Source organism: Desmodus rotundus, chromosome 11 (assembly GCF_022682495.2).
Source record: "Desmodus rotundus isolate HL8 chromosome 11, HLdesRot8A.1, whole genome shotgun sequence".
Classification (NCBI taxonomy): Eukaryota; Metazoa; Chordata; class Mammalia; order Chiroptera; family Phyllostomidae; genus Desmodus; species Desmodus rotundus.
In genome coordinates this window covers 42,044,776-42,333,133 of record NC_071397.1, presented here as the reverse complement: position 1 = coordinate 42,333,133, position 288,358 = coordinate 42,044,776, and the positions used below count along the sequence as shown (strand labels likewise).

Here is a 288,358-nt window from a genome sequence, read left to right as displayed (position 1 = left end):
GAACACCTAAGGCTCCACCCCTTTAAGCAACAGACACTCCAAGACAAAAAAAAAAAAAAGGCCCAAATGACAGAACACTTCAAAGCTCCAGAAATAATTCAACTAAGCAGTGAAAAGATAGCCAACCTATCGGATGCACAGTTCAAAACACTGGTTATTAAGACGCTCACAAAATTGGTTGAATTTGTTCGAAAACTAGATTAAAAAACGAAGCCTATGCTAAGAGAAACAAAGGAAAATGTACAGGGAACCAATAGTGATGGGAAGGAAACTGGGACTCAAATCAATGGTGTGGCCCAGAAGGAAGAAAGAAACATCCAACCAGAAAAGAATGAAGAAACAAGAATTTGGAAAAATGAGGAGAGGCTTAGGAACCTCCAGGACATCTTGAAACGTTCCAACATCCGAATTATAGGGGTGCCAGAAGGAGAAGAGGAAGAACAAAAAATTGAAAACTTATTTGAACAAATAATGAAGGAGAATTTCCCCAGTCTGGCAAAGGAAATAGACTTCCAGGAAGTCCAGGAAGCTCAGAGAGTCCCAAAGAAGCTGGACCCAAGGAGGAACACACCAAAGCACATCATCATTATATTACCCAAGATGAAACAGAAGGAGAGAATCTTAGAAGCAGCAAGAGAAAAGGACACAGTTACCTACAAAGAGGTTCCCATAAGACTGTCAGCTGATTTCTCCAAAGAGACCTTACAGGCAAGAAGGGACTGGCAAGAAGTATTCCAAGTCATGAAAGGCAAGGGCCTATATCCAAGATTACTGTATCCAGCAAAGCTATCATTTAGAATGAAGGGGCAGATAAAGTGCTTCTCAGATAAGGTCAAGTTAAAGGAATTCATCATCACCAAGCCATTATTATATGAAATGTTAAAGGGAGTTACCTAAGAAAAAGAAGATCAAAAATAGGAACAGTAAAAATGACAGCAAACTCACAGTTATTAACAACCACATCTAAAACAAAAACAAGAGCAAACTAGGCAAACAACTAGAACAGGAACAGAACCATAGAGATGGAGATCACATGGAGGGGTGTCAATAGGGGAGTGGGAGGGGGAGAGGGGGGGAAAGGTACAGAGAATAAGTAGCATAGATGATAGGTGGAAAATAGACAGGGGGAGGGTAACAATAGTGTAGGAAATGTAGAAGCCAAAGAACTTATAAGTATGACCCATGGACATGAACTATAGGGGAGAATGTGGGAGGGAGGGGGTGGGCAGGATGGAGTGGAGTGGGGGGGGGGGGGAAATGGGACAACTGTAATAGCATAATCAATAAATATATTTTAAAAAAGAAAAAAAGAATAGCTATTATCAAAAACAGGAAATAACAGTGTGGCAAAGATATGGATAAAAGGGAGCCTTGTGTACTGTTGTTGGGAATGTAAATTGGTGCAGTCACTATGGACAAGAGTGGCTGTACCAATGAAGGTTCCTCAAAAAATTGAAAACAGAACAACCATATGACCCAGTAATTCTACTTCTGTATATTTATCAAAAGCAAATGAAAATACTAATTCATGGGGAGAAAAGGCATACAACTGTAATTGAATAACAATAAAATTTTTTTAAAAAGATAAAGAAAATACTAATTCAAAAAGATATATCCAATCCCATGTTCACAGAGGCGTTATTTAGAGTTCCCAAGTTATGAAAACAACCTAAGTGACTATCAATAGATGAATGGATAAAGAAAATGTATATACAAAATGGAATGTTATTTAGCCATAAAAAAAATAAAGTCTTACCATTTGTGGCAATGGGGATAGACCTTGTGAGCATTATGCTAAGTGAAATAAGTCAGACAGAGAAAGACAAATACCGTATGTTCTCATTTATATGTGGAATCTCAAAAAAAACTGAGCTCATAAGTACAAAAAACAAATTGCTGGGGGTATGAGTGATGGGCAAAACAGGGATGGGTCCCAAACCCATGTGTGATGGATATAGAACAGAGGGTTATATGAGGAACAAGGGATACCAGCCCCTTACCAGACCACCCAGCCCAGGGTTCCAGTGCCAGGAAGATAAGTCTCCATAACTTCTGGCAATAAAAACCAGGGGGGTTGGATCAGTGGAAGAAACCATGGGATCTCAGGTGTCTCCTTGAGGGCCCTGCACATGGACTTATTCAGACTCACTCCCTCTGGGCTCTAGCACCAGAGCAGCACCTTAAAGGAGAGCAGTGGCATACAAGGAGGAATTGAAGTGTCTGGCATCAGCACAAGAGCTGGGCAAGAGCTTTCTCCTGGACAGAGCTACAGACAGCAGTCATTGTTCCTTTTCTGAGCCCTCCTTCACACAGAGCCACAGTGCAATGGCTCCATCAACCTGGCTCACAGTTAGCCATGGCTTGATGATAACTTAAGGCTCTGCTCCTTCCAAAATATGGGCCCACCCAAGCTGGTAATAGTGGCTTTTCGATATGAATGGGTGAGCTAGATGCAAGCTTCAGACATTCCTCAATTCACTAAAACAAGCAACAGCTGAGCCCAGCCCCATACCTCTCGCTGAGTGACCTCAGGCTGGTACTAATAGCAGCCATCTACAGATCACTTTATGGCTTATGCCAAGGGGCTCCAGGCAGAACACAGGTGAAGGCTGACATTGACCTGTACCACCTGGGAAACCCCAAGGCTGTGCTCCCACGGAACAGTTACAGACCACATCGGAGCACCACCACCCAACCACCTTCACAAACTATGGAGGGAGGTAGTGGCTGGCCAGGGGTCATAGCCAGTCCTACCAGCTGTGTGGACTGGGTAAAGCCCTCCCATTGACCTGCTAAGAGTAATCAAGACTCAACTACAAGGAGAGAATACTCAGTTCACATGGAAGGCACAATCAAATACCCAGCTTGGGGGATAGGAGAGGCTGTGCCACTGGACCCTACAACACCTACTACATTAGGCCATGCTACCAAGACAGGAAGTCATAGCACCCCTACCTAATACATAGAAGCAAACACAGGGAGGCTGCCAAAATGAGGAGACCAAGAAACATGGCCCAAATGAAAGAATAGATCAAAATTCCAGAAAAATACTAAACAAAATGGAGGTAAGCAATCTATCAGATGTGGAGTTCAAAACACTAGGTTATAAGGATACTCAAGGAATTCTGTGGCTACTTCAACAGCATAAAAATGATAGAACCGGAAATGAAGGAGACACTAATTCAAATAAAGATCAATTTACAGGGAAACAACAGTAAAGTGAATGAAGCCAAGAGTCAAATCAATGATTTGGAACTCGAAGAAGCAAAAAACAACCAGTCAGAACAATGAAAACAAAAAGAATCCAAAAATAAGGTTAGTTTAAGCAGCCTCTGGGACAACTTCAAGTGTTCCAACATTTGCTTCATAAGGGTGCCAGAAGGAGAAGAGGAAGAGCTAGAAACTGGAAATCTATCTGAAAAACTAACGAAAGAAAAATTTCCTAATTTAGTGAAGTGAAATAGACATACAAGTTCAGGAAGCACAGAGAGTCACAAACAAGATGAATGCAAAGAGGCCCACTCCAAGATACATCATAATTAAAATGCCAAAGGTTAAAGACAAGGAGAGAATCTTAAAAGCAGCAAGAGAAAAGCAGGTGATTTATCAGAAGAAACTTTGCAGGCTAGAAGAGATTGGCAAGAAATATTCAAAGTCATGAAAAGCAGGGACCTATAGCCAAGTTTGTTGTACCCAGCAAAGATATCATTTAGAATCAAAGGGCAGATAAAGAACTTCCCAGACAAGAAAAAACTAAAGGAGTTCATCATCACCAAACCATTATTATATGAAATGATAAAGGGGCTTATCTGAGAAAAAGAAGATCAAAACTGTGAACAATAAAATGTCAATAAATGCATATCTATCAGCGACAAACTAAGCAAATAAGAAGAACAGAGATAGAATCATGGATACAGAGAGTGTTTTGATGATTGACAGATGGGAGAGGGTGTAGGGGAATAGGTGAAAAGGTGAAGGGATTTAATATAAATAGGTAGTTATAGAATAACTGTGGGGATATAAAGTACAGTATAGGAAATGGAGTTGCCAAACAACTTACCATATTTTGCCATGTATAATGTGGACTTTTTTGCCCAAATTTTTGAGGGAAAAATACAGACGTGCGTTATACATGGGTATAATGACTACATACCATGGGGTATAACAATTCCATGTATAATGCACACTTGGGTGCTCATTATACATGGCAAAACACGATATATGTATGACCCATGGACATGAACAAAGAAGGGGGAATTGCCATAGGGATTGGGGGGTGCTGGGTGGATGGGCGCCAAGGAATGAAAACTGGGACAACTGTAATAGCATAATCAATAAAATACAATTTAATAATTTTATTGCAAATTACTCAACATATAAATACATGCATACATACATGCATAATAACCAACCAACTGCATAGTGAAGGGAACTCTGGAAAATGTCATTCCAGCTTCACTAGACAAGTACTAAGTAACCACTGTGCCCATCTCTCTGACATTGTACTCTATTCCAATCGCAGCATGTTTCTGCTCTTTGAATATATAATAATTTACTTCCACCTCAGGGACTCGGTATTTGGTGCTTTTTCTGACTGAAGTGCTCTTTTTCCAGTTACTACCTAGCCTCTTCTCATCATTCAATTCTGTACTCATACATTACCTCTTCCCCCATAGAAAGTATCTCTTGTTACTGGTTACTCTCTATAATGAACATTTTTAGTTGCTTGGCCAGCATCAATTTCCCCTCTCCTCTTACTAACAGTAGGTAGATCTTTTTCCAGGTATCTACCCTCTCCCATGTGGCACCTCACTCCTAGCTCTAAGAATGGTGCCTGACTGGTTTAAACTAATCAGAAGATTGTACTACCAACCTCAGTCACTGATACAGGGTTGAAAAAGAAACCTAAACTAATCATAGTACCTTTTATCAGAATGCTATGATGGAAGACCTGCTGAATATGAACAAGGACTCACAGGACCCTGCCTTCGGCTAACAGGCATCCTCTGTGGGGAACTGTTCCAAGCATGGGAAGTGTGGCTCAGCCCCCACTTGGAAAAGCCAGTGGGGAGCGAGGTTGGTGGGCAGGACCCACGTCCATGGATAGGTTCTCCCATGGGAAATCAGGTCTGCATTGTACATAGACTGCTATGAGACTTGCTCTTGCTAAAACTCCCTCACCCTGAATGGAGGCAGCAAATGTTTACTGAGTATCTTTATCTTCCCAAAATCTGAGCTAGACCTTCCAGGTATAAAACAGCCGTTTCTGACCATTTCTCCTTTTACATTGTAAATATCCTTCTTTGATGTATTCAGTGACATCCTCTCCTTTGTCTGCAAAAGATAACCACCCAAAACAAACCTATGCATAATAAATGAGGACCATCTTTGATGTAAGGGGCCTAGAAAAACAATAAAAGTCTGTCAAGGCAAGGGTTGGGGTGCTCTCCTCTTGAGAGAGTGGCCACGCTGTCCCTTTTCCTCCACAGGATTTCTGTGGTCCATTTGTATTTGTATATTGCAACCACAACACCGGATCCTGCAGGCTGGGATCCGTGTCAATCCTCCAACCCTGAGGGCACCAAGCCCAAAGGTGAAGGCAACTGTTTGGACAACAGAGCAGAAGAGTGAGACAACTGGGTTGATGTTGGCACTGTTAATCTCCTGGAAAAACCAACCCCCAAAGCTTCCTTACTTTTATTTTTCAGCTACATGAACCAATAAATTCCTATGTTGTTTAAGCCACTTTGATGGGACTTTTGTTTTTTATTTAGGTAAAATTGACATATAACATTGTTTTTTATTAAACAAAAATCATCATAAATGATGCAACCCTATCATATTACAGTGTTTTATTTTTGTCAAAGAAAGTCCTGCTATCTGTAATTATCTTGTTTTCCCTACTTTATGATTTTTCCTCTTTTCAGTCTGCTTCCTCCATTTGATTAGAGCAATGCCCAGCACACCTCAGAAGTCAAAAACACCTAAGGAATTAATGAGCAAAATGGATCCAGATAGAGTCTTTTCTTTCTATAGAATGTAAAATACAGACAGGTACCAATGGTGCTGGCAAACAATAGCATGTTTTATTCAGTTGGGCCACCAATCCCCAATTTGCCTTGCTTTTGTTCTGCCTTGATGATTTTTAGAGCTGAGCTCTATGTGCAATAGTTGTGAGTATAACATAATTGCTAAGTGACTAGCATGTCTGTCATTGCAAAGTATTATGGGTATTCAACTGAAAATTTATATCTGATGCTTGAGATTGCTATGTAATGAAACAGCTAACCTTTTAATGTTTCTCAATTCCCTAAGCAGGAGGTGTTGATTTGCCACTTAAGCATCTTACAAACACAGCCATTATTTCTCCATGAAGGGGATTTAAAGACCCTCTATGAATATCATCAGCTAGTTGTGAGTTTTACAGTTTTAAAAAGGAAAGCAACAACAGGGACTATAGATAATCCATAGGGAAATAAAGAAATAAGTCCACCCTTAAGATTTATATTCTAATTTTCCTTCTGCTTTTCATCATTTGGCTTTCACATAGCTTAGGAAAGTGTACAGTATAGCAATCATAGTTTCTGAAACACATTCAATCTTTAAAGTGCCAGAAGATAAGGCAACTGGAAGTAGAAACTCCAGAAACCTGGCAGTATCCCACTGGGTGCCTCTGCTGCAAGACCTCTGCACAGGACAGTATTGCTAATTTTACTCTTCTCTCCTGTTTATGGAGCCCTTCAGGGATTGAGCACTATGAAGGAGCACTATGAGATTGTTAGGGAGAGCCTAAGTAGTATGTGGCATTTGATAAACATTAACTATGCTAATCACACTTACCTGAAGTGTCAGCTAGCCCAAGAAGAATGCCAATTTTTAGGTACCTACATTCCAACAAATTTTCCCTTCAAACTATATGCCCCTAGGTTTTCCTCTCAAAGCCATCTCTTTAAGGAGGTAAAATACCATTCCCAAAATCTTAGCTATATTAAGGAAAGTATAAGATAAAACTTAAAGTTAACTTGAAATGATCAACCCCCTTGATTCCAAACAAAGCTGCATTAAACAATTCCATACTCGGGAGTGTCAATACTGTGTCCAAAGATCTCTAAAGACAGTCTGATAAAGACATATCTATGTCCATCCCTAATTAGAAAACTTCTTAAATTGCTTATAATTCTGCCTGGGAAGGTAATTTTTAGAATTACATTAGATAAAGTGCATAGAAAGAAATTAACAGTGTCTGTGCCTGGATATTCCTTCAAAAAGGTAAGTTCCCTTGTCTGTTTTCCACAGTTGGCCATATCCTCTCCTTCTGTACTTACAGAGAAGACCTACAGTTTGTGCTTTAAAATGTGACAACATTGAAAAAGACAGGCATAAACCTGAAACAGGTAGAATAAAATGTTCCCAAAAATTGCTCCATCAAGTCTAGCTCTTCCAGAATAAATTGCCCTGCCAGTTTACCAATAGGCAGCTATAAAACAAGGGTCCAGAAAATAACCTAACCTCTTTTAAGTTTGTTTTTCAGATCTAAAGCCAAGCCACGGACCTCAGAGACAAACTCAGTACCTGGTTGGGAAAGTCCCTTCCTGCATCCCGTAATAAGTCTTGCACAATCCCAGAATGTCTTGCTTTACTGATACATACCAGGACTTCAGTGGGACCTTGGAGTTCTGATAAAGGAAAATGCCAGCCAACCTATACCCTGATTGGTTAACCCCAGCAACTTCCATGTTCCCAAGGAATAAAAACCCCTAAGCCCCATATTCCACATGCAGAACTTGGGACCCTAGCTCAGTGTTCTCACCCTCTGCAGATCCTCAATAAATCTGCCTTTGCTTTTATCAGTGTCCCTGGTCTAAATTCTTTTATATCAGGAGACAAGAACCCAAAGTCATAGGTAGCAATCCCTACCCTCAGAAAGCTTACAGTCTAGGGGAGGCAGACAAACAAGCCATGAGCATAGATATGACAAATGTCCTGGTAAGGAAAGCACAGAGGTTATGGAAGAAGAGACTACCATTGTCAAGGAAAAGGGAAGGCCTTTCAGATGACTCTAAGGATGAGTGCAATTTAGTCATGGGAATAGCATGCTAGGCAGGAGGAACCATGTGGCAGAAGAATTAGAGGTGGAAATCATGAAAGAAGTTAGGTATAATTAGACTGAAGAGTGTGAGAAAGAGTAAGAAGAGATGAAGTGTCAAAGACTACATTGTATAGAGCCTTGTAAGCCATATGTATTAGTTAGGATAACTACAGGGCTGTAATATTAACCCCCCAAATTTTAGTGGCTCAGCACAATAAAAGTTGATTTTTTGCTTTCTGAACTGTACCATGCAAGTGTCCATGGGTAGTGGGGGAATCCCTCACCATATTCCAAGAAATCAGGCTTCTTCCATTTTTTTTGTCTTAACCATCCCTGGACTTAAGTGTCTTGAGCATCAAGCCAGAGATCAGGGGAAGGCTGTAGAGCCACATGAAAAGATTCCTATAGGCCAGGGCTGGAAGTGGAACACATGAGTCTTACATTTCATAGCCATGCTTCACTATAAGGGAGCCAGGAAATGAAATCTCATCAACAACTCTATACTAGGAAAGGGTATCATAAGTTTTTACTAGATAGCTCTTTACATTTGCCACATTGTGTTAATGAGTTTGGATTTTTTTTTTTAAGAGAAATGAAAAGCCATTAAATAGTTTTAAGCAGGTCATAGCATTATCAGATTTGTATTTGTAAAGATCACTCTGGATGTTGGATGGAAAATGAACTAGCCCAGAAGTTATCGAATAGTCCAAGAAAGAAATAATTGTGTCCATGGACTAGGATGTCAATGAAGATAAAGATTTTTTAATAGTCACAATTTATGGAAATTAGTGACTGGCTGGAATGAGTTTCAGAGCAAAATCAAGAATGACTTCCAAGTTTCCATCCTAAAACAATAAGTTTAAAATGGAGAATGAGCAGCTTAGCAAAATAAGACTGTGAATTTAAGAGTGGTTATATTGAGTTTGAGGTGGCCTTGAGACTTCTAAATGATAATGTGTAGTAGGAAGCTAGAGATATAGGTCTGGAACTAAGAAGAGAAATCCAGGCCAAAGGTGAAGATTATGAAGATGAAAACATGTAGATGCTAACTAAAGCGATGAGAAGAGGTAGTATGCTCAGAGAAGTGCAAAACATGAGACAAGACAGAGCCCACATGAAAGTATTTACAATACAAGAATGCTGTTCAACTCCTAGTTTCCTCACCTACAAAATAGGGAAAATAATAGTGTCTACCTTACAAACTTTTCTAAGGATTAAATTGGATGATAAATATTTAATTTAAATATTCACATAAATATTTGGATCCTCTTTCTTTTTTTCTTGATGAGCATGCTTAAGGCATGTCAATTTTGTTCATCTTTTCAAAGAACCAGCTCCTGGATTCATTGATCCTTAGAACTCTGCTTATAGTATCTATGTCCGTTAATTCTTCTCCGATCTTGATTATTTCCTTTTTTGTACTTGCTCTGGGTTGTCTTTGGTGTTGTTCCTCGAGTTCTTGTAGGTGCAAATAAATTTGGCAAAACAGCCAGATACAAAGTCAATACTCAGAAATCAAAGGCATTCTTGTACACCAACAATGAAACATCAGAAACAGAAATCAGGAAAAAAATATCCCATTTGATATAGCAACAAGAAAAATCAAGTACCTAGGAATAAACCTAACCGAAGAGGTAAAAGACCTGTACTCAGAAAACTACACAACACTGAAGAAAGATTAAGGAAGGCACAAACAAATGGAAGCATGTACCATGCTCATGGATTGGAAGAATTCACATCATCAAAATGGCCATAATACCCAAAGCAATTTATAGATTCAATGCAATCCCTATTAAAGTATTGATGATATATTTCACAGATATAGAACAAACATTTCAGAAATTTATATAGAACCATAAACAACCCCAATACCTGCAGCAGTTTTGAGAAAGAAGAACAAAGCAGGAGGGATCACAATACCTGATATCAAACTGTATTACAAGGTCACTGTAATCAAAACAGCCTGGTACTGACTTAAAAACAGGCACATAGACGAAAGGAACAGAACAGAGAGCCCAGAAATAAACCCAAGTTTCTATGGTCAATTAATATTTGACAAAGGAGGCAGGAGCATAAAATGGAGCATAAACAGCCTCTTCAACAAATGGTGTTGGGAGATCTGGAGAGCTATGTGCAAAAAAATGAAACTCGATCACCAACTTACACCATACACAAAAATAAATTCAAGGTGGATAAAAGACTTAAATATAAGTCGTAACACCATAAAAGTCCTAGAGGAAGACATTGGCAGGAAAATCTCAGATATTCCATGCAGCAACATCCTCACAGACACATCCCCTAAAGCAAGGGACATAAAGGAAAGAATAAACAAATGGGACCTCATCAAAATAAAAAGCTTCTGCATGACTCAAGAAAACAGTATTAAAATAAAAAGAGAACCAACTGTATGGGAAAACGTATTTGCCAATGATACCTCAGACAAGGGCCTGATCTCCAAAATATATAATGAACTCACACAACTCCATTCCAGGAAGACACACAACCCAATTAAAAAATGGGCAAAGGAGTTGTACAGACACTTCTCCAAGGAAGACATACAGAGGGCCCAGAGACATATGAAAAGATGCTCAGCATCACTAGCCATCACAGAGATGCAAATTAAAACCACAATGAGGTACCATCTCACACCAGTCAGAATGGCCAGCATAAACAAATCAACAGACAAATGTTGGAGAGGATGTAGAGAAAAGGGAACCCTAGTACATTGTTGGTGGGAATGCATACTGGTGAGGCCACTGTGGAAAACAGTATGGAATTTCCTCAAAAAACTAAAAATGGAACTGCCCTTTGACCCAGCACTTCCGCTGCTGGGATTATACCCTAAGAACTCTGAAACACCAATCTAAAAGAACCTATGCACCCCAGTGTTCATAGCAGCACAATTTACAATAGCCAAGTACTGGAAGCAACCTAAGTGCCCATCAGCAAATGAGTGGATCAAAAAACTATGGCACATTTACACAATGGAATTCTATGCAGCAGAGAGAAAGAAGGAGCTTATACCCTTTGCAACAGCATGGATGGAACTGGAGAGAATTATGCTAAGTGAAATAAGCCAGACGGTGAGGGACAAATACCATATGATCTCACCTTTAAGTGGAACATAATCAACAAAAGAAGAAAGCAAACAAAATATAACCAGAAACACTGAAGTTAAGAACAATATAACAATAGCCAGAAGGGAGTGGGGAGGGGACTGTGGGGAGATCGGTTTACAGGAACTACTATAAAGGACCCATGGACAAAATCAAGGGGAAGGTGGAGGCAGGGGAGGGATGTGGATTCAGCTGGGGTGGGGTGGAGGGAAGGGGAGAAAATGCAGACAACTGTAATTGAATAACAATAAATTTTTTAATGTGGCATATATATGGAGTGGGGCAAAACTAGGTTTATAGTTGTGAATATGTGAAACAGAATTTACTCTTGTATTGTTATTTATTAATTATTGTATTATTTTCCATATGAACAACTGTAAACCTACTTTTGCCCCAACTGTATATATTTTAATGGGATATTACTCAGACATACAAAAGAAGAAAATGTTGTTATTTGCAGCAACATGGTAGACCTTGAGGGCATTGTGTTAAGTAAAACAAGAGAAAGAAAGAGAAACACCACATGATGTTATATGTCAAATTTAATAATGAAAAATATAACAAGAAATAAACTAGAAAACCTAACATAAAAAATGAGTCCTTCAGAGCTTGCAGAACCCAATGTATTCTGGGTCCTGTGGTGGGTACCAACTTGGTGGTCCTTCTTATACCTGCTATAAAAAAGTTTATGCTTGGGTATCTACTGTCCTTGAAATCTCAAAATCCTTCTCCTATCTGCAATTGCCTGGCTTTTCATGTACTGACCTCTATTGAGATTAAGTTGCCTTTATAACAACAAGAGATCTTATCCAAAAGGAAGTGTCCATACTTTATGATCTCAACCAGCTAATTACATCAGAATATTATTCATAGCAGCACAATTTACAATAGCCAAGTGCTAGAAGCAACCTAAGTGTCCATGAGTAAATGAATGGATCAAAAAACTATGGTACATTTACACGATGGAATACTGTGCAGCAGAAAGAAAGAAGGAGCTCATAGCCTTTGCAACAGCATGGATGGAACTGGAGAGAATTATGCTAAATGAAATAAGCCAGGTGGTGAGGGACAAATACTATATGATCTCACCTTTAAGTGGAACCTAATCAACAAAACAAACAAACAAGCAAAATATAACCAGAGACATTGAAATTAAGAACAATCTGACAGTAACCAGAGGGGAGGTGGGAGAAATAATGGGGGACAAAGGGGGGCAGGTTTTCAGGAGCAACTATAAAGGACACACAGACAAAACCAAAGGGGAGTGGAAGCAGTGGGGATGAAGGTGGGGATAGCTGGGATGGGGGGTTGGTAAATGCAGACAACTGTACTTCAACAACAATAAAACAGTTTTTTTAAAAAAAGAATATATCACCTTCATTTTTATAAGACATAGGTGCACACAATACTGAAGAACAGAAATAGTTTCTTGTAGTTTGCTAATTCAAAGCAAAGAACAGGAAAGATAAGTTTGACAGTTGTGTTCAGAACAACGACAACACAGAAAGACTTGAGGTAATAATTTAGGTATGAAATGAACATAGTCCATGAAGGAAAACTTGACTGAATTTAGAAATAGAACTTGGGCCTTATTAAGACTGTATCCAAACAAAAATAGACCCTGGCTGGTGGGGCTCAGTGGATTGAGCACCAGACTGCGATGCAAAGGGTTGCTGGTTTGATTCCCAGTCTGAGAAATGCCTGGCTTATAGGCCAGGTCCCCAGGAGGGGGCATATCAGAGGCAACCACACATTTATATTTCTCTCCCTCTCTTTCTCCCTCCCTTCCTCGCTCTCTAAAAATAAATAAATAAAATCTTTAAAAAAAAAGATTGTGTCAACTTAAACGTGCTAATTAGGTTTCTTGTTTAAAATCAAGTAAACTGGAGTCCTTGCACACTGAGCAAGGGAAATAGGTATAGGTATGTGAGATGGTGAACCTCTGATTTTTGTTTCCACATCTTCCCAAGTGCTCAGCTGTAGTCTGAGATGGTGAACTTCAGAATGCAGTATTCATTATGTAACATGGATCTGTGCCCTCTTCATCTTCTCTGCCTCTGTGCACGCACCACAATTTTATGCCCCCATAGATCTTGAGGGCCTGAAATCATGGACAATGACTGCATTCAAGTTGATTTCATGGACAGAAGCAAATCCCACCAAAATTGCGTTAGACAGAAATCATTTTAACTGTATGATGTCATTTGACATAATTTCTCTAATGCAGTAGCCTATCATTTGACCAAAGACAAGTTTAGGTTAAGTTGCCCCCTAGAGGTGGCCAGAAAAAAACTAAACTGTCGGGACTCCCAGCCAAGATGGAGGCATAGGTAAATTCACTGTGCCTCCTCACACAACCAAAAGAAGGACAAGAACAAATTTAAAAACAAAAAATAAACAGAATGGCCAGAAAATCAAAGTGTGCGGAAGTCCAACAACCAAGGGGTTAAAGAAGAAACATTCATTCAGACAGGTAGGAGGGACAGGGACAGGCAGCCAGGCAGAGAGGACACACAGCAAAGCAGAGCTGGAGGCCCCAGTGGGTGAGGTGGCAGCTGGTGGACCAGGAGGTCCCACATTTGCATGCAGATAACTGGGAAGAACAACTGGGGAATAAGACAGACCATGCCACCTAGGATTCCAGTGCAGAGAAATAAAGCCTCAAAACCTCTGACTGTAAAAGCCTGTGAGGGTTACAGCAGCTGGAGAAACTCCCAGACTCCCAGGAGAGTTTGTTGGGGAGACCCACAGGGTCCTAGAACATACACAAATCCACCCACCTGGGAATCAGTATCAAAAGGGCCCGATTTCCTTGTGGGTAGCAGGGGAAGTGACTGAAGGCCAGCAAGAGCCAAGCAAACAGCATTGTTCCCCCCAAACTCCTCCCCCACAGACAGTGCCACAATGCAGCAATTTGGGTTGCCTCACCCTGGTGAATACCTAAGGCTACACCCCTTACAATGTTATAGCTTCACTGACACACAAAATATGTATATGTGTAATAATATACACATATATGTGTATATTATTAGTAATATACATGAACCTATCAGATGCACAGTTCAAAACACTGGTAATCAGAATGCTCACAGAAATGGTTGAGTATGTACAAAATAGAAGAAGAAGTCAAGGCTATGCAAAGTGGAATGAAAAGAACTGTACAGGGAACCAAGAGTGAAGGTAAGGAACCTGGGACTCAAACCAATGGTTTGGAACAAAATGAAGAAATAAACATCCAACCAGAACACAATGAAGAAACAAGAATTCAAAAAAATGAGGAAATGCTTACGAACCTCCAGGACAACCTGAAATGTTCCAATATCCAAATCATAGGGGTGTCAGAAGGAGAAGAGGAAGAGCAAGAAACTTAAAACTTATTTCAAAAAATAGTAAAGGAAAACTTCCCCAATATGGTGTAGGAAATAAACTTCCAGTAAGTCCAGGAAGCCCAGAGAGTCCCAAAGAAGTTGGACACAAGGAAGCACACACCAAGGTACATCATCATTACATTACCCAAGATTAAAGATAAGGAGAGAATCTTAAAAGCATCAAGAGGAAAGGAGAGAGTTACCTACAAAGGAGTTCCCATAAGACTATTAGCTGATTTCTCAAAAGAAACCTTGCAGGCAAGAAGGGGCTGGAAAGAAGTATTCCAAGTCATGAATGGCAAGGACCTACATCCAAGATTACTCTACCCAGCAAAGCTATCATTCAGAATGGAAGGGCACATAACGTGCTTGCCAGATAAGGTCAAGTTAAAGGAGTTCATCATCACCAAGCCCTTATTATATGAAATGTTAAAGGGACTTATCTAAGAAAAAGAAAATCAAAAATATGAAGAGTAAAATGACAACAAGCTCACAACTATCAGCAACTGAATCTAAAACAAAAACAAAAATAAAAACAAATTAAGCAAACAACTAGAACAGGAACAGAATCAGAGAAAGGTAGATCACATGGAGGGTTATCAGTGGGGAGGGGGGAGATTGAGGGAAAAGGTGCAGGGAATAAGAAATATAAATGATTGTTAAAAATAGACAGGGGGAGGTTAAGAATAGTATAGGAAATAGAGAAACCACAGAACTTATATGTATGACCCATGGACATGAAATAACTGGGGAATACAGGCAGGAAAGAGGGGGTGAAGGATGGAGGGAAATACAGGGGGGTAAATGGGACAAATGTAATGGCATAATCAATAAAATATATTTTTTAAAAAACTAAACTGTCAAGAAATGTAAGAGAAAGTCCAAACAACATGTTAGTTAATGGAAAATGAAGAAACAGATAATAGAATATTTATACATTACATATTTCCCTTTTTCAGAACAAAACCAGACATAGGATCATCTGCTATATATAATCTACCCAAATGGTGGACATACAATGTTTTTTAAATCCTGTCCCCCAAAAAATGACTCTCTGATAAATTTGTATCACTCAGTAAGTCAACTACAAATGTAGTAGAGCATAGCAAAAAAAAAAAAAAACCAAAAACCATATTTTACCACATATAATGTGTACTTTTTGCCCAAATGTTTTAGGGAAAAATAAGGATGTACATTATACGTGGGTACAATGATTACATATCATCAGTATAATAATGGGTATAATAATCCCATGTATAATACGCACAAAAAAATAGGTGCGCATTATCCCTAGCAAAATACCTTAAGACAACTGTATTTTTTCTTTATTGAATTAATTGGGGTGACATTGGTTAACAAAATCATGCAGTTTCAGGTATAGAGTTCTAGCACACATTGTATGTAGTTACTTTTAATTAATCTTTGTAAGAGATGGATTTTTCCCCCTCTAATTTTATTGTTATTCAAGTACAGTTCTCTGCATTTTCCACACACCCCAGCCTAATCCCCAGCCCTATCCACCTACCTCCCATTTCCACCCCCCCAACCCCCATTATTATCCATGTGTACTTTATAATTGTTCCTACAAACCCTTCAACCTTCTCCCCTGAAATTTCCTCTTCTCTCCCCACTGGTCACTGTTGGTCTTTTCTCAATTTCAGTGTCTTTGGTTTGCTTATTTGTTTTGTTGATTAGGTTCGTGTTAAAGGTGAGATCATATGGTATTTGTCTTTCATCGCCTGGCTTATTTCACTTAGCATACTTCTTTCCAGTTCCATCCATGCTGTCCCAAAGGGTAAGAGCTCCTTCTTTCTTTCTGCTGCATAGAATTCCATTGTGGTTTGGAGGAAGATGGCGGTGAGATAGGTGGGAGCAGAGTCTACTTCCCCTCAACACCAGTGAAATACCTAGCTGATCTGAGGAGCAGAGCGAAGAGCCAACAGTATTCCAGCATATATGAAGATCGGAGACCAAAGATAGAGGACATTGAAAGATCAGACTGTAAGAAGAGTGCTTAAGGACAATAAGGTCCCTGGGACCCATGCGGGGAACAGGGCCGCTGAAGCCCCCGCCCGGGCACAGGGTCTGCTGCAGGATTCTTGGGAGAGAGCCTGGCTGGGCTATGTGAGCACCCAAGTGCAGTTTGGACCAGGGGGGCTTGAATAGGAAGAATTTCTCAAAAAGGAAAAGAAAATAGAGGCACGTAGTAGCTAGTTAGAGAACTCTCCACTGCAGCTGCGGCCTCTGGCGCCCCTGCCCCCTCAGCCCCTGGACTCTGAACAAGGAAAAGCAGCCTGGTGCTCAACAGAAGCCTCGCTGGCACACACTCAAATTAGTGGACTAGGGGCCCACACCTGAAACCCCGGGTAAGCACGCGCCCTGATAAGTGCCCAGCTGCCTGGGAGCACAGACAAAAAGCTCCTGGGTGAGCGCGCAACCAGATCGGTGTCTGGCTGCTCCCGAGAACGCACCCAAAGCGGGGGATCAGCAGCCAACCACAGTCCTAAGCGGAGATAGGCCACACAACGCAATCAATGGCCTGGCTGCCTACAGGCGACCACACCCAAGAGCACCATATCTGAAAAACTCCTACGTAGCCCCTGCCCACAGAACCCTGCAGGGCCTACTGGCTCTCTAGGAGGAAGGCAGAACTCCCAGCAGAGAGGAGCTGCAGGGCTAGAGGAGACGGCAGTCCCTGAAACGACTCGACCCAGTAGGGGGCTGAACTACCCCATAGCAGCACTGAGAGCCCCTAGCATCTAAGACAGCAAAGAGCAAGAAGGGGGAATGTGAGTTGCCCCTAATTGGTGCAACTCAAGGACACCACAGGTGGTGAAATAAAGGCCTAGTAGGGAGCAGAAGGACCCAGAGGAACTAGACTGAAGGCTGAACAACAGCTAAGAGTGTGGCTCAGGAAGGGAGAAAAGTGAAACCAATCCTTCCAACCACCCCCTCCCGTTCCACAGACAGAACGACCAGCAGAACTAACGTGACCGGTTTAAAGCCAGCAGAAGACTTTTTTTTTTTTTCTTTCCTTCTTTCCCCCTGAATTCCTTCTTCCTTTCTGTCCTTATTTCTTTTATTATTCCTTCTCACTTCCATCCTTTACCTTTCTTATTCCCTCTTCCTGCATTCTTTAATTTATTCTGTTGTTTTAATTTTTGTTAAAATTCCTTCTTATTTGCCTCCAATCTTTCTTTATTCCTACTTCCTACCTTCCTTTCCTTTTCTATTCCCTTTTTCCCTCCTTTCCTTCTTCTCTCTCTCTCTCTCTTTTTTTTGCCCCCATTCCTCTTTTTCCCACAGGTGAGACAAGAAAACATGGAGTGCTGAAAAGACTAGAGTTAGACCGTGTTACACCCATAAACGTCAGCTCAAGACCAGTGAGCACAGGACATTAAAGAGACAGCACCATTGAATCCCATTGGTTTCTACCATAGAAGTTCATACCATAAACCCAGGGAGTCAGAATAGATCAATTTAAGAAACAGAGGCTAACAAGAAGAGTCTCACAAACAATGGGAAGACAAAGAAACAATTCCCAAATGAAAGGAAAGGAGGAAGCCTCAGAAAGAATGCTAACTGAAAAAGAGGCAAGTCAACTATCAGATACTGAGTTCAAAGCAATGGTCATCAGGAAGCTCATTGAGCCCTCTGAGCTCAAAGAGAAATACCAGAAACTACAGGGAAACTACAATGAACTCACTGCAAACTATATCAACATGAAAAAGGAAATAGAAACTATCAACAAGAGCCAAGAGGAAATGAAGAATACAATTTCTGAATTGAAGAACACAGTAGAAGGAATGAAAAGCAGACTTGATGAAGCAGAGGATCACATCAGCGGGGTGGAGGACAAAGTAGAAAAAAACACCCAGAAGGAGCAAGAAAAGGAAAAGAGACTCAGAAAAAATGAAGAGGGAAAAAGGGAAACGCAGGAAAACATGAACATAACAATATCCGTATAATAGGCATACTACAAGGAGAAGAAGAAGAGCAAGGGATAGAAAACCTGTTAAAAAGTAATGATGGAAAATTTTTCCTAATCTGAGGAGAGAAAAAGTCACCCAAATCCAAGAACAAAAGAGAGTCCTAAGCAAGAGGAACCCAAAGAGGTCCACTGCAAGACACATCATAATTAAAATGGCAAATTTCCAAGACAAAGAGAGGATATTAAAGGCAGTAAGGGAGAAACAGGAAGTAACATACAAGGGAGCCCCAATAAGGTTAGCAACTGACTTCTCAATGGAAACGCTCCAAGCCAGAAGAGAATGGCAAAAAATATTCCAAGTAATGAGAACCAGAGGCCTGCAACCAAGACTACTTTACCCAGCAAGGCTCTCAATCAAGATAGAAGGCCAAATAAAGAGTTCCCCAGACAAAAGAAGTCTAAAAGAATACACTTCCACCAAACCAGCTCTGCAAGAGATGCTAAAGGTACTACTTTAAGGAAAGGAAGGAAAAGAGAAAGACAGAGGAACACAGGTATGAAAAAATGTCAATGAATAACTACCTATCGATAATAAACTTAAACGTAAATGGATTAAACGCTCCAATCAAAAGACATAGAATAGCTGAATGGATAAGAAAACATGACCCACACATTTGCTGCCTACAAGAAACCCATCTCAGGACAAAAGACTTACACAGACTGAAAGTGAAGGGGTGGAAACAATTTTCCAAGCAAACGGACAGGAAAAAAAGGCAGGGGTAGCAATACGCATATCAGACAAAATAGACTTCCAAAGAAGGGCCATAAAGAGAGACCCAGAAGGTCACTTCATAATACTCAAAGGAAGAATCCACCAAGAAGACAGAAACATTGTAAATATATATGCACCCAACATAGGAGCACCCAAATACATAAAGAAAATCTTGGAGGATTTCAAGAAAGATATTGACAGCAACACAATTATAGTAGGGGATTTTAACACCCCACTATTCAAAATCGACAGGTCTTCCAAACAAAATATCAAGAAGGATATTGTGTCACTGAACAATGCCCTATATGAAATGGACTTAACTGATATATACAGAGCTTTACATCCCAAAGAAGCAAAATACACATTCTTTTCAAGTGTACATGGAACATTTTCAAAGATAGACCACATGATAGGACACAAAGCAAGCCTCAACAAATTCAAGAAAATTGAAATCATATCAAGCATTTTCTCTGACCACGAGGGATTGAAACTAGAAACCAACCCCAAAGGAAAAAACCCAAAACACTCAAAATCATGGAGACTGAATAGCATGCTATTAAACAATGAATGGGTCAAGAAGGAGATTGGGGAAGAAATCAAAAACTTTCTGGAAGCAAATGAAAATGAACTCACAACATCCCAAACCCTATGGGACACAGCAAAGGCAGTCCTAAGAGGGAAGTTCATAGCAATACATGCCTACCTTAAGAAGATAGAAACATTTCAAACAAACAACCTAACCCTACGCCTACAAGAACTGGAGGAACAACAACAAAGACAGCCCAGAGCAAGCAGAAAGAAGGAAATAACCAAGAACAGAGCAGAGTGAAATGACATAGAGACTAAAAGGACAATTCTAAGGATCAATGAATCCAGCAGCTGGTTCTTTGAAAAGATAAACAAAATTGACAAGACTTTAAGTAGGCTCATCAAGAAAAAAAGAGAGAGGATCCAAATAAACACAATTACAAATGAAAGAGGAGAGATTACAACTGATACCACAGAAATACAAAGGATTGTAAGAAATTACTACGAAGAACTGTATGCCAAGAAATCTGAAAACCTAGGTGAAATGGACATATTTCTAGAAACATATAATCTTCCAAAACTGAATGAAGAAGAAGCAGAAAACCTGAACAGGCCAATAACAGCAGATGAAATGGAAGCAGTCATCAAAAAACTCCCACCACACAAAAGCCCTGGTCCAGATGGTTTCACAGGAGAATTCTACAAAGCATTTAAGGAAGAGCTAACCCCTATCCTTCACGGACTCTTTGAAAAAATCCAAACTGATGGAAGACTCCCAAACTCTTTTTATGAAGCCAGCATCATCCTAATCCCAAAACCAGATAAAGACACAACAAAGAAAGAACACTTCAGGCCACTGTCGCTGATGGACATAGACATTCAAATTCTCAACAAAGTATTGCCAACCGGATCCACCAATACATTAAAAAGATCATCCACCAGGACCAAGTGGGATTCCTCCCAGGGATGCAAGGATGGCACAATATTCACAAATCAATAAACATAATACATCACATCAACAACAGCAAAGACAAAAATCACATGATCATATCAATAGATGCGGAAAAAGCATTCGAGAAGATACAGCACCCATGTCTGATAAAAACAGTCAGCAAAGTGGGAATAGAGGGAGCATTCCTCAACATAAGAAAGGCCATATATGAGAGACCTACAGCCAACATCACACTCAACAGACAAAAACTTAGAGCTTTCCCACTAAGATCAGGAAGAAGACAAGGATGCCCTCTCTCACCACTCCTATTAAACATAGTATTGGAAGTCCTAGCCACAGCAATCAGACAAGAAAAAGCAATAAAAGGCATCCAAATTGGAAAGGAGGAAATGAAACTGTCACTGTTTGCAGATGACATGATAGTGTACATGGAAAATCCTATAGACTCCACCAAAGACTACTCAACCTAATAAATGAATTTGGCAAAACAGCTGGATACAAAGTCAATACTCAGAAATCAAAGGCATTCCTGTATACCAACAATGAAACTGCAGAAACAGAAATCAGGAAAAAAATTCCATTTGATATAGCAACAAGGAAAATCAAGTACCTAGGAATAAACCTAACGGAAGAGGTAAAAGACCTGTACTCAGAAAACTACACAAGACTGAAGAAAGGAATTAAGGAAGACACAAACAAATGGAAGCATGTACCATGCTCAAGGATTGGGAGAATTAACATCATCAAAATGGCTATACTACCTAAAGCAATTTATAGATTCAATGCAATCCCTATTAGAGTACCCATGACATATTTCACAGATATAGAACAAACATTGCAGAAATTTATATGGAACCATAAACAACCCCGAATAGCTGCAGCAATTTTGAGAAAGAAGAACAAAGCAGGAGGGATCACAATACCTGATATCAAACTGTATTACAAGGCCACTGTAATCAAAACAGCCTGGTACTGGCATAAAAACAGGCACATAGACCAATGGAACAGAACAGAGAGCCCAGAAATAAACTCAAAACTATACGATCAATTAATATTTGACAAAGGAGGCAGGAGCATAAAATGGAGCAAAAACAGCCTCTTCAACAGATGGTGTTGAGAGATCTGGACAGCTACGTGCAAAAAAATGAAACTCGATCACCAACTTACACCATACACAAAAATAAACTCAAGATGGATAAAAGACTTAAATATAAGTTGTAACACCATAAAAGTCCTCGAGGAAAACATTGGCAGGAAAATCTCAGACATTCCAGGCAGCAACATCCTCACAGACATGTCCCCTAAAGCAAGGGACATAAAGGAAAGAATAAACAAATGGGACCTCATCAAAATAAAAAGCTTCTGCATAGCTAAAGAAAAGAGCACCAAATTACAAAGAGAACCAACAGTATGGGAAGACATATCTGCTAATGATACCTCAGACAAGGGCCTGATGTCCAAAATATATAAAGAACTCACACGACTCCACTCCAGGAAGACAAACAACCCAATTACAAAATGGGCAAAGGACTTCAACAGACACTTCTCCAAGGAGGACATACAAAGGGCCCAGAGACATATGAAAAGATGGTCAACATCACTAGCATCAGAGACATGCAAATTAAAACCACAATGAGGTACCATCTCACACCAGTCAGAATGGCCAACATAAACAAATCCACAAACAAATGTTGGAGAGGATGCGGAGAAAAGGGAACCCTAGTGCACTGTTGGTGGGAATGCAGACTGGTGAGGCCACTGTGGAAAACAGTATGGAATTTCCTCAGAAAACTAAAAATGGAACTGCCCTTTGACCCAGCAATTCCGCTGCTGGGATTATACCCTAAGAACCCTGAAACACCAATCCAAAAGAATCTGTGCACCCCAATGTTCATAGCAGCACAATTTACAATAGCCAAGTACTAGAAGCAACCTAAGTGCCCATCAGCAAACGAGTGGATCCAAAAACCATGGTATATTTACACAATGCAATTCTACACAGCAGAGAGAAAGAAGGAGCTCCTACCCTTTGCAACAGCATGGATGGAACTGGAGAGCATTATGCTAAGTGAAATAAGCCAGACTGTGAGGGACAAATACCATATGATCTCACCTTTAAGTGGAACATAATCAATAGAAGAAAAAAGCAAACAAAATATAACCAGAGACATTGAAGTTGAGAACAATCTAACAATAATCAGGGGGGAGTGGGTTGGGGACAGTGGGAAGAGGGGATTACAGGAACTACTATGGAGGACACATGTACAAAACCAAGGGTGAGGGTGGAGGGTTCAGTTGGGGTGGGGTGGAGGGATGGGGAGAAAAGACATACAACTGTAATTGAATAACAATAAAAATTAAAAAAAAAAAAGAATTCCATTGTGTATATGTACCATAGTTTTTTTTCCATTCATTTGCTGATGGACTCCTAGGTTGCTTCCAGCACTTGGCTATTGTAAATTGTGCTGCTATGAACACTGGGGTGCATAGGTTCTTTTAGATTGGTGTTTCAGGGTTCTTAGGGTATAATCCCAGCAGCAGAATTGCTGGGTCAAAGGGCAGTTCCATTTTTAGTTTTCTGAGGAAATTCCATACTGTTTTCTAAAGTGGCAGCAACAGTCTGCATTCCCCGCAACAGTGCACTAGGGTTCCCTTTTCTCCACCACCTCTCCGACACTTGTTTGTTGTTTTCTTTATGTTAGCCATTCTGATCAGTGTGAGGTGGTATCTCATTGTGGTTTTAATTTGCATGTCTCTGATAGCTAGCGATACTGAGCATGTTTTCATATGTCTCTGAACCCTTTCTGTGTCTTCCTTGGAGAAGTGTCTGTTGAAGTCCTTTGCCCATTTTTTTAATTGTGTTGCTTGCTTTCTTAGAATGCTGTCATGTGAGTTCTTTATATATTTTGGAGATTAAACCTTTCTCTCAGGTATCATTGGCAAATACATTTTCTGAGATGGGTGGTTCTCTTTTTATTTTAATACTGTTTTCTTTAGCCTTGCAGAAGCTTTTTCCTTTGATGAGATCCCATTTGTTTATTCTTTCATTTATAACTCTTGGTCTAGGGGACATATCAGTGAAAACACTGCTGCGTGAAATGTCTGACATTTTCCTGCCTATGTTCTCCTCTATGACTTTAATGGCATCATGGCTTATATGTAAGTCTTTTATGCACCTTGAATTTACTTTTGTGTATGGTGTAAGTTGGTGATCGAGTTTCATTTTTTTGCATGTAGCTGTCCAGATCACCCAACACCATTTGTTGAAGAGGCTATATTTACTCCAGTTTATCCTCCTGCCTCCTTTGTCAAATGTTATTGTCCGTATAGACTTGAGTTTATTTCTGGGCTCTCTGTTCTGTTCCATTGGTCTATGTGCCTGTTTTTATGCCAGTACCAGGCTGTTTTGATTACAGTGGCCTTCTAATACAGTTTGATATCAGGTATTGTAATCCCTCCTACTTTGCTCTTCTTTATCAAAATGGCTGCAGCTGTTCGCGGTCATTTATGGTTCCATATGAATTTCTGAGATGTTTGTTCTATATCTGTGAAATATGTCATGGGTACTCTAATAGGGATTGCATTGAATCTATTAATTGCTTTGGGTATTAAGGACATTTTAATGATGTTAATTCTTCCAATCCATGAACACGGTATGTTCCCATTTGTTCCTGTCTTCCTTTATTACTTTCTTCAATGTTGTGTAGTTTTCTGAGTACAGGTCTTTTACCTCCTTCGTTAAGTTTATTCCTATGTATTTTATTTTTCTTGTTGCTATATCAAATGGGATTATTTTCTGATTTCTGCTTCTGATGTTTCCTTGTTGATATACAGGAATGCCTTTGATTTCTGAGTATTGACTTTGTATCCAGCTGTTTTGCCAAATTCATTTATTAGGTCAAGCAGTTTTTTGGTGGAGTCTATAGGATTTTCTATGTAAACTATCATGTCAACTGCAAACAATGACAGTTTTGCTTCCTCCTTTCCAATTTGGATGCCTTTTATTTCCTTTTCTTATCTGATTGCTCTAGCTCAAACTTCCAATACTATGTTGAATAAAGGTGGTGAAAGTGGACAACCTTGTCTTGTTCATGATCTTAGTGGGAAAGATTTCAGTTTTTGCCCATTGATTATGATGTTGGATGTAGGTCTCTCATATATGGCCTTTCTTATGTTGAGGAATGCTCCCTCTATGCCCACTTTGCTGAGGGTTTTTATTATAAATGGGAGCTGTAACTTATCAAATGCTTTTCCCACATCTATTGATATGATCATGCGGTTTTTGTCTTTGCTGTTGTTGATGTGATGTATTATGTTTCTTGACTTGCGAATATTGTACCATCCTTGCATCCCTGGGGTGAATCCCACTTGGTCATGGTGGATGATCTTTTTAATGTTTTTCTGGATGTGGTTTACAATATTTTGTTGAGATTTTTAGCGTCTATGTTCATCAGCGATATTGGCCTGAAGTTCTCTTTCTTTGTTGTGTCTTTATCTGGTTTTGGGATTAGGATGATGCTGGCTTCATAAAAAGAGTTTGGGAGTCTTCCATCAGTTTGAATATTTTCGAAGAGTCTCTGAAGGATAGGGATTAGCTCTTCCTTAAATGCTTTGCAGAATTCTCCTTTGAAACCATCTGGTCCAGGGCTTTCTGTGTCGGGATTTTTTTTTTATTACTGCTTCAATTTCTTCTGCTGTTATTGGTCTGTCGGGCTTTCTGCTTCTTCTTCATTCAGTTTTGGAAGATTATATTTTTCTAGAAATGTGTCCATTTTACCTAGGTTTTCAAATTTCTTGGCATACAGTTCATCATAGTAATTTCTTACAATCCTTTATATTTCTGTGGTATCAGTTGTAATCTCTCCTCTTTCATTTCTAACTGTGTTTATTTGGATCCTCTCTCTTTTCTTCTTGATGAGCCTACTTAAGGGCTTGTCGATTTTGTTTATCTTTTCAAAGAACCAGCTCCTGGATTCATTGATACCTAGAACTCTGCTTTTACTCTGTATGTCATTTCACTCTGCTCTGACCTTGGTTATTTCCTTCCTTCTACTTGCTCTGGGCTGTCTTTGTTGTTGTTCCTCCTGTTGTTGTAGGCATAGAGTTAAGTTGTTTGTTTGAAATGTTTCCATCTATTTAAGGTAGGCCTGTATTGCTACGGACTTCCCTCTGAGGACTGGTTTGGCTGTGTCCCATAAATTTTGGGTTGTTGTGAATTTGTTTTATTTTTTTCCAGAAAGTTTTTGATTTCTTCCCTAATCTCCTTCTTGACCCATTCATTGTTTAATAGCATGCTATTCAGTCTCCATGATTTTGAGTGTTTTGGGTTTTTTCCTTTGGGGTTGGTTTCTAGTTTCAATCCCTCGTGGTCAGAGAAAATGCTTGATATGATTTCAATTTTCTTGAATTTGTTGAGGCTTGCTTTGTGTCCTATCATGTGGTCTATCTTTGAAAACGTTCCATGTACACTTGAAAAGAATGTGTATTTTGTTTCTTTGGGGGTGAAAAGCTGTATAGATATATCAGTTAAGTCCATTTAATCTAGGGTATTGTTCAGTGACACAAAATCTGTGTTGATATTTTGTTTGGAAGACCTGTCCATTTTTAACAGTGGGGTGTTAAAATCCCCTACTATAACTGTGTTGCTGTCAATATGTTTCTTGTAGTCCTCCAAGATTTTCTTTCTGTATTTGGGTGCTCCTATGTTGGGTGGATATATATTTACAATGTTTCTGTCTTCTTGGTGGATTCTTCCTTTGAGTATTATGAAGTGACCTTCTGGGTCTCTCTTTATGGCCCTTCTTTGGAAGTCTATTTTGTCTGATATGAGTATTGCTATCCCTGCCTTTTTTTCCTGTCCGTTTGCTTGGAAAATTGTTTCCACCCCTTCACTTTCAGTCTGTGTAAGTCTTTTGTCCTGAGATGGGTTTCTTGTAGGCAGCAAATGTGTGGGTAATGTTTTCTTATCCATTCAGCTATTCTATGTCTTTTGATTGGAGCATTTAATCCATTTACGTTTAAGTTTATTATCGATAGGTAGTTATTCATTGACATTTTTTCATACCTGTGTTCCTCTCTCTTTCTCTTTTTTCCTTCCTTTCCTTAAAGCAGTCCCTTTAGCATCTCTTGCAGAGCTGGTTTGGTGGGGGTGTATTCTTTTAGACTTCTTTTGTCTGGGGAACTCTTGATTGAGAGCTTTGCTGGATAAAGCAGCATTGGTTGCAGGCCTCTGGTTCTCATTACTTGGAATATTTTTTGCCATTCTCTTCTTGCTTGGAGTGTTTCCATTGAGAAGTCAGCTCCGAACCTTATTGGGGCTCTCTTGTATGTTTCTTCCTGTTTCTCCCTTGCTGCCTTTAAGGTCCTCTCTTTGCCTTGGAATTTTGCCATTTTAATTATGATGTCTTGCATTGTTCCTCTTTGGGTTCCTCTTGATTGGGACTTTCTCTGTTTCCTGGTCTTGTGTGATTTTTTTTCTAATCAGATTAGGGAAATTTTCCATTATTCCTTTTTCAAACAGGTTTTCTATCCCTTGCTCTTCTTCTGCTGCTTCTGGTATCCCTATTATACGGATATCGTTATGTTTCATGTTGTCCTGCATTTCCCTTAATCCCTCTTCATTCTTTCTGAGCCTCTTTTCCTTTTCTTGCTCTTTCTGGCTGTTTTTTTCTACTTTGTCCTCCAGCTCGCTGATCCGATGCTCTGCTTCATCAAGTCCGCCTTTGATTCCTTCTACTGTGTTCTTCAGTTCAGAAATTGTATTCTTCATCTCCTCTTGGCCCTTGTTGATAGTTTCTATTTCCCTTTTCATGTTGATACAGTTTGCAGTGAGTTCATTGTAGTTTCCCTGTAGTTTCTGGGAATTCTCTGTGAGCTCAGTGAGCTTTCTGAGAACCACTGCTTTGAACTCAGTATCTGATAGTTGACTTGCCTCTATTTCATTTAGTATTCTTTCTGAGGCTTCCTCCTTTCCTTTCATTTGGGGATTTTTTTTTTTTTTTGTCTTTCCATTGTCTGTGATACCCTTGTTGCTAGTCTTGCTTCTTAACGTGATCTGTTCTGACTCCCTGGGTTTATGGTGTGAATTTCTATGGTAGAGTGCCAATGGGATTCAGTGGTGCCATCTCTTTAATCTCCTGAGCTCGCTGGTCTTAGGCTGTCGTTTATGTTTGCTCTCTGTGTGTCTTCGGGTTTTGATTGCTGTTGGGTCTTTCTTTGATGAGTCCTTCCCTCAAGCTGGCTAATTGATGGTCACTCTGTCCACCACGTCTTATATTCTGTTGTGAAGATGTGGACAGTATGTGTTGAAGCTGATCCTTCTCTGTGTACAAGGTTTTGAGGCTTCTCTCTCGCTCTTGTTCAGTTGTTTGTTCTGAGTAATTTCTCCACTATTTAGTTGTATTTCCAGATCAGTCCTGGATTGAGGTTAGTGTGGCTTCTACTCCCTTCTTCACCTTCTTCCGGTGTTATCTGTTGGTGGTTCCTTTGTTGGTAGGTTTCCTCTTCCAGCAGGTGTACTGGTGTTCACTGCTGCCACCTTGCAAGTTTTCTGGAGTAGCAAAATGAAATTTGTCTCACAGTCTCAGTTGTTAGGATGACCCCTGTTTGGGTCTAACTCTGGTCTTTTCAGAGCTCCAGGTTTTATTGTCTCACCTGCGGGAAAAGGAGAAAAAAAAGAAGAAAAAGGAAAAGGGAAGTAAGGAAAAAGGAATAGAAAAGGAAATGAAGGAAGGAAGGAAGGAAGAAGGAATAAAGAGAGATCGGAGGAAAGAAAAGAAGAAGGAATTTTAACAAAAATTAAAATATATAAATAAATAAAAGAAGGCAGGAAGAAGGAATAAAAAAAGAAAGAAGGACAGAAAGGAAGAAGGAATTAAAAAAAAAAAAAAGTCTTCTGCTGGCTTTAAACCGGTCAGGTCACTTCTGCTTGTCTGTGAAATGGAAGAGGGTGGGTAGAGGGATTGGTTTCACTTTTCTCCCTTCCTGAGCCACACTCTTCCCTGTTGTCCAGCCTCCAGTCCAGTTCCTCAGGGTCCTTCTGCTCTCCCCTAGGCCTATAGAGCACCAGTTGTGCTGTGCTTGAGGTGTACCAGTTAGGGGCAACTCACACTCCACCTTCTTGCTCTTTGCTCTCCTAGATGCTAGGGGCTCTGTGTGCTCCTTCAGGGTAGTTCAGCCCCCTGCTGAATCAAGTCTTTCCGGGGACTGCAGTCTCCCCTAGCCCTGCAGCTCCCCTCTGCTAGGCATTCTGTCTTCCTCCTAGAGAGCGAGTAAGCCCTGCAGGTCTCTGTGCACAGGGGCTAGGTGGGAAGGGTTCAGTCCCCGGTGCCTCAGGCATGGTCGCCCACAGGCAGCCAGGCCGTTGATCAGGGTGCGCACCGATCCCGGGCTTTGGGCCCAGACAACAGTATTTTTTTAAGAATAGTTGATTTTTGGAGATATAAATGTTGTGATTGTGTGTGTAAGCTTCATTCTAACTGCCTGGACTCTTCTGAAAAATTACTTTTCTTAAAATCAAGAAATGTGATCAATTCTTTTTATAAATAACCACTAATGTTTAGTTCTAACTCTGAGCAAGGCCAGTTACAATGAAGCCAAAGATCAAAACCTCATTATGAAGTTTACCCCCCTTGTTTCTGTCCTTTTCCTTTCCCTAATTCCACCCTATTTGTTTCCTTCCCTAATCTGAAACGCCTCTCCTTTATCTATCACCAATAACTGCTACTGAGTTACAAAGCATCAATGATTTTCACCAACTTAAAAATAATTTAGATCTGCCAGCTATTAGAAATTTACACCTTAAATCATTTTCTATGCAACTACATTCTTGAGTGACTTGTTTCCATTCAAAAGAAGTAATTGCTTACTTTGTGGAAATCTGAATTAAAGCTCAGTCCTTTTAAAAATAAAAAAAAGAAAAAGAAAAAAAGAACAGTTGATTTTTGGAGATATAAATGTAGATTTCTAAATGCATATTTGATTTAATCAGTTGTATATTTGTTTGACTTTTTGATGTTGTTACAGTTTTTAAAGTTCTGTTTTTATATCAGTAAAAAGCCCTTTGTGTGTCACTTGGCTATACCCACTGATTTAAAATTTTCTTGCCCTGGCTGGTGTGGCTCAGGGGGTTGAGAACAGGCCTGCAAGCTGCAGTGTTGGTGGTTCATTCCCTACTGGGGCACATGCCTGGGTTGTGGGCTGGTACCCAGGTGGGGGCATGTGAGAGGCAGTCAACAAATGTTTGTCTTACACATCTCTTGCACATCGATGTTTCTCTCAGTTTTTCCTTCCCTTTCCCTCTCTCTGAAAATAAATAAAATCTTAAAAAAATAAATAAATAAATTTTCTTTTAATCAAGGAAAACAGGAAGGCGTTGATGCCCTGCAGCACGCTTAACATAGTGGGAATTTTCCAACCCCAAGTAAGAATCCAGTGTAATCTTCACTCCCTGATGACAGTCTTAAAGGAAAGAATAGGACCAGTTTAATGATCACTGAAGGCATTGGGCCTGCAATACTATTGACTACAATTTAGAGCAGGAAGTAGCTTGTAGAAGAAAATGAGTCTGGCTCAATTGCAATTATTGATACTTTCAATCAAATAGCATTTTTATTTGTGGAAAAAAATTAATGCCAGGTATAAGGAAGGAATTCAAAGGACCAAACTGAAATAAAAAATGATTCATAAAGCTGATTTAAAGATAATGAATACTTAGAATCTAGAGAAAAAAATTAAGCCTCAGAGTTAATGATCAGGGAGAAAGGACAGGACTGGTAATGGACCTTTCCTTGGGTGATGTACATAAAAATGTGAATTTCTAAGTGACAAATGTTCCTTTCACAGCATATTGGTTTTCATATTCTAAAACAGCAATCTCTAACCATCTAAGGAAAAAGATTTCTTGTAAAATAAAAAATTGCTGCACAATAAGTTTATATTCTGTTGTGTTTCTACACAACTATATTAGGCATCTCAATAAATTTGTAAGGTCAATTGCTTAAGACCTGCACTATTTGTATTTGTCAGTTGGTGTTATATAACCAACACACACCATTTACTGTGTTAAGTGGTGAGACTTGCATGCAAAATGAACATAAATATTAAAAATAAAAGTACATTCCTATGACAGTTCAATTTAGATAACTTCAAATTATAAACAACATATATTAATACAAGCATAATTGGTAGGGAGAAAATAGACGGGGAGGTTAAGAATAGTATGAGAAATGGAGAAATCAAAGAACTTATATATATGATGCATTGACATGAACTAAGGGGGGAAATGATGGTGGGAGGAGGTACAGGGTAGAGGGGAATAAAGGGGAGAAAAATGGGATAACCGTAATTGCATAATTAATAAAATATATTTTAAAAGAACATATATTAATACAATTTTGTCTATGTTTTTTTAAAACTCTAGATTTAGCTCAGATAGGAATATAATAGATGGCAAAAGTTTCCAGGTCTCACACTTTATTTGAGACCATGTTAGCAGCATTGTTTATCTGAAACAATGTGAATTGTTTAAGTGGTACCTTGAAAGCCCGTCCCAACTCAAAGCTTCTTTCCACCTTTCTGCCATAATCTCTGCAAACTCCCTATAAAGAAGCTGCCACTTTGAGTTCACAAAGGGTGCTAGTTTTTCACTCATGCAGATGTCAACTGCAGTTTGACCAGGTGCTCAGCTCCATATCTTCTCATATCTGACTCAGGCTGATGGAGGAGTCTTCATTTCAAACATTTCCAGTCACTGTGGTGGAAAGGGGAAAGCTCTGGAGAGTCCTACACTGGCTATTAAATGTCCTGGCCTCAGACCGATACATTTCACTTCTGTTCAGAAGTTGTAACCTAGCCCTAGACAACTACAAGAGAACCAGGAGCAGCAATCCTATCCAGAGGGAAGAAATGAAAATATTTGAGGAATAGCATTTATTACTCCTAAAAAAGAATTATCAACTTTTGGTTTTGCTATTAAAACAATGCTGCAAAGAATTGGTATGTACATCTATTATTTTGCAAATATATTTGTAAAATAAATTCCCAGATATTTGATTGCTAGACCAAAGGTTATACCCATTTCTAATTTTGATAGATATTGTCAGTTACTTTAAATAGCAATTTCTACATACATTTAAAATTGGACTTCCAAAACTTATAATCATGCATAATATTTTTTAAATGCCTCAACTGAAAAAGTCTCAATGCTTTTATGAGCCATGCACACAAACGGCTGTATTGTGTGGCCATATGTGGTGTTACAGGAGTACTGGACCTGACCCTGTGAGTTAAGAGTTGTGCAGAGCAGGGGGCATTACCTTCAGCTAAAGTAATTCATCAAGGTTTCACAGAGGAAGTGAGTTTTAAGCTGGGCCTTAATGGATAAATCATTCTCTCTCTTGCCTCCCCTGTTATTTCTTTCTTCAAATTCCTAAAGCTACACTAGCAAACACTTTGGAGCCAAGGTGCCTGAGTTTAAATCTGAGCCCCACCACTTACTAAATTCACCTTTGGCAAGGTTCTTAAACTCTTGGTTGCCACTATATTCTCCCATAAAATCCTCCAACAATTTCTGTAGCAATCTTAAAACTTTGCTCTTTGTCTTATAATGTTAACCTGTGTTAGAAATGACAGCAGCCAATTGCTCACTGTTGCTGCTACCTGAAGTCAAACCAATAGCTGACTTCATGGCCACTCACCCTATTTGCTTGTGTTTGGAAGAGCAATTATTTCACAGGTGTGGGCTGACAAATGAATTAAATGTCCAGGAGTCATTTTAAGTGAAGGACTTCCAGTTCTGTAGAAACTATAAAACTGACTTTCCATTCACTGCTCCCCAAAATAAACTATTGAAATTGTAAGGTCCAGAACTTCAGGCTCTGAAAGCCATTATTGGCTTAAAGATTAGAGTTGTCAGTAACTTTACAGCTGATATCAAAAAAATGGCTAAAGCCTACAAGCTGATACATGTAGTATATTTATTACTCAGGTAATTTATTTTCTTCAAGAGCAATAAATATTCTTTGATTTAAATGACTGATAGTTAAATTTGACACTTCTTTCATTTTATTTATATACAAATTTTATATATGTACTTCTTAAAATATATGCATATATTATATATTATTTTTTCCAGCTTTACTGAAGTATGACTGACAAAAATGTATATAGTTATGTTGCACAATGTCTTGATAGACATTTTGAAATGATTACCACAATCGATCTAATTGACATATCCATCATCTCACATAATTACCCTTTCTTTTGTGATGAGAACACTTGAGATCTACTGTGTTAGCAAATTTCAAGTAGATCTCCAGAACCTCTATGTCTTCTTTATTTAAAGATGTTATTTATTTATTTTTATTTTTATTTTTATTTTATTGCTTATACTATTACAGTTTTCCCAATTTTTTTCTCACCTTATCCCCCCTCCACCTTGCATCCCACCCCCATCCCCCCACCCTCCAGCACTCCCCTTCCCTTAGTTCATGTCCATGGGTTGTACATATAAGTTTTTTGGCTTCTCTGTTTCCTATACTATTCTTAACTGCCCCACCCCATTTGTCTTATGCCTACCAATTATGCTTCTCATTCCCTGTACCTCCCCCCCATTCTTCCCCTCCCCCTCCCCACTGAAAACCCTCCATGTGACTTCCATTTCTCTGGTTCTGTTCTTCATCTAGTTATTTGCTTAGTTTTTGTTTTGTTTTTTAGATTCAGTTATTGATATTTGTGAGTTTGTTGTCATTTTACTATTCATAGTTTGTGATCTTCTATTTCTTAGATAACAGTCTTTAACTTTTCATATAATATGGGCTTCGTGATGATGAATTCCTTTAACTTTCCCTTGTCTAGGAAGCACTTTATCTACCCTTCCATTCTAAATGATAGCTTTGCTGAATAGAGTATTCTTGGATGTAGGTCCTTGCCCTTCATGCCTTTGACTACTTCTTTCCAGCCCCTTCTTGCCTGTTAAGTTTCTTTTGGGAAATCAGCTTACTGTCTTATGGGCATTCCTTTGTAGGTAACTCTCTCCTTTCCTCTTGCAGCTTTCTCTCTTTATCTTTAATCTTGGGTAACTTAATGATGATGTGCCTTGGTGTATTCCTCCTTGGGTCCAATTTCTTTGAAACTCTCTGAGCTTCCTGAACTTCCTAGAAGTCTATTTCCTTCACCAGATTGGGGGATTTTTCTTTCACCATTTGTTCAAATAAGTTTTCAATTTCTTGCTCTCCTTCTGGCACCCCTATAATTCAGATGATAGAGTGCTTAAAGTTATCCCAGGGGTTTTTTAAGCCTCTCCTCATTTTTTGGGAATTCTTGTTTCTTCAATCTGTTCTGGTTGGATATTTATTTGTTCCAAATCATAGATTTGAGTCCTGGTTTCCTTCCCTTCACTGTTGGTTCCCTGTATATCTTGCTTTATTTCACTTTGGGTAGACTTCATTTCTTCCTTCACTTTGCAACTGAGCTCAGTCAATTCTGTAAGCATGCTGATTACCAGTGTTTTGAACTCTGTATCAGATAGGTTGTCTATCTCCACATCGCTTAGCTCTTTTCCTGGAGTTTTTATCTGTTCTTTCATTTGGGCCATATTTCTTTGTCTTGGTGCACCTATTATGTTGTAAGGGGTGGGATTCTTAGATATTCTCCAGGGCGCGCAACCCTCTTTGCTGCAATGTGGCATTGTCTGCGGGGGAGGGGTCAGAGAGGGAACAATGCTGCTCACTTACTCCACTCTAGCCTCACTTTCCAATGAACTCTCCTGCGAGACTAGTTGTTACTCCCGCCATTGCAACCCACAGTATTTGAAAGCTATTTCTGAGTCTTTAGTTTCCCGTTCAGCCAGCCCTTCCTCACCAACACGGTCCACCACCTTGCCACCCATCCTCTCTGCTTGGCTGCCCATCTCCCAACTCTGCCCCTCCTACCAGTCTGGGTGAATGTTTCTTTAACTCCTTGATTGTCAGAATTCCATGCAGTTTGATTTTCTGGCACTTCTGGTTGTTTGTTTTTAAATTGGATGTTATTCTTCTTTTGGTTGTACGAGGAAGCAAAGCATTTCTACCTACACCTCCATCTTGGCCAAACCCTATTTATTTATTTTTAGAGAGAGGAGTAGGGGGGAGAAAGAGAGGGAAAGAAACATTGATGTGTGAGAGATACAGTGTTCAGCCTGCAACCCAGGCATGTGCTCTGACTGAGAATTGAACTGGTGGCCTTTTAGTTCACAGGCCAGTACTCAATCCACTGAGCCACACCAGCCAGTGCTATACATCTTATAACTGTAAGTTTATACCCTTTGACCAATAACTCGCCTCTTTCTCTACTGACAACAACCATCCTATTTTCTATTTCTATGAACTTGACTTTTTTTTACATTTCACATGTAAGCAAGATCATGCAGTATTTGTTTTTTCTTTCTGACTCAGTTTACATAGCATAATGTTCTCCAGGTTCATCTATGTTGTTGCAGATGGCAGGATTATGTTCTTTTAAAGGCTGAATAATATTCCATTTTATACATGCATACAATTTTTTTATCCAATTATCCATCCATTTGGGTTGTTTCTATATCTTGGCTATTATAAATAATGCTGCAGTAAACCTGGGAGGCAGGTATCTCTTGAAAGCAGTAATTTAATTTCTTTGGATGTATAACCAGGAGTGGGATTGCTGGATCGTATAATAGTTCTATTTTAAATTTGTTGAGGAACCTCCATTTTGTCTTCCATAAGGACTTTAACTTATTCATATACATATATGTATAAATTGAATTCTTGTTTCTTCATTCTGTTATGGTTGGATGTTTATTTCCTTCTTTTGTTCCAAATCATTGATTTGAGTATATACATATACATATGTATATATATATATATATATGCCCTTTAAAAAATATGCTTTTCATTTTGAGTATTTTTAAAGTTCAATTAAGTGACTTAATTAAAATAGATATGTTTAGTATATTATATAGAAATATCTATTTATAAAATTTCATAGATATAAAGGACATGAGATTATGCTTAAACTTTGAAACCTAGATCTAAAATTGCCCTTAAACCTAGATTGATACCTATAAATAGTCACTTTAGGTTGGCATGATAAATTAATATCTAGACCCATCAATAACATCAATACTCCAACTTAAGCTAATTTAAGATTTTTTTAACCCCAGTAAACACTAGTCTTCTTCTTCTAGATTTTCTTTCTGTTTATTTCTATATTTATATCAGTCAGGAAACAGAAAGCACACCAGCAATTTAAACAGGTAAATTTAATATACAGGATAGTATACTGATACATATTAGTTATCTATTGCTATATTACAAATTATCCCAAAACGTAGCAGCCTAAAACAACAGACATTTATTATTGTCTTGGTTGGTTAAGGCTTTTATAACAAAATACCAGAGCTTATAACAAAATACTGGGTAGCTTATAAACAATAGAAATTTGTTTCCCATAGTTCTGAAAGCTGGAAGTCCTAGATCAGGGTGCCAGCATGGTTTGGTGAGGGCCTTCTTCATGGTCATGGACTTTTCTTTGAATCCTTGTATAATGTAAAGGGATGGGGGTCTCCCTGTAGCATCTTTCATATGAGTACTAATCCCATTCATGAGATCTACCCCCATGACCTAACTAGCTCCCAAAGGCTTCACCTTCTTTTTTTTAATTTTTATTGTTATTCAATTACAGTTGTACGCCTTTTCTCCCCATCCCTCCACCCCACCCCAGCTGAACCACCCTCCCACCCCCACCTCCACCCTCCCCTTGATTTTGTCCATGGGTCCTTTATAGTGTTCCTGTAATCCCCTCTCCTCACTGTCCCCTCCCAACTCCCCCATCAGTATTGTTAGATTATTCTTAAGTTCAATGTCTCTGGTTATATTTTGTTTCCTTTCTTCTTCTGTTGATTATGTTCCAATTAAAGGTGAGATCATATGGTATTTGTCCCTCACAGTCTGGCTTATTTCACTTAAAATAAGGCTCTCCACTTCCATTCATGCTGTTGCAAAGGGTATGAGCTCCTTCTCTCTCTCTGCTGCATAGAATTCCATTGAGTAAATGTACCATGGTTTTTCGATCCACTCATTTGCTGATGGGCACTTAGGTTGCTTCCAGGACTTGGCTATTGTAAATGGCGCTGCTATGAACATTGGGGTGCATAGGTTCTTTTGGATTGGTGTTTCAGGGTTCTTAGGGTATAATACCAGCAGCAGAATTGCCGGGTCAAAGGGCAGATCCATTTTTAGTTTTCTGAGGAAATTCCATACTGTTTTCCACAGTGGCCTCACCAGTCTGCATTCCACCAACAGTGCACTAGGGTTCCCTTTTCTCCGCATCCTCTCCAACATTTGTTTGTTGACTTGTTTATGTTGGCCACTCTAACTGCTGTGAGATGGTACCTCACTGTGGTTTTAATTTGCATCTCTCTGATGTCTAGTGATTCTGAGCATCTCCTCATATGTCTCTGGGCCCTCTGTATGTCTTCCTTGGAGAAGTGTCTGTTCAAGTCCTTTGCCCATTTTTTAATTGGGTTGTTTGTCTTCCTGGAGTGGAGTTGCATGAGTTCTTTATATATTTTGGAGATCAGGCCCTTGTCTGAGGTATCATTAGCAAATATGCTTTCCCATACTGTTCGTTTTCTTTGTAATTTGGCGCTGTTTTCTTAAGCCATGCAGAAGCTTTTTATTTTGATGAGGTCCCATTTGTTTATTCTTTCCTTTATGTCCCTTGCTTTAGGAGACATGTCTGTGAGGATGTTACTGCCTGGAATGTCTGAGATGTTCCTGTCAATGTTTTCCTCAAGGACTTTTATGGTGTTACAACTTATATTTAAGTCTTTTATCCATCTTGAGTTTATTTTTGTGTATGGCGTAAGTTGGTGATCGAGTTTCATTTTTTTGCACGTAGCTGTCCAGATCTCCCAACACCATCTGTTGAAGAGGCTGTTTTTGCTCCATTTTATGCTCCTGCCTCCTTTGTCAAATATTAATTGATCGTAAAGACTTGAGTTTATTTCTGGGCTCTCTGTTCTGTTCCATTGGTCTATGTGCCTGTTTTTATGCCAGTACCAGGCTGTTTTGATTACAGTGGCCTTGTAATACAGTTTGATGTTAGGTATTGTGATTCCTCCTGCTTTGTTCTTCTTTCTCAAAATTGCTGCAGCTATTCGGGGTCGTTTACGGTTCCATATAAATTTCTGCAATGTTTGTTCTATATCTGTGAAATATGTCATGGGTACTCTAAAAGGGATTGCATTGAATCTATAAATTGCTTTAGGTAGTATGGCCATTTTGATGATGTGAATTCTTCCAATCCATGAGCATGGTACATGCTTCCATTTGTTTGTGTCTTCCTTAATTTCTTTCTTCAGTGTTGTGTAGTTTTCTGAGTACAGGTCTTTTACCTCCTTGGTTAGGTTTATTCCTAGGTACTTTATTTTTCTTGTTGCTAAATCAAGTGGGATTTTTTTCCTGATTTCTGTTTCTGCAGTTTCGTTGTTGGTGTACAGGAATGCCTTTGATTTCTGGGTATTGACTTTGTATCCAGCCGTTTTGCCAAATTCATTTATTAGGTCAGGTAGTTTTTTGGTAGAGTCTATAGGACTTTCCATGTACACTATCATGTCATCTGCAAACAGTGACAGTTTCATTTCCTCCTTTCCAATTTGGATGCCTTTTATTGCTTTTTCTTGTCTGATTGCTGTGGCTAGAACTTCCAATACTATGTTGAATAGGAGAGGTGACAGAGGACATACTTGTCTTGTTCCTGATCTTAGTGGGAAAGCTCTAAGTTTTTGTCCATTGAGTATGATGTTGGCTATAGGTCTCTCATATATGGCCTTTATTATGTTGAGGACTGCTCCCTGTATTCCCACTTTGCTGAGTGTTTTTATCAGAAATGGGTGCTGTATCTTATCAAATACTTTTTCCACATGATGATATGATCATGTAATTTTTGTCTTTGCTGTTGTTGATGTGATGTATTATGTTTATTGAGTTGCGAATATTGTACCATCCTTGCATTCCTGGGATGATCCCACTTGGTCATGGTGGATGATCTTTTTAATGTATTGCTGGATGCGGTTTGCCAATATTTTGTTGAGAATTTTAATGTCTATGTCCATCAGCGATAGTGGCCTGAAGTGTTCTTTCTTTGTTGTGTTTTTATCTGGTTTTGGGATAAGGATGATGCTGGCTTCATAAAAAGAGTTTGGGAGTCTTCCATCAGTTTGGATTTTTTCGAATAGTCTGTGGAGGATTGGGGTTAGCTCTTCCTTAAGTGCTTCATAGAATTCTCCTGTGAAACCATCTGGTCCAGGGCTTTTGTGTGGTGGGAGTTTTTTGATGACTGCTTCCATTTCCTCTGCTGTTATTGGCCTGTTCAGGTTTTCTGCTTCCTCTTCATTCAGTTTTGGAAGATTATGTTTTTCTAGAAATGTGTCCATTTCACCTAGGTTTTCAAATTTCTTGGCATACAGTTCTTTGTAGTAATTTCTTACAATCCTTTGTATTTCTGTGGTATCAGTTGTAATCTCTCCTCTTTCATTTGTAATTGTGTTTATTTGGATCCTCTCTCTTTTCTTCTTGATGCGCCTACTTAAGGGCTTGTCGATTTTGTTTATCTTTTCAAAGAACCACCTCCTGGATTCATTGATCCTTAGAATTGTGCTTTTAGTCTCTAGGTCATTTCACTCTGCTCTGTTCTTGGTTATTTCCTTCCTTCTGCTTGCTCTGGGCTCTTTGTTGTTGTTCCTCAAGTTCTTGTAGGCGTAGGGTTAGGTTGTTTGTTTGAAATGTTTCTATCTTTTTAATGTAGGCCTGTATGCTATGAACTTCCCTGTCAGGACTGCCTTTGCTTTGTCCCATAGGTTGTGGATTGTTGTGAGTTCATTTTCATTTGCTTCCAGGAAGTTTTTGATTTCTTCCCTAATCTCCTTCTTGACCCGTTCATTGTTTAATAGCATGCTATACAGTCTTCATGATTTTTAGTGTTCTGGGTTCTTTCCTTTGGGGTGGGTTTCTAGTTTCAATCCCTTGTGGTCAGAGAAAATGCTTGATATGATTTCAATTTTCTTGAATTTGTTGAGGCTTGCTTTGTGTCCTATCATGTGGTCTCTCTTTGAAAAAGTTCCATGGACACTTGAAAAGAATGTGTATTTTGCTTCTTTGGGGTGAAAAGCTCTCTATATATCAGTTAAGTCCATTTCCTCTAGGGTATTGTTAAGTGTCACAATATCCTTCTTGATATTTTGTTTGGAAGACCTGTCCATTTTTGATAGTGGGGTGTGAAAGTCCCCTAGTATAATTGTGTTGCTGTCAATATCTTTCTTGAAGTCCTCCAGGATTTTCTTTCTGTATTTGGGTGCTCCTATGTTGGGTGCATATATATTTACAATGTTTCTGTCTTCTTGGTGGATTCTTCCTTTGAGTATTATGAAGTGACCTTCTTGGTCTCTCTTTATGGCCCTTCTTTGGAAGTCTATTTTGTCTGATATGAGTATTGCTACCCCTGCTTTTTTTCTTGTCCGTTTGCTTGGAAAATTTGCTTCCAGCCCTTCACTTTCAGTCTGTGTAAGTCTTTTGTCCTGAGATGGGTCTCTTGTAGGCAGCATATGTATGGGTCATGTTTTCTTTTCCATTCAGGTATTCTATGTCTTTTGATTGGAGCAGTTAATCCATTTACATTTAAGTTTATTATTGATAGGTAGTTATTGATTGCCTTTTTTTCCTACATGTGTTCCTCTCTCTTTCTCTTTTTTCCTTCCTTTCCTTAAAGCAGTCCCTTTAGCATCTCTTGCAGAGCTGGTTTGGTGGAAGTGTATTCTTTTAGACTTCTTTTGTCTGGGGAACTCTTTATTTGGCCTTCTATCTTGATTGAGAGCCTTGCTGGGTAAAGTAGTCTTGGTTGCAGGCCTCTGGTTCTCAGTACTTGGAATATTTTTTGCCATTCTCTTCTGGCTTGGAGCGTTTCCATTGAGAAGTCAGTTGCTAACCTTATTGGGGCTCCCTTGTATGTTACTTCCTTTTTCCCCTTACTGCCTTTAAGGTCCTCTCTTTGTCTTGGAATTTTTCCATTTTAATTATGATGTGTCTTGCAGTGGGCCTCTTTGGGTTCCTCTTGCTTGGGACTCTCTGAGTTTCCTGGATGTGGGTGACTTTTTCCCTCATCAGATCAGGGAAATTTTCCATCATTACTTTTTCAAACAGGTTTTCTATCCCTTGCTCTTCTTCTTCTCCTTGTAGTATGCCTATTATACGGATATTGTTATGTTCATGTTTTCCTGCATTTCCCTTAATCCCTCTTCATTCTTTCTGAGCCTCTTTTCCTTTTCTTGCTCTTTCTGGCTGTTTTTTTCTACTTTGTCCTCCAGCTCGCTGATCTGATCCTCTGCTTCATCAAGTCTGCTTTTCGTTCCTTCTACTGTGTTCTTCAATTCAGAAATTGTATTCTTCATTTCCTCTTGACCCTTGTTGATAGTTTCTGTTTCCCTTTTCATGTTGATATAGTTTGCAGTGAGTTCATTGTAGTTTCCCTGTAGTTTCTGGTAGTTCTCTTTGAGCTCAGAGAGCTCCGTGCGCTTCCTGATAGCCATTGCTTTGAACTCAGTATCTGATAGTTGACTTGCCTCTTTTCCAGTTAGCATTCTTTCTGAGGCTTCCTCCTTTCCTTTCATTTGGGGATTGTTTCTTTGTCTTCCCATTGTTTGTGAGACGCTTCTTGTTAGCCTGTGCTTCTTAAATTGATCTATCCTGACTCCCTGGTTTTATGGTATGAACTTCTATGATAGAATGCCAATGGGATTCAGTGGTGCTGTATCCTTAATCTCCTGTGCTCACTGGTCTTGAGCTGACATTTATGGGTGTAACACGATCTAACTCTGGTCTTTTCAGCACTCCCGGTTTCTTGTCTCACCTGTGGGAATAAGAGGAAGGGCGACAAAAAAAAGAAAAAAAGAAAAAAAAAGAAGGGAAGGAGGGAAAAAGGTAATAGAAAAGGAAAGGAAGGAAGGAAGAAGGAATAAAGAAAGATTGGAGGCAAGATAAGAAGGAATTCTAACAAAAATTAAAACAAAATAATAAATAAAGGAAGGCAGGAAGAAGGAATAAGAAAGGTAAAGGATGGAAGTGAGAAGGACTAAAAAAAGAAATAAGGACAGAAAGGAAGAAGGAATTCAGGGGGAAAGAAGGAAAGAAAAAAAAAAGTCTTCTGCTGGCTTTAAACTGGTCAGGTTTGTTCTGCTGGTCTTCCTCTCTGTGGAATGGGAGGGGGTGGTTGGAAAGATTGGTTTCACTTTTCTCCCTTCCTGAGCCACACTCTTAGCTGTTGTTCAGCCTTCAGTCCAGTTTCTCCGGGTCTTTCTGTTCACCACTAGGGCTTTATTTCACCAGCTGTGGTGTCCTTGAGTTGCACCAGTTAGGGGCAACTCACATTCCATCTTCTTGCTCTTTGCTGTCTTAGATGCTAGGGGCTCTTGGTGCTGCTATGTGGTAGTTCAGCCCCCTACCGGGTGGAGTCTTTCCGGGGAATGCAGTCTCCCCTAGCCCTGCAGCTCACCTCTGCTGGGCATTCTGCCTTCCTCCTAGAGAGCCAGTAGGCCCTGCAGGGTTCTGTGGGCAGGGGCTACGTAGGAGTTTTTCAGAAATGGTGCTTTTGTGTGTGGTCGCTTGCAGGAAGCCAGGCTGTTGATGGCATTATGTGTCCAATCTCAGTTTTGGCCCTGGGTTGGCTGCCAATCCCTGCTTTGGCTCTGTGTGCTGGGGCAGCCAGCCACTGATCTGGTTGCGCACCTACCCGAGATTTCAGGTATGGGCGCCCAGATGGGGTTTTAGGTGTGTGTGCCCACCCAGGCGCTTTTTGTCTGTGCGCCCCCCCCTTATCAGGGTGCGCGCCCACCCGGGGTTTTAGGTGTGGGCCCCAGGCCACTGACTGGGGTACGCGCCCACTGGGGTTACTTTGGGTCTGGCGCCCAGGCAGCCCGGCTGTTTCTCAGGTTGCGGGCTCACCTGGAGTTTCAGTTGTGGGCCCCCAGTCCGCCAATCTGGGTGCGCGCCAGCCGGGCTTCAGGTGAGCACTGGCGCTGCTTTTCCTCGTTCAGTCCAGGGGCTGAGGGGGGAGGGGCACCACAGGCCGCGGGCTGCTGTGGAGAGTTCTCTAACTAGCTACTAAGTGCCTCTATTTTCTTTTCCTTTTTGAGAAATTCTTCCTATTCAAGCCCCCCTGGTCCAAACAAGCACCTGGGTGCTCACACAGCCCAGCCTGGCTCTCTCCCAAGAATCCTGCAGCAGACCCTGCACCCGGGCATGGGCTTCAGCCACCCTGGTCCCTGTGCTGGTCCAGCACACAGAGCCAAAGCAGGGATTGGCAGCCAACCCAGGGCCAAGACTGAGATTGGACACATAATGCCATCAACAGCCTGGCTTCCTGCAGGCGACCACACCCAAAAGCACCATTTCTGAAAGCACCCAATAAGGACAATTGATTTATTGTCCTTAAGTCAATAAGCACTTAAGGACAATAAGTGCTTATTGTCCTTAAGCACTCTTCTTACAGTCTGATCTTTCAATGTCCTGTATCTTTGGTCTCCAATCTTCATATATGCTGGAATACTGTTGGCTGTTCACTCTGCTCCTCAGATCAGCTAGGTATTTCACTGGTGTTGAGGGGAAGTGGACTCCACTCCCACCAACCTCGCCGCCATCTTCCTTTCCTCAACATGTGAATTTTGAGTGGACACAAACATTGAGATTATAGCAACTACCTCACAATTTCTATGGGTCAAGAATCTGGGAGCCAATAGGAAATAGGGTTGAGGACATAGTGTTGAAAAGGGTTGAAGATGAGAGAGAGCACAGAACATTAAGGACACTCCATATGTTTCAAAATGTCTGGGACATAAAGTCTTGTTAATGTTTACTCTGCTGCTAAAAACATGAAAAATAATAAAGTCTAAAAATCAAATTTGAATAGTACGTAAAAAAGAGGTTTCTAACTGCCTTCCAAAAGTTCACAGACACTGTTAAGCAGGCATTGATACATAATTTACAACTTAAAAATTTTACCACAGGACATTAACAGGAAACTGACCTTTTCAGAGACATCCAGTCAAGGTAGAGGTATATGTAGACATGCTTCACCTTCTCGTGCAATCACAAAAAGAATTACAACTAGATCTCAAAACAAATAATACCCAGAACTTTCAGAAAATCGAACTGTATGGAAGTCTCAAAACCAAGGATTTAAAGAAGCCACATTCATTCAGATGGGTAGGAGGGGCAGAGAGGTGAGGAGATGAAGTGTGGCACGGAGAGGGGGCAACAGTGGCAGACCCATCATGGGCGGTCCCACATTCACATGTGTTGAATAAAAATTGGGAGGGATACCTTGAGAGTGAGTGATCCCAGCCCCAGGCCAGACCACATAGCCCAGGGTTCCAGTGCCTGGAAGATAAATCCCCATAACTTCTGGCTATGAAAACCAGTGGGGGTTGGGGTGGCAGAAGAAACTGCCAGATATTCAGGAAACTCCACTTGAAAGGCCCACATGGTCTTAAAACACACACAAGCCCATTCACCAGGATTCAACACCAGAGCAACAGCTGGAAGGGTGCCAGTGGCATACAGGGACTGAGTGAAGTGACTAGAAATTGGGCAAGTGCCAGGCAAAGCCCCAGAAGCCAGGCAGCAGCACAGTTACCTCTCTGAATCCTCCCCCTACACAGAGCCCCAAAGCCGTGAATTGGGTTGCCCTGCCCTAGCGATTACCTAAGGCTCCGCCCCACACAATTTACAGGTGCCTTTTACAGGTAGTCAAAGCAGCTCTACCTAAGACACAGAAACAAAAACAGGGAGTCTGCCAAATTGAGGAGACAAAGAAATATGGCCCACATGAAAGAACAGAACAAAACCCCAGAAAAAGAACTAAACAAAATGGAGATAGCCAACCTATCAGATGCACAGTTCAAAACACTGGTGATCAGGATGCTCAAAGAACTCATTGAGTATGGCAACAACATAAAGAAATGAAGGTTGTATTAAGTGAAATAAAGAAAAGTCTACAGTGACCCAACAGTGAAGGGAAGGAAGCCAGGATTTGTTGGGAACCGCCCTGCCTGGTTTCAGAGGCTGTAACCCCCCATGGTTAAGGCTGAGTCAGAGTTAGGACCATAAGCCACTAAGGAGACAAAGCTTATCTCCCTGGCAGAAGTGCCACCTCTGCCTACTTCACCCTGCTTGGCCCTGAGCTTGGCCAGTTAGCCAATGACCCTCCCTTGAGGAAGGGAGGATCAACATAAGACAGGCTCTGGTCACCAGGAATAAACTCGCAGGGAAGGACTCGGGAGGCTGTGGAAAAAGGGGGTGATGGACCCTCACCCCTCTGCTTTGAAATAGCCTGAGTCCTCATTCTGTCTGCAAGAAGTCTCCTAATCTCTTGGCTGCTTTACTTCTCTGTCTGACTTGAGCCTGAAGCAATAACAGAGGGCGCTGCAGTCCTGTGCTGGGAGGGGCGGATTCCCTGGGGAATCAGGCCTAACAAAAATACATACATTCCTGTGAAACCTACTTAATTTGTATCCTCAGCTTAAAAGATAAGGGTCCAGACCTGAGATGAGTCTGGCCCTAAAGTTTTATGGCCCTCTAGCTGATTGGCTGTAACTCAGAATAAGTCCTCAAGGTTCTCTGTAAATCCTGTATTGTTTAACCCTTACTGGCTGACAATGATTGATGAGCCTTATCTGTATTCCTATGCGAATGAACCTAATAAAAGCCCATAGAGGGAAAGGCTCAAGGCCCTTCTCCTTTGAGAGATCTGGCCACCTTTCCTCCCCAAGCAGATCATGTCTTGGTAGTCTTATTCTTCATCCGTGGTGGACTGGGAGGGGGGGGCTGCGTTAAAGCCCCCCCCCCCGACATCTGGCACCCAAACAGGGACCTGCACAGACCAGAAGCTTCGAGCCACCATCGCCACGGACGGCCTTCATCCGTGGCAGACTGGGGGGCTGCGTTAAAGTCCCCTGACAAGGATTCACATCAGTGATTTGGAACATGAGGGAGAAATAAACATTCAACCAGAACTGAAAGAAGAAAATAAAAATTCAAAACAGTGAGGATAGTACAAGAAGCCTGTAGGATATCTACAAATGTGCTAACATCCAAATCTCAGGGGTGCCAGAAGGAGAAGAAGAAGAGCAAAAAAATGAAAACTTATTGGAAAAAATAATGAAAGAAAAATTTCCCTAATTTGGCAAAGGAAATAGACATACAAATCCAGGAAGCACAGAGAGTCCCAAACAAGTTGGGCCCAAAGAGGATCACACCAAGACACATAATAATTAAAATGCCAAAAGGTAAAGATAAAGAGAGAATCTTAAAATCAGCAAGAGAAAATCAGAGAGTTACCTACCAAGGAATACCCATAAGATTGTCGGCTGATTTCTCATAAGAAACTTTGTAGGCAAGAAGGGGCTGGCAAGAAGTACTCAAAGTGATGAAAAGCAAGGCCCTGCAAGATAGATTATTCTATTCATCAAAGCTATCATTTAGAATGGAAGGACAGATAAAGTGCTTCCCAGACAAGGGAAAGCTAAAGAAGTTCATCATCACCAAGCCATTATTACAGGAAATGTTAAAGGGACTCATTTAAGAAAAAGAAGTTCAGCTCTGCTGCTGCCTGTCTCCACCTCAGTCGCTATGCTATCTCCAAGTCTCAGTGTCCTCCATTCTCCTGCTCACCCAGCAGGGCCATGGAGGGATACCACAAGCCTGACCAGCAGAAGCTGCAGGCCCTGAAGAACATGGCCAATCACCTGTGCATCAGTTCTATCCAGGCCACCACGGCGGCTGGCTCAGGCCATCCCACATGGTGTTGCAGCACTGCGGAGATCATGGCTGTCCTCTTTTTCCACACCATGCACGACAAGTCCCAGGACCCCTGGAATCCTCACAACAACTGCTTTGTGCTCTCCATGGGTCATGCAGTTCCCATCCTATATGCCCTCTGGGCTGAAGCTGGCTTCCTACCTGAGGCAGAGCTGTTAAATCTGAGGCAGATTAGCTCTGACTTGGATGGGCATCCTGTCCCAAAACAATCTTTCACTGATGTGGCCACTGGTTCCCTGGGCCAGGGCCTTGGTGCCATTTGAAGGAGCGCCTACACAGGTAAGTACTTCGACAAAGCCAGCTACCATGTCTATTGCCTGCTGGCAATATTGTAGACAATATTGTCTACAGCCTGATCCAGACCAAAAAGAAGATCCTGGCGACTCCCCAGCAGGAGGATGCCCCCTCTGCGGGCATCACCACCCTGCATGCCCACTCTACCCAGCTACAAGGTTGGGGACAAGATAGCTACCCGCAAGGCCTATGGGTAGGCCCTGGCCAAGCTGGGCCACTCCAACAAGCCATTGTCTCTCTGGATGGGGACACCAAGAATTCCACCGACTCAGACCTCTTCAGGAGGAAGCACCCAGATCGCTTCATTGAATGCTACATTGTGGAGCAGAGCATGGTGAGCATTGCCATGGGCTGTGCCACTTGCAACAGGACTGTACCCTTTTGCAGTACTTTTGCAGCCTTCTTCATGTGGGCCTTCGACCAGATTTGCATGGCAGCCACCTCCCAGAGCAACGTCAACCTCTGCAGCTCGCACTGCGACGTGTCCATTGGGAAAGATGGCCCTCTCAGCTGGCCCTGGAAGATCTGGCCATGTTTCAATCAGTCCCCATGTCAACTGTCTTTTACCCAAGTGATAGAGTTTCTACAGAAAAGGTGGTGGAATTAGCAGCCAATACAAAGGGCATCTGTTTCATCCAGACCAGCCGCCCAGAAGATGCCATCATTTATAACAACAACAAGGATTTCCAGATCGGACAAGCCAAGGTGGTCCTAAAGAGCAAGGATGACCAGGTAACTGTAATTAGAGCTAGGATGACCCTGCAGGAGGCCTTGACTGTTGCGGACTTGTTGAAGAAAGAAAAGATCAATATTTGTGTGTTGTAGCCTTTCACCATCGAGCCCCTAGACTGAAAACTCATCCTTGACAGTGCCCGTGCTACCAAGGGCAGAATCCTCATGGTGGAGGACCACTACTATGAAGGTGGCATAGATGAGGCCGTGTCCTCAGCAGTAGTGGGTAAGCCTGACATCACTGTCACTCACCTGGCTGTTGGACAGGTACCAAGAAGTGGGAAGCTGGCTGAACTGCTGAAGATGTTTGGCATTGACAAGGATACCATTGCACAAGCTGTGAGGAGCTTTGTCAATGTGAGGAGCCCCTAGGGAGGGCGGCTCTACACATTCCTGAGAGATTCTGGCAGAGGTGCTCAAAGATATACTAAGAGGAGTGGTAAATATATGTTTTGAGAAAAAAAAGAAAAAGAAAAAGAAGTTCAAAACTATTAACATTAAAAAGGCAACAAATTCACAACTATCAACAACTGAATCTAAAAAACAAACTAAGCAACCAGAACAGGAGCAGAACCATGGGTATGTAGACCATTTGGAGGGTTATCAGCTGGGAGATGGAAGGGGGAGAATGGGGGAAAAGGTGCAGGAATGAAAAGCATAATTGGTAGGCACAATATAGACAGGGGGGTGTTAAAAATAGCATAGGAAATTGAGAAGCCGAAGAACTTATATGCATGACCAATGGACATGAACTAAGGGAGTGATTGCTGCAGGGAAAGGGGTAACAGACAGAGTGGGGAAGGGGGAAAATTTGGGACAACTGTAATAACATAATCAATAAATATACTTTTAAAAAAGAAACTGACCTTTTCAGGTTTAGAAATTGTTTCTCATTGAATTAAAGCAGCGAGGAATGGCAAATCAAAGCATCTTCCTTTCTCAACCGTCATTAGATTTATTATATCTCTCTCACCTCCAGAGTGAAGATTCTCTGCCCTTCTCATCAAAGCTGTTCTCTGAACATCAGACTGTAAACAAGAGGTCACAAGCTGGCAGCTTGCCACATCTGTCCCATTGACAGGTTTATTTTCCCACAGTGCTACCTACTAAGCAGATTACAGGGAAGAATAAGCATAATTGGTAGGCATTAAATAGATGGGGAGAGATAAAAAATGGTACAGGAAACAGAGGACTCAAAGAACTTATATGTACAACCCATGGACATGAACTAAGGGGAGGGGAATGCTGGAGAGCTGGGGGCTGCAAGGTGGAGGGGGGATAAAGGGGGACATTTTTGGAAAACTGTAATAGCGTAATCAATAAAATATGCTTTAAAAAAGAGAAAAAAATTAATTAGTTGCCTGCACATAAAAATCTGGAATTCCAGATTCTCTGGGGATATCAGAAGGACTGGTAATAGTGGGTCTGCATGTCCCCATGTCAGCACTCAGCTATAGTTGAGGAGGGGCTGGCCACTTTAGACAGGACATGTGTGCTCTGGTTTTTCACTCCCCTCCTCCCTCACTAATACTCAACAGGTAAGTCTGGTATGAGTTGTCAGTTGTCATTTGATTATATAGTGTTTTTCTTATAGCTGGTGTGGTGGGTTGAATGATAACCCCCAGAAGCATATGTGCATGTCCTAATTCCCAGAATCTGTGAATTACCATCTTTGGGAAAAGGGTCTTTGCAGATGTCATTAAATTAAGGATCTTGAGTTGAAGAGATATCCTGGATTATCCAGGGGGCTCTAAATTCAATGATGAGTGTCCTTTTAAGAGAGATACACAGAAGAGATCAACAGAAGAGGAGACAGTCCCACAAAGGAGGTGGCATTATGAAAACAGAGGCAGAGATTGGAATACTGTGGCCAGAAGCCAAAGAAGCCATGGAATGCCAAGAGCCACCCAGAATCTGGAAGAAGCAAGGAAGGATTCTTCTCTGGAGGCTTCAGAGGGAGTGAAGCTCACTGACATCATGATATCAAACCTGTGGCCTTCAGAACTATGAGAGTGTACATTTCTCTTGGTTTAAGCCACAATTTGTGCTTTCTGTTATGATCACCCTGAGATTTCACATATGCAATGAAAAAGTCAGAGCTAATGATAAAGAATGTGAACTGCAACCACATAATTAAAGTAAAAAATATAGATAGTGTCAGCAAAATAATGAATTTAGTAAAAGAAAAAAGGAAGAGATGAGACCTAAGTGCTAGAATAAGGACTACCAATTATTAAGAAGAATACAAAGAGAATGAGGATATGGCCAAGGATATGAAAAGTAAGAGAGTATGATTGTTTTTGTTGAATGACACAGTAAAAAAATGGGGGGGGATTAAAGTACGATGTAAATGAGTTCAAATGTGTTCAATATGTCCACAGTGCACAAACCACTCATCTGAGGACTCTGCCACCCAGAGAAGAACAGCTCCAACTACTGGAAATAGCAATAGTTTCACAGAGATAGTGGTATGCTTGCTTTGGCATCTTGTTTCTGTTTGGGGTTTCTTTTCTTTTTAAAAAAATAGAGAAAACATGATTGAAGGGAAAAAAGTCTTCTTTCTTTCTATTCTATCTTTTTATTCTTAAGAGTTTGACACAAATACTAGTAAATATATGACTAATAATTGACTTATGATCATTAAATTGAATTATGATCATAAATCTATTGATATATGATCAATATATTTTTATTACATTTTTCAAATTATTGGGATATAGTTGGTAAACTGCTTATAGTAAACAGTAAAGTAAACATTACAAACAAAAATTGAATGTGTGTCATTATTTACAAATCCAGCTTTAGATATTATTTGCCTATTACATTTACAATAGATATTCAGAGGCAGTTAAGGAGCTGCATAACTTTTACCAATTATAATTAGTGGGATACTCACATAGTACAAATAAAGACATAATGTCCTTTGTTCCTCAAGGCAGAAAATACTATGGAAGTATTTCAGAAGGAACTGTTACCTCTACCAAGTACTGTAGTTATATAAGTGCATGAATTGCTGAATCATAATTTAGTAATTATATATATTAATGTAACTGATAGCAATGAATAATATATACTTGAGATGTACAATAATAACTAACATCTATTGTGTTCACTATGTGTCAGGGCTTACATGAATTTATTTAATTCCTCATAATAATACTGATAGGTAAGTTATCCTTCCTATTTCACAGATGAAATTAAAGCAAGAACTTCTGGTCAAAATGGCAGCATAGGTAAACATGGCTCACCTCCTCCCACAACCACATCAAAATTACAACCAAATTATAGAACAACCACCACTCAGAACCATCCGAAATTTAGTAGAATGGAAGTCTGGCAACCATGGAATTAAAGAAACCACATCCATCCAGACTGGTAGGAGGGGCAAAGATGCGGAATGGGTTGGTTCCGCATCCATGTGTGGTGGATAAAAATTCAAGAGGGATATCTTTGGAGCAAGAAATCCCAGCCCCACACCAGGCTTCCCAGTCCAGGGTTCCATTTCCAGGAAAGATAAGTCTCCATAACTTCTGGCTGCCAAAACCAGCAGGGATTGAGTCAGTGGAAGAAACTGATGGAGTCACAAGCAGATCCTCTCAAAGAACCCATGTTACAGAACAGCAGGTGGGGTTCTGCTGCCCGCCACCACCCTCTGAGCAAAATTCCAGAGGCAAAGGTTTGGTGATAAAGGAAATAAGTCTTTATCCAAAAGCTACATAATTTTGGAATAACAGTTTTGTACATACATTAGTCACTTAAGCCTAGCACTTAAGACTAAACTCTTCAACTCTTTAGTTACCGCTTTAATCACTTAAAACTATCAATTAAGGCTAAACTCTTTTACACCTGAATTTTCCTATTATTCTCCCTGTTAGTTTTTAATTCTTTCTTATTTCTTATTACTTTGTTCTACAAAGTAAAACAACATAAGATACAAAAACTACACAACTTTGGAAGAATGTCAGGCTTTTGCCTCAGAGGTCATACCCCAAAAAAGAATAACTCTGCTACCCTCTGCCAGACCAGGCAGATCTAGGCTGTTCCCATAGCTCCTTCCCATCCAAAATCCATCTGTTGGGAAACACAGGCAGCTGCAGCACAATTACCCAGACATCCTTAAGGAAGACAGCCAGAGAGCCAGTCTCTGCCCTCTTTTCATTTTAAATCTTCTGACCCATAATTTCATGTGCTCTGGAGGCATTCAGCTTCTCAACCAATCCCATCCTAGACTGTATACCATTGCCTCTGGCAATGTCCCTTTATGGCCTCCCCTTACTCCTCCCTAGTGATCTGATCAGATTGACAGGCAAAATCAGCAGAAAGGCAGTCTTAGGATCTGGATCAATGCAGTGAGGAAGGGGGACAGGAATAGGAGGACAGTGGAAGCACTATACCTCTGGGACTACACATTTCTTTAACAAACATATGAGGTATGTCCAGAAAGTATCCAGCTGCGCAATGTGGAAAAAATAGAAACATTTATTGAAGAAGATACAAGATACAAGAAACTGTACATAATACAATGATGCTTTGGTCCCCTTCAAAGTAGGCACCTTGGGACTTCACACAGTTCTCCCAATCACCATCAGCTGTCCCATCATATTTCTCTGAATCTCATCAACAGTCTGAAATCTCTTCCCTTTCAAAGGTGATTTTAGTTTTGGAAAAAGCCAGAAGTCACAGGGCACCATCTGGGCTGTAGGGGAATTGAGTTACCTGGGTGATTTGATGTTTCACCAAAAACCTCTGCACAAGACATGGTGCATGAGTTGGTGCATTATCATGACAAAGCTGCCAGTCACCAGTTGCCCATAGCTGCAGCCTTCTAAATAATCCGAATAGTTTCCCATGGAGGAATGTTCAAGCTTAATGCAAAATTTGATGCAGATTTGTTGTTCTACTAAGTCAGCCATTTTGAATGTGATGGCCACAAGTACACATGCTCACTCAACAGTGTCTACCACCCCCACTGACTAGTACAGTGAAGTCATCATTGTTCATGCATATGCATTCCAGTCCACTCTCCTTGGCTGCCAGGTTACATCCATGTCACACAAACCATTCTCATTATATTAACAATGGCTAGACTTTTTCTGGACAGACCTATATTGAGTACATCCTTCTGTGATTAGGGTAAAGAGCTAAATTAGATACATCTTGCCACTAAAGAGATTGCAGTCATTCAGGGCTTGACCTCCAGTCCCAGGGTGGTGGTGAAAGACATATGACTCTCAGGCTTTCCACAGTTTGGTCACCTCAGATGCAAATGCTCATATCCTTGTAACACAATTTTTCTTCACTGGGAAAACAATTCCCTCACCTTGTTCATAGTCTGTCTTAGTGGTAGAATGAGAGACTTTGTAAATGAGAAAGGAGGAACAATCCTGTACCGTTGAAAAGGAGCACTGTGTGAAATTGCATGTTACAGTATTTCTCCCTCCCTCCCCACCCTCTCTCTCTCAGAAAGTGTTCCTACCATAAATTGATAATAAATTTATCTAATATTTAAAATATTGCATAAGGAAAAAGAATACACTGACAGAATTAACCTTACCCTATTCATACATAGCCCAGGTTCTCTATTTAGTAGGTAGTTTTCATTTGCAAATCATCTCTATTTGAGGAATGTTCCCAAAAAAGAAAAAAACTGTAAAATACGTCACTTACTCCCTTGTGCTGATCCTGAACTCCTTGAAAGCAGAGTGTATCTTATTCTAATGACTAGATTCAGACTCTTAATCAAAGAGGTCTGTGATCCCCTGAAAATATGGGTGAATCTTTGAGTGAAAGTTCACTTTTCCAGCAAGAGGGTCTGTAATTTTCATATCTTCAAAGATTTTAAACCAAAACACTCAAGTAGTTTGGAACCACATACTACAAGCTTAATTAAAGTTTGCTGAACAAACTAATTACTTAATTTATTTAGATATTCTGTCAATGCTTTTCAGCCAAAGAACCACCAGAAACACATCCATAGCTAAACAAGTTGAGTTCATTCCTTGATGCAGACAGAATATATACCATGGGGAATTGTGAGATGGCTCAGCAAGAGAATGGGAGAAAGAACCAATTACAGAGATTTGGACTTTGGTTAGGTGACTTCGGGGAGAGGCTATGATTGAATAGCTTAATAAATCTTATTAATGGGAGAGAAGAGTAGCACAAGGATAAAAACTGTAATTGGTAAAGAAATAGCAGTCACTCATTTTGGGTGAGAGGGGTGTTCTGTGAATAGTTTGGGGTGCCACAGTGACTTTGTTTATGTCTGTGCCTAGACAAAATTATGAAGTGGCTTTGTTATGTCTATTTTATCATGGCCTCAGAGTAACCTTGCCTGAAATCAGTATTCAGTGAGATTATATGTGTCTCATAGGAGAAAAATATGGCCTAGCTGTGAATTCCAGGCCAGCTTCTCAATGTCAGGTACTGCTCTGTTTCCTTTCTCAAATCCTAATAATGGAAAGGTTTTCTGCATTGTAAAGTAACTCAGTAAGGTGTTGGTAAAGCTTAAGAATTTACTGGCTTAAACATTGCTATTGGAATCTAAGGTAGGAAATTATATCTATGATAAAATATACATTAGAGTTTTGTACACATAAATAAATTTACACTCACACAATAAGGTTTCTTAGTACTTCTTTTTGCACGTTTTGCTGATACAGATCTCGTCCCGCAAGATCTGCTGTTGAGGTTTCAGTATTCAAACACACATATACGCGGACTATAGAAATCCGGTGGGGGAAAAGGGGCTACGTGGCCACTCTCCAAGTTAGAGAGAGACCTCTTCACCCCTGCCTGGACAGGCTTTATTGTTTTTCTAGGCCTCCTACATCAAAGATGGTCCTCATTTATTATTCATAGGTTTGTTTGGGGTGGTTATCTTTGCAGACACAGGAGAGGAAGTCACTGAGTACATCAAAGGGGGATATTTGCAATGTAAAAGGAGAAATGGTCGAAAAGGCTTTGTCCCATACCTGGGGGGTCTAGCCCAGATTCTGGGAAGATAAAGATACTCAGTAAACATTTGCTTCCTCAATTCAGGGTGAGGGAGTTTTAGCAAGAGCAAGTCTCATAGCAGTCTTAAGTACAATGCAGGCCTGATTTCCCACTGGAGAACTTATCCATGGACGTGGGTCCTGCCCGCCTACTTCGCTCCCCACTGGTTTTCCAAATGGGGGCTGAGCCACATTTCCCACACTTGGAACAGTTCCCCACATTTTGCAAATAGTTTTCTGTGGGAAGTATATAAAGAAGCAGTTTTACTTAAAGCTAAGGTAAAGAACTTTAAGTAAAACCTTATACATGATGCGGATCCTGGCCAGCAGGATCCTGTGTTGTAGCTGCAATAGACAAATACACACGGACTACAGAAATCCTGTGGAGGTAAAGGGATGGCATGGCCCTCCTCTAAGTGAGAGAGGGTGAGAGGGCTAGAGAGAGCCCAAGAGAGAGAGTCGACCCCTGCCTGGACAGGCTTTTATTGCTTTTCTGGGTACATTACATCCCCTCATTTACTATGCACAGGTTCACTGTAGGTGATTACCTTTTTTAAAAAAATTTTTATTGTTATTCAATTACAGTTGTATGCCTTTTCTCCCCTTCCCTCCCCCCCACCCCATCTGAACCCACCTCCCTCCCCCACCCCCACCAACCCCCCCCCCCCCGATTTTGTCCATGTGTCCTTTATAATAGTTCCTGCAATACCCTCTTCCCACAACAAAGGATCGAATACTGCTAATTACTTCAAAGAGAAGGATGTTACAGCTCAAGGGGGAAAGTGGTCAAACTGGTATGGAGTGGTCAAACACTCCACACTTGGGTGGTTTGGCACAGACTTCAGGAAGTTAAAGATACTTCGGTAAACATTTGATGCCTCAATTCAAGGTGAGGGAGTTTTAGCAAGAGCAAGTCTCATAGCAGCCTAGGTACAATGCAGGTCTGATGCCCCACAGGAGAACCTATCCATGGGCGTGGGTCCTGCCCATTAACCTCGCCCCCCACTGGCTTTTCTGAGTCGGGGCTGGGCCACATTTCCCATGTGTGGAATGGTTCCCTATATATACATACCATAAAAGGAGCTCTTTTTACAAAGAAGTGGGTAAAGACCAATTGTATCCTGGGAAGTCCATATTTTTATATTTTTATTTTGTGGTTATCTAAAGAACAACAGTATAAACACATTTGGATGACTATCTCATCACCAAGTACTACCAGGAGATAGTTATACCCTTGTATATCTCTAAAAGTAGAAATTCTTCATTCCAAGTAAAACCAGATGGCACTGTTATATCAGACCAGTACTTGTCAGACCAGAGTAAATGGTTGGGAGAAGTGAGTTCATCACATAGCAAACAAGCACACAATAATGCAGGTACAAAAAACTCAAAAGAACCTGTATCTAGCACAGAGAACAATAAATTGTAGGCACTTTACAAAATATGAAGAAGTGGAGGAAGGGAGGGACAAAGGAGGAGGTAGGAGAGAGAAAGATACTATAATGTGAACAGTCATGCTGTTGAGTAATGGGACCGATCACCAACTGCTTTTTCAATTACTTTATTCTTATTTTAAGCAGAACTAAAATTTCCTTTAATAATCATCTAATATAAAATTTTCTGAAAGAAAAATTATATTATTAAAAATCCTTACATTGTTCAAGATAATGCTATTTTCAGTGACTTTTATGGTAATTGAAGTGTCTGATACTTTAGAAAATACTGTAAGACTTCCAGTTTCCGTATAACATGTAAAGAGCTTGGAAATTGTAACTCCCATCCTCACATCGAGAAAAGAGCTGAACAAACCAAAAATCAACATTTCTGCCTAGATCCACGAGAAAACTGAGGTCACAGGGTAAATCATCACCCTGAAAACTGGCAAGACAGGCAAATTACACAGACTCACAACTCCCTGGAGCAGAAGCTGTTGCAAGAAACACTTAAAAATATAATTTACTAATTTTCAGAGACTGAATGTGGACTAGCTTAAAACACAAAAACTCCTGGGGGTCCAGCTTCAGGGTGGCCATAGAACTTATATGAGTTTTATCTCCAGGAGCCCCACCAGATTTTCAAAGTGAAGAATATCAGAGAAAAACTCCCATGATGTTTCTGGCATATAGAGGACAAAAGTAACCACCTTTATATAGGCCCAGAGCACTTTATTCTCCTTAACAATTGCCTACACCCAAGGGAAACTAACATATGTCGATTGTTTACTACATGCCAGCAATGAAAAATTTGAATTTGAAGTTTAAAATCTAACATTACCAATATTGGCATGCCCCCAAAATAAACACTTAACTCTAAAAAAAATGCACAAGATCCAGAAGAGGAAAACTACAAACTCTGATGAACAAAATCAGAGAATATCTAAGTAAATGGAGAGATAGTCCACATTCATGAATAGAAAGACTCGATGTTGTTAAGATCTTTGTTCTTCCCATTTAGATCTATAGATTTAATGCAATCCCAATCAAAATGACAGCTAGTTATTTTATTCATGTTGACAAACTGATTGTAAAATTTATATGGAAAGGCAAAAAGCTCAGAATAGCCAGAACAGTATTGAAGAAACAACAAAGTTGGAGGACTGACACTACCTGACTCTAAGACTTACTTTACAGCTATAGTAACCAAGACAGTTTGGTATTGGTGAAAAAAAACAGACAAATACATCATTGGAACCAAATAGAGAGTTCATAAATAGACCTACGCAAATACAGATAAGTGATCTTTGACAAAGGAGCAAAGGCAATTCAACGGAGAAAGGATAGTTCTATTAGTTTGCTAGGACTGTCATAACAAATATTACAGACTGAGTGGCTTCAACAACATAAATTTCATTCTGTCACCATCTGGAGGCTAGAAGTCCAAGATCAAGATATTAGTGAGTTTGGACTCTCTTTCTAAGATGGCGGCAAGATAGGTGGGAGCAGAGTCCACTTCCCCTCAACACCAGTGAAACACCTAGCTGATTTGAGGAGCAGAGTGAACAGCCAACAGTATTCCAGCATATATGAAGATCGGAGACCAAAGGCAGAGGACATTGAAAGATCAGACGGTAAGGAGAGTGCTTAAGGACAATAAGGTCCCCGGGACCTGCTCAGGGACCAGGGCGACTGAAGCCCCGGCCAGGGAGCAGGGTCTGCTGCATGATTCTTGAGAGAGAGCCAGGCTGAGCTGTGTGAGCAGCCAGGTGCTTGTTTGGACCAGGGGTCGTGAATAGGAAGAATTTCTCAAAAAGGAAAAGAAAATAGAGGCACTTAGTAGCTAGTTAGAGAACTCTCCACAGCAGCCGCGGCCTGTGGCGCCCCTCCCCCCTCAGCCCCTGGACTGTGAACACAGCAGCCCCAGTGCTCACCTGAAGCCCGACTGGCCGCCCACACCTGAAACCTCGGGTGGGTGCGCACCGGGAGCAGAGGCTACCTGCCCCACGCACAGGCCCAAAGCAGCAGACCCACCAGCCGCACGAGACTCAGGCCCAAAGCAGCAATCCTCCAGCCCGTGCAACTCAGGCCCAGAGCTGCAGAAGGGCCAGCCCCATGACTCAGGCCCAGAGTGGTGGACCAGCCAGCCGAGTGCGACCCAGGCCCAAAACACCAGATCGGCTGATCAACGGCCTGGCTGCCTGCGAGGCACCACAACTAAAAGCACCAGTTCTGAACAACTCCTACCTAGCCCATGCGCACAGAGCCCTGCAGGGCGTAAGGCCTCTCTGGGACTAAGGCAGAACACCCAGCAGAAGAGAGCTGCACGGCTAGGGGAGACTGCATTCCCCAGAAATAATCGACCCAGTAGGGGGCTGAACTACCCCATAGCAGCACCGAGAGCCCCAACAATCTAAGACAGAAAGAAGGGGGAGTGTGAGTTGCGCCTAATTGGTGCAACTCAAGGACAGCAAAACTGGTGAACAAAAGGCTTAGTGGGGAGCAGAAGGACCCTGAGGAACTGGATTGGAGGCTGAACAACAGCGAAGAGTGTTGCTCAGGAAGGGAGAAAAGTGAAACCAATCCTTCCAATCACCCCCTCCCGCTCCATAGACAGGAAGACCAGCAGAACTAACCTGACCGGTTTAAAGCCAGCAGAAGACTTTTTTTTTTTTCTTTCCTCCTTTCCCGCTGAATTCCTTCTTCCTTTCTGTCCTTCTTTCTTTTTTTATTCCTTCTCACTTCCATCCTTTACCTTTCTTATTCCTTCTTCCTGCATTCTTTAATTTATTCTGTTGTTTTAATTTTTGTTAAAATTCCTTCTTATCTTGCCTCCGATCTTTCTTTATATCTTCTTCCTTCCTTCCTTTCCTTTTCTATTACCTTTTTCCCTCCTTCCCTTCTTTTTTCTTTTCATTTCTTCCCCCACTCTTTCTCTTTTCCGCACAGGTGAGACAAAAAAACCTGAAGCACTGAAAAGACCAGAGTTAGAACGTGTCACACCCATAAACGACAGCTCGAGACCAGTGAGCACAGGAGATTAAGGAGACAGCACCATTGAATCCCATTGGTTTCTACCATAGAAGTTCATACCATAAAACCAGGGAGTCAGAATAGATCAATTTAAGAAACACAGGCTAACAAGAAGAGTCTCACAAACAATGGGAAGACAAAGAAACAATGCCCAAATGAAAGGAAAGGAGGAAGCCTCAGAAAGAATGCTAACTGAAAAAGAGGCAAGTCAACTATCAGATACTGAGTTCAAAGCAATGGCTATCAGGAAGCTCACGGAGCTCTCTGACCTCAAAAAGAACTACCAGAAACTACAGGGAAACTACAATGAACTCACTGCAACTATATCAACATGAAAAGGGAAATATAAACTATCAACAAGGGTCAAGAGGAAATGAAGAATACAATTTCTGAATTGAAGAACACAGTAGAAGGAACGAAAAGCAGACTTGATGAAGCAGAGGATCGGATCAGCGAGCTGGAGGACAAAGTAGAAAAAAACACCCAGAAAGAGCAAGAAAAGGAAAAGAGGCTCAGAAAGAATGAAGAGGGATTAAGGGAAATGCAGGACAACATGAAACGTCACAATATCCGTATAATAGGCATACAACAAGGAGAAGAAGAAGAGCAAGGGATAGAAAACCTGTTTCAAAAAGTAATGATGGAAAATTTCCCTAATCTGATGAGGGAAAAAGTCACCCACATCCAGGAAACTCAGAGAGTCCCAAGCAAGAGGAACCCAAAGAGGCCCACTGCAAGACACATCATAATTAAAATGGAAAAATTCCAAGACAAAGAGAGGACCTTAAAGGCAGCAAGGGAGAAACAGGAAGTAACATACAAGGGGGCCCCAATAAGGTTAGCAACTGACTTCTCAATGGAAACGCTCCAAGCCAGAAGAGAATGGCAAAAAATATTCCAAGCAATGAGAACCAGAGGCCTGCAACCAAGACTACTTTACCCAGCAAGGCTCTCAATCAAGATAGAAGGCCAAATAAAGAGTTCCCCAGACAAAAGAAGTCTAAAAGAATACACCTCCACCAAACCAGCTCTGCAAGAGATGCTAACGGGACTGCTTAAAGGAAAGGAAGGAAAAGAGAAAGAGAGGAACACAGGTAAGAAAAAAAAGGCAATCAATAACTACTTATCAATAATAAACTTAAATGTAAATGGATTAACTGCTCCAATCAAAAGACATAGAATACCTGAATGGATAGGAAAACATGACCCACACATATGCTGACTACAAGAGACCCATCTCAGGACAAAACACTTACACAAACTGAAGGTGAAGGGCTGGAAACAAATTGTTGAAGCAAACGGACAGGAAAAAAAAGCAGGGGTAGCAGACTCATATCAGACAAAATAGACTTCCAAAGAAGGGCCATAAAGAGAGACCCAGAAGGTCACTTGATAATACTCAAAGGAAGAATCCACCAAGAAGACATAAACATTGTAAATATGTATGCACCCAACATAGGAGCACCCAAATACAGAAAGAAAATCTTGGAGGGGAAAATTATAGTAGGGGACTTTAACAACCCACTGTCAAAAAGGACAGGTCTTCCAAATAAAATATCAACAAGGATATTGTGCCACTTAACAATACCCTAGAGGAAATGGACTTAACTGATATATACAGAGCTTTTCATCCCAAAGAAGCAAAATACACATTCTTTTCAAGTGTCCATGGAACTTTTTCAAAGATAGACCACATGATAGGACACAAAGCAAGCCTCAACAAATTCTAGAAAATTGAAACCATATCAAGCATTTTCTCTGACCACAAGGGACTGAAACTGGAAACCAACCCCAAAGGAAAAAACCCAAAACACTCAAACTCATAGAGACTGAATAGCATGCTATTAAACAATGAATGGGTCAAGAAGGAGATTAGCGAAGAAAACAAAAACTTTCTGGAAACAAATGAAAATGAACTCACAACAACCCAAACCCTATGGGACACAGCAAAGGCAGTCCTGAGAGGGAAGTTCATAGCAATACAGGCCTACCTTAAAAAACAGAAACATTTCAAACAAACAACCTAACCCTATGCCTACAAGAACTTGAGGAACAACAACAAAGACAAAGGAAGCAGAAGGAAGGAAAGAACCAAGATCAGAGCAGAGTGAAATGACATAGAGACTAAAAGCACAATTCTAAGGATCAATGAATCCAGGAGCTGGTTCTTTGAAAAGACAAACAAAATCGACAAGACTTGAAGTAGGCTCATGAAGAAAAAAAGAGAGAGGATCCAAATAAACACAATTAGAAATGAAAGAGGAGAGATTACAACTGATACCACAGAAATACAAAGGATTGTAAGAAATTACTACGAAGAACTGTATGCCAAGAAATCTGAAAACCTAGGTGAAATGGACACATTTCTAGAAACATATAATCTTCCAAAACTGAATGAAGAAGAAGCAGAAAACCTGAACAGGCCAATAACAGCAGACGAAATTGAAGCAGTCATCAAAAAACTCCCACCACACAAAAGCCCTGGTCCAGATGGTTTCACAGGAGAATTCTACAAAGCATTTAAGGAAGAGCTAACCCCTATCCTTCACGGACTCTTTGAAAAAATCCAAACTGATGGAAGACTCCAAAACTCTTTTTATGAAGCCAGCATCATCCTAATCCCAAAACCAGATAAAGACACAACAAAGAAAGAACACTTCAGGCCACTATCGCTGATGGACATAGACATTCAAATTCTCAACAAAGTATTGCCAACCGGATCCACCAATACATTGAAAAGATCATCCCCCATGACCAAGTGGGATTCCTCCCAGGGATGCAAGGATGGCACAATATTCACAAATCAATAAACATAATACATCACATCAACAACAGCAAAGACAAAAATCACATGATCATATCAATAGATGCGGAAAAAGCATTCGAGAAGATACAGCACCCATTTCTGATAAAAACACTCAGCAAAGTGGGAATAAAGGGAGCAGTCCTCAACATAATAAAGGCCATATATGAGAGACCTACAGCCAACATCATACTCAATGGACAAAAACTTAGAGCTTTCCCACTAAGATCAGGAACAAGACAAGGATGACCTCTCTCACCACTCCTATTCAACATAGGATTGGAAGTCCTAGCCACAGCAATCAGAGAAGAAAGAGAAGTAAAAGGTATCCAAATTGGAAAGGAGGAAATGAAACTGTCACTGTTTGCAGATGACATGATAGTGTACATGGAAAACCCTATAGACTCCACCAAAAAACTACTCGACCTAACAAATGAATTTGGCAAAACAGCTGGATACAAAGTCAATACCCAGAAATCAAAGGCATTCCTGTATACCAACAATGAAACTGCAGAAACAGAAATCAGGGAAAAAATCCCATTTGATTTAGCAACAAGAAAAATAAAGTACCTAGGAATAAACCTAACCAAGGAGGTAAAAGACCTGTACTCAGAAAACTACACAACGCTGAAGAAAGAAATGGAGGAAGACACAAACAAATGGAAGCATGTACCATGCTCATGGATTGGAAGAATTAACATCATCAAAATGGCTATACTACCCAAAGCAATTTATAGATTCAATGCAATCCCTATTAGAGTACCCATGACATATTTCACAGATATAGAACGAATATTTCAGAAATTCATATGGAACCATAAACGACCCCGAATAGCTGCAGCAATTTTGAGGAAGAAGAACAAAGCAGGAGGGATCACAATACCTGATATCAAACTGTATTACAAGGCCACTGTAATCAAAACAGCCTGGTACTGGCATAAAAACAGGCACATCGACCAAGGGAACAGAATAGAGAACCCAGAAATAAACACAAGTCTTTATGGTCAATTAATATTTGACAAAGGAGGCAGGAGCATAAAATGGAGCAAAAACAGCCTCTTCAACAGATGGTGTTGGGAGATCTGGACAGATACGTGCAAAAAAATGAAACTCAATCACCAACTTATGCCATAAACAAAAATAAACTCAAGATGGATAAAAGACTTAAATATAAGTCATAACACCATAAATGTCCTCGAGGAAAACATTGGCAGAAAAATCTCAGACATTCCATGCGGCAACATCCTCACAGACATGTCCCCTAAAGCAAGGGACATAAAGGAAAGAATAAACAAATGGGATCTCATCAGAATAAAAAGCTTCTGCATGGCTAAAGAAAGCAGCACCAAATTACAAAGAGAACCAACAGTATGGGAAAACATATTCGCCAATGATACCTCAGACAAGGGCCTGATCTCCAAAATATATAAAGAACTCACACGACTCCACTCCAGGAAGACAAACAACCCAATTAAAAACTGGGCAAAGGACTTGAACAGACACTTCTCCAAGGAAGACATACAGAGGGCCCAGAGACATATGAAAACATGCTCAGCATCACTAGCCATCAGAGAGATGCAAATTAAAACTACAATGAGGTACCATCTCACACCACTCAGAGTGGCCAACATAAACAAATCCACAAACAAGTGTTGGAGAGGATGTGGAGAAAAGGGAACCCTAGTGCACTGTTGGTAGGAATGCAGCCTGGTGCACCCAGAGTAGAAAACAGTATGGAATTTCCTCAGAAAACTAAAAATGGAACTGCGTTTTGATCCAGCAATTCCACTGCTGGGATTATACCCTAAGAACCCTGAAACACCAATCCAAAAGAGCCTATGCACCCCAATGTTCTTAGCAGCACAATTTATAATAGCCAAGTACTGGAAGCAACCTAAGTGCCCATCAGCAAACCAGTGGATCCAAAAACTATGGTATATTTACACAATGGAATTCTACGCAGCAGAGAGAAAGAAGGATCTTATACCCTTTGCAATGGCATGGATGGAACTGGAGAGCATTATGTTAAGTGAAATAAGCCAGGTGGTAAGGGACAAATACCATATGATCTCACCTTTAACTGGAACATAATAAATAGAAGAAAAAAACAAACAAAATATAACCAGAGTCATTGAAGTTAAGAAAAATCTAACAATGGGCAGGGGGGAGTGGGGAGAGGACAGTGAAGAGAGGGGATTACAGGAACTACTATAAAGCCACATGGACAAAATCAAGGGGGAGGGTGGAGGGAGGGGAGGGAGGAGGTTTCAGCTGGGGTGGGGTGGAGGGATGGGGAGAAAAGGCATACAAGTGTAATTGAATAACAATACAAAATTAAAATAAAAAAAGATATTAGTGAGTTAGGTTTATTTTGAGGCCTTTCTCCTTTGCTTATAGATGTCCACTTTATTGCTGTGTCTTCATATGTTCACCTCTAGCTCTCTCTCTGTGACTCTCTCTCTCTCTTGGTGTCTCTATTCTCTTCTTTAATTAGGACAGCACTCAATTGAATTATGGCCCATCCTAACAACCCATTTTAATTTAATTATCTCTTAAAAGGCTCTATCTCTAAATATAGTCACATTCTAAATAACTAGGTGTTAGAGAGTCAACATATGTAATTGAGAAGAACACAATTCAGCCCATAGCAATAGTGTTTTCAACAAATGGTGCTGTAACAACTGGATATCCACATGTAAAAAAATAATAATAATCCCCTAAAGCAAGGGACATAAAGGAAAGAATAAACAAATGGGACCTCATCCAAATAAAAAGTTTCTGCATGGCTAAAGAAAACAGCATTAAAATAAAAAGAGAACCAACTGTATGGGAAAACGTATTTGCCAATGATACCTCAGAAGAGGGTCTGATCTCCAAAATATGTAAAGAACTCACACGACTCCACTCCAGGAAGACAACAACCCAATTAAAAAATGGGCAAAGGACTAGTACAGAAACTTCTCCAAGGAAGACATACAGAGGGCCCAGAGACATATGAAAACATGCTCAGCATCACTAGCCATCAGAGAGATGCAAATTAAAACTACAATGAGGTACCATCTCACACCACTCAGAGTGGCCAACATAAACAAATCCACAAACAAATGTTGGAGAGGATACAGAGAAAAGGGAACCCTAGTAAATTGTTGGTGGAATGCAGACTGGTGAGGGCACTGTGGAAAACAGTATGGAAAACAGATATGGAACTGCCCTTTGACCCAGCAATTCTGCTGCTGGGATTATACCCTAAGAACCCTGAAACACCAGTTCAGAAGAACCTATGCACCCCAATGTTCATAGCAGCACAATTTACAATAGCCAAGTACTGGAAGCAACCTAAGTGCCCATCAGCAAATGAGTGGATCTAAAAACTATGGTACATTTACACAATGGAATTCTATGCAGCAGAGAGAAAGAAGGAGCTTATACCCTTTGCAACAGCTGGATGGACCTGGAGAGCATTATGCTAAGTGAAATAAGCCAGGTGGTGAGGGACAAATACCATATGATCTCACCTTTAATTGGAACATAATTAACAAAAGAAAAAAGCAAACAAAATATAACCAGAGACATTGAAGTTAAGAACAATCTAACAATAGCCAGTGGGGAGTGGGGAAAGGACAGTGGGGAGAAGGGTTTTCAGGAACTACTATAAAAAACACATGGACAAAACCAAGGGGGAGGGTGGAAGCAGGGGAGGGAGGTGGGTTCGGCTGGGGTGGGGTGGAGGGGTGGGGAGAAAATGCAGACAACTGTAATTGAACAACAAGAACAATAACAACAACAACAATAATAATAACCTAGACAGATCCTACAACTTTTATAAAAACAAACAAGTGTGGGTGAGGATGTGACGAAAAAGGAACCTTTCTGCACTGTTGGTGGGAATGCAGACTGGTGCAGCCACTGTGGCAAGCAATGTGGAGGTACCTAAAGAGGTTAAAAATGGAACTCTCAGCCCTGGCTGGTGTAACTCAGTGGATTGAGCGTGGGCCTAGGAATCAAAGTGTCACCTGTTCTATTCACAGTCAGGGCACATGCCTGGGTTACAGGCCATGTCCTGGCTAGGGGGTGCGTTAGAGGCAACTATACATTGATATTTCACTCCCCCTCTTCCTTCTTTCCCTTCTCTCTAAAAATAAATAAAATCTAAAAAAAAAAAAAAGAAATGGAACTCTTTTGAATTCTACTTCTAGGAATTCCTCCAAAAAAACTCAAAATACTAATTCTAAAGAATATATGCAACCCTATGTTCATTGCAGTGCTATTTACAATAGCCATTATCTGGGAGCAGCACAAGTTCTTATCTGATTATAGGTGGATAAAAAATCTGTGGTACATTTACACAATGGAATACTACTCAACCATTAAAAAGAAGGAAATCTTACCCTTTGCAACATTATGGATGGACCTGGAAAGCATTATGCTAAGTCACATAAGCCAGTCAGAGAAAAACAAGTATCAAATGACTTCACTCATATCTGGAATCTAATGAACAAAATGAATTAACAAGCAAAATAGAGACAGACTCATAGAGAGCAAGCTGACAGGTCTTGGCAGGGTACAGGGAGGAGGCAGTCCTGGGGAGGTGGAGAAATCGAGCAAAAAAAAGAGAAAAGACTCATGGACATGGACAACTGTGCTGATTCCCAAGGGTAGGAGTGATGGGGGGAGGTGGAGGAGTGGGGGTATGGGAGGATAAATGGTGATGGATGGATACTTGACTTAGAGTGGTGAATATACAATACAGTGTACATCTGATGTATTGTAGAATTGTGTGCCTGAAACCTGTATAATTTTGTTAATCGGTCTGTCTTCCCAAAAGAAAGCATCTCAGTTACAAGAGGCAGACCTACAGGTGGACAAGGAGAGGAACATTTTTTTTTAATCTTGCTTTGATTATGTTCATCAAATCCAGGAAATTCAGGAGTCCAGGAAGGTTAATATTGTGGAGTCAGTCTTGGCCTTTTTTTAGAGCCTCTTCATTTCCAACAACTTGAGTGTGGAGCTCACACAGGATTTCCTACCATGCAAACAAAAATCCCACTTCAGTTGGAAGAATACAATAAATCATTTCCCCACTAGCTGAGAAGAGATGGAAGACCTTAAGACAGGGATGAAAGCGACTCCCCAATATGCAAACTTCCAGGAGAGCCAACCATGGAAGGCTATCTCTATATCCAAGAGCTATGGGTTTTGGGAATATCCTGGATGAAATACTACTGTCAGTGTGAGAAAGAGACCAAAACTCTCACCATGACACGAAAGAGTCCCTTGGACTTAACCCTGAAGTACTACATAAGAAGGAAGATGTCTACTTTTTAAATATTTTTATTTATTCATTTACAGAGAAAGGGGAAGAGAAGGAGAAAGAAAGGGGAGAAATATCAATGTGTGGTTGCCTCTCACACACCCTGTACTGGGGACCTGGTCCACAACCCAGTCATGTCCCCTGACTGGGAATCAGGACCCTTTGGTTCGCAGGACCACGCTCAATCCACTGAGCTACACCAGCCAGGGCAGGAAGATGTCTATTGACAAGAGGTTGTATTTTGTTATAGAAACTAATGAAAGTCCAGAAACCATCACTCTGTAGGCCCTTTCAGAAGCTAACAGAGGCTATGAATGGAGACCGTATATTTCCCACAGACCCATGACAAAACAGGAAGAAATGGAGCTGAATGAGGTATGCTTCAAGTTTGTTAGAAAGTGTATCAGTGTCATTGAGACCAAAAGAATCAAGACAGAGGTATTGTACCATACCTTTCACAGAAATATTCATGTTCAGAAGCTGCTGAATGCCTTTTTTGGTAACAATTTTAATTTCATAATTCTTGTTTGGAGTTGCTTCTGTATTAGGAAATGTGACTATTAAAAAAAAAAAAAGGAGACACTGCTAACGGTTGTAGAATTAAATATATTGCCCAATCAAGAAGGTGGCATAGGTAAATATAGCTCACCTTCCCACACAAGCACATCAAAATTACAATTGAACTATAGAACAACCATCATTCGGAACCATCAGAAATAGAGCTGAACAGAAATCCCACAACTATGGAATGAAAGAAGAAACTACATTGAGAATGATAGGAGGGGCAGAGATGTGGAATGAGAGGGTCACAGCCCATGTGGGGTGGATAAAAATTGGGAGGGATATCTCAGGAGCAAGGGGTCCCAGCCACACACCAGGTACTCCAGCCTAGGGCTCCAGTGCCAGAAAGAGAAATTGACATAACTTCTGGCTGTAAAACCAGTAGGGATTGAAGCTGTGGAAAACAGAATCTTCCGGACACCCTGGCAATTCCTCTAAAAGATCCCTTGCATAGACTCACTCCAACCTACTCACTCTGAGCTCCAGCCTGGGGGAAGAGACTAAAAGGCATCAGTGGCATATGGGGAGGAACTTCATTGTCCAACATCAGGGTGAGAGCTATGGGGTGGCTTTCTCCCAGACAGAAGTGCTGGCAGAAGACATTATTCTTTTTGTGAGCCCTCCACCCACAGAGCCACAAAGTCAGCAGGCAGGTGCCATATCTGAGACTCCATCAGCCTGGCTCACACTCTTTTCTCCACCCTGGTGATTCTCTGAGGTACTTCCCCACCCAAATTTTGGGCCCACCCAAGCTGTTTCCAGTGGCTTTTCTAGATGAATGGTTTGTCTTGGCCCATGCTTCAAATTATCTAAGTTCTCTCAAACAAGCAGCATCTGGCTTCAGTGAGCCCCATACCACTTGCTAAGTTGTCCCAGGACTGGCATAAGCAGCAGCTGGCCTTGGTTCACAACTTGACCTCAAAAGGCTCCTCCAAGCCCAGCACAAGTAGCACCAATCTGCACAACACTTTGGAGCTTTGTGTGACCCCTGAAAGAACGCAGTAGTGGCTAACCTTGGATGTGTCAACAGCAATCAAGGCTCAACTACAACAGGAGGGTATACACAGCCCATTTGGTGGGCACACCTTAATTACACAGCTTGGTTGTTAGGGGACGCTGTGCCACTGGACCCTATTGGACACCTACAACATTAGGCCACTTTACTCAGACTGGGAATTGTACCAGCTCTACATGATATATAGAAACAAACACAGGGAGGCTCCAAAATGAGGACACAAAGAAACATGGCCCAAATGAAAGCAGAGAACAAAACTCCAGAAAAAGAACTAAATGAAATGGAGACAATCTACTATATGCAGAGTTGAAAACAGTGGTTATAAGGATGCTTAAAGAACTTAGTGAGAACCTCAAGCATAAAGAAGATCCAGTCATAAGAAAACATGACTCATACATAGTCTGCCTACAAAAGACCCACCTCAGAACAAAAGACCTACACAGACTGAAAATGAAGAGTTGGAAAAGAATATTCCAAGCAAATGGACAGGAGAAAAAAGCCAGGGTAGCAATACTTATATCAGACAAAATAGACTTCAAAACAAAGGCCATAAAAAGAAACACAGAAGGACACTTCATAATACTCAAGGGAAGAGTCTATCAAGAAGACATAAACATTATAAACATATATGTACCCAAATATATAAGGAAATTCTTGGAGAACTTCAAGAAAGATATAGACAACAACACACTTATACTAGGAGATTTTAACACCCATTGTCAAAAATGGATAGATCTTCCAAACAAAATGTCAGCAAGAATATTTAGGCATTAAACAATGCCCTAGACCAAATGGACTTAACTGAGACATATAGAACCTTTCATCCCAAAGAGGCAAAATATACATTCTTTTCATTTTTTTATTTTTTAATAATATCTTATTGATTATGCTATTACAGTTCTCCCATTTCTCCCCTTTTATTCCCCTCTACTCTGCACCCCTCCTCCCACCTGCTTTATCACCAGCCCCTCCTCCCCCATGGTTTATGACCAGGGGTCCTACTATAAGTTCTTTGGCTTCTCCATTTCTTATACTATTCTTAACCTCCCCGTCTATTTTGTAGCATCTATTTATGCTTCTTATTCCTTGTACCTTTTCCCCCCTTATCCCTCCTCCACCTTGCCTTTGATAACCCTCCATGTGATCTACCTTTCTCTGATTCTGTTCCTGTTCTAGTTGTTTGCTTGGATTGTTTTTTTTTGTTTGTTTGTTTGTTTGTTTGTTTGTTTTTTAGGTTCCATTGTTAATAGTTGTGAGTTTGTTGTTTTATTATTCATATTTTTTACAATCTTCATTTTCTTACATAAGTCCCTTAAACTTTTCATATAATAAGGGCTTGGTGATGATGAACTCCTTTTACTTGACCTTATCTGGGAAGCACTTTATCTGCCCTTCCATTCTATCCAGCTTTGCTGGATAGAGTAATCTTGGTTGTAGGTCCTTGCCATTCATGACTTTGAATACTTCTTTCCAGCCCTTTCTTGCATGCTAGGTTTCTTTTGAGAAATCAGCTGAAAGTTTTATGGGAACTCTTTTGTAGGTAACTATCTTCTTTTCTCTTGCTGCCTTTAAGATTCTCTCCTTATCTTTCATCTTGTGTAATCTAATTATGATGTGCCTTGGTGTGTGCTTCCTTGGGTCCAATTTCTTTGGGACTCTCTGGGCTTCCTGGACTTCCTAGAAGTCTATTTCCTTTGCCAGATTGGGGAAATTTTCCTTCATTATTTGTTCAAATAAGTTTTCAATTTCTTGCTCTTCCTCTTCTCCTTCTGGCACCCCTATAATTCAGATGTTAGAACATTTTAAGTTGTCCCAGAGGATCCTAGGCCTGTCCTCATTTTATTGAATTCTTGTTTCTTCATTCTGTTCCAGTTGAATGTTTATTTTTTCCTTCTGGTCCAAATCATTGATTTGAGTCCCAGTTTCCTTCCCTTCACTGTTGGTTTCCTATATTTTTCTCTTTGTTTCACTTTGCATAGCCTTCACTTCTTCCTCCATTTTGTGGCCATATTCATCCATTTCTGGGAGCATCCTGATTACCAGTGTTTCGAACTCTGCATCTGATAGGTTTGCTATCTCTTAGTCACTTAGTTCTATTTTTTGGAGCTTTGATCTGTCCTTTCATTAGGGCCATATTTTTTGTCTCAGCACAGCTGTTACATGGTAAGGACTAGAGCTTTAGGTACTTGCCAGAGTGGGGCAACTCACATTGCTACATTGTGGTACTGTATGTGGGGGAGGGGTCTAAGAGGGAACAGTGTCACTTGCTCAGCTCTTGGCTGGCTTTCAGTCACTTCCCCCTGCTACCCACAAGCAAACTGGGCCCTTCTGGTGCTGATTCCTGGGTGGGTGGACTTGTGTACAGTCTGGGACCCTGTGGGTCTTTAAACAAACTCTCCTGTGAGGCTGGGAGTTTCTCCTGCTGCCGCAAACTCCACAGTATTTTACCACCAGAGGTTTTGAGGCTTTATTGTCCCCACACTGGAACCCTGGGTTGCGTGGCCTGTCTCACTCTCAGTCAAAAACTTATGGACACAGCGAACGCACTCCTGATATGGAAGTTCATAGTGATGCAGGCCTACCAAAAAAGATAGAAACATTTCAAATAAACAACCTAACGCTACATCTACAAGAATTCGAGGAACAATAACAAAGACAACCCAGAGCAAGTACAAGGAAGGATATAACCAAGATCAGAGCAGAATTAAATGACATAGAGACTAAAAGCACAACTCTAAGGATCAATGAATCCAGGAGCTGGTTCTTTGAAAACATAAACAAAATTCCCTGAAACACCAATCCAAAAGAACCTATGCACCCCAATGTTCACGTCACCACAATTGACAATAACCAAGTACTGGAAGCAACCTAAGTGCCCATCAGCAAATGAGTGGATCAAAAAACTATGGCATGTTTACACAATGGAATTCTATGCAGCAGAGAGAAAAAAGGAGCTTATACCCTTTGCAACAGCTGGATGGACCTGGAGAGCATTATGCTAAGTGAAATAAGCCAGGTGGTGAGGGACAAATACCGTATGATCTCACCTTTAACTGGAACATAATCAACAAGAAAAAAAAGCAAACAAAATGTAACCAGAGACATTGAAGTTAAGAACAATCTAACAATAGCCTGTGGGAGTGGGGAGGGGACAGTGGGGAGAAGGGTTTTCAGGAACTACTATAAAGGACACATGGACAAAACCAAGGGGGAGGGTGGAAGCAGGGGAGGGAGGTGGGTTTGGCTGGGGTGGGATGGAGGGGTGGGGAGAAAATGCAGACAACTGTAACTGAACAACAATTTTTTTTAAAAAAAACCATCTGGTACTAGCATAAGAACAGATACATAGATCAATGGAACAGAATAGAGAGCCCAGAAATAAACCCAAGTCTCTATGGTCAATTAATATTTGACAAAGGGGGCAGAAGAATAAAATGGAGTAAAAACCACCTCTTCAACAATAGCCCCTTCAATGCTGTTGGGAGATCTGGACAGCTACATGCACAACAATGAAACTCAGCCATCAACTTACACCATACACAAAAATAAACTCAAGATGGATAAAAGAATTAAACATAAGTCATAATACCATAAAAGTCCTAGAGCCAAACATAAGCAGGATAATCCCAGATACTCCACACAGCAATATTTTCACTAATATGTCCCCTAGAACAAGGGACATAAAGGAAAGAATAAACAAATAGGCACTTCATCAAAATAAAAAGCTTCTGCACAGTTAAAGAAAACATCAGCAAAATGAAAAGGGAACCAACTGTATGGGAAAATGGATTTCCCAATGATATCTTGGACAAAGGTTTGATCTCCAAAATATATAATGAACTCACACAAGTCTACTCCAGGAAGACAAACAATCCAATTAAAAAATGGGCAGAAGACCTGAACAGACACTTCTCCAAGGAGGACATACAGAGGGCCTAGAGGCATATGAAAAGATGCTCAGCATCACTAGCCATCAGAGAGATGCAAATGAAAACCACAATGAGATACCACCTCACACCAGTGAGAATGGCCATCATAAACAAATCAACAAACAACAAGTATTGGAGAGGATGTATAGAAAAGGGAACCCTAATGCGCTATTGGTGGGAATGCAGACTGGTGCACCCACAGTAGAAAACAGTATGGAATTTCCTCAGAAAACTAAAAATGGAACTGTGCTTTAATCTGGCAATTCCACTTCTGGGATTATACCCTAAGAGCCCTGAAACACCAATTCAAAAGAACCTATGCACCCCAATGTTCATAGCAACACAATTTACAATAGCCAAGTGTTGGAAACAACCTACATGCCCAACATTAAGTGAGTGGATCAAAAACTCTGTGAGTACGTTTACACAGTGGAATACTACAAAGCAGAGAGATAGAAGGAGCTTATACTCTGCGGCAGCATGGATGGAACTGGAGAGCACTATGCCAAATGAAATAAGCCTGGCAGTAAAAGACAAATGCTATATGATCTCACCTATAAGTGGAACCTAATCAACAAAACAAACAAGCAAGCAAAATATAACCAGAGACACTGAAATTAAGAACAAACTGACAGTTACCAGAGGAGAAGGGCAAGGGAGTATTTGGGGGGAAAGACAAAAGGTCGTCAAGGAACATAGAGTGTGGGAGGTGGGGATTGGTGGGGCTGGGGGCAGTGATGGGGGGAAATGGAGACCACTGTACTTGAATAACAATAAATAACTAAATAAATGAATAAATATCCACTCAGAAACAAATAATACACTAATTGAAATAAATAACTATTTACAGGAAATTGATAGCAGAGTGGATATAGCTATAAATGAAATCAGTGATTTGGAATATAGGGAAGCAAAAAACAACCAATCAAAACAGCAAGAAGAAAAAAATAATCCAAGAAAATGAAGGCAGTGCAAGGAGCCTCTAGGACAACTTCAAGCATACCAACATTCACATCATGGGGGTGCTAGAAGGAAAATATAGACAGCTAGAAATTGGAAACCTATTTGAAAAAAATGACAGAAAACTTCCCTAACTTGAAGAAGGATACAGACATAAAAATCATGGAAGTACAGAGAGTCCCAAACAAGATGAACCCCAAAGATACCCATTCCAAGACACATAATTAAAATGCCAATGGTTGAAGACGAAGAGGGACTCTTAAAAGCAGCAGGAGAAAAGTAGTTAATTACCTATAAGGGAGCTCTCATAAGACTGTCAGCTAATTTCTCAAAAGAAACCTTGCAGGGTAAAAGGGAGGACAAGAAATATACAAAGTGATGAAAAGCAAGGACCTACAACCAAGATTACTCTCCCCAGAAAAGCTATCATTTAGAATCAAAGGACAGATAAAGAGCTTCCCAGACAAGAAAAAGCTAAAGGAGTTTGTCACCAGAAACCAGTATTAATAAGAAATGTTAAAGGGTCTTCTTTAAGAAAAAGATCAAAAATATGAATAATAAAATGGCAATAAATACATATCTATCAACAATTGAATCTAAGAAACAAAATAAACTAGCAGGACAGAAACAGAAACATAGATACAGAGAATGTTTTGATAGTTGCCAGATGGGATGGTGGTCAGGGAGATTGGCAAAAAAGGTGAAGGGACTATAAGTACAAATTGGTTGTTACAGAATAGTCATGGAGATGTAATTTACGGCATAGGGAATAGAATAGTCAAAGAATATATATGTATGACCCGTGGACATGGACAATGTTGTGGGGACTGCCTGTGATGGTGGGGGGAGTACTGGCTAGAGGGGGACAAAGAGGGAAAAACTAGGATAACTGTAATAGCATAATCCATAAAATATAATTTAAAAATAGAAAATAATTAAAATATTTTTCAAAGGTAAAAAATAAATAATTTAAAAAATAAACATTTAAAAATAAACATTAAAATAAGAGGTGAGCTTCATATTTTAATTTATAGTTTCAAAAGTTATAAAGTTAACATAAAAGTAATACTGAAATGATCAACTCTCAGAGTACCACAAAACTAGCAAAACCCATCATTGTTTTTGCCATGTCAAGGTGGACAAGTGACAATTGTATCACTCTGTAAGGAAAGCCTAGGCTCAAGACCAAAGGTCCCAGTGAAGTAATAAAGCCACCAAGATCTTTGTCCATTCTTTGAGGCCCCAGGAAGTTCTTCATGTGAGGTTTTCCTTCAGGAGCACAGGAAACTCCTTGGATTGGTGATTTGACTTTTGCACTTTCTATGTCATACCATAGCCCAAGGTTTTCTCTGCCTTAACAACATGGACTCAAAAAACAGTTCCAGCACCACCTAGTCCTTTCCATATCGTCAACCCCAAATATAACATTTTAGATTCTGTTTTCTTTCAAATTTTAGCAATTTTTCACTCATTCTATTTATGTATTTATTTATACCAGACACATTCTTTGATTAACAAAAAATAAATAAAAAACAGCTTGAGTTTAAATTCAAATATTTTAATACTATTCTGGTTAAAATTTCAAGTACTACAACTCTGTCATGTTCTTATTTATCTGCTGACAGAGTAATAATCCTTTATCCTAAATACCTGGGGAGATTTCTGTCTTTATTTGGTTCCATCATTATCCAGCTATGTAGCAGCAGCTTCTATGTTGGTACCCAATGCCCCCTATCTCTTGGTATTCACACCCTTGTGTAATGCTCACCCCAAGAGTGTGGGTGGATTTATTGACTCATTTCTAACTAAATATAGCAGGAGTAATAGGATGCCACATCAGAGATTAGGTTATTAAAAACACTGTGGCCTCCATCTTGGGCACTCACTCTCTTTCCACTTATATCACTTGGCCCAGGAGAAGCCAACTATCATGTTGTAAGCCTGCCCTGTGGAGAGGCCCGTATGAGTGAGCTTGGAAGCAAATTCTTCAGTCCCAAATGAGCCTTGAAATGACTGCAGTCTTGGCCAAGACCTTTACTGCCACCTTGTGAGAATCCCTGAGCATTAAGCACTCTGAGAAGATGCTCCGAGATTCCTGAGCCTCAGAAAGTATAAGATAATGATTGTTATTTTAAGTCACTAAGTTTGGGAGTAATTTGCTAGTCAGCAATAGATAACTAATATGAGCTACAATTATTAAAGCCACAACTTAAATTAATTTATGCAATACCTGATACATTCTTTAAAATTCTATTGTCCAAAGAACAGAAACAACAAAGAGTAGAAGCTTAATAATGTTGATTGCTTTTTGTGATAGATGATTAAAATCTCATTGCAGTAATTCAGTAATCAATAAAATGATTATTGCATTTAAAAATAGTGAGGCCCTCCCCAGCATGACTAAGTTGGTTGGGTATCATCCAGCAAAGCAAAAGGTCACAAGTTCAATTCCTGGTTGTATGTGCAAGAGGCAACCAGTAATATTTCTCTCTCACATCAATGTTTCTCTCCCTCTCTCCTTCCCTCCCTTCCCCTCCTTCTAAATAAATAAATAAAATCTTTTAAAAATAAAGAATAAATAAAAATAGTGAAAACTTTGGAATGACTCATCAAAAAAATTAATATTGTTTAGCATATAAGGTTTTGCATATTTTTATATTCTGTATGTGAAAATCCTTTTATGATATTAATGTATCAAGAATCTCTGTATTTTCATAAACAGAATCACTAATCCTCCATTCTGCCAATTTACTGAACTTGAAATTTAACTTATAGGTCTAAATTTTATTTCAGTGGTAATTCCTCTCAAATCAATGCCTGAAACATTTGCTTTAAAGAATGGAGCATGAGTGCCCTCTTGTGATAGAATAGGCATTTAAATATTTTTCTGTTGAATGTGAAATAATTTGACCTGAATTATTTCAGAAACACAAAATGACCTCAATTGCTAGGACAAGTTTTATCAGTACTTTTAAGTCCACGAACCAAAAGTACCTGAAGAACTTGGATAAGGTTAATAGACAATATGAATGTCACACTAAAACGCTTTTTTTAAATTGTTCTCATAGCTCTAACAAAAGTTGAGTACGATAGAAGCTATTTAAACTAATCATCATTTAACTGTCTCACAAATGCTCTTTGATCCTGCTTAGTAACATACACAGGTTCCCAGAACAAGAAAAAGTCTCAGGGCCAAGAAGGTAGGGTCTGGTATGCTTCCACTCTATTTTTTTTAGTTATATTTTATTGATTATACTATTATAATTGTCCCAATTTTTCTCCCTTTGATACCCTTGCTGCTACCCTTTAGCGGCCACTGGGTGAGGTGTCTACTTTTTTAGGATCATTGTTTGATCCTAAAGCTACTTATATCAATTGTACTTGTATTCAGTTATCTAATTAAATAGATAATATGCAAAAATAATAATTTGTTAAAAGAAAGTGTTATTGGGTTAAAAAAACTAAGTTGATGTTTTGGAATGACTTCAAAAAAGGTATTTGAGAAAAAAATTATTTTGAATTGTATATGGGCAAAAAATTTATGAAAAATCAAAAATAGAAGTAATAAAATCCAGAATACTTCTAAACTAAATAGCATGTAAACATCAGCAGACTACTTAAAAATAATGCTAATGCCCTGGCTGGTGTGGCTCAGTGGATTGAGCACTGGCCTTTGAACTGAAAGGTTACCGGTTCAATTCCCAGCCAGGGCACATGCATGGGTTGTGGGCCAGGTCCCCAGTTGGGGGCATGCAAGAGACAACCAATCTATGTTTCTCTCTCACATCGTATTTCTCTCCTTCTCTTTCTCCCTTCCTTCCCCTCTCTCTAAAAATAAATAAATTTAAATAATAATAACATATAGGAGCTACCATAAAGGACACAAGGACAAAATCAAGGGGGAGGGTAGAGGTGGGGGAGGGAGGTGGGACTGGCTGGGGTGGGGTGGAGGGATGGGGAGAAAATGCAGACAATTGTAACTGAATATAAATTAATTAATCAGTTAATAATAATAATAACAATGTTAATAAAAGCCTTGGCCCCAATCAAAAGGGTGGTAAAATATTTATTTATTTTTATTTTATACTAAAATAAAATACTTAAGATAAATAATACCTTTTTATTTTTTTAATTTTTAAATTATTTTATTGTTGTCCAATTACAGTTGTCTGCATTTTCTCCCCACCTCTCTACCCCACCCCAGCCAAACCCACCTCCCTCCCCTGCTTCCACCCTCCCCCTTGGTTTTGTCCATGTGTCCTTTATAGTAGTTCCTAAAAACCCTACTCACCACTATCCCTTCCCCCCTCCCCTCTGGTTATTGTTAGATTGTTCTTAACTTCAATGTCTCTGGTTATATTTTGTTTGTTTTTTTCTTCTGTTGATTATGTTCCAGTTAAAGGTGAGATCATATGGTATTTGTCCCTCACTGCCTGGCTAAATAATACCTTTTTAAATGACTCTCCACTTTAACCAACTTTTTTGATTCACAGTCTAAAGTGTGTGTGTGTGTGTCTTTTTCACCAACTGCTCATATTTCATTTGTATTTAAATAAAAACTTGTTTGGAATGTGGATATGGCCAGATTCTAAAATGAATTTGGGCCTATGTAACAGATATAGAAAATCTGTCCCTGGTTAAAAACTAAACCATAATGCTATGGCATTGGTGGTATAGTGGTTAGCATAACTTCCTTCCAAAAACTAAACCACAGTATTTGGCATTAACATCTGGAAATATTTGTATGAACTTTTGATCCCTAAAATAACACTGTTTCTACATTGCGGACATCAATATTTGGCATAAAAAATTTATGCAGATAATTGTGTGGAATCATCACCACAGGAGGGCATTCCATACTCACTTTTTAAAAACCTAAATGAGGACTTCCGGTCAAGATGGAGGCATAAGTAGACACACTTCATCTCCTTGCACAACCATAAGAAGGATCACAACTAACATCAAAACAAAAAACCCAGAACTGCCAGAAAATCAAACTATATGAAAGTCTGACAACTGAGGATTTAAGAAGCCATATTCATCTAGATGGGTAGGAGGGGCAGAGATAAGGGAGGACGCGGTGTGGCAGTGACTAGGTTGGTGGCAAGGTGGCAAGGCGGCTGCAGCAGCCAATGAAACAGGTGAACCCACTTTCATATGTGGTAGATAAAAATCAGAAGGCACACCTAGGGAACCTCTATAGATATGGAGATCATTTGGAGGGTTATCAGCTGGGAGGAGGAAGAATGGGGGGAAAGTTGTAGGAATTGAGAAGCATAATTGGTAGGTACAAAATACACAGGGGGGTGTTAAGAATAATATAGGAAATGGAGAAGCCAAAGAACTTACAGGCATGGTCCATGGACATGAACTAAGGGGGGAAAATGTTGGAGGGAATCGGGGGTACCAGGCTGAGGGGGGCAAAGGGGAAAAATTGGGAAAACTGTAATAGCATAATCAATAATATATATTTTTAAAAGTATAAATAATATATGCCTTATCCACAGCACAATATTAATGTTAGTAATGTTAAAAAGCTTTGACTAATATAAAGTATTATCATCATTTATTGATCATCTACTATAATTAAAGTCGTAACATGAATGTTTATTTGAGACCGAGGGCAAGAATAGAAGGAGAAGGAGAAGGAGAGGAAGAAGACGGAGAAAAAGAAGGAGAAGAAGACAAGAAGAAGAAGAAGAAGGAGGAGGGGGGAGGGGGAGGAGGAGGAGAGGAAGAAGAAGAGGAATAAGGAGAAGAAGGAGAAGGAGGAGAAAAGAAGAAGGAGGAGAAAGAGGAGGAGGGGGAGAAGGAGGGGGAGAAGGAGGAGAAGGAGGTGGTGGGGAGGGGGAGGGGAGGAGAAGAAGAAAAAGAAAAAGAAAACCTGGATAATATCTGCCCTACCCTTGGAATAAGATTGGATTGAAAGAATAACATATGTGCTTTAAAGATCTATATGCAAATACTAACATTTTCTGAAATAAGGCCAAGTACTTAATGAAGATTACAGTTGAAATAAATTATTGGATTGTGCTGAGTTTTTGGAGATTACCTAATGATGCAAAAATTTGCTGAGAACTTTGACTGAAAGGAAATGAGAGTTATGAGAAAAAGATGAGATAGTAAGTAATGGAAGAAAACAAATAAGAAGGAAAAAATAAGAATTTTTTTTTACAGGTCAAACTGGAGATTAACCAAAACAAGATTTGAAATAATGAGCATTTCATCAGTTTCACGGAAGAAATTTAGTCTTGGCTACATTTAATTAAGCTCGGCAATGTAGCCATGACTGTAGTCAGGGTCCCAGGTTGTATTAGATCACTGAATTGAAAGAGAAAGATCAGGCAGAGTCATTCAAGAGAATGTTTTTCTAGATTATAAATTAATCTATTAAAAATTTCTCCAGGTGTACTGGGTAGAATGAAGTGAGAAAATAATTTTTTAGCTGTAACCTCCTAATAAGGTATTATAAAGTCAATAAGTAAATGATTAGAGAGACTTATCCTTTCTTACATTCATTTTATAAACACCAAGCCTCTACCCTACTCCTGGGGCTGGAAGAGTTTAGTCAGGTGTAGCTCCGAATTGCCCCTTCTGCCCATTATCCACACTCTTCCTTCTGGACTCGGTCTCATCTGGCCATGCTCTTTCCTTCCAGATGTCCGTTTCGGCTTTTGGCTCATCATCTCCCCTGGACTGCATATCTTATCCATTGCTTTTCAAAATCAGCTGCCAACTGTAAAAGGAAAATGGTTCCAAAGCTGGTCTGGAACAGATCATTTTACCTGATACAATCGACAACCTCTTTCTGTGAAGAAAGGAGCATTTCTGATAAAATACTTAGGCAATTTTTAGATAAACATTAATAGAATTAAGACTTGTTCTAGGAAAGTCAGTTTAGGTAAGAGCTGGTATAAATCCAACCAGGAAGTTATTGGTGAAGAGCACAGTTTCTATAGAGGCGTAAGTAAAGCAGAAGCCAAACTAGAGCAGGCTGAGGAATAAGGAGAAGTAAGGAATTGCAGAGCATGAATACCAGCAGCTCTTCACTTGGAAAGGCAAAAGAATGATGAGGTGGCACCTTGTTTCAAAGATGGACCCAATCACGTTGATATGGTGAAGGAAAGGAGGCTTATAACTAGAAATTGGCTTTTTGTTTCTGAATGAAAACTTTTGCCTCTCATTAGAAATAAGATAATGTGCTGATTTAGTTTAATTTTTTTTTTCAAGTTATGGTGTACTTAGTGTCTTCAAAATAAAAATACATTATCCTACAGTTCTGGAGTTCAGAAGTCCAAAATGAGTCTTTTTTATTTTTCAATCTGCCTGGCCTTTATTTATTGATTGATTTTAATTTATTTATTTTTATTCAGTTACAATTGTCTGCATTTTCTCCCCATCCCTCCACCCCACTGCAGCCAGTCCCACCTCCCTCCCCCACCTCTACCCTCCCCCTTGATTTTGTCCTTGTGTAGAAGGAGCTTATACCCTTTGCAATGTCATGGATGGAACTGGAGAGCGTTATGTTAAGTGAAATAAGCCAGGCGGTGAGGGACAAATACCATATGATCTCACCTTTAACTGGAACATAATCAACAAAAGAAAAAAGCAAACAAAATATAACCAGAGACATTGAAATTAAGAACATTGTAACAATAGCCAGAGGGGAGTGGGGAGGGGATAGTGGGGAGAGGAGTCTATAGGAGCTACTATAAAGGACACAAGGTTTAATTTCTTTAGAATATGTAAATACTGGGAATTTAGAGATGGTGAAAAGCTTATTTTTATTACGTAGCACTAGAGAGGAAAGGTTCTCTAAATTTGTCTGCCCAGTAGACTCCCCTAAAGATCTTGATAAAAATAGATTCCAGGGCTTTGTGCCAGACCCATTGAACCAGAATGTATAAGAGAGGCCTGGAAATCTGCAGTTTTAGCAAGTATCTTATGAGCAAGGGAGGTTGAGGAGGTGAAATAGTGGAAAGCACAGGCTGTAGAGTCAGAAATAGCTGAGTTCAAAACCTTCTCCATCACTACCTGCCCTGCATGAATTATTCTACTCCATGCCTCAGTGGTTGTTGTATTGATAGGGGAACTCATTAAAGATTTTAGCTGTAGTGTTTAGGCTTAAGTGATTAATGCTTGTGGAAAGCTGTTATTCCAGGAACTGGAATGCGTGACCTACGTGACTCCAGAAGGTCCATAAACAATTCATCCTTTGTGTCTTAGGGGGTCTGAAAGTGATGGAGATGATATCTGAGCCATTTTGTTGCAGGGAGGGAATGTCTGTGACACAGATAAAGAATTGTTGATCAGCAGATAAAGAAATACTAGAAAAATTGCTTCTGAACTTCAACTCTTGTCTGATTAACCTTTTTCCAAACCCCTTACCCACTAGCTTTTCTTCTCCCCATAAAAAGGTCAGCTTGAGATAAGATGTTAAGACGGTCTTTAGGGTACATAACCCACTGTCCTCTCAGATCACTGGTATCTGAATAAAGCACCCATAAAGATTGAATCCTTGTTTCTACTTATTGGTTCTGGTAGTGACAGGCAGCACAAATGCTGACTTTTCCCATTTCAGTATGGATGAAATAACACATGTAAATGTCAGGTACACATAAATGCTCAATCTATATTTAGTATCTTTATATTTTTAAATATGACTTTTTGTATGAAAGTCCATTCCCCAAACCCAGTTGACTGCCACTGAAAAGTCTAGTGATCTCTAGTGAACTAGATTTTTAAAAATATAGCCAGTTGAAGGATTACATAATCATTCTCTTTCCTATCATATGGTCCTAAGGAGAGTGAATCTTTGTTTGACCTACAAGGAAGATTCTGCTTTTGCAGCAAGATTGTAAGGAAACATTGGCCTTGCTCCTAACTAAATATTTTAGTAAGATTTTTTTTATCACAACACTTTGAGTCTGTTGAATTTTTCCAACCCCTGGTTTGTGTTTACCCCCAAGTGCTAACGTTTTCACTTTAGCATGACTCCATATATTCTGATATGGCCATAAAATGTCCTCTCAACAGCTAGAAAGACAGAACTGCAAAGGCATTTATTAGAAGAAAGTGTTAGATGTGAGGAGTGCTACACTGAGCTGTGAGGAATAGCAATTCAAGACCAGGGACTTTGGCTTACAAGGGTGTTATAGCAAAAGAAAGGAGTGCAGCAGAAAAAAACACACAGTAATACAGATGCTAAAACCCAGTGTAAACTAGAGAAAGAGAAGAAATGGAAATAGGATCTTTCTAAAAAACTAGAATAGACTTCCAGCCAAAATGGTGGTGTAGGTAAACACACTGTGCCTCCTCACACAACCAAAAGAAGGACAAAAATAATTTAAAAACAAAAAACAACCAGAACTCACAAAATCAAACTGTAGAACTCTAACAACCAAGGAGATAAAGAAGAAACATTCATCCATACCGGTAGGAGGGGTGAAGACAGGCAGCTAGGCGGAGAGGACTCGTGGCAAGGCGGCAGCTGGCAGACCCAGCGAGGTGACGGATTGTGGAGTGGGGTGGGCAAAGCTGTAACTGGCCAGCAAGGCAGCAGCTGGTGGACCACGCAATAGACTGCACCACCCACAGTTCCAGCTTGGGGAAATAAAACCTTAAACCACTGATTGAAAACACCTGTCAGGGTTGAGGCGGAAGCAGGAGAAACTCTCAGCCTCACAGGAGAGTTCCTTGGAGAGACCCACAGGGTCCCAGAATGTACACAAACCCACCCACTTGCAAAGCAGCACCAGAAGGGCCCAATTTGAATATGGGTAGCGGAGAGAGTGAATGAAATCCGGCAGAGAGTGGAGCAAGTGCCATTGCTTCCTATCGGACCCCTCCCCCACAAATAGCGTCACAGTGCAGCCACAAGAGTTATCCTGTCCTGGTGAATACCTAAAGCTCCACCCCTTTACGTAACAGGCACGCCAAGACAAAAAATAAAAATGGCCCAAATGAAAGAACAGATCAAAGCTCCAGAAAAAATACAACTAAGCAACAGAGATATAGCCAACCAATCAGATGCACAGTTCAAAACACTGGTAATCAGGAAGCTCACAGAACTGGTTGAATTGGGTCACAAATTAGATGGAAAAAATGAAGGCTATGCTAAGAGAAACAAAGGAAAATGTCAGGGAACCAATAGTGATGGAAAGGAAACTGGAACTCAAATCAACAGTGTGGACCAGAAGGAAGAAAGAAACATCCAACCAGAAAAGAATGAAGAAACAAGTATTCAAAACAATGAGGAGAGTCTTGGGAACCTCCAGGACATCTTCAAACATTCCAACATCCGAATTATAGGGGTACCAGAAGGAGAAGAGGAAGAGCAAAAAATTGAAAACTTATTTGAACAAATAATGAAGGAGAACTTCCCCAGTCTGGCAAAGGAAATAGACTTCCAGGAAGTCCAGGAAGCTCAGAGAGTCCCAAAGAAGCTGGACCCAAGGAGGAACACACCAAGGCACATCATCATTATATTACCCAAGATGAAACAGAAGGAGAGAATCCTAGAATCAGCAAGAGAAAAAGACAGAGTTACCTACAAAGGAGTTCCCATAACACTGTCAGCTGATTTCTCAAAAGAGGCCTTCCAGGCAAGAAGGGACTGGCAAGAAGTATTCCAAGTCATGAAAGGCAAGGACCTATATCCAAGATTGCTCTATCCAGCAAAGCTATCATTTAGAATGGAAGGGCAGATAAACTGCTTCTCAGATAAGGTCAAGTTAAAGGAGTTCATCATCACCAAACCCTTATTACATGAAATATTAAAGGGATTTATCTAAGAAAAAGAAGATTAAAAATATGAACAGTAAAAATGACAGCAAACTCACAGTTATTATCAACCACACCTAAAATGAAAACAAAAGCAAACTAAGCAAACAACTAGAACAGAAACAGAACCACAGAAATGGAGATCACATGGAGGGTTATCAACAGGGGAGTGAGAGGGGGAGATAGTGGGGGAAGGTACAGAGAATAAGTAGCATAAACAGTAGGTAGAAAATAGAGAGGGGGAAGGTAAGAATAGTATAGGAAATGTAGAAGCCAAAGAATTTATATGTATGACCCATGGACATGAACTTTAGGGGGGGATGTGGGAGGGAGGGGGTGTGCAGGATGGAGGGGAGTGAAGGGGGGGAATGGGACAACTGTAATAGCATAATCAATGAAATATATTTTAAAACAAAACAAAACAAAATTTAAAGAGCTAGAATAGCATATCATACATGTTGGGAACCGCCCTGCTTGGTCTCAGAGGCTGTAACCCCTCATGGTTAAGGCTGAGTCAGAGTTGGGACCATAAGCCACTAAGGAGACAAAGCTTGTCTCCCTGGCAGGTGTACCACCTCTGCCCACTTCACCCTGCTTGGCCCTGAGCTTGGCCAGTTAGCCAATGACGGGTAAGAATCCTCAAGGGAGGATCAACCTAAGACAGGTTCTGGTCACGAAAGAGGCCTGCAGGGAAGGACTTGGGGGGCTGTGGAAAAAGGGGGTGATGGACCCTCGCCCCTCAGCTTTGAAATAGCCTGAGTCCTCATTCTGTCTGCAAGAAGTCTCCTAATCTCTTGGCTGCCTTACTTCCCTTGCCTGACTTAAGCCTGAAGCAATAACAGAGGGCAGTGCAGTCCTGTGCTGGGAGGGGCGGATTCCCTGGGGAATCAGGCCTAACAAAAATACATACATTCCTGTGAAACCTACTTAATTTGTACCCTCAGTTTAAGAGATAAGGGTCCAGACCTGAAATGAGTCTGGCGCCTAAAGTTTTATGGCCCTCTAACTAATTGGCTGTAACTCAGAATAAGTCCTCAAGGTTCTCTGTAAATCCTGTATTGTTTAACCCTTACTGGCTGACAATGATTGATGAGCTTTATCCGTATTCCTATGCGAATGAACCTAATAAAAGCCCCGGGAGAGAGAGGCTCGGGGCCCTTCTCCCCTTGAGAGAAACGGCCACCTTTCCTCCCCAAGCAGATCATGTCTTGGTAGTCTTTTTCTTCGTCTGTGGTGGGCCCGGGGGGGCTGCGTTAAAGCCCCCCTACACATACATACATCAGGGCTTTTAGTAAAGCCCTAAAAAGAAAACAAACTGCAGTACACAATAGTTGAAATAAAAAATCAGAGCTGACCAAGTAGTCAATGGGATGAATGGGATATCTTTGACCTGAAGCCACACTGTTGAATTTAAAGAGGACTCACCCTAGGGAGTAGCTTTGGAAATGACAAAGATGCTTAAAGCTTGAGTGTGTTTTTTGTTTTTGTTTTTGTTTTTTACAACTGAAACCTATATAATTGTATTAACCAATGTCACCCCAAGAAACTCAACAACAAAAAGACAGGGATGGAGACAGGCCAGCGCCACCTCTGCAGAAATCGGAAAGTCAGCTATAGAATAGAACAGAAAACACAGATCAATGTGAGAAGAGGATCATGGTGGTCAGGGGGTGGGCCAGTCTCCATACCTCATCACGTTATACTAATTGGAACACAGACATGTTCAGATGCCAGGTGCAGAAAGGGAAGACAGGGGATTCTGAAGTTACAACGTGGGGGCATAAACAAATCTTGCATCACTCAATCCCACACAAGACAGCCGTCTCACACTTTAGAAGCCCTGGGAGACACATCAGAGCCCTAGGCACTGTCACTGCTTGCAGCCTTAGCATAGCTTCCTTCTTTTCAGCCTGAGCACTTCATCCTTCACATCTCCAATCATCCCAGCTCTAAGGAGAACCAGGCCAACAATAATGCCCACGGGAGCAAAGATGGCCTGTGGAAGAAGCTCCCCCTTCCTGCTGCACGTGGCATTCGTATCTCTGCTCCTCTCCAGACTGCACCACCACAGCCACCCACTTCTGGAAGTTCCTGTCCCTGCAGGCCTGGTCTCCACAACTCCATGTCCTGGGTCTGGTCCTCCCCACCATGCTGCCAGATCAGGGTGATCTCTACAGGGTAGAAGCCCAGGACCCAGCAATTAGGGTGGTGATCTCATGGTCAGAGATGAGGTGGTGGGTTACACATGTATTTGGGGGATCTGTAACCAAACAGTAATTGGGGTCCTGCTGCCTACCGCCACCCTGTAGGCAAAATTACAGAGGCAAAGGTTTGGCCAGCCTGATCCTAAGCTGTGCCCAGAGTTTTTTCCCACCCAAAGCTGCAGCATGATCATCCAGGCATCTTTAAAGAAGAGTGCCCTGAGAGCCAGAGCCAGCCAGCACCCTCTCCCCTCCCAGAGCCAGAGAGTGCTTCTCTTATTTAAAATCTTCTCACCCATAATTCCATGGGCTCTGGAGGCATTCAGCTTCACCAACCCATCCTATTACCTTGAGCAACCTCCTCCTATGGCCCCTCCCTACTCCTTCCTTGTGATCTGATCTATCTCTCTGAATCAGTTCTGCACTAGCTGCATCTCTTTCCCCTTCTCCAGGTATCTGAAGAGCCCCTCTAGGCACCTGCCCTGCAGGTAGTTTTTGATGGGCTCTGCCACACGGGTCACCTGGAAGCGCCCATCCAAAGCCATGTCACATCCAGGCAGCCCCTGGAGAGTGTGAGACCCGTTATCGCTCTGGTTGTAGTAGCCATGCAGGTGGTTGAGCTGCACTTTGGCAATCTGTGCCTTGTTCTTGACCATCCCCGTGTTCCAGTCCCAACAGTCTGACTCCTCCTGCTCCGCCCATGGCCCCCGTGGCACCATCCTCAGACTTGCGGGACATTGGTGGAACTGCAAGAACTGCAAACTGCATGTCATCCACATAGCTGACTTCGAAGTACCAAGGCTCCCCAAAGTCTGCAGGGACACAGTGGTGCTGAAATAGCTCAGGGAATGGGAGACTGGGGGCGGATACCAACTTGATAGGACTGGGTGGGGGCGGCGGGGGCGGAGGGCCCAGGAGACTAAAAAGGAGCGGTGGAACTCAGAAGGGAGGGGGAGAGGGGAGAAGAGGAAGGTGTCCAGATGGGGCGTGGTCCAGGTGAGAGTGGAAGGTCTGGGATCTGGGGTGGGGGTGCTCAAAACACACCCTCCCTGGGGTCCTGCGCCCTCACCTGATACCCTCGCTCCTCCCCCACAGAGGCCTTTCCTTTCGACCCTTACTCACCCGCCCAGGCCTTGGTGAGGGCCAGAGCCCCCGGGAGGAGGTTTGGGGTCCCCATGACCCGCATCCTCCAGGATCTAGGCAGTATGTGAGTCGGGGCGGGTCCGTGGAGACGTTGTAAACTGCACCGCAACAGTGATGACGCTGACTGGCTTCTCTAGAAACCAGACGCTCAATTGGCATGAGAACTGTGGATGCTCATGAGCACCCAGAAGGAAGGGCTTCACACAGGTTTAGAGGGAAAAGTGAAACCCGAAGGACATGGGTCTCTCCAGCACTGATCTTCCCCGCCCTGGGGCTGGGACCCTGAGTGCCAGGCCTGGGAACCTGGGACCTTGTCCTGACTCCTCCTCCTGCACAGAGGCCGCTTTGTCATGCTGTTTCCCTGAGTCTTGCTGCAAGGGTTGTTTGTAACAGTGATTTTTTTTCCCCCTGACACATGAGTCAGAGTGCTGTTTATTACTACCTTCTGATGCAATTAACTCTAGCTTAAGACCAGTAGAAATTTCTATAGTAACTTTGCTAACTTTTACATTAAAGTATCTTTATTTTAAAGTATATTTTATTGATTACGCTATTAGTTTTCCAAGTTTTCCCCCTCTATCCCCCCTCCACCCTGCACCCCCCAACACTCCAGCATTCCCCCCTCTTAGTTCATGTCCAAAGTTCTTTGAATTGTCTGTTTTCTATACCATTCTTGACCTCTCTCCATCTATTTTATGCCTATCAATTATGCTTCTTGTTCCCTGTTCCTTTCCCCCCTATTCCTCCCCTCCCCTGCCCCACTGAAAACCCTCCATGTGATATCCATTTCTCTGATTCTGTTCCTGTTCTAGTTTGCTTAGTTTTTGTTTTTGTTGTTTTTCTTTTTTTTTAGGTTGAGTTGTTGATAGTTGTGAGTTTGTTGTCATTTTACCGTACATAGTTTTTTATCTTAAATTTCTTAGATAAGTCCTTTAACATTTCATATAACAAGCACTTAATGATAATGAACTCCCTTAACTTGACCTTATCTGGAAAGCACTTTATCTGCCCTTTCCTTCTAAATGATAGCTTTGCTGGATAGAATAATCTTGGTTGTAGGTCCTTGCCTTTCATGACTTCAAATACTTCTTTCCATCTCCTTCTTGCATTCTAGGTTTCTTTTGAGAAATCAGCTGATAGTCTTATGGGCACTCCTTTGTAGGTAACTCTTTCCTCTTGCTGCTTTTAAGATTCTCTCTTTATCTTTGACCTTAGGTAATTTAGTTATTGTATGCCTTGGTGTGTTCCTCCTTGGGTCCAATTTCCTTGGGACTGTCTGGGCTTCCTAGACTTCCTTGAATTCTATTTCCTATGCCAGATTAGGGAAGTTTTCCTTCATTATTTTTTCAAGTAAGTTTTCAATTTTTTGCTCTTCCTCTTCTCCTTCTGGCACCCCTATGATTCGGATATTGGCGCGCTTAAAGTTTTCCCAGAGGTTCCTAAGCCTCTCCTCATTTTTTTGAAATCTTTTTTCTTCATTCTATTCTGATTGGATGTTTATTTCTTCCTTTTGTTCCAAATTGTTAATTTGAGTCCCGGTTTCCTTCCCTTAACTGTTGGTTCCCTGTATATGTTGCTTTATTTCACTTTGGGTAGCCTTCATTTCTTCCTTCATTTTGCAATGGAGCTCAGACAATTCTGTGAGCATACTGATTACCAGTGTTTTTAACTCTACATCTGAAAGATTATCTATATCCTTCTTGCTTAGCTCTTTGTCTGGAGTTTTGATTTGTTCTTTCATTTAGGCCATATTTCTTTGTCTCAGTATACCTGGTAAATGGTAAGGGGAAGAGCCTTAGGTATTCGCCAGGACAGGGCTGCCTACACTTGTTGTTTGTTGATTTATTGATGCAAGCCATTCTGACTAGTGTGAAGTGATATCTCCTCGTGGTTTTAATTTTCAGTTCTCTGATGATTAGTGATGTTGAGCATTTTTTCACATGTCAGTTAGCCATCTGTATGTCCCCTTTAGAGAAGTGTCTATTCAGGCCCTTTGCCCATTTTTCTAATTAAATTGTTTGTCTTCCTGGTACTGAGTTGTATAAGTTCTTTATGTTTTGTGGAAATTAATCCCTTATCAGAGGTATCATTGGCAAATATCTTCTCCCATACAGTGTGTTTCCTTTTCACTTTGTTGATAGTTTCTTTTGCTGTGCAAAAACTTTTTAGCTTGATGTGGTCCCATTTGTTTATTTTTTCCTTTGTTTCCCTTGCCCAAAGAGATATATTGGCAAAAATATTGCTACAAGAGATGTCTGAGATTTTACTGCCCATGTTTTCTTCTTGGATTTTTACGGTTTTATAACTTACATTTAAGTCTTTTATCCATTTTGAGTTCATTATTGTATGTCATGTTAGTTGATTATCTTGTTTCATTTTGTTATGTACCGATTTTCTTAACACCATTTATAGAAGACACTGTCTTTACCACATTGTATGCTCTTGCCTCCTTTGTCAAATATTAATTGACCATAAAAATGTTGGTTGATTTCTGGATTCTCTGTGTATTCCATTGATCTATATGCCTCTTCTTATGCCAGTATCAGGCTCTTTTGATTACAATGACCCTGGAGTATAATTTTATATCAAGTATTGTGATACTTCCAACTTGGTTTTTCTTTCTCAAGATTTCTGAGGCTGGTAGACTTCCAGTCAAGATGGCAGAGTAGGTAAACACAGCTCACCTCCTTGCACAACCACATCAAAATTACAACTATAGAAAAACTACCATTCAAAACTGTCAGAAATCAAGCTGAATTTAAGTCCTACAACTATGGAATTGAATAAGAAACCAACTACAGGATTAAATAAGAAACTACATTGAGAATGGTAAGAGAGGCAGAGACACACAATGGGCTTGTACCACACCCATGTGTGGTGGATAAAAATATGCCTTAGGAGAGACATCTAAGGAGTGAGGAGTCCCAGCCCCACATAGGCTCCCAGGCCAGGTTTCCAGTGTCAGGAAGATAAATTCCCATGATTTATGGCTATGAAAACCAGGGGCAGTTGAGGCTGTGGAAGATAGAAACTGCTGGACTCCCTGGCAGTTTCTCCTAAAGGGTCCAACAGTCTCCTGTTAGGGGTCGTGCCCATAAGCCTATGGGTTGGGGTGGGGTACTTCTTCTCTTCCCTGGGGTAGTGCAGGCTGAGCTCACAGGGGACATAGGAGTGCCTCCCACTCCCCATCATGGAACCATACATCAAGTGTGCCCCCATCTGATTCCCAGACAAAAGCTTCCCTGGGAGACATGCTCTGAAAATCCCAGCTCTGTGTAGCACTCTCACCCCCCTTCCTGGCTGAACTCAGCAGGACAGGACCAGCCAAGTGATTCAAAGGTGGGGAGAAGGGCATCAGCAATGCACTTGAGGTAGGAAAGACCAGTACCCTTTTCAAAATTCCACGGTTTAGTCACTGTCTGAGTCTCTACCAGGAGCCTCCCCAGAAATTAAGGGCCCCAAAGGTCACCACTGGGTGCAGCCAGCAGACCCCTCTTCAGGGGAGCACAGCCTAATGCCCTTACCAGCAGTCAGGGACCAAACAGTGCACTCCCCATACTGGTGCTGTGACAATAAGAGTGTTGTCCTTGGGAAGGTGGCATCTGGGTCTCCCAGGAGGACTGAATCCCCATTAATTTTCACCACCAGATGCAGTACAGGCTCCTCTTCCCATCTCTGTTGTTCTGGGTTGGGATCCCTGCATGGGGCTGAGACTCCCACGATCCTGGGGGGATGGAGTTTGCTGCTGCAATACTCCTCCAGCTTCTCAGCCTGCCACTCTTGGGTGCAGGGGCTGGCCCCTTCCATGTCTCTGTCTTTCTTACCAATCTCTATGTGGCTTCTTCTGTAAATCCCCAGTTATAATGTTTCAGTTAAGGTAGGCTTCAGTTGGTTCAGGTTGATTGTTCTATAATTTAGCTGTAAATCTAGTTTGGGCCTGGGAGCAGGTGAGTGAAGCTTCCACCTACTCTGCAGTAATCTTGGAATCTCTGAGGGGTTTTTTGAATATCATAACCTGGATTTTAGCCTTGATGTCTGCATTTCTTTTTTTTTTTACTTAATAAAGAGGGATTAATTTGGTCACTTTACCAGGTTCAACTTCATTTTGAACAGGCTTTCCTCTAATGGGCTCAGTCTTGGATTAAAATTCTTACAGAAGAGGGGTAAGACATGTCACAGCAGCAACCATGGACCAACATGGCAGCGTGACAGAGGAGCATAGCCAGACAAGCAGAAGAAAATAGATGTGAAGCAGCCTGGAAAAGAGATGGAAAAAATGGTCTAAAAGAGTAGGTTACTCCACTGTAACCATCCTAGAATCCTAGGTGAGAAAGATGGTGGGTCAGTAAGATGTAGTAGAAGACAGATCCAAACAAATAGATACTCAAAGAGGTCTCCAATAACCCAAATGCTGGAATCATTGAAGAACACTGTAAACAATGAAGTCTTCCCTCTGCACAGAATGCTCTTCTCTGGGCTACCTAAAGGACTTGCTCTCTCCCTTCCTTCAGATGTTGATGAAATATGTTCTTCACAGGAAAGCCACCCTACCTAAAATGCCACATGTTTACACACACACACAATCCCTATATCCCTCCCCAGTTATTTTATTTTTCCTCTTAGTTTTTATCAATGTCTAACATATCATATTTTTTACTTATTTATCTTGTTTGGTCTTACCCACTAAAATATAAACTCAATGACAGAGAATTTTGTCTTGTTTGTTAACTGCTGGGATCCTACATGCAGATTTCAGATTTATAGACTAAAAAATTGTAAGAAAATAAATTTCTGTTGTTTAAGCCATGCACTTTGTGATACTTTGTTATGGCAGTCTTAGCAAACTAATATATTGTACATTAATTAACATCTCTCCTGACTTGTTTTGAGTATTCTATCCTGATTTGTCTTTCTCTCTGAAATTTTATATGTTTTGTTTTTGTTTTCTATATATGTTTTTGTAGCCACTTCAAATTCTTTTGGGAATCCATCAATCCCCTGAAGTATGAGTCTGATAATCCTTTCTTTAAAATGTGGGATTAAGATTAATGTGTTATCATTAATTCTTAATGAGTCTTCCTGGAACCTGATCAACATTGCTTCCTTTTCTAAGTGGCTGTATGCCAAGTGATCCATTCAAGAATGTTGCCAAGGATCAACATCAGGTTGGGGGCAGTGTGGAGTATGGAGTGATGAAAAGCATCCAAAGAGTCTGGAATGAGGAATCTAGAGTTGGCATTTGTACCAAGGATTTAAGGAGTGATTTTTGGATACTGGATACTGCTTTTAACAAAATTGATTAAAGAAATTGTTTGATACAGCCAGCTGTATGTTTAAATGTATACAAGCTACATACTAAACACATTGCTAAACATATGGTTATTTCATGTAAAGGCAAGGCCAATAGCTATGCAAATAAATAAATTACAATATTGTGTAAGAAAACAATGAAAAAAGTTCAAGTTTCAGAAGTATTAAAGTGGAGGAAATGATTCTTCAGTTCTAGAGACAGTTTTCCAGGGAAGTTAACCTCTGATCTAGGTTTTGATGAGAGAGCTAGCATTCAACACTCAGCTAAAATACAAAAGGAAGTTCCAAGTAGAAAGCACAAAATGTACAGTCAGTATGGTTAATCTGAGAAACAATTACATACTGAAGTCTGATATTGCTGGACATAAAGTGAGAGGTAGAACAGGAAATAAAGCTAAACATATAGGCATTATGCATCCCCTGGGTGTTCTTCACATTTCATGTTTACCCAATTTTCATCATCTCTTGATTTTTTTTTTATCATCTCATTTGGGTAGACAGTATGCTTTACCCCGCCTAGGGCTACAACTAATTTCCTTTACTAGTTGATTGAATTCAACAAATTTGCTCATTGCTTGATGGGATTCTACATTGTTCTTATCTTTTCCATGTGAGGAATCAATTCTATAGCTATTTAGTTGACAGGCTAGGAGAGACAGATGTCAACGGGTAATTACCATTCAGTGACATAGGGCAATCTCAGAGATAGGTACCTGGAACTGTGGTAGCAAGAACGTACATTCTACTCCATTTGAGTAAGAAACAACTAAACCGAGTCTTGGAGGATGAGCAGGTATTTCAAAGAGAGGAAACAGTATATATTGTACAGAAGGGCATGAAACATAGCCTGTGTGAGATACATGAACTACTTTAACCAGAGTATAAAATGTACCTAAAGAAATGGTAAGAACGGACCCTGGCCAAAAAAGAAGAATTATGTATTTCACTGATGATTTTTAGGAATCAGAGTAACATGATTAGAGTTTCATTTTATTTTTTTTATTGTTATTCAATTACAGTTGTATGCCTTTTCTCCCCATCCCTCCACCCCACCCCAGCCAAACCCACCTCCCTCCCCCACCTACGCCCTCCCCCTTGATTTGGTCCATGTGTCCTTTATAGTAGTTCCTGTAATCCCCTCTCCTCACTGTCCCCTCCCCACACCTCCCTGGCTATTGTTAGATTGTTCTTAACTTCAATGTCTCTGCTTCTATTTTGTTTCCTTTTTTCTTCTGTTGATTATGTTCCAGAAAAAGGTGAGATCACATGGTATTTGTCCCTCACCACCTGGCTTATTTCACTTAGCATAATGCTCTCCAGGTCCATCCATGCTGTTGCAAAGGGTATAAGCTCCTTCTTTCTCTCTGCTGCATAGAATTACATTGTGTTTACAATTGTGTTTACATTGTGTTTACAATAGAATACCATGGTTTGTGGATCCACTCATTTGCTGATGGGCACTTAGGTTGCTTCCAGGACTTGGCTATTGTAAATTGTGCTGCTATGAACATGGGGGGTGCACAGGTTCTTTTGGATTGGTGTTTCAGGGTTCTTAGGGTATAATCCCAGCAGCAGAATTGCTGGGTCAAAGGGCAGATCCATTTTTAGTTTTCTGAGGAAATTCCATACTGTTTTCCACAGTGGCCTCACCAGTCTGCATTCCCACCAACAGTGTACTAGGGTTCCCTTTTCTCCGCATCCTCTCCAACATTTCTTTGTTGACTTGTTTATGTTGACCACTCTAACAGGTGTGAGATGGTACCTCATTGTAGTTTTAATTTGCATCTCTCTGATGGCTAGTGGTGCTGAGCATCTTTTCATATGTCTCTGGGCCCTCTGTATGTCTTCCTCGGAGAAGTGTCTGTTCAAGTCCTTTGCCCATTTTTTTACTGGGTTGTTTGTCTTCCTGGAGTGCAGTCGTGTTATTTTAGAAATCGCCTCTGGCAACATCTTAAGGATGAAGTCAAAGCAGAGAGATTAGTCAAAAAGACTACTGCAAAAGCCAAGTTGAAGGGCAATTTAGCAACATCTGTCAGCATGAAAAATTTTTATGCCTTTTGACCAAAGAACGCCACTTGCAGGAATTTATCCCACGGGTACACTTGTACATGTATAGAAGGTTATATACAAGTTGATTCACAGCACCCAAATGTTCAATAATCATCTATAAAATGAAATATTTTAAAGCTGTAAAAACCCATTTTATGTATTGATATAAAATGATCTCCAAAAGTTGTTAAACTACAAAAAATTGCAGAATAACACATAATATGTGCCAATATTTAAGTAAAAAGGTAAAAAAGTATTTTATGCTTTTAATATGCATGTAATACATTAAAGAACAAGACACATAAAATATTTCTGGAAGAAAACACACTAGAAACTATTAACATTAATTGTTTCCAGAAGGGAACCATGTTATGTTGTATTATCAATTCCTAAATCAGTAAATCCAATTTTAACTTAAGAAATGAGGGAAAATAGTAGCAAGAGATAAAAAGAATCTCTGAATTAAGAAAGTGGCGGTAAAAGGTGGATAAAAAGGGACAGATAAGAAAAGTGTTAAGTAAATAAAACAAAAGAATTTCTTGACTCTTAAGAGATGGCATGTAAGAGAGTTTATAATAACACCACACTTCTGACCTAGAAAATTGAGTGACTATACAGGTGCCACTTACTAACGTAATAAACATAGAGAGTAACAAGATTAAGAAAAAAATGAGTTCAGTGGATTGCACACCAGCCTGTGAACCAAAAAGTTCCTTGTTCAATTCCCACTCAGGGCACATGCCTGGGTTGCAGGCCAGGTCCCCAGTTGGGGAGCATGCGATGCCCCCGCGCTTTCCCCCTCACTTGCACTCTCTCTAAATACAAATAAAATCTTTTTAAAACTTCTTTCAGAAAAAAGAAAAAATGAGTACAATTATGGAATACATATTATATTGGAAGTGTTATGAGACCACATATCCAATTGCCCACTAGCTAACTTACTCATCCAACCAAATATGCTAACCATGAGAGTACATACAGTGCTACTACACTATACACCTATTTATTTAATGGTGGGGAAGAGGAGAGCATACACAAGAATAATAGTTCTCAAGGGTATGAAAAAAATGGCAATGAATAACTCCCTATCAAAAATAACCTTAAACATAAATGGATTAAATGCTACAATAAAAAGACATACAAGAGTTGAATGGATAAGAAAACATGACATGCACATATGCTGCCTACAAGAGACCCACCTCAGGACAAAAGACCTACACAGACTGAAAGTGAAGGGCTGGAAACAAATTTTCCAAGAAAACAGACAGGGAAAAAAAAAAGCAGGGGTAGCAATACTCATATCAGACAAAATAGACTTCCAAAGAAGGGCCATAAAGAGAGACCCAGAAGGTCACTTCATAATACTCAAAGGAAGAATCCACCAAGAAGACAGAAACATTGTAAATATATATGCGCCCAACGTAGAAGCACCCAAATACAGAAAGAAAATCTTGGAGGACTTCAAGAAAGATATTGACAGCAACACAATTATAGTAGGGGACTTTAACACCCCACTGTCAAAAATGGACAGATCTTCCAAATAAAATATCAACAAGGATATTGTGTCACTGAACAATGCCCTAGATAAAATGGACTTAACTGATATATACAGAGCTTTTCATCCCAAACAAGCAAAATACACATTCTTTTCAAGTGTACATGGAACATTTTCAAAGATAGACCACATGATAGGACACAAAGCAAGCCTCAACAAATTCAAGAAAACTGAAATATTATCAAGCATTTTCTCTTACCACAAGGGATTGAAAGTAGAAACCAACCCCAAAGGAAAAAACCCAAAACACTCAAACTCATGGAGACTGAATAGCATGCTATTAAACAATGAATGGGTCAAGAATGAGATTAGGGAAGAAATCAAAAAGGTTCTGGAAACAAACGAACGAACTCAGAACAACCCAAAACTTATGGGACACAGCAAAGGCAGTCCTGAGAGGGAAGTTCATAGCAATACAGGCCTACCTTAAAAAGACAGAAACATTTCAAACAAACAACCGAACCCTATGCCTACAAGAACTGGAGGAACAACAACAAAGACAGCCCAGAGCAAGTAGAAGGAAGGAAATAACCAAGATTGGGACAGAGTTAAACCACATACAGACTAAAAGCACAATTGTAAGGATCAATGAATCCAGGAGCTGGTTCTTTGAAAAGATAAACAAAATCGACAAGCCTTTAAGTAGGCTCATCAAGAAAAAAAGAGAGAGGGTCCAAATAAACACAATTAGAAATGAAAGAGGAGAGATTACAACTGATACCACAGAAATACAAAGGATTGTAAGAAATTACTATGAAGAACTGTATGCCAAGAAATATGAAAACCTAGGTGAAATGGACACATTTCTAGAAAAATATAATTTTCCAAAACTGAATAAAGAAGAAGCAGAAAACCTGAACAGGCCAATAACAGCAGACGAAATTGAAACAGTCTTCAAAAAACTCCCACCACACAAAAGCCCTGGTCCAGATGGTTTCACAGGAGAATTCTACAAAGCATTTAAGGAAGAGCTAACCCCTGTCCTTCACAGACTCTTTGAAAAAATCCAAACTGATGGAAGACTCCCAAACTCTTTTTATGAAGCCAGCATCATCCTAATCCTGAAACCAGATAAAGACACAATGAAGAAAGAACACTTCAGGCCACTATCGCTGATGGACATAGACATTCAAATTCTCAACAAAGTATTGCCAACCGGATCCAGCAATACATTAAAAAGATCATCCCCCATGACCAAGTGGGATTCATCCCAGGGATGCAAGGATGGTACAATATTCGCAAATCAATAAACATAATACATCACATCAACAACAGCAAAGACAAAAATCACATGATCATATCAATAGATGCGGAAAAAGCGTTCGATAAGATACAGCATCCATTTCTGATAAAAACACTCAGCAAAGTGGGAATAAAGGGAGCAGTCCTCAACATAATAAAGGCCATATATGAGAGACCTACAGCCAACATCATGCTCAATGGACAAAAACTTAGAGCTTTCCCACTAAGATCAGGAACAAGACAAGGATGCCCTCTCTCACCACTCCTATTCAACATAGGATTGGAAGTCCTAGCCACAACAATCAGACAAGAAAAAGCAATAAAATGCATCCAAGTTGGAAAGGAGGAAATGAAACTGTCACTGTTTGCAGATGACATGATAGTGTACATGGAAAACCCTATAGACTCTACCAAAAAACTGCTTGACATAATAAATGAATTTGGCAAAACAGCTGGATACAAAGTCAATACTCAGAAATCAAAGGTATTCCTGTATACCAACAATGAAACTGCAGAAACAGAAATCAGGAAAAAAATTCCATTTGATATAGCAACAAGGAAAATCAAGTACCTAGGAATAAACCTAACGGAAGAGGTAAAAGACCTGTACTCAGAAAACTACACAACACTGAAGGAAAAAATTAAGGAAGACACAAACAAATGGAAGCATGTACCATGCTCAAGGATTGGGAGAATTAACATCATCAAAATGGCCATACTACCCAAAGCAATTTATAGATTCAATGCAATCCCTATTAGAGTACCTATGACATATTTCACAGATATAGAACAAACATTGCAGAAATTTATATGGAACCATAACTGACCCCAAATAGCTGCAGCAATTTTGAGAAAGAAGAACAAAGCAGGAGGGATCACAATACCTGATATCAAACTGTATTACAAGGCCACTGTAATCAAAACAGCCTGGTACTGGCATAAAAACAGGCACATAGAGCAATGGAACAGAACAGCGAGCCCAGAAATAAACTCAAGTCTGTACGGGCAATTAATATTTGACAAAGGAGGCAGGAGCATAAAATGGAGCAAAAACAGCCTCTTCAATAGATGGTGTTGGGAGATCTGGACAGCTACGTGCAAAAAAATGAAACTCGATCACCAACTTACGCAATACACGAAAATAAACTCAGGATAGATAAAAGACTTAAATATAAGTTGTAACACCATAACAGTCCTCGAGGAAAACATTGGCAGGAAAATCTCAGACATTCCACGCAGCAACATCCTCACAGACACATCCCCTAAAGCAAGGGACATAAAGGAAAGAATAAACAAATGGGATCTCATCAAAATAAAATGCTTCTGCATGGCTAAAGAAAACAGCACCAAATTACAAAGAGAACCAACAGTATGGGAAAACATATTTGCTAATGATACCTCAGACAAGGGCCTGATCTCCAAATTATATAAAGAACTCACACAACTCCACTGCAGGAAGACAAACAACCCAATTGGGCAAAGGACTTGAACAGACAGTTCTCCAAGGAAGACATACAGAGGGCCCAGAGACATATGAAAAGATGTTCAGCATCACTAGGTATCAGAGAGATGCAAATTAAAACCACAATGAGGTACTATCTCACACCACTCAGAGTGGCCAACATAAACAAATCAACAAAGAAATGTTGGAGAGGATGTGGAGAAAAGGGAACCCTAGTGCACTGTTGGTGGGAATGCAGACTGGTGAGGCCACTGTGGAAAACAGTATGGAATTTCCTCAGAAAACTAAAAATGGAACTGCCCTTTGACCCAGCAATTCCGCTGCTGGGATTATACCCTAAGGACACTGACACACCAATCCAAAAGAACCTGTGCACCCCAATGTTCATAGCAGCACAATTTACAATAGCCAAGTACTGGAAGCAACCTAAGTGCCCATCAGCAAATGAGTGGATCCACAAACCATGGTATATTTACACAATGGAATTCTATGCAGCAGAGAGAAAGAAGGAGCTTAAACCCTTTGCAACAGCATGGATGGACCTGGAGAGCATTATGCTAAGTGAAATAAGCCAGGTGGTGAGGGACAAATACCATGTGATCTCACCTTTTTCTGGAACATAATCAACAGAAGAAAAAAGGAAACAAAATAGAAGCAGAGACATTGAAGTTAAGAACAATCTAACAATAGTCAGGGGGGACTGGGGAGGCGATAGTGAGGAGAGGGGATTACAGGAACTACTATATAGGACATATGGACAAAATCAAGGGGGAGGGTGTAGGTGGGGGAGGGAGGTGGGTTTGGCTGGGGTGGGGTGGAGGGATGGGGAGAAAAGGCGTAGAACTGTAATTGAATAACAATAAATAATTTTTTTAAAGATTTGGAAATGTTAAGTATCAAACAAACTGAAATGGGGCATAGATATATTCTGAAGCATCATGTGCTCAAACTGTCATAGTTGTCAAATGTCATACTTAAGAAAAATATACATTTCATCAGGGAAGAATTATGACTCTAAGGAACATATCTTGAAAAATAATGACAAAGGGATATCTATAAAAGCGAAGGAAGAAATGATGAAAAAACAATATTGTGCCGAAACACATGACAGGATCATCCATTGATACATTAATTTGCTCTGTCAACTAAAGGTATTTTTCTCTACTCTATTCCAGGCAGGTAGCCAAACCTTTGGTTTCACTTGCCATAACGATTTTTTAATCCACTTCTAGATATCACAACTCAGACATTTATAAAAGCTAGCTTGTTTCTGAAAGGAAGACATGCAATGACCCTGCTGGGTATAATAAGCCAAAGTAGCTTCATCTAAGTTACCAAGTTTGGCCCATGAACCCTGACAAAAATTTGGCATATTAAAAAACACACGAGGGCCCTGACTTGTGTGGCTCAGTGGTTTGGGTATCATCCCACAAAGGGAAAGGTCACCAGTTCAGTACCCAGTCAGGGTACCTGGCTGGCTTGCAGGTTAGGTGCCCAGTTGAGACGCCTAGGAGAAGCAACCAGTTGACGTTTCTCTCACTCTCCTTCTCCCTCCCTCTTCCTCTCTCTGAAGATAAGTAAACAAAATCTTTTTAAAAATACAGTGGGATCTGCACAGGCATCCCATTTCTTCTTTTTAACTGAATAAAAAATGAGTAAACTATCTCTTATTTTATAAAATACTCTAAGATTAAACATCTCCATCAGATTTGTCTCCACATGGCTGCCCTGAACTGCCAAAAAGTTATACTTTATGCTACTGTTCCTTACTTTTTGTATCCAGATTTTGAATTTGCTCAAGCAGATTTCCTAATTCTCACGGAATAATATGTACGTGTTGAAAATCTTTATCTTGTTAGTGTCATGGTCTCCAGTTCCAACCATGCTTATGCAAAGGGTAGGAGCTCCTTCTTTCTTCTGATCCACTCATTTGCTGATGGGCACCTAGGCTGCTTCCAGAACTTGGCTGTTGTAAATTGTGCTGCTATGAATGTTGGGGTGCATAGGTTCTTTTGCATTGGTGTTTCAAGGTTCTTAGGGTATAATCCCAGCAGTGGAGTTGCTGGGTCAAAAGGCAGTTCCATTTTTAGTTTTCTGAGGAAATTCCATACTGTTTTCCACTACAGTATGGCTACACCAGTCTGCATTCCCACTGACAGTGTACTAGGGTTCCCTCTTCTCCACAACCTCCTTAGCACTTGTTGTTTGTTGATTTGTTTATGATGGCCATTCTCACCACTGTGAAGTGGTATTTCATTGTGGTTTTAATTTGCATCTCTCTGATGGCTAGTGATGCTGAGCATCTTTTCATGTCTCTGGGCCCCCAGGTACGTCCTCCTTGGAGAAGTGTCTGTTTGGGTCTTTTGTCCATTTTTTAATTGGATGGCTTGTCTTCCCGGAGTGGAGTTGTGTGAGTTCTTTATAAATTTGGAGATCAAACCCTTTTGTAAGATATCATTGGCCAGTATATTTTCCCATACAGTTGGTTCCCTTTTCATTTTGCTGTTTTCTTTAGCTGTGTAGAAGCTTTTTATTTTGATGAAGTGCCACTTGTTTATTCTTTCCTTTATGTCCCTTGCTCTTTGGGACATATTGGTGAAAACATTGCTTTGTGGAATATCTGAGATTTTCCTGCCTATGTTCTCCTCTAGGACTTTTATGGTGTTATGACTTATATTTTAGTCTTTTATCCATCTTGACTTTATTTTTGTGTATGGTGTAAGTTGGTGATTGAGTTTCATTTTTTTGCACATAGCTGTCCAGATCTCCCAACACCATTTGTTGAAGAGGCTATTTTTACTCCATTTTATGCTTCTGCTTTGTCAAATATTAATTGACCATAGAGACTTGGGTTTATTTCTGGGCTCTCTATTTTGTTCCATCGATCTGTGTCTGTTCTTGTGTCAGTACCAAACTGTTTTTATTACCGTAGCCTTGTGATATAGTTTGATGTGAGGTATGGTGATCCGTCTTACTTTTTTCTTTCTTACCCAGTTATTTTTTTTATCATACAACCAGTATGATGGCTGACTATATTTTGTAAGTACTTTTGAGTATGTCTTGTGTTGAGCTTTTTCATTGCTTCCCCCACAGTCATTTTAGAAGACAAAAGTAGAGGTAATGGGGTCTTCTACTGGGGAGACTCCTGTCCCAGGAAGGCCTCAATTGCATTATCCACATCCCCTGGGCAGGGTCATGTATTCAGGTATCTATGACTTTTTACCTGAAATGCAGTTATGGCTTAATGAATGGTTTTCCAGAGGCTCTTAGTCTTTGGGAAGTCCCCATTGTTGGGACTACTATTCTCATGCTCTTTGCAACCCAGATCAAGAGCAACATGGGCTTATTTCTGTCTCTGTTTTGTTAGTTGCCCTTTCCCCATCAGCAAAAACCCACTGCAGCAGGAGGTTGGCTGGAGGTGGGGTGTCAGTGGCTAGCTTTCCCACAGTAGTCCATGCCATTCAATAGGGTCAGTCCCTGGGGGCAGCACATCTTGCCCTGAAGCTGACATAGAGAAATGATCTACACACAGCCCTCCTATGCTGCAGGTGAAGGACACCCTTCCCTTCCCACCAGGAACAGATATAGCAGTGGGGTTGGCCAGGTGCCATATGATACAAACATTTTAAGCAGAACAAAGTATAGTCAAGCCCAGAACAGGGAACGATAATCCCAAACAAGTCCATATGCCCATCACAGGCTGTGACAGCTCCTTACCTTCATTTAAGAAAATGTTGCAGGCCCAAGGCATAGTCTCATGCAGTTATACAAGGATCAACAGGCTGTGCATGACTACTTTTCCCTGCCTTATCTTTTGTTTTAACAGATGAAATAGATGAGGTGTCCCTATTCCAAAGACCTCCATGTGTACCATATTTTGCTGTGTACAATGCACTCCTGTGTATAATGCACACCCACATTTTGGGCCCAAACTTTCAGGAAAAGAAATCTTTCATTTTAATTTTTAATTCAATTTTTCATTTATTTATATTTAGAAAGAAAACTGATTGTCATATTCCAGGGTATTATTTTGCATACAGATATTGTTATGACTTCCTATAGTTACACTTTTAGCACATAAGGATAAATAAAAGAATTAAAAACATTTATATAGATACAGAATTAGTGCTACCCATGTATAATGAGCATCCTTATTTTTCTCTCAAAAATTTGGGCAAAAACGTGTGCATTATATATGGCAAAATACAGTATTCTGGAAAGGCTCTTATCTTCTCAAGGATTTTGCTCCTGTAACTTTTGCCTCTGTTTGCAGCATCATAAATCTCCCCCTCTACTAAATCACTCCCATGAGCATATAACCATGTTCTAGTATCTCCCATTTAAAAAGTAGTTCCTTGACCTTACAGTCCTCTCCAGCTACTCACCCATTTCTGCCTTCTTACCTCACTTTTTCCTCAGTGCTCTTCAACTGGGCTTCTTTCTTTGCTATTCCACTTGAGACTGTATTTATAAGATCACTGGTGATCTTCATGTTGCCAAACACAGTGGCCATTTGTTATCCTAACTGACCTTTCAGAAGCATTCACTGCAATTGACCTATCTCTTCCTGAACTCTTCTGATATCACAGTCTTCATTTTCCCCTAGAGGGGTCCCCTTTGCTGACACTTCCTTCTCTACTGGAACTCTAAAGTTTACAGAGCACCAAGGCTCTGTCCTAGGCCTTCTTATCTTTATTTATACTCTCCTGGATGATCTCACTCAATGTCATGTTTTAAATACCTTACTCATGCCAATGACACTCAATCCCAGAACTCTCCTCTGAACTTCAGACTTATGTATCAAACTCCCTCCTTGATATTTCCACATATACATGATTTTCCTCCTAATTTAGCTCTTTACTGTTTCAAGAACTTAACACTTTATGATTTCATGGAGTAGCCACAAGATTTTCTTCAATTCACAGTTGTCTGTCCTGTAATCAAACTAGAGTTTACTGACCAGTTTAGTTTGGACACTAGGAAAAAAAATTATACTAAGAGATAAGATTCTTTAATTCTTATATATTTTCATTTTTATTATTTTTATTATGTATAATTGGCATACATAATTTTAGTTTCAGGTGCACAATACAATAACTTGATATTCATATATCAATATATCGTGAAATGATCACCATAGTAAGTCTAGTTAACATCCATCACCACACATAGTTACAGAATTATATTGTTCTTGTGATGAGAACTTTTAAGACTTACTGTCTTAGTGACTTTCAAATATTACTAACTATAGTTGCCATGCTATACATTACATCCCCATGACTTATTTATTTTATAACTACAAGTCTGTACCCCTTCATCCATTTTTCCCAGTCCCCACCCACTGCCTCTGGCAACTACGGATCTGACCTCTGCATCCACAAGCTTGTTTATTTCTTTTTGTTTTTTAGATTCCACATATAAATGACATCATATGGTATTTGCCTTTCTCTGAGTTTTTTCACTTAGCATAATGCCTGCAAGTTCTATCCTTGCTGTCATAAATGGGAACATTTTTATGACTGAATTTTATATATATATCACATTTGCTTTATCTATTCAGCCACTGATGGACTCTTAGGTTGTTGTTTCCATGTCTTAGCTATTGTAAATAATGCTGCAATGAACATAGACTATATATATCATTTCAAGTTAGATGTTTTTGTTTTCAGATAAATACTCAGAAGCGGAATATCTGGATCATATGGTAATTCTATTTTTAATTTTTTGAGGAACCTCCATACTGTTTTCCATAATAGCGTACCAATTTACATTCCCACCAACAGTATACAAATGTTCCCTTTTCTCTACATCCTCAACAGAATTTGTTATCTCTTGTCTTTTTCTTAATAACCATTCTAGCAGGTGTGAGGTGATATCTGGTTTTGATTTGCATTTCCCTAATGATCAGTGATGTGGAGCACTTTTGCATGTACCTGTTGGTGATCAAGTATGTCTTCTTTGGGAAAATATCTGTTCAGATACTCTACCCATTTGTTGATTGGATTTTTTGCTATTGAGTTGTATGAGTTTTTTTTATGTATTTTGGATATTAATTCCTTACTAGATAATTCTCTTTTTGAAAGCTGATTTTTCCTGTTTTTGAATAAGTTAATTATGCTTACAATATTTAATGTGGCATATACATTTCTCCCATGGTTTAATCAGAAGCTGTAATAGTGAAGTTTTTTCTTATGCGTTCATTATCTAACCAGATTTTTACATATATTGACTATGTTTTCAAAGGTTGTCTACTGCATGACATCTGCACACACTGTGGTACTAATTCTAGGACACTGCTGCTGGCCTTTTCTTCTTCTCGTACTCATCTGTGCACATGACTTCAGTGACACCTTCTGACTTCTCCTGGGCTTCAGTTCTACTTTTCTGATGGTCCACTGGACAAATATAACTGCACGTTCCACTCCAAATTTAATACAGCCAAAGCCAAATCTTTTTTCACCCTGCTCCTAAATCAGTAACTCTGGACTTCCCTCTTCCTGTCAGTGGAGCTGCCATTCTCTTGGCTGACAGACTTTCTCTCTTCCCTTATAGTCCATCATCATATACTACTATTTCTTCCTTTAACACAGCAATGTCATGTCCTGATGCCAGGATTATGAATTTGGGGTCAAAAAACTTGGGAATGTTAGTTAACTGAACCTCTATGTCCCAATTTCCTTGTATGTAATATAAGGTTAAAAATATATACCAGGATTGTTTTGAATGACCCAATACATACAAGAACCTAACAGCATATAAGTTCTCACTGCCTTCCACTTCCACAGCCAAAATTATAGTGCGGTCCCTCACAGTATCTCATTTAAATGACTGTACTCATTTCTAAACTCTGATTTTAACCTTTCTCCCACAAACACTTCCTAAAATATTATTTAGTTCACAGTATGATCTTACCAAAAAGTCTTTAATGACTGTCTAATTTTAAAGCCAAAGTATCTAAAGTTTGGTGGATAGTTCTTACTAAACTATAAACTCTTTCAGAAGGTCAAGGACTTTGTGTATTCATACTGTCTTTCACTGAAGTACATTGTATGCACCAAGGGCTCAGTGAACATTTTTTCCAAAAAATGATTAAAATAATGTTCTTATCTGGAAGTTTGTTATAAAATATGAGAATTTATTTTCAATATGCTAAATTTGCCCTGGCTGGCATAGCTCAGTGGATTGAGCACGGTCCTGCAAACCAAAGGGTCGCCAGTTCTATTCCCAGTCTAGGGCACATGCCTGGGTTGCAGGCCAGGTCCCCAGTAGGGGGCACGTGAGAGGCAATCACACTTGATGTTTCTCTCCCTCTCTTTCTCCTTCCCTGCCCCTCTCTCTAAAAATAAATAAAATCTTTTTTAAAAATGCTAAATTCCTCAAGGACACTTAATTTCAGTTCTGACTTCTACATGACCTTTTTTAAATCACTTCAAATATTTGGTAGCAATTTGCTTGACTGTTTTAGGTGTGAAAGCAATGACTACTGGCTTCATCTCCCAAAATGTTTTTCTGTTCTTTGAAGAGATAAACATCTTTTAAAAATTTTTTATTGTTGTTCAATTATAGTTGTCCCTCTTATTCCCCCATTACTCTCCTCTGTCCTGCCTCCCCCACATTCAGTCTCCCTCCCCCCACCCCATTGTCCCTGTCCATGGGTCCTTTATACATGTTCCTTGACTTGACCCTTCCCCATCTTTCCCCTATTACCTCCCTCCCCTAACCCCTCTGGTCACTGTCAGTTTGTTCTTTATTTCCATGTCTCTGGTTATATTTTGCTTGCTTGTTTGTTTTGTTGACTAGGTTCCACTTATAGGTGAGATCATATGGTATTTGTCTTTCACCACCTGGCTTATTTCACTTAGCATAATGCTCTGCAGTTCCATCCATGCTTATGCAAAGGGTAGGAGCTCCTCCTTTCTTTCTGCTGCGTAGAATTCCATTGTGTAAATGTACCACAGTTTTTTGATCCACTCATTTACTGATGGGCACCTAGGCTGCTTCCAGCACTTGGCTATTGTAAATTGTGCTACTATGAACATTGGGGTGCATAGGTTCTTTTGAATTGGTGTTTCAAAATTTTAGAGTATAATCCAAGCAGTGCAATTGCTGAGTAAATAGGCAGTTCCATTTTTAGTTTTTTTTAGGAAATTCCATACTATTTTCCACAGTGGCTGCACCAGTCTGCATTCCCACCAATAGTGCACAAGGGTTCCCTTTCCTCCATAACCTCCTGAGAACTTGTTGTTTGTTGATTTGTTTATGATGGCCATTCTGACTGATGTGAAGTGGTACAAAGAGATAAATATCTTGAGTGAGTTGTGTACTGGCATCACAGTCACCACCCATGTTTATGGAGGGCATGCTGTTAATAATCAGGCTCCAGATTTGTTCGTTTATGAGTTAAAAGTAATATGGAATGTTTGTTTTAAAAGACTTGAATATGTGTCAGGTGTGCACTACTGCACTTACCCTAACACAGTGGTTCTCAAACTTCTATATGTATATGAATCACCATAGACCTATACTGTCCAATACAGTAGCCACTATCCATATGGCAATGGATCACTTGAAAGTTAAAGTGAGATGTGCTCTGAGTGTAAAATACATACCAGATTTTAATGATTAAGTACAAAAAATGAATGTGAAATATCTCAACAACATAATTATATGTTGAAGTGAAAATAATTGGTTAGACTGGGTTAAATAAAATGTATTAGAATTAATTCCATATGATTTTTAAATTTTTTTTAATGTAGCTACTGGCATATTTAAAACTATGTAGGCAACTCACATTTATGATTCATGTTGTGTTCCTGTTGAAGAGCATTGTCTAGAGGCTTGATTAAAATGTTTCCCATTTTTTGAGATTTTACTTTAGTAGTTCCAGGTTAGGGCCCAGAAATCAGATAATTTTTAGCTCTCCAAGTATTCAGTTGCTAAATCACCACAAGGAGTCATTGTTTTATGTTACTTTGACCAGATGATTTTGATGGTGTTCAGCACAGCAAACAGGATTCAAACAGATAACAAAGAGGGCAATTGTTCTTCACTTCAATTGTGTAATAATTGCCATCCCATAATAGTCATAGGTGTTTTCCATTGAGCAAAACACACTTCCAAATATAATCACAATACAACCATTTGGTGGTGGAAGGCAGCAACAATTAAGCAAAATCTACCACAAATTAAGCACACATAACCTTTGACTCACTTCTAGAAATTGATCTTACAGATCTTCTCACAAGCTCACTATGAGGTATCTATAGTTAGGCACTATGACGGTAGAAAGTTGGAAAATGATGAAATAAATTATGATACATCTAATTGAGTGCTGTGCAGGCTATAAACAAGAATAATCATCCATATGCACTGATATGGAAAGATGTCCACGATATTTATGAAGGGACAAAGCAAGTTGCAGAAATGTGTATAGATCCTATTTACATATGAAAAAATATGAACATATATTTGTACAGATTACAAATTATATTTGTAACTTTTTGACTTTACAATGGTACAGAAGTGATAATAATCCAGTGGAGACTGTACTTTAAAATGTGAATTTTGATCTTTTCCCTGTCTAGCGATATGTGGTAGGACACTCTCTCCTGATGCTGGCCAGGGGCAGAAAGCTGCAGCTCCCAGTCAACTACACAGTCTACATTGTATTCATTGCATTAGATAATTTTACCCAATTGTAGACTAATGTAAGTGTTCTGAGCACATTTAAGGTAGGCAAGGCTAAGCTATGATGTTCAGTAAGTTAGGTGTATTAAACGCATGTTCTATTTAAGATATTTTCAATTTACTGATGGGTTAATTGGGATAATTTACTTATGGGTTAATCCCTTCATAAGCCAAGGAGCATCTGTATCTGCACAGAAAGTTTCAAAAAACTGTTAATAGTGGTCACTGTTAATGTGGAGAGAAGATTCCCAGTGATACGGAAACTTCTACTTTGCTTTTTATATCCATCTGTAGTTAGTTATTTTGAGCAATATGTAAATTTACATTGTACATTACAAAACAGTATCCAAAACCCTACGTAACGCCAAACCAAGAAAATTCCATGTCACTTTGCTTCCTGTTACAGAAATTTGCTTTACGCTATTATCTTTTATTCATTTTAATTTTCTAAAAAGCCACCATATTCATTCATTCCTTGATTCATTCATTCAACCGTTTTGCCAAACACTGTTCTAAGCAGAAGAATAAAGAACGGTGCACAAAACCATGTGTTCCTTAGACAAAACCAACACTTAAATATAATCAGTAATAAGCGCTATGAAGACTTGCATTTTCAATGCTGACGTTCAAATGTCATGTGTGCTTGTGCGTGCATATACATATATTTACCTGCAATTAATTAATAGGCCCGTTGCTACAGAATTTGTTGTGTTGTTTGGATAAGGTATTCTGTGATAGTTCTCAAATTAATCTTTCTCCTGCATTCATTATAACGAACTTAATACAAAGAATTAAAAATAGCAGAGCTTATCAGCTGTGTGAATTTAGGCAAATTACTTAGCTGCTTCAGGCCTCAGTTCTCCTCGGCCAAATGGAATATTCACCTCTCAGGTTTGCTCTCTCAGGGAGACTTCTGTGTGCTGAATATAGTGTACCGGCAGCGCCGGTCACAAGGAAGCCGGGCGGTTTGGTGAGCACCATAGGGCCTGGTCCTGGGGAGCATTCCCCGCGGCAGGCAGGCTCTCCGCAGGTTCCAGGCGCGGTATTCTTTTGTGGACCGTAGAAAAAACGCGGCGCTTTCAAGTACTTTCTTCAACCCGAGCATTTCTACCCGCCAATTTCTCTTTACAGGCGCGCAGCGGCCGCTGGGTGTCAACTCACTCCAGACTCCAGCCAACCCAACTTCTCGTATGGGTCAAAAACTGAGGCTGCAAAACTCAAGTCCACTACAGATCCAGAGCCATCCAGTCGGTCCTGGGCGGACTGGGCTCGCCGCAAGCAGCAGCCTTGCCTACAACTGCGCCTGTTAGTTTGAATTCTGGCGCCACTCCCGCGCCACGTAGAGCCAGACTGAGAGGGGACCACAGGCAGCGCGACCGGAGGCGCGCACTGGGGAGTGGACGGGCGCGCGAAGGGCGGGAGGCGCGTGCACCAAGACCCGGAACGAGCCCCTGAAAGAAAAGAGCGGCCTCGCGCGCTCTCGCTCTCGCCCCCTCAGCCACGCCCCCATCTTCTCTGGCATCCAATAAACGTGAGAGGGAGGGGCGGTCTCTATCACACAGGGGAGAGGCTATATAGGGAACTGTTGGCCTCACGACACACTCTTTTGCGTCGGGACTTGGGATGTGTTCCTTTGTAGGTGGTGAGTAGGTGTCGCCGGCGAGAATGTGAGCGAACACTGGTTGCGCGGGCTTAAATTAGAGGCTGAAGAACTGAAGGAGTTTACGAATTCTAGTGAGCTTAAAGTGTTGTATAGTGAGAACTGGCATGTTGGAAAAACGCAAGCGAACAGCCACGTGTGCCCGAGTCGCGGTGGCGGCAGACTTCGAGCCTTGGCTTGAGGAGGCTGCTGCTGATGGCCACGGCACTGCGTGCAGCCTGGTTACTAAACCCGGGTACCCGGCTGGCAAAGCCTGAGCAGCGGCGGGAAAACCACATTCCCAGGATTTGGGGCGAGGCGTTAGTTCTACGTTAAAAGCAAGAGGCCTTTATTACTAAGGCAAGTGTCTTCTGTCTTAAAATGAAACGTTATTTCAAAATGGACAGCCCCTGATTTTGCTGAGACTGATAATTGTATTGTGGCCTGGTGGCGCTGTGAGCAAATCGGATTACTGAAAGGGAAGGTTTTTTGTTTGTTTGTTTAGTTCTGAAAACCTTGAACTCTATTCCTATTACATCAGAATGCTTAGTTTTAAATTTATTGATGCTCCGCAGGAACAATGGCGCTCGGCGTAACGGAGCTGTTACGTGAAGACACTAAGTTAAGTGCTGTTGAGAGTTTAATGTTTATTTTTTAAACTGAAGAAATAAACCTGTTGCTTTAAAGGAATAAAAGATGGTGAACCGTTTGAAATTTGCTTCTTTTTATTAGATGCAAAAGAAAATTCCAAAACATGGGAGAATATTTGCAGGAAAATTACCTGGCTAAAATATATTCTTACTAGGTATGTGTTGGGCTAGTAGTATTTTGATTTCAGTATATGTTTAGTTAATATGTAGGTTAAATGGAAAAAATTTTTTTGCCTTGAACATTGATGCATTGATGAATACTAATGAAGCTATCCATCCGTGTCAGCTTCATTTTGAGGTAAGGTGTGTGGCTTATAAAATATGCTGTAGTATTTCTAATACAGTACTTACCTTTTAATGCTGCTTTAGTGTATGATCTAATCATTGATGAAACTTATCCCGAAACTGATTACCTGAAGAAAAGCGTATATGGATTCGTCTTCTGAGAGGAGACCAATGTGCAAAAATGAAATAAATTTTTGTTGCCTGGAGGGGGAAAACTGCTGTCTCACAATAGTGTTTTTTTCTCTGCCAACAGTGAGGGGTCACTGTCTACCAGTTTGCTGCTCCGTTTTTAGGCTGTAACCATTTCTGTGAGTGAAGATATTTTGCTTAACAGCTAATATTGTGTCCTTGGTCTTATCTGTGATGATCCTATCCCGAACCTGAATTTCTGTTGAAAAAACTTAATACGGATCTGGCTTCTGAGATAGACCATTATAAGGACTATAGCATTTTTTAAAATAAATTTTAAATAAGTTTTGATGGTTGGTAGTTTGTAAATCAAGTGTTTTCTTTTCCCAGGGCCAGTGTTACAAGAGTGACCTGCATGTTGTGTGGAAAACTGGTGATCAGGAAAAGCTCTTCATTTTATGGGCATGGAAAGAAAACATACACATCAAGATAGAGTGTTTATTTTTAATTTTGCAATAGATTCTGAACCACATCAAATCTAGATTAATATATCCGTAAGATTTCAATCCATTTCTATTTAGTCATGTCACACTGTCCTAGAGAGTCACAACCTGTTAACTAGTAGATTACATCCTAGATCTGTTTCTAGGAGTGCATGTCAAACTAAGTATTTGTAATGGGATTTTTTTGTCAATTAAGTAGCCTTGTAATCAAATAATTGTGGATAAATGTCTTAACTTTGATCATCTGTTTAAAGTTAAAATGCATAATTAAAGTGGAGTGGAAGTTTATGCTGTTTAATGGAGATGAGAGCAATGTGAAAAGACAGCGCCTGTTATGGGGCAGGGGGTACCAGGCATCAAAGTGATCACTCTGATTAACTGGCTCATAGAATATTTAATCTTATGTAATTGTAATTTGAAAGGATGTTTAAGCTAAAAAATGGAGAGTAATGATGAAAATAAAGAGAGCACAACATAGCAGTTAACGGTCACAAAGAAGATCACTGAAAAAAATCTGGGTTAGAACTAGTCAAACATTGCATAGAATGGATTTTTGTAAACAGTAGTAGCATCTGATCTAACCAAGGTGATTAGGTGATTCATAATCGTTTTCCCTAAATAGCTGCATGAATAAGTTCTTCCCAAGCCCATACCTAATGTCATAGTCTAAGCACCAAATTTTTTTCCTCAATGAGCTGTCATCCTTTTCCTAAAGTGTTTGTTTTCTTGGCTTAATGAAAAGAATTTCATTTTGGACCCATGCAGCTCAGGAGAGGCTCTTAAGACTGACAAGGCTATAGCTGAGTGGCCAGACACATACTGAATTTGCCCCAACTAGTAAGACAATGTATACAATGGGTCTCTGAAAATGTTTCTTGAGCCCATATTAAAATACTATGTACTGATATCCTAAAGATTAAAGGGCTTAGTGGGGTAGCCATACAATATGAAACTAGGTACAAGAAATTCCACAGTGGCTATGGTTTCTGGGGAATTAAGGGGCCTTAAGGCTTTTTTCGGTGAGAATAATCAATTGGTGTAATGTGTTACATAAATCGGATCTTGGAATTACCAAAAGAAGTGAGAAATACTGGCGCCTTAGAGGTAAAATGCACCTTCAGGTAAAGATTCAATGAGATAATGTATGTAAAATGCAGCAATTGACAATCTTGGCTATTATAGCTCCTATATTTCCTCTTGATGCTATAAGATCAACAAACAACATTGTATTGGTAACCTTATTAGTTTTTTCTATTACATGTATATAAATATCAGTAAACAGTGTTTGACATTGCAATCAGCATCCTTTGATTTTTTTAAAATTGATTTTGAGAGAGACATTGGTTTGTTGTTCCACTTACACATTCAATGGTTGCTTCTTACGTATGCCTTCATTACTGGCAATCAAACCTGCAACCCTGTATCAGGACCGCACTCTAACCGACTGAGCTATCCAGCCAAGGCTGCAATCTGCATCCTTGAATCCCCCTTGCCCTGCTCCATTTGAAAATTTTTAACACACCTTGCAAGATCTGTTTTGTTCACTGATTTAAATGCCTAGGCACCTTAACTACCTGGTACTTGGTTGTGTAGTAAGTTTTAAGAGAACAATGAATAGTAAAAGACTAATTGGGATCTTGCACAAAACTCAGGCAGAAGTATCTACCCTTTGTCATACTTCAAAACAGGGCAAAGTTGTGAAATAGACAAAATGATCCCTCTGTCCTTTTCCTGCAGTTCTGGTTTTGGTCCTTTCCCTCCTAATCATTTTTTTAGGGTCACATTTCCTTAGTTGATATAATGCAAATCAAATTGGTAATGTGCCTTTACTTTATTGCATTGTACGAGGTTCTGCCAGAGATCAGATGTAAAATAATTCCTATGTCTTCTATATGTCAGTAGTATAAAATGCCAAGGAGAGTCAAAAAGCAGGCTATAGAAATACAAAGTACTGTGGGAGAGAGGAATAATTAAAATGTCTCTGAATATTGAACAAGTGAATTTGTAACTCAACCAAATCCAATGTGAGGAAGATTGATTTGGGCATAAGAAACTGAAGATGTGCTCCAGAACCTGAGAGACCAAGTGGGGAGGGTAAGGCTGAAATGTTAGAAAAGTCCCTTGTAATGTTTTGGGGCAAGGAGTTAGAGCTGTATAAAAGCTAGTCATTTGAGTTTGCTAAAACGTGTTTTCGTGGAAGGTGCAGTCATCATGTTCTTGACAACAGAGTCCACACCTGGGCAAGAAATGAGTTGGGTGCAAAAAGGTACAATTTTAGTGGAATTAAACTTGAAATTTCAACATGTACCAGATTCAATTAAACTGTAGTAGACATCTGGATGGGATTTCTCATTTCACTCAGTAGAATTCTTGTTAAGAATCATAGCTTTCTGGTTTATGAACGCCGGGTAATAAAACAGACTTAAGACCAGGGACCTTAAGTTAGCTGGATGGGGGCTTTAACCCTCCACAATGTATTTGCGTCTTAATAGAGAAATCAATGGAGACTCAAAAGCCCTAGAGACCTAACAATCAGATTAGGATAGACAGGTGGGCTTGGTTAGGACTAGTTTCAGAGGTGGAAAGCAGAATCTACAAGTCTGGATTTAGTGACTAGCCAATAAGAATTCTTTTCTCTTTGCCTTACACCATGCTTCCAGGTTCTCTTAAAAGTTCAGTTGGCTCAGACCTACCATTTGGTGCTTTCTAAAATTAGTTCCATTGCAAGAAACCCAATATCCTACTGCACTTGGCTTCCCCATCAAGTGCCCTCTAAACTAAGTAGGTGCTTTTTGATCCTTTCTGTTTGCCCAGCATGTATGAAAGAGCTCTTGGCTGTTTTCAGGGTTCTCACAGCGGTTTCCCAGTTAAATCCTTTTTGAATCCCAGGCTACTAGGAGAGTCTGCTTATCATTTGCCACTCCTTCCTCCGTCCTTCCCATCTCTCTAAAAATAAATAGAGTCTTTAAAAAAAAATAAAACATAGTACTGTGTTGGCCAAAAAGTTTGGTTTTTTCCATAAGATAGTTCTAATAGCATTCAGTTGTCTTTAACTTCATTTGAAACAATTTTGTTAGATTGTATTGTCACAGCTGTCATATCAGTGTGTATTTTTTTAAAAAAATCAAAATTGGTGAATTTTTGTGTAGCCATTCTAATATTGAAGAAAATACACAACATCTTGGCATATTATGCTTTATTATTTCAAGGGGTAAAAATTTGACTGAAGTGCAAAAAAGTGATTTGTGCAGTGTATGGAGAAGGTGTGACTGATCATGTCAAAAGTGGTTTGCAAAGTTTTGTGCTAGAGATTTCTCACAGGACGGTGCTCCACATTTGAATAGACCAGATGAAGTTGATAGTGATCAAATTGAGACATTAGTTGAGAACAGTCAACATACCATGAAGAAGCTAGCCAACATACTCAAAATATCCAAATTAATCAAGTTATTGGTGAAAATGAAAAATACGGCTTTTATATTATGGAAAAAACCTTACAGACTTTTTGGCCAACCCAGTACTTGCAATTGTCTCACTGAATATTGCCACTGCCTCTAGCCTTGCTCCACCTCACAGATTTTATGTATTTGGGCACATACAGAGAGATAAGATCAAAACACAAGTGTGCCATAAAGTTTATGAAATTTTATAGACCATCTTGGTTCCAATATGAGAACCAGACTCCTTGGTCTCACTATCAAGTCCTGGCCTCCCCCTCCCCCTTACCATTTGTCCACTGTTGAAGTCCTGGCATGCCATGTGGCTGAGATAGAACAAGAAATAAGGATCTAATTTCACAGAATCCCAAATGGACTACAGTATAATTCACCCTATTGGGAAACTTATTTATGCTTACTCACTTGATTCTAGTTCTCTAGAGTATTAACAATGGAGAAAGTGTTTCAGAAATTTGAAGAAAGTAACGTTTACAAGTGCAGTACATCACTTTACTGAGGTTAGGAAACAATGTGCCCTTGCCGCTCCTAGTTAGGATATATTTGATCCTAATATATCCTGAAAATAAGTGATAATACAATAAATTGTACATTTTTAAATTTTTTTTGGAGATTTTATTTTTAGACAGAAGGGAGAGAGGGAGACGAACATTAATGTGTGAGAGATACATCAAACAATTGCCTCTCACCTGCCCCCAAATGGGGCCCTGGACAGCAACCCAGGCATGTGCTCTGACTAGGAATGGAACAAGCAACATTTTGTTTCACAGGCTGATGCTCAATCCACTTAGCCACACCAGCCAGGGCATAAATTGTACATTTTTAAGTGTATACTTTGGTAAGTTCTCCAAAGACATGTACCCATTAAAGTATTACCACAATCAAGACAATGACTCTCCATCTCTACCAAAAGTGTAGAGGGTTGATTTTGGACATATTAAGTTGTTTGGTTTTTTCAATTTTCACCCAAGGATATGTTTATTGATTTTAGAGAGAAACATCAATGGGAGAGAGAAACATTGATTGGTTGCCTCCCACACATGCCCCAACTAGGTATTGAACCCACAACCTACTTGTGTTCCCTGCCCAGATAACAAACCCACAACCTGGTGCATGGCATGACGCTCCAACCAAGTGAACCACATAGCTGTGTTAAGTTTTAGATGGTAAAATCCAAAATGAGATGAAGTTGAATATACAAATCTAGACTTTCAGGGAAGGGGTATAAACTGGCAACATAAAATTGGGAGTCATCAGCATGTAGATAGTATATTTAAAGCCATAATATTAGAGGAGATCACCAAGGAAGTGAATATTAATAAAAAGGAGAAGTGGTCCAAGAGTTGAGTCCTGGAACATTCCAAAAGTAGGACATTCCAGGTTTAGTCAAATCCTGGAGACAGTTTTATGCCAAGGGACAAAAATTGGGGAGCAGAAATCTGTTCTCAAGTCCAACTGCCATACCTGGAACAGAAACTACACAACAAATCAAGGAGTTCTGGAATGAAAAGCAAGGGTGAGAACTAAGAAAATTGCTTGGGTGATGGAGCTGGAGATTGCCTTGGATTTAATACAGAGCACTGTTAATAACTGAGGACAACTTTGTAAAATATCAGACAAAGTGGTCTTCAGGACAGAATGAGATGGGGAATTTAGGAAGTGTCGTAAGAGTTATCCCTGGCTGGAGTAGCTCAGTGGATTGAGCTTGGGCCTGCAAACCAAAAGGTCACTGGTTCGATTCCCAGTCAGGGCACATTCATGGATTGCAGGCCAGGCCCCCAGGAGGGGGTGTGAGAGAGGCAACCACATACTGACGTTTCTCTCTAAAAACAAATAAGTAAAATCTTTTTTTAAAAAAGAGTTATCACCAGACACTGGACTTAGAGAAGTGGTATTAACTACAGACAAGTTACAGGTTTGCCTTACAGTGCTAAACTGATGAGGCTGAAAACTACCAATTTTTCTGTGACCAGTGGGGCTCCTTGAAACATTGTCCAGTAACTGAAAGGTTGTTGGTTTGATTCCCAGTCAGGGCACATCCCTAATTGCAGGTTCGGTCCAAATCAGGGTACAATCAATGTCTGTCTTTCTGTCTCTTTCTCTTTCTTCCCTCCTCCCTTCCCCTCTAAAATCAATAAACATGTGTGCAGGTGAGAATAAAAAAAAAATAAATAAAGCAAGTGATAAGCTGCTTAAGGTCTATCACAAGAAAGCATGATCTCATCATCCTCTGTACTTAGCACATTAAAAATACATATATATACACACACATCATATTTTGCCATGTATGATACACACTGTTTTGCCCACATTTTTGAGGGAAAAATAAGGATGCTCATTACACATGGGTAGTACCAATTCCATATATATAAATGTTTTTAATTGTTTTATTTATGCTTATGCATTAAAAGTGTAACTCCAGAAAGCAATAATGATATCTGTATGTAAAATAATACCCTAGAATATGATAATACATTTTGTTTCTAAATATAAATAAATAATAGAATTTAAAAATTAAAATAAAAGATTTTTTTCCTGAAGGTTTGGGCCAAAAACGTGAGTGCACATTATACGTGGGAAAACATGGTGTGTGTGTGTGTCTGTGTGTGTGTGTTTGTTTTTGCCCTGGCTGGTGTGGCTCAGTGGATTGAGCACCAGCCTTCAAACTGAAAAGGTCACTGGTTCAATTCCCAGTCAGGGTATATGCCTAGGTTGCAAGCCAGGTCCCCATTTGGGGGCATGCGAGAGGTAACCAGTCAGTGTTTCTCTGACACATCAATGTTTCTCTCCCTCTCTTTCTCCCTCCCTTCCCCTCTCTCTAAAAACAAATAAAAATAAAATAAATTTTAATCTAAAATAAATAAATTATATATATATATATATATTTTACTTTGAGTGGGACATTTAAGAAGAACAGTGACAAACTAAGAACATATCCTAAGGAAGAGCACAAGAGCTCAGGAAACTTTGCCATTCTGGACAATATTTTGAGGACTTAGAAATATTTAACCTGAGGAAATAAAAATAAAAGGAAGGCCTGATGACTATTGTTAGCTATTTAAAAGTATATCGTCTGAGATAATAGTAATAATACCATGTGGTAAGTACAGTTGTTATGCCAATTTTATAGATGAGAAAACTGAAACTTAAAAAAGTAAATTAATGAAAGTCACATGGGAAAGTGGGGGAATTGAAATTTTAAATCTGGCAGTCTTAATTCAAGAAATGGTGTCCTTACCCCACTAAATACCTTCCCCAGAGGAGCAGTTTAGTGTTTCTCTAGAAGGCACAAAGGAGATCAATGAAATAAATAAAAAGAAGCAAACTGCAACTCAACCTAAAAATAAACTTCCCATTAAGAATATACCACCTCCATATCATGGTCTCCTGTCAATATTAGTTGGAGGAAGGAGGCTGGCCCTAATCAACTTCAAAGACCCTTGCAGGTCTAAATCCAGATTCTTGACTTGCCCCAAATAATCCAGCTAATTAATAACTAAAATGACAACCAAGATCTTCTCTCTCTCTCTCAAACCAGTGCTCAATCTACTGATAGTGTGGTGCCCAATTTTTTTTCCAATGAAAATTTAAATTTTATCAGAATTCATTAACCTGTAGTAATTGGTAAAATCACATTAAATTGTACTGGCTCATTGCCCATTTGTTGACACAGGGCCTCTAGCCCCGACATAATTCCTTTGGAGAAGTTCTGGGGCCTCCATTAAGAGTATGTCACATGTATTCACACATAGGTCTTACATGAATTCTTTCCTGATACTCTGCCTATTGCTGGGGCCCCTCCTTTGGGGACTTCCACACATACAGGGCTTCCCTCCTCTTGGCGTTGTATTTCATAAAGCAGTAATCTGTGAAGCACTGTTTGTACCTCCTGTCTCACTAGCCCCTCAGAAAACAAGCCCTTTGGCCTTTTTTCATAGGTATTTTTCCATGGCACTGAGACCTGGTCCCTGGGGTCAGGCTTCTGTTCAGTACTTTCCTATCCTTCTCATCTGCCCCATCTCTGGTCTCGTCCTAGCAAGCTCTCACCCTGTGATTCATCCTACATACCTGGAAGGCTCAGCCTCAGGAGTCCAGACAAATGTGAATCTCAGATTAGGCCTAACCCTGCTATATCAATAGTAGCCCAGAATCCATATTTGCTGCTTCAATTTTGTATTGATGATATGGCCCCCAGTTATTTAAAATACAGATTTGGATTTTAGTGGTAATAAGAACACAAGCCCAATAGCTTTAATCAGCTGTTTTGTTCAAAAGTACAGTTGGGGGCTTTTGCTAATAGTTGGTAAATTATATTTGTCAGAACATGGGCATTAAGCACACCAAACTGCTCTGGGTCAATTGTAAGGTTTATTCTTTGGGGTACATCTTGATTCTCATTTTTTATTTTCATCACTGATGGAAACTCTCAGCTTGTATTACATTTCTTTTTCAAAACTGAATTCACAGGCTTTGCTCTGAGTTGGACCACATACCCAGTTTTGAAATTCATGGACTTTTCTCCATATATCCAGATATAGCTTAGATTATTTTTTTTTCCAAAAACTATGGTATATTTACACAATGGAATTCTAGCTTAGATTATTGATGGATATTTCTTGACGCATGTTTGCTTTAAATTCAATCTTTGCCTTTGGAGATCGAGCCACACTGATTAGGTGTGTGATAATTCATGAATATCTTAAGCTTTCATCTGTTTGTTCATTGGACGAATAGGTACTGAATAGCTACCATGTGCAGATACTGTCCTAAGCACTAAAGATATAGCAGTGAACAAAATGACCAAAATCCCTGTCTTGTGAAGCTTACATTTTAGGAGAAAGATGCAACATATTAAATGCATAAATTATATGAAAAATGAGATGTGATATGAAAATTAACAGAAGCCTTGGTCAGGTAGCTCAACTGGTTGGAGCATTGTCCTGTGCATCAAAAGGTTAAGAGTTTGAGTCCCTGTCAGGGCACATACCTGGGTTTCAGGTTCTATCCCCTGTCAGCATGTACAGGAGGCAACCGATCAATGTTTCTCTCTCACATCGATGTCTGTCTGTCTGTCTGTCTCTCTCTCTCTCTCCCTCTCTCTCTCCCTCTCTCAAATCAATAAAAATATATCCTTAGGTGAGGATTTATAAAAACTAGAACACAGGACATTCTGTGTGGGTTTGGGAGAGTAGGTAGCTCCGTGATTTTAACTGGAGTTGACAGATAGGTTTTCATGAGGAGGTGAGAGAGGCAAAGACTTACAGAAGGTGAAGGGGTGAGGGACTGAGCTATGCATCTATCTGGGAAAAGGGCATTCCCATGACAGTGTCCCAAAGACAGAAGCATATGTGGTAAGGAAAGACAAGAAACAGGGCATGCAGATCATGTAGAACCTTATTTGCCATTGAAAGGATTTTGCTCTGGGTAAAATGAGAACTGTAAAAGAAAACACGGAAACTTGAAGTATGATTCATATACATTAAAATCTCTGAACCCTACCCCTAAGGGCTAGACTGTGGTCTCCACCATTTACCATTAAAAGGAAACTGGGTTCATTGAAGAAATAACTGATCAGAGATCTTAGGCAATAAATGTATAAGATGAGCCTGATGCATCTTGTCATGTAGCAGAGAGCACTAGAGCTATCAAAGACTGCTAGGATTGTCTTAAAAGAACTCAGGGCCAACTTGCAGTACCTCCTACTTTCCACAGTGAGAAATTTGACTATTATTAAGGATAATAATTACAACAGATTGAAATACATAAGCTGTGTTCAAATCTATGGATTCATAATGATACTAAAAAAACCCAAAACTGATGCTGTTAGAGGGAGGATGCTAGGAAACCAACTTATCAATTTCAGAACTGACAAATAAAGGGACTTTCCAACACTAACCATAGTAACAGAAAATCAAATAGAAGGTGAGAAAGCTTGTGTTTATTGATGCATCCCAGTTAATAACTGGGAAAGATTAACATAATTAGAATATTGTCATTTTGCAATATCTAATGAATTAATGTATCTAAACAATTATCATGAATGGTTGCTAAAACCAAGTATAAGAGACTGTTTGGATATTTTGGGATTATGTCAACAATATACTACTTCTTATAGATACACTTTCCACAGGAGAAATGCTTTAAATAATTTTTCCCAATAAAGGTAATGTAATTATCTTAAGATACTAGCATTCTCCATTCTTTGCAAAAATGTCACAAGTCTGCAAGATGTATGATCAATCTTCCCAAAAAGAATTCCTCAGGTGAGTTTAACAAACAAAACTGTAGAAAAGCTCATTACTGACATGAATAAAATATCACGGGATTTATTACTTCCCCTTCAGGAGCATCTTGGAAAAGTAAGTTTGTTGTATCACTTTAAACACTTCTATCAGATAGTGATATCAGTCCCACCCATAGTATTATTGTCTATCTTGCTAAACAGTCATGTCTCAGAAATACAATAAGCTCAATACCATGTTAATCTTTATTCCAGATTTTTGGTTAATAGATAATTTATATAATAAAACTTCAAATATCTTTGAATATTCTTAATACAAAGTAAAAATATAAGCTATTAAACTTATATCCAGTAAAATCCAAACATAAGAAACTGTCTCCTATGCAATTTTCTATTTGCCATTTAATTGGTATTGAAATTAATTGTTATTTTTTAACTTGAATAAAGAATAATCTGTAGAACACAAGCTTTCAGAGCAAATAAAATATAGATTTTTAATTTTAGGCATGGGGCTCTGGGGTGTTTAATTATCTAATTTCCTAAAGACTATATTTTTGTTTTTCTTTTTTACCTATTAAAATTTTGTAAAAATAAAAACATATTCTCACCTCAAAAAATTATAAAAATGCATTTTATAAAAAATAAGGAAGATATTAAGAATGAAATTAAAATAACTCATAATGGCACTATTCAAAGATAAGTTTTGTTAGAATTTTTATGTATTTTTTTCTATGTGGACATAAATTTTAATCAAATTTGAACTATACTGCATATGGTTTGTTATCCTGTTTTATTTTTTTTAATTCTCACTCAAAGACTTTTTTTTTTCAATGCTTTTAGAGAAGGTGGAAGGGAGAGAGAGAAACTTTTTTTTTTATGCTCACCCTAGGACACTTTTCTTTCATTGCTTTTTAGAGAGAGAAGAAGGGAGAAAGAGAAACATCCATGCAAGAGAAAAGGATTGATTGGTTGCCTACCATATGCACCTAAACTGGGGATCCTTTGCACCTGCACCAGACTGAGCTGGCAACCTAGGTATGTGCCCTGACTGGGAATAGAACCTGCATGTTACCAGAGGACACTTCAACCAACTGTGCCACACCAATCAGGCATCTTGGTTTTTTACTTAATATTCTATAAAGACAATTTTCAGTGCAATTAAAAATTCTTCTACTTATTGTACTTATTGGTAACATTGAGAACATTGTATTTTTATGGATACTCAATACTTATTTAACCAATTCCCTAAGAATGGAAATTTTGATTGTTTTGAATGTTATTATGATGACAAATTTTATAGCAATAAATATTCCAAATGGTAATGCTACACTGGTTATCTCTGAATAACAGGTTATTATTGCCAACCGAGATTTAAAGGGTAAGCTGACTTCTCACATCCATTTGCAGCCATTCTAGTATGTAATGTCCCAGCAAGTGGACTCTCAAACTTTTCTAATGCCCAGTCTACAGAGGAAGAAACTGCCACACATCCTCAACCATATTTTTGTGCATTACTTCCACCACACTGCCCTAATTAAAATCTAGTCTACCCCTGAGAGTCTACTGCTTCCCTTTACAGCCTTCTTAAACTATCTTCCTTCGGTGTGGAAGTTGGAGTCATCATCTTCCTTGCCTCCCTACTGCTATTTCTTGACAATTATTCCTCCACCTTTATGTACAATCCCCCATTTTTAATGGTCATCCCACCTGGCTTGCCACCCTTTGTCCTGCCTTAAAGCTATTATTTTCCAACTTTCCAGTTACTTACCTTTATTAATTTTGAAGACTTTGGGGCCATGGTTTCTGTCCTAGTCTATATCATCTGTCTCCAATGTCCACATGTTAATGTCCAAACCATCTGGCTTCTCAGTTCTTTGACTTCTTCCACACCCAGCATTCTTATCTGGGATCCGTGGCCTTCAAGGATAGAGAATTCAAGGGGTCTATGAGCTTGGATAAGAAAAAAATCTATATTTTCACTAAGCACTAACTGAAATTTAGCATTTCTTTCAATAATAAGTGTAGGCAATAGACCACAGAATGATTAGCAGACTCTATAGTTTTTCCACCAATAAAAAACACAACCAGGCCCTGGTCAGGTGGCTCATTTGGGGCCTGGTCCTGTGCATCAAAAGGTTGCCTGTTAGATCCCCAGTTGGGGGACATGTGAGAAGCAGTCGATTGATGTTTCTCTCTCTCTCTCTCTCTCTCTCTCAAATCAACAAACATATCCTAGGGTGAGAATCAAAAAATAAAATGAAACAATTTTTTTTAAATGTTTAAAGTTCTTCATATATATTTCTAACTTAGTTTTCAGATGTTTATTGTCATAGATCTACTTGGGAGCGATAGACAATTTTTACAATACTCAGTCAACCTCATCCAGGGCTACGATATATCTCTCCACATATACAGTCTTATTTTTTATTTTATTTAATATAAGTTTTGTGATTTTCTTGATATATGATCTTCCTATAGCTTTTATAGGTGGCTGTGCTTTTTATATATTTGTGCATGTATATGTGTGTGAATACACACACACATAATATCATCACTATTGTAAACTAGGAGTCTTTTCCACAATATTTTATTACTAGGTATTGCTGGTATATAGAAAATCTAATGCTGTTGTTGATTGCTTTCTTATCTAGTTAATTTATTTACCTTTTTTTATTAATTGCACATGCCCACTATCTTATCATCTGTAAATAATGATATATTTATCTTCTCTTTTCCAGAGTTATGCTTCTTATTTGTTTCAAAGCTCATTTTAATTGCTAGAAATTCTTTGTTAAGTAATGGTAGTAGTAAGAGCAGGTTCCCTTTTGCACTACTTATTTTAATGGACACAAATATAGTATTTAAGTGGTCAGTGCGATATTGCCCAGATTTTATAAAAGCATTCTTTGTTAAAGAAAGAATGCTTACAAAACTTTGTAAGAAAGTTTTATTCAGTTCTGAGTTTACTACTATTAAAATTCAAAAGTAAATTTTATTTTTATGAACATGTCTTTTTAGCATCTATCTAAATGAGTATATAGCTTACTCCCTTTGAACTATTGATGTCATGTATTACATAAGGTATTTGGGGATAAACTCTACTATATTGTTTAACCAATTGTAAAGTTTAACTTGAGAGTACTTATTTTAATTAGGATTTTTACATTTCTCTTCATAATGGAAATTGGTCTGAATGTGTGTGTGTGTGCATGCACATGCTCTGTCATGTTTTATATTAGAGTTTATGCTGATTGTATAAAATGAACTAAGACCTTGACTGGTGTGGTTCAGTGTATTGAGCACCAGCCTGCATACCAAGATATCTCTAGTTCAATTCCCAGTCAGGGCACAAGCCTGGGTTGCAGGCCAGGTCCCCAGTTGGGTGTGTGAGAGGCAATTGATTGATGTATCTCTCACACAATGTCTGTCCAGAAAGTGTCCAGACACATAATATGAAAAATAGAGTCATTTACTGAACAAGATGCAAGATACAAGAAACATTGTATATACCATAATGATGTCTCTGTCCCTTTCGAAGTAGGCACCTTGGGACCTCACACAGTTCTCCCAATCACCATCAGCTGCCCTATCATATTTTCCTGAATCTCATTAATGGTCTGAAATCTTTCTTTCAAAGATGATTTTAGTTTTGGGAAAAAACAGAAGTCACAGGGCATCAAATCTGGGATGTAGGGGGGCTGAGTCACCTGGTCGATTTGATGTTTCACCAAAAGACTCTGCACGAGACGTGATGCATAAGTGGGTTCATTGTCATGATGAAGCTGCCAATCACAGTTGCCCAGAGCTGCAGCCTTCTGAATCATCCAAATAGCTTCCTGTGGAAGAATGTTCAAGCTTAACACAAAATCTGATGGAGATTCATTGTTCTACTTGCTCATTTTGAATGCAATGGCCACACAGTACACATGCTCACTGAACAGTGTTTACCGCCCCCACTGACTAGTACAGTGAAGTCGTCATTGTTCATGCATGCACATTCCAGTCCACTTTTTGGCTGCGAAGTTACATCAATGTCATGCAAACTGTTCTCGATATATTAACAATGGTTGGACTTTTTCTGGACAGTCTTCATAGTTTTGGGTATATAAATCAATTACACTTTTCTCTTATTTTTCGATTAATTTTTTCCTGTTTCCCCCCCATTTTTTCTTTGTAAAATTTACTTTTTGTATTTCATTGTTCTTTATTTCTGATTGGATTGCTATGCTTGTTCATTTATTTTCATTCTATATTTTTCCAAAGTAGAAACATGTAAAATTACAATTTTAACTCTAAGCACAGCTTTGGCAGTAGCCTATACATTTTGCTGTAAATATTACACTGAAACTTGGCTTTGGCTTTGGAATTAGGCTAAAATCTGCTGTTACACTATTACACTTCATCTTTAGCCTGTGGAAGACTGAATTGTCAAATGTTGACTTAAAAAGAATTCAAGGCATCTCTGAAATTGTGTGCATCCAATGACCATGTAGTCATGTACATTACTATTATTTTAAGTCAGAATAAGTACATCAGTAATATGAACAAAGCTTGTCATCTGAGTGTAGAACAAGCATTTCTAGATGTTATCTGTAGTAAAAAAAAAAAAACATTTGAGCCTGGGCTGGTGTGGCTCAGTGGATTCAGTGCCAGCCTGCGAACCAGAGGGTGGCTGGTTCAGTTCCCAGTCAGGGCACCGGCCTGGGTTGTGGGCTGGTTCCCAGTTGGAGGTGTACGAGAGGCAACCACACGTTGATGTTTTTCTCCCTCTCTCTCCATCCCTTCTCTCTGTAAAAATAAGTAAATAAAATCTTTTTAAAAAATCATGACATACTTTATGTGTTGGAATTCTATGTCAACGGAAGGATGAATATATTTATTATTATGAGTATAATATTGCAATAATTCATGACAATTATGAGAATACAGGTAAAGGTGTCCAAAATACATTAAATTAAAAAAGCAAGTTATATTAATAAGATTTTATATATATGATAATGAAAGTATTATTTTCAAGTATATTAATATAATACTAGTATTTGGAGAGATAAAAATCTGAAGAAATATATACCATTTGTATTTTTATATAGTAACCATCTCTTGTGATGAGATTATGGGAATTTTACTTCCATTTTATATATTTATGTAACACTTGAATTTTTATGTGGAGCATATATTATTTTTATAATAAAATATATTTAAAATAAAACAGGACCGAAGATACACAAGTTAGTAGTCTGATAACCATATGATTATCTTTCTCTTCCTGGAAGAGCCTGTGATGCAGTTATCTAGGACTTTCATTTCCTCACACTTTTCTACCACTTCACTAATCACATGCATGTACAAAGAGAGAACTAGTCAGTTTTGTTACATTTTATCAGCTATGATGAAGATTTTGACACAATAATGCTGTTGACTCATATAAATGGTTAAATCTTTCATGGAAGTATTTTAATTGAGCCCTTTGTGCTAGATCAAGGAACCCAATTTAGGCAAATAAAGAGAGTATTACTTTAAGGATATATGGGAAGGGTTGGGCATTAAGGAGTACCTGAGGAGTCTGAGACTGAATGGTGGAATGATTGTAGAATCAGCACCCACAGAAACTGGACCTGGGGAAATGAGAGCACCGAGGAGGCTGAAACACCTGAGAACTTGTCTCCTCTCTTACTGTGTGTATTTTCTTTCTCAAACTATCTTTGCCCATCTTTGAATATTTTCTCTATTTTTCTCCTGATTTCTGTTAGCCTAGTCCCTTTCTCTTTAATATTTATGTCTATTTTCTTCACGCTTGTTCTTCTCAAAAACCTCACTCCTTTGTTCAACTCCTGTCTTGTTCTGTGTCCTCAACTTTTTTCTTTCCATTGGATTTTATGCACAGGTATGTAAATATGCTTCTCCCATCTTAAAAACCAAAACAAGACTGAAAACATCCTGTCTTGAACCCACATCTCCTCTAAACAACCACCATTTTTCTCAGCCCTCTCTCAAAGGTTTTGAAAGAGCTGTCCACATATGCTGCCTCCACCTTCCCTCTCAATGGTCCCTTACCCCATTCTACTTTGGCTGTTACTCTCATATCTCTACTGAAACTGCTCTTACAATCACTTTTCTGTCCCAATCTTAACTGAAACTCTTAACTGCATTCATTCAACATAGTTGATTACTTCCTCCTTCCTAAATGTCCTTCTCTTTTCTAAAATATTAGAGTCTTGATTTTTCTCCTACTACTGTGGCCGTTCCATTTCACACTTCTTTATAGACTGTTCCTCTTTGACTCATTTTCTATACATTGTACCTTGCCAGAGCTGAAACCTTGGACTTCCTGTCCTTGTTCTCTTCCTATGAGAACAGCTTCTACCTCAGTGATTGCATCCATTCAAATGGCTCTAAATACTTTTGTAACAAAACAACTGAAAATGCAAGTGAATTGTTCTTGATCAGTGCTCTTCAGTATAATGTTTTGTGATGATGTAGCTGTTCTCTGTCAATGTAGTCCAATACGATAGTCACTAGCTATATATGGCTATTGGACACTTGACAGGTGGCTAGTATGATTGAAGAAGTAAATATTAGATTTTATTCAGTTTTAATGAATTTAAATTAGGTAGTCACACATGACTTGTGGCTATGGTATTAGAGAGTTTGGTTCTAGAATAAAAGAAACTGAAGAAACATAACAAAATGCAAATTTAACCAAGTTTGAACTTGGTTAAATATAGTGAAAAACAGATACAGAGGTGGGTCTCAGTTTGCTGTCTCCTCTGGTATGTATCTAGCTCTTTTACCCAACTGTCAACACTACTGACCAACAGAGCCTCCAGACCTGCTACAAGCCACAGAACAGCCTTCCACAATGCTCTCCACTACTTTCCTTCATGGTCCCACTCCAGCAACTGGATGTGCCCAGCCTCCTCTGCAAGGCCTCTTTTTTCACCCAGCCTGCAGGACAGTTGGTTAGTGACTCAGCTCTCATCCTCCAGGTCTCCCTTTGGACCACTGCTTCCTGAGCTTCTCATCATACAAATCCTTATTCCTATAATAAACTTTTCATTTTATAACACTCATGGTGGTTTTGCTTCCCTGATTGACTCCTAACTGATGCACTCTTGAAACTTATTACTCTCTCAGTCTTCCCCAACTCAGTAAATAGCACCAACATCCATCAGTTGTCCCCTTAACTCCCTACTTTCAGTCCATCACAAAGTCCTTAGCAAACTAGGTTCAAAATACACATTCACTATGTCCACTTCAGTTTCCTCTGCAACACCCTAGTCTAAGCAACTCCCATCCTTACCTGGTTTCATTTTCACCATCAATCCCCAATATCTACTCTGTTTCTAAATACTAATTTTAAACATGAAAATTTTCACTGGCCTCCTATTGCACTTACTCACCTAATCCTGCTATTTCTTTGAACCCATCTTTACTACTCTCTCCCTTATCAAATTTGTTTCAGTCACGCTGGCTTCCTTTCAAGAAAGGCCAAGTTCTTTCTCCTCTCAAATTTTTCACACATACTATTCATTCTGCCTGGAATATTCCTGAAGCTCCCTTTCATGCCTTACTTTCTTTGGCTGATTCATTCAGGTCTTGGTTTAAATATCACTTCCTCAGAAAAGCCTTTCTTGAGCAACATAAGTAGGTCCTCCTTATTATTCTGTAGCACTTTACTATGTTAATTTCTTCCTTGCATTTATCACATTTTATAAATAATTTATATATATACATATTTTTTTTTCACCTAGGTGTGATATCCATGACAGCAAAGACATTTCTTCTTTATTCACCTACTGCTTAATTAACTACCTGGCACATAATGGGGTGCTCAAAATACATTCGTGGAATAATACGTATAATGAATGGATTTCTTAGTTTGTGCTTATTTATGGTTTTTGCATCCTTATAATTTTAGTTTGACATGAACTCTCATACTCCAGCTCTCACTCCTTCTTCATGACACTGATTTTATTTTTGGTCTTTGGGTATGATCTGGTGCCTGATGCTGGTCAAATTAGTTGTAGCAAGGCAATGATGAGTGGTGCTGCAGAGAAAAATGTGATGGCTTAGGTTGCTCCCTTAATTGGGCTTTTGGTAAGGTTCCCTACCATTCAAAAGAACGTGAGATACACCATGATGAACATATTCAATAAAATAATAATTATTGATTTTTTGCCATGATTCATCTTGAAAATCTGAACAACCAAAGATTGCTTGTATTCTGGAACTCCACTCAGCGTAGGATGGGAATACTTTGATAAAACCATTGTTTGGATGTATATTTACATAATCCTTGTTCTTTTTGTATAAACTCTGTTCTTACTTGTGTAAACCCTGTGGCTTCTTGAAATTTAATTCATCAACTTTCATTTTAAAAGTTAAAATGTGAACAGCTAAAGTGAGACAAAGCTTCTAATTTTAAAAACCTAGTAGCAATAGAAAGAATGTCCAGCATTTCCAGTGTATATAAAATGTTAGCCTTTTGAATTAATAGATTTTATTTTGAGAACATTTTTAAGTTTAAAAAGAAACTTAAAAAGAAAAATGAGCAGCAAGTACAAAGTCCAGCTCCTCCTCTAGCCCTTGTCTTCCCACAATTTCCCGTTAATAACATTTTGCATTAGATGGTACATTTGTTACAATTGACAAACCAATCTTGATACATTATTATTAACTAAAGTCCATAGTTTACATTAGGGTTCACTCTTTATGATGTACATTCTATGGATTTTGACAAATGAATAATGACATGTAATCACCATTATAGCATTATACAAAATAGTTTCATTTCCCTAAAAATTCCCCATGTTCTACCTATTCATTCCTCCACCTTTTGTCCATCTTCTTGAACACTTAAGCAACCAATGATTTTTACTGTCTCCATAGTTTTGCCTTTTCTAGAATGTCATGTAGTTGCAATCATAGTGGGTAGCCTGTTCAGATTGGCTTCTTTCACTTAGCAATATGCTTTTAAGATTTGTGCATGTCTTTTCATGATTTGATAGATCATTTCTTGATAGCACTAAATAATATTCCATTATATAGATACCAAAGTTTGTTTATCCATTCACCTATTGAAGGACATCTTGATTGCTTCCAGATTTTGGCAATTATGAAGAAAATTGTTATAAACATTCATGTACAGGTATGTCCATGTATGTAAGTTTTCAACTCATTTGACTAAATAGCAAGGAATTCAACTGTTTGAATCATATGTTAAGAGTTTGTTTAGTTTTGTAAGAAAGTGCCAGACTGTCTTCCAATGTGGCTGCACCGTTTTGCACTACTAGCAATAATTAAGAGTTCCCGTTGCTCCACATCTTCATTAGCATTCTTCTCAATGTATTTTAGATTTTGGCCATAATGGGTGTGTAGTGGTATCTTGTGTGTGTGTATCAGGGGCGGGGAGGGCTCCACCCAGCAGAGCTTTCCCGGCTGCTGAGGATGAAAAGAAAGAAATCCTCCTGAGCACACTCTGTTGTTCCAGAGAGAAAGAATGCCCGGAGCCCTTCTCTGAAACGGCTTTTATTGGGATCAGTATATGCAGGGATATACAGTATGCATGCATAGCTCATCAATCAATGCCCAAAGGCTATAGTTAATAGAAAACAGATATTGTTTACAGATAACAATAGAAGGAAATACTGAGATCGTCTCAGGTCTGGAGGGTCTGCAGGATATGCTGAAGCCAGGTGGTTATTAAGGTGTGTTCATGAGATAAGGAGTTCACTCCTCATCCTTAGCACTCAAACATCTGGCTTATACCAACAGGGCTATCGCTAGGCAGAGCAGACGTCAAAAGATACAATGTATATTCCAGGTCTAATTTCCCCCAGGAACCCTCAGTGTTAGTATGAGGTCTGTCTGCCACTTGATTTCTTGGTTTTCCAGGAAAGTTATTGGCCCCTTCCAAGGCTTTGCTCAGCGGGGCCACAGTCTCCAAAACCACATGGAGTGGTCCCCAACATCTCTCCCTTTCTTGTTTGTTATGGCAGACATGGTGGTAAATCTGATGAAGCATGCTACTTGCACTTCGCGAATATGATCCCCGGAAAACAATTTTGTATATATGTTTCAAGGCACAAAAGACCACAATGATTAGGAGGTATCCCATAACCCCCATGACCCAGACATGCAAATTTAGTCCTTCAAACCAAGTGTTTGGATTGAGCCATTGTAAGTTGTTATGCAGGGTCTGAAAGACCTCCTGCACAGTGAGTCTCTTAATGTCCTGAAGTTGCTGACATAGCTCACAAGTGAGTTGTTGGTGAGTGATAAGAGCATCCTGCCATTCTCAGGGCCATATTACTGCATACTCTATGGCAAGAACCTAGCAAGGATCTCCTGGTCAATATATGTTTGTTGGATCATTTCTTGAGTTGTACTGTGAGGAGGACATCAACAGCATGAGCAGTCTGGACAGACTCAGCCAGAGCAGTGGCAGCTGCTGCAGCAGAGGCATCTATAATGATAGCAGAAACAATGCAGGTGATAAGAATTCCCAAGAAGCCCCGCACCCTCACTTGGAAGAGAGCACAGTTGAGGGCAGCCAGGTCTCCTGGATCTTCCCATTCATAGGTGACATTGACTGGTACCCAAATCTTGGTTTGTCCCTACATCCTTCATAAGCTTTCTCAGCCCTGCTGTTAAGATTCTTTAAGTTTCCCAAAGCTATCCCCTTGGGGTCAGGCGTTGGAGGAGTCTTGATTGTCCATTTTTCCCAGTTCTGGCAATGAGTCCAGATCGATTGTCAGTGCTCAGTCACTGCCATTTAAGACAGCTGGTCGGTCAGGTCCTCCCGATGGCAGACCCTCTCCATCTAAGTTATCCACATGGGGTGATGGGGCCAGTCTCCTATGATAAGGTTTTATCCTCTTTGCAGGTAGCCACAAAGGACCTCTGGGTACTGAAACACAAGCGTACCCTCTTCCCACATTTACAGTTCAACCGACCCCTCCCATTTTCCTTCTCCTAAGGGATCTCTATATAACACTAAGGGATGGGGCCCCTTATTATCTAAGTTTTGTTGATTGAAATGTTTCTCGATTGGTTTGTTAAGAGAATTATCGCAGTTAAGAAAATTGTAAGTATACATTGCCAGCATTACCAGATTTTTGGGAGAGGTTTCCTGGCTCCCCCTTTTTTGTTTGTTAAGAAGAGTGTTAAAGGTATGATGGGCACTTTCAACAATTGCTTGGCCTGTGGGATTATAAGGGATGCCTGTTTTGTGTTAAATTCTCCATCTTTGTAAGAAATCTTGAGTGGATCCGGCTATATACCCAGGTCCATTGTCAGTTTTAATTTGTTATGGACAGCCCAGATGTCTGAAAGCCTCAAGCCAATGGACCTGGATGTTCTTGGCTGATTCACCTGTAAGAGCAGAGGCATGTAATGTCCCAGAGAAAGTGTCAATAGAGATACAGGGTGGTCCCCAACAGTATCTCAGTGTTTTAATTTGCATTTCCCTGATGATATATGATGTTGAGCAACTTTTTGTATGTTAATTTACCTCCTGTACATCTTCTTTGATGAGGTCTTTTGCTAGATTTTTAATTTAAAATGCATTTATTGATTTTTAGAGAGAAATGAATCAAGAGAGAAAGAAACATCGATTTTGTGGTTCCACTTATTTATGCATTTGTTAGTTGATTCTTGTACATGCCCTGGCTAGGGATCAAACCTGAAACCTTGGTGTATTGAGACATTGCTTTAACCAATTGAACTAAACAGCTGGAGCCTTGCTCATTTTTAAAAATTGGGTTATTTGTTTTCTTATTGTTGGGTTTTAACTTGTTGTTTGAGTTTGTATATTTTGGATACTAGTCCTTTAACAGATATGTGTTTTGAAAAAATTTTTCTCCCATTCTGTAGCTTTTCTTTTCTTTCTCTTAGCAGTGTCTAAAATTGAAGAGCAGAAGTCTCTAATTTTAACACTCCAGTCTTTCAATTACTATGAAAATAAAATGTGAGAGATGTTATAAAACTTTCTTAATTATGGAAAAGATTAAACTGAATGACTTCCACAGTCTCTTTTGACTCTAAGATATTATGGTTCTCAGGAAAGAATAATGGTGTGTTGTGGATTTTTCTCACATGAATTCTAGGGTTCCCTTCCCATCATAGCATTAATATATAGTAATTGCATGAAGTTTAGAAAATATAGAAAGAAAAGAAGAAAATATGATATTTTTAAAAACATAGTGGCACAGAGAAGATAGAAGAATTTTCAATGACAAGCAAAAAAATCCAAACAGTCATGCTTGTATGCCTGCCTTTCATTGATTGCAACTCTACAGGTCTCCATCTTTTCACTACTTCAAAGGCTACATTAATGGAAAGACAGTAATGGAGAATATAAATAATATATAACAAGTTAAATATCACCAAAGTGTATGAATTAGAAAGACATGGTTTCCCTCTATCCCATCCTTCTAATTGTAATTGTTTTCTGTAGAAACAAAATCTTTATAAACATGCATATTTGGTTACATGAGTCAGGGATCACCTATGCCTATCTTGATATACATAATTGTAAACCTAGTGTATACCCTGGAGCTTGGTACATGGAAGGTACTTAATTGAATGAATAAATATAACACTGTACATTTTTCTGTAGATGGCTTTTAAAAAAATTAAGAAGGTAATCTGGATAGGATATTTTTCCATGTTAGGATATCTATAACTATGTCCCTCTTTTCAATGGCTCCCAAATAATCCACTGTATGGGTTCACAATAATTTATTCGATCAGCCCCCTATTACTGGATGTTTAGGTTATATTTATCTTTACACACACACACACATACACACACACACACTATGAACAATACTGTGGTAAATATTTTGCCGAATTACCTTGTAAGAGAGTTATCATTCCACTAACAGTGAATATGAGTGTTAATTTCTCTACATCCATGCTGGGGATGACATTCAAAATCACATATCATCAAACTTTATTATCTCTCCTAGCTTTTTTTGAAGCAAGGGTCTATACAAGGGGAATAGCAAGCCATTTTGCTCTAAAGGGAAGTTTGGACTCAAATGGGAATGACAAGTGGCAAAATGACAATACAGAGCAAGAGTTTGAGAAGAATTTTTATATATTATAAAATATTAAAGCTAGAAGAGATCTTAAAAATTATGCTTTAATACACTTCTTTTATAGATGAAGAAATAGAAATTCCAAGAAGTGAAATGTTTTATCCAAGCTCACACTATCAATTAGTAGCAGATCTGGGACTAAAACCAAGGTTGTTTGGGTCTCAGCCAATTATCCTTTGGATTTATTCAGCAAATATTTATTAACTATCAAATTCTGTGCTAGGTACTAACAGGTTTGAGAGAAGTAAGAACACACTTACTGACCACATTTCCTGTGCCAGATCTTTTGCCTTCAGTCTATCCCAGTGTGTCCACCATACCAAGTAAATCAGTGTACTAGTTTGGCTTAAAAATTTTTTTTTAAATTTATTTTTAGAGAGAGTGTCAGAAACATCAATCAGTTGCTTCTCATACGCACTCCAACCCACAACCCAGGCATCTCCGCTGATCGGAATTAAACCCACACCAGGACCTTTTTGCTTTGCAGAACAATGCCCAACCGAGTCACATTGGTCAGGGCTGATGTGCCATATGATCTTATTTGGGAAAGAGAGAGAGACAGCAAGATGGAGAGAGATGGAGAGAAAGGGAGACAGAGACAGACAAAGATAGAGACAGAGAGAGATAGAGGTGGAGAGAGAGGGAGACAGAGTCACTTGGATTTTGAATGGACTAGGAAAGCTGTAAGAGTGAATGAATTAGGAGGCTACATCATTAGTTCAGATGGTAAATGATGGTGCCATGTCCCCTTGGTCGCAACATAGAGAGACATGAAAATATATTAGTGAGACAAAATTAGCAGGACTTGATTATTTGATATGGCATTGAGAGGGAAGGCAGTGTCTTGGATGGCCCTGGTTTCCAGGTAATGCTGCTGGAAGTAAGTGGGTGATGTTCATTGAGATGGGAACTCCAGAGATGAAAGATTAGAGGAAGATCATGTGCTCAGTTTTTAAAAAAATGTTGATTTGGAGTGCCTGAAAGCTCAAATAAAGGTCTTGGGGGTGGTTAGACAAAGGGATTAGAGCTAGATATTTTACTTTGGGAGTCTTTGATCACCTGGTAGATAACATTGCCTAGGTAGAAGCACTTTCTTTTTTTCTTTAAGGAACATAGATTCCCCAGGAAGATCTAAATAAAAAGGGTTGGATTGCTCAAATCTATTATTTTCATTCTTTAACTTATAGGATTACTCTATTTTATCATATTTTTAAATTAAACATTTTGGCTATTCGTTTTTCATTTATAACATTATATGACTTTTAGATTATGAACTCAATTGTTGCTGAATTACCTGAATACCATAGCAGGTACATGTTTGTTAGTGATTTTAGGTAGTGGAGACCTCAGGTCAAATATTTCATGTTTTGATCCAGGAACCTATGAAAATAATCTTACATTTTATGTGCTTAGGCACATTGAAGAGTGCTCACCTAACTTTTTCTCAAACCACTGATTTGTTGTCATAGCATAGAGCTTATTTAGGGAACCAGTGAGCTCTTAAAAATAAGCGTGCTTTTAAATTAATAGGCTACTTTCTATTCTTCATTAGAACTGCATTGTATAAATTAATATCCATACCGGGTCTGAAATTCAAATGCCTTTGTGTTGACTCTCTTGTAACCAGTAAACCCGTCACAAAGGAAATGTCACTTCACGTAAGATTTAGTTGTCAAGATTTTTGAAAAGAAACAGGTATGTTCTTCACAGCTGCCTTAACCACGCAGCTTTGTGTGGCTTCAAGTTGCTCAAACTGCTATGAGGAAGCCCTTAACTGCTTAAAAGGCCAGGGACTGAAATGGAGTATTGCACAACTCTTCACCGGGCGGTTTCGCTTCCAAATCTGGCCTTCCTATCATCCCAAGACGGGAGCCACTCCTCGCTCCGCTGGATCCAACCTCGTTCCCCCTCAAAAGCAGCCGGGGTTTCCACGTCTGAGCCTCGGACGCCCCCCCTTCCTGCACAAGGTTCTCGTAAAAGCGAGTGGAGCGGGGCCCCGGGAGGTCCCATTGTCCAGCGGGGGGAGACCTGATCTCCCCAGAAACACTCCCACCCTGAGGTCCCGACAGCCAGGTTGACCTAAAGTCTGCGGGTCTCCGCGCTGATCCCTCCACGGCCACCCCATTGTCTGCCTCGCCCCGCCCCGGGGGACACGTGCGCCTGCAGCTTCCCGAGTGAGGGGAGCGCGGGGCGGCGGCGGCGTGGACACCGCCTGGAACGGCTACGCGGCCGCGGCACTGGGGCTGCGGTCCGGCGCGCACGGACTGGTGGGTGCTCCCACGGGAGATAAGGGCGCGTTCCGAGCCCCCAGCCCAGTGTCTCCGCCAGCTAGGGACAAGGGTCGGGGTAGGGGCGAGAGGGCACGCAGTGGGGGTGGCATGCGCGCGTTGCTGCAGAGGGAGTGGGGTGGGGCGGGGTGGGGAGATGCCTGTCTCCTGACAAAGGAGAACGAGTGGAACACGTTGAGCTGGCCCGCCCCGCCCCGCCCCGCTTGGAGGGTAGCGGGAGGTGGAGTGTCGGGAGGGGAAGGGGCGGGCCTTTCATTCACTCTTGGCCCCTCCGCCGCCGCCGCCGCCACCGGAGCGGAAGGGCGGGGTCTCGCAGCCCCCGGGAGGTGGGAAGCTGGAGAGGCAGTGGGGTGTGGGGGCGGAGCCCGTAGGCGCGCGTTCGGAGGCGTAGGCTACGTCTTCACGTCAGCGCGGGAGAGAGAAAGAGAGGAGCCGACGGGGGACGGGGCCGAGAGAGGGAGGGAGGGAGTGCAGGAGCAGGCGAGCGTGTGAGCGAAGAGGGGAAAGGCAGCCAGTTGTACTTGAGAGGCCGCGGCCGGGAGTGGTGCCGGTGGAGAAAGGAGCAGGGAGGCAAAGAGGAAAGGCCAGGAAGAGAAAGCAGACGGAGGCTGCTGCTGGTGGTGGTGGCGGCGGCAGGGAGAGGAGGAGGAGCTGAAGTAGGGCAGAGGCTGAGGGAGTGAGTGAGAAGCGGACGCGCGAGGGAGGGGAGGGGAGGGGAGGGAAGGGGGGGTCACGCGGGGGCGCGCGCGCACAGGGAGCGCGCTCGGAGGCGAGTGGAACTGGATCGGGTTTGCTGCCAGCGGCGTGAGCTTCGGCCGCCATTTTACAACAGCTCCACTCGCGCTGGACACAGGGAGCAGCGAGCACGCGTCTCCCACAACCTGATCTCCTCGGACACGATTCCTCCGCCGCAGCCCAACGGGGAGGTAACGACCGCCGGGACCCGGGTCTGGGAGGGGAGTTTCTTGACATTGTGGAGTGAGCTGGGGCAGGGCGGTGCGGGGAGAAACCGGCTTTTCTGGAAAATGGATTCCAAGGAGGAAAGGAGCACGTTGACTGGGGCTGCTTGGGTGTAGGCCGCGGTCCGCGCCGCCACTTCCCCTTCTACTCCATGTGCTGCTACCGTTCGGGCTTTGTCTGCGGCGCTCCAGGGAGGAGGCGGCCCCGTGGCCCACGCGGACCGCGAGCGGCGGCGGAGTTGGTGCTGTCGTGGCTGTCGCCGCGGCGCGGGAGTGGGCGGAGAGGAGCCAGTCCCGTCCCGCAGCCGGGAGGCGGGCTTGGGTGGTACTCGCAGGCCGGTAGGCGACGGGCAGTTCGCGGAACGCCCTCATGCTGCCGGGTTGTCGGCCCCGGTCCGGGGGTGGGACAGCTGGCCGGGGCGCCGCAGTCACTGTTTGGACTGGATAGGGATGGGGGCTTGCACTGCGCGCCGCAGCTCGCGTCTCGGCAGGGCCGGCGGGCGGCCGGCCGGTGGTCGCCAGCGCCCGGGGCTGAGAGAGCCCTGTGTCACGGCGGAGACGGCGGCGCTGGGGATAGGGGGTCAGGGAGAGCCTATGGCCTGGCGCCGACGCGGCCTCAGTATGAGCGGTGAGGTTGTGCTGCTGGTGCTTTCCGGGAACTCAGACCTCGGCTTGATGTTGGGAGCCGGTGACGGTCGTCTTGGCCAGGGACTAGGTGGGTTTCCGTTGGAGGAAGTTGTAGGACATTTGAAGGCGCAGAGCACGTGTTTCTGATGGGCTCATGGTGGCTTTAGCGGTGAGGCTGCCACTCTGGGTGCGGAGTCGGGGGCGGGCTTTGGGATGTGGGGGTGACGGTTGGAGAAATTGGGTGGTGGGAAGGTATCTTGTGTGAGCGCTTTGTTCTTCGCTGGCTGTTGTTACTGATATATAAGCGGTGGGCGGGAAAAGCGCGCACTTCGGGGGTTTACCTTTGAGAGGGAAAAGCCCTGTTTTGCTGTATCCACACAAACCTCATTCTCTGTATGGGCACAGCTGCATGTGGCACGCTGGCTGGTCCTCGTGCTGATAGGGCTCCATTTGTAATGTGTTTTTTCCTAGGGAGTGTTAGCAGGTGAGTCAGGGGTGGTGCTAAGGAAAAACAAGTGAATCTGTCCTTCTGTGCCGCGCGCTCCAAATCAGGCTTGTCAGGCGATAGTGACTTTAAGGCTTCTTTAAAGGGAGGCGCAGGCTGGCTGATGTAGAAATTGGTAGAGAAAGTAAAGATCGGGGCTCTTATTTTGTCCTCTACCCTTTTTGAAGATCCTAGTTTAATTTTGCTTATTGCGTTTGAACAGATCTCTGGAAACATGGCTACAGAACATGTTAATGGAAATGGTACTGAAGAGCCCATGGATACTACTTCTGCAGTTATCCATTCAGAAAATTTTCAGACATTGCTTGATGCTGGTTTACCACAGAAAGTTGCTGAAAAACTAGATGAAATTTACGTTGCAGGTAAGAACTAACACTTGCAAAATTATATTATGAAATTTTTCTATTGGATTTCTGGCTTTGAGCTAAAATAGCAACTTTTTGTGGTTTCCAATAAGTGTGGGAACTAGAATTTAGTTTTGCCTTGTTGTGGTAGTTGTGAACCAGAGGTTAAGGTGTCCTGTATACAGAGGGAGGGAAGAAAGAAAGGTTAGAAAGTAAAGGCTGGTGGGCCAGATGGATAAGTGTATGATGGTAGCAACAGCTGTTAACTGTTGGAAGCAGGCCGTGTGACTTTTGGGGGTATTTTTGTAGTAGGATTCTTATTAAATAATTTGGTAGCTATAGACTTGTAGTTTGTCTCTCTTGGTGTGGCTGTTGCTTTTTCTAGTGGTGGTTTGAAATGGATAGAGGTTAAGTTGTCAGGATTGGTATTTTGTTGGTTGATTTTAGAATTTTTAAACTTATATATTTACAAATACTTAGTGTTCAGAACTGTCTGATTTAGACACAGAACAAGATATAAAAGAAATTGACTCATTTTAAATGTGGTTGAGCAGCCTTCACACTGCAGTTCAGAATGGCTAAAGTATATTTTTCATTGTATAGATGGTAAGAGGAACAGAAGAATACTTAGTTGGCACATGTGTTGCCTGTGTTGGTAAACATGCTATTTTCTATAAAAAAATACTTTCAAAAATATTAAAAGTTGACAACTAATTAAGCTTTCTCTTCTCCAGGGCTTGTTGCACATAGTGATTTAGATGAAAGAGCTATCGAAGCTTTAAAAGAATTCAATGAAGACGGAGCGTTGGCAGTTCTTCAGCAGTTTAAAGACAGTGATCTCTCTCATGTTCAGGTAACATTAATTTAATGTCAGTGTAAAAAGAATAAAAACCTTGTAGTTTTGATACAGTTTAAACTTGATTTAATAAGATACAGATGAGATGATTATTAAATAGGATTTGAAAATTATTTTTCAGAACAAAAGTGCCTTTTTATGTGGAGTCATGAAGACTTACAGGCAGAGAGAAAAACAGGGGACCAAAGTAGCGGATTCTAGCAAAGGACCAGATGAGGCAAAAATTAAGGTATGTTTTAAAAAAGGTATTTTGCTCCTTTCAGTTTTAAAGTTCTTTTAACATTTTATAGTTTTGGTAAATACTCCTTGGGTGTGAAATGAGTGTGTGTGTGTGTGCATTTTATGTTGGAGAATTAATGACCATGAGATAATTGGTCAATATTTTCCAATTACTATTTTTTGAAAAGTTTCCTTCCTTTAACCATTTGTTTCAAAACGGTTTGCTATTCCTAATGGTTTTGTTTTGTTGCCCAGCTATGCTGATGTTAAACCTATGCTGTGTGGTATTCTGAATAAAAAACGTAAAGAAATACATCCACATCCTATTTTTAGATTTTCTTTTTTTTTTTTTTTTTTTTTTTTTTTGCAAAAATCTGCAAGTCCAGGTTGCTGACAATGGAACCAAAATTGGAGGGTATCAGTTCACCCCATGCTGGTGGAGAGTGTACATGTAGCAGTTGACTGCTTTTCTTAGGATTCTCAAACCCTCAAGTGAAGTAAATACAGAATTTTAATACTGCCTTTTTTCCCCATTATTATGGATTTAGGGCTAATTTGTTCATTCTAAAAGCTGTGTGGAAATGTAAATGAGGAAACTGAGGAGTGGAAGTTTATTTTTTTGTTAAAGGTGCTATAAAACAGTAAATGGCCTGTAAATCAATTAGTTTTGATCTTTGTGTTAGGTTTTTAGTTGTGTTGCTTTTAGCTCATAGAAAATACGGTGATTGTACTAGTTTTAACTTGGTGTTCTTAATACAGTGTGCCAGTGCTCTTGAACCAAGAGTTATGAAGAAAATCAGTTATTCAGAACAGTTATAGGTGTTAAGTGGTGTTTTAAGAGTATGGAAAGAGTGAAGCTTGGAATATGGAGTTAGCTGTTAATGTCATCCATAAATTCGAGGCTTTCACAGGTCCGGCTGTCAGTGAATTGTGTTTGAGCCATAAATCTAATTTTTCCATAGAAATTTTACCAATTGTGATTAAATCTACATTGGGAGTTAGAGTTATTAAAATTTTATTAAAAGTTTAAAGTTTAAATTGTGCGGCTTTCAGTTGTATCTTTGGAAGGGAGTGGCTTAAAGTGTTATTGTAACTTAAAATTGTGGCAAGAAGACAGGCATTTTTATAGGTGGTTTTACAGAGGGAATAAGTTTTTCCTCTTTGTTTTTAGGGGTTGGCATAAAAGGTATTATTTGGGTCATACAAGAATGAAGGTAAAAGAAGCATAGGGATTACATATGGGAAAAAAAGAAGTTGAGCCATTTAATGGTTTTGTTTATGTGATAGTAGTAAATTCGAGTTTATTTTTAAAGCTAACCCAATGTTGCTTTCTTAAGCAAACATTTGGGTGTAATAGAGGAAGACTGCTTAAAATATGTAAGACTTTGTGGACTTTTTGTAAGAGTTTAGGAATAGAGGATATTTTTTTTTTGTCATTTACAGTATTTTTTCATAAATACTTCATGTTCTTCGAGTAGAAAGTTTTTAAAATGTGTCTGGTCATTTTCAGAGACAAATGACTCCAAATCATTTAACCGAATTTTGATAAGTTATATGCCTGGTGTGTGTTTATTTCAGGATTTATTAGTTAATTATTGGATTGGTTTTATTATTTAGAAAACTGTATTTGTGGTTTGAGTAGGTGGAGAAGAGGAATATTCTTGGTTTTTTCCTTAGGCTAACCATGGACTGCTTTTTTCTGGTACTTTTGCCTATGATAAAGGATGAAGAGAAACTCCCAATACTCTGAGTAAATACCAGTTGTGTAAATTTTAACAGTTTATTTTCAGGGAGATAAAATGTAGGAATTGTCACATTGTTGGAATTTCATAGCTTTCAAAGTCATTTTGGCTCTTTTTTTCCTGAATGATCAATCCTCTTCTGTAAAATATGGTAAATGAATATCAAATGAATAAGCAGTATTCTTCCTGTAGCTCCTAGGTTTCTGGATTTAGTTTCAGGAGTGTTAATTTCTGTAAAGTTGGTGGAATGCCCACAGTGGCAATGTGTACCTAGGAATATAAGGTTTAGGGAATTTACTGGGTAAAAAATCCAGATTTGGGAGAGGTGATTTATATTGCTCCTCCTTCAGGAGAGAAAGTCAACCAGCTTATGTGCAGTTATTATTTTAGGAGGTATTGGCAGAATAGATACACCTTGCTTTATAAGTTGCTAATGGATTCATAAATTTCTTGTTGTTCTTTAAGCACTATTCAATAATTAGAGACCAACAAATAATTTGAACAGGATTTTGAGAATTTCGCTATAAATTGGGACCATTACAAGTGTTCATTAAGGGAAGGTTCTGAAACACCAGAAACTTGTTTGTGAGAATGTTGCCAAAATAAATGGAAAAATTTGAACACGATTGATTTTTATTTTTAACTGCTAAATGCATGTGTATGGTCTTGTAAGTTAAGTGTATTAATGACATTTGAATTCTTAAAGGCACTCTTGGAAAGAACAGGCTACACACTTGATGTGACCACTGGACAGAGGAAGTATGGGGGACCACCTCCAGATTCCGTTTATTCAGGTCAGCAGCCTTCTGTTGGCACTGAGGTAAAGAAACTAAAAACTTGTACCTTTTGTAGTAATGCACAGGTGTCTGGTTTCCTAAAGAAACTCTCCATGGTTTTTACTTCATATTTAACTTACAGATATTTGTGGGGAAGATCCCGAGAGATCTGTTTGAAGATGAACTTGTTCCATTATTTGAGAAAGCTGGACCTATATGGGATCTTCGTTTAATGATGGATCCACTCACAGGTCTCAATAGAGGTTATGCGTTTGTCACTTTTTGTACAAAAGAAGCAGCTCAGGAGGCTGTTAAACTGGTAAGTTTTTTTTTTTTTCCTTCAGTCATCATATTCACTGTCTTTAAAATCTTTTTTTTCTTACTGTGTCTACCTTTCACATTCTCTGTGTACACATTGTAGCAGTATTCTTTGCATGTATAGATGATGAGACTCGATCTGTAAGGTAGTGTGGAAGAATTCCTATTTGAAAAATCTGGCCTAGTGATTTTTTTTAATTTATAGGAATGTTGAAAGATTTAACAAAGTAACTAGTAGGTAGGGATCCCATAGATTATGGCCGTATCTGTGCCATCCCTTTTTTAAAAATACTTCACAAAGACATTGTGATGATAAATTTCTAGTTAATGAAATAAATGATTTGGTGGTGAGTGGCAATACTTGATTTAAATATACAAGATATTAGGTGAAGACCTAGTGCTTTTCCCAACCTTTTTTTAAAAAGTATTTTTAAATTTTATTTTTCTTGTATTGATTTGAGAGAGAGAAGAAGGGAGGGAGGGAGTTGGTTGCCCCCTGCACATGCCCTGACTGGGAATTGAACCTGCAACCTTTTGGTTTGCAGAATGAAGCCCAACCAACTGAGCCACATAGCCAGGGTGTTTTCCCAACTTTTTTTTTTTTTAAGGATATTTATTTACTTACTTATTTATAGAGGTGGGGAGAAGGGAGGGAGAGGCATCAATGTGAGAAGCATCAATTGTTTGAGTCCCCACACATTCCCCCAACAAGTGACCCAGCTGCAACTTAGGCATCTGCCCTGATGGAATCTTTGATTTGTGGGACAAGACTCAACCTGCTGAGCCATGCTTCCCAACTTTTTAAAAAAAGAGAGAATTTTAATGTTTCAAATTATGGCTTATGTAACTCCTTCAAATTAGGTTTATTAAATTTTGTGGTTCAGGTTTCTGCATTTTATAGTTGAAAATGCTGAAGGTTAATGGTTCACTATGGCAGATGCTTATTAAATTTACCTTAATCTGCCGTACATTTTGTGGGTAATTCTAAGCAAACTTAAAATCCTTAGACAGCTTTCTCCTCTTAAACTTTATTTTTCCTTCCCTCACTACTTAGATACATTGCATTTTAAGTCCTTAAAGGTAAAAGAACTATACTTTGTTTTGTTTGCTCTATTGCTTGCATCTCTCCATTGGTGTGTATAATTGAATATGGTGAAGGTTTAACATTAAAAAAGTTGCTACTTGGAAGAATATAGGTTTCTTTAAAAAAAAAAAAAAGAATTCAGGAGTTTGGGTATTTGTTTTTAAATCATGGCTCATTTTTCCCTCCTTCAAAGAATGCTTCCTGTTTTAGAGGGGGTATAGCTAGCTAGCTCATTAACTGGTAACCTTTGAGCTGTCCAAGTTTTAGTTTAAGCAGTTGAGGTATAACTAAGAACTTTAAATTTAGAGTGCTGAAAAGTACTTTAGAAATAATTAAGTTTAATCTATTAGAAAAATAGTACATTTTGCCAGGTAGTAATAAAATAGCAGTTTTAATGTGGCAGTGTAGAAAAATTGACAAGGCAGTGAGGTGGTATCTCACTATAGAAAAACAAAAAGTACAGAATTTCGCTAGTGAGGTCAGACCCATTTCATTTACTAGGTTACTACCTAAAGTCTTAATTTTGTTTAATAAATATTATAAGTAGTGATTGATATATTAAGAGTTTGGTTTTTTTTTTTAAATCCTCACCAGAGGACATGCTTTACTGATTTGACTGAGAGAGAGAAAGGGAGAGAGGAAGAGAGGAAAGAAACATGGATGTGAGGAACACTGTATGGCTGCCTCCTGTATGCACCAAGATGGGGGACTAAACCCGCAACCTTTTGGTTTACGGGATAATGGTTAACCAATTGAGCCACCCTGTCAGGGCTGTATTAATATTTTTAAAAGGAATAATTAGACCAACATTTGTGTAGGCTACTTAATTCTTGCTACCACAATACACTAATTATGGTAGGTCCTCACGAGAACTTTTCTGTAGACAATGTCCAGAAACTACTAGGGTGTCCAACCTGTTGGCATCTATAGGCCACACTGGAAGAAGAGTTATCTGGGGCCACACAATAAATACACAAACATTAATGAAAACTAATGAGCAAAAAAAAAAAACGGTTTTAAGTAAATTTATGATTGTTGTGTTGGGCCACATTCATAGCCATCGGGGCCGTGGGTTGGATACCCCTGTGACATCATTAGAGGAAGATGATATGTAATCCATTTATAACATTTTGAATACCAGTAAAAACACATGAAATATGTTTTGGTTTGGACAGTTGCCTTGGTTTAACAGATAATATAGTCCAGAATTGCATTGCTGTGGGCTTAGTGTATAGTCTAATGATTAATATAGTTAAGTTTTTTAACTGTAATGCAGAAACTTTCTGTAGATAACCAAACAGCCAAAATGATTGGTCTGGGAACTAACTCTTACCCTAAACTTTTTCACATTTTTTTCTGGGTCTGTGATTTAAGTCCTTATCTGGCGGCATACGTACTTTTATTACTGCCTGATGAATAGGAGGTTTTGCACCTTACTTTGGTGCTTTTGAAGGGTGCTGTTGCCCTGGTGGGTATGGCTCAATGGATTGAGTGCTGGCCTGCAAACCAAAAGTTCCCGGTTCGATTCCCAGTTAGGGCACATGCCTGGGTTGTGGGCCAGGCCCCATTTGGGGGCATGTGAGAGGCGGCAGCCAGTAGACACTAATATTTCTCTCTTTCTCCCTCCTTTCCCACTCTCTAAAAATAAATAAAATCTTTAAAAAAAAAAAAAAGTGCTGTATATCCACTGGGATGAATTGAACATAATTGCTTTTTTTTTTTTTCAGTTTAAAATTTTTTATTGTGTTTGTTTTCATTGTCATTTAACCCTCTTAAACTCCTCTCCTCCCTGGAACATATCATTGCTTTTTTAAAAAAGGATGCTTTTATGGTGGCTAGGATTATGGTGATAATTGAATTGGGAGATTTGCCTTAATCCAACAGTAAAAGTAAAGACTAGATTTTTTTCTAGTCTTTACTTTTACAGAATCATTCTACAAAAATTGTTCTACAAAAATGCAAAACTCAAGTTGATTTGGATGTATTTTGCTTCTTTGTATTCATTTGTGGAAATGAGTACCCCTTCCCTAAACATATTCCTTAATGGAACATATTTTGAAAACTGCCCTTAATTATGTCGTATGATGATAGTCTACTTAAATTACAACTCTATCCAAGGTGAGTTTTTATATAAGATAATTGAACTGTCATTCTAGTTGTAGATAATCAGATTGAGAAAAAAACTTTTTGCATTATTTATAGATCAGGCAAAGTTGAAGCACAGTCTTCTTTTACTTCCCTATACTTTGTCTTGAGGAATACCTTAGATTAAGGTAGTTTATGTATTGGGCTTTATTTTTTAATAATTCAACAATGATACCCCTCCTCCCCCATAGATTAAAAGCTATTGTAGATTTTAAATTTGCATCTGTATTACTTGTAAAAATGGGTGAATTGATGTTAACAGCTGAAGAGGCATGAAGTTAGAAGCAGCCACCAAGCAGCCACAAACTTTTTAAATGACCCCATTTTCAGCCAACATCTATCTTGTATTTTGGGGAATAAAAACAATTCATACCTAAATGATGATAATCTAGCTAGGAAAGCAAGATCTAAATTTCTAAAGGTGAATGAAGCTACCTCTTGAGTACTTTTTAAGGCATGGAAGTTCTGCTTCGTGCTACATTTTTATCTTTTAATACAACCTCAACCCATTCTTCAAGGTAGTGGAATTATTTTTATGCTATGGAGGAGTAAATAGGCTGGGTGGCTTGCCTGAGGTACTACTGCTTTAGTTTGATACCAGGTTTGTTCAAGAGTGCCTATTAACTAGGCATACCAAGCCAACAGTACAAGTTATGTCACCTGGTAGTCTCATTCTTTAAATTATGCAGTAGTTGAAGTAGTGTTAAAAGGAGCTCGTAGTTCTGTCTATACTGCCAAAATATTTTTGGCATCTAATCACTTTTTACCATCTTGTCTAAGGTACCATTTGAAGAATCCTAGCTAGTCTCACCTGCTCTCCATTGCTTCTTTACACTCTTAACCATTTAGCAACATAAATTAGGTCACAACATCCCCATGCTGAAAACTCTAATAAATGGCTTCCAAAGGAGGCCATATCTTAACTTTCTTAACCTCTCTGCTCGTAGTCTTTATTACCCTTCTATTCATACTTTGCCTTTTTTTATCCTCTACATAAGCTATGACCATATCCATCTCAAGGCTTCCTTCTGCTGTTCTGTTTTCTAACACTTTAACCAGTTATCATGCTGCTGCCTTCCAATCTATCAAGTCTTAGAAGGCCTTTTCTGACTTTGAGCAGCAAGCACCTAGCTGCCTCATGACGGTATTCTGAACGTGATAAAATAGAATGCTTCTTAAAATTATTTCTTCACTTCTTAAGTTATTTGCTTATCTCTCATTATCAGAATATAAACTCTGTTTTTTTTCAGTAATCCCTGACAATAGAATAGTGCCATTGTAAAGTGGGTGTTGGATAAATAACCTGACTGGCTGACCAGTGCCATATAAACCCATTACTTATGACAAGAACTTATAATAATCTCGTATTAGCTATGGGTCATTGTGCTATTGAAAGGTTTTCTGGTGGTTATTTGTAATTGTTTATTCTGTGCTACCTTTAGTCAAGGGATTATTGTAGAATAACTGGGTGTGTGTGGAAGCTTTTCCTGTCACTTCCTGGGGGATATTTGGAAGTATATGTAGTGTTTGGCATTGTCATAAAGACCAGGGGGAAGGGCAGGCTGGTGTGTATATGTATTTGTGTGGTATGTTGCTGGAATTGGAGCCCAGGGCCACTGGCGTTGCAATGCACATTACAGTCCTATACACCGGGAGGCAAAGGTAGATTTAATAGTTGTATGTGAAACACAGTTTATTCTTGTTTATTTATTTATTGTATTATTTGTCTTATTTGTACTTGCATTATTGTTGCTATTTTGTATCCTTAGTTATGAATTATTTTTTAGGTAATGATGGCTGGTAATTTATCCTACTTTTGCCCACTGCTGTGTAATGGAAGTATCCTGCAGAAGATGCTGTTAGAGCTCGTGTTACAAATACTGGAATAGTTGGTATCTATTTGCACATTAAAAATGACTGGTTTTATGGCTGCTGATGGTTTTATTTACCAAAGTGGTTGTGTGCACCAGTGTAACATGTGTATACCCATTTTGGAGAAAATGCCGCTCTAATAAGATAGGCCTACAAAATATTTTAGTAGCAACTTAGAAATATTTAGTGGGTTTAATGTGAAATATTTTACTGTGGGCATTCAGGGTAGTTTGAGTCAGCTCTTGACTTTAGAATGTACAGGATGTGTGAGGCTAATTACGATTAAAGTAGAAGCAGATGGTCCAAAGGGTAACAAAGGGATGATGGGATAGATTGCTTTGGGTAGGGGTTGTTAGAGAAGGCTTTGTGATAAAGAGGTTTGAGCAGGACAGTGAAGGAAATAGGTGGTAACTCTAGTTGAAGCAGTATGTTTTGTGGAAAGAAGCAGGAGATAAAACTTGTATAAAGTTTATTTATTAAAGTAAAAGTGTATAAAGTCAATGCCAGAAGTCATTAGTCATGACTGCTGGGCTAAATTGCGTGGTGGTGCAGTTAACAATGTTGAGCCTTGGTGTGGGTAGCATGAAATAAATGGCAGAATGATGAAGGATCTTTGGATGAAGAGAACAAAGGCCAGGAGAGAGGCAGCAAAAGAAAGGAGTGAGGTTAAAGATTTTGAAGGGAGAAATGATAGGCAATGGTATTTTGTAGGTTCCAATGCAGTGTTTACAAGCGATTTAAATGAGGGTGTAGTTGGACTACCCTTGAAATGTTTGGGTACTTGAATCTGCATGGAGTGATAAATGCCCTGGATGACAAAATCAGGATCTGAAAAGATTGTGATGGACAGTTCGCACCAGCAAGATGGAATTGACTGGGGACAAAAGACAAGGCCTGTACCCATGTAGTATCAGATATAAGATGTAGTATGAGTCAACAATGTGGTGTAGTTGCCAAATAAGCTGAGGTTATCATGGACTACATGTTACAGAGGTGTGTGGTGTCTAGAAATGGAAGGTTAGTAATAGTCTCAGCTTATTCTAAACTCCTCAGTCTGCATGTACAAAATTATGGTATGGATGTCACTATTTGGTGGCATTCTAGGAGGCACTTTAGTTTGCCAGTGTCAGGGAAGGAATGATTAGCCAAGCATAGAGAACAATTTAGTCATGAGCATTGTGTGCAGATAAATGAAGTGCTGTCATTTGGAGGAGGAAATACAATTACTGTAGAATTTTTAGGGAAGTAAATTTTGTCGCAACGTACAGAGGACTTTGTAATTAAATGTTTAAAAATAAAGTGGGCAGGCTTGGCAGGTAATGGCTTGCTGCTACAAGAAGAGTTAGGAGTTGTATCAAATTCTAAATCTGAGATTGCTAAATTTCTGGGGATTTGGTGACAGCTATAAGGGAAGGTAAAAAACGACTTGTTACTTTGAGTCTAGAAGACAAATGTTCCAGACTGTACAACTCCTATTTGGTGTTTGAAATACTGAAACTGCATTGATTAATGTTCAAAATTTATCCTTATTTTAGTTGGTCACCTCATTGTGGTACTCAGTCTGAAAGTCATAAAACTTTTTTTTTAAGATTTTCTTCATTTATTTTTAGAGAGGGGAGGGAGGGAGAAAGAGGGAAACATCCATGTGCGAGAGAAACATTGATAGGTTGCCTCCCACATGTCCCCAACCAGGGACCTGCAACCCGGGCATGTGTCCTGACCAGGAATCAAACCAACAACCACTTGCTTTGCAGGATAATGCCCAACCAACTCTGCCACACTGGTCAGGGCTTTGCCTTTTTTTTCCTTTTTTTAAAGATTTATTTATTTTTAGAGAGTGGAAGGGAGGGAGAAGGGGAGAGAGAGAAACATGGATCGGTTGGTTGCCTCTTGCATGACCCCGACTGGGACCTGGCCCTGCAACTCAAAGCGTGTGTCCTGACTAGGAATTGAATGGGTGACCTTACCATTTTCAGCCACACCAGTCAGGGCAAGACCTCACTTTCTAAAAACTTTGAAACCATTATAGTGCCCCGATATACTAACACTTGAGAATTAGGGTTTACCAGCAAATTAGAATCTTTTGTATGGTTCAGAAGAGTTTTTGTTATGCCTATCTACCATCTAACTCACTGTCACCCATCTGCTTAGATGTGAAGTTTGTTTTTGAATTTAAGATGAAAGATTGGTTTTGTCCTGGTCACATTGCTCAGTTGCTTAGAAAGTCATTCCATACACCAAGTTTGAGTGTTTGATCCCTGGTCAGGGCACATACAAGAATCAACCAATGAATGCATAACTAAATGGAACAACAAATCGATGTTTCTCGATTTTAATTAATTAAAATTAATCCAACAATAAAATATTTTAAAGGTGATAGATTGGTCTTAAAAAATAAAGAATGAGTCCTGGCTGGTGTAGCTGAGTTGGTTGGAGTATCATCCAGTAACTGAAGGGTTGCGGGTTCTATCTCCAGTCCAGGTATGAACGGGAGGTGACCAGTCAATATTTTTCTCTCACGTGAATGTTTCCGTCCTCTTCTTTCTCTAAAAGCAGTGAAAAAATGTCAAGTGAGGATTTAAAAAAGGAATGAGAAAAGCTGAGCGCTGTGTGTGTTTTGTGTGTGTGTGTGAGAGAGAGAGAGAGAGAAAGTGCATGCTTAATCTGTGTATGGGAGATGGGGTGTTTATTTCTGGGTACTTTTATTTGACTAATATGCTCAGAGGGTCTTCTTAGCTACTTTATTAATGACTTCTTTTCATTGGCAAGCCAGTTTAATTTCTGTGTGTTAGCTGTAATCATTTCAAGTTTGGTTTTTTTTTTTTTTAAGTAAAATAATATGAAGTTATAGTTTACTTTATAATCCTACTAAATCTTCATGTCATTTATATTGTTCAGAGAACCCAGCCATCCTAAATATACTATCTTCTACCAACCCTGTCTTGATTAACTGTAGCAAGGCTAGTGATAACGAATCAGAAGGGAAGAACTCTTCTTGTTGATAATAATGGGACCATTCATTACTTCTTTGAACTAGTATTGTTAATGTTGATGGAAATGGTATAACCAATAATAAATATAAAAACTTTACAGTTTTTTTTTTTAAAGAAACAAGTATTTTTTACAGTGAACTCTTGGAACATTTGGGGAATAGAAATATAAAACAGGGAAAGTTATGCAAAATTCCTGTCATCTTCAAGATAACTCCTTTCTCCCTTTAAACACTTTGTATTTCCTTCCATCCTTTTTTGATAATTTAATGTTTTTGTCAGCTCCTGTAGGGTAAATGACCAAATTGAAAGCCATTGATTTGTCAGTAATTTATTTGATGCTAGATCATAAAAATTTAGGGAATGTACGTATCTTAAAACGATTGTGTTTCGTTAACTTATTTGTGAAATAGTATATTGTAGTCTGCTTATTTATAATCTCTTGCATGATGGATTCAGCCATAGCTCTACTATTTGCGGGTAATCTGTATAGTTCTAGTTTTAAGAGGTTTTTGGTCTAAATAGAATATAAATGCTATGGCAAAACAGTCTGTGGCATGATTTTTCAACCCTGTAGAATGGATAATTCTTTGTTACGCTGGGCTATCCCGTGAATCGCAGTATGTTTAGTAACATTTCTGGCCTTTATCTACCTACTAAATACCAGCAACAAGCCTCTCACCCCCTAGTTGACAACCAGAAAAGTCTGTAGTCATTGTCAAATGTCCCTTGGGGAGCAAACTCCCTCCTGTTGAGAACTCTTGGTCTGTGTCAACATAGAAGGGTGTTATTGTTGACCTTTATAGGATTTAGGGATTGTATAGTATTATAGATGGTTGAGCTCAAATCCACAAGTATGTAGAGTTTGGATGATGGAAGTTTGAGGGAAAACATATTCAGAGGCTTAGCAGTATGACAACTGTTTGAGGAATGAAGTTAATAGCTAAGATTATAGTGTTGTGGAGGAAGAGATTTTAGGATGGACTTAATATAATGTACAAGTATTTGAATTTTATCTTTTTGGTGATGGGAAGCCATTGAGAGATACTTTTTTTTTTTCAATAGGCAAAAATTGTGATCATTTTTTAAAAACCTGGTATGACGTAAAGAGTAGAGAATCCTAGGGTCATAATGACCAGAGACTTAGGTAGAGTGAACTGAGTAGGTGGGGTAGGAAGTATAGCTGTTCTGAACCGGAGGAAGGGTGTTTGATCTTTATGTTCAATTTTGAAAATCTGGAGATGGAGAAAGGGACAGGGAGAGATCAGTTTTCTGACAATGCATGTTTTCTTCTCTTATGTCCCTGCTATGGAAATAATAGGGAGAAAAGGGTGGTTTTACTTTCACCAACTTTTGCCACAAGGCTGGTCTGTAAGTTGTATGAAAATTCATGTTGATTCTTTAGTTTGTATAGCTTCACTTGTGTGTACATTTAAGGCAGATTTTTTTTTTTTTTTTTTTTTTTTTTTTTTTAATATATTTATTGATTATGCTATTACAGTTGTCCCATTTCCCCCCCACTCCACTCCATCCTGCCCACCCCCCTCCCTCCCACATTCCCCCCCTATAGTTCATGTCCATAGGTCATACTTATAAGTTCTTTGGTTTCTACATTTCCTACACTATTTTTACCCTCCCCCTATCTATTTTCCACCTATCATCTATGCTACTTATTCTCTGTACCTTTCCCCCTCTCTCCCCCTCCCACTCCCTTAATGACACCCCTCATGTTCTAGTTGTTTAAGGCAGATTTTTTAGGCCAGGTGAGGGGGGGATTAATCAATAATTATTGCTGCTTCTGCCACTATTATTACTACGTTGAAATTTTGAAGTGGTTTTAACTGTGTAATATATATAATCTACTTTTCCAGATAACTTGATAGTTTTGAATTTTGGTTTGTAAATAACACTGGTAGATTTATCACTTTGATAGATTGGGTTTTGCCTCTACAGTATCTCACTTTTCTGTGGGATATGGGTTACTTGAAGAATATATTTATTTTTTACTGTAATTTTATAGTTATACTTTTACTATAATCTTTATCTACTTGTTTTTCTCCAACTTTATTGCAGGCTTAATGAAATTTAAATGGGGGGAAAAGTAGAGGGATTCAGACTTAAAAGATTACAAACAGGATTCTCCCTTTTAGACTTAATGTATTTGAATCTGAAAATTCTCATTGCAACTTTGTGTAAGAGGTTAAGGAGAGATGGAAAAATAAAATTAGATGCTGGCGTTTGAATCAGTTTCCTTTGCATAAAGACAAATGGTTGGCAGGATGGATTTAAGTAGAAATTACGGTATTTTGGAATCAACCATTTTATATTTAAGCTGCTGTGGACCTGATTCCTAGTTAAACAAGTTTCCTAAATTTCAAAGTCTTAACAATTTTTGCACTAATTTCATTCATCAACTTGTTTAGTGTGTTTTGTCACCGTAAACAATCTTACTATCTCAGATTACAATTTCCTTGTATATAGTGTCTTTATGGTAACTTTATGAAAGGATAAATTCTTGAGAAACATAGTGTTAAAATTTTAATTTGTTTAAAAGACTTTGTGTTTCTGTATGGGATGTGCATATTTTTCTCTAATAAGCACTTAAGATAGGATATTATAAGTATTTTGAAAACATGGTGTACATTTTCCCCTTTCAGTATAATAATCATGAAATTCGTTCTGGAAAACACATTGGTGTCTGCATCTCGGTTGCCAACAATAGGCTTTTTGTGGGCTCTATTCCTAAGAGTAAAACCAAGGAACAGATTCTTGAAGAATTTAGCAAAGTAACAGGTAAGTTGGATTTATTTGGAAGGAGGTGCAACTTTTAATACTGAAGGTAATTGCATACTTCTATGTGATAAGCACTGTTTTAAACACTACATTTATTGACTCATTGTATTCTCACTACACCCATATGAGGTAAGGAGAACAGGCACAATAAGGTTTGGGGAAATAACCTGCTGAATGTTACGTAGTTAGTAAGGAATACAACTGGGATTTGAATTCAGTCTGCAGAATTGTTGTGCATCCCTGTTTTGGAGTATTGTATTTCTTTGTTCATATGCATTTCTAGGTGGTAGTTGACATTCTTGGTAGCATGGTTTGATTTTTTTCCACATTGTCAATATGGTGCAATTTCTTTGAACTGTAAGGCATTTTATAACAGTTTTGAAATGACAGGCTGCTTTTATTTAAAAATTTTTTTTGTCTGCTTGGAATGTTTTAACAAATTATCAGCCTGTTACTAGTCTCAAGGAATTTTTGAAATTCTTATGTTCTGTTTCTTTTTAAATAAAGCTAATCAATATCTGAGGCTAGAAAAGTATCATTTAAAAAGTTTTTAGTGTTCACTTGCATAATAAGGAAAATGTCTAACCATACCTATACTTCCATTTTACTAAAGCAACTATATAAAGATTTTATGTCTCATAATGGAAGTAGAATTGTCCTTACATCTAATTAAAAAGAATATGTGTTTTTTTTTTTTCTGTGTTGGGAATATTTGAAAATGTTTTTGGAAAGGTAAATTATCTGTTGAGTCCCCTGTAGTGATACGTGATTATTTTTTATGTTGATATTAAAGTGTTAGGAAAAATAAATCCTTTGATGTATTTGTTTTTGCTTGTTATTTTATCTAATTTTTCTGGAATGGTTGCTTATTTTCAGAGGGTCTTACAGACGTCATTTTATACCACCAACCAGATGACAAGAAAAAAAACAGAGGTTTTTGCTTTCTTGAATATGAAGATCATAAAACAGCTGCTCAGGCAAGGCGTAGGTTAATGAGTGGTAAAGTCAAGGTCTGGGGAAATGTTGGAACTGTTGAATGGGCTGATCCTATAGAAGATCCTGATCCTGAGGTTATGGCAAAGGTAATGGCAGTCAAGTTTTAAAAAAATTTTTTAAGGGGTTGATAGGGGAAGGGGAAGGTTTTTGGGGGTGGTGGGCAGAAAACTTATAAAACGATTGTGTACTTTTTTTAAACAATGTTTTTGAAAGGGGAAAGTGTTCTTTATTAAGGCCACAATGCCAGAAATGATACCATGGAACACACAATAGAGCATGAAAAGTGATTATAGAATTTATTCAAGGACACTTGGCCATAATGGCATAGCTATCACACTCATGATAAAGTAGTTAGCCTACATGCTGTGGAAATGATCTACTTCCATTTTTGTGTGGATTCCTAGAGCAATTTCTTTTGAGTTTTTGAGAATGGCGCTATTACCTTACATGATTTTTGTGTTAAAAGTCCTACTCCTAAAAATAGTGAATGTACTAGCCTCAGCAGAGCTGCTGCAGTTAAAAGGTTTATCTATTATTAGTTATCCTGCTTCAGCAGTTAGTTGAGACATTCTATGAGAGTCAGTACCTTTACTCAGTAATGCAGTTTGCAGTTATTTTACCCTTTGTCCTTTAAGAATCTCCCTTAATGGTTATAGGCTAGCAAGTAAAATTACTTTCACTTAAATCAAGAGATGAGTGAGAGGAGAGAACCAAGATGGCGGCATAGGTAGACACACTGCGCCTCTTCGCACAACCAGAACTGACAGAAAATCGAATGGCAAGGAAGTCCGACACCAAGGAAATAAAAAATAAACATTCATCCAGACCGGTAGGAGGGGTGGAGATGGACAGCCGGGGTGGAGAGGACTTGCGTTGCCTTGGCAGGACCCTGGAGTGTGGGACCAACAGGGCAGGTAGTCTGACCGCTAGCAGACCCTGTGGCCCCACATTCGTGCAGATAAACCGGACAAAGGGCAGGGAGCAAAGCAGACACGCAACCCAGGGCTCCAGTGTGGGGAAATAAAGCCTCAAACCTCTGATTGAAAGTGCCTGTGGGGGTTGGGGCGGCAGCAGGAGAGACTCCCAGCCTCACAGGAGAGGTCATTGGAGAGACCCACAGGGGCCTAGGGCGTGCACAAGCCCACCCACTTGGGAACCAGCACCAGAGGGGCCCAATTTGATTGTGGGTAGTGGAGTGAAAGTCAAATCCGATGGAGAGGGGAGCAGGCAACATTGCTCCCTCTCCGCCCCTCCCCCATGTACAGCATCACAGCACAGCAACCAGCGTTACCCCGCCCCTGTGAACACCTAAGGCTCCGCCCCTTAAAGTAACAGATGCACCAAGACCAAAAAAAAAAAAAGGCCCAAATGACAGAACACTTCGAAGCTCCAGAAAAAATACAACTAAGCGAGGAAGAGATAGCCAGCCTATCGGATGCACAGTTCAAAACACTGGTTATCAAGACGCTCACAGAATTGGTTGAATCTGTTCGAAAACCAGATGAAAAAATGAAGGCTATGCTAAGAGAAACAAAGGAAAATGTACAGGGAACCAATAGTGATGGGAAGGAAACTGGAACTCAAATCAACGGTGTGGACCAGAAGGAAGAAAGAAACCTCCAACCAGAAAAGAATGAAGAAACAGTAACTCGGAAAAATGAGGAGAAGCTTAGGAACCTCCAGGACATCTTGAAACGTTCCAACATCCGAATTATAGGGGTGCCAGAAGGAGAAGAGGAAGAACAAAAAATTGAAAACTTATTTGAACAAATAATGAAGGAGAACTTCCCTAATCTGGCAAAGGAAATAGACTTCCAGGAAGTCCAGGAAGCTCAGAGAGTCCCAAAGAAGCTGGACCCAAGGAGGAACACACCAAGGCACATCATCATTACATTACCCAAGATGAAACAGAAGGAGAGAGTCTTAGAAGCAGCAAGAGAAAAGGACACAGTTACCTACAAAGGAGTTCCCATAAGACTGTCAGCTGATTTCTCCAAAGAGACCTTCCAGGCAAGAAGGGGCTGGCAGGAAGTATTCCAAGTCATGAAAGGCAAGGACCTACATCCAAGATTACTCTATCCAGCAAAGCTATCCTTTAGAATGGAAGGGCAGATAAAGTGCTTCTCAGATAAGGTCAAGTTAAAGAAGGTCATCATCACCAAGCCCTTATTATAGGAAATGTTAAAGGGATTTACCTAAGAAAAAGAAGATAAAAAATAAGAACAGTAAAAGTGACAGCAAACTCACAGTTATTAACGACCACACCTAAAACAAAAATAAGAGCAAACTAAGCAAACAACTAGAACAGGAACAGAACCATAGAGATGGAGATCACATGGAGGGTTGTCAATAGGGGAGTGGGAGGGGGAGAGGGGGGGAAGGTACAGAGAATAAGTAGCATAGATGATAGGTGGAAAATAGACGGGGAGGGTAAGAATAGTGTAGGAAATGTAGAAGTCAAATAACTTAGAAGTATGACCCATGGACATGAACTATAGGGGGGGAATGTGAGAGGGAGGGGGTGGGTAGGATGGAGTGGAGTGTGGGAGCGGAAATGGGATAGCTGTAATAGCATAATCAATAAGTATATTTTTTTAAAAAAGATGAGTGAAATGCCAGTGTCTACATGGTAACTTTTTTAAAGGATAATTTTTTTAAATTTATTTTTAGAGAGGGGGAAGTAAGGGAGGAAGAGAGGGAGAGGAAACAATGATGACTGAGAGAAACATGAATGAAACACTTGCTTCTTTTGTGCAAGCCCCCAGTGGGGACCTGGCCTGCAACCCAGGCATGTGCCATGATAGGGTACAAAACTGGTGACCTTATGGTTTGTGGGCCAGTGCTCAATCCACTGAGCCACGCCAGCCAGGGCAGGATAAGTGGTCTTGAGAACAGCTACTTGGATTCTTTTTTTCTCTGGCCTTTTAAACTCTCATTGGGTTAACACTTTAGATAAGAAATTTGGATGTTTTTTAAGTATTCTAGGACCAAGTGGTAATGTTCCTTAGTCAAAAAGATCACATTTCATAATTGTACTTTGAGGAGCTTTCAGGATTGAAAGAATCTATCTTAATATTTTGAACTCTCTCTCCCCCCTTAGCTGAGATTTTAAAAGCAAGTCCTAATTAGTTTTGACCACCTGTGTTAACTGTTAAATGTTCAATACCTATATCAGAGGGGGTGGTATTTACATTGTTAGTAAATAACCATCTCTGTTTTAGTTGCAAAATAATTATTTAGTAACTGTTAGCCATGTGGTCTTTTTTGAGCAGAAAGTACAGAGTTACCATATATTCCCTGCCCACACTTGTGAGCAGCCTCCCCCCACTGTCAGCATTTACATCAGATTTATACATTTGTTACAATCAGTGAACCTGTACTGACACATTATAACTGAAAATCTGTAGTTTACATTGGGATTCACTCTTGATGGTGTATATTCTCTGGGTTTGACCAATTTGTGACATGTATTTACCATTATAGTATGATACAGAAGAATTTTACTTCCTTAAGAACCTGCTTGATTTGCCTATTTATCTTTCCCTCTCTTCTAACCCCTGGCAATTATTGATGTTTTTACTGTCCATAGTTTTGCATTTTCCCAAATGTCACATAGTTGGATAGTTAGAATCATGAAGTATGTAGCTTTTTAAGCTTATCTTTCAGTTACATGCATTTGTTTCTTTCATGTCTTTTCATGGCTTGATAGCTCATTTCTTTTAACACTAAATAATAATTCCATTGTCTGGATATACGACAGTTTATCCATTCACCTACAAAAGGATATCCTGGTTGTTTCCAAGTTTTGGCAAGTACGAGTAAAGCTGCTGTACACATACACATGCACATTTTTGTGTGGACATCTTTTCAGCTCTTGTGTAAATAACAAGGAGTATAACATGGCTAGTTTTGTTAGTAGCTGCTCTCCAAATTGTCTATACCATCTTGCATTCCCACCAGCAATGTTCCTGTTGCTCCATATCCTCAGCAGCATTTGGTGATGTTAATGTTTTGGATTTTGACCATTCTAATAGGTATGTAGTGGTATCTCACTGTTTAAATCATGATTTCCTAATAATATGATGTTGAGCATCTCATTTGCCTACTTGTCATCTGTCTGTCTTTTTTGTTGAGATACCTGTTCAGGTTTTTTGCTCATTAGATCCAACTGTCAACGTTCCCTGGTATTTACCCAAATGAGTTGAAAACAGTCTTATTTTTTTTTCTAGTGGGTTGTGACTAAAGTTAACTTTGCAGGATGGGGTGGTGGAGGTTTGAAAATTGAAACCTTTGGAAATACACAGTTTCTGTTTTTTCTTAAATTTCAGGTAAAAGTGCTGTTTGTACGCAACCTTGCCAATACTGTAACAGAAGAGATTTTAGAAAAGGCATTTAGTCAGTTTGGGAAACTGGAACGAGTGAAGAAACTAAAAGATTATGCTTTCATTCATTTTGATGAACGAGACGGAGCTGTTAAGGTAAATAACTGAGGGAATTAATAGGCATCAAAAGTGGAGTCATTACTAATTTTTTAAAAGACTTTTATTTATTTTTAGAAAGAGGGGAAGAGAGGGAGAAAGCGAGGGAGAGACCGATCCTTTGCCTCTCATATGCCCCTAACCGGGGACCAGACCTGAAACCTAGGTGTGTGCCCTGACTCAATTGAACTGGTGACCTTTGGCTTTGCAGGACGACACCCAGTTGTAACCAACTGAGCCACACCAGTGAAGACTAAAGTGGGCTAATTATTTTTAGTCATCCTAGAATCAGAATGTTTATAAAAAAGTTGAAGGAAACTCAGGTCAGGTAATCAGCTCATACTCTTACTCATACATACTAAACTTTATTGGCCTTAGGAAATTATATACCTGACTAAATCAAAAACATAATTAGTTGAAGAGCTGGATCTTTAAAAAAAAAATCTAACCTGTTTTATCTCATTTTTCCAACATTGATGGTAAATGATGTTTTTAAAACTTCAATCATAATTGATTTAAATTCCCCTTATATTGATCAGTATCTAATTTTTTAAGGCTATGGAAGAAATGAATGGCAAGGACTTGGAGGGAGAAAATATTGAAATTGTTTTTGCTAAGCCACCAGATCAGAAAAGGAAAGAAAGAAAAGCTCAGAGGCAAGCAGCAAAGAATCAAATGTAAGTGAAAGTTATATAAATTGCAATGTTGATAGATTAACTGGTAAATAAGAAATGTTGCTCAAAACCTGATAAACAAATCCATAACATATCTTTACCTTTTAAAGAAGACTTGAAAGCTTGGAGGCACAGAGAAATGCCAAGAATCTCAAGAAATGTTTATTGAGCTCTTTCTGTTACCATAATGTGAAAATAATCATAATTCTAAATAATTGGAATTTATATAATAAATGGAAATCATTCCAGGTTCTTTCCTACTTTATTTTACAGCATGTGCTCCTGAATATTTGTTTTTAAGTATTAGCTGACCAAAAGTCTTAATAATACATTTTGTTAAAGGGTGGAGAGTCTTTTCTCAGAGGTATGCAATATTAAATCTTCAGTTATGATAAACTTCACTTCCTTTGTACCACGAAGAGGCTCATAGTGCCTGTTGCCACCCCAAAGATTTCATATACTATGCATGGGTTTTGAAAAATGAAATGAGTGTGGTTAAATAAGCAAACAACAGTTATTGAGGTAAAAGAAAACTGTAATTTGTAATAATTGGATCTTTTTAGCATACTTATAAAGGAATATCTGCTCCTTAAGACAATGAAGGTAACTCAGCTAGGTGAGAAAGGAGTCTGCTATTTTAAAATATTGATTGGCAATTGATTTCTAAGGAGGAAAGGGAGTAATTGCTATTAGAAGTAAGAACAGTAATCACTGTACTTAATTATATCAGGTCAGTGTTCTGTCGACTGCCCTATGGGATGTAAAAGAGGAGGTGGGAAGCTTCTACTTATATCTGTTTCATAATTAAGGAAGTAATTAAGTTCTAGTTTCTGCAGTTGGTTGTGTAGTTACGCAGATTGGTAAATTCTGAGCCGTAGTCTTTAGTTTGAAAGGGATTCAGATTAAATTATGTAAGATGCCTTACACTATCGTTATCTGAGTGATCCTTTATGCTTCTGTGACTAAAGAAAAGTGTTCTTTATACTTGGGTAGTATAAAAGAAAGAAAGACTACAAAGAACTAGATTTTGAAGGGGAAGCTAGTGCTGTATATATCAAACCCCTGAGTATACTCTATGCAGTGACAATGCTCTTCTCCTTCAGAAGACAGTTAACATATTACAGTTTATTGGAGTAGTGGCAGACTGTAAGTGTAGGGGATTATATAATACATGATTACAGCAGTTACAGTTATGACTTGATAGATGGAGGATGATACTAAATAAAAGATGGGGAATGTCAGTATGTCTGTTAATTGAAAAGGAGAACAGGTCAAAAAGTATTGGTTGCATGGGATACTTACACTTTAACTTGCTGCAGTGATTCACTGATACTTCTTTCTTTCTTCTTTTTTTTTTTTAATTGAACTACATTTCTATTTACTCCTCATTGTGTTCCTTTGAGTTGAGTCCTCTATTACCCAATTTGAGATGAGGAAACAGGAACCAGGGGTAAACTTGCCTGAGGTCAGTCCACACAGCTAGTAAAGTAGTGGAATTGGATTTGAACCAAGGCAGTCTGGCCCCAGGATTTTCACTCTATCCACTATATCAGGGTTTCTTATTCTCTTCTACAGTTACTGACATTTTATGTATGCTAAATTTTGGTTATGAGGGCTGTCTTGTGCGTTATAGGATGTTTGTGTGTCCCTGGCCTCTTCCCACTCGATTTCAGTAGCACCTCCCCCACGTTATGACAGCTAAAAATGTCTCTAGACTTTACCAAAATGTTCCCTGGGAGGCAAAATTATCCCCAATTCCGAATTACTGCGTTACTATATGCTGTTGTCATTGTATTATTTACCCTAAGGAGGTTGTGGTCAAAAATATTACAGCATAAGTGGCATGTATCCGAGAGATACATTCATTAGTAGTACATGCTGAAAGGCAAAAAAAAAATTAAACACTCTGCAACTGCACAGCTAGTTATGACCTTGAACTTAATGTATCTGATGTATGTAACAATAATATTAAAGAGTTTGTGAGAGAGAAAAAGATAATCTGCCAATTATTTAGACAACCAGCACAGCACAAAAAAATGAACGAGAGTAGGATTTTTGGGGGTCAGTTGGAACAGGGTCTTTATGAAATTGAGTATAAAATACATGTGGAATAAACATAATCAAGAGTAAATTATTCTCATAGGAAGTATTTTTATGTACTTTTTGAGATTCTCATGGGTTCAAATAAAAAGGTAAATGCTTTCTGAGGGATAAGGAACTATTAAAATTGTGCTGTACTACTAGAGAACATGAATTGGAATGTTAAGGGTATTTGGTCCTTTTAGACAGTACCTAAAGCATATGATGATTTTTATATTTTCTCTTCCATAACTTTTTGAAACTGAAATTTACAGATTTAGTTTTCTTTACCTTTTGTTTTTTTCCCCGCAATAGCTGCATATGGTTTGGAATCAATATTAAGCAATAGTGATAACTTAAATCTAGTTACAAAGATTTTTTTTTTTTTGAAAGGGCATCAGAACCTATTTTAAATCGGATTTTTAGTTTAATAAAAGGATACTTGTTAGTGCTGAAATTCAAAATTTTTTGTGTTTTATGTTCACAGTGAAGATACCACTTAGAGAACAATATAGAGTTCTTTGGGAAGTGTTCCCCATCAATTCTTGTTATGTATATTGTGTTGTATGTTGCCCCTTTTGTTCTATAGCACTATAGTTAGGTTTGGGAAAGTAGCATATCTTGCCTTTAATATTCTACTTAATGGCATGATTTCTTGTAGAAATAGAGAAATTTGTGAAGTCTTTATGCCACCTTAATGTAGTAAACTTTGCTAACAATATTTTGCTAATTGCTTGCCTTATTTTGATCATACGATAATCTTTGGATATATAGGAATGGAATATTAGAGGAAATGTAATTCATAGTGACATTTAACAGCATAACAATTTATAAAAATTCTGTGATAGATTTTGTGTTTGATACTGTGATTCATGAATAATAAGGTTTATAGTGACTTGTGATAATTTTGGGATGTCTGTTGGTATGTTGTAATCCTGGTCCTCTGATCATCAGTATGGCCATTAACCCAGTGCAAATAATTATGTTTTAAAATTACGTGAATGACATGGAACAAACCCTTTTTAGGTTATTATAAATGGTTAAGTGCCTACTTATTGACTCCCTTACTATTTTACTTAAACTCTAATCTTTCTCTTTTTTTAATAGGTATGATGATTACTACTATTATGGTCCACCTCATATGCCACCTCCAACAAGAGGTCGAGGGCGTGGAGGTAGAGGTGGTTATGGATATCCTCCAGATTATTATGGATATGAAGATTATTATGATTATTATGGCTATGATTACCATAACTATCGTGGTGGATATGAAGATCCATACTATGGTTACGAAGATTTTCAAGTTGGAGCTAGAGGAAGGGGTGGTAGAGGAGCAAGGGGTGCTGCTCCATCCAGAGGTCGTGGGGCTGCTCCACCCCGTGGTAGAGCCGGTTATTCACAGAGAGGAGGTCCTGGATCAGCAAGAGGCGTTCGTGGTGCGAGAGGAGGTGCCCAACAGCAAAGAGGCCGCGGGGTACGTGGTGCGAGGGGTGGCCGCGGTGGAAATGTAGGAGGAAAGCGCAAAGCTGATGGGTACAACCAGCCAGATTCCAAGCGGCGCCAGACCAATAATCAGAACTGGGGTTCCCAACCCATTGCTCAGCAACCGCTCCAAGGTGGTGATCATTCTGGTAACTATGGTTATAAATCTGAAAATCAGGAGTTTTATCAGGATACTTTTGGGCAACAGTGGAAGTAGAAACAGTAGGCCTCTGTAAAATTGGAGACTGATAGGTTGATCAGAAACTGGCCCTAAATCTGAATGGGTGCCGCTATAATTTGTGACATCTGGCAAGATTTCCCTTTATGTATATATTTTAACAATCCGCTTGGACATGAACAAAGCCACACTTCTAACTGCTTCTGGCGAACTGATTTTATTTTTATTTAAATTTTTTTTTCAATAAAGGTATTCTTTAGATACTGAAAATAGAAAATGAGTTTGCATTTGTGCTTGAGAAAATTTGGCTCAAGTCCATTTGGCTGTAGTGTATACAATGTTTCCAGTAGTGTTTAGATTTGGTTTCTTGAGAGGTAGTTGATTAAAACTGAGTATGTCTTTAATATCTTGTATCAGAATAACTATTTGTATGTTACCAACTTAAATTGCTAGAATAAGGTAAATTGAAACACAACTGCTATTTTTAATTTAGAACTTTGACCTAATTTGGTTTTTCAAAACCTTTTTGGCTACTTGTATTCTTTATGCTGTTGTTTATTTCAATAAAAAATTCACACTTAAATGTATACTTACTAAAATTGTGTTTACAATTCGTTTTTCACAAAATTTCCTGCAAATTTGGTTCAAATTGTATAGCTTGTCAAGGCCAATTAAAGGGTTTTGTGCCTTGTTAATCTGTGTGGAATATGTCTGCACATTACACAACACTGATTTATTGCAGTTTTCTGCTTCTGGTTTAAAGTGCTATTTTACAACACTTCATGTTCCCATCAAAAAATAAATAAGTAGTATTATGTAGTAAGTTTAAGTTGGTAAGTATATTAGAGATTCGAATCATCGTGGATAAACTGTAAACCAAGGACAAGTGCAGGTAGTCTCAAAGGGTCGCAAGTCACACTGACAAATCACTTTGAGTTGCCTAAGGTCTATCCTAACTTTACCTAAAACTCAGTTTGAATATATTACCCTCTTTGAGTATTTTGCACATCATGGGGCTAGAAAGCAGCAAAATATGCTAGTGTAAAAACATTGGGAATAGGTCTGGGTAATCTGTTCATATCATCATGCTTTCCTAATTAAAAGAAAGAAAGCCCTGTAGTTTCGGGTAAGCTAATGCATGTCTAAAAGATAAAATTTGCTTCACAGATTGGTTTGTGTTAAAGATCTTTTAGTTTGGATTTTGCAATTATTTGCATATTTATCTTGTTTTGAACATAGGGTCTGTTTAGAGGTACTGATGTGACAATAATGACCATCTAAATATTAGAATTTGGGGGGGGGGTATACTTTGTCAACAATGAAAACATTGAAAAGCCATTCCCTACTTCTGAATCTCCATCCCTAAATTTAAAGATTTACACCTGACAGGCTACATGTAAAAAATACATAATGTGAAAGAAAATACTTTAAAAAAAAAATGTTAATCAGAATTTCAGATGTCAAGGTCAATCACATATCAGATGTTTGCTTTCTGCATATTCTATGATTATTTCATGTCTCAAAAACAGGCATTGCCTGAAAGTTAATGGGAACAATGCCTTAAGGCAGTGATTTTCAACCTTTCTCATCTCATGGCACACAAACTAATTACTAAAATTCTGCGACACACCAAAAAATACATATTTTGCCAATCTGACAAAGAATAGATATAATTTTGATTATTCACACTGGACAGCTGTTGTTGTGTTGGCTATTGCTATTTTTTTATTTGACAATGAAAGGGAAAAGTCAGTGCCCCTGAATAGTCAGGTATTGCATATTTGAAAAATTCTTGTGGCACACCAGTTGAAAATCGCTGCCTTAAAGTGTAACTTCTGTTAGGTATTCTTCAACTGTTTTTTGTTTTTTTTTTTTTTTTTAAATGAAATCAGTTGTGAACAAAAGGGTTTTTAAACCTCAATCCAGTACTCCCCCTAAAGGGCACAAGAGCGCAAACCGAAAAACTCAGCTCAAAACAAGTGAAAAGCAAGCAAAAAGAAGTTAACAGTTATTAAAGGAAACTCTGGTTAGACTATATTAGAAATAACTTCGTTAAAGCTTCTATTTGATTTTTTAACGTTATCATTATGTATGTACACATTATAAACTTAAAAAATGATTTATCTAACTGATTCCTTTTGTTACCTGGCTAGCAGGGAAAAGGGGTCGAGGCCGGTCCTGACCTGTTACAATGAAGACTGACTTGCTATGTGGGATTACACCAGAAGCTTGCAGTGAAGTAATGGTAAGGAAATCAAGCAACCTTAAATATCTCGGCTGTATAGGAGCATATTCTATTGCAGAAGACCTTCCTGTGAAGATCATGGAATCAGATACAGGACATTGAACTAATACTTGGACTTTGATATGAATTTCTTTAACAATTTTCTCTGCAGTGCAAGTTATTAAACTTAAAGCTATTCTATTTTCCAAATGTGTTCCAACAGAAATTCTTCATAACTTCTAGCATGGTATCTTAATAAAGAATAAAGTTCTTCTCTTTAAAAAATCTGCTCTAAGTAGATTTTTCCCCTGTTTTTTTTTTAAATTAAGGATCCCAGCAGTGGTTTTCTGAAATATTCTCTTGAATTTGTGCATTTAAATTTTATTGCAGTGGTATAGACGAATACCATTGTTGGTATCCTTTAATTTTATTTCTGCTCACCAAGGTTAATCATGATTGTCTATACCTTTTTTATAGTAATCACTTTTGAATTGTGTTCAGATACGCAGTTTCAGGTGTAATCATCAGAGCTGGTTAGTCAGGCATTCCAGATAGTGGTTCTTTTCAGAACCTTTTTTAAAGGGTTGGTTAACTACCTCAGTAGCAGAGGATTGAACTATACCCTGTCTGTACTGTACATAGAAAATCTTTGTAGATAAAAGCAAGGCTTGTTAAATGATATGAGGGTAAGATTTTAATATACCAAATGTAACATTCTTAATTGCCTTTAGTTTCAGAGGCTTATAAGACTTCCTCATGACCATCATAACAGGCCTTGCTTTTGTCGTATTTTGTGGCTGAAAAAGCAGCCTTGCTTCTTCAGATATTGTAGTTATTTGGATGTATAATAGTTTAGCAAGATGTTACTTTTGTAAGACATCAGATGTTCAAAAAAAGTGCATCCGAACTTGTACTAAAAATACTGCAGTGTCCCTTTATAAAAATAAAGTCAGACTAAAACTGACAGTTGTACAGCGAAGCCTGACATTTGGATATTTTGAAGTTTTTTCATAAATCATAGAGATTAGTATATTGCTGTAGTGTAGCTTTTTAGGTAAAAGGTATGTTTCATTAGTGCATTTATTATTGCTGATCACTGCAAAAATGTGAGTCAGCTTTCCATTTCTTATGCAGGTCATGATAACTTGTAGAATAGAGTACAATCATTTGTGCTATGTTTTTAATTTTCTAAAGCACCTTGATGACAGTGAGTGTTCAGTGGTGAAGCATCCTCTATTGAATCACCCTCAAATTTTTTTGCCAAGTCCAAAATTGATAGCTTAAAAGTCAAAAGTGAAATTATAGTTTAATTAGGATTTGGTATAAAGAAATCCCTTTTCCCCTTCCCCAAAGGGATACTGCAGTTATATCACATACCCAATAGGCACCACAATGATGATCAGACCTTATTATACTTAAGGTTTTATACACACCAGTTTCCCCAGTAAATGCAAATTTAACAAGAAAATTAGACATGTCATTTGTTCAAAATGCTCATGGCAAACAATCATTTTGCATTCCTGCAAATAAAATTGTTTTATACTGTAAGCTGGAGGCGAGTGTAACTTATTTTTGTAATAAAGTTTTTATTTTTTTTATGTGTCATTAATATAAATGTGTGTTAGTATAGAAATATTCTGGTTTAAAAACTTAGAATTTCACACATTTCAGTATGTTTATTTGTACTTACATAATTTTAGGATAGTGGTTGCCAATAGCCTGTATGTTTCACATGAATTGGGTTTTTTTTTTTATGTTATCTTAATAAACCATTTTAGTATGTTGTATGTCAGTTACTGGGATAGCTGGGACATAGAGTGTAATTTAAAATTTGTCAATAAGTATTCATTGGAATATGTAAATGTGCCTTGCCGGTTATTGAAACTTACCTACAAAATGAGTATGGGGTGACAAAAATTAGTTCCTGGTGCTTAATGAAACTTTCTGCCACTGATTTTATATATTACCCTGTGCTTTTTTAAAGTACACCTCTCTGAAATCTTAGTGTAAGTTTGAGGGCTACACAAAACATTTACATTTCATTTTGACATATAATGAGTATAATAGGTTGTGGAAAGTGGGTAAACTCAATGTAGCCTTCAGTAAAATTGAATCTCAGTGTAATCCTTGGTGCTGGCATTTCCCAGTTTCAAGGAATAAAATGATCCCATCAAAGAGGTCATTGCCATGCCTATTGGCACTTTACTGTCATACCCTTCTTAAGGGACACTGTCAAGGTGTTTTAAGTTAATTCTCAGAATTATTAGTTGGGATTTTAGGACGGGTTTGTTTGGCTTAAGTAAGAACTGCATTGTCAAAGTTGAAAGATGAACATTTTTGTGAGTTCACAAATGTGTTCTTAAAACATTAAAATAATGAAGCTGTGGGTTTCTAAGACTTATTTGGCATTCTTAATTTGGGGATTTTGGAGGGAAAACAAAGAAATTGTGAACAATTGATGGGTAATGTAAACAATGGTGATGAAATATATACACACTCAAGTGAAATTACTTGACAGTGTTCATTTGAATAACTGAATTCAAGCCATTATAATTTTAAAACTAAATATCATTTGCACTGTTCTGATAATGGGTGCAGTTTTTGAGCAATATAATCAGAGCTAAATATGCATGTAGTGATTAGTGATGTGAACAATTAAGTTCTGAGAAGAAATACAAACTGGTATTTTCAAACTGAAATTTCTGTAGTAAAATCATCAATCTCTTACCAGAAATCAAGGAAAACAGGCAATGCATATAAACATACTTTTGAATGTTGTGTGGCCTATAAAGCAATAATGCAATTTATATGGAATGTCATGGGATATGAGAAATGGAAATGCAAAAATAACTAACCTTTAGTAAAAATGTCAACATGTGAAAAGGGGAATGTTAACTGATGTAGGTTATTGCTATTTGTGATTTGTTTATGGGTTCTTGGCTTTGACAGCTTCAAAGAATGGACAGATGACAAGTTAAAGAAATTTTGTATATATTGTCAAGGAATGGGTCTTAAATCCAAGAGTCAAGTCCCTTCCTTGGGGTGAAAAATGTATCCTTAAAGCATTCTGATTGTTAAAAAGGAAAACTTGAGTTACTTAACCAAAACAGACACAAGATTTTGTTTCTGCAGACTACTTGGCAAACAAAAGTGATCATGAATTTAGTCAGTTTTCAGAAAGTTGCTTTGTGAGAAAATTGTGTTGAATATATTCTTTTTATGGAAGATTTTCAGTCATTGCAACTGAATCATGTTAGAAATGAAGGAGGAATTGAGCACAAAAAGCGGTTGCACACTCATGATGGCAGTTGACATCATGAGAAATTCACTGATTACTGCAAGTCTGATTTAACAAAACATTTTCCTCATGACAAAATAGGAAGAAAGAAATGGATTGATGGGGTGATTTGGGGTATTCACTTGTATATAAGATATTTGAAAAAACGTAATATCAGACTAGGTTGGCAGAATTGTCACATTCAGGATAGCTTTTTTGACTGCTAAGTCAAAAAGTCACTTGATCAGAAACAGCAAAAGACCTTGTTATTAAAGAGTATGACATGTAGTCTATTTTAAGGGGAGAAATAAAAAGTAGAAGGATTTCATACTAGGAGAGGGAGATAGAGTAAATTAATTGCTCTGGTTCCTACAACTTCAAGAATACCCACCATAACCATTTTCTCGCCAGTGATGTATGTAAAATTTTTATCTGAGCATAGGAATTAAGTGGCGGGTATAAAATGAATGAACTTAAGTAACAATACGTAATGAACATGCTTGTGGGGATGATGTATAGTATTACTCAGTAATCATACCACTCAATAGGGCATGCCACTACTTTTTTAAAATGCTAATTATAAACCAATGTTCAAAGATATTTTTAACTGTGGGCAAGTTAGTAGATGGACTTTTTGGTCTGTCACTTTTTAAAAAAGTACTTAAGATACAAGTTGTATTAGTACCACAGTCTGCCTTCAGTGATATACCTAAAATATTTTTCAGGACCAGAAGTATTTAGTTTGGAAAAAAACAAATCTTTTTTACAAATGCAAAACAGTATTATAACTAATGCTCTGGTTCAAGATTAGGTTTTTAATGATGTTAACAGTAGTCTGATAAACACTTAGAAGTCTGGCATTGAGAAACAAAAGCTTGTACTGACTAATAATTTTATTTAAAAAGTAATAGTTCTTTAGCTTATTTAAATTGTCTCTTACATTTATTTATCCATAGAATTTATATTTATTTCACTCCTTTCATCTCCCTGAAAACTGTCTGCAGGCTCTTTGATTTGGAATAGATGTGTGAAGTACTGTCTTTTGCCAAAAACCTCAAATTACCTGTTTTTTTCAACGTAGTGAGTTTGTGCTTGTTTGAAGATCAGTTCAAAAACTATCTGTACTATCTGTACTGCCTCTGATGTTAAGATTTTATGTATAGCATAAGGAAGCTAGCTCTGACTATATTTTCCTAAGAATAAAGACCTATTTTTGTAGCATGTCTTAGGATCTCCAGGAGTCCAAGAATTTTTGTGGGTGTCCTCTATTGTTCTTCATTTAACAGCTTTTAAATAGACACTTGGAATCTTTAGAGCTCTTTCTCCTTTTAATTACCCATACATTCAAAGTAACTAGCCAATGGTAAAAAAACAAATTCCCCAAGATCTCTAATGCAAGCACATGGTGGGAATATGTGTAGAATAAATGTTGGTCTTCATTTAATTCGATGATAAAAATATTCTCTGGCCATACACGTGCTAGTGGACTTAATTAAATTAATGGTAATTTCCATGCCCCCCCACCATGCACTGTTCTTCCATTCTCTTTGTCTTCCTCTGAAGGTTTGGAAACAAGATTGAGGTTTCAAGTAAGGAAAGGGGAGTAAACAAATACCAATTTAAATAAAATGTTGCAATTTAGATGACTACAAATGAGGTTAGGTAGGTGAACAGTTTAAAATGTGTTTCATAAAGCTAAGCTGGCAAATTATCAGAGTGGGGTACTTGTAAATACACTTTTGGGTGGGGGTGGGGGCGTTGGCTCCTGACCCTAGGATTTCTTCAAAGGGAGCGGGAGCAGTAGGGGTAGAATTGGCCACTTGAGAACAAAACTCCATTTAGGTCGTTTAGTACAGAGATTAGTTTGTGGTTAGGATTATCAAAATTTACACTGATAAGTGGAAACAAGCTTTTGTCATTTCAGAACAGTGGCAAGTTTTATACAGGAAACATGTACCACTAGGGCATTTTGTTAACTGTTGCCATTTTGGCTCCTTGTACAGATGCCAAATGCGTACTTTTTTTCTGGTTGAAATCACCACTGCTGAATAAAACTTGGGTGAGGGAGAAGTCCTAATAAACCACTATGGAAATCAGTGTCTTCTGGTCACCCTAAAATGTGTTTCTAATACAAGCAATAAAATTAGGGTAAAGATGAGGGCATTTTCAGGTCTTAGTGAATATCTGATTTTTAATTTGTCCATAAAATGATTTAAACAAGTTCTGGTCTGACAGGCTCCTATATGTAATGTTACTAAATTGTGATTTCCTGATTTTTTAGGCATTTAATTGTATCCGAGAAAATTCTTATGACACAAAATATCAGCTTGTTCAGGAGAGAATTTTAGGATGCCTAAGGGAATTGCCGTCTTCTGGCATTTAGGAATTATAGCCGATTCTACTTTTTCAAGGCAAAAGGACAGAGGTTTTGATAAGGACAAGTAAGTACCACAGATTAACTGATAATATGACTAGCATTTGTAAAATCTGTAGAAAAACATAGATCCCCACATTCTAAGTTATACCAAAAGAATAATATCACTCTGGTTTGGCTCTTTTAATGATGTTAATTTTAAAATGAGATGAAGGAAATTTGAGATATAGCATTTATGTAGCAATTTTTTGTTTGAACTTTAGTATCTTGATTTTTCTCCTCTTGAGAATTATAAAATGCTGGTGCTGCATCATTTGCACGCAGAATCGCTAAGACAAGGTGTGTCCTTTATGTCATGAGTAAAGAAACCCTTATGCTTCCATTTTTTAAAGAATAATCTGTATTCATATTGCTTAAGTTGGAACCTCAGGAATTAGGCCTCTAAATTGGTTTAATTTTTTTAACATGTCATGAAAAACTAGAAAGGCATATATACTAATTTTTCTCAGTGCATTTAATATTTGCCATGAGCTTGGAGGAAAATAATGAGCAACATGTCAAAGGTCATTTATAAAAACTGGCAGAATACACCAGTTCTCTATAGTCAAATGCATATGTAATACAGTGTAGTTTTGGCAAAATTTAGTATCCCTTTTTTCTTTTTCTTATTTTAAAGATTTTATTTTATTCTTAAAGGGGGAGGGAAAGAGAAAGAGGGAGAGAAACATCTATTGGTTGCTTCTCACACACTCCCAGCTGGGCGTCTGGCTGGCAACCCACCCATGTGCCCTGATTGGGAATTGAACCAGGGGCCTTTTGGTTTGCAGGCTAGTGCTCAATCCTCTTGAGCCACACTAGCCAAGGCATCCCTTGCTTTTTTCCCTAGAAACAGTAAAAATATTACTGTTTTTTTTTTGCAGAAACAGTTCTTAGGAATCCTTCACCATTAAGAATAGGTGTGGTTCCCTCTAGGTGCACTAACTTCATTTGTAAATTGATTTAAAACATGAAAACATTTTCTAAGAAATTTTAGTTTATCTCTCTCCTGAAGATCCACTTAGCATTTGACAGCATCAGCAAAGCTAAGGAGCCCAACAGCAAATTCTGTAGTTCAATTTTTTTTGGCTTTTAGACAATCTTTTAATCAGTCTATTTAAATTACTAGTACTACTTTTCTTTGCAGTTGTATAATTCCTACCCTCCTCTCCCCACCCCGCCTTTTTTTTTTTTTTACTTCTTTAAGACCGGATGCTCCTAAGGACAGGAAAATCTAAATGGTGCTAGGCAGGAATTTAAAAATATTCTTCTGCATATTTTCCAGTTTGGTGGGAATTTAGTTTATTTACAGAATTAGGTTTAATTGTGACAAGTTAACATAAAATGGGAATCAGTTTTTGAACCACTTTGTAACATGGAAAACTTAAAAATTTAAAGAGCATGAAATGGTCATGTAAGTAAATTTGAAACTCCACATTTAAATTGTTTAAAGAAATCAAAATTGTTTTGAAGTGAAGGGGACTGTTGGTCTTGAAATTCATAGACCGCTTTATGTTTACTAATTGTAATAGACCAACCTAGCGCAGTGCTATCCCTTTATGCTGATGCTCAGCTTAATTTCAATCTGCTGCGCAAAACAGTATTGACCTACAAACCCTGTCTGTACTCAATTATTTATGAGGAAGGGCTACTTCAAGATTGAATTCTTGTAGTTGGCTTTGAGTCCATAAAGCTTGTATAAGATTTTTTTGCAGAGCACTTTGGAGAGGATGAGTAGTGACAGCTAGCTAAGTGTGAAGTCTTGACAACAGCTATTTCTAAGCGTCAAACACAAAATGAGGGACCCCTAAAACCCCGGAATATATTTACAAAAACTTGTGTATTAGATGTATAAACTTCAGTCACCTTCGTAGTACTCTCCATTGGATGCAATCACGTGTCAAGATTTTTTTCCCCCACTGCTCAAATAGTTTTTGAAATTGTCCATTATGATACCTTTTAGTGCTTGTGCCAGTTTTTGTTTCACTTCTTCCCATTGGGAAAACGTTTCCCTTTGGGGACTTTTTTTCGTGTGGAGACAAAAGTCACTGGGGGGAGATCAAGTGAATAGGGAGGGGGTTCATAGGGGTCGTGCTATTTTTGGTTAAAAACTGAACTCAGTGCGTTGTGGGCAGGTGTGCTTGTAAATCACCCATTGTGAAATGGGCAAATGCATTGAAAGAGTCTTAAAAAAATTCACTGAAGCTAAACACAGCTTCATACCACCAGTTGGCACACTGATACAGATGGGTTCCTAGAACACTCATCTAGGCAGGGGAAGCCTGTACTACAAGGGGCCCACCCTCTAGAAGAGAATTTCAGTTTTTTGGAGGGAGGTTCCCCCTCATACTGTATCTTAAAGTAGCTAGAGCAATGGTTGCATCCATATGAATAGACTTACATGTACCTTCTGATTGGTGGTTGGAGTTAAATTGCTTGAAAGGGAGTCTGAATTTAAATCATTGTCTCAATATATATACCTCTTAATTTGAGTAGTGGTGAAAAAAGGTATTTATCATTATATATGCTTAATTAATATTTTAACTTAAGTTTTAAAGGACGTATATCTGGAAACCAGGATACTGGAAAATTGGCATTTAATGATATACTGGCAGTACAGCATTTAAAAAGCACAGGATATGAAAGTCTGCTTTGCTGCTTGCACCTTAGTCAATTCAGAGGGATGTTGACTCTCTCCATTCTTAAAGTGGTTACCTTTTATCTCTCTAGAAATTTAAGCAGTATTTACCCCTTGTGAGGAATACAGCTTAAATCCTGTTCTAAGTTCAGTTGATTACTCAAACTACACTTACCCTTTACTTATACCAATTTTAGTATCTTTCGCTCCTCACTATATATGAGGAAGCAGCATAATTAATACTTTCTTTTCCTTTGTTTCCCAGTTTCTGGTAGCTCCATCTTTTCTGTGACTTTTTTTTTTTGTATATGTTAGAGTGTGCTCTTACAGTTTTCCCATTCTTTTTTCTCCCTTTATGACACTCCACCTAGTACCCCCATTCCTTCCAGCATCTCCCTCCCCCACCCCCCATTAGTTTGTGCCCATGAGATGTACATATAAGTTCTTTGGCTTCTCCATTTCCCATATTATGTATAACCTCCCCCTGTCTATTTTGTGCCTAGCAATTATGCTGCTTTAAAAAACAATTATTTTCAGAGAGTTGGTAAGGGAAGGAGAAAGAGGGAGAGAAACATAATATGTGGTTGCCTCTCACGCCCCACCCACTGGGGATCTGGCCCGCAACCCAGGCAGGTGCCCTGATTGGGAATCAAGCTGGCAACCCTTCAGTTTGCAGGCCAGCACTCAACCTACTGAGCTACACCAGCCAGGACCCAGTTATGCTGCTTATTCCATGTACCTTTTCTCCCATTCTTTCCCTTCCTCCTCTCTGCTGATAACTCTCCATGTGATCTACATTTCAGTAGTTCTGTTCCTGTTCTAGTTTGGGGGTTTTTTTTGTTTGTTTGTTTTTGGGTTTTTTTGGTTTAATTGTTGATTGTTGTGAGTTTGTTGTCATTTTACTATTCATAGTTTTGATCTTTTTCTTAGATAAGTCCCTTTAACTTTTCATATAATAAGGGCTTATGATGATGAACTCCTTTAACTTGACCTTATCTGGGAAGCACTTTATCTGCCCTTCCATTCTAAATGATAGCTTTGCTGGATACAGTAATCTTGGATGTAGGTCCTTGCCTTTCATACATGGATACTTCTTTCCAGCCCCTTCTTGACTATAAGGTTCCTTTTGCGAAATCAGCTGATAGTCTTATGGGAACTCCTCTGTGGGTAACTATCTCCTTTTCTCTTGCTGCTTTTAAGATTCTTTCCTTATCTTTCATCTTGGGTAACTTAATTATGATGTTTCTTGGTGTGTGCTTCCTTGGGCCCAACTTCTTCGATACTCTGAGTTTCCTGGACTTTCTTTGCCAGATTAGGGAGGTTCTACATTATGTTTTCAAATAAGTGTTCGATTTCTTGCTCTTCCTCTTCTTGTGGCACCCCTATGATTCGGATGTTGTAACGTTTAAAGTTGTCCCAGAGGTTCTTCAGCCTCTCCTCATTTTTTTTTTTTTTAATTGTTTCTTCATTCTGTTTTGGTTGAATGTTTATTTGTTCCTTCTGCTCCAAGCCATCAAGTCCCGGTTTTCTTCCCTTCGCTGCTGTTCCCTGTGTATTTTTCTCTATTTTTTTCTTTATTTCACTTTATATAACCCTCACTTCTTACTTTATTTTGTGGCCGTACTCAATCATTTCTGTGAGCATCCTGATTACCAGTGTTTTGAACTATGCATCTGATAGGTTGGCTATCTCTCCTATCTCCTTGTTGCTTAGTTCTTTTTTTTCCTGGAGTTTTGATCTGTTCTTTTTTAAGAATTTATTTTTAGAGAGAATGGAGGGAGAAAGAAATGGAGAGAAACATCAATGTGTGGTTACCCTCTACTAGGAGCCCTCTCTGCAACCCCTGGCATGTGCCCTGAGTGAGAATCCAACGGGTGACCTTTTGCTTTGCAGTCCAGGGCTCAATCCACTGAGCTACACTAGCCAGGGCTGATCCGTTCTTTCATTTGGGCCACATTTATTTGTCTAGGTGTACCTGTTATATTGTAAGGGGTGGAGCCTTAGGTATTTTCTGGGGCAGTGCAACCCACTTTACTGTATTGTGCTCTATATGTGAGGGATAGGTCAGAGAGGGAACAAGGCTGCTTGCTTGGCTCTCATCCTGCTTTCAGTCACTTCTCTGCTTCCCACAAGTGAATGGCACCCTTTCAGTTGCTACCCTGACGCTGATTCCCCAAGCGGGAGGGCTTTTGTACATTGTAGGACCATTTTTGTACATTGTGGGCCCCTCCATTGGACTCTTGAGAGACTGACAGTTTCTCCCACAGCTGCAAACCCCACAGGGTTTTACAGCCAGAGGTTCTGAGGCTTTATGTCAGCACTAGAACCCCAGGTTGTGTGGTCTGCCTTGCTCCTTAGTTGTTCCTCCTGGTTTATCTGCACCTGAATGTGGGACTGCCTGGTCCACTATCTGCTGCCCTGCTGGGTGTCCTGTCACCTTAGCTGTCTTATCTCCACCCCTCCTATCAATGTGGATGAATGTTTCTTCTTTAACTCCTTGGTTGTCAGACTTCCATATGGTTCAATTATCTGGCAGTTCTTTTTCTTTCTTTTCAATTGGTTGTTTCCTCCTTTTGGTTGTGTGAGGAGGTGAAGCGTATTTACCTACACCTCCATTTTGGCCTCAAGCTCTGCTGTGAAGTTTATGACACTTTATAAAATACTTTGTTTGTAGATTGAAGATAGCCAAAATGTAGCTTTTAAAATGGGTGATGGCCCTGCCCGTTGTGGCTCACTCAGTTGGAACATCATCCCATAACCAAAAGGTTTGATTCCTGATCAAGGCACATACCTAGGTTTCAGGTTCCATCCCTGGTCCAAACATTTATTGGAGACAATTCTCAACCAGCTGGTGTTTCTCTCCATTCCTTTCCCTCTGAAAGCATTGAAAAAATGTCTTTGGGTGAGAACAAAGAAATAAAATAAAAATGGGTGATAGAGTTATAGATAATCCTATTTTGACAAATCTGTCCTTTGGAAGGCAACATTCTAAGGTGAAAACTATTTTTAAAAATGTTCCTTCATTTGCTTAGATTCATACCCATTACTAAAATATGAGCCATAACTTTGATGATTTTCTTTTCACTGAGCTCTTCTGATTATTTAATCATTTAGTGCTGTGTACTCTTGTCATTGTAGGATCCTTTCTTTTTTTTCCCATTCCATTGCTGGATTCTACTTCTTAGGTTCCATAGCTTCCTCTTTGTTTCTTTTTTATTCTTGCTGCAGTATATTCTCTGGTAATATTTTCAGAAAGGGTACGTGAACAGTAAGCAGTCTTGCATAAGGGGAAGATGTTTTCACCCTTGCTTTGGATATAGGATTCAAGCTGCAATGTTACTTTCCATCAGAACTTTGGAGTTGTTTTTCCATTGTTTTCTAGTATCCAGTGTTGCTTGTAACTATCTGATTTGAAGGTAGTTTTTCTAGTGTAGGTAATCTTTTTTTTCTTATGCATTCAGTTTTTTTTGATGTTGTTAGTTGGTTTTCTAAAGTTTCATGAGATTGTGTACATAGGTCTTTATTTAGCTTTTTAACTTGAGGTCTTAAGGGTTTCTTTATTACCGAGAATTTTGCTTTTCATTTTTTTTTAAGTTTTTCTCCTTTTATTTTACAGTTTGGATTGGAAGTTGGACTAGATTCTTTTATGTTTAAACATTTCCCCCTATTTATGCTTTATAGAAAATGCCATTTTTTTTCTTCCAGTCAATATATATTGACTTTAGGTTTTAGCAGTAGAGCAGTCTGTTCTTACTGTATACATGGACTGCCATGCTCACTCTTGGATTCTGAAGAGTTTTTGAAATTACCAGTTTCTTAATAGGATGTATTTAAATACTAATTCACTTGGGTTATTTGTGTGCTGCTGATATTTCTTAAATGTTTGGTGATTCTTCATTAATATTTATGAAAGGATATTGATAAAAGTAGTCAGGTGTTAACTAGGTATCTCCACTGAGACAGCTAAGTTCTGTGTATGAGAGGACTGACAGGTTTCCTTAGGAGCAGACAGGCAAGTAGGGTAGGGTACCCCCCTCCAATGGAAGTAAAAGGCCCAACTGCAAGAGCACTGACCCCTCCCAGGCAGGTTATTAGATATGGGGGCTGGGCCTGAAAACTGTTTCACAACCCTTAGTCACCTGAATTTCTTCCCCTCTGACTTGCAAGCAAACCAAAGGTCTTGCCTTTTGTTTCCCACTTATCCCTCCCATGAAAAATGGTTCCTGTTCTTGTAGTCCCGTGAGTGCAAAATAATGTGAACCTCAGTTTATCTTTTGTACCTAAATTGTGCAAAAAGTATAAAAGTGCTAGTTTTTAAACAGAACTTGGTAGTACAATACAACAATATGGTGTACATTATTTTGGGTTTATTAAAAGAAACTTACCTTGATCTGTATCATCAGTTTTATGTCATGACTCATTTAAAATAAATTGTCTAGGAAAAGTTTGAATAAATCTTACATTAAAAGAGAAAAACTAGCAAGCTAATGGGTAGATAGATGACATTTTGTGACTAAGGGTGCAAATTTCGTTTAGACATTTCATGCAGATGTTCTTGACTGTAGAGCAGATTATTTTAAAAGGACTTTTTGGGAATGGTGCAATAATAGGTTTTGGTTTAACATACAATTTATGAGCATTAAAAAAAAAGACCCCACTGAGCCCTGGCTGGTTTAACTCAGTGGCTTGAGCGTGGGCCTGTGAACCAAGGGGTTGTTGGTTTGATTCTCAGTCAGGGCACATGCCTGGGTTGTGGGCCAGGTCCCCCTGGTACAGGGTGTGTGAGATGCAACCACAGATTGATGTTTCTCTCCCTCTCTATCCCCTTCCCTTCCCTTCTCTCTAAAAATAAAATCGTAAAACAAACAAAAAAAACAGTATATTGTACTTGCACTTTAAAAAGAAAAACACAGCATTATTTTGGGTTTTTTTTTCATTTCCATTTAACATAGCTACTTTCATGTATACTATTTTACCAGGTAATGAGACTATATTCCTTATTCTGGCAGGGATCTTTCAAATCTCTCTCCTCCAGATTTCATGTTACGGGATTTGATGAGAATTCCTTTTAATCTACTTGTGGAATATATTCTTTAATACTTTTGTCATATGACCCTTATTTGCTGATTAGAAAGTTTAAATCCTTGAAAAATTTTCCACATAAATAGGGAAATTCAAACATCTTAGGTTAATTTGGTTATTAAGGATCATGTCAGGTATATATGAGTTTTATTTTAAATATTTATTTATTTTTAGAAAGGGGATAAGGGAAGGAGAAAGAGGGAGAGAAACCTCAATGTGCAGTTGCCTCCCACATGCCCCTAATTGGGGGCCTGAGTTGGCCCGCAACCCAGGCACATATATGAGTTTTTGATTAGGATTTGTGATAATGAATATCACTGACATAAGGGAGAAGCTTACTTTCTCCCTGTTTTGGTACAAAAATCTCGAATAATTTTTTTTAAGGATTTGTTAGTTTTAGAGGAGAAGGAGGGAGGAAGAAAGGGAGAGGAACGTCGATGTGCGAGAGAAACATCCATTGGTTGTCTCTTGTACGCTCCCAATGGGGGACCTGGCCTGCAACCTGGGCAGTGCCCTGACTGGGAATTGAACCGATGACCCTTTGGTTTGCAGGCCAGCACTTGATGCACTGAGCCACACTAGCCAGGGCTTGGATAATTTAATGATAATGGTATCTGGACACAGAGACAAGAGGAAATTGAAGAGGAAAGTTAAGCTTAACTAGTATACCAAATTCTATTCAATTAAAGTTGATGGACATATTAGGCATTTTTTAAAAAAAGATTTTACCTATATTTAGAGGAGAAGGGAAAAAGAGAAACATCAACGTGTGAGAGAAACATAGATTGAGTGCCTCTCGCATGCCCTCAACTGGGTACCTAGCCTGCAACCCAGGCATGTGCCCTTGCTGGGAATCAAACTGGCAACCCTTCAGTTTGCACGCTGGCTTTCTGTACACTGAGCCACATCAGCTAGGGCCATGTAAGGCATTTTGATCTCTTGTATTCATAGGGCTATCCTATTGTAATAAGGCTGATGTATAGTGTAGCCTGTATATGAGTATTTTTGTATTGGTTCACTTTATATAAACTTAATATTTAAGTATACGTTGCTAAAAATACTGTATGTGCATTAAGACAGTTTCAAAATTTCAATGACTTAGATCAACAAGTTTCAACCTTTTTCATCTCATTGCACACAAACTACTGAAATTCTGTGGCACATAATTTTTTTTTTTTTTTGCTATTCTAACAACAAAAATAAAATAGGTATAATTTTGATTCATTCACACCAGACAGCTATTTTGTGTTGGCTGTTGTCATTTTTTCTTTTTTGACAATCTAAGGGAAAAGAGGTCAGTGCTTCTGAATAGTCTGTTATTTCATCTTTTAAAGGTTCTCGCAGCACCCAGTTTGCCCCTTGAAGCGTACCAGTTCAGAATTGCTGACTTACAAACTATTCTTCCTTTTATTTCCCCAATAGTTATAGTTGAAAACAAAAATATTTTTTCTTAATCATTGAGGCATTTAATAAAAGAAGCAATACACAAACAAATATAATCTCTTTGTTCCTGAGTTTCCTATACAAAGAGATGGTATTGAGTTGGGCAAAAAGTCCATTTAGTTTTTTCTCAAAAGAAAAGACACATTTTTCATTTTCACCAATAACTTTATTGATTTGGATATTTTGATTATGTCAGCTATCTCCCACTATTGGTTCCTAATGGGTGGAGGCCAGGGGTGCTGCTAAACATATTCCAATGTGTAAGAGCCCCACAGCAAAGAATTATTTGGCCAAAATGTCAGTGTATCAAGAAACTTCACAAGCCACTTTTGACACCATCGATCAGTCATGGGACCTTCTTCCTACACTGCAGAAAGTTTTTTTTGCGTTTCAGTGCATTTTTACCTTTCTTGAAATAACGCATAATATGCTGGAAATGTTACCTATTTTCTTCCATCTTCGATATTAAAATGGCTGCACAAAAATTCACTAATTTTCCTAAGTTCTTTTAAAAAATGCACGTTGACACGACAACTATCACAATCTTAACAAAGTTGTTTCAAATGAAGTTAAAGATAACTAAGCACTACTAAAGCAATCATACAGAAAATAAACGAACTTTTCGGCCAACCCAATAAATTCCAATTTTTTTCTCCTGGCTGTCAATGTTCTGTGACATAACAGCTTGTGTTTGGGTAGAATTCTGTCTAAAGGATTTCGTACTTCATTTCATTCATACTATTATTTTGAAGGCTTAGTTTCACAATATATAGGAAATGTTATATTGAAAGTCTTTTGTTGAGCTCTGGCTGGTGTGGCTCAGTGGATTGAGTGCAGGTCTGAGAACCAAATGGTCGTCAGTTTGATTTCCAGTCAGGGCACGTGCCCTGGTTGTGGGCCAGGTCCCCAGTAGGGGGTGCATGACAGGTAACTGCACATTGATGTTTCCCTCTCTTTCCCCCTCTCTTCTCCTCTCTCTTCCCCTCTGCCTAAAAATAAATAAAATCTTTTAACAAAAAAAAGGAAGTTGTCTTTGACCGTGTGATACCTTACATACATGAACATTTCCTCATACATTATTTTTGTGATAATTAGTTTTTGGGGGGGAGAGTAGGTCAAATATTTTTCTTACAATTAAGGGAACATTGGAGTCTGTATCTTCTGAGGAAGAAAATTGTTGTTTAGGTTATTTTCAGATACCCTAAATTACTGTGTTATTGTACCAGATGGGAGTCATCCTGAATAACAGAGATGTATCAATATATGAACAACATAGATCTAGTTTTGTAGTACGTTTTGTAGTGACTACGTTTTTTAATCTTTAGAATTAGTATTCACTTATCTCAAGTCTCTTAGTTCTGAAATTCTAAGCAAAACTCTCATTTGGTATAATGGTAATATACTAATGAACCTGATCAGGAAGTAAAAACCTAAATTGCTAAACCAACCCCCTGAATTTGCTTTACTGCTAATAATTCAAATATGTTCTAAGTATTATAGAGCCAGTGAATAACCCAAAAGAGTATTGACTGTTCTAAGCATCAGCGATCTCTTCCCCCACTCCCCTCAGTAAACTGTCTTCAGGTGGAAACCCCACAAATTTCATTATCAGGATAAAGCATTTTATTTATTTGTTAAATTTTATTTTCAGAGAGAGGAGAAGGGAAGGGGGAAGAGGGAAAGAAAGGAAAAGAAACAACAATTGGCTGCCTCTCAGGCCCCTACCTAGGGACCCAGCTCACAACCCAGGCATGTACCCGGACTGGGAGTCCAGCTGGGGACCTTCCGGTTCACAGGCAGCACTTAACTCATTGAGCCACACTAGCCAGGACACACTAAAGCATTTTATTGCACCTTTTTCTAGGCAGCTTGGTGGTTGTGAAATGATTCCCCTTTTAAATTGATTTCCCTCTCCTGTTTTCAAGAACTATTCAAAGGAATGGTAGCTGTGGTCTGATAGAAACTTACATTTTTTAAAAAGCTTTAACTTCTTACCCTGACTGGTGTGGCTCAGTGGAGTGAGTGCTGGCCTGTGAACCAAAAGGTCACCGGTTCGGTTCCCAGGCTGAGCACATGCCTGGGTTACAAGCCAGGTCCCCAATATGCATGTGAGGGGCAACCGATCAATGTATCTCTCGCACATCGATGTTTCTTTCCCTCTTTCTTCCCTTGCCCTCTCTCTAAGAATAAATAAGTGAAATCTTAAAAAAAAAAAAAATAAAAAGCTTTAACTTCTCACCTTGGCTGGTGTGGCTCAGTTGTTTGGACCATAGCCAAACCGACAGGTTGTGGGTGGGTTTGATTTCCAGTCAATACACATGCCTGGGTTGCAGGTTCAATCCCTGGTCCTGGTGTGTGTGGTCTTGGTCTGGGCCTGTATAACGGGCAGCCAATCGATGCTTTTCTCTTGCATCGATGTTTCTTTTGGTCTCCATTCCCCTCTATGATCTCAGGTGAGGATTAAAAAAAAAAGCCTTGACTTCTCTAAATGACACTGAATCTTACCTGAAAAGTTTTCATGGCACTCTGCTGGTTCTCTAATCTTTTCTGATTATCCTGTTCTCATCTAGCCTTATTTCCCTTTTTTTCCCTCTATACTTGTCTCCTTGATCTCAACTATATTCACAGCTTCACAGCACATCTATGTGGACTCCTGTTTAATGTTAGGGCTTAATTGATCTCTGTTATGTGCAGGTATGCATTTCAGCTGTTTGTGTGCATGTTAGAGTGCTCCCCTCTGTCAGGGATTATGTCCTGTGAATTTCTCTTACAACATCCAGCCAGCTACCTTTGGTCATTTTTTTGTTACTAAATAAGCCTGAAATGTCCTCTTTATCCAAGTCTTACCCTACCCTTCAGGAAGTTCGGGTCTGGATGAACTTCACATTTACAAATCTCTTAGATTACAGGTGGCAAACACAAGGCCTGTGGGTGGAATCTGGCCCTCCACCTTGTTTTTGCTGGCTCAGCACCTTGTTTCTATCTGGCGGCACTGTGGAGCCCCTTGCCCCTAGTTAAGGAGTAGTTACATTTATAGTCCTAAAATTACATTTGGCCCTTTGAAGGCAACCATGAGGCTGATGTGGCCCCTAGTGAAAATAAGTTTGATACCCCTCTCTTAGATGGTTCCTAAAGACCAAATTTCTGAGTGGCATGTTTAATTATAATCACTCTCCTCTGTGTATATAGTGTACAATAGCAATGTCCAGTAGAAATGAAATGCAAGCCACATATATAACTAAAAATTTTATTATTTGGCTTCAGCTTGTCCTTCAGCCTTACCTTCCACTGATACTTTCTATAAAGACATTTCTTGCCTTGTTTTGGCTCACTTCATGCTTGGGTGAGATCTACCCTACCCTAAGCCAACCACTCAGACAAAAATCCTCTTCAGCCAAAATAATCACATTTCCTTGCTATTTAAGTGAAAACCCAAAATTTATCAAGCTGATTAAGATAACTTTAGGAGCAAAACCATGGTTTTAAAGCATCTGGCAACACTTTAAAATCTGATATTTCTGTGCTTTGTAATTGCAAGAAGAATCTTCAGAATCATTTGAATTATATATTATTGATACTACCCTTCAAATTTATTTTCTGCCAACAGTGTATGTGGTAATTACATTTCTCATCCTCCTTTGATCAATTTCAAAGAAATTGAAAGAAAGAAAGCTATGTAACTGGCTGAGGCTGAATATGTAAATAGGCTAAACCAATTTAAGAATAATACATACTGTGTTACGAACATATGAAAACTCAGTACATGAAAAGAACTGTTTACATAGAGATATTTGTTGTTGGTTTCTTAACTCTGAAGCCCTACAAAAATTGCTACAATCCTGCCATCAGCATATCTGTGAGCATTCTTGCAGATGATTTCTTCTTAGCCTCAAGAAATAAAAAGCGAAGTGACCTAGTTAGATTTTTTTAAAAAACCCTGAAAATGCAAGTGATAGAAGTGCTGTCTGAACAGCTGACACAGAGTTCTTAATTATATTGAATAAAGATATATATTGAACTGTTTCACAAAATTGAAGATTATAGGCTAAAATGATAATCTTAGCTGTATAACTTTTGAAAATTATAGGCTAATGCTCAAAATTCAGATTTTTAAGATGTTCCTTGAGCTAAAATCCCTAAATTTAAATGGTAACTATCTTTCAATATATAGAAGAAATTTTCCAATAAATGTTTTTCAATAAAAATTTCCATAATTTTCTTACTCAAGATTTCCCCTTGGATATACTATAATGAGTTTATTATAGCTGAATTCTCTTACCAAAATAGGAAAGGTTACTATTTAGTGAAGATAAAAATTTAATCTTAATTATTTGATGGCAACACTACTAGAATTGGAATTAAAGTACCAATATTAATGATTTTAATAATTCTGAACCAAGCTTAGTTGCGTGGTGGTTTATATGTACCATGTCAAAGTGCTTTCATTTTTATATATTAGAATACAGCCTACTGAGAGATAAGAGGAAGGATTGCAAAGTCTTTCCAAAATATTTTCCGAAGTTACTGAAGTCAGGTTAAGCATCTGGATATAGTTAACATTTTTCTCTTTATGAAAGAAAGCCACTGTCTCTATCTTTAACAAGAAATAAAGTGGAATGTTTTACTTAAAGGGTAACTTTTAAAAGTAGGTAAGAAAAACATTGGCTGTCTTATACAAGGTAATGGTGGTGGTAGATTGTAAGCGCCTTTCCAATCAGTTTTGAATAACAGAAGGCAGTTGGGTATATTTTCATTTTCTAATCAGTTACTAAATCTGCATTTTCTGAATTCATGACCAACTACCTATTAACATGAAAGTGAGGTTCAAGAGGATGGTTATTCCATCATACTTTAGAAACAAAATGACAAACAGTAAATGATTAAGCGTTTGGTGCTAAGAAGAGACCACTCAGAATTTCATGGTTTATCCAGAGTATCTAGTTGAGCTACTGGTTGTATAAGATTGTAGTTCTTCAGATCTTCCCATTTGAGGTTTTACTTCATTGCCACAAAAGGGCAAAAGGCATTCAATATGACAGTAATAAGTGCATTTTGAACATCTCAAACTCCTATTCATAAAACTCCCTAATGCCTTGGAATAACATGTTCTCTCCATTGTAATGAGTTCCTATTTTGAAAAGCCAGGAAAGGAACATTTCTTGAAGTAAAGAAGGCAGTTCAATGGTTCCTCAAGTAAAGCAGGCACTATTTCCAGAGGTTGATACATAGGGACAGGTTGTGAGAGAAGAGGGTGTTGTGAAATATAAAATTAAGACTGCAAAAATAACACCACAAAAGCTAAAATATAAACCTCTATGCTTTGAGACATGGGGAGAAAACCAGGTTTAGAAATGCCAATCCTGTGATTGGAGAGAATGCCCCCAAAATTATAGGAGGCATCCGTGAGAAGGACAGACTGAAATGGCCCCTAGTGGTGGCATTTATCATCTTAACTGACAGTTTTAGGCCATACACATGATGGCCCTCAACAAACTGGTGTGTATTGAGGGTCATCAGAGATAAGTAGGCCTAATTACTGGTTGGTATTCAGGTATTCAACACCACCTTTTCATATTTACTTATATAAAAAGCAATTTGTATAATTTGCTGGTGGGTTATGATTTGATTATGAAAAAGCATTTTATATAGTTAACATTACCTACTGCTGCATAACTTCTGAAAATTAAGTGAAAGCAGAGATAAATCCTAGTCTTTTATTGCTTTCCCAGAGACCTTTCCAGATCCTCATCAGTTGAAAGTTTCCCTGTGACATCACCCGTCATTTAATAAAAAACAAAAAAACCTCTTAGTCCTTATATATAAATATGCCCTGTATTACAGATTTTTCATGAGTGACATATCTCCTTCACTATATTGTAAGCCTTTGGAGGTCAGAAAAATGCATCCAAATCATTTATCTGCCATATCTAGTACAGTGCTTTACACTTATATGCTAATTCAATAAATATTTATTAAAATGAGATATTACTGTAGTTTGACGTTTGTGAACCCTTTAGGTGAATGCATTATCAACCATGTTTTACTTTTTATTGTTTGAAAATATACCCTTAGCACACATAATTGTGGCATTTATGAAAAATTTACATATTTAATTGTACTGACTTTCCATAGCTAACATTAGTTGAATCAGTATTGTCTAGTAGGCATATAGTGCAAGCCGCAGGTGTAATTTAAAATTTTCTAGCCCTGACTGGCAGGGGTTAGTTGGTTGGGTGTTCCACAAAGCGAAGGGTTCCTGATTCAATTCCCAGTCAGGGCATATGCCTTGGTTGTGGGTTGGGTCCCTGGTTGGTGCGCGTTCAAGAGGCAACTGATCCTTGTTTCTTGCTCACATGGATGTTTCCCTCCCACTCTTCCTCCTTCCTTTCCCCTCCAAAAATAAATTAAAAAATCTAACAATTTTCTAGTTGGGACATTATAGAAGAAACATAGGTTAGTTTATTTTTTTTAAACATTAGTTCCAAAATATCTTTTAACCTGTAATCAAGTTGTAAAATATGAGATATGTGGCCTTGGCCAGGGAGCTCTGTTAGAGCATCATACTGATAGACCAAGGCTGCAGGTTCAATCCTGGTCAGAACACACACAAGAAACCAAAGAATACATAAATATGTGGAACAACAAACTGATGTTTCTGTCTCCCTCTCTCTAAAATCAATAAAAAAAAACCCCTTTTTTAGTCACTAAAAAAATCTGGTGTGTATTTTACACTTATAGCACATATCTGTTTAAACTGGCCACATTTCAAATGCTGAACAACCAGACAATGGCTATTAGCTATTACATTGGACAGTGCAGGTGTAGAACTTAAGGGCAGACAGTAAAGCTCTTTCAGCCTTAGTTTCCTGTAAGGTAACTTACAGTTTTGACTTCATGTCATCATCATTTTAGATCCAAATACAGCTAACTGGTTTGGCTATTTTTTTGTCATGTTCATAAATCCATAAAATAAGAAACCTTTTTGTATTAAGCATTGGGTAAAGACGTTTAATAGGCACTTTCTATCCAATATAACCTCTAAAACTTATGAAGAAGGTATTTATCTTTACGAGTTGAAGATGCAGGAATTCAGATAGATCAAGTTAACCTTGCTCAATGAAATATTCTAGTAGAAAGTGGAGTTTGTTTTAGAAACTATTAATTGTGGATATCCCATAACCCCACTAGAAGTTCAGAACTTTTAATAAAAGATTGGAAAAAAACTTCAAGACCTGTGTGAGTGTTAAAGTGGATACTAACTAGATTATAAGGTTAAAAACATTTAGAAACTAATCCCATTTAGAAACTAATACGAAGTAATATTCAATGTATGCTGTGATTGAAAAATTAGAAACATCAATAACTTTCTGAGTGAAATAAAGTTTTATTTTATTAAGTGATGTCTGTATCAACAAGAAAATTTATTTTTCTTGGTTTAGGTGTAGATTTCAAAGAATAGTCTTATGACAGAAATTTATTTTCATTTTTTACTTTCCTGAACATAAGAATAATGAAAATTTAAATTGCCTATTGTCTAGGCAATTTATTAGCTTATTCTAATTGCCTCTGCTAAGAAAACTGGAAAAGAAGTCTTGATTGTTGTAAAAATGTCTAATTTGAATAGAACAGAACATTGGACCTTTAAAGTGTTCTGGCTGTCTGTGAACAGTTGAACAGTAATTTCAGAATAGTCCCTTAAGGAAGCAAAATTTTTAAGCAGAAAAAAGACTGGCAATGTAACTTCCTGGAAAAGTTTAATATAGTAACTTAATTATAAAGTACTCACGTCCATAGTAGGCACTTGATACATGTAGATTAATTCAACATACACCTTTTATTTGTACCTAAGCATAGCCCTAGAATGTTCATATAAAGGGTTTATAGATAGTTCAAATACACTAAAAAGGCTGCAAAAGTGAAATTGATAAATGTTTAATTACATATATATATCTCAAAACATTAAAAATAGCATTAAGCTTCCCAATGATGTTACACAGTAGTCTTTTAAATGGTTTAATCATAAATTGTAGCCCCGGTTGGTGTGGCTCAGTGGATTGAGTGCCTGTCTGCAAACCAAAAGGTCGCTGGTTCAATTCCCAGTCAGGGCACATACCTGGGTTGCAGGCCAGCTCCCAGTCTCTCGTACATTGATGTTTCTCTCCCTTTCTTCCTCTCTCTCTAAAAGTAAATAAATAAAACCTAAAAAATTTTTTTTAAAAAATCCCGGTTTCGCTGTGTGATTCTGAGCAAGTTACTCTCCGTCTCAGAAATCTAGCTGTAAAATAGGAGCCACCAGAGTACATATTGTACAGCCTGAGGTGAATGTGTGAAGATTAGCTTATCCCGCCGCCAAAATTTTCCTTATTACTGTAAGGTTTTCCTGTATCCCTTAGAGTAGCAATGAGCACACTAAAAATTTAGTAAAGCGAAAGGCCCACGAGACTCCAAGGGGGGTTTAACCTAACTTGTGTTGAATACCCGCCTCACGCAAACACTCGGATTTTTGGCTAGGCCCTCGGGGATGTCAGGAGCTGAGCTCCACCTTGCCCAGGAGCGTGCAAAAGACGTGCTCTTGCAAGTTTTGCGGCCCAGTGGGTTTGACTTGAACGTAATCCAGAGTTGTATTACTCACCCACGGCCCGCGCAAAACTAGTACCCAGAGACGTCCCTCCCTTCTACCCCTCGGGGCAGAACCCCAAGTTCCATCCCTCCGCGAGTTAGCGTCACAGAGACTACAATCCCCAGCAGCTCCTCGAGCTCTGGATGCCCCGCAGGCAGGGCCTGGCAGCTGCGGGGGCGGAGAGCTGTAGTTTCTCCTGCGTTCAAACACCAGTCGCTCTCCTTAGCAATGCAGGAGGTTACTGGGTGCTGCAGTTTTATCCCTGATTTCCGAGAAAGGTGTCTTGCCAGAGGAGCAAGATCTTTCTTGGGGACAGCGTGCAGCTCTGGCCTGGATAGCGGAGAGGCTAGACGCTAGGGTGGAGCTCCAGCGGCTTGACGACCTCCGGCACTCTTGCGGCCATCCGCCCAGTTGGCGGCTGCGCACGCGCGGCGGGGGCCTTGGGCGGGGCTTTGAGCTCGTGTAGCCGGCAGACAGTCCACCCGTCCGCGGCTCTCTGAGTCGGTAGTGTCGGAGACCGGAGGTTAATGAGGGTCGCTTCGACCTCAGCCTCAGTCTGTGGCGCAGCTTCAGAGTCACGCCAGAGATGGTCCCCTGGGTGCGGACGACGGGGGAGAAACTGAAGCAGCAGCTGCGGCTGGACCTGGGACGCGAGATCTGTCGCCAGTACCCGCTCTTCTGCTTCCTGTTGCTCTGTCTCAGTGCCGCCTCACTGCTCCTGAACAGGTAACGCCGTAGTGCGGAGACAGCCGGGCGGTGGGCGGCTTTTCTCCGAAACTGGGGCCGCAGGCCCGTATGGGTTGCCTTTGTGGATGCCAACCGGCGCTGCGTAGCTGACGGGTCTTGCGGCCGGCTGCAAGGCCTCTGGGGAGAGCGGTCTCAGGGAGCCCGACCAAGAATCGGGGCCCCGGAAGTGCAGGCGCTGGTTGGGTTCTAGTGTCCCCTTTCCTCAGGCCTAGTCTGCAAAGCTAGCTGCCCTTGATTCTTACCTTTTCACCCAGATGTTTTTCAGAGGGGTGCAATTTGTGTGTCCAGCCCAATTCGAGACCGCACCGGGGCGGACCAGTCAGCTGACAGGGTAGGGTTCAAGGTCCTGTGGGAGCCGCAGTTTAGGCAGACTCCCCTGGCTCTCTCACCTTGCGCACACGGACACGTACAGTCTTACAGCTGAAGCTGTCACGCAGTGTTGTTGGTTAAACCGGCCGTCACAAAGATTTGTTGAACCTAAGTCAGAAAGCAAATTGGTACCTGCCTCAGCATCTCTAGAATATTCCTAAAGGGAAGACCGAGAGTTAAAATTGGTAAATTCAGTTGACGTTTTGAAATTGGAAGGTTCTGCCCCTGAAATAAACTTGTAGATTTCTGTCATTTTTTACTACTTATAGAAAAGGTAGAGATGAAATAGGCAGTAGAGGAGAACTTTTCCTTTAAAATTATTTCCCGATTTGCTTTTGGTGGAAATAAGTCTGAGACAGTTGTCAGCAACAGGATCTGCGTGATGTTTTCTCTGTTTTGAATATGCAGTCAGCCTTACTCTTTTATTTTTATTTTTATTGAATTTATTGGGGTGACATTGGTTAATAAAATTATATAGGTGCAATTCTACAATATATCATCTGTATTTTGTATCGAGTGTTCATCACCCCAAGTCAAGTCTCCTTTCATCCCAGTTTATCTCCGCTTTACCCTCCTCTACCTTACCCACCCCCGGCCCTTCTCTGGTAATCACCATACTGTGTTCTGTGTTTGCGTTTATTTTTTTATTTTTTGCTTGTTTGTTTTTGCTTAATCCTTCCGTCTTTTCACCCACCCATCTCCCCAACCCTCCTCCCCTCTGAAAGCTGTCAGTCTGTTCTCTGTATCTGTGTTTCTATATATTTTGTTTGTTAGTTTATTTTGTTCATTAGATTCCACATATGAGTGAAATCATATGGTATTTGTCTTTCTCCGACTGGCCTATTTCACATAGCATCACTCTCCAGGTTCTTCCATGCTGTTGCAAAGGGTAAGATTTCCCATCCTTTTTTTTAACGGTTAAGTAGTATTCCACTGTGTAAATAAATGTACCACAGCTTTTTTATCCACTCATCTACTGGTGGATACTTGGGCTGCTTCCAAGTCTTGACAATCGTAAATAGTGCTTCAATGAATATAGGGGTGCTTATGTTCTTTTGAATTAGTGTTTCAGATTTCTTTGGATATATTCTGAGAAGTGGAATTGTTGGGTCATAAGGCAGTTCCATTTTTAATTTTTTTGAGGTATCTCCATACTGCTTTCCATAGTGGCTGCACCAGTCTGTATTCCCGCCAGCAGTGCAAAAGGCAACCTTACTCTTTATCTTGAGGTACTTGGTCCACAGGGATAGGAACAGGAGTGTAATTACAGGGAATTTGGTAACTTAATTTAACCCTAAATTTTTCTTGTGACTGTTGATGCTTTGCTTTCTTATTAGTTGATTCTGGATTTGTATAATGTTAGGTTTAAATAGCAATTGATATTTTACTGGAATATGTGCTTTGACTGTGATGGTGATGGTAAGTTGTCTGTAGGAGTATTGAAGAAGTAGAATCCTTAACAGAGTACAAACTAATTATTAAGTACTTACTTGCTTTTTGTCATCTGGAAGGTATTCCAAGCTAGACTAACAGGTGTAGTATGAAAGACATGTAACTTTATATTATTATTAAGCTTTGTCCAGGGATTCTTACTTACATCCTTTGAGAGTCAAGTCATTTTAGGTCATCAAGGTAGGACAACTATGTTGGAGCATGTTGAACTAGATTTCTGAGCTTGCATAAACATAGTTTTGATGTTGTTAAGAAGTCGTAGAATTCTATATGATTTGTATACCATATCATCTGTACACTGCATCTTTATTTGTATTATACAAAGAAAGAAGGAAATAATACTTGACTGTTACCTCCAAGTGGTTGAGTTTATGACTGAAATTGCTTTTGCATATATTTTTTGGGTATTTTTTATTTGTTGCTGTTGTAATCAGCAAAAATGATTTAAACGTTAGTCTTTTTTAAAAAATATTTTATTTATTTATTTTTAGAGAGAGGGGAAGGGAGGGAGAAAGGGAGGGAGCGAAGTGAAACATCGATGTGCTAGAGATACACCCCCAACCAGGGAGGACCTGGCCCACAACCCTGGCATGTGCCCTGGCAGTGAATTGAATGGGCAACCTTTCAATTTGCAGAAAAGGCTGGCACTCAGTCCACTGAGCCACACCAGCCAGGGCACATTAATCTCAAAAAAAGAATGGTTAGTATCTTTTTTTCCCAGGCAAAACTTTTTGGAAAGTGCAGAAAAGTGCATATAGTCTACTTTTCAGTGTACTGTTTGATTTTCTTTAAAATACATTGTCAGATGGGGAGAAAATGCAGACAGCTATAACTGAGTAACAATAAAAAAAATTTTTAAAAATAAAATACATTGTCTATTCACATATATGTACAAACATATATGCTTAGACTATCTCTGGAATATTGTTATACAAGGAAACATGCCCCTTCTGAGAGTGGAAGGGTGCTAGGTACATCTATTCAGAAATTTAAAAATATATTTAATACATAAAAAATATTTGGGGCGTAACAATGGAAATAGAAGAAATGGGAAGATAAGCTCAATATCTACTTTCAATAAATGATTTTTTTAAAAGGTTATTTATTTGTATATTTTCAGAGAGGGAAACATCAGTGCATGGCTGCCTCTTGCATGCCTCCTACTGGGCACCTGGCCTGCAACCCAGGCATGTGCCCTAGACTGAGAATTGAACCTGCGACCCTTTGGTTCTCGGGCTGACACTCAATCCACTGAGCCACAACAACCAGCGCAATAAATGATTTTTTTAATTGAAAGTTACTAAATGTTTATTGAAAGAAGGACTGACTTATATTCCTCATCTTTTTTTTTTTTTTTAAGGGGAAGGGAGGGAAAAAGGGAGGGAGAGAAACATCTGTGTGAGAGAAACATCAATTGGGTTGCCTCTTGCACAGGCAACCCGACCGGGGTCCAGGTACACAACCTAGGCATGTGCCTTCTGCTTTGTGTCCAACTGAGCTACACTGGTCAGGGCATACTCCTTACTCTTGAGCCATGCACCAAAGAAGACACATTCGTTTTGAGACACACTGTAGGCAAAAGATCACAAATGTCTAATAGTACACATGGTAAATATAGCACTTAGGCAGATGGTCCTGTTTGTAGACCACTTGTAATAATTCTTGCATTACAACTGTTTCATCATCAATAAGTGATTTCTATACAGGCATTTTACCACTTTGCTTTTACAAATAATTTTAAAAGAAATTTTCACTTTAAAATCTCCACTGGTTAGTATGAAGATTTGAAGCTTTCCCTGTGTATGGTTAAATTTATGGAAGTTTTTGAAATTTTTTCTCTTATAGTTTTGAAACTAATTCCTTAAGATCTTTCAAGGTGTTACTTAGCATATAATTTTTTCTTTCAATATGAATTAAGATTATGAATTTTATCCGTGGTAAGATAAATGGATATAACCTTCAGACCACTGTAAGTGATTTGTTGGAAAAGTGGAGTTCCATACTTTATATACTTCAAGTTATTTATGACCTTTATGGTATTGTTAGGACAAATTAGGAACATAGTTACCATTATATAGATTTGTTTATTTGCCACAGTTTTGAGTATTTGAATGTTAGAATAAGGAATATTTTAAGTTAATTCTAATAATAATGGTAATAGTAATAATAGCTAGCACTATTATTGGAAAGCACATAATGGTGCTCAATACATAGAACATACTCTTATTAGATGTTAGCAGTTACTTTTGGCTCATATATTCTTAAAATACTATAAGATAGGTATACTATTATTAGCCTCAGGTTTTTTTTTTTTTGAGATATAACTTACAGAAAAGTGCCTAACACATAATTGATTAATTCTTAGAATTTTTAAATATGACTGCCTATGTAACCCTAACCCACATCAAGCCAGATAATTATTTCTAGTGCCTCTGTAGGCTCTCTTGTTAATAGGCTTTTCAATCACTGTATATCACTTCAGCTTGTTTTTGAATTTCATGTAAATGAAATCATATGGTCTTCTTGTATCTGGTTTCCTCCTCTCAACTCTAGAGATTTATCTATATTTATGCATAAATCAGCAGTTTATTCTCTTTTCTTATTTTGTAGTATTCTATTGGGAATATGCCATTCTTTGTTTATCCATTTCATTGTTGAAGAGCATTAAGTTGTTTACAGTTTTTCCCTACTATGAATAACACTACTGTGAATAGTCTTACTTACATTTCTTTTGATATACAAATGTACTTTTTTCTTTTTGGTATATGCCCATGAATAGAAATGCTTCGTCATAGTGTATCCATTTGCTTAAGTAGATACTGCAAGACAGTTTTCCAGAGAGGTTACAACAATTTACACTCCTTATAATAATGTTGACAATTCTGAACGATATTGTCTGTAGGTTTAATTTAGCTATTTTAGTGAGTGTACAGTGGTAGTTCATTCTTGTTATACTTTTCAATTATTTGATAGTTATTAGCTCCATTTCACAAATGAGCAAAATGAAGCTTGTAGTTGTTAAGTAACTTGCTCAGGCTCATAGATAGTAAGGAGCAGATGGGATTCTGATGCAGGTCATTCTGATTCAGAAGTCTGAACTTTTAAAAATTATATTACAAAGACATTGAGAATAATATTGATTATTATTAACTTTCTAAGTAACATTGATTCACATAAATTATGAAGAAGTCAGAAAATACAGAGATGTTAAAAATCACTCATAAATTTACATTTGGAGATGATTACTTTTGTTAACATTCTAATCACTTTTACCTGCAATTTATAATTTTTTTAAAGATTTTATATATTTTTGGAGAGAGGGAAAGTGAGGAGAAAGAGAGGGAGAGAAGTATCAATGTGTGGTTGCCCCTCATGCACCCCCCACTGTGGACCGGGCCTGCAACCCAGGCATATGCCCTGACCTGGAATCGAACCAACAACCCTTTGCTTTGCAGTCCAGTGCTCAATCCACTGAACCACACCAGCCAGGGCTTCTTAAAGTATATTTTATTGATTATGCTATTACAGTCGTCCCATTCTTCCCCATCCCCTTTATTCCCTTCCTCCCAGACACCCATTCCCTCCAGCATTCCCCCACCTTAGTTCATGTCCATGGGTCATATATATAAGTTCTTTGGCTTCTCCATTTCCTATAGTATTCTGAATTTCCCCCTGTCTATTTTGTACCTGCCAGCTATGCTTCTTATTCCCTGTACCTTTTCGCCCATTCCCTTCTTCTCCCTCCCCACTAATCTCCCTCCATGTGATCTCCATTTCTGTGATGCTGTTTCTGTTCTACTTGTTAGTTTGTTTTTGTTTCTTTAGGTTCAGTTGTTGATAGTTGTGAGTGTGTTGTCATTTTACTGTTAATAGTTTTGATCTTCTTTTTTCTTAGATAAGTCCTTTAACATAATATAAGGGCTTGGTGATGATGAACTCCTTTAACTTGACCTTATCTGAGAAGCAGTTTATCTGCCCTTCCATTCTAAAGGATAGCTTTGCTGGATAGAGTAATCTTGGATGTAGGTCCTTGCCTTTCATGACTTGGAATACTTCTTGCCAGCCCCTTCTTGCCTGTAAGGTCTCCTTGGAGAAATCAGCTGACAGTCTTATGGGAACTCCTTTGTAGGTAACTGTGTCCTTTTCTCTTGCTGCTTCTAAGATTCTCTCCTTCTGTTTCATCTTGGGTGATGTAATTATGATGTGCCTTGGTGTGTTCCTCCTTGGGTCCAGCTTCTTTGGGACTCTCTGAGCTTCCTGGACTTCCTGGAAGTCTATTTTCTTTGTCAGATTGGGGAAGTTTTCCTTCATTATTTGTTCAAATAAGTTTTCAATTTTTTGTTCTTCCTCTTCTCCTCTGACACCCCTATGATTTGGATGTTGGAACACTTAAAGTTTTCCCAGAGGTTCCTAAGCCTCTCCTCATTTTTTTGAATTCTTATTTCTTCATTCTGTTCTGATTGAATGTTTATTTCTTCCTTTTGTTTCAAGTTGTTGATTTGAGTCCTGGTTTCATTCCCTTCACTGTTGTTCTCTGTATATTTTTCTTTCACTTTGTATAGTCTTCACTCTTTCCCTTATTTTGTAGTCGTACTTAATTATGTCTGTGAGCATCTGATTTGCATCTGATCGGTTGACTATTTCCTCATTGCTTAGTTTTTTTCCTGGAGTTTTGATCTGTTCTTTCATTTGGGCCTTATGGACTATTTCTTTGGGCGCACCTGTTATGTTGTTAGGGGTGGAGCCTTATGTATTCACCAGGGCACAGCAACCTACTTTGCTGCATTTTGTCGCTGTGTGTGGGGGAGGAGTCTGAGAGGGAACAATGCTGCTTGCTCCACTCTTGTCCCTCTTTCAAGAGATAGGCAGTTTCTTCTGCTGCTGCAACCCCCACAGGTATTTACAGCCAGAAGTTCTGAGGCTTTACTTTACCTGCACTAGAGCCCTGGGTGGTCTGTCTTGTGTGGTCTGTCTTATTATTTGATCAAATAAGTTTTCAATTTCTTGCTCTTCCTGTTCTCCTTCTGGTACCCCTATGAGTCTGATGTTGGAACATTTAAAGTGGTCCCAGAGGTTCATAAGCCTCTCCTCATTTTTTTTCATTTCTTTTTTCTGTCCTGGTTGAAAATTTATGTCTTCCTTCTGGTGCAAATTGTTGATTTGAGTACCAGTTTCCTTCCCATCACTTTTGGTTCCCTGTACATTTTCCTTTATTTCACTTTGCATATCCTTCACTTCTTCCTCCATTTTGGGACTATACTCAACCATTTCTGTGAGCATGCTGATTACCAGTATTTTGAACTCTCTGCATCTGATAGGTTGGCTATCTCTTTGTCCCTTAGTTGTATTTTTTCTGGAGCTTTTATCTGTTCTTTAATTTGGGCCATATTTCTTTTGTCTGGGCTCACCTATTACGTAGTAAGAGGCGGAGCCTTAGGTATTCACTAGGGCAGGACAAGCCACATCACTGGATTGTGGTGCTGTATGTGTTGGAGAGGTCAGAGAGGGAACGATGCTGCTTGCCTGGCTCTTGGTTGGCTTTCAGTCACTTTCCCCACTACTCACATGCAAATTGGGCCCTTCTGGTGCTGGTTCCAAGATGGTTGGGTTTGTGTATGTTCTGGGACCCCAAGTGTCTCTCCAATGAACTCTCCTGTGAGGCTGAGAGTATCTCTCACTGCCACAACCCCCATAGATATTTACAGTCAGAGGTTTTGAGGCTTTATTTCCCTACGCTGGAACCCTGGGTTGCATGGTCTGTTTAGCTCCCCAGTTGTTCCTTCTGCTTTACCCATACACAAATCTGGGACCCAGTCTACCAGCTGCTGCCTTGCTGCCCATATTCTGGCAATTCTGGTTATTTTCTGTTTTTAAAATTTTTGTTGTCCTTCTTTTGGTTGTGTGAGGAGGCAAAGTATATTTACCTATGCCTCCATCTTGGCCGGAAGTCCCCTAATTCATATTTTTTATTGCGTGTTTTTCCATTACCATTTAGTTCTCTTATACCTCCCTATATCCTGCAGTCATCATGCTGTTGTCCATGTATCTATGATCCCTTTTACCTTTTTGCTCAATCCCTCCACCTTCTCATCTCCGCCACCCGCAGCTGTCATTCTGCTCTCTATTTATGAGTCTGTCTCTATTTTCCTTGTTAGTTCAGTTTGTTCATTAGATTCGATATATGAGCGAAGTCATACGGTATTTGCCTTTCTCTGACAGGCTTATTTTGCTGAGCATAATGCTCTCCAGGTCCATGCATACTATCACAAAGGGTGCAGTTTTCTTTTTTTATGGCCAAGTAGTATTCTATTGTGTAAATGTCCCATAGTTTTTTTTATCCACTCATCTACTAATGGACACTCAGGCTACTTTCATATCTTGGCAATTGTAAATAACACTGAAATGAACATAAGGGTACTTATGTCCTTTTGAATTAGTGTTTTGGATTCTTTCGGATATATTCCCAGAAGTGGGATTGCTGAGTCAAAAGGCTGATCCATTTTTAATTTTTTGAGGTATCTCCATACTGCTTTCCACAGTGGCTACACCAGTCTGCATTCCACCAACAGTGTAAAAGGGTTCCCCTTTCCCCAGATCCTTGCATGCACTTGTTTTTTAATTTATTGATGATAGCCATTCTGTCAGGTGTGAAATGATATCTCCTTGTGGTTTTTAATTTGCTTTTCTCTGATGATTAGTGATATTGAGCATCTTTTCATGTGTCTATTGGCCATCTCTATTGGCCATCTTTGGAGAAGTGTTTATTCAGATCCTTTACCCATTTTTTAATTGGGTTCTTTATTTTTTTGGTGTTGAGTTTTGTATGTTCTTTATAAATTTTGGATATTAACCTTTTATAAGGTATATCAGCAAATACGTTCTCCCATTCTGAGGGTTGTCTTTTTATTTTGTTGATATTTTCCTTTGCTGTGCATAACATTTTTAGTTTTATGTAGTCCCATTTGTTTATTTTGTCTTTTGTTTCCCTTGCTTGGGAAGATATATCCAATAAAATATTGCTACGAGCAGTGTCTGAGACTTTTCTGCCTATGTTTTCTTTTAGGATTTTTATGGTTTTGGGTCCAGCATTTAAGTCTTTGATCCACTTTGAATATGTTCTTGTGTGTGGTGTGAAGGCAGTCTACTTGCATTTTTCTGCACGTATCTGTCCAATTTTCCCAACATCATTTATTGAATAAGTTATTGTATGTCCTTGCTTTCTTGGTCAAATATTAATTGACTATAAAGGTGTGGGTTTATTTCTGGGATCCCTATTCTGTTCCATTGATCTATGTGTCTTTTTATGCCAGTATCATGCTGTTTTGATTACTACGGCCTTGTAGTATAGTTTGATATGAGGTAGTGTGATTCCTCCAACTTTGTTCTTCCTTCTCAGTATCGCTGTTGCTATGTGGGGTGTTTTGTGGTTCCATATAAATTTTGAAATATTTGGTCTAGTTTTGTGAAATACATGCTTAGAATCTTGATAGGAATTGTGTTTAATCTATAGATTGCTTTGGGTAGTACGGACATTTTAATGATGTCATTCTTTCTTTCCATGAACATAGTATGTGCTTCCACTTATTTGTGTCTTCTTCAGTTTCTTTCTTCAGTGCCTTATAATTTTCCAAATATAGGTCTTTTATATTCTTGGTTAGATTTATTCCTAGGTGTTTTATTCTTTTTAAAGCAATTGTGAATGGGATTGTTTTCTTAATGTCTCTTTCTGTTAGTTCATTATTGGCATGTAAAAATGTGATTGACTTCTGGATATTAATTTTGTAGCCTGATACTTTGCTGAAATCATTATCAGTTCTAATAGCTTCTTGGTAGAATCTTTTGGGGTTCTCTATGTACAGTATCATGTCATCTGCAAGTAAAGACAGTTTTACTTCTTTTCCAATTTAGATGCCTTTTATTTTTTGTCCAATTGCTGTGGCTAGGACTTCCAGTGATTTGTTGAATAAGAGAAGTGAAAACGGACATCCCTGTCTTGTTCCTGACCTTAAGGAGAATATTTGTAGTTTTTGCCCATTGAGTATGATGCTGGCAATGGGTTTGTCATATATGACCTTTATTATATTTAGGTGTGTTATACCTCATCCCATTTTGCTGAGAGTTTTTTTTTTATCATAAATGGGTGCTGGATATTATCAAATCACATTTATTGATTTGCAAATGTTGTACTAACCTTGCATTCCCAGTATAAATCCCAATTGATCATAGTGTATGATCTCTTTGATGCATTGCTGTATTCAGTTTGTTAATAAATTTGTTGAGGATTTTAGTGTCTATGTTCATCAGCGATATTGGCCTACAATTTTCTTTGTAGTATCTTTCTCTGGTTTTGGAATTAGGATAATGCTGGCCTTGTAAAATGAGTTTGGGAGCCTTCCTTCCTCTTAAATTTTTTGAAATAGTTTGAGATGGAGAGGTGTCAGTTCTTCTTGGAATCTTTGGTAAAATTCACCTCTGAAGCATCTGGTCCAGGGCTTTTTGTTTGTTGGGAGTTTTTGGATTACTGCTTTGATTTCACTAGGTGTAATCTGTCTATTCAGATTCTCTAATTCTTCCTTATTTAATTTTGGAAGATTTTATGTTTCTAGGAATTTATCCATTTCATCCGGGTTTTCCAGTTTGTTGGCATCTCGTTGTTTATAATATTTTCTCACAATCCTTTGTATTTGTTTGGTGTCAGTTGTTTCTCCTCTTTCATTTATGATTTTATTTATTTGGGAATTAGATATTATTATTACCCCATTTTACAGAGAATCAAACAAGAATTGGAGAGGTAAAGTAATTTGCATTGTATTATAGCCAGGATTTGAATCCAGACAAGCAGACCCTAGAATGTCACATATTTTGTTCCCAAAGGTCATGGGTCCTTTACTCTGTGTTTTCTTTCTTTCTTTCTTTCTTTTTTTTTTGAAGATTTTATTTATTTATTTTAGAGAGAGGGGAAGGGAAAGAGAACGAGAGGGAGAGAAACATCAATGTGTGGTTGCCTCTTGCATGCCTCCTACTGGGGACCTGGCCCACAACCCAGGCATGTGCCCTGACTGGGAATCGAATCGGCAACCCTTTGGTTTGCAGGCCTGCCCTCGATCCACTGAGCTACACCAGCAGGGCTGTTTTATTTCTTTTGTTTATTTTTCTCTTCCTATAACAGCAGCAGTTTTTTTTATTCTTTTAAACAATAGTATTATAGTTTTTGTAGTATGTTTGTATATCTGCTGGGACAAATTCTCCCTCTTGGTCCTTCTTTTTCAAAGTTGGTACAGATCTTTCTAAACCTTTATTTTTCCTATGCATTTTAGAATGAATATGTTAGATTTCTCAAAAGATTGAACAAGGCTTTTGATCGTAGTTCCTGTTTTGTTTATATATTGTCATGTAACCAATCATCCCCAGATTTAGTGGTTTAAGACAACATTTAATTTGTTCTCAGAACAAATTTGGGCGGGAGTTGTAGGGTGCAGCTGGTCTTCACTGTTCATAACTTGGGCACTAGGAAGGCCAGGACCTAGAATAATCTGTTGGTTTTGTTCATTAACAAGTGTAACGGTTGATGCTGGTTGTTGACTATGATCTTAGCCTGGCTATAAGCCACAACATTTAAGTGAAAGATACCTAATGGTTTTCTTTTATTATCTTTATCTGATTTGGTTATTAAAATTACATTTGTCCATTTAAATTAGCAATATTTTCTAATTTTTCCCCCCAAAAGCAGTCTGTGTAAGACAGGGATTACCTGTTTCATGAAAGTTTGGTGAAACGGTTTGGGCCAGGAGTCTCTTTTTACAGCCAAGCCTCTGATTACTGATTTAATTCTTTTAATGATAAATAGTCTATTCAAGTTACCTAGTTCTTCACTTACTACTTAGCGTTTTGTATTTTTAAAAGAATTTGTCATATAGGTTATTTGATTTATGAACATATAGTTGTCTATAGTCTTACTCTTTATTTCAGTTATTGCTATGATTAGTTTTTCTATTAAAGTTTATTTGTATTATTTACATTATTACAAATGTCCTCATTTTTCCCCTCTTTGCCCTTCTCCACCCAGCCTTTGCTCCCCCTTTCTCTCAGGCCATCACTACACTGTTGTCTTTGTCTATGGGTTATGCATATGTGTTCTTTGGTCCAGGGGTATCTAACCTTTTGGCGTCTCTGAAACAATGGAAAAGAAGGCTTTTTGGGGCTACACATTAAATATTGTGATACATAATCACAAAAAAATCTCATAATGGTTTAAGTCAATTTATGATTTTGTGTTGGGCCATATTCATAGCCATCCTGGGCTGCATGCGGCTCGTGGGCTACAGGTTGGACACCCCTGGATCCCTTCACCTTCTTTCATCCAGTCCCCTCTCCTGCTCCCCCTGACAGTTGTCAGTCTGTTTCTGCTTTGTTCCTCAGTTTATTTTGTTCATTAGACTCTGCATGATTATCCCTTTCTTTTTTAAAAATTTTTATTTATTTATTTCTAGAGATATGAGAAGGAAGGGAGGAAGAGAAGGAGAGAAACCTCAATGTGCAATACCCCCACTGGGGACCTGGCCTGCAACCGAGGCATGTGCCCTGACCAGGAATCAAAACAGTGACCTTTCAGTTCTCAGGCTGGTGCTCAATCCACTGAACCACACCAGCCAGGGAATGACTATTTCTTTTTCATTCTGTATTTTATATAGTTATATCCTCTCTTTTTCTGTCTTGCTAAAACTATTTTTAATTAACTTGGAAATTTCTGAGCATACATATATAGAAGAGAGTACAAGGTACCTCCAAGCACCTGTCACTCAGCTTCAACAATACACAAATATCGATATTTTGCATATTTAAAAAAAATCAAACCTTCCTCATTAAAAAAAATCACTTCTACAAAAGACCATACAAAACCTTACAAAATTAATAATAATTGGTTAATATCATCTAATAACCAGTCCATAATCAAATTTCCTAACCCTAATTGTGTAAAAATTTGTAGTTCATTTGCTCTACTCAGGATATAAACTAGATTCACTCATTTTATGTGGTTGTTACATGTCTTACACTTTTGTAAATCTTTTATATTCTGGAAGAAAAGTTGGCAAACTTTTTCGGTAGTGTAATGTCAGATAGTAAATATTTTAGTCTTGTGGCCTATATTAGGTCTTGGTTCTATATTGTCTTCTTAAAGAACCCTTTAGAAATGTGAGAACCTTTCTTAGCTTGAGGGTTCTACCAAAGCAAGTGCATTTGGCCCACAAGCCGTAGTTTGTTAACCTGATTTAGAAAATTCTTCATCACTCTCTCTTTTTTCCCCACCCTGGCTTTTGACTTCTTGAAGAAATTAGGTAATTTGTGCATACTCTGGATTTTGCTGATGGTTTTCTCCTGTTGTCTTGTTTTTTTATTCTCACTCTGACATTTTTCGTAGACAGGGAGTTAGATCTGTAGGCTCTTTTAGGTTTAGATTTTTTTGGTAGAGTACAAGAATACTTCAGTGGTTCTGTGTACATTCTATTGTATCACTTTTATATCAAAAGTAGCCTCACTTTTTGTGAATTCAGGTAGTGATAGTTGATACTTTGCAAGGTAAGGTATAAAACAAACTTTCAAAAACCAAAACAAACTTTCTATTTGTTTTACCACTTAGTTATTCCCTGAATCATTATAGGTTACATCATGATGATTTTCTCATTCTTTCATTCCTTCTGGAATGAAAGGACAATTTTGAAATTTTTTCCTTTTTTTCCAGTAGAATTGCTTTACTGCATGCAGTAGGTCTGCTTAGTTACAATGAAGAGCAGCTCAAATTGGAAAAGTAGGAGAAATGCTTACTGTTTTCTCTTAATTAGCGTTTAGAGAAATTGGTGACCTAGTAACTTCCAGTAGTATCCAGTTAGCAGTTTCCTTATTTTATTAATTTTTCCAAAGAGCTAACTTATATTTTATTATCTCTGGGCATTGTTGTTTACTTTATTGATTTGTTCTTCTCTACTGTTTCCTCTCTTTTTGTGCATTTCAATTTGCTGTTCTCCCCCGCAAACTTTCTGAATGCTTAGCTTGTTGGTTTTCAGCATTTCTTTTTGGTCTTTTTTTCTGATTAATGCAGGGTTTCTCAACCTCAGCACTGTTTTGTTGTGGGAGGCTGTCCTGTGTATTGTAGGATATTTAGCAGCAGCCCTGGCCTCTAGCCACTTGATATCAATAGTGCACTCCTCCAATTCTACTCTCCGCAGTCGTGACAATAATAAAAAAGTCTCCATTTGTTCCCTGGTGGGTGAAAATCACCCTTGGTTGAGAACCTCGGGGTTAATGCATTTAAAGTTCTAGGTTTCGTTTTTAAATAATGCCTTAGTTATTGCCTGCCCTAGTTATAGCCCACACATATTGCATGTCCGTTTATTGTCTTTAAGTCTAAATACGGGTCTATAATCCCTAATCTGTAATTCTGAAATCAAAAAAGCTCTGAAGAAGTAATTTTTCTTCCTAAGTTTGCCACCAATTAATTACATTTAATAACAAAACTTGACCTGAACAGACATGAGACTACTTACAGTATTTATTTCTGACTTATTTCTTATTGTTCATGTTTTACTTCAGACATATTAATATCTGATTATGGAGTACTGAATCAGACCTCATTGGGAGTGTTATATTATTTATGAAATATGTACTATAAAACTGTGCAAGAATCCTAAAAAGAAAGAATTCTGAATCATATTTGTCTGGCTTAAAATGATTTTTGATAAGCAGCTATGGACATTAATATCATTATTTTCTCTGTGAATACCTCTATAACTTGAGTTAGTTTCCAGACATAAATTTATTGAGATGACATAAAACAAACAAAAACTCACAGACAATAGTGTGGTAGTTACCATAGGTTTGTGTTTTTTTTTTAAAGCTTGATGTGAAGTGTGCTATTTTGATTAGAGTGAAGCTTTGTGTAAAGGAATGGGAAGAAATAAGGGTATAAAGGTGAGATGGGAGCAGATTGAAAAGAACCATAAAGGTTTAAGGGGTTTGTATTTCATTCTGCAGGCGATGTTAAGCCATGGCTGTTTTGAGAGTGGGTGGTAACCTTGTTTACGTTTAAGTGCTGAGTGAGAGAGTTTAGTAATAGGTATATAGTGGATGTTTTCTTCACTTTCATTTTTCTTCTCTCTGTGGACTGGCTTCATTCTCTTCTTACTACATAGTGATTTGTGGACTGGAAAGCCAGCATCAAAGTTTATTCTTGATTCATTTACTTACAGTTAAACATAATGTGGTAATTGGCATTTTAACTGTATAGTTGGGGGGGGCTGATGTTTCAGAAAATCACAATAACTGAAATTTGTGCATATCAGAACTGTGCAGTGTGAGGGCTGCCTGACACTTTTAACATGACTGTTAACTTGTAACACTATGGCATTGGGCTTTTGCTCGTTTTTTTTAGTTTAATCTCAAACTTGCTTCTTCCTTATAACTGTGCTCAGATCTTAGCCATATAGTTTTCTTGTGTGAATACCTGTACCTTGCCTCCTGTACCTGTACAATTCCTGTACCTCGCCTCCAGTCCCTAATTTTTTACCCTATGCTTCTGTTGTTTCTCTTTTACTCACTCTTAAGTTTTTATGTAGACATTACTTTCTCTGAAGAAAGCTTCCATCCTGTCAAATTTGGGCTATTTATTCTGCCTCAGGTGTTCCCACGTTATGCGTACTTTCTCTGTCATAATATAGAACATATGATCACACTCTGTTGCATCCATTTACTTACCCGTCATACCTACCAGACAGCATTTTCCATGCAAATAGAGACCATGGCACTGCTGTTTCCTGCTATGTCCTCACAGCCTAGTACTGTGTAGAATAAAGTAGGCACTCAGTAAAACTTTTTTTTAAAAGATTTTATTTATTTACTTTTAGAGAAAAGGGGAGGGAGGGAGGGAGGAAGAGAGGGAGAGAAACATTAGTTGGCTGCCTCTCGCTCATCCCCAACTGGGGACCTGGCCCACAACCCAGGCATGTGCCCTGACTGGGAATTGAACCAGCAACTTCTTGGCTCAAAGGCTGGCACTCAGTCCACTGAGCCACACCAGCCAGGGCTACATTTTTTTTTTAATTTAATGAAAAATAATCAGAATTTTGGTGGGGTGTGGCTAGTACAATATCATTAGAAGGTAATCTGCAAGATTGAAGATGCAAGATGAAGTATAGGCAAGTTAAACATGACATCCTGAGGACCAAATTTTGAAATACTGAGAATTTATACTTCCTCATACTTTATTTTTAAGATTCCCCCTATTTTATTTATTTTTAAAATTTATTTAATTACTGTTGACAATACATTTGTTTCAATTACAACTTAATGATTAGACATTTATATACCTTACAAAATATACTTCTTGATACTTTAAGTGAAATGTTCTTTTGATAGCATACATTCTGTGATTCTTATAGCTAATAAATACATAACAAAATCATGATTGGAAAAACTGCTTCAGTCTGATATAGTAGGTGCTTAATAAACAGTTGTTAAATCAATGAAGGAACAATTTAGTATTATATTTATTGTGATTCTAATACCTATTTTCATTTATTTCTAAGGTATCTTCGTGTTTTAATGATCTTCTGGTCATTTGTTGCTGGAATTGTCACATTCTACTGCCTATTAGGGCCTGATTCTCTCTTACCAAATATATTCTTCACAATAAAATACAAACCCAAGGTAAAATTTATGTGTTCTTATTTATAAAAGTCAGTAATGTGCCATTTGATGTTATTATTGAAAGCATGCTAAAGCAGTGATTATTTTAAAAAATACATCTACTCATTAATAATGGAAGAGATCAGAACATTTTCAAAGTGAAATTTACATATGTGTTTAATTTTTATTCCTTCTACTGTGTTCTTCAATTCAGAAATTGTATTCTTCATTTCCTCTTGACTCTTGTTGATAGTTTCTATTTCCTTTTTCATGTTGATATAGTTTGCAGTGAGTTCATTGTAGTTTCCTTGTAGTTTCTGGTAGTTCTCTTTGAGCTCAGAGAGCTCAGTGAGCTTCCTGATGACCATTGCTTTGAACTCCGTATCTGATAGTTGACTTGCCTCTTTTTCAGTTAGCATTCTTTCTGAGGCTTCCTCCTTTCCTTTCATTTGGGAATTGTTTCTTTGTCTTCCCATTGTTTGTGAGACTCTTCTTGTTGGCCTCTGCTTCTTAAATTGCTCTATTCTGACTCCCTGGGTTTATGGTATGAACTTCTATGGTAGAATGCCAATGGGATTCGGTGGTGCTGTCTCCTTAATCTCCTGTGCTCACTGGTCTTGAGCTGACGTTTATGGGTTTAACACGGTCTAACTCTAGTCTTTTCAGCACTCCAGGTTTTGTTGTCTCACCTGTGGGAAAAAGCGAAAGGGGGGAAGAAAGAAAGAAAAAAAAAAGATGGGAAGGAGGGAAAAAGGAAATAGAAAAGGAGGAAAGGAAGGAAGGAGGGAGGAAGGAATAAAGAAAGATCGGAGGCAAGATAAGAAGGAATTTTAACAAAAATTAAAACATAGAAATAGATAAAAGAAGGCAGGAAGAAGACATAAAAATGGTAAAGGATGGGAGGAAGAAGGAATGAAGAAAAAAAAAAAGAGAGAGGAAGAAGGAATTCAGGGGGAAAGGAGGAAAGGAAAAAAAAAAAAAATCTTCTGCTGGCTTTAAACCGGTCAGGTTAGTTCTGCTGGTGTCCTGTCTGTGCAACGGGAGGGGGTGGTTGGAAGGATTGGTTTCACTTTTCTCCCTTCCTGGGCCACACTCTTCGCTGTTGTTCAGCCTGCAGACTCCCCAGCACTGCAGCTCCCCTCTGCTGGGTGTTCTGCCTTTGTCCTAGAGAGCTAGTAGGCCCTGCAGGGCTCTGTGCGCAGGTGTTAGGTAGGCGTTGTAGGTGTGGTCCCTGTCAGGCAATCCAGCCGTTGATCAGCCAATCCAGCAGCTTTGTTCTTGGGACGCGCAAGCGGAGGCTCCAGCTGCTTTGGCTTGGGACTCGTGCGCTCGCAGCCGGGGGATCCAGCCGCTTTGGGTTTTTGAAGCTCTCTAGCGGCTTTGCGCTTGGAGCACGCAGCGTGCCGATCCCGCCGCCCCGGGCTTGAGTCTCTCGGGCGGGCGGGGCCGCCCTGGGACTGAATCACGCGGCACTCGGGTCCGAGGTTTTGGGCCTGTGGGTGGAGCAGCTAACCTCTGCTCCAGATGCTCTCGGAGGTTTCAGGTGTTGGCGCCCCTCCGGGGTTTCATGTGTGCGCCCCCAGTTCGCTAATCGCGTGCCGCAACCGGGCCACAGGTGAGCGCCAGGGCTGCTTATCTGGCTCGCAGTCCAGGGGCGGAGGGGGGAGGGGCGCCCGGGCCGCGGGCTGCTGCCAGATTTCTCTAACTAGCCCCTGAGTGTCTCTATTTTCTTTTTCTTTTTGAGAAATTCCTCCTATTCAAGCCCCCCTGGTCCAGTCAAGCACCTGGCTGCTCACAGCTCAGCCTGGCTCTCTCCCAAGACTCCTGCAGCAGCCCGTGCGCCTGGGCTGGCGCTTCTGCTGCCCTTGTACCGCGCGGTCCCGGGTCCTGGGGACCTTATTGTCCTTAAGCAGTCTTCTTACCGTCAGATCTTTCAATGTCCTCTATCTTTGGTCTCTGATCTTCATATATGCTGGAATACTGTTGGCTGTTCGCTCTGCTCCTCAGATCAGCTAGGTATTTCCCTGGCGTTGAGGGGAAGTGGACTCCGCTCCCACCTGTGTTGTCGCCATCTTCTCCCATCCAGTACCATATGTGTTTAATTTTAAGGTCTGCAGTTCTGCTAGGAAGAGCCATAAAAAGAAAATACAAAATTTTCAGATAATTGGTATCCACAATTTTAAGGTGTCCTCTAACTGTATTTTAACAACGAGGACAGTAAATTTAAACATAGATTCCCATAGTTGGTTGTACAGTAGAATCCCCTGGGGAATCTTTAAAGATTCCTGGGTCCTACAGATTTCGATTGAATAGTTCTGTAATAGCCTTGTAATCAGTACTTTATTTTTTTAAGATTTTATTTATTTTTAGAGAGGGGAAGGGAAGGAGATAGAGAAGAGAAACAGCAACCTGTGGTTACCTCTCAAGTGCCCCCTATTGGGGACTTGGTCTGCAACCCAGAGCATGTGCCCTGACTGGGTATTGAACCAGTGATCCTGTGGTTCACAGGCTGGTACTCAATTCACTGAGCCACCAGGGTGTAATCAGTATTTTTCCAGAAGCTTTTCAGGTGGTTCTGAGGCACAGGCACAATTAGGAAACTTTGGGTTAAATTAACCCTGTTAATTTCCTAAATGTCTGTTTTGTTCCATAGAAACAAATAATTAGTCAATTTGCTTAACCAAAATAATTTGTATTTTTGAAATTTGAGAAAGATGGTAATATATTAAAACTATCTCTGGTAAAGTCTTTAGTGTGTTGACCAGGATTTAATGGGGTATCTTAAAGTCTTACCTGATAATTCTTCAAATTGATGCAGTCCCTCATCTCAGGTTTGTTGGTATTTCTACTCAAGGAAATGCACATGAAAGTGGTGCTCTGTAACCCTACTGGTTACCACATATCTTCTCCCTCATTGAATTCAAGGTTTTGGAGAAATAGAAAGTAGTTTTTTCTTACACGTTTGCAGTAGAACATTATTTTCAAATATAGATTGATTTTTTTTTTATAAACGAGCATGACAATTGAATTGTAACCTTGGAAATTTGGCTTAGGTATTGTAAAGCACTTCATTAGGTATTTTTTGGCTGTTGTCTGTTTAGTTTAGCAAGTAGTGTTTATTACAAAGAGAGGTTTTAGTGTTAAAGCAAACAATAATTTAAAAAAGTCTTTTGTCATACATTGATCAACACACTTTGGGAAATTGATTCTCTTTAGTAAAGAAAGATAGTATGTAAAATAAAGACAAATTTCTCCCCTCCCCTCCCCCAATTTCCCTTTTTTTAGCAGTTAGGACTTCAAGAATTATTTCCTCAAGGTCGTTGCTGTGCTGTTTGTGGTAAAGTGAAATGTAAACGACATAGGTAAGTCAAACTGTTTTTATTTGTTGATCCTTCCAAATGCGTTTTGGATTTCAAGCAATTTAACTGTATGATATTTTTTAGGCCTTCCTTGCTACTTGAAAACTACCAGCCATGGCTAGACATGAAAATTTCTTCCAAGGTTGATGCATCTCTATCAGAGGTAACTGATTTAATTAATATTGCCAAATATACTCAAGCAAGAAATATTAAATACCTATGGAAAGTTTAATTATGGAGTATCTTAATATATGCTACCAAATTAATTCTTGTCAAGATAGTTGATTATTATGAACTATGCTACTTGAATGGTAAGCTAGAAATATTTTTAGATCCCATGTCTAATTTAAATGGACATTTTAACCAAAGAAAGTACTGTTCTACCTAGTTACTGCTTAACTCCTATAAATAGAAGTTATTTTTATGATAGGGCAGTAGAAATAATCAGTTGTAATTTCAAAAGGAAGAACCTGAGCTACAAGGAGCAAATGTATATTTTACTGAATTATGACCCCACTTTTGATACTAACTGAAGGGTAGAACAGGGAATGGGATTTCTTTTCACTGTTTCTGCATAATGTAGGAATAAAAAGCATGTTCTCTTATCTGTCTTCCAGTCACTTTGTATGTACCTTTTAAGGTCATATAAAGGTCATTTTATATGTACCTTTTTGGTAATATATTCTCTCTCTCTCTATATATATAGTTATTTCTTTTAGAGACTTGTCTTCTCTGTTGATCTGGGGAAGCAGTCAAGTCCTTGAAGGAATGCAAAGGGGTTTCATTTATTCCCAGAACCAAGTGCAGGGCCAGCTACATTGTTGATAGCTGAGATATATGTATTGAATTAAGAAATTGAATGGTAATTAGTTGAAGAAGAGCATTAGACATCTGAATCCTGCCTAATTATCCTTTTTCCCAGTTTGTATCCTTCTGTAGCTGAAACTTTGCTGCATGAATGCCAACCCCCTGGCATTTTTCTTTGTCATTTCTTCTGTAAGGTCTTCTTTTTAAAAATGAAATTTACTGGGGTAACATTGGTTAATAAAATTATGTAAGTTTCAGGTGTACAATTCTGTAGTACATCATTGGGTGTTCACCACTCGAAGTCAAATCTATTTTTGTCACCATATATTTGACAACTTTTACCCTTTACTACCTCACCCATCCCCCTTTCCCTCTGGTAACCACCATAGTGCTCTCATAATCTATGAGTTTTTGTTTGTCCATTTGTTGCTTTCAGTTTTGTATCCCACATCTGAGTGAAGTCATATGGTTTTTGATTTTTTCCACTATAAGGTGTTTTTCATCCTCAAGATTCCCTGATTTAAGACTGTGCTATCCAATATGGTAGCCACTAGTCACATGTGGCTACAAATAAACACTTGAAATGCATTGAGATATACTGTATGTGTAAAATATACACTGGATTTTGAGGACTTAGGAAAAAGGAACATAAACTATCCTATTAAATATTTTTTATTGATTACATGCTGAAATGATAATATTTTGGATATATTGTGTTAAATAAAACATATCATTAAATTATTTTAATGTATTTTGTCTTAAAATGTAGCTAATAGAAGATTTAAAATTATACATGTGGATTACATTATTATATTTCTGTTGGAGGATTACTGATTTGAAATCTTTTGAAGACAAGATCTCTAGCAAGACTATTTTTTGTGTCTTTGACACTTCGTTTATTTCTATTTATTTATTTATCTTTGAGAGAGGGAAATGGAAGGAGAAAGAGAGGGAGAGAAACATTGATGTGAGAGGGAAACATTGATCGGTTGCCTCTGGCTTGCCCCCAACTGGGGACCTGGCCTGCAACCTGGGCATGTGCCCTGATGAGGAATTGAATTGGCAACCTTTTGTTTTGCAGGATGATACTCAACCCACTAAGCCACACCAGTCAGGGCTAGGGTGATTTATTTCTTTAAAAAAAAAAAAAAAAAAAAGGAAAGTTCGCCAAACTCTTCATCTAGTGTCTGGCACTTATTGGTGTTTGATAAATATTAGCCCCAAATTTAAAAACATTTTTTGAGATCTTGCTATATAGGCAGGAGCTAGACTAGGCCCTAGGAATGAAGAGAGATAAGGCATGGTTCCTTTCTTCTAGGAACTTCATACTGGGAGGGGAATTAGATGTATAAGCAGGTAATTACAATATAATAGAATACAGGGAATAATGGAACAAATATATAAGGTATATTATTAGTACAGAAGAAGTAGTGTGTAAACTGTTCAGAGGAGCAGTCAGGAAGTATAGCTAGAAGTTTGCCAGACTGAGTTTGCGAAAGGGCATATTGGGGTTTGGAAAGAGCTTTTGAAAGGAAAAAGAGGCTTTGAAACAAGGTGTAATGTTCAGTAAGCTGAGGGTAAAATGTGGAGGTTATAGACAGTGAAGAGACAGTATTCTGGTAGGTAATACTTATTGATCACTTATAATATATTAGGCACTGTGCTAATCTCTCTACTTGCATTATTTCTTGTAATCACACAGCCTATGAAGTAGGTGCTATTGTGGATGATTTAACGAAAACCAGGGTTTAGAGAGTTTAAATAATTTTCTGAAGTTTCATAGCTGGTTGATTGCAGAACTCAGTCTAAAACTCAGGTCTGGCTTAGTCTTTGACCAGTTTTTATATGGCCATTTCAAAATCAGATCATTAAAAGACTTAAAGAGCCATGCCGAAGAAGTTTAATTGATTACAGAAGCCAGTGACTTTCAGCTGTGTAACTAGAGTTTTTAGATGTGATTCACAGGATGCAGTGGGAGGTGAAAAGGAAATAAATCATCTCAATTGCTGCTATGCAGCTTCCCCCCGCCCCTTCAAAATCAGTGCAGCTCTGCTTTTCTTACTTTGATATATTATGGTTTGATATATTGAGAGTTTCATGCAAGGGAGGGATGTAGTCAAAATACATGTTTAAGATCACTTTGGCAGGTCTAATGGAAGATGGGGATGGGAGCTAGCTTGTAAAGAGGGAGACTCATTTAGAGGCTATTGCTATGGGATAGGGATGGGATAGGGGTGGGATGATGAGGATCTGAAAAGTGGGGCTGTAGAAAAGAGCTATGTAGGATGTAAAATCAGTAGGGTTTGGTGATTGGTCTTACTGAATGTGGGAATGAAGTAAGACCAAATGTTTAATGGTAAATTTTCTAATCTCCTCTCTGATATCCTATCCCTCTTTATATACAGTAGATACAACTAATGTTTAGGTTTTTTAAAAAAATTATTTATTTATTTTTTAAAGAGAGGGGAAGGGAGGAAGAAAGAGAGAGAAACATTGATGTGCATGGGATACGTGGATTGGTTGCTTTTCATACACCCCCAACTGGGGACCTGGCCCACAACCCAGGCATGTGCCCTGACTGGGAATCAAACCAGATACCTCTTGATTTTCACAGGCCGGTGCTCAATCCACTGAGCCACACCAGTCAGGGCAATATAACTAATGTTTAGTTTTTGTAATAAAAAATCCAAATCTTGTTGCCTTTATATTTAGGGAATCCATAATCTTCATTACTGCTGTCAGAGAAGGTATATAGGTATATAGTCAGATCAGATACATTGTTTCATTCCCTCTCTGCTGATTTTTAAAGTTACTGTCCAATGCTGCAAGTCCTTTTATAAATTAACATATCGCTATACCCAGACTCAAAAAATTGGAAGGTTTATTATCCAGGGTTTCTTTTGTTTTTTGTTACTTTTTCATATATAACTTGAACAGCTAAAATTTTCACAAACTGAACATATGTATATCAGCACCCAGATCAAGAAACAAAACATTGTCAGCAACCCAGAAGTTTCCTTCTTGCCCCATTCTAGCCACTATCCTCCTTTCAGAGGGATCACAGACACTTAATTTTGACCCCCTTAAAAGAAGTCAAACAAGTCTCTTCATTTTATTTGTTTCTTCATTTTATTTTGGGAATACTGACTTACAGAGAGAGTTAAGAATACAAAAGACTAGCTTATTGTTTTCCTTCTTTCCAAAGAACTTTCTTAGTTCAGTGAAGCTTCAGAGTCAGGAAGAATTTAACATGGGTTTGTTTGGTTTTTTAATAGGAATATTTAGAAATGTCCATGTCATTTTAAGAGTAATTTCTTAATGGAGTTTTACAGTTTTTCAAGGGTTTTCTCATATGTTCTCTTTGATCGTCACAGCCACCATGTAAGGTTGGCATATGCATTTTATCATATGTATGTTAGTGATTGGGCTAATAAAATTGGTTTTCAATAGTATTATATATTGCTTAGTAGTTTATTTCCCAGATTTAATTAATTTTTCTTTAAAATGCAATTTTTATGCAGGTTCTTGAATTAGTGTTGGAAAACTTTGTTTATCCATGGTACAGGTATGTTCTTTCTATAAAGCTTTTTTTCTTTGATATAGTGAATACAATTAAGTGAAGTGAGCTAATAGGTGTTTTTGTGTAGGTCAGGCTTTCTCAACTGTGGCAGTATGGGCTAGGCTAAGAGATTCTTTGCTGGGGAGTGCTGTACTGTGGATTAAAGGATATTTAGCAGTACCCCTGGTCATTTCCCACTAGGTACTAGTAACACCCCATTCTCCTTGTACTTGTGATCACCAAAAATGTTTTTAGAGATTGCTAAATGTTACCTAGGAGGTGTAATTGGCTCTAGTTAATAACCACTGATGTAGGCAATCAATTAATAGTAAATGCTAGCAAAGAGGAAAAAAACCTAGGCCGCTTTTTGAAAGAAACTCGTAGAATTTTTCCTCACTCCTAAATATAATGAATGATTTAATATTTTATATACACTTTTAATATTTGAAATATAATTGTGCATTTAGAAGAAAAACTTATATTCAGATGTTTCATTAAATTAAAAGATAATTTTAAGAGCATTTTCCTGGAATATTAAGATTTTTGTTTTTCAAAGTAACGTTGTTTTTCATATTTGCTATGGATGTGCAAGTGCCCTATACTTTCCAGAATATAGAAAATACTCTAAATCTCAAAATATATAGTTTGAGAATTATAAATACAAGGTACCTCATTTAATAAATACGTGTTTTCTTACATAAGCATCAAATATTTATATATATTTGAACACTTACAAATTATAGATGCAATATTTAATGACATGTACCCTAATTTCATATTGTTTCAGTATATTTTGAATTTTCTAATTAAAAAATGCTAGTGGTTGAATTGATTCATAGTGTATTAAAGCAAATGCAATATCCAGTTTATGTGTCATATTTCCCTGAAAAGCAATGTAAATTAATTTTTTATGTTGGATTCTGTCTTAAATATGGGGCATTTGCCATTTAAATAAAGCTAATGGCTGTGTAGACTTCCTCCTCCCCACCTCCTAAGTTATGGCTCTTCAGACATAAAATCTATATTTCTAAATGTATAAGTATGTATTTTTTTCTTAGTATAGGTATTGATGATGTAACATCCCCTTACCTAATAATGGGGTTAATAATGGGAAGGATGGTTGGTAAAATTATCTTCCTTATTCTACCAAGGGACCTAACATCACCATCATCAAGTTCAGGATATCACCATTACACATACTTTTCTTTCTTTGATTAGGGAAGTGTCCTAATTCTTTTAGGGACCTCAAGACCTCAGGAAAATGAAAAGTACCTCCTTAGAAGAAGGTTGTTAAAATTTCTTTTTAAAAAGTTTGAGGTTTCTTTTTTAAGTATATTTTATTGATTATGCTATTACAATTGTCCCATTTTTTCCCTCCACTTTATTCTCTTCCACCATGCAACTTCCCTCCCCCCGCCCCCGGTTCATGTCCATGGGTCATTCTGTTTAAAAACTTTGAATTTCAGTTTCTTTTTTTTCAAGTGAAACACTTTTTCCCCCCCTACACATTTGGAATTAATTTATATTATTAATCTGTAAATATATTTTAAAGTAATTAAAAATTATATATTCTATTTCTTCAAAATTATAATTTGTTTTGTTTCTTAGAAATTTCTTTGATGATGCTTAGGAAATGATCTTGGTATTGTAAAAATATGACTATACACATGGATGTCTACATGGAAATGTATGAGGTCTGTCCAGAAAGTATCCAGCCACATACTATGAGAAATAGAGACATTTACTGAAGAAGATACAAAATAAATGAAACATTGTACACAGGACAATGATGCCGCAGTCCCCTTCAAAGTAGGCATCTTGGGACCTCACACAGTTCTTCCAGTTGCCATTAATTGCTCTGTTGTATTTTCCTGAATCTCATTGATGGTCTGAAATCTCTTCCCTAAAGGTGATTTTAGTTTTGGGAAAAGGCAGAAGTTACAGGGCACCAAATCTGGGGTGTAGCAGGGCTAAGTCACCTGGGTGATTTGATGTTTTGCCAAAAAATTCTGCATAAGATGTGATGCATGAGCGGGCATGTTGTCGTGAATCATCTGAATAGTTTCCGCAGAGGTTTCAATCTTAACGCAAAATTTGATGCAGATTCATTGCTCTGCTTACTTATTTTGAATGCGACGGTTACACAGTAAACATACTCACTCAACGGCTTCTACTACCCCCACTGACTATTACAGTGAAGTCATCATTGTTCACACATGCACATTCCAGTCCACTCTTCTCAGCTGCCAGGTTACATTGATGTTGTGCAAACTGTTCTTGTTATATTAACAATGGCTGCACTTCTTTCGGACAGACCTCATATACTACAATTTAGTTAGTAGCGATTGTCTTGGTACCAGACTTACGGGAGATGTTTATTTTCTTCTGTATGTAGTTCTGTCTTTTATTCTGTAATGTAATACATTATTTGTTAAACAAAAGAAAAATAATATAAGTATATAGATAAGACAGGAAGCTCTAGACTTTCCTTGGTTTCTATTTTTTTTTTCTTTCGATTTTAAAAATTGATTTTAGGGAGAGAAGAAGGAGGGGAAGAGAGAGAGAGATAGATGAGAGAGACAGATTTGTTGTTCCACTTATTTACATATTCATTGATTGATTGTTGCATGTGCCCTGACTGGAGATTGAACCTTCAACCTTGTCTTATTGGGTCAGTGCTCTAACCAACTAAGTTACTTGGCCAGGGTTTCTTCGGTTTCTAGAAAATGAAGCTGTGTATTTCTCTGAACTTCTAAATGCTTGTTTTTCTCCTCCATTGAAGGGATGTAACAGATGATGAGTCCTTTGTTGATGAACTAAGGGTTACGCTACGGTTTTTTGCATCGGTCTTAATTCGAAGGATTCACAAGGTATATGTTTATAATGAGAAATTTGGGACCTTTATGATTACTAAAGAGAGTTTTAAAAATCTTTTATTTACTTTATTTACTTTTAATTTTTTTAAGATTAAAAGATGAATGGATCACTTTTGATTCATTAATCAGTTTTACTTTAATGCTTGGATATCTTGGTTTGTAGAAATTAGAAATAAAGGCAACTATAAAGAAAATAGTCATGTTCCATTTTGATGAATTTACTGTATAAATGGTAATGATTATGATTTATTTTTTTAAAAAATGCTTGAACCATACTTTGTGTATGTTTGGGTCTTTGCCTACAGATATTCTTATAGTGTGTTGGCTGTAGGTACACATACTTGTCTACTGTCTTATCAGTTCAATAGAATTGAACATACTGACAGTAAATTGCATATATCTCTGCTATTATTAAATAAATAAAGATAAAGATAAATCTTGCTAAATGTTTCTATACAAATTTTAGAAATGAACAATATAGTCAACCACTGTAGAAAAAATCACGCAAAAAATATGAATAAGCAGTTCACAAAAAAAATAAAGTGCCAATGAACACTTGGAAATGTGTTGTCTCATCAGATAAATGTAGTTTTTTGTTAAGATACCATTCTTTTGCCTATCAGATTGGGAAAGATAAAAAAAGTGATACCATCTAGTAATGGTTATTGTGGGGGAACAGCCAGAGCAAGTGTGAATCCCAATTGGTATAACTCTTATGTTGGAAGGCACTTTGGAAATCTCTGATAAAAGATTTAAAATGTTATACTCCAAAATTTAATTCTATTTTTAACTAATTTAAAGAAATAATCAGAGTTTATGTAAAAATATGTCAAGAATTCATTTCAGTATAATGAAAAACTGTTTATTTAATGATAAGATTGTTGGTTATTTAGTATAATACATGCCAACTATAGAATCCTATCCAGGCATGAAAAACCATTCTGTAGAATAGTACTTATTTCCATGGGAAATTACCTTATATAGTTAAGTGGAAGGGGCTGGAAGATAATACATGAAGCATTTTTCCGTTTTGAAACAAAGCTCACATATTAAAGTTTGTTAATATGTATATTAAGGTCATACGTATTCTTATCATTGTTAACTCTTATTATGGCGGTCACTTGATGCTGTTATTTGGTTCTTTCCATGAATTTCTTTCTGTTCACCATTGTTACTGCATTGTGTATTTGTTATTTTTGTAGATAGAAAAGTGTTGATAAACATTAATCATACTATTTTTAAAAAGGTTCTGAGACAGTAGCAGATAATTTAATAGTAGACAATTTAAGTGGAATAAAAGATTTAGTAAGAAATATCAATTGATTGATTATAAACTAGTTAAATTGTAACTTAGAGTAAGTTAATAAAATGAATTGATCAGAAAGCTGACTCATAACAGTGAATTCACCTGTAGGTATTAACAGGAGAACTCTGCTACATTAGGCTTTGAGATAGCCTGGTGATTTTAAAACCATAGTACTTCATACTTGGAGTATGCTATATGTATTTTTTTTTTTGTAAGAACTTTATTGAGATATACTTTATATGCCTTACAATTCACTCACTTAAGGTGTACAACTCAGTGGTTTTTGGAATATTCCCAGAGTTATGCAGTCATCACCACAGTCAATTTTAGAACATTTATATCACCCCAAAAGAAACCTCATACCCTTCAGTCATAAGCCCCTTCTCCCCCCATCTCTTTAGCCTTAGCCAACCTCCAGTCTGCTTTCTCTTTCAGTAGATATGTCCATTCTGGACATTTTGTATAAATGACCACATACAATCTGTGGCCTTTTGTGACTCGTTACTTTTGCTTAGCATAATGTTTTTAAGGTTAATTAATATTGTCTGTCATGATGTAGCATGTATCAGTACCTCATTCTTTTTCATGTCTGAATAATATTTCATTGTATGAATATGCCACATTTTGTTTATTCATCTGTCAGTTGATGGACCTATAGATTGTTTTCACTTTTTGGCTGTTATGAATAATAGTGCCATAGCATTTGTATACAAGCTTTTCTTGGGTAGGGTGGTGGGAGATACATATTTTTATTTGTTTTAGCTACACACTTAGGATTTTAATTGCTGGGTCAAATGGTAACTATTTAACTTTTTGAGGAACTTCCAGACTGCTTTCCAAAGTGGCTGTATCATTTTACAATCCCATTAGCAGTGTTTTAGGCTTCTGATTTCTCCACATCCTTGCCAGAACTAGTTGTTATCACACTTTTTGATTCTAACCGTAATAGTGTGTTATAAAGCAGTCTCTCATTGTGGTTTTAATTTGCATTTCCCTGCTAATGATGTTGAACATCTTTTCATTTACTTATTGGCCATTTGTGTATCAGTTTTTTAGAAGTGTCTATTAAAACTCTTTGCCTATTTTTAACTGGGTTATTTGTCTTTTTATTATTGAGTTGTAAGTGTTCATTATATATTAATTTATCAGGTGTTTAATTTGCAAATATATTTTTAAAGATTTATTTTTACAGAGAGGGGAAGGGAAGGAGAAGGAGAGGGAGAAAAACACCAATGTGTGATTGCCTCTTGCGTGCCCCCCACTGTCGCGTGCCCCCCACTGGGGCTTGGTTTGCAGGCCCTTTGGTTTGCAGGCCAGCCCTCATTCTACTGAGCCACACCAGCCAGGGCTGCAAATATTGTTGGAGTTGTTATGCTGTATATTCTTTCTTTAATTTTGTCTCTTTTGTCTATTTGTCTATTTTGTCTTTTTGTCTATCACTGTCCTGGGAGATAAATGGGTCATTATCATACCCATTTTTATAAAAAGTTAGTAACTTTGTCAAAGTGTCATAGATAGTTAATGGGCAAAGGATTAGTCCTGGGCCATCATCATATTCCTAGTACAATGTTCTATTCTCATACCATTGACTGAATAATGTTTATTGGCAGTTTGGGGAAAATGAAAACAATAAATCATTTAAAGTTGACACTTTTTGTGTATTTTTTAAAAATTAAAGTTGAGTGACAAACCCATTATTTTACCATTTTGGTTCTGAACTGAAGTCTTTAAAATGCAACTTACATATGAAAATTTTCATGTGTCTTCTCAGAAGACAAGATTTTATAAAATGTTTGAAAACTAAAACATATTGTTTATTTGATAAATATGAGAATAATTTGTAATTTTTGAGTACCAAGAGGCCAGAGAAAAATGAAGAGTAATGTTATTTTGCAACAAGGCATACTACTAGCAAAAATAACCCCTCTTACTGAAAGTGATCTTATATAGCCCTGGCTGGTATGGCTCAGTGGATTGAGTGCCAGCCTGTGAACCAAATGGTCACAGGTTCGATTCCCAGTCAGGGCACATGCCTGGGTTGCAGGCCACGTCCCTGACTGGGGACGTGTGAGAGGCAACTGATCTATGTATCTCTCGCATATCGAGATATATAGAGAGGGAGTTTCTCTCCCTCTCTTTCTCCTTCCCTTCTCCTCTCTCTAAAAATAAATGAATAAACTCTTTAAAAAAAAAAGAAAGTGATCTTATATAGGCAAAAGATATATATAAACTGCTCTGGATTTTATTAGTAAATCACTAAAAATTGGGAGTTTATGACCCATCATGCTTATTAGATTTATCAGCTTGTGATTTTTTCCTCTTTAAATAATTGAAAAGTTAACACAAAACTTAACACTATTGTGATGAAATTTTCTCATTATGCTTTTGATAAAGGGAAAATACAGTCTGTTGAGTTTGGTAGTGGAAGATAAGCCTGTCAAATGTCAAAATCCAGTAAATATGCTTTTTGGTGATTTATTTTATTTGCAATTTATTTTTAGTTACTTTTTTTTTTTGTTTCTTTTATGTGTGTTCATATAAGCCCTCAACACTTTCTTGCTAAACTATCATAGTCACTACAGTTTCCAGCCTTTAAATTGAAAATGTCTATGGGGAATGATGAAACTTAGTATTATTGTTAATAGAAAGCTTTCATATATCTTAAAACCAGGATTTAGCTTGTCAGCTGAATGAAAAAGTTCATTTACACATAACCTTAGTAAAGACAAGTTTATAGCCTCAAAGGGATGATAAGTTACTTGAGATTTTTCCTTGCATGCATTTAAAGCACATTAAAGAAATAAGTCATGAATAAAGATATTTTGTGAGAAAAATTTAGTTTACAAGGTATGCATATTAAGGTATTTTCATTACTGTGGTAGAAAAATTCTCTGAAGTTAGTATGATCTAAGAATACAAAGTGCTTTTAAAATTGTTTTTAAAAGATTCCAAATAATACCTCTAATTTGTAAGACCATATGTTCCAATATCTTAAATATATATAGTGTTCTTGCCATTGTAACTTAGTGATAATTACTTTAAAAGTTTTATTTTAATGTTGAATTCTTCTAGGTGGATATTCCATCTGTTATAACCAAGAAACTATTAAAAGCAGCAATGAAGCATATAGAGGTGATAGTTAAAGCCAGTCAGAAAGGTAATACAGTTTTCTACTACAAAGTTTGAGTGATTTTGTTTTTACACACCAACTTTCACCTTAAATATCTAAGTATGAGTACTGGTACGTTAATTGATACATTCACAAATTCTGTGAGAGTATTTTTTAAACTGAAATATTTTTAATGGTTTGTTAATCATATAAGTGATTGTGAAAATTCAAGAATCTATGAAAATTATAGTGTAATTTACTTTTAGATATATTGTTGATTAGTCTTGTATTTTTTTGAATGGTAGTGTGTTGCCTTCATTACTGCTTCTGAGGTTTATCTCACATCTCTTTCCCCTTTGTCCTTAATGATTTCACAGTTTGGACCCATCTTATATACTGCCTATCCTATATATTACTATTGTGTTGATTTCACAATTCTTTTATGTTACCTCCCTACTAAATAAAAATGAATGACTGCTGTAGAGTCTAAACTGTATTTTTAAAACCTTTTCTATCTGGTCAAATATTTTGATCTACTCTTGTTTCACTGTGTATTATGCTTTAGCCAGGATGACCTATTCGTAGTTTCTTCCATGTGTCTTGCCCTTTATACAGTCATGATTTACACATAGCAGGTGTTTGGCAATTTTTTTTCCTGACTGATGAGTAAAACCTCATTTAGGACTTTTCTTGCACTTAGATTAAGCTGAAATGTTCCTTTTTAGCAAAATAGATTCATGCTATATAGTTAGTAGTTCTTTGCTAAACTGAGTTTCTTTATATTTGCATTTGTTATTCCTTGTTAGTGTTTTCCCAGTGTTTTCTGCAGAATGCTATTCTTTTTCTTTTTAAAAAAATTTTTAAAAAAGATTGTATTTATTTATTTTTAGAGAGAGGAGAAAAGAGGGAGAAAGAGTAGGAGAGAAACATTGATGTGTAAGAGATGCATCAATTGGTTGCTCTTGCATGCCCTCAACAGGGGACTCAGCCTGCAGCTCAGGCATGTGCCCTGACTGGGAATTGCACCAGCTACCTTTTGGTTCACAGGCCGGCACTCAATCTACTGAGCCACTGAGCCACACCAGCCAGGGCCAGAATACTATTCTATGTAAGATGACCATGTAGAAGAGGTTTCATGGTCATATTTTCTGTAAATTACTACATATTATATTCCCCTTCTGGAAATTCCCAGTAAGTACTAGCATACCAAAATCTCTGAGTAGTCTTGCAACAAAGAAATAGCTTTAACTTTAATTCAGCACATCCCAAAGTTATTTGAGCATGAAACCAATTTTTCCTCCTTCATAATATCAATGAATATAATCAGAATACCTTTGGGAAAATTATGTACAAGGCAGAGTTGAAATTAAATTATTAGTTTATTCTTTGGTATGAATCATTCCTGAAGTATAAGAAACATTTCAAATTTTATATTTAAACATATTTTCTGTGTTTATCTTACAATGTTATAACAAGTAAAAGTAGTTTCACTTCAACATAATTAAAAATTGGAATAGTTTGTATATGTGTAATTGTTAAATTAAAAAAATGAACTTTTAAAATCATTGTCTCGTTACTGGTAAAAACACATTAGAAGAAGATAGTAACTTTGTTGTAGCCATTCTGTTAAGGTTACTTTACTGTTAAATAAATAGGAAAAGTGGTTTTTTATTAGTAAATATTATTCTTCAGAGAGTTTTTTTTTTTAATACTCACCTGAAGATATGTTTTTTGATGACAGAGAGAGAGAGAGAGAGAGAGAGAGAGAGAGAAAGAAACATCGATGTGAGAGAAACATAAATTGATTGCCTTTCATATGTACCCCAACTGAGGAACGAACCCACATCCTAGTTATGTGCCCTGGCTGGGAATCAAACCTGCAACCTTTTGATGTATGGGATAATGCTCCAACCAACTGAACCACCCAGCTAGGGCTAGAGAAGTTTTACGTTTACAGCAAAATTGAGCATAAAGTATAAAGAGTTCCCATGTATTTTCTCCATCCCCCTATTATTAATATCTTGCATTAGTTGCTACATTTATTACAATTGATATACTAATGATACATTATTATTAACTGAAGTCTACAGTTTTCATTTGGGTTTGCTCTTTTTATTGTATATTGTATGGGTTTTGACGCATGCACAATGCCATCTATCCACCATTATAATATCATACTGAATAGTTTTACTGTCCTAAAAATTCCTTGTGTTTCCCCTACTCATCCCTCCTCCCTTTTCTTCATGAACCCCCAGCAACCATTGATCTTTTTACTGTCTCTACAGTTTTGCCTTTTCCAGAATTTTGTATAGTTGGAATCATATGATAGCCTTTTTGGACTTGCTTCTTTCATTTAGAAATACGCATTTAAGGTTCTTTAATGTCTTTTCATGGCTTAATTGGTCATTTCTCTTTATTGGTCATATTCTGTTGTATAGACATTTTATTTATTCATTCAACTATTGAAGTACATCTTGGTTGCTTCCAAATTTTGGCAATTATGAATAAAGCTATAAACATTTGTGTGTAGGTGTCTTCTGTATGGGAAAAGTTCTTTGAATTTCAAAAAGTTCTTTGAAAAACTATATTTTTTATTTTGTTCTAAAGACAAACACTTTGAACTTAGACTATGAGTAAATGGAGTCATCTTTTTATTTTTAGCTGAATTGGTAAGTTTAATAAAATCCCTAAATTATATTGTCTCTATGGGAGTGATGTTTTCTATTTATAGATAGACCAGTTTGACTGAAATTTATTGTTGAGTCTTTGCAAGATAGTTGTTGCTAGTGTGCTGCTATTCATGTAAAAACTGGCCCTCAATTTAAAAAATTACCATTAAATCTAGATTGGATTCATTAATAACATTGTAATTACTGAAATTCTTAAGGACCGTTATTTTATTTAAAGGCCCTGGTGTTCTAAATATGACAGTAAATTAGATAAAATTACAAAAGTGGTTTTCAGATTTTTGATTTTTCATTTCTTTAATGCATAAATTAGTTCTCTAAATTCTTTGGCCTCACAGTTGTCCCTAACTAAGAATATAATTTAAGGTTCATCTCTTCATTCATATTCACCCTGTCTTGGTGTTCTCTTCCTTAATCTGCTTCTTGAGAATAGGAATTACACAGGATGGGATGAAAGTATCGGGTTGGCCCAAAAGTCCGATACATTTTTTCCTTAAAACAAAAGACACATTTTTCATTTTCACCAATAACGTTATGGATTTGGATTTTTTGAGTATGTCGGCTATCTCCTGCAATTGGCTTCTAGTGGGTAGAGTCCGTGGTGCTGCTAAACATTTTCCAATGCATAAGACAGTCTCGCAGCAAAGAATTATTTGGCCAAAATGTCAATAGGACCAAGAAACTTCACAAACCACTTTTGACACGTCTGATCAGTCACAGCACCTTCTTCATACACTGCACAAATCTTCTTTTGTTTTTCAATTGCATTTTTACCTTTTTTGAAACAATAAAGCCTAATATGCCTAAAATGTGTTTTCTTCCATCTCCAATATTAAAATGGCTGCATAAAACTTCACTAGTTTTGTTAAGTATTTTTTTAAGTGCATGCTGATATGACAGCTGTCACAATACAGTCTAACAAAATTGTTTAGAATAAAGTTAAAGACAACTAAGCACTACTAGAGCCATAGTATGGAAAACATGTAATGGACTTTTGGGCCAACCCAACAGGTTTACAGTTGCTCTTAGGGCAAATAATACAATAGTACATAATAATAATACAAGAATAAACACTGTGTTTTGCATACTCACAACTGTAAACCTACTCCGCCCCACCCTGTGTTGATGTTTTCTATCTACGTACTTCCATGGCCCTTAGAAATAATGAATAGCCCTGGTTGATGTGGATTGAGTGCTGGCCTGCGAACCAAGGGGTCACCAGTTCAATTCCCAGTCAGGGCACATGCCTGGGTTGTGGGCTGGGTCCCCAGTTGGGGGCCACCGTGAGAGGCAACCACACATTGATGCTTCTCTCCCCCCCTTTCTCCCTCCCTTCCTCTCTCTCTAAAAATAAGTAAATAATATCTTTAAAAAAAAGAAATAATGAATATGTGTGTGTGCATATGTGTATATATATTTACATTAATTTAATTTAAATTCAATAATAATTATGCAGAAGGATTCAGTCTTTCATCCTGAAGGTGTCTCTTTGTCATAGATCCTAGGGGTGTTTCCTTTTGTGGTGTAAAAATTGCTGACTGGTTAGGCAGTAGATATACTGGTGAATAGTGGGGATAAATATATGCCCAGTTTTCTAGCATGTATATTTTGCTTATACTCTCAGTTAAAGTTTCTTTCCCCCTGTATATTCTTTTTATCTTTTGCCTGATTCCTTTATGTTCTCATTACCTTGGATTGTAAAACTCTGTCATGTATAACAGATATTAAATAAATTGCAATCTAGTGATTTAATTTATTATGTATGAATGCTTAATCACATCAGATATTGTAATTACACATTTTCGAATGACAACTTTTCAGCATTCATAAGTATTTAATAACTATTTATTGATGTGGAAACTGAGGATCAAGGGATTATATATCATTTGTTCAAGATCATATCAGTAAAGAAGTTGAGCTTAGATTTAGCTTAGTCTTATTTTATTTTTAAATTATTTTTTCTTTTAAAATATTTTATTGTTCATGTTATTACAGTTATACCAGTTTTTCTTTCTTTGCCCCTCTGCACCCCTCCTGTCCCTCACTCCCACAATCAACCCTCTCACCATTCGTTGTCCATGACCATGGGTCTTACATATGTTCTTTGACTATTCCCTTCACCTTCTTTCAACCTTACCTCTCCCCTCTTATAGCTGTTAGTCTGTTCCATGTTTCTAAAGCATAGCCTAGTCTTCATATTTAAAATCCCTGCTTATAACATAAATTTAAAAAAGACCAACAGCCCAAATTCTTGGAAAATGCTTGCAAATATTTGCATAATTATAAAATAAAATGCATGTCTTGTAAAAACTATGTCCTTCTTCGCCAGTCCTCTGGTATAGCTAACCTTCATCTGTCTACTTAGTACTCACATTATTAGAGTGTACATGTTGGCTTTTTAAGTAAATGTGCTTGCATTCTCTTTCATTAAAAATAGGATTAAGTAGTCAAAAATAAATGCTTCTGAATTAGGGTTAAGATTTTCTTCACAGGCTCCATGAGTTTAAAACTTGGCACGAAATGCAGATAGGGGAAAGCATGACTTGTTTTTCTCTTAGGCTTTTGAGGGCAGTAAAAAGGAGTAGCAATACTACTACTTTAAGTTTTAAAATATTAGTGCTTGACCTTTTAAGAAAACTTTGTTAATATAACTTTTATCATAAGTTCATAATCAATATTTATTAAGTAATCTATCTGTTTATGGAGTTCTACCTTACACAGTTCCTCTGTACCTCTTTTGTCCTTACATACTGGGCATAAGATGCAGAATTCAACCAAGGAAGCCATTTTCTTTACTGTAATTGCTTAAAAGAGTTACCTGAATGATTTTGGTGTGAAAGCAGAGACAATAAGAATTTTAAGAAGGGTTTTGTCCATGTATGAAGGACACATGGACAAAACCAAAGGGGGGTAGGATCAAGGGTGGGAAGTGGGGATGGCTGGGGTGGAGGGGAGTAGTGGGGGGAAGTTGGAGACAACTGTACTTGAACAACAATAAAAACAAATAAATAAAACAAACAAATGAACAAACAAAAAAAGGTTTTTTTTTTTGTATTTGCAGAGGATATACATTTGATAGTAAAAGCTTTGTGTGTGCTAGATGTTTTCCTTAGTTTTTTTCCACTTTAAAAAAATATTTGCTTTTGTTTACTCTAATTTGTAAAGTAGTGACATCAGTTCAAATTCTTGTTTGCCAAGAAGAACAAGGTTTTTTATTGCAAAATTTTAAAACTTCCAGACAAGAGGGAAATTACTTTTTTATATTCTGTTTGTGAAAAGTTTCCCAGTAAAATACATAATGAAAAGAAAGGAGAGCTAGGAAAAGAATGACTACGTTGAATGATTTTCTCTTTGTTAGTGAAAATGGCCAAAGTTATTTAATGTTGTTTAACTTTTTTTTCAATATTTGTTTTTATTTGTATTTATAGTAGAAAATACAGAGTTTTTACAGCAAGCTGCTTTAGAAGAATATGGTCCAGAGCTTCATGTGGCCTTGAGGAGTCGAAGAGATGAATTACACTATTTAAGGAAACTTACTGAACTACTTTTTCCTTATGTTTTGCCTCCTAAAGCAACAGACTGCAGGTATAAATAGACTGGAAGATGTCCGAGCAGTGTTTGCATACCATGCCATATGAATATTGCTATTCTTGATCATAGTAGGAGCACACTAAAACTTGAGGTCTTTACATGCTATTTAGGCGCTGAGTATTCATGATGTGTTGTGTTGCTTAGAGATTTTTTTTTTTTTTGAAATTTATCCAGGGGAGTCAGATAAATATGAAATAAAATTAATTTCCTTAAAAAATTAAAAAATTTATTTATAGATTTTAGAGAGAGAGGAAGGTGGGGGTGGGGGGAGAGAGAGAGAGAAAGAGAAAGAAAGAAACATGAATTTGTTGCTCCACCTACTTTGCATTCATTGGTTGACTCTTCTGTGTGCCCTGACTGGGGATCCAACCTGCAACCTTGGCATATTGGAATGGTGCTATAACCATTTGAACTACCTGGCCAGGGCTAAAATTACTTTCCTTATTTGCGATCATTATACTTTGTTACTTTCTGGATGTTCCATTTTATTTCATTTCATTCTGTTCTATTTATTTTATTTTATTTTTAATTTTTTGGTTTTTTACTTTTTATTTTTTTATTGTTCAAGTACAGTTGTCTCTATTTTCCCCTCACCATGCCCTCTTGCCCCATCCCTCCCCACCTCCCACCCTCAATCCTACCCCCTTTGGCTTTGGGTAAAGGACCTCAATGGACACTTCTCCAAGGAGGACATACAGAAGGCCCAGAGACATATGAAAGGATGCTCAGTATCACTAACCACCAGAGAGATGCAGAATATTTTTAAATTTTTATTTATTTTCTTATTAATTGAATTTATTGGGATGACATTGGTTAATGAAATTATATAGGTTTTAGGTGTACAATTCTATAATACATCATCTGTATATTGTATTGTGTGTTCCCACTCCAAGTTAAGTCTCCTTCCATCACCATTTATTCCCCTTATACCCTCTTCTACCTCCGCCTACTCCACTTTCCCTTTGGTATCACATTGTTGTCTGTGTCTATGAGTTCTTTCTTTATCTTTTTTATTTATATATTTTTTGCTTAATACCTTCACCTCTTTCACCCAGCCCCAATCCCCTCCCCTCTGACAGCCGTCAGCATGTTCTCTCTGAATCTGCTTCTATTTTGTTAGTTTATTTTCTTCATTAGATTTCACATATGAATGAAATCATTTGGTACTTGTCTTTCTCTGACTGGTTTATTTCACTTAGCATAATGCTCTCCAGATCCATTCATGCCATAGCATAGGGTAAGATTTCCTTCTTTTTTTACAGCTAAGTAGTATTCAATTGTGTAAATGTAACACTGCTTTTTTATCCACTCATCTACTGATGGACACCTGGGCTGCTTCTAATGCTCTCCAGATCCATTCATGCCATAGCATAGGGTAAGATTTCCTTCTTTTTTTACAACTAAGTAGTATTCCATTGTATAAATGTAACACTGCTTTTTTATCCACTCATTCATCTACTGATGGACACCTGGGCTGCTTCTAGATCTTGCTTATTGTAAATAATGCTGCAATGAACATAAGTCTGCATATATTTTTTTGAATTAGTGTTTTGGGTGTCTTCGGATATATTCCCAGAAGTGGAATTACTGGGTTACAAGGCAGTTCCATTTTTAATTTTTTGAGGTAACTGTACACTGTTTTTTCCACAGTGGCTGTACCAGTCTGCATTCCTACCAGTAGTGCATGAGGGTTCCCTTCTCTCTAGATCCTTGCCAACACTTGTTTGTCGATTTATTGATGATAGCCATTCTGACAGGTGGGAGGTGATATCTCATTGTGGTTTTAATTTGCATTTCCCTGATAGTGCCACTGAGCATCTTTTTATGTCCTTTTTTTTTTTTTTTTTTTTTAAGATTATTTATTTTTAGAGAGAGGGGAAGGGAGGGAGAAAGAGAGGGAAGGAAACATCAATATGTGGTTGTCTCTCACGGTGGCCCCCACTGGGAACCTGACCCACAACCCAGGCATGTGCCCTGACTGGGAATCAAACCAGTGACTCTTTGGTTCGAAGCCCGCGCTCAATCCACTGAGCTACACCAGTCAGGACTATCTATCCTTTTTGGAGAGGAGTCTATATAGGTCCTTTGCCCATTTTTCAGTTGTTTTTTGTTTTTTTGTTTTTGGTGGTGAGTTTTACAAGTTCTTTATTCATTTTAGATATTAATCCCTTGTCAGGTGTATTGACAATATGTTCTCAAATCAGTAGGTTATTTTTCATTTTGTTGGTTTCCTTTGCTATGCAAAAACTTTTTAGTAGATATAGTCACATTTATTTATATTTTGTTTTATTTCCCTTGCCTGAGGCAATGTATCAGAAAAAATATTGTTAGGAGAAATGTCTGAGATTAGTATTCCTTTTTAAAGACATGTACATTATGACTCACTGGCAGAAACAATTTGAACAAATGATACAGACAAATTTGGGTTTTAAGGTATTCACCTGGGGAGAATAGTTAGCTGTCATTTGGTCCTTTCTCTCTTGTTTTGACAGAAGCATGTTTAGATTATTCCATTAAGTCACCTCGTTGCTCTTACCTAATAATCCTGGTAGGAGAAACCATGACTTATTTTTCCTGATGCACTATAAATATTGCTTTATTTAAGTTTTTTATTTTAAAAAATTAAAAAATTTACTCCAATATTTTAATCAAATGTTTTTATTTTAAACAAAGTAATTTACAATATCAATCTATTATAATTACAGTTTATACTATTAAACATATTAGTTTTAAACATTACTTAAAAAATTTTAACTGTTCCAAGGTGGGAAGAGTTTTTTAATGCTCACGTAAGTTCTTCCTGCTAAGGAAATGCCTTTTTTTCTCTGAAGTAGTATTCTCTTTTAGCCAATTAAGGACTCCTAGTGTTGTCTGTGAACCAGTAGCATGAGCATTACTTGGGAGCCTGTAAGAAATACAGAGTCTTGGGACATACCTCAGACCTGCTGTGTCATAATTTGCATTTTAACAAGATTCCAAGGTAAAAACTGATGTCAATCAATAAATATATACACCATTGTTTCTTTTTTCAGATCTCTGACCTTGCTTTTGAGAGAGATCCTCTCTGGTTCGGTGTTCCTTCCTTCTTTGGATTTTCTAGCTGATCCAGTAAGACTTAAATTTTTTTTCTTTAACAGTGATTAAAACTTATCATCTTAAGTGTTTTCATATATACAGTGGTGGTATTAAGTAATTCATAAAGTTGAGCAACCATTACTACTGTTCATCTCCACAACTCTTTTCATCTTACAAAACCGAAACTTTATACCAATTAAACAATAATTTTTCATTCCTCCCTTCCCCCCGCCCTTGGCAACCCCCATGCTACTTCCTGTCTCTATGAATTCGACTACTCCATACATCTAAGTGGACTCATGCAGTATTTGTCTTTTTTGTGATTGGCTTATTTCACTTAGCATAATGTCCTTGAGGTTCATCCATGCTGTAGCATGTATCAAAATTTCCTTTTCAAGGCTGAATAATATTTTATTGTAAGTATATAAAACATTTACTTATTCATCCATTTCTTGTTAGACACTTGAGTTGCTTTTGCTTTTGATGCAGTAAGAATTTGAAGAAACAGGAATGTTTTATAAACATCTTAAATGCCAAAGTCAGATTAACTTTCTTTGTCCATTTCATAAAAGGTGGAATTATGCATTGTAGATTTTTAAAAAGTCCCTCTGTATTGCAGAAGTGTGCATGCTTTGCCATTGCTCCGTTTCTTTCTTAATTTTCTAGAAACTTTCATAATATGCTAAAAGCTATGAAAAATCTTGACAAAATATAATAATGGAATTACTCTGACCTGTGTTTATGATTTTTAATTAGGATACTGTGAATCATTTGATTATCATCTTCATAGTCAACAGTCCAGTGAGTATTTAACGTATTAGAAAACACTTCACATGGCATTGAACTTTGATGCATATTTGTCAAATCAATGACAATTTTAAGGGATGAATTAATTCTCTTTCTTTAAAGCCTGAAAAAGCAACCGAACCACCTTCTCCTTTGGTTCCATTCTTGCAAAAATTTGCAGAACCTAGAAATAAAAAGCCATCTGTAAGTATTTTCAAAATAGCTTATGTTACTTTTGATAAACAATTTTATCATGTTTTTATATAGCCTTAACTGACACTTCCTCTCATACTGTATTTAGGTGCTGAAGTTAGAATTGAAGCAAATCAGAGAGCAGCAAGATCTCTTATTTCGTTTTATGAACTTTCTGAAACAAGAAGGAGCAGTGCATGTGTTGCAGATTTGTCTGACTGTGGGTGAGGCTTACTTGTGTACTTTATTAAAGTTGTTTAAAAACTTGTTAAATAGGCCCTGGCTGGGTAGCTCAGTTGGTTAGAGCATTGTTCAGCTGTGGCAAGGTTGCGGGTTCAATCTCAGGTTAGGGCACATATAAGAAGCAACCAATGAATGTATAAATAAGTGGAACAACAAATCTCCCTCTTTTCCTTTTTCTCTTAAATCAATAAATAAAATTTAAAAGATTTAAAATATATTTGAATATTTAGATCAGCTCTGATATTGTAGTTGTCATTTATCATCATACTAAATTTATTTACTAGATATTCTAAGAGCACCTATGAATTGTCTTTCAAGTGTCCACTCTTTCTAGATTGAGACATAATTTATAACTGACTTCAACCAAATTCTATTAGCAGGAAACAAACTACTCAAGGTTGAGTATAATGAAAATATTATACTCAGTCATTAGCCCATATGAATAGCACTTTGTAATAGTTTTCATTAAGGATTATACATTTTGATAAAATAATCAAATATAAAAGTGTTTCATTTTGATTTTAAACTCTACAACTTTGTGCATTAGATTTATGAGACACTTTATGGACTATAAATTAATGTACTTAATTTATTTTTAAAATGCCATTTAAAAAATTTAAGTATAAATTACATATGAAACTCATAGGACTTAAATGAACAGTTTAATCAGTTTTGATGAATCTGTATATCTGAATAACCTACACCTTTATCAAGATGTAGATCATTTTCATTTCCCTGGAAAGTTCCTTTAGTGCCCTTAAACGATCCACCCCTGCTCTTACCAAAGGAACCAACAGTCTCATTTCTCTCACCACAGATTAGTTTTGCTTGTATAATTTCTTTATGTAAGTGGAATCACATAGTATGCACTTTTTCGTGCCTAGCTTTATTGATTCAGGGTAATGCTTTTTAAGATTGATCCATGTTGTTGTTTAGGTAAGTAATTTGCTCTATTTTATTGCTAAGTAGTATTCTTTTGCACAGATATGCCACAGTTTCTTTATCCATTCTCCTTGTAGATGGATATCCGGACTGCATCCACTAATGAGCTATTATGAATAAAGTTCCAACTAACATTCCTGTAGAAGGCTTTCTGTTGGGCACATGTTCAATAACCAGGAGAATTGCTGGGTCATTTGATAGATAAATGTTTAATTTTATAAGAAACTTTCATACTGTTTTTTGAAGTGGTTGTACTAATTTATTCCCCCTAGCAATGTGTGAAAGGTCTGGTTGCTCTTCATCTTTAACAAAATTTGGTGGTGGTTATATTTTTAATCTTTGCCAGTTAGGTGGGTATATGGTGGTATCTTATGCTTTTAATTAACATTTATCTAATGACTATTGGTGTTGAACAATTTATCATATGGTTAATTGACCATACAAATATTTTTCTCTAAAAATGTTTGTCCTTTGCATATCTTTTTTTTTTATATTTATTGATTATGCTATTACAGTTGTCCCATTCCCCCCCCTTACTCCACTCCATCCAGCCCACCCCCTCCCTCCCACATTCCCCCCCTATAGTTCATGTCCATGGGTCATACTTATAAGTTCTTTGGCTTCTACATTTCCTACACTATTCTTACCCTCCCCCCTGTCTATTTTCCACCTATCATCTATGCTACTTATTCTCTGTACCTTTCTCCCCTCTCCCCCTCCCACTCCCCTATTGACAACCCTCCATGTGATCTCCATCTCTATGGTTCTGTTCCTGTTCTAGTTGTTTGCCTAGTTTGCTCTTGTTTTTGTTTTAGGTGTGGTCGGTAATAACTGTGAGTTTGCTGTCATTTTTACTGTTCCTATTTTTGATCTTCTTTTTCTTAGATAAATCCCTTTAACATTTCATATAATAATGGCTTGATGGTGATGAATTCCTTTAACTTGACCTTATCTGAGAAGCACTTTATCTGCCCTTTCATTCTAAATGATAGCTTTGCTGGATACAGTAATCTTGGATGTAGGCCCTTGCCTTTCATGACTTGGAATACTTCTTACCAGCCCCTTCTTGCCTGTAAGGTCTCTTTGGAGAAATCAGCTGACAGTCTTATGGGAACTCCTTTGTAGGTAACTGTGTCCTTTTCTCTTGCTGCTTCTAAGATTCTCTCCTTCTCTTTAATCTTGGGTGATGTAATGATGATGTGCCTTGGTGTGTTCCTCCTTGGGTCCAGCTTCTTTGGGACTCTCTGAGCTTCCTGGACTTCCTAGAAGTCTATTTCCTTTGCCAGAGTGGGGAAGTTCTCCTTCATTATTTGTTCAAATAAGTTTTCAATTTTTTGTTCTTCCTCTTCTCCTTCTGGCACCCCTATAATTCGGATGTTGGAACGTTTCAAGATGTCCTGGAGGTTCCTAAGCCTCTCCTCATTGTTTTGAATTCTTGTTTCTTCATTCTTTTCTGGTTGGATGTTTCTTTCTTCCTTCTGGTCCACACCATTGATTTGAGTCCCAGTTTCCTTCGCATCACTATTGGTTCCCTGTACATTTTCCTCTGTTTCTCTTAGCATAGCCTTCATTTTTTCATCTAGTTTTCAACCAAATTCAACCAGTTCTGTGAGCGTCTTAATAACCAGTGTTTTGAACTGTGCATCTGATAGGTTGGCTATCTGTGCACTGCTTAGTTGTATTTTTTCTGGAGCTTTGAAGTGTTCTGTCATTTGGGCCTTTTGTTTTGTTTTGTTTTGTTTGTCTTGGCGTGCCTGTTACTTAAAGGGGCGGAGCCTTAGGTGTTCCCCGGGGCGGGGTAACGCTGATCCCTGCGCCTTGAGGCTGTACGTGGGGGAGGGGCGGAGAGGGAGCAATGGCGCCTGCTCCACTCTCCACCAGATTTCGGTCACTCCCTCCGCTACCCACAATCAAATTGGGCCCCTCCAGTGCTGATTCCCGAGTGGGTGGGTAGGCTTGTGCATGCCCTAGGCCCCTGTGGGTCTCTCCAACAACCTCTCCTGTGAGGCTGGGAGTCTCTCCTGCTGCTGCCCCAACCCCCACGGGCGTTTTCAATCAGAGGTTTGAGGCTTTATTTCCCCGCGCTGGAGCCCTGGGTTACTCGGTCTGCTTTGCTTCCTGCAGTTCCTCCCGGTTTATCTATGCTCGAATGTGGGGCCGCCAGGTGCTACCTGCCACTCTGCCTGCCCCATTCTCCGCCACTCTGAGTCTGGCCCTCTGGGTTTATCTGTGAGTGAATGTAGGGCCGCAGGGTCTGCTAGTGGTCGGACTGCCTGCCCCTTTCGTCCCACACTCCGCCAGTCTCAGTCCCGCCACGGCCACAGGAGTCCTCTCTGCCCCGGTGCCTGTCTCCGCCCCTCCTACCGGTCTGGATGTATGTTTCTTTTGTATCTCCTTGGTGTCGGACTTCCTTGCCGTTCGATTTTCTGTCAATTCTGCTTGTGCGAGGAGGCGCAGTGTGTCTACCTACATCTCCATCTTGGCTGAAAGCTCCCTGTACAGCCATGAATCAGATTTTAAAATCTGACACTTGGTGTAAGAAAGTAATACAGTATGTTCTTTAAAGAAAATTTTAGATAAAAATTAAATTAGAAAATTTTAGAAATGTATTTACTTATTCTAAATTCTAGAAAAGTTATATTGTTATTCAAGTATTTGTATATTCTATAATATTTTATAAAATATTTGAGTATTTCATCTGAGTAGTGATTTTAAAAAAAGACTCCCAATTAAGTCTTTTTTTATTAGTTTTTATTGATTATGTTATTACAGTTGTCCCACATTTAAGTCTTTGAAAAAACTAGAAATGATGAACTGTTTGTTTATAATTGCTGCTTTTAATATTGATTACAATTAGACTGGGAACATTAAGTTTTCATGAAAGTTGTATATTAAAATAATTCATTTTTTTTCTTACTCTTTTCTAAATTGCTAGAGGAATTCAATGATAGAATTTTGCGACCGGAGTTATCAAATGATGAAATGCTGTCTCTTCATGAGGAGTTGCAGAAGATTTATAAAACATACTGTTTGGATGAAAGTATTGACAAAATTCGATTTGATCCCTTCATTGTAGAAGAGATTCAAAAAAGTAAGTCAAAGATGATGATGAGAATGAATTCTATAGCTTTTTACAGTTTTCAGAGTTTTCTCTTGTATCCTATTTATTATTGCAACAGTTGTGTGAGATACACAAGGCATCCATAATCTTACTTTACTAACTAGATGAAAGCTTTGATGAAGAAACTTATTCATAGTTTACATAACTAATACTTGCCAGAGCTTGGTTATTAAAATTTCTCATTCTAGTGTGATTTCTATACCTCACAGTGGATTTTGTATAAAACATGTTTGTATGCTCTTTCACTGTCATAAATTTTAAACTAATATATAATGTATTTATGCTATTCATAAACAATTTCTACAATGTAATGTTTTAAAAATAGTTGCTGAAGGCCCATATATAGATGTTGTGAAACTTCAAACTATGAGATGTCTTTTTGAAGCGTATGAACATGTACTTTCTCTGTTGGAGAATGTGTTCACTCCTATGTTCTGCCATAGTGATGAGGTAAGTCAAAATATTAATCTTGTTTGAGGATTTTTCTGTAAAACTTAATAGTGGCTTTGATAGCATTAGATGAATAATTCAAATAAGAGGCAGAAAAATAAAACATGATTAATTAGGAAACTGAATACTTTTTACTGTATAATTTAGTAGAGATTAAAAGTTAATTTGTAGAAACAATTTCTAGTGCCAAAACCATGTGTGTGTGTGTGTGTGTGTGTGTGTAGCTAGGTGGATTGTGACCAAATTGGTCTACCTCATTTGCCAAATGCTTGAGTGTCTTTGTGGAACTTTGTTGAAATAGAAACCTCATTTTTGTATATACATTATTTATAGACCTGTCGAAATCAAGTGCAATATATTAATCCTTACTCTATTTGACTGTGTTTGTATTCACTTGATTTAAATAACATTTTCTTTAAACTGGAAAGTAGCGTGTTAAAGTAACATGTTTCAGTATTAAATATTAGTTTAATAAATCACAATTATTTTGGAAGTATTTCAGACAACTTTTAAGAGGTGCAGAATCACCAACACGCAACTCAAAATTCAACAGGTAGGTATATTTAATCATACATATGTTTTGTTTTTCTACTTGTTGATGCTAATCCTTCTGTGATAGCATCATTATCTTTATTAGCTATTTTTCTGTGAGTATGTGGTTCTATTGCTGCACAAGTAGACAAGACATTTTACTAAGGAACTGTAGAGCTATAGTACATACAGTAACCCAATGCCTGAAATTCTTTTACAAAACTTTTAACAAGATACACACCATTGCCTTGTTAATCCCACAGTTAATCCATATTAGTGTTTGATTATCTGCTTTATTGGAGACTGTGGACTGCACACATAAATGAAATCCACAGATAACTCAATTTTAGACAGTACCCCATCCCCTCACCCCAGTGAGTACTTTAAGTAATAAGAGTACAAAAAAGTAGAGGGATTTTCTGCCTTTCCTTTCTGACTCTCTAGAAATGTGTGCAGGCAAATGATCTAAAGAAAGATAACAGACGAGAGGGGTTTTATCCATTTATAAACTAAATAATGGCTTGATTTGTACTTAAATTGTAATATGTACAAAATTGACACGATATCAAATCCATAAATCTACATAATATTCACATTGCTCAGCACCTTCCAGTTTGTCTGAGCAAAGATCTAATAAATATATAAATAAATTGGAAATGAGGTACAAAGAGAAAGTTGGTAGAAAATGGAGTCATTTTGTAGATAGGTAGTACAGAGAAAAATGTGAAAATCTTAGCCATGGAGAGAATATGTGTATTGCATTTTTTGACATAACCAAGGGTTGTAGAAATATTGGATTATTTCGAATGTTGAGTATTCTTACATAATGCTTCAGTATAAGTAGTATACATGTAATAACTTCTCTAAAAGGTGGAAAATATCTTTTTGATTCTTTGTAAAAATATCATCACTTTTCCCCCTAAAATTTGTATATTATAGCCATGAAACATTGACTTAATTTTACAGAAGTCCCATCCATGCCTTTGAAAATAGCATTCTTTACCCAATCCATGTGTCTCTTCTTTCATTTGAATACTTTCAAACTTTTTATCAAATTTCTTAGCATCACTTGAGAAGCAGGTGAAATTTCTACACGTTTATGGACTCAGGATGTTTGGAGTACACACTAGGATATTCAGCTTAATGAAACTCCAATATAGGACCATTTAAGCTGAAGTGGTTCTTTGATCTTACAAGCATGCAGAGTAGCTAAATCTAAGTCAGGGTCCTAACTTCATAGATGGAAAGCTTTCTTTGCCACTTTGAGAATACCTAGTTGCCTCTAACATAATGCACTACTTTTGTTGGCTTTAAAATAGAAAATAAACAGGAAAAGAATATGGGTTCTTTTTTTTCTGAGTACTGATTATGTTCTTTTAAAATAAAGTAAGTTTTCCTTGTTATTGACCTGACTCTAATATTAACTCAGTCTTATGAGGACTCTGTTTAATGACTCATTTATGACTATATACAATAAGTAAAAGACTTTGTTTATATTCTTTCCTTGAAAATTTAGTGTAGCATTGCTAATTTGCTGTTAAATGACAAAATATGTAAAGTATTTGTTCATATGTTTTGTCAATTTTCTATTTAATTGTATCTTAAAAGTAAAATTTTAATACATATTGTTTCATTCTATACTGAAAATTCAATATAAAAATATTTAGAGATCTTTTGTTAACTTTGCTTCTTAACTTAAAACATACTTTTTAAAATATGCAAACTAAAAATGTGTGAAGCATGCATAATTTTATTTAATACGGACATGAATTCCATGCCGGAAAGTACAGGTTTGCTTTCTGTGTCAAGTTTTTGGTAGTCTCTGCGTACTTTCTACTGTGTCGAACAAGTGGTATGCCTAAATGAGGGCAACAAATACACAATTTATTTCTGACATTGTGTTTTTAAGAACTTCTTTTTAATGATCTAGAATTCATACCCTCATATTCCTCAAAACAGCCCTTGTACTTTGTTTTTCTTTCCTTTCTTTATCATGTTATTCATAAGAATTCCTTTCCTTTGCAAAGATGAGTGTTGTCCACCTGTAACTTTTAAAGCTTTTAAAATTTTGTTTTGTGTTCTAACGTGAAGCTTGTTTAATATCTGGACTTTCTCTCTCTCCTTTCCTTATATAATTTCACATATCTGTTATTGCAGAGGTAGCCTAAGTTTGGATGATTTTCGGTAAGTTTTGAGACAGCATGTGATTCTTTTCTGTATGTTATTTATGTAAGTCTAGAAGGTACACCCAAACCAACTAAGTACAACTAAAAAGGAAAATAATGATACATTGTGTTATTACTGCCTTTAATATCAGCTAATTGTGGTATCTTTTAAAAATTAACCTCTACTTTGATTATAGATATCCCCTATTTGAAGTAGCAGTATATCCTTATGTCATCATAAAAAAAAGTCAGTATAAAAATAAAATGATAAAGCCTAGTACCTAGCTTTTCAAGGTTATTGACTCCCTTTTTTGTTATTGATTTTGCTAACTTACTTTTAGAATTATTTGTGTTTAAAGAATTTTTTAAAAGCAAGAAGTACAATATTTCTGTATTTCTGGGCATAATCACAAGTGAGATATTTTAGAAATAGGTCATATTTCAAAAGATCCAATTGTTTTATGGTCTGTCTAGGTTCTAGAGACTAGAATAATCTTTCTAAATCCTTGATGTTTAGATTTTATAATATTTTGTCAACATTTTCATATTTGTTTTTAGAAACATTTCTATTAGAATTTTGTTTACAGTTCTGGATTTTTAAAAACACTAACTGCATGCTTTTTAAAATGAAATAATCTATTTAAGTACCCTTTTTACTATTTAATACTTAATTTATTAGTAGAGTTTTTCCATTTTTAAAGTGAGTGTGATTTGCTCCTTGGACATATATAACATGCGCATGTTATATTCCTGGTGTAGTTGAAGCTTGATTGGTTTACTTCTATTTCTGTAATTGTTGCATTATTTTAGTAAGTTTTGCTTATAGAAATTATTGCTATTCATTGAGCATTCAAAGCAAACTTTCTTGGATTTTAAAGTAGTCATTTTTATTTGGGTATCTGTTGTAAGGGCAGTAGAACATAGTGAGCATGAGTTTTAAATTGGATAAAAGTTATATTATGTTTTTATTTATTGAAACATGGAGCAGTAGGCTGTAATAGAGGAAACCTGGCTTTTCTTGTAGTTGCTTTCTACGTATTTCTGCTTTTAGATATTTGCTTTTGAAAAACATTATAAAGCCAGTATATATTGGTTTATTATGGGTAATAGTAATACATGGCAGAGCAGCCTGCTTTCTTAAGCTACATTTGCTTTTGTTCTTATACTCAGTACTAACCCTTCCCTTTGGCATTTTTTGTTTTTATTACTTTGAAGTTAAATAAGATGCACTTCATACTGTGCTTTTCTTTTTATTAAAACGTTGTATTTTGCTTAAAAACTTTCTGTCATAGAGGACAGATATTTTTTTGTTAAGTTCTGTCTAAAATGAGTACTGAGAAAGTCATAGTTTTATATATTTTTTTCTTAATGCAAGTTGTAGCTTTTGTTTTTTTTTTTAAGATTGTATTTATTTATCTTTAGAGAGAGGGGAAAGAAGGGAGAGGGAGAGAAACATCAATGTGCAGTTGCCTCTTGTGCGCCCCCTGCTGGGGACCTGGCCCACAACCCAGACATGTGCCCTGACTGGGAATCAAACTAGTGACCTTTTGGTTGGCAGGCCAGTGTTCAACCCGCTGAGCCATACCATCCAGGGCAAAGCAGTACAATTTAAATGGATACTCCACTTTGAACTTCGTCTTACAACATTAAAAAAAATCTATTTCAAAATATGTATGGCAGTATTAACCATGTACCACTAGGGGGCTCTCACTTTAAAAACATTTTAGTTCAGTTTATGTTTTAAAATTAAAGTAAAATAGGTAAATTTCAAATATTTGTTAATAAATATTGTCCCATTTATGCATTGCTTCCATTTTTAAAACTTTAAATCTTTTCCTTTGAGATGTTTTGCCAGTCTATGACTGAGAAATCCAAAAGGTTATGTTAGTTATAACTTCACAGCTATTTTTCTTCATTATTATTTACAGTAAACTAGACTGTTGAGATAATTGGCTTATGATTGATACATCTTTGTTTAATATTTAGGAGCACACAGAAAAGAGGAGAATCATTTGGAATCAGCAGAATAGGTAGCAAAATTAAGGGAGTATTCAAAAGTACCACCATGGAGGGAGCAATGTTGCCTAATTATGGTTTAGCTGAAGGTGAAGATGACTTTGTAAGTAAATATTCTTCAATGTGATCCCTGTATAACTCCACACTTACAATGGTATAAAGTAATTGGATATACTCACTTGTTATTTTTCCTCTTCTTTATCTTCTTCTTTCAAACTTCTTTTATATTCCCCATTCTTCCATTAGTTATTACAGTTTCACGGTGCTAATCTAATTTTTAAAATTCCTGAGCACTAAGTTACTGCTTACTAAGGCCAGAACGGTTTCTGTTAAACTGAGTCAAATGATTTACCATATTTTGTTTAGGCTTTTACTTCATATCCTGATCTTATTCCTTTCCAACCATATGGTACAGACGTACAGAGTTGTTCATAGATGTCCTAAACTGTTGCTACTCAAACTGTGATATATGGGTTATTTGCATCAGCATTACCTGGGAGCTTGTTATAAATACAGAATCTCAGGCTTTATCATGGACCTACTGAATTATAATTTACATTTTAATAGGATCCTCAGTTGATTTATATGCACATTATACCCAGCATGCTCTTTTATATCTCCAGATTCTGGCACATGCTGTTCTTCTTGAAATGCCCCCCAATGAGCCCTTCTCTGAGTCCCCAAGAAGAATTGAACATTTCCTCCTTTGTACTCCTATTAGATCATATTTAAAGAATGTACCATAGTGTATTTGAAATTATGTGTTTATGATTGTCTTCCCTAGGAATTAATTGAATTCACTAAAGGGAACTTCTGTCTTATTTGTACTTTTCATTTGTTTAACAAATCTTAATTGATCTCAAGTCTTCATATTGCTTTTTAATGACCTTGAACACTGGCGATAAGATAATTAACACATAGACTTTGTTGGGGAGTCACAAGATAGCAGTGGAATAGGAGGATATATCGTGTATCTCCTCCCAAAACCAAACTGTAAATAAAACTAAAGAGGGGAATAGTCACCCGAAATAAACTGAACACTACCCGAAAATGAGACTTTTAACCATGGATGGGCAAAAAACACCATGAGACTGGTAGGAATGGCGAGGTCATTAAAGGGGCCAGTCCTGTTCACATGGGCAGTGGGCTGAGATGGAAGCATGGCAGTGGGAGCTTCCCCTAGAAGAGAGAGAAGCCGGGACCGCAAACCAGGCTCCCAAGCACAGAGTACCAGTGCCAGGATCAGACAACCATGTAGCATCCAGCAGTGAAAGACCATGGGATTTTTCTCTGCTGGGGAGAGACAAGACCTGCTAGAGACAAAGCTACTATTTTTTTCTTAATTCTTAAAGGGGCCAAAGCACAGGTTTTGTGTTCCCAACCACTCACCTTGGGCCCCAGTGAAGGGAGGGTGCACATTGGAGTCATGCAAGGAGAGTGTGGAGTAGGAGGCAGTGGGGATAGAAGTAGGGGGGTGGCCCTGGGTTTTTCTGTGCTAGTATATACCTGGATTCCACAGCAGTCACCTTGCTTGAGAAGAGCAAGCACCTCCCCAGAGAAAAGAATTACCTTACCCTGTGGGATATTGCTCATCCCACCCTTCCTCTGCAGTCTTGCTCCCTCCACCCTGCATCTTTTTTTGCCCTTTTATGTGGGTTGTTTGGTTTTTTTTGTTTTGTTTTATGTGGGGTTTTTCCTTTTCTTTTCTCCCATCCTGCATCTCAACCCTTACTGAGGAGAAAGGAACCTACACAGACTCAGGGGTGTCAGGAGAAGCTGTAGGGCACAGTCATTCCATATGCTTTCCAAGACGGACAGACTGGCACCTCCCCCTCATGGGAGAGCCATAGAAACACCATTCTAGTTTCCAGCAGACCCAAAATTCAGCTATGGAGACCCTACTCATTTGCCTACAAGGGGCCCTGCCCTGCTGAGTCCAGGGAAATAATCCTGGACAGACTCAGACTAGTGGCTCAGGGACAGGGGCACACACCCACCATTTTTCCTAAAGTCTGAAAGGCATGTGCCATGGGAGATCCAGGAGTCCCATCCCCTCTGATTCCAACAGAAGCCCTCTCAGTAGCAGTTGGGTCTCTGACTAGTTTAAGACTGACAGCAGGCTGGTTGGCAGAGACAGGCAGAGGCAGATCCTCTGGTGACTTAGGATGTTTGCTGACACACCCCTTGACCCAGTGTTGATAAAACCCTGCTCTGCAGAGCAGTTTGGCCTATCCTGGGAGAAGCCAAGCCTGGAGGTATCAGTTACAAACTATGGATGACCTGTAGCTTCGAGTGGGCTGCTGAGGGCTAGACATGGACAGTACCTGACAGTGGCTTAAACTAGCCTCAAACAACATCAGAACTACAGCCAAAAGAAGAACTCAGCGGGCAAGCACTAAACTCTGCTGAGCCGAATACCACTTCGTTTTTTTCATTACTTCCATGATTTTTTTTCATAGCCTTTTGATTATTTTTTCTATTTTTTCCTTTTATTTTTTTAATTATACTTTATTGATTATGCTATTGCAGTTGTCCTGGTTTTCCCCCCTCTGCCTCCCCCCCACAGCACCACCCCCTCCCTCAGGCAATTCCCCCAACCCTTGTTCATGTCCATAGGTTGTGCATATAAGTTCTAAGTCCCTTTCCTATACTGTATTTTACATTCCCATGGCTATTTTGTAACTACCTATTCATATTTCTTAATCCCCTTGTCTCTCTCTCACCCATTCTCCCACACCTACCCTTCCATCTCTTTATCTTTAGCCTTTGGCATTTTAATTATGATGTGTCTTGGGGTGGACCTTTTGCATCCTTCTAGTTTGGGACTCTGTGCTTCCTGGACCTGCATGCTATTTCCTTCACCAAATTAGGGAAGTTTTCTTTCATTATTTTTTCAAACATTTTCCCAATGTCTTGCTCTTTCTCTTCTCCTTCTGACACCCCTATGATGCAAATGTTAGACCTTGAAGTTGTCCCACAGGCTGCTTACACTACCTTTGGTTTTTTTGGAATCTCTTTCCTTCTTGTTTTCTGATTGGTTGTTTTTTGCTTGCTTATGTTCAAAATCATTGATCTGATTCTCAGCTTTATCCACTCTACTGTTGTTTCCCTATAAATTGTTCTTTATTTCAATTAGTGTATCCTTTGTTTCTGACTGGGTGTTTTTTATGCTGTTAAGGTCTTCACTAAGGTCTTTGAGCATCCTTATAATCAATCTTTTGAACTCTGCATCTGAGAGATTGCTTATTTCCATTTTGTTTAGCTCTTTTTCTGGAGTTTTTTATCTGTTCTTTCATTCAGGCCTCATTTCTTTGTCTCCTCATTTTGGCAGACTCTCTGTGTTTGTTTCTATATGTTAGGTAGAGCTGCTTTGACTCCATGTCTTGGTAGTGTGGCCTAATGCAATAGGTGTCCTGTAGGTCCACTGGTACAGCCTCCGCTATCTCCTAAGCTGGGTATTCAAGGTGCACCCTTCATGTGGGCTGAGTACACCCTCCTCTTATAGTTGAGCCTTGGTTGCTGTTGGCAGATCAATGGGAGGGATTTACCCAGGTCAGTTATCTACGAGGATTGGCTGTGACTACTTACCACCAACCTTTGCCCTCCATGGAGGACCAACTGTGGAGGGGTAAGGTGGTGGTGCTCTGACATCGTCTGTAGCTGTCCACTGGATATGCTGGCTCCTAGCGTCTCCCAGGTAGTGCAGGCCAAGATCAGCCCCAACCTGTGTTTTGCCCAGGGCCACCCTGCCTGAGTTATAAAGCAATCTGAGATGGCTGCTACTTGTGCTGGGCTTAGATACTCCCAGGTGATGCCAAGCTGTGAATCTAGGCTGCTACTTTTGGGCCTGGAGCTCAGTGAGGCCAGCTACAGCTTGCTTGAGAGGATTTAGGAAGTTGTGAAGCATGAGCAAAGACCATTCAAATGGAAAAGCTGCTTGGGTTGGCCCATAAGTTGGGTGAGGTGGAGTCTCTGGAAACTCCAAGGCAGGTCAAACAGTGTTTGCCAGGTTGATGGAATCTTAGATGTGGCACCACTGTCCAGGTTGATGGAATCTTAGATGTGGCACCACTGTCCTGGCTTTGTGGGGGGAAGGTTTAGAAAAGGGAGAATGGTCTGTGCTCACCTTGATGTCAGACACCTCAGCCTCCCCCTGCCCACCATTGGCACTCCTGAAGCCGCCATCCCATTGCTGGAGCTCAGAGGGAGTGAGTCTGTGCAGGTGAGTCTGTGTGTGGGTTTTTTAAGAAGAACTGCTTTGGGCTCCAGCAATTTTTCCCACCGACTCAATCCTCACTGGTTTTTGCAGTCAGAAGTTGTGGAGACTTATCTTCCTGTCACTGGAACCCTGCTCTGGAGTGCCTGGTGTGGAGCAGGGACTCCTCAGTCCAGGCATATTCCTCCCATATTTTTGTCAACCACACGTGGATGTGGGACCAGCTCATTCTGCATCATTGCCCCTCCTACCAGTCTGGATTGATGTGGTTTCTTTAATTCCATAGTTGTCAGATTTCTATTCAACTTGATTTCTGTCAGTTCTGAGCAATGGTTGTTTTATATCTTAGTTGTTATTTTGTTGCGGTTGTGCAAAGAGATGAGCCATGCCTGCCTATGCTCATCTTGACAGGAAGTCTCTTTTCCTTTTATTTTTGTTCTATTTCTTCTTTCATATCTCTTATTTTACTCTAACCTTTGATTACCCCATTGTTCCCTTCTTCTTTCTTTTCTTATTTTTTTATTCTTTCTCATTCTTTGTCCCTTTTTCCTGTTTTTCATATTATTCATATTCTCTTCGCTTTTCTCCTCCCATTATCATTTTTCTGCCCTTTGGTTTTCTCTAGTTATTTTTCCTTTTTTTCTGCTTTCCCTAGTATTCCATTTCCCTTTCCACCTTTATTATTATTTAATCTTTTGTTGGTGATATTGCTGCTGTTGTTGGAGGGGGTTTGCTTGTTTTGGTTTCATTTTTGTGTGTGTTGTTTTGCTTTGTTCTGTCACCACTGTACAACAGCATACAAGATGTGGTGGGGTTTGAGTCTCTCAGTTGGCCCGCTGGAGGGGAGATTCCACCAACGAACAAGCCAACAAAATTCAGGACCCAAATACAATGGGAGAGCCCACATAAACTACACAAAGAGCACTCCTACAGCAACCAGATCAGGAGATCAAGGATGTGGCACCTGGGTCCCACAGAACTCCTACTACATAATCCTACTGCACAAGACATAAGTCAAAGCAGATCTATTTAATACATAAAAACAATTAAAAAATGGGCAGATAAAATGAGGAAACAAAAAAACAATCTCCAAGTGAAAGAAAATAAGAAATCCCCAGAAAAAGAGCTAAATGAAATTGAGGCAAGCAAATGATCTGACATAGAGTTCAAAGTAGAGGTTATAAGGATGCTCAAAAACTTGAGAACTATGTCAGCATGAAAAATGACATAGAAATTATGAATAAGATCCAGTTGGAAATGAAGAATTCAATATCTGAAGTGAGGAATATATCAGAAGGAATTAAAAGCAGGCTAGATGAAGCAGAGGATTGAATCTGTGATTTGGAAGACCAGGTAAAAAAAAATCACCCACTCAGAGCAACAAAATGAAAAAGACTTAAAAGAATGAGGATAGTCTAAGAGAGCTTTGGGACAACATGAAACATACAATATTTGCATTATAGGGATACCAGGAGAAGAAAGGGAGCAAAAGATAGAAAGCCTGGTTGCAGAAATGACAGAAAACTTACCTAACTCGGTGAGGGAGAGATTCACACATGTTCAGGAAGCACAGAGAATCCCAATCAGAATGAACACAAAGAGGCCCACATCAAGACACATCACAATTAAAATGGCAGTGTTTAAGGACAAAGGGAGAATCTTAAAGGCACTAAGAGAGAAATGTTAGTTGTCTACTACAGAGCTTGATAAGTCTGTCAGCTGATTTCTCAACAGAAACACTTCGAGCCAGGAGGAATTGGATAAAGTATTAAAAATGATGAAAAGCAAGGACCTGCAACCAAAACTACTCTATCCAACAAGGCTATCATTTAAAATTGAAGATGCAATAAAGAGCTTCCCAGACAACAAAAAAGCTAGAGGAGTACATTTCCACCAAACGAGCAATGCAAGAGATGCTAAAGGGATGGCTTTAAGAAGCAGAAGAAATAGAGGAACACAGGTACAAAGGTGAAAGATGGCAATGAATAAGTACCTATCAGTAATAACCTTTAATGTAAATGGATTAAATGCTCCAAAGAAAAGACATAGGGTAGCTGAATGGGTACAACCTGCATAAATGCTGTCTACAAGAGACCCACCTCAGAACTAAAGATTTACACAGGTTGAAAATGAAAGTAGGGAAAAAATATTTCATGCAGATGGGGGTGAAAGGAAAGTGGGATAGTAATACTTCTATCTCACAAAATAGACTTCAAAACAAAGACCATAACAGACAAAGGACTCAGTCCAAGTGAAGGATATAACCCTTGTAAACATATATGGACCCAATATAGGAGCACCTAAATATATAAAAAAGATCTCAGAGGACTTTAAGAAAGAGATTGACAGCAATACAGTCATTATAGCTGATTTTAATACCCCACTGTCTACAATGAACAGATCATCCAAACGAAAAATCAACAAGAATATACCAGCATTAAATGACACTATATCAAGTAGCTTTAAGATATATACAGAACATTTCATCTCTAAGAAGCAGAATATACATTCTTCTCAAATGCACATGGAACATTCTCAATGATAGACAGTGTGGTAGGACACAGAGTAAGCCTTAAAAGTCAAGAAAATTGAAGTCATGCCAAGCAAGCATTTTCTCAGATCACAATGGCTTGAAAATAGAAATCAACCTTGAGGAAAAAACTCAAAAGCATTCCAATGTGTGGAAGCTAAATAACATGTTATTAAATGATAAATGGATTAACAATCAGCTCAAGAAAGAAATAAAAAGTACTTGGAAACAAATGAACACACAGCAACACAAAACATGTGAGAGACAGCAAAAGCAGTTCCAAGAGGGAAATTCATAGCATTACATGCCTTCCTAAAGAAGATAGATAAATTTCAAATAAACAACCTAAATAACCTTATACCTAAAAGAACTAGAAAAACAACAACAAAGCTCAGAGCAAGTAGAAGGAAGGAAATAATCAAGATCAGAGCAGAAATAAATGACATAGACACACACACAAAAAAAGTCAAAAGATCAATAAATCCAGGTGCTGGTTCTTTGAAAAGATAAAATTGACAAATTTAAACAGACTCATAAAAAAAAAGAGAGAGGACTCAAATAAAGTCAGAAATGAAAGAGGACAAGTAACAGCTGACACCACAGAAATACAAAGAATTGAAAGAAATTACTATCAACAACTATATCAAGAAATTGGACATCCTGGGTGAAATGGATAAATTTCTAGAAACATACAATCTTCCAAAATTGAATCTGGAATAAGCAGAGAACCTGAATAGACCAATAACTACTAGTGAAATGGAAGTGGTAATCAAAAAGCTGGCACACAGAAACTGTGGACCAGATGGCTTCAAGGGCAAATTATACCAATCATTCAAAGCAGAACTAATAACCATCCTGCTCAAACAATTCCAAAAAATTCAAAAGGTGCGAAGACTTGCAAGTTCTTTTTATGAGGCCAGCATTATCTTATTCCAAAACCAGGTAAAACACGACATAGAAAAAAAATTACAGGCCAATGCTGTGATGAAGATAAAAGCTAAAATCCTTAACAAAATGTTAGCAACCTGGATTCATAATAAATGAAAAAATATACATCATGATCAAATGGGATTTATTCCAGGGATGCCAGGATGGTACAATATTTGCTATAAATAAATGTGATATATCATGTAAATAAAATGAAAGACAAAAATCACATGATCATATCAATACATGCAGAAAAGCATTTGATAAAATCCAGCACCCATTTATGATGAAAACACTCACCAAAGTGGGAATAGAGGGAGCATACCTCAACATAATAAAGGCCATATACAAAAATTGTACTGCCAACATCATACTCAATGGGCAAAAACTAAATGCATTTTCCTTAAGATCAGGAACAAGACAGGGGTGTCTACTTTCACCACTCTTATTCATCATAGTACTGGAAATCCTATTCACAGTGATAAGGCAAGAAGAAGAAATAAAAAGTATCCAAATTGGAAAAGAGGAAGTAAAACTCATTATTCTCAAACAAAATAACATTGTACATAGAAAACCCTGTAGGCTTCACCAAATAACCATTTGACCTAATAAATGAATCTGGCAAAGTAGCAGCATACAAAGTTAATGTTCAGAATCAATGCCATTTTTATACAACAATAATTAACTATAAGAAAGAGAAACTAAGAAAACAATATCATTTACTATTGCAACAACAACAGCACCTATGGATAAATTTATCCTAGGAGGAGAAAGACCTGTACTCGGAGAACTATAGGAAAATAAAGATAGAAATTGAAGAAGATGCAAGTGGAAGCCTAGGTATATGGTAATGTTCGTGGATTGGAAAAATTAACATCATTAAAATGTCCATAGTACCCAAAACAATCTATAGATTAGGTACAATTACTATTAAATACCAATGGCGTATTTCTCAGATCTAGAACAAATGTTCCAAAAATTTATATGGAACCAAAAAAGACCCCGAATAGCCACAGCAGTCTTGAGAGAGAACAAAGTTGGAGGGATCACAATACCTGATATCAAACTATACTACAAGGCCACTGTAATCAAGACGGTCTGGTACTGGCATAAGTACAGACACATAGATCAATGGAACAGAATAGAGAGCCCAGAAATAAATCCATGTCCCTATGGTCAATGACTAAGGAGGCAAGAGCATGCAATGGATTAAAAACAGTCTCTTCAATAAATGGTGTTGGGAGAACTGGACAGGTATATGCAAAAAAAAAAAAAAAGGAAACTAGACCACCATCTTACACATACACGAGAATAAACTCAAAATGAATAAAAGACCTTAAATATCAATCTTGATACCATAAAAGCTCTAGAGGAAAATGTAGGCATTAAAATGTCAGATATCTTATGTAACAATATTTTTGCCAATATATACCATGGGACAGGGGAAATAAAGGAAAAAAATAAACAGGACTACTGGGAATTAAAAAGCTTCTGCGCAGCTAAAGAAACTATGATCAAAATGAAAAGGGAACTGACTCTGTGGGATAATATAATTTGCCAGTGATACATTGGACAAGGGTTTAATCTCCAAAATATATAAAGGCTCAATGCCAGGAAGACAAGCAATCCAGTTAAAAAAAATGGGCAAAGGAGGACATACAAATGGCCCATAGACATGAAAAAATGATCAACATTATTAGCCATCAGAGAGATGCAATTTAACACCACAATGAGATACCACCTTACACCTGCCTGCCAAAATGAATGTCATCCTTAAGTCAACAAACAAGTGCTGGCAAGGATGTGGAGAAAACAGATCCCTAATGCAGTGTTGGTGGGAATGCACACTGGTGCAGCCACCATGGAAACAGTGTGGAATTTTCCTGAAAAAAGTAAAAATGGAACTGCTTTTGACCCAGTGATTCCACCGTTGGGAATATACCCTACGAATCCCAAAACACCAATTCAAAAGAAATTATGCACCCCACATTCATAGCAGTGTGATTTACAATAGCCAAGATTTGGAAACAGCCTAAGTGCCCATCAATAGATGAGTGGACCAAAAACTGTGGTACATTTACACAATGGAAAACTATGCAGCAGAAAAAAGAAGGAATTCCTACCTTTTGTGACAGCATGGTTGCAACTGGTGACGACTATGCTAAGTGAAGTAAGCTAGTTGGTGAAAGACAAATACCATATGATCTCATTTATAAGAGGAATCTAATGAGGAAAATAAATTGATGAGCAAAATAGAACCAGAGGCATAGAATCATGGAATAGACTGACAGCGTAAGGGGATGGGGGCACTGGGAACTGAATAAAAGAAGGTGAAGGAATTAGTCAAAGAACATACACAAAGGACCCATGGACATGTACAATGGTGTGAGGAACTATAGAAGTGGGGGCAGGCTGGGTGGAGGCAATGAAGGGGAAAAGGTAGGACAACTGTGATAGCATAAACAATGAAATATTTTTATAAAGGGCATAGAGTTTCCCTGTAAGGAATATACTAAACTGGGTGTAAAATGGAAGAATAGTAGTGAATGAATTGGTAATAACTAAGAAACAGGGACAGAAGAGTAAATAAACCCATTTGCACTCTTTACACCTTCCTTTTGGCCTCTTCATCATTGCACTGATGAATTGTTAAGGAGAATTGTTGCTTCTTTATAATTTAAATGGAAGAAAATCTTATTTTTCCTTTATTTTCCTTTTTAGATAATTCACATAGCATTTTTTCTCTTTAATCCCTGTTTCTCCTTAAATAGAATAAAGACAGTAGACAGAGGAAGGAGTCATTTTTCAAAATAATGTTTTGTTAGGTTTTTTTTAATTTTAAACATATTACGAGGTCTGTCCAGAAGGCATCCAACCACATAATACGAAAAATAGAGACGTTAATTGAAAAAGATACAAAATACAAGAAACATTGTACACAGCACAATGATGCCTCAGTCCCCTTCAAAGTAGTTACCTTGGGACCTCGCACAGTTCTCTTAATTGCCATCAGATGCCCCATCGCCATTTCCTGAATCTCATCAACAATCTGAAATATCTATCCTTTCAAAGTTGATTGTAGTTTTGGGAAAAGGCAAGAATCTCAGGGCACCAAATCTGGGTTGTAGAGGGGCTGAGTCACCTGGATGATTTGCTGTTTTCCCAAAAACTCTTGAGGAGATGTGATGTGTGAGTGGGTATATTGTCATGATGAAACTGCCAATCACCAGTTGCCCATAGCTGTGGCCTTCTGAATCATCTGAATAGTTTCCATGGAGGAATGTTCAAACTTAACACAAAATTTGATGTAGATTCATTGCTCTACTCACTCACTCATTTTGAATGCAATGGACACACAGTATACATGCTCACTCCATGGCATTTACCTCCCCCACTGACTAGTACAGTGAAGTCATCATTGTTTATGTATGTGCATTCCAGTCCACTCTTCCTGGCTGCCAGGTTACACCTGTGTTGCACAAACAATTCTCTTTATATTAACAGTGGCTGGACATTTTCTGGACAGACCTCATATAGTCTCAATTTTTTAATAATAAAGTGGAAAAAAATTAAAATAACCACCCATAAGCCTACCACCCAATAACCACTTCTATTAACATTTAGGTGATTTTCTTTTTAAAAAAATATCTGTCCCTTTCTACCTCCATTGATGAGGCCATATATATATATATAGTATTTTATTTTATTTTTTAAAAATATATTTATTGATTATGCTATTACAGTTGTCCCATTCCCCCCCCCCACTCCACTCCATCCTGCCCACCCCCTCCCTCCCACATTCCCCCCCTATAGTTCATGTCCATGGGTCATACTTATAAGTTCTTTGGCTTCTACATTTCCTACACTATTCTTACCCTCCCCCTGTCTATTTTCCACGTATCATCTATGCTACTTATTCTCTGTACCTTTCCCGCCCTCTCCCCCTCCCACTCCCCTATTGACAACCCTCCATGTGATCTCCATCTCTGTGGTTCTGTTCCTGTTCTAGTTGTTTGCCTAGTTTACTCTTGTTTTTGTTTTAGGTGTGGTTGTTAATAACTGAGTTTGCTGTCATTTTTACTGTGATGAGGCTATATTATATATGTAGTTTGCTGTCCTGCTCTCTCCACAGTCAATATGATAACAAAAGCATTTACCTATATTACTGTGAACTTCTCAAAACATAATTTCTGTGGGGGAAGATGTACTTTTTATCTTTTGTTCTTCCTAATTACTTGAAATACAATTTGTATTTTTGCTTCAGGAATAGAAAGGTATCTTTAAAAAACAGAGAGCCCTCTTTGGTAGTGGCACAGATGAAAATTCTTGATTGGAACCAAAGATGATGATAATTGGAAGTAAGAAAAGAAGGCAAAGTAATCTCTAATATTTGAAAAGGAGGTGGTGGATGCGGTGTGGACCCAGACCAAGATGGTGTCACTTAGAATTTAGAGGGCACTGTGCTAATTCTAAGCTGTGGGACCTCATGGAATCTTTTTTGTCTTGTTTAGGAGTTTTAGGGGAAAGGAAAATTGTCACTAATGGTCTTATTAGGAATTATGGAAAGCCATTTTAGTCCTAGTACAAAAAAAGGGATTATCGCTAAGGGACTGTGTGGGGAGGAAAAGAATTCATTAGAAGGTACGGTGCTAGAATTCTGGAACTGTATCCACTACTTGTTTGCTCTTGAGTGCTACAGCCTTTGACTCATTGCCTTAAAAAGTGTGCTTATCTGTATAACATTTTGCCCCCTTGAACATGAGACAGGGATGTCTAGAGGACCAGATGGTATTAGAATGTGCCAATTCAAAAGTTCTCTTTCAGAGAGAATTCAAGATGGAGAAGTAGGTAGACACACTGTGCTCCTCGCACAACCAAAAGGAGGACAACAATTTAAAAACAAAAAACAACCAGAACTGACAAAATCGAACCTCAAGAAAGTCCAACAACCAAGGAGATAAAGAAGAAACATTTGTCCAGACTGGTAGGAGGGGCGGAGATGGGCAGCCGGGGAGGACAGGACTCATAGCAACACAGCTGGACCCAGAGACTGGAGGATTCTGGAACAAACAGGGCTGGCAGTGCTACTTTTAGCATACCCCGCGGCCCCACAATCGCACATACATAAACCGGGAGGAACGGTGGGGGAGCAAAACAGACTGCTCAACCCAGGGCTCCAGCGCAGGGGAAATAAAGCCTCAAACCTCTGATTGAAAACACCCATGGGGGTTGAGGCCACAGCAGGAGAAAGTCCCAGCCTCACAGGAGAGTTCGTTGGAGAGACCCACAGGGGCCTAGAGCGTGCACAAGCCCACCCACTCAGGAATCAGCACCAGAGGGGCCCAGTTTGATTGTGGGTAGAGGAGGGAGTGACTGAAATCCAGCAGAGTGGAGCAGGTTCCATTGCTCCCTCTCGGCCCCTCCCCCATATACAGCATCACAGCACAGCAACCAGCGTTACCCCACCCTGGTGAACACCTAAGGCTCCGCCCCTTTACATAACAGGCCTGCTGAGACCAAAAAAAAAAAAGGGCCCAAATAAAAGAACAGATCACAGCCCCAGAAATAATTCAACTAAGCAGTGAACAGATAGCCAACCTATCAGATGCACAGTTCAAAACACTGGTAACCAGGATGCTCACAGAATTGGTTGATTTTGGTCGCAAACTAGATGAAAAAATGAAGGCTATGCTAAGAGAAACAAAGGAAAATGTACAGGGAACCAATAGTGATGGGAAGGAAACTGGAACTCAAATCAACGGTGTGGACCAGAAGGAAGAAAGAAACATCCAACCAGAAAAGAATGAAGAAACAAGAATTCAAAACAATGAGGAGAGGCTTAGGAACCTCCAGGACATCTTGAAACATTCCAACATCCGAATTATAGGGGTGCCAGAAGGAGAAGAGGAAGAGCAAGAAATTGAAAACTTATTTGAACAAATCATGAAGGAGAACTTCCCCAGTCTGGCAAAGGAAGTAGACTTCCAGGAAGTCCAGGAAGCTCAGAGAGTCCCAAAGAAGCTGGACCCAAGGAGGAACACACCAAGGCACATCATAATTGTATCACCCAAGATTAAAGAGAAGGAGAGAATCTTAGAAGCAGCAAGAGAAAAGGACACAGTTACCTACAAAGGAGTAAGAGTGTCAGCTGATTTCTCAAAAGAGGCCTTCCAGGCAAGAAGGGGCTGGCAAGAAGTATTCCAAGTCATGAAAGGCAAGGACCTACATCCAAGATTGCTCTACCCAGCAAAGCTATCATTTAGAATGGAAGGGCAGATAAACTGCTTCTCAGATAAGGTCAAGTTAAAGAAGTTCATCACCATCAAGCCCTTATTATATGAAATGTTAAAGGGATTTATCTAAGAAAAAGAAGATCAAAAATATGAACAGTGAAATGACAGCAAACTCACAGTTATTAACAACCACAACTAAAATAAAAGCAAAAGCAAACTAAGCCAACAACTAGAACAGGAACAGAACCATAGGAATGGAGATCACATGGAGGGTTATCAATAGGGGACTGGGAGGGGGAGAGAGGGGGGAAAGGTACAGAGAATAAGTAGCATAAATGGTAAGTAGAAAATAGGGGGAGGGTAAGAATAGTATAGGAAATGTAGAAGCCAAAGAACTTATATGTATGACCCATGGACATGAACTACAGGGGAGGAATGTGGGAGGGAGGGGTGGGCAGGACGGAGTGGAGTGAAGGGGGAGAAATGGGACAACTGTAATAACATAATCAATAAATATATTTTTAAAAAGCTCTCTTTCAATTTAATGCAATAGACAGTTTTTTCCTTTTTGTATATTTCTAGAACATGTTTATTTTTTAAATAATAATTGTTCTTCAAGCAATTTTTTAAAAAATATTTATTATTCTAAACTTTTGTTAACATTTTAGAAGCCAGCACATTAAAAAAATAACCTTAATTGTATAGAGGTGTGTCCCTTTGAGACCTCTTTTCTAATTTTATATAATATAATGCTGCAGTGAATACTTGTGCCTTTTTCCCAGTTTAAAACATTTATTTGGAATACATACTTTTATTAGAATAATTCCCAGAAATGGAATTTTTTGGTTGAAACTGTTTTATGTCTCTATAAATACACAATGTGAAAATGCTGTCTAGAAGGGTTGTGCCAGTATGTCTAGTAATCAGCAGTACAGGGTGGGGCAAAAGGAGGTATACAGTTGTGAGTATGTAAAAGTTCATTTTATTATTTTTTAATTAATTTATAATTTTCCATACCAGCAACCTTTTTGCTTACCCTTTTATATCACAGCTCCAATTTGTCTGTGCGATCTCCATCAATGACTGGTAACATTGATAAAATTTCATAACCCTAAATGAAAAAATATGAGTATATTTTTTCTTTTTATTACCAAAGTTAAATATTTTTCTATGTATTTTTAAAAATACCTTTTTCCAGTAAACTGAAGTATCTATTTCCTATTTTCTATTGAATTTTCACATATAGGTGATATAACAAGACCCAGAGTTGGTGCCGGTAGTTTATTTTTTATCTTTATATTTTCAGTAGAAAATTTGATATCACCTACTTTCAGAAGTATTGAAAAATTATAGAATTTATATGGACATACTACTTTATAGTTCTAAGTCAGGCCTAAAGGTCCTGGAAATACTACATTTTTCCTGGTGTTTTTTTTCCAGATTGAAGAAGGTATTGTTGTAATGGAAGATGATTCTCCAGTGGAAGCTGTGAGCACACCTAATACTCCTCGAAACCTTGCTGCATGGAAAATTAGCATTCCATATGTAGACTTCTTTGAAGATCCCTCCTCTGAAAGGAGGGAGAAAAAGGAAAGAATACCTGTGTTTTGTATTGATGTTGAAAGGAATGATAGAAGAGCAGGTAGGAAGCTTTATGAGTGCCTTTCTTAAAAGATTCTGGTTAGTCTGTATTTATCAGGAATAATCATTTTGCCATTTATAACTATTGGATATAACTGCATATCCAAAAGATAATTGTACAGAACAAAAAAATTAAATGAAAACTTAGAATTTTCTAGGTTATCTCTATTACTAGTTAATTAATTTATTCAACCAACACTTATTCAGTAGATGCCTGCAATTGCAAGACACCTAACAATCCAGAAAGGCATTTTATATAATTTTATTTTAATGATTTTGCTCCCATTATCATTAGCCTTTATACTTAATTGACTATTATTTATGCCTATAGCACTATAGGAGATATTATACCAATTTTATTAAGACAGCATTTCTTCTCCTCAGTTGTTGTCAGCAAATTAGAATTGATAAAAATATGATCAAACACAACTTTACAAGTTTTCTTCATGTTTTGCTTATTTTTTTCTTTTGGTGGTTTTAGGTGTGTACTGTACTAATGATGGGGGTAGGCAGCATCCATAGCAATTTAAACAGTTACCACACTAGGCTGTGTCATGTGTCTAGTACTGAAAATCTGCCTCTTGTCTCTTGGAAAATTATTTAAAACTTCCTATTCAGCTAAATTCCCTATCAGTATAAATATGTGAACATGTAGTAACTTTTACCTCCTTTTCAAAGATTTATGTATGCTACACTTTTAAATATTTTGGGAATATACTTTTGTTTTTGCCTTTTTGACAGCTATTCTTCAGTTTTGTTCTTTATTTTTAAAAACTTTGGCTTAATAATTAATCATAAAATCAATACCAAAAAAATCTTAAAACTGTGTTGTTAGGATAATTTTTGTCAGCAGTGCTGTAGATATTTACAGTCAGTATAATATGTGCTCTTAGGAAGCCATGATGGCCTATAAGGGGAAAAAAAGTGTATCATTTAAATACTACATTGATTTTACATGTGTAGCAAAGTAGCAGTTTCAGGTGTTTTAAAACCAAAACTAAATATAATATAGATATTTAAGACCAGTGAAGAAAAAAAAATTAGAATTTGTTTTATGGCTTGTTACCATAGCAGGTTGGTTTTTCTCTGAATACAGTTGTTGTTTTGGGGTTGTTGTGGTTTTAGTTGACTTGATCCATTGCATTTCCAAATCAATGCTATAATGACATTAGATGCTAGTAATAGTAGTTAACATTTGGGGTGCTTACTCTGTGCTTTGCACTGTACAAAAGTGCCTCAGGGGGATTATTTTATGTAATAGGTACAATTATTTTTATGTAAAGAAACTAAGGCACAGTGGGGTTAATTTATTTGTTCAAGTTTACATCCAGGGTATGGCAAAAGTAGGTTTACAGTTGTAAGTATGCAAAACACAGTTTATTCTTGTATTATTATTTATTAATTATTGTATTTTCCATACAAACAACTGTAATCCTACTTTTGCCCCATTCTGTAGTTAGTAAATATGAGGGAACTGGAATTGGAATAGGCAGGCTGACCTGACACATTTCTTTAAACCATTAGTGCTTTTTTTTCTTACTATTGAATTTATTGGGCTGACACTAGTTAACAAAATTAATACTGGTTTCAGGTATAAACTATTAGTTCTTGCTATCCAGTATGGTAGCCACTGTCCACATGTGAAAATTAAAATTAAATTATGTTATATTAAAATTAAAATTTCATTTCTTACATTAGCCTTATTTTAAGTGGTCAGTAGCTAATAGCTACTTTATTAGTACAGATAATATAGAACAATTAGTAAAAACTTGAGAGACCCAAAATTGACTATAAATTTTTATGAAATACATATTTATGAAATTTAAAAAATAATTGCATAATATTTTGAAACCTGTCAGCTATGTGATTCTACTGTAGAAAAATGTACATATTATTGAGATAACTTCATAAATAGGTGAATTTACCAATGTCTTCTAAATAATTTAAAATTAAAATATGGGATAAAATATGGGATAAAATCACATTATTAAATGTGATGCCAAGAAATAAATTATGAAGACTGGAATAATTTCCATATTTGTATACTTAATGTTTTAAATACTGCATCTTTTTAATAGTAGTTTGTAAAATTATTTATTACTCAGTGTGTATTCATTCAATTTACAGTTGGGCATGAGCCTGAACATTGGTCTGTCTACAGAAGATACCTTGAATTCTATGTACTTGAATCAAAACTAACAGAATTTCATGGTATGTTGTCCCTTTTGTATAAAACATTAGATTTCAGCCTTAGCTTTATTGAAAGCTGTTGAACCAGATTAATTTTTTGATTTTAAGTAATAGTAACAAGGAAATGTAATAGTGACACTTGTGTACACTGTTATTGATAATAGGAATATATTGTTTTTATCTTATTTCTGTTTGTTTATATTTTAAAAGTTTTTACAATACACATTTATTGCCTTTTGAATAATAATATAAAAATATAAAAGATAGCCCTGACTGGATAGCTTAGTTAGTTAGAGCATTGTCCTGATTTGCCAGGTTTGCTTGTTCTATCCACAGTCGGAGTACATACGAGAATCAACCAATAAATGCATAGCAAGTGGAACAATTAATGTTTCTCTCTCTCTCACTCTCCCCCTTCCTCTCTCTCTCTAAAATCAATTTTTTGAAAAAGTAAAAGATAGCTATTTTTTTATTGTATTTTAGAAAAGGTTTTCTCTCCAATTTAATTTTTATCTTGATGGTAGATAATTTAAGTCAGGCATTTCAGAATTGCTGTGTTCTTTTACCATTATCTTTCTTGGTAGACATGTTTACTATGCATCATGGTAAATGTTTCAATTTTGCTCTTAGATTTAGATATGGAGACAAAACTTGTAGATGAATGTTTCTTCTGAGGATGGATTAATCAGAAAAGGAGATCACTTTTCCTTTTTAGTTCTTCCTCTCGCCTCAGTCTTTCTTGTCTACTTATATTGGTTGATATCAGGGATATAGTTATAAGGTATTTCCAGTCATTTTGTATGTAGACTGGTGGGTTTGATTTATGTATTCTGAATTCTTTAATTTTAGAAAAGCTCTGTGGAATGTCTCCTGATCCAAATTCAGATTGGTTCTAAATTGAGAAGAACAGGGAATACTTTTTTACTATATAAATAAATCCCATGACAAGCAGATTATAGTAAGATAAAACAAGGTCCCACTCCATATTTTTGCCTAGATTTTGATTTTGTACTTGTCTTTAAATGGTTTTCTTTTTGTCTCTGCCAGTCTCATGCAGTGCTATCCTTGTCTTGTTCTTTATCTGAGAACTTTTCTTTTTGGTTTAGAGTTGAGAGAAGATCATTTATCTCCATATTTTAAAATCCCAGATTAACCAAAGTTGATTGGATTCCCAATAATATTTTTCCATTTTGGTACTAAAATTTCCAAAGTCAGCCCTATCTGAGAAAGCATATTCATGGTTTTTAAATTTTGTTTTTAAGCATGTATATATAGCATTGGCAATATAATTTTTTCCCATGAGAGAGTGGGTATTTCTTTAGTAAGATTTTGTCTAATAATATATCACTGATTTCAAAAGAATCTCATGGTAATTTTTTGAATCTTTTTAAACTAGTATAGAGGGTTAAATATATCTATATATATAAATAGAGGATGTCAGTGAAGAGTAGTGATATTTTGGATAGCAGTTCTTTGGTCCAAACTCCTGTGCTCTCTGAATTTGTCAAGATTTTTTAAAGGATAATGATATCTCTACAAGGTAGAATTGTGAATATGAATTTGTTATAGTAAATTATAAATTAGGTTTTTAAAATAGTAGCATAACATAGTAATAACTTTCATTTATATTAATTTCAGGCACATTTCCTGATGCCCAACTTCCTTCCAAAAGGATCATTGGCCCCAAAAATTATGAATTCTTAAAGTCAAAGAGAGAAGAGTTTCAGGAATATCTACAGGTATATCACCAGCTTAATTTAATACATTGCTGATCATAGCATTCTCTAATTTCTCTTTTTTTTTCTGTCATATGTATATGCTTTGCTTTATGAGTATATATCAATATAGATTTCCAAAATTCTTTTATTTAAGTTTTTTAATGTGAAGATGGAATTATTGTCAAAAGTATACTTTTTAAAAAATTGATAAGCAAATGAAATACCAGATATTTTCTTTTTAAAAAATTATATTTTATTGTTTATGCTATTACAGTTGTCCTGATTTTTCCCTCTTTGCCTCCTCCACCCAGCACCACCCATTCCCTCAAGCAATCCCCACACCATTGTTCATGTCCATGGATTATGCATATATGTTCTGTGGCTACTCCATTTCCCATACTGTACTTTACATCTCCATAGCTGTTCTCTAATTATCTATTTGTACTCTCTATTTGTACTTTGTAATCCACTCACCTCCTTACCCATGCCCCTACATTCCCCTTCCATCTGGCAACCATCTTTGTTCTTCTTCTTTGTTTAGTTGGTTTTTTAGACTCAATTGTTTATATGTATTTATTGCCATTTTATTGTTCATAGATTTCATCTTCTTTTTCTTAAATAAACCCCTTTAACATTTCGTATCATAGTGATTTGGTGATGATGAATTCCTCTAGTTTTTTCTTGTCTGGGAAGCTCTTTATCTGCCCTTCAATTCTAAATAATACCTTTGCTGAGGAGAGCAATCTTGGCTATAACTCCTTGCTTTTCATGATTTTGAATATTTCTTGCCAATCCCTTCTAGCCTGAAAAGTTTCTTTTGAGAAATCAGTTAACCTTCTTATGAGAACTCCTCTGTAGGTAACCAGCTGATTTTCTCTTGCTGCTTTTAAGATTCTCTCCTTATCTTTAACTTTTGGCATTTTAGTTACGTTGTGTCTTGGAGTGGGCCTCTTTGCATCCATCTTGTTTGGGCCACTCTGTGCTTCCTGGACTTGCATGTCTATTTCATTCACCAATTAGGGAAGTTTCCTTTCATTATTTTTCAAACAGATTTCTAATTTCTTGCTCCTTCTCTTCTCCTTCTGGCACCCCTATGAAGCGAATGTTGGAATACTTGAAGTTGTCCTAGAGGCTGTTTACACTATCCTCATATTTTTTAATTCATTTTTCTTCTTGTTGTTCTGATTGGTTGGTTTTGCTTCCTTATGTTCCAAATCACTGATTTGATTTTGGCTTCATCCACTGCACTGTTCTTTACTTGTAAATTGTTCTTTATTTTAGTTAGTGAATCCTTCATTTCTGACTGGATCTTTTTTATGCTGTTGAGATCCTAACTGAGTTCCTTGAGCATCCTTATAACCAGTGTTTTGAACTCTACATCTGATAGATTGCTTATCTCCATTTTGTTTAGTTCTTTTTCTGGCGTTTTGCTCTGTTCTTTCATTTGGGCCATGTTTCTTTGTCTCCTCATTTTGGCAAACTCCCTGTGTTTGTTTCTATGTATTAGGTAGAGCTGCTATGAATCCCTGTCTTGGTAATGTGGCCTAATGCAGTAGGCGTCCTGTAGGGTCCAGCCTCCCCTATCACCCAAGCTGGGTACTGAATGTGTGTCCTTCATGTGGGCTGAGTACACCCAGCTCTTGTAGTTGAGCCTTGGTTGCTGCTGGCAGATCAATAGGAGGAATTTACTCAGGCCAGTTATCTGCAAGGATTGGCTGTGACCACTGACCACCAATCTCCGCCCTTCGTGGAGGATCAGCTGTGCAGGGGCAGGGTGGTGGTGCTCTGATGTGATCTGTTGCTGTACACTGGGTTGCAGGCCCTGGGGTTTCCTGGGTGGTTCAGGCCATGGCCAGCCCCAACCTGTGTTTTGCCCAGGCTACCTGACCTGAGCTATAAAGCAATCTGAGATAGCTGCTGCTTGTGCTGGGCTTGGAGATTCTCAGGCAAAGCCAAGCTGTGAATCTAGGCTGACGGGAGCCACTTAGCAGGAGGTACAGAGGCAGGGGACTCACTGAGGCCTGCTGTTACTTGTTTGAAAGGATTTGGGAAGTTGTGATGCATGAGCCAAGACCAGCCATTCATATGGAAAAGCCACTGTTAACAGCTATAAGTTGGATGGGATGGAGCCTCTGGGGATCTCCAGGGTCGGGCAAACAGTGTTAGCCATGTTGATGGAGTCTCAGATATGGCACCCACCTGCTGGCTTTGTTGCTATAGGGGGGAATAGGGTTCAGAAAAGGGACAATGGCCCCTGCCCAACTTTCTGTCTGGGAAAAAGCTATCATGCAGCTCTCTCCTTGATTCCAGACACTTCAGTTCTTCTCTGTATGTCACTGGTGCCTTTTAGGCTGCTACCCCAGTGCTGTAGCTCAGAGGGAGTGAATCTTAGTACGTCCGTGTATGGGTTCATTAAGGGGACCTACTTGGGACTCTAGAAGTTTCTTCCACCAACTCACTCCCTGCTCGATTTTGCAGCCAGAAGTTACAGGGACTTATCTTCCTGGGACTGGAACACTGGGGTGGGAGCCTGGTGTGGGACTGAGAGTCCTTGCTGAATTTTTATCCACCACATGTGGATGTTGGACCAGCTGGTTCCACATGTCTGCCCCTCCTACCAGTCTGTATGGATGTGGTTTCTTTAATTCTGTAGTTGTAAGACTTTAATGTGACTTGATTTCTGACAGTTCTGAATGTTGGTTGTTCTGTAATTTAGTTGTAATTTTGATGTGTTTGTGTGAGTAGGCGAGCTGTGTTTACCTGTGCTGCCATCTTGACCAGACACAAAATACCAGATGTTTTCTTAGAGGAAAAAAAGTCTCAAGTTGAGCTTAGTTTTGGTGTGGGATGTTAAAGAAAGAAACAAAAAGTTTGTTGTAAAAGATTAAATACATTCTAAGAATGCCAGGTAGTTTTTGTTATTTTTGTCTTATTCTATGTTTAATTTTGTGTTCAGCACTTTTTTAACTTCAGAATCTTCCCTTCTGTTTTATTCCTCAATTCCTTTCCTTTTTCAATTTGAAGATGTTTTTCCAGTTTCTTGTGGATCTCCTGACTCTCTACCATTTACCAGTTGGAATTGAATTCCATTTTTCTCAGAGTGTGGGCATTGTGTTATGTAAACAATGTAATTGGTATATTTTCTCCATTGTTGGCATAATCAACTTAAAAGTTACTTATTTGAGACTTCTCTAAAATTAACGACCAACTTTCTTTAATCAAGTGTATAAGACCAGAGTATACTTTTGCTTTACGTTTTAAAAAATCTTTTTTTTTTGACATGAGTTTTGTAGTTTTTATTAAGTGTGAACTCAGTTAAATTTGGTTACCTTATAGCCAAAAACAAGTACTTTATGAATTACATATTCAACAGTATTAAGAAGTATTTACATTTTATTTCCTGTATTTGAACTGTTGAATACTTGAATTCAGAAAATATTTTTTATATAATTTTTTGTGGTATGAAAATTGAAATATGAATTAACTATTAACTACTACAAGGACATTTGAATACAACATATAGTGTTAACCTGTGTCTTTATTGATATCATTAACCCATTATTTGAACTAATTCTAAAAACTAGAGTACCTCCTTCTAGAACTTACTTTCTGATAATATGAAGTTGAAGGTTACAGTACTACTATTTTGCTTATATCTAGAGTGGAGCAAAAGTAAGTTTACAGTTCTATGCAAGATAATATAATAATTAATAAATAATAATACTAGAATAAACTGTTTCATGTACTTATAACCGTAAACCTACTTTTTCCCCACCCTGTAGATTTCTTCTCAGAAAGTTTTGTAACTGTTTCGTAGTTACAAAACTGAACATTAGCTAACAATGGGTTAATTTTGGCTTTAAAAGGTCAATTTGTCTATAAGAAAATAATATTGTAGGGAGAACAGACAACAGATCCTCTAAATTATTTCACATTTCCACATTTAGTTTTTGCTAAATCCTTTTAATTTTTGCCGTCTTTTAATTATCAAGATAGTTGTATGATATTGTTATATTTGTTTATAGTTGAGAAACTGAGAAATAATACTTGCTTCATGTTTTAATCTTCCTGTGTGTTAGGTAGGTGCTAAATGCTTTATATAACAACATTAAAAAGTAGGTTGTATTATTTTCATTTTACACATGAGGAAACTGACTCTTTCGCAATTTAGGAACTTTTCTAGAAACACCTAGCTAGCAGATAGAAGAGCCAGAATTCAAATCCATTTAGTCTGACTGCAGAGGCTGAGGGCATATATCTCCTATGTGATACTATTCTTCCTATAAATGTAATTTTATTATTATTCTAAATGTGAAATAGCTTTTGAGGATTTAAAATTGCTTTCTTGGTTTAAAAAATTATTTTAAAATAGTTTGATCACCCTTGTAGATTTTTAAACTTTTCTTTTCTTCTTTTGTTCATTCAAGAAACTTCTGCAGCATCCAGAACTGAGTAATAGTCAACTTCTAGCAGATTTTCTCTCCCCCAATGGTGGAGAAACACAATTTCTTGATAAGATACTACCAGATGTAAATCTTGGTAAGTCAAATTAGAGAATGAAACATAAGAGAATAAACTGAAAGGAATCAGCATTTTCACATTAATTTAGAAAAATAATTTATATAGTAAAGCTATGTACACTATATAAATTACACTATTAGTAGGAATATAAATGGGAAAACCACTTGAAAAAACGGTTTAGTATAAAACTAAATGACCCAGCAGTTTCTCTCTGAGATATATATTCTAGAGAATCTTACATTCATATTTAAGAATGTTCATAGCAGCATTGTTTATAATAGCCAAAACTGGAAAGAATACAAATCTTCACCAGCAATAGAGATAAATTATGGTGGATTCATAAAATGAACACCTATGGCAATGAATACCTATAGCAGGTAGCTTCTTATAATAGATAATCTTAAAAACCTGTTGAATGAAAGAAGCAAGACACAAAAGAATATATATAGCAACTTCTTTTATATAAAGTTAAGTACAAACCAAACTAATATAATCTAGAAAAGTTTGAATAAAATTGTTAAAGATAATAATGGAGGAAAAGCAATATTTCTAAATATATTTTATTAATCTTAAGTCTCTATAGACCTAAAAGAATCAGTTAGACATTACAAGTAGACATTACAAGTTTGGCTTTCATATGTATCTTTCCTAATTCGTTGAGCCAAAATATTTCATGTGTATGTGTGGAGGGGTCTTCTTATCAGGGGAACATGTGAGGACACTTTATATTTGGTTATAGGAGATAGAATTGGGTAGATGTGGTTAATGCCCAGGTTTGACTCAAGGAGAAGAAGTGTTCAGAGTGACCCAGGTTTCTATTTAAACAACTGGATGAATGCTGTTACTTGCAGAGACAGGGAATAAATTAAGAGCAGTTCTGAACTTGCTGAGTTTATAGAATTTAATTGCAGAAATTGTGTAAAGGAAGAAAGGCCAGGAGATAGGCAAGGAGTAGCTATTTGATATCAGATTGAATAAATCATTTGGTTCAGAAGAGCATGTACTATAGAGGAAAGCATAGAATAAAGCCCTGTAATTTAAGGACCTTTGGAAATTCTAGTGAGGGAGAAGTGGTATATGGGGGTACCAAAAAGAAAGAGCCAGATGGAATGGTTGGATGGTTTGCATGTCATAAAGCAATCCCTATTTTTAATTTCTTTTATTATATTTCTTGCTGTTGCCATGAGTCTACTTTTTTCTAAATTGAAATGAAAGAAATTTAAGTGGTATTTGTCAGTTTTGCTAATTTTTATAGTCATTTCTAAATGCTTGAGAAAATCTTTTTTTTTTACAGAATTTTTAATGTATTTTTTTCCATTACCGTTTAGTCCCCTTATACTTCCCTACTCCCTGAAGTCACCACACGTATTGTCCATGTCCATGAGTCCTTTTTCCTTTTAGCTCAATCTCTCTATCTTCTACCCTCCCCCCACCCAGCTGTCATCCTGCTCTCTATGAATCCGTCTCTATTTTGCTTGTTATTTCAGTTTGTTCATTAGATTCCACATCTGAGTGAAATCATATGGTATTTGTCTTTCTCTGACTGCCTTATTGCACTTAGCTTGATGTTCTCCAGGTCCATCCATACTGTTACAAAGGGTAAAATTTTCTTCTTTTCTTTTTTTATGGCCAAGTAGTATTCCATTGTGTAAATGTCCCAGAGTTGTTTTATCCACTCATCTACTGATGGACACTTGGGCTGCTTCCATATCTTGACAATTGTAAATAATGCTGCAATGAACATAGGGGTGCTTATGTTTTTTTGAATTAGTGTTTTGGGGTCCTTTGGATATATTCCCAGAAGTGGGATTGCTGTGTCAAAAGGCAGATCCATTTTTAAATTTTGAGGTATCTCCATACTGCTTTCCACAGTGGCTGCACTAGTCAGCATTACCACCAACAGTGTACTAGGGTTCCCTTTTCTCCACAACCTTGCCAGCACTTGTTGTTTCTTGATTTATTGATGATATCCATTCTGATAGGTGTAAGATGATATCTCATTGTGGCTTTAGTTTGCATTTCTCTGATGATTAATGAATTGAGCATCTTTTCGTATATCTAAGGGCCCTCTGTATATCCTCTTTGGAGAAGTGTCTACTCAGATCCTTTGCCTATTTTTTAAATAGGGTTGTTTGGTTTTTTGGTGTTGAGTCCTTGTAAGTTCTTTATAAATTTTGGATATTAACCCCTTATCAGGTGTATTGGCAAATATGTCCTCCCATTCTATGGGTTGTCTTTTTTATTTTGTTGATGTTTTCCTTTGCCGTGCAAAAACTTTTTAGTTTGATGTAGTCCCATTTGTTTATTTTTTCTTTGAGAAAATCTTAAAGAGAACCTGGAGATAAAATCAAGAAAAATTTGATAAACAGGATTAGAATATATATTCTTAACCTTAAATGCAGAATATAAACTACTCAAATAGCCAATTTTTAATGTAGCAATTTTAAAACTTTTTGTATATTTTTAGATGCCTATATATTCACCATTGTTTAAAATCTTTTGAAAACATTTTTTATGGAAAATTTCAAATATACACAAAAGTAAAGAAATTTGTATAATGAATTCCTTACTCTATTTTAGCAGTTATCAACACTTGGCTTGTTCTATCCCTTCCCCCACCTCCCACCCAACTGGATTATTTTGAAGTAAATCCCAAATGTTGTATTTATAAATAATTAAGTATACCATAGTTATTGTAAATTTCTGTTGTGTGAAGTGGGCAATTGTAAATATTTCTTATGATTTTACTTTTTACTTGGGCTATTTTAATATTTAAAATTACTTAGTGAAGTATTCATATAAGCAATTATGATGTATATTATGCCTTCATATGCTTCTAATTGCAGGGAAAATTATAAAGTCTGTTCCTGGAAAACTAATGAAAGAGGTAAATAACTAATTTATGTATATTCTATTGTATAACATGATAGTTAAAAACTTATTTAAATACTAATAACTTTTAATGGGTTATGTGATACTGAAAATCATAATTTTAATTTTCTGTTTTCATACTACGATCTCTGTATTACCACAGAAGGGTCAGCATTTGGAACCTTTCATCATGAATTTCATTAATTCTTGTGAATCTCCAAAGCCTAAACCAAGTAAACCAGAACTGACCATTCTTAGCCCTACTTCAGAAAACAACAAGAAGGTACTGAACATCGCCTTAAAGAGCCATTAAATTTGAAGTTGTCTTACTTGAAATAACTTTTCCATTATAGGGAGAATCCTGTGTTGATGAAATGGATGGCACTTTTAATTTTCTTTATATGGAAATCAGTTGTACAGTAGAAGGAATGTATTGCAAATAGGTTGATTCTTTGCTTTAACAGTTTAAATGTTTCTTTAGATACTATATTTGCAAAGTTATATTTCTGTATGTGGGGTATTTTTTAAAAGTGGTTTTCTGAGTTTATAAATAACCAAATTTTAATAATAGACCTAAGGAATTACTTGCTATAATGTATTTTTTGTTTATTTGATGGTATTACTAATTGTAATGGTTTATAAAGTATTTTATCTATTCATTAAACAAGTATTTTATTGTGTGCCTACTTCTGAATGTTAGGCACTGGGAATATATATTCTCTGTCTGCAGGAAGCTCAGTTTAGTGCCGTAGTAGTGCCCAGCCTGGGGAGCTATGTGAGCTCAAAAGACAATCCTCCTCTCCCCCAAAACACCTTCACTTTTGTTATTACTTTAACTTGATTGTTGGTAAACAGAAATGCAGTAGATTTTTGTGTACTGAATTTTTCAGGTCAATAATTCTGCTAGACTTAAATTATTTTTAGTAATATATTTATTAATCTTTTTAGATTTACAAACTTACTGGCAGATGACGGCAAGCTTTGTTTCACCATTAAATAGTATGGTGTAGCTTTTTCCATAGATATCCTTATGAGATTAAGGAATTTTACATCTGTGTTTACGGGTGAACAACAGCCTTCTTATTTTGTCCTAGTCGGATGTTGGTATTGATGTTATATTATCCTTTCTCTAATTTGCTGGTAGAGTTATTGGAATTATTAGTTTTTAAAATAATTGATAGAACTTGTTGGTAAAGCCATCTAGGCCTTGAGTTTTGTTTGTAGAAGATATTTTTAAACCAAATTTAATTTCTTTAGTGATAATAATATTCTCCAGGTTTATTATTTTATGAATCACTTTTTAATAGGTTATATTTTTCAACAAATTTTCCATTTTATCTAATTTCAAAATGTTTGGCCTAAAGTTGTCAGTAATATTCTATTTTTATTTTCTGATTGACATCAGTAGTTATGTTCCCATTTGTTTGTGTGTTCTTTTTCTTTTCTTACTTGATCAGTCTTGCCAAAGGTTTTTTTGCCCATTTGTTTTTGCCTTTGTTGATCTTTTACATCAATTTTTTTTAGTTCCTTAATTTCTGTTGTTTGATTATTATTGAGAATAGATGCTTTTTGCATAGTTTGGGGGTAAGTAGGACTGAGATTTAGTTGCATTTCATCATAATTCTTCATATCTTGTTTATTATTTTTCACATTAATCGAAGTCCTTTCTGGGCTTTCACTATCTATCATTGTCCAGATAAACTTTGCTTAAAGTTTGATGTTCACCTCTAAACAACTTTTAATTAAACAGCGATTTATGATTTTTAAATCATGTTAGTTTTAAAATTACCTATCATTAATACCTTTATACATTTTTATATGTTCATGTGCTCCTTTTGGTGTCAAGAAATGAAGTTATAAATAATGAATTACCTGTTGTGTTGGAAATGAATGTAGATTTTTATGAACTGTTTTGGGAGGAACATTTTTTAAATTCAATTTTAGGTATAAGTGTGAAATTTTAGGCAGATCCTAGCCTGATGTTCCGTTTTGATTAGAAAAAAATATAAATGTCTTTGCTCTTTGTGATTATTATCAGTACGTGTAATAAACTACATATTTCTTTATTTTTTCAACTTTTACTTTAGCTTTTCAATGACCTGTTTAAGAATAATGCAAACCGTGCTGAGAATACAGAAAGAAAGCAAAATCAGAATTATTTTATGGAGATGATGACTGTAGAAGGAGTTTATGATTACCTGATGTACGTAGGTAAGATCAACGTGGTTACTATTAAAATATGATTTTCATTCATGTATCATATTTCTTCTGTGATGTAAATTAATGCTCTTGAGTATTGCCCCATTGCAACTTTTTAAAAATTTTTAAATACTTCTTTTATAAGGATTCTGTACAATTGGTCTTGAACATATTAAAATTACTAGTGTTAACAAATATAATATTGGTCATTTGTGTTTTTTATATTGGAAAATATAAAAATACTTATCTTAGCAATGAAGTATTTCCTTGATGCTTTCAGGACGAGTGGTTTTCCAAGTTCCTGACTGGCTTCATCATCTCTTAATGGGAACTCGAATCCTCTTTAAAAACACTCTGGAAATGTATACTGACTACTATCTTCACTGTAAACTAGAACAGTTATTTCAGGAGCACCGTTTGGTCTCACTTATAACACTTCTCAGAGGTTTGTATTTTCTTATGTGTATGATGGTTTGTGTACTCTTAATGATTTTATTCAGGCCTGAAAGTCTTGTTTTTGTTTGTTTTATTAGTAATTCCACTATGAGGAAATAAGCATTTTGTGTATAATAGGTGAAAATTCCAGAAAGTATTTTTTTTCTTTTTAGATGCTGTGTTCTGTGAAAACACTGAACCTCGCTCTCTCCAAGATAAGCAACAACGAGCAAAACAGACTTTTGAAAAAATGATGAATTACATTCCAGGTGTAATATTTAAGAAGTAGTTTAATATAGATTAACACCCCATTGGGTCACAATGGATAGTAATTATTGAAGCTAATTTTTACTGTGAATTTTCATTTTAGAAATAGTTATAAAGGCCAATAAAATTAACTCATTAGTTAAATAAAATTTGGTTTTTATGATGATAGCACTGAGGACTTTAAGACAAGGCTATTTCTACTCATACAAATAGATCTTTTTAACAATAACTTATAAACAGAGTAGCCCAAGTGACAAGTTTGTGGGACAGTTGGAATCCTGCTGCCTACCATCAGCACCTTACATGTGCCAGATACTATGTAGAGTGCAAGGGATTAAAAAAAGTGTACTTGCATAGCTCAAGTCTAGCAGGAAGACATGCATGCAGTCAAAACATGCATGTGATAATAGAGTTATGTTCAAGTCACAAAGTATCTCCAAGGAGGACCCTTAAAGGAGGTAGGCTTGGGCCCCTAAGTAAATGAATGGTAGTAACCTCTTACTGAGATGGGAAATACAAGGACAAAATGTCAGGGGGTTCAAAGCAGAGGATGTTTAGTTTAGGACATTTTGAGTGTGAAGTGCCTATACATTATTCAGGAGGAAATGTCTAGTAAGCATTTAGCTGTCCCTATTTGGAAATTGGAGGAATGGTGGTATGGGATAAGAGATATGGAAGTCACATGCAAGTGGATTATAATGCCCAGGAGGAAAATATAGAGTAAGAATTGAAGAAGGCTAAGGAGTGTACTTTACAGAATTCTTATCATTGAAAACTTACTCCCAGAGTATTTCTGCTGCTCCATGTGATGACAGTGAAGTTCAGTCCCTGGTCTGAATGTAAAAGTAAACAAAAGCTATTTTTGAGTAAGTTTTCTGTAGATAAATGATGAAACAATTTCTTATCTGTTTTATAACATAATATAGCATTCATGATTTTAACAGTCTTAGTTTTGATATTCAGGAACTACATGGAAAGCCAATAAATGTAATAATTCGTTATTTTGCTGAGGCTCAAATTTGAAGTACATGTACTTTGAGACTTTCGTTTGGGAAGGAGTAATTTAGCTAGTGAGTAAGCTTAGCATGCCATTCCGTTGTCCTTTACTCCTCATTTCTTAGTGACTCCTGAAGGATCTGAAATGATCACTTATTTTTGTCCATTATGCTTCGTGCATAGAATTGTGAAATTCTATGTAGTATTGGTGAATTAGAAGATTCAGAAAAATCCATATTGGGTTGCATAGCTTGAGAAATATCAAGGATCCACTGTGCTTACTGTAAATTAAATTTGGCTTTTGCCTCCTAAGTTAGATTTACCTCATAGAAGCAAACATAAAGTGAGAATTTTGTGTGACCAGCATTAAGAGTTTCACAATGATTGGGGGAAGGGACAAATATTTGAACAACTTGTTTACTTATGAATGATTTGCTTTTCTTGTTTGGGGGAAAACATTCAGTAGAGATTTTTATAAGAACTAATTCTTTTTGGTAACAGGAATGAAACATTACACTTTTTGGATTCTAAATTATGTTTAAACATTTCCTAAAAGGATTGTTTTGTAAGATGGTTGATAGTAATTATGCAAATTGTACAGAAACCAAGTGGTCATATTCATTGAGGAAAGTCTGTTAAAATTAAATTAAACTTTTTTTCCTGATATTAAGATATTTAAACACGAAAATGAATAGAGTAAAAAGTAGGAGCCATCCTCTTCCTGTTGTGTAAAAATAGCCACGTGCTCCAGTTGGTATTAGTCCTTAACAGATACTTTTCTATGCATTTCTATACATGTGTGTCCAAATATACAGACATAATTTTAGAGTTTTATTTTGTTTTCCCTGAATGGAATAATACAACATGTATTGTTTTCCAACTACCTTTTATCCCTTAATAGGATAGGGAAATTTCTTTACTGCAACATTCTTTGTACTTGCAGTTTTCTTACTGCATTTCTCATTTTGACCATAGAACCCTTGCAGAAGCCTGGTTTAGAAGATTTTTGATTTACACTTTTTGCATAATATATGGGAAACAGGGCAGAGATTTTCTTTTATGATTCAATTAATGATGAATCACTTTATGATATAAAATTGTTTCACATGTGGCTTTCTTGTTTAGATCTGATTGTCAAGTGTATTGGTGAAGAAGCTAAGTATGAAAGCATCAGGCTTCTATTTGATGGCTTACAGCAGCCAGTTCTCAACAAGCAGGTAAAATTCATTAAAGCAGGTTGACTAGACTTGGCTAGGTTTCGTGAATGACACAGTAGAGTCTGGTGCATTTTTTTAAAGGTTTTATTTATATTTTAGATAGAGCGGAAGGGAGGGAGAAAGGGAGAGAAACATGGATGTGCGAGAGAAACACCAATTAATTCCCTTTTACACTTCCTCAACTGGGGACATGGCCCACAACCCAGGCATGTGTTCTGACTAGGAATCGAACCAGTGACCTTTCAGTTCCCAGACCAGCACTCAACCCACTGAAACACCCCAGCTGGGGAGGGTCTGGTATATTATTAACTATGAAGTGACACTATTTTTTTCCTGTTTTTAAAAAATATATTTTTTGATTATGCTATTACAGTTGTCCCATTTCCCCCCCTTCACTCCACTCCACCCTGCCCACCCCCTTCCTCCCACATCCCCCCCCACTTTAGTTCATGTCCATGGGTCATACATATAAGTTCTTTGGCTTCTACATTTCCTATACTATTCTTACCCTCCCCCTGTCTGTTTTCTACCTACCATTTATGCTACTTATTCTGTGTGCCTTTCCCCCCCTTCCTCCCCCTCCACTCCCCTGTTGATAACCCTCCATGTGATCTCCATTTCTGTGGTCTGTTCCTGCTCTAGTTGTTGGCTTGGTTTGCTTTTGTTTTTATTTTAGTTGTGGTTGTTAATAACTGTGAGTTTGCTGTCATTCTTACTGTTCATATTTTTTATCTTCTTTTTCTTAGGTAAATCCCTTTAACATTTCATATAATAAGGGCTTGGTGATGATGAACTCCTGTAACTTGACCTTATCTGAGAAGCACTTTATCTGCCCTTCCATTCTAAATAATAGCTTTGCTGGGTAGAGCAATCTTGGATGTAGGTCCTTGCCTTTCATGACTTGGAATACTTCTTGCCAGCCCCTTCTTGCCTGGAAGGCCTCTTTTGAGAAATCAGCTGACAGTCTTATGGGAACTCCTTTGTAGGTAACTGTGTCCTTTTCTCTTGCTGCTTCTAAGATTCTCTCCTTCTCTTTAATCTTGGGTGATATAATTATGATGTGCCTTGGTGTGTTCCTCCTTGGGTCCAGCTTCTTTGGGACTCTCTGAGCTTCCTGGACTTCCTGGAAGTCTACTTCCTTTGCCAGACTGGGGAAGTTCTCCTTCATGATTTGTTCAAATAAGTTTTCAATTTCTTGCTCTTCCTCTTCTCCTTCTGGCACCCCTATAATTCGGATGTTGGAATGTTTCAAGATGTCCTGGAGGTTCCTAAGCCTCTCCTCATTGTTTTGAATTCTTGTTTCTTCATTCTTTTCTGGTTGGATGTTTCTTTCTTCCTTCTGGTCCACACCGTTGATTTGAGTTCCAGTTTCCTTCCCATCACTATTGGTTCCCTGTACATTTTCCTTTGTTTCTCTTAGCATAGCCTTCATTTTTTCATCTAGTTTGCGACCAAAATCAACCAATTCTGTGAGCATCCTGGTTACCAGTGTTTTGAACTGTGCATCTGATAGGTTGGCTATCTGTTCACTGCTTAGTTGAATTATTTCTGGGGCTGTGATCTGTTCTTTTATTTGGGCCTTTTTTTTTTTTTTGGTCTCAGCAGGCCTGTTATGTAAAGGGGCGGAGCCTTAGGTGTTCACCAGGGTGGGGTAACGCTGGTTGCTGTGCTGTGATGCTGTACATGGGGGAGGGGCCGAGAGGGAGCAATGGAACCTGCTCCACTCTGCTGGATTTCAGTCACTCCCTCCTCTACCCACAATCAAACTGGGCCCCTCTGGTGCTGATTCCTGAGTGGGTGGGCTTGTGCACGCTCTAGGCCCCTGTGGGTCTCTCCAACGAACTCTCCTGTGAGGCTGGGAGTTTCTCCTGCTGTGGCCTCAACCCCCATGGGTGTTTTCAATCAGAGGTTTGAGGCTTTATTTCCCCTGCGCTGGAGCCCTGGGTTGAGCAGTCTGTTCTGCTCCCCCACTGTTCCTCCCGGTTTATATGTGCGCGAATATGGGGCCGTGGGGTCTGCCAGCCACCACCTTGTGGGGTCTGCTAGCTGCAGTCTGGCCCGCCCCGCTCCACAGTCCGCCACCTCGCTGGATCTGCCAGCTGCCACTTTGCCACAAGTCCTCTACACCCCAGCTGCCCATCTCTGCCCCTTCTACTGTTCTGGATGAATGTTTCTTCTTTATCTCCTTGGTTGTTGGACTTCCATACAGTTCGATTTTCTGTTTGTTCAGATTGGTTTTTTTTTTTAAATTGTTGTGTCCTTCTTTTGGTTGTGCGAGGAGGCACAGTGTGTCTACTTACACCTCCATCTTGGCCAGAAGCCTGGCCTTTTCCTGAAGTGACACTATTAAATCAAGGCAGTGTAATTCAGACATTCAAATTGAAAAAAGTGTGTTTGATTTGTGTTCCTCTTTCTAGGTGACTACCTTTTTTTTGTTTATAACATGAATTTTTTGGTTTAAAATAAACGTATTCATTGTAGAAAATCTGGAATATACAGAAAATTCATGAAATAAAATGAAAACTTAAAAATTGAGAATTTCATCATTCAGATAACATGAAAAACCAGTTAACATTTTCATCTTTAGAGTCTATACATATCTGTTAAGATCTCAATACAGTTATAATTTCGTGTCCTGCTTGTTTCTTTAAAATTTTTGTTACATGTAAAATATCTAATGTAAAATGAAATACGAGGTATAATAATAAAATGTCCATATGTGAACACATGACTAACACTCATCTTAAGAATAAAGCATTATAATACTAGTGAAGCTATTTTTGTGTTTGTTTGATGTTGTAAATTCTATTCCCTGCCTTCCCATTTACAAGTAACCATAGTCCTGAATTATGTGTTTATCATTTTTATGGTTTTGTCTAATGCCTTAAAAAAAAACCTTTTTTTTTTTGTGCTTTAGCTGACTTATGTTTTATTGGACATTGTAATACAAGAACTGTTTCCAGAGCTCAATAAGGTAACTGAAAAGCAATAATTTTATTCTTTATGTTTTTAATCATATGCTAACATTTATTTTAATAGGGACATAAAAAATTAAGGAAATCCTTGTGACTGTAGTCCTTTTAAAAATGAACAACCTTAACAAATGACTCTTGATGTTTTCTTTATTCAACATGCTCAAATGTAGAATGGATTTTGGTATCAGGAACTGACTAACCTTTGCCTTGATGTCATCCCTTCCTAATTAAAAGTAGAAAGGGACATTATACCCTGTAGAGTCTTCTCAGAGGAAGGTGTGAGGAGGATAAGCCTTGTATTAGACCAAGTTCTTCAGGCTGTCATCTGTAACACTGAATGCTGGAGTATTTTTATAAGTCAGACTTTAGTATTTTTGAAGCAGCTGAACTTATATTAACCCAAGAGCACAAAATCAATTTTAAAAGAGGACGGTAATACTATTATATTGATTTCTGAGGATTTTCAAGTTTGAGCAACAATTTAAATCATTATTTTTACTATTTCTATTTTTTGACTAATCACTTTGTTCATATGAATTAACTGCTCTTCAAAGTTATGGTATAGCAGTGAAATGCCAGTTTCACAGAGTAGAAGAGTTCAGATTTGGGCTGTTTACGTACTATTTTTGTTATATTAATGTTATATGTATATTAAAACAGGGTGGCAGTTATGGACATTGTATGTTCAATTTACAGTGAAAATCAGTACAGGTAACCTTTAGCTCTCTGAGACTTTATAAGATCTGTCCCTATACCTTGCCATTTTTCTCATCTCTAAAACATAGATATTACCTGAGGCATATGCCAGCTAATTTCTTTTGGTTTAATTTATATATATATATATATAATTTATATGACTATATGTAATTTATATGACTATATATGATGTATAATCTATGTCTTAGGTAGAATTTTAATATACTAGAACTGTGGAACTCTTAGACAATTCACAAATGAACCCTATTTTATTGTATTCTATTAAATAGATTTATTTTTACTTCAGGTACAAAAGGAAGTTACCTCTGTGACATCCTGGATGTAAACATTTGGATTTGGGATCTAACAACCAGTTGAAATTCCTGCTGTGCCAGCACAGTAGATATGTACTGTTTTTTCCTTTTACTTTTATATATTCTTGTATATATCATGTAGTTTTATGTCTGAAATTTTGATTTTTTTGTTTTAATAAAGACTAACACAAAGTTATTTATGATTAGAGGTGATTGTCTTTCATAGTCTTTCATTTATACCTGTTTTTATCTACATTTTATTAGAACATATATTACTTGTTATTACCATTTTTAAAGAGAGATAATTCATAATCCCGTTAAGCCAAACAGACAAAGCAACAACCTGTGTATTGTATCATTTTGAAAATAATTATGCTTAGTGTGGAGAAACAGGAGTAAAATCTTATTTGTTTTCTTATTTAGAGTTAATACACTTTAGGAAATTTATTTTCCCTTTTTCTTCATTTTCTACATAGTTAACCATGTGTCTATAAAGAAGACATCTTTTATGAGTTTTTTAGAACAAACATGGGACTTCTTGCTTTTGTTGGGTGATTGACAGGTTATAGCCCTTTTTAGTGTGAAAACTGAGTGCTTACAGTTATTTGTGATCGTGTGGTTGCAATTACATTTCACTGAATGTATGTAAGTACACTCCAAAAGCTTATAGATAATAAGCAATTTAGTCGTGCTGATTTTTGGTTTATGTCGCAGTTGTCTCTCCAAAAGAAACATGTGGAATTCACTGTATTCCTTGAGGAAAGTTAATTTAAATGACGATTTTAAAAGATTCAATGTTTAGAATTCTACTTATAATTCCTTCCCATTCTATGCTTTTCTCCTTGAAACAAATTTGTCTCTCAAGATCGAGCATTTTGTGTTTTGTTATTAAGTTGTAATGTCCATTCCAAATATACTTATTGAGTTTCAGCTATGTATTAGGCACTAAGCGGGGCTATGTGGGAGCTCTAAAATGTAATTTGGAAAAATAACCCATTTAATCATATTATGCACTTATTTTTACAAGGTTTAAAAAAAATGTCACTAGGTGTTTGTTTTTTAAAATTTATTTATTTTTAGAGAGAGGAAGGGAGGGAAAAAGAGAGGGAGAGAAACATCAATGTGCGAGAGATACACCAATCTGTTGCTTCTCACATGCCCCTATCGGAGACCTGGCCCACAACCCAGGCATATGCCCTGGCTGGGAATTGAACCAGCGACCTTTCAGTTCACAGGCTGGCACTGAATCCACTAAGCCACACCAACCAGGGCATAGTGTTATAAATTTTTGAAGAGGTTTTGTCTGTAATTTTGTTATATTTCTAATTGCTTGAAATTTATAGAATATGTGCTTTCAAGAATCAGTGCTTTAAGCCTTAAACATTTGGTAATTTCTCAGGTATAGGTAAGAAATTAATAAGGCTGACTCTTCACATTTAAATGTATAGCATTTTGAACACTATAATTTAAAACACCACTGTGAACTAGAAAAATAAAATATTTTACAGCCCTTTTTATGACATCCTCACCTACTTGCCTCTAAATTGTGATATTTATGTAGATGAGAAAAAGGTTAAGAGTGTGTAAGTCTGCTTGGGCTGACATTACAAAATACCATAGGCTGTAGGTGGCTTAAATAATAGTAGTTTATTTTTACAGTTCTGGACATTGGGAAGTCCAAGATCAGAGTGCTAGCACTGTAGATATGCTTACATGACTTCTGTGTGCCAGCAAATGGAAAGAGAAAGAAAACAAATCTCTTTCTTCTCATTCTCCTTCCTCCTCCTCCTCTTCTTTTTCTTCTTTCTCTTCCTCCTCCTCCTTCCTCTTCCTCCTTTCTTCTTTCTCTTCTTCCTGTTCCTCTTCTCCTCCTCCTCCTCTTCTTCTTTTCCTCTTCCTCTTCTTTCTCCCCTTCTCTTCCTCTTCCTCCCTTTCTTCCTCCTCCTCTTCTTCCTCTCCATTTTTCCCTCCTCCTCCTCTCCCTGCTCCTCTCTATTATTATTATTATTATTATTATTTTCCTCCTCCTCCCCCTTCCTCCTCCTCTCCTATTCTTCCTTTTTCTTTCTTCTTCTTCCTCTTCCCCTCCCGTTCCTCCTCCCCCTTCTCTTTCTCATTATTATTATTTTCCTTCTTCTCCTCCCCTTTTTCCTATTCTTCCTCCTCCTCCCCTTCTTCCTATTCTTTCTCCTCCTCCTCCTCTTCTTTTTTTCTTCCTCCCCCTCCTCCTCCTGCATTTTTTCTTCTTCCTCTCCCCCTCCTCCTCCTTATCATCATCATCATCATTCTCCTCTTCCTCCTCCTCCTTCTTCTTCCCCTTTCCTCTTCTTACCCTTCCTCCTCCTCCCCTTCTTCCTTGTCTCCTTCTTCCTCCCCTTCCTGTTTTTTTTCTTCCCCTTCCTCTCCTCCTCCTCTCTCCTTTTTCTTCTTCCTACTCCCCTTCCTCCATCTTCTTCCACCAGTTCTTCTGGATTATGGCCCCACCCTTAGGACCTCATTTAACTTTAATTACTTCCTAATCGCCCCATCTTCACATATAGTCATGTCTGGGTTTAGGGTTTCAACATAGGAGTTTTAGGAAGATACTATTCAATCCATAGCAATTAGTGATCTCTATTTAAAGAAAATATGGTATATAAAAATCTACACATAAAATTAATCATTCACATTATAAAAGGGAAAGAACTAGATGCAATATCTATTGGCTAGGCATTTTGTATATTACATGGTCACGTTATATCATCCATCACAGTAACTGTGAGATGCTATTACTCCTATTTTATAGGAGAGGATATTAAAGCCATAGAGAGTAGTGAAGTTAAAACTGAATCTTAGATCTGTCACTCTAGTCTTCATGTTCTTGTCAGTGTTTCCTTATGAAAGGAGATTTTATTTCCAAAAGTAGTCACTTTCTGGATCCCTTTAAAAATTATGTTCCCTTTGTGTATTTCAAAATATTACTTTGCACCTTCCTTTCTATTCATCTTTATATATATAAACAGTGTCCTCTATTGCATGAGCTTTCACATTTTGAAATGTGTTTATAGAAACAACTATCAGTGTTTCTAGTTGGGGAGATAAAATGAAATTAAATATATAGAAAACACTTTGAAATTTATGAAGGACATAAGCTTGTGTTATAAATATAATCACTTAGTTATAAGAAGATTCTGAAAAATGGTTGAAAGCAAGCACTTAAATTATCATTTATTGATTTACTAAAAACCATTAGATTTTACAGTAGAATAGAAGCAGAAGTCATTTTTGCCACTCCTCTTAGCAGACTGTATAATGCTATATATGCAAGTTGTAATTTCAGATATAGTCAACATTAGAATAAAGATGACTGAATGAATGAGCAAATGAAGGAGTCTGGCTAGTCCAGTATACTGTACTTCCCTTTCAGTGTGTGTTCTCTTTTATGTATCCAGGAATATCTTTAACAGTGCTAGATACACAGAGGAGAAATCTTTAACCTGAGGCCTGCAGGCCCCTAGAAGATTGTTAAAGCCAATGAAAAATATTTTTTTTATTTTGCTATTTTTTGTTAATTTGATATTTATAATTTTTTTCTATAAAATTATATTAAAATATTGTTTCACTTCAGGTAATGGATTGGATGTGTCTATATTCCAACAAAACTTAATTTACATAAAGGAGTAGTAGGCAGGGTTTGGCCCTCAGGCTGTGTGGTTTGCTAATTCCTGATGTATGTAGATCAAAAGCAGGGAGGGAAAAGGGATACTGTTAGAGAAACTGTAACCACCTTCGTATTAGGGAGTAGGGGAAGGAGGCCGGGCAATTTAATCTTTGGAGAAAGGCAGCTATCCTTCTTGGGGAAGAGTTGATTGATCTTTTGATTTTAGAAGGATTAAAGTAAAGGAGAGTCAAACTGCTCTACACAATGAAAAGGGTAGGTTTTTTAGGTGGAGAAATTGTTTTATTTAATTTCTCTGAATGAGTGATTATGTAGAAAGAAGGATGGTGTGGCTTTTCATCTGACTGAGGAAGGTAGCAGAGAGATACAAGAGAGGGAATTATGCACGATTCATTCAACAAATGTGTATTGAGCACTCACTATGTGCCACTTGTTGATGGTAGGGATATATTTGTGCATTTATAAGCCTACATTCAAACTGAGGGAGACACAATAAACAAAATAAGTAAATAGTATCGTATGTTAGAAAGTAATAAGTACTCAGAGAAAAAGAAACAGAAAAAAATAGTGGTATGGATAGAGGGTTGCAATTTTAAATAGTGTAGTATGGGACATTGAAGAAAAGACCTGAAGGAGGTGAGAAATCAGGTCATTGCAGATATTTAGGGGCCTGTGTTCCAAGTAAAGAAACAGCAAGTGCAAAAGTTTGAATTGGATTGTGCCTGTTTTATAGGAAGAATAGCAAGGAGATCTGTGTGGCTACACATGGTGAGTGAGGTGAGATAGTGTCACAGGAGAGATGGGAAACCAGGTCACAGAGGGCCATGTGATAACTTACTTTTACTAGAGTGTGATGGAAAGATTTTGAGCAGGTGAGCAACATGATCTTATATTGCTGTAGAACCACAGTGGTTGCTGTATTGAGAATGTTGAAAATAGACTAATGCCTATTCTTGGGCCCATAACTCAGACCATGACAATCAGACACTATAATTGTGATGTCTAGGTCGTACACTTTCCACCTAGGGCTAGGAGATTGGTCTTTTAATGAACTGTTTCACCACAGCTACCTGGGATAGGAGAGGTGTAGTGTCTTCCCCCAAAGTGGGGGCTCTTCTCAAGAGTGGGAAGAGATGTTGGATAGACATACAAGCATACAAATCTGCTTTTAGATGTTAATTATCTGTGTCTTCCGCTCAGCTGTGGACAGTCCTACAGGGATGTGTCCTACTCATCCCTGTATCACCTATGTATATCCCAGCACCTCCAGCAACTAAGAAGGTGATCAGTACAAAGAGACTCATTTGTGAGGTATGGTGAGGTGAGTTGAGGTGGAATGTACATGAAGGGTGTTGAGAGGCAGGGATGTGGCCTGTGGCCTAGGTCCCTTGCCTTCTTTATGACTGCTACCAGAGGAAAGAAGTATTGAAGACATCAGGGCACATGCCTCTATCCATGCTCCTGAACCAGTGCTGCAGGTAAGGTGATCATGTCATCCAACCTTAGGATACTCAGAATTTCTGAATCAGATGAATAGGTGCTTCATGAGGAGGAAGAAGCAGAGAGAGAAGTTGGAGAGAAAGGGAAGGGGCTATTGTAGAGGTATGACCACTGAGAAGTTACTTGGGAGCACAAAGACTAATGTTGATTTTTTTTTTTTTCAAATAACCACAAAACCAAGAAAAGTTATATGGAATGTGGCTGAAATGTTAAATTAAAAGAAGTGCATAAGAGATGCACTTTATAGGGTGGCAGGTGAGCTGAGTACCAGAGGGATAGAGAATTGGCATTACTAAAGCATTGCAGACTATTGAGTTGCACCATGTCCTCAAATTTTTACAATTCACTAATATTTTTAATAGTTTCACATTTTACTTCCTGTTTGGTACCTCTGTCATTAAGCTTATGGCTGGTATCTAGTGGAGGTTAGCAGTTGTCTCAGCTGTGGTATCAAGTGCACTAGTGTCTCCTGATTAGTTTTGAAGGGGATGAGTAGTACTTTGGTACAGTGAATAAAATGTAAGTACTTTAATAAATCCTGGTAAAGGGGCCTGCTCTGTCTGTGGAGTAGCTAACTCCCTGTCTCACTCCTTCACTAATAAACTAATTTTTACTTTAAACTCTATGCTGGCTTGCATTTGAATACTTTCCTGTGTGATTTGAAGAATCCACAGTGAGGTTGCGTACCCTTGGGTTCCTGGATTCCCCAGAATTCCTGCATCACTGTGGCAGGACTTCAGTCGTAAACCCAGTACCTGTGAATGTGAACTTAATTTGGAAATAGGTTTTGTGCAGATGATTCAAATAAAGTCATTAGAGTGGGCCTAATCCAATATGACTTGTGTTCTTATTTTTTAGGTATGTTTTATTGATTATGCTATTACAGTTATCCCATTTTTTTCTCCTCTTTATTCCCCTGTGCCCTGCACCCCTCTCCCAACAGCATTCCCCACCTTGGTTCATGTCCATGGGTCATGCATGTAAGTTCTTTGGCTTCTCCATTTCCTATACTATTCCTAACCTCCCCCACCTACCATTTATACCCTGTATAAATACCATTTATACAGGGAAATAAATACCATTTATTTCCTGTACCTTCCCACCCCTTTCTCCCCCCTCCTTCTCCCTGCTGATAACCCTGCATGTGATCTCCATTTCTCTGATTCTGTTACTGTTCTAGTTGTTTGCTTAGGGGTTTTTTTGTTTGTTTTTTTAGGTTCAAGTGTTGATTGTTGTGAGTTTGTTGTCATTTTACTGTTCATAGTTTTGATCTTCTTTTTCTTAGATAAGTCCCTTTAACTTTTCATATAAGGGCTTGGTAATGATGAACTCCTTTAACTTGACTTTATCTGGGAAGCACTTTATCTGCCCTTCCATTCTAAATGATAGCTTTGCTGGATAGAGTAATCTTGGATGTAGGTCCTTGCCTTTCATGACTTGGAATACTTCTTGCCAGCCCCTTCTTGCCTGGAAGGCCTCTTTTGAGAAATCAGCTGACAGTCTTATGGTACTTCATTATAGGTAGCTGTCTCCTTTTCTCTTGCTGCTTTTAAGATTCTCTCCTGCTGTTTAATCTTGGGTAACGTAATTATGATGTGCCTTGGTGTGTTCCTCCTTGGGTCCAGCTTCTTTGGGACTCTGGACTTCCTGGAAGTCTATTTCCTTTGCCAGGTTGGGGAAGTTCTTCATTATGTTTTCAAATAAGTTTTCAATTTCTTGCTCTTCCTATTCTCCTTCTGGCACCCCTACGATTCAGATGTTGGTGTACTTAAAGTTGTCCCAGAGGTTCTTCAGCCTCTCCTCATTTTTTCTGAATTCTTATTTCTTCATTCTGTTCTGGTTGAATGTTTATTTCTTCCTTGTGCTCCAAATTGTTGATTTGAGTCTCCATTTCCTTCCCTTCACTGTTGGTTCCCTTTATATTTTTCTTTATTTCACTTTGCATATACTTCATTCTTCCTCCATTTTGCGACCATACTCAACCATTTCTGTGAATATACTGATTACTACTGTTTTGAACTCTGCATCGTGTCTGATGGGCTGGCTATTTCTTCATCACTTAGTTCTATTTTTGGAACTTTGATTTGTTCTTTCATTTGGACCATATTTTTTTGTTTTGGTGTGCTTGTTATGTAGTAAGGGTGGAGCCTTAGGTATTTGCCAGGGTGGGGCAACTCTCTTTGCTGAGTTGTGGTGTTGTATGCGGGGGAGGGGTCCAAGAGGGAACAATGCCACTTGCTAGGCTCTTGGATGGCCTTCAGTCACATCCCCCACTACCCACAAGCAAAGTGGGCCCTGCTGGTGCTGATTCCCAGGTGAATGGGTTTGTGTATGTTCTAGGACCCTGTGGGTTTCTCCAATGAACTCTCCTGTGAGGTTGGGAGTTTCTCCTGCTGCCACAACTCCCACAGGTTTTAATAGCCAGAGGTTTTGAGGCTTTATTTCCCCATGATGGAACCCTGGGTTGCATGGTCTGTTTTGCTCCCCAGTTGTTCCTCCTGGTTTATCCACATGCTAATGTGGGACCACCCAGTCTGCCAGCTGCTGCCTTGCTATGTGTCCTCTCTGCCCTGGTTGTCTGTCTTCACCCCTCCTACCAGTCTGAATGAATGTTTCTTCTTCAACTCCTTGGCTGTTGGATTTCCATACAATTTGATTTTCTGGCAATTCTGGTTATTTTTTGTTTTTACATTTGTTGTTGTCCTTTTAGTTGTGCGAGGAGGCAGAATATATCTACCTATGCTTCCACCTTGGCCAGAAGTCCTATGTTCTTATAGAAAGAGGAAATTTAGACACAGAATCAGACATGCACAGAGAGAAAAGGAAGTGTAGAAACATGGGGAGAATACTGTCTATAAGGCAAGAATTTCTGAGTCTACTAGAAGCTAGGAGAGAGGGCTGCAACAGATTCTAAACCCTACCAATTTGATCTCAGAGTTCAAACCTCCTGAACTGTGAGATGACAAATTCTGTTGTTTAGTTTGTGGCACTTTGTGATAGTAGCCCCATGAAATGAGCCAGAAACCTTTCCTAATTTTGGCAAATACATCCGTGGGACTATGTACTCCCAGAGGGAACAACTTTTTCTAATGGACAGCTAGCTATTAGCAGTGTAAAACTTCCTTCTAAGAAACCCAGCTTATTGTTACAAACTGCTGAAGGTGGCCTCTGCCACCAAATTGATTTAATGTGTCTGACTGATCAAAGTTTGTTCTGTCATCTGTATGCTTGAAGATTCTTAGATGCACAACCAGTTCAGATAAATTAATGAAAATCCCCAACCTAACTTGGACATGTTTAATTTTTAGGAAACCATTACAGGCTTCAAAACAGTTTCTACATTTGATTCTATATATGAAATGCCAGAAAATTTAGTGGTATTACTTAAAATATTCTGTATTTACTCTCTTACCTAAAAATTACATGCATTTTTCTTTTTATTTTTTGGGTGAGACGGGGAATAGGGAGTGTTATCAGACAGGAAGCAGCCTATGATTGAAGGAAATGATATCAGTGATAAACTGTAAGAGTCTCCTCCAGTCATACTGTCTTGTGTTACAGATGTTCACTTGAGGGAGGAAATAACTACCAAAGACAAAGAGCAAATCTCCAATTTCATTGTTTGGAATCTATAATTGCAAAGTGTTTTGAGGTCATTTCTTATACCACGTCATAATACTTGCACACACATATTTAGAAAACTTAGAAAAATGTTCTTTAAAGTTTGTGCTCCATTAGGATTACTAAAATAGTAGGCCAAGCATAAAAATTCCCCAAATGCACCTCTAATTTTTCTTACAATCATGACATTAATTTATAGCTAATGTGTATATACATAGAACTGAGGGTATTATTACTGAACAACCTTTATACAGAGCTTGCGAAACTAAATATATATTCTGTATCAAGAGTACTTAATATTTGTAAACATTAAGAAACAAACATATTCCCTCTCCAAACCTCTAGCTCTGTTTATTATTTTTTATTCTAACTTTTTATTATGTATAAATATATTTGGAAATGTGTCTATATCATAAACCATGGATTTCACACACTTAACAAGCCTGGGTGACCAATGACCAGACACAGACATAGGATATTCTAGCACCCCGTACTAGAATTGCTTCCGTACTCCCTTATTGTCCACACAAGTTTCTGTTTGGTTTTGTTTTATTTTCTGGTCATTGTAGGTGTTCTTTTTTTAGGGGTGAGGGTCAGGAGTGCTTACTATTTTTTAAGGTGGTTTCCATTTCTCATTTATGCAGTGCTGAGCAGGTTCACATGCTCCCACTACCACCTTAAGCAAGTAATTTTTTCTTTAGGAGTATATCACCTCATCAGTCTGGGTATTCCTGAACACTCACTCAGAGTGGCTCACTCCTGGGCAGGAGTTTATATCTAGACTTGATAATTACTTAAGAGTGATTGTTCAGATTTGGAGGCAGAGCTGACTTTAAACTTCTGTTGTATCCCGTTTTTTTAAATCAACCCTCGTCTCTCCTCTGTGTTTTCCATAACTGGGGGAAGAATGTGTGTGTGTGTGCAACTAGAATAAGTACAGTGCTGGCACTTGCTGGGGAGGGACAGGTGCAGGTTTAGAATTACAGCTTGCCTTAAATGGTTCTCTTAAAGTTAGGGAGGGAGGAAAGAACATAGAGGCAGAACTGTTGGAATCTCATAAAATTATTAACAATACCATGTCAGGCACTAGGCTGCTACTCCTTAACAAATATCTATTTAACAAATTTAAATGTCCTTTAGCTCTTTCCCGTTTTATAATGTAAGTTGGTCCTGGGTGCCCTGTCCTTTCCCTTTCTCCTTGCCCCTTAACTTGGCCTGTCCAATTATCTGCTGCATCATTTGTTCCTTGACTCATCAAAAGCACACAGGTGGCATGAGAATACTACCCTGTGTTTAGTCCATTAAACTTGCTATAACAACAGGAGCTAAAA

At 38.1% G+C, this 288,358-nt stretch overlaps 2 protein-coding genes, 1 long non-coding RNA gene, 2 other non-coding genes and 2 pseudogenes across 18 annotated transcripts; 6 read left to right on the top strand and 1 right to left on the bottom strand.

Annotated features, from left to right (window-relative positions):
* Positions 1-14,309: 14,309 nt before the first annotated feature.
* LOC112319288 (transketolase-like) lies at positions 14,310-48,180 on the top strand (annotated as a pseudogene).
* Positions 48,181-85,577: 37,397 nt separating this feature from the next.
* On the bottom strand, positions 85,578-87,610 carry LOC112319287 (patr class I histocompatibility antigen, A-108 alpha chain-like; annotated as a pseudogene).
* A 23,130-nt stretch (positions 87,611-110,740) lies between these two features.
* LOC112319340 (uncharacterized) lies at positions 110,741-114,680 on the top strand. Its single transcript, XR_011650530.1, has 3 exons — positions 110,741-111,135; positions 111,964-112,018; positions 112,230-114,680. It is a non-coding gene; the product is annotated as an uncharacterized lncRNA (long non-coding RNA).
* Positions 111,805-111,874, top strand: LOC112319383 (small nucleolar RNA SNORD50). Its single transcript, XR_002976328.1, has one exon. It is a non-coding gene; the product is annotated as a small nucleolar RNA SNORD50 (small nucleolar RNA).
* LOC112319382 (small nucleolar RNA SNORD50) lies at positions 112,066-112,136 on the top strand. The gene has a single exon (XR_002976327.1). It is a non-coding gene; the product is annotated as a small nucleolar RNA SNORD50 (small nucleolar RNA).
* Positions 114,681-137,831: 23,151 nt separating the features above from the next.
* SYNCRIP (synaptotagmin binding cytoplasmic RNA interacting protein) lies at positions 137,832-171,278 on the top strand. 7 transcript variants are annotated; one of them, XM_024576562.4, is made up of 12 exons: positions 138,159-138,355; positions 139,723-139,882; positions 140,599-140,717; positions 140,842-140,949; positions 143,388-143,501; positions 143,600-143,776; positions 154,524-154,659; positions 155,536-155,741; positions 159,984-160,133; positions 160,689-160,810; positions 163,994-164,360; positions 166,700-171,278. In XM_024576562.4, the coding sequence occupies exons 2-12, from the start codon at positions 139,735-139,737 to the stop codon at positions 166,739-166,741; spliced, it is 1,689 nt and encodes a 562-aa protein (XP_024432330.2). In that variant the 5' UTR covers positions 138,159-138,355; positions 139,723-139,734; the 3' UTR covers positions 166,742-171,278. The 7 variants fall into 7 exon arrangements, with proteins under 7 accessions (XP_024432328.2, XP_024432330.2, XP_024432332.2 ...); XM_024576563.4 differs by having other exon boundaries at positions 138,219-138,355; positions 166,703-171,278; XM_053914146.2 differs by having other exon boundaries at positions 138,219-138,355; positions 163,994-164,502; positions 166,703-171,278.
* A 19,203-nt stretch (positions 171,279-190,481) lies between these two features.
* On the top strand, positions 190,482-278,444 carry SNX14 (sorting nexin 14). 8 transcript variants are annotated; one of them, XM_024576672.4, is made up of 29 exons: positions 190,485-190,966; positions 207,388-207,508; positions 210,773-210,849; positions 210,931-211,009; positions 215,175-215,218; positions 217,995-218,082; positions 222,467-222,551; positions 228,622-228,775; positions 231,814-231,889; positions 232,613-232,657; positions 232,766-232,846; positions 232,944-233,058; positions 236,955-237,110; positions 237,466-237,590; positions 238,085-238,143; positions 240,279-240,305; positions 242,273-242,405; positions 257,649-257,850; positions 259,977-260,060; positions 261,678-261,778; positions 266,185-266,296; positions 269,125-269,165; positions 269,313-269,432; positions 271,237-271,360; positions 271,629-271,793; positions 271,957-272,052; positions 274,172-274,263; positions 277,181-277,237; positions 278,242-278,444. In XM_024576672.4, exons 1-29 carry the CDS (start codon positions 190,827-190,829, stop codon positions 278,278-278,280), a joined length of 2,838 nt encoding a protein of 945 aa, XP_024432440.2. In that variant the 5' UTR covers positions 190,485-190,826; the 3' UTR covers positions 278,281-278,444. The 8 variants fall into 8 exon arrangements, with proteins under 8 accessions (XP_045040743.2, XP_024432440.2, XP_024432442.2 ...); XM_024576674.4 differs by having other exon boundaries at positions 190,487-190,966; positions 228,619-228,775; XM_024576675.4 differs by having other exon boundaries at positions 190,488-190,966; positions 210,776-210,849; positions 228,619-228,775.
* Positions 278,445-288,358: the final 9,914 nt, after the last annotated feature.

Coding starts and splice junctions, on each gene's coding strand:
- SNX14 (XM_024576674.4), top strand. CDS start 190,827: ATGGTCCCCTGGGTGCGGACGACGGGGGAGAAACTGAAGCAGCAGCTG. Junction 233,059..236,954: donor GCAGATTTGTCTGACTGTGG/GTGAGGCTTACT, acceptor CTAAATTGCTAG/AGGAATTCAATGATAGAATT. Junction 257,851..259,976: donor AAGGAATGATAGAAGAGCAG/GTAGGAAGCTTT, acceptor TTCAATTTACAG/TTGGGCATGAGCCTGAACAT.
- SYNCRIP (XM_024576560.4), top strand. CDS start 139,735: ATGGCTACAGAACATGTTAATGGAAATGGTACTGAAGAGCCCATGGAT. Junction 143,777..154,523: donor CTCAGGAGGCTGTTAAACTG/GTAAGTTTTTTT, acceptor TTCCCCTTTCAG/TATAATAATCATGAAATTCG. Junction 155,742..159,983: donor ATCCTGAGGTTATGGCAAAG/GTAATGGCAGTC, acceptor CTTAAATTTCAG/GTAAAAGTGCTGTTTGTACG.